Below are 288,358 nucleotides of genomic sequence, written 5' to 3'. Positions count from 1 at the left end.
AAGGGGGTGTTTGGTCTGTGCCCGACCTGTTGAAAAGGAGAGGGTTAGTAAAAGCAAGACACGGATGGGAAAAGAGCCCTTAGCGGAGACTTAGAGAGGGGAAGAGGGACAGATAGAGACTAGCACTCTCTAGTCAGCTTTCTATTAAATGATTAAAAAAAAATATATATATATATATATCTACTAATAGTTTGTGTGTGTGAGTGTGTATATATATAGGGAGTTTTGAAGCAAGGGGGAGGAAATGGGTCAAAGTAGGTTTTCTTGATCCGTGATCTTGGGAAAAGCTGTCTACTTCGTGATGTCGGCTGCTTCTGGGGCCTGGCTTTTGGCCCTCGAAATCCTTAGTTTAAGGTCTCCTGTGGGGATTATCTCCCAGTTGTCTTGAGAGCGATGTTCTGGGTCTATTTTGGCGTGGCTCGCATGGATCCAGGAAGATTTTTCCTTTATTTTGATGGCAGTGCAGGTCGTCAGTAAGACTTCATAAGGTCCTTCCCAGCGAGGTGACAGTGCGTGTTTTCTTCTAAAGACCTTGATGTACACCCGGTCTCCTGGTCGAAAGGGATGGCAAGGCTTGTCAGAAGGTGGTGGCCATGCCTCTTTTACCTGTTGACGATATGCTTCAAGTATACTAGTTAATTTTTGTATATAACAAGTCATAGCATCAAATTGTTCACTTAAGTTCCCATAATATTCATTTAATCCAGGAATTGAAGGTTTAGAGACACCAGTAGGCATTGGACGTCCAAAAACTATTTCAAAAGGAGTCAATCCATGCCTTCTATTTGGAGTATTTTGAATCTTCATAAGGGCCAAGGGCAGAGCTTCTGGCCATTTAAGTCCAGTTTCTTGACAGATTTTTCCTAGAGTTCTTTTTATATCTAGATTATTACGTTCCACTTGCCCTGATGACTGAGGGTGATATGGGGTATGAAATTTTAATGAATACCCCAGAGTTTTTGTAAGCAAGTGGTTTATCTCTACTGTAAAATGAGTTCTTTGGTCTGATTCAATCCATAAAGGAATGCCAAAGCAAGGAATAACTTCAGTTATTAATTTCTTTACCACTGTTGTGGCATCTGCATGTCTGGTCGGATAGCATTCAGTCCATCCACTAAACATGCAGACAATAACCAAACAGTGAGAGTAACCTAAAGCTGAAGGGAAGTCTATAAAATCCATTTGGAGTGCCGCAAAAGGCAACGTGGGCCTGGGAGGACTTCCTGGATCACACTGATTTCTCCCAGAGACTTGGTAAGATTTGCAAGTTGTGCACTGGGAGGTGATATGGTCAGAAATTTTATGGATGCCAGGGCAAAACCAATTGTCTTTCAGTTCCTTAACTATCCCCCGTTTGCACATATGTCCCACTTGGTGGGAGATAAGTGCAAGCCAAAAAGTCAAAAGAAAAGGAGCTACTGGAAGTCTATTTGGTCCAATGTATAATCCATCTGATAATTGTTTGGCACCCTTTTGTATCCAATTGTCTTTTTCAGATTGTGGGGCATTTGCCTGATAGTTAATAACATCAGTCAGGGATAAAGGCAGGTTTAAGAATTGGGTGGAAAACGGATAAGGGGGTCCATAGTGAGCTACATGTTTAGCAGCTCTGTCAGCCCTGTCATTTCCTAAAGATATGACATCAGTCTCCTTAGTATGGGCTGAACAATGAACAATGGCAATTTTTGAAGGAAGGTGAATAGCTTGTAATAAGGCTGCAATTAAGTGTCCATTAGCAATAGGAGTTTCTGTAGAAGTTAAGAAACCACGGGATTTCCAAATTGTGCCAACAGCATGGCAGACTCTAAAAGCATATTTGTGTAAACGAAAGAAAAACAAGGTTAATGGTTAGAGCAAATTGTAAACCAGTTTTTGAGTTCAGAGGACTGCCAGTGAAGAAGAATTTTAGATGTCAGCGTCAAAGTATCTTTTGCAGTTTAAAATGTCTCTGATGGTGTCGTCAGGTCATCTCTTAATATAATTTTTTTTTTCTAAAATCACCCTCATTTTTATTAAGATAGCAAAATTAAAACTAGTTTGCAAAATAAGTCTAGTTTTAATAGAGTTGGCTCAATTATTTACATAAGTACAGCAAGAATAGCAGTTGATCACATAGGCTCTTTTAAATCTGCTTTGCTGGAACTTTTTATAAGGAATCTCACATTGAACTTTAAAGGTCTCTCGAGGCCAGAAAAGCCAAGCCAAGGATTTTGTCATCAGACTTTGTCTGCAATATCTATAAATTTGGGTGAATTTCTCTATTTCGAGGTTTCTCCAAAATATTTCAAGGTTCCTTGTACCTGCCAGATAAGTGACATTTTTTACTTATCCTGGTAAGTGCTGCTTGGAACATAAGGTACCAGGCCAATATTTCCACGTGGCTTTATTTTATAAAGTCTAATCTTTATTTTTCAAAAGCTGTATGGTTATATTGTAAATATGATGTTTTAGTCACAACCTTGGTAATAGACCCAGTGTTTTTAATTGTGTCCTGTTATAAGGAGAACAGATTCTTATTGAACTTATGCAAATAACTATATTGCCATGAAAACAACAATATTCACTTATTAAGAGTTTCTAAATTCGAGGGATCAGGTAGAGAGAAAAAGATAAATATTTCAATTTTACTTATAAAAGTATCATTTACCAAATTGCTATAAGTCATAGCTAGCTCAGGAGAAAAGAGAAAAAGTTTTTCTTAAATCTGAAAAAACATTAAAAATTCAGCAATACTTTAAATGAAAAATCATAAAAATTATAATCATCCTTATCAGTTGGTTCAGTCCTGTGTAATCTATTCTTGATCCCAATCTTTTTGTTAGCAGCTTTATGAAGTTATCAGTCTCTCCATCAGATTTCTGTAATTTCTTACGCAGTTCAGTTTTATGATCAGAAAGTTTGTCAGAAACCTGTACTCCAGCGTAAATGTCAGAGTCCTTTCCATGAATTTTTCTGAAGTTGAAACATTTTGCAAAAGCATTAGAGCAAAGAAATAAGTCTGTAAACAACAAGACCTCAAAATGGCAATTGACAAGGAAATTTGGTTAATTTTGTGACATACAACACTTTAAAATAATAATAACCAGAATTATGACTGATAACCAGGACAGATCAGAATTTCAGTAATGTTATACAATTTTAAAACACCTATATCAATAACATTTGCCCACATAATAGCACCTAAGCAGGCTTATCATCACTTGTCTGACAATGCTTTCCATGTAATTGAACATAGTGAATAAGCCTAATAAGTTTAGTATCTTTCCCCTTATAGGAAGAGAGCAAATTTCTGTGAGAAGTTCCAGGGCCCTTTGAAAATTCTCAAAGAAATAAAAGTTAAAAAAAAGACTTTAAGATATGAATTTTGGGGGAGCTTGTCAAAAATATAAACAATCAAAGCAAACAGAGCATTAACAGTCCAAAAGCCTTAATAGAGAGACCTCAGTCTTTTGAACGTAGGAAATTATTTTAACAGTTTTTTTTTTTTGTCTTTTAGGTAGACTTACTCAAAGGTAAAGAAAAATCTTTTATAACCTCTTTATCAAGTTTAAGCAAATTATCCTTTTACGAGAAATTTCAATTTTGCACCAGCTTACTTCTGCTATTAAAACTCATTTACTTAATTAAATTCATTTCAATCTTAGCCAACTTGACCATGCATAAAACTCCTTTTCCAGAATTCTTCTTCCACAAACCTTCTATAACTTTCCTTTTACATTCAGAATTTGTCCCATGTCTTTCTTTTCTCTTCTAGTACTTGAGGACAAATTTATCTTTCTTAACCAACCAAACAAAATATTTTCATTCTTTGTTCCTTCTTTATATATCTTACTTTCCTTGTACACAGACATATTTTTCTTAATTTTTAATCACATATACTAATTAGAAATTTTAACCCTTAGAAACCTTAATTTGTGAGTAAAAACTAAGTAAACCATTATAAACTTTCTTTTACATTAGTATCTTGTGGCTTGGAAAATTTATAAACACTTCCTAACTTCTAGAAACATGTTACTTTATAGTACAATCTTTTAATAAAACACATTTACCAATAGACCCAAAATATCTTTTAGTTTTCCTGTAATGAAAAGCCAAAAGTAGACAAATGTACATTTAGCAATCAATGTCTAATATCTTATCTTATTTGGAAATGATGATACTCAGTGAATCTTTTATCATAAATTTTAACAAAACTCTAAAGTTTTAAGTCACCAAAAAGAGTTTGGAAGCAGTAACTACCATAACACATAATTATTGCTTAAAGTTCATCTAACATTTATCTTTTTCACAACTATTTACTTGTTCCCAATAATTATTTAGATTGCCTATAAGCCTTTATAAGACTTCAGATAAAATTAGCCATCATTTAAATTACTATTTTTGTTAACCAGTTCTGTAATAGAAATAACATCAGTTTTTTTTTTTACAAAATTTCATGTAAATTTCGTCACTTTTTATACCTTTAAACATAGTTATCATTAAGATTTTTATCAATAGGTCTTGGTCTTCTAACTTTGGACAAGAGAAGCATTCCCAGTCAGACATTTTAAAACATACTCAGGCAAAGTTGATGTAACCTCTTTGTATAAAATTAGCTCAAACATTCCAACCTTTATAATCTTATCAACACTTACACTTTTACATGTTCTCAATTTAATTGCAACCTGAGTCAAGGTCTTAAGACTCGTCAAATTTTTCCCTTCTTTTTTCTGGCCTTAATTCTTAGGTACCAATTAAGCAATTATGTGAGAGCTCTCAAAACATTTTTTTTTCCCCAATTTAGAAGTTTTTCCAATTCAAAGGATCCGTCGTCTGGCCATTGACGAGTAGGATCTTCACTTGTATATTTATTCCAATAGTGACTCGAACCAATAAGCCTTTTTAAGGAAAGACCCGGAGGTAACTTTCCACGCTTAGACTAAATCTTTACCATGGACGCAAGAGGCATCCCTGGTGAGGGCACAGATGATGTAGCCCCCATGATCCACAGAATTCACTCCCAAAGATATTCAGAGAAAGTAAAGACCTTCGTTGCACAGGCGGTAAGGATAAAAGGGTGTCTCCGGTCTCCCACAATAGTGTGGGACGCCTCCAGTCACAGACCCGCTAATCTGTGACACCGGGCAGGCGATACTGGAATGGGATTTTTCCAGCACTAACAAGCAACGAAGGTTAAGACAACAAAAGCCCTTATGGACTGGGCCCTTTATGACAAACTCCCCTGAGAACTTGGCACAGCCGGACAAAGAGACAGTTCGGAACCCCAGTCTACTCGACTGGCCACCAAGGTGCACCCCGGTAAATGCACCTTCCGTATGGTGGAGACCAAGGAGAATATTCTCACTGGTTACAAAGCCAAGTTTTCTCAGGACACAGAACAAGACAGAAGGAAAAACCTCATCCGGTTTTTTTTTTTTTTCTGTGCACAATGACAGCTTTAGTCACGCCTTAGGTCTCTTGGAGCCAGAATAATACCTAGAGGGGGAGGTGCCGCGGGGTTGGGGACTGTGTGCTTTTACAGAGTACCTCGTCGTTGCACGGACATTTTCTTGCAGTTGGCGGGGGACCTGTGTCATCTACCCCGTTCCGTGATCCAACTTATCCTGTCACGGGAGTCTTCTGAAAGTGGCGAGCGCCCTAATGGCTCTTAACTGCTCGACCCGCGCCCACTTAAATTTGCGGCCTTTTTGGCTTCCAAGATGCCCTTGGCAATGACCTTCACTTCATGTGCATAATAACCCACAGCAAAGTTTGTAGACGCCAGTCTGGTGAGACCCGCAAACTCACCAGTCTGTGGGGCCGGCCGGGACAGCAGGCTTATAGGGCCTATGCCTGCGTCCTACCCTATGGTATTTCCTTCTTATGACAAAAGACACAGACAAAAGAGAAAAACAGAGACTATCTCTGGGAGGAAAAGGGATCAAGATCAAAAACCAAGAGTACTCTACCAAATTTAAACCAAGAGTCACTAAAAGCCCAAGAAACTAGTTTCCCAAATATTTTCTCCTGCCAATCTAAATTTAGAAAGAGAAAAAATTCTCACCACTTCCTTCCGCTGGACCCCGCAGATAGAGATTCCGGGAGGCTGACGTGGTAAGAAGTCTTACCTTTTGCCGGCTTTCGTCAGGCGTTCCCGTATCTCATCATCTGCAGTAGTCCAGGGAGAAGGCAGGTCTTCCAGCCAGAGAAGGCAACTTACCAGCCAGTGCTTCTCCTGGCTGGCTCGCCAAAACTGTCGGGGGAAGAGGGAGAATCTCCCTCTGCCCTTTCCCTTAAGGTTCTTCTGGCTGGCCAAATAATCAACAAGACAGGTTAGCAGGAGAAAATAATACCAAGTTTAAAAACATGTATACATGGGAGAAAGCAGGGACACTGCGTTTCTCAACACAATAGCAGAAATTCTCGTCTTAAATATCATTTTCAGCCAATGACAAAGGAGGATTTTGGGGGTGGGGGAGTCAATTACAGGAGATTACCACTAAAGCACAGTAAACAAGAGTAAGGTTTATTATACAGCCCCAAGGCCTCATCTTCCACATTGATAAGTCACTAGAAATGAGCTCATCCCCCTCTCTTCTCCAAACAGAGAGGGAGATACCTTTACAAATGGAGATTTCCCCTATAAATGTAAATGTCTGTCTGGCAACTCCTTGCAGGGCCATCCAAAGAATGTGGCCAGAGACAGAACTTCGGTGCTCTGTCTCTTGTTGGTGCTTTTTCTATTCTAACATCTATTTTACATTATATTACAGCCATCAGATGGAAGATCTGTTCCAGGAAGGAGCCACCATGTCAAATTCTTTAGGCAGTTAGTGGGGGAGGTCAAATGTCCTTCAGAGAAAACAATCAAGGTAAAGAGATATATTTCAGGGTGGCCAAATTTTGATCTCCCACAAAACTAAGTAAACAATTATAAACTTTCTTTTACATTAGTATCTTGTGGCTTGGAAAATTTATAAACACTTTATAACTTCTAGAAATATGTTACTTTATAGTACAATCTTTTAATAAAACACATGTTTACCAATAGACCCAAAACACCTTTTAGTTTTCCTGTGATGAAAAGCCAAAAGTAGATAAACGTAAGTTTAGCAATCAATGTCTAATATTTTATCTTATTTGGAAATGATGATACTCAGAGAATTTTTATCATAAAACTTAGCAAAACTCTCAAGTTTTAAGTCACCAAAAAGAGTTTGGAAGCTGTAACCACTATAACACATAATTATTGTTTAAAGTTCATCCAACATTCATCTTTTTCACAACTATTTAGTTACTTATTCCCAATAACTATTTAGATTGCCTATAAGACTTCATAAGACTTCAGATAAAATTAGCCATCATTTAAACTACTAATTTTGTTAACCAGTTCTGTAATAGAAATAACATCAGTTTTTTTTTTACAAAATTTCATGTAAATTTCGTCACCTCTTATACCTTTAAACATAATTATCATTAAGATTTTTATCAATAGGTCTTGATCTTCTAATTTTGGACAAGAGAAGCATTCCCAGTCAGACATTTTAAAACATACTCAGGCAAAGTTGATGTAACCTCTTTGTATAAAATTAGCTCAAACATTCCAACCTTTATAATCTTATCAACACTTACACTTTTACATGTTTTCAATTTAATTGTAACCTGAGTCAAGGTCTTAAGACTAGTCAAATTTTTCCCTTCCTTTTTCTGGCCTTAATTCTTAGGTACCAATTAAGCAATTATGTGAGAGCTCTCAAAAAATTTTTTCCCCAATTTAGAAGTTTTTCCAATTCAAAGGATCCGTCGTCTGGCCATTGACGAGTAGGATCTTTACTTGTATATTTATTCCAATAGTGACTCGAACCAATAAGCCTTTTTAAGGAAAGACCCGGAGGTAACTTTCCACGCTTAGAATAAATTTACCATGGACGCAAAGAGGCATTCCTGGTGAGGGCACAGATGATGTAGCCCCCATGATCCACAGAATTCACTCCCAAAGATATTCAGAGAAAGTAAAGACCTTCGTTGCACAGGCGGTAAGGATAAAAGGGTGTCTCCGGTCTCCCACAATAGTGTGGGACGCCTCCAGTCACAGACCCGCTAATCTGTGACACCGGGCGGGCGATACTGGAATGGGATTTTTCCAGCACTAACAAGCAACGAAGGTAAAGACGACAAAAGCCCTTATGGACTGGGCCCTTTATGACAAACTCCCCTGAGAACTTGGCACAGCCGGACAAAGAGACAGTTCGGAACCCCAGTCTACTCGACTGGCCACCAAGGTGCACCCCCGGTAAATGCACCTTCCGTATGGTGGAGACCAAGGAGAATATTCTCACTGGTCACATAGACAAGTTTTCTCAGGACACAGAACAAGACAGAAGGAAAAACCTCATCCGGTTTTGTTTTTTTGTTTGTTTTTTTTTTTTTTTTCTGTGCACAATGACAGCTTTAGTCACGCCTTAGGTCTCTTGGAGCCAGAATAATACCTAGAGGGGGAGGTGCCGCGGGGTTGGGGACTGTGTGCTTTTACAGAGTACCTCGTCGTTGCACGGACATTTTCTTGCAGTTGGTGGGGGACCTGTGTCATCTACCCCGTTCCGTGATCCAACTTATCCTGTCACGGGAGTCTTCTGAAAGTGGCGAGCGCCCTAATGGCTCTTAACTGCTCGACCCGCGCCCACTTAAATTTGCGGCCTTTTTGGCTTCCAAGATGCCCTTGGCAATGACATTCACTTCATGTGCATAATAACCCACAGCAAAGATTGTAGACGCCGGTCTGGTGAGACCCGCAAACTCACCAGTCTGTGGGGCCGGCCCGGACAGCAGGCTTGTAGGGCCTATGCCTGCGTCCTACCCTATGGTATTTCCTTCTTATGACAAAAGACACAGACAAAAGAGAAAAACAGAGACTATCTCTGGGAGGAAAAGGGATCAAGATCAAAAACCAAGAGTACTCTACCAAATTTAAACCAAGAGTCACTAAAAGCCCAAGAAACTAGTTTCCCAAATATTTTCTCCTGCCAATCTAAATTTAGAAAGAGAAAAAATTCTCACCACTTCCTTCCGCCGGACTCCGCAGATAGAGATTCCGGGAGGCTGACGTGGTAAGAAGTCTTACCTTTTGCCGGCTTTCATCAGGCGTTCCCGTATCTCATCATCTGCAGTAGTCCAGGGAGAAGGCAGGTCTTCCAACCAGAGAAGACAACTTACCAGCCAGTGCTTCTCCTGGCTGGCTCGCCAAAACTGTCGGGGGAAGAGGGCTAATCTCCCTCTGCCCTTTCCCTTAAGGTTCTTCTGGCTGGCCAAATAATCAACAAGACAGGTTAGCAGGAGAAAATAATACCAAGTTTAATAACATGTATACATGGGAGAAAGCAGGGACACTGCGTTTCTCAACACAATAGCAGAAATTCTCGTCTTAAATATCATTTTCAGCCAATGACAAAGGAGGATTTTGGGGGTAGGGGAGTCAATTACAGGAGATTACCACTAAAGCACAGTAAACAAGAGTAAGGTTTATTATACAGCCCCAAGGCCTTATCTTCCACATTGATAAGTTACTAGAAATGAGCTCACCCCCCCTCTCTTCTCCAAACAGAGAGGGAGATACCTTTACAAATGGAGATTTCCCTTTAAATGTAAATGATTGTCTGGCAACTCCTGCAGGGCCATCCAAAGAATGTGGCCAGAGAGACAGGACTCCGGATAAGATGGGCTTGTTGGTGCCTTTTCTATTGTAACCTCTATCCTAAATTATCTTTTATAGCAGTCATGATAATAACCCCTTCCTAAAACAGATTTTTTTTGGTTTTAAATTCTTTAGGCAGTTTGGGAAGGGAAACTCAAATATTTTTCCTGAGCTCTCTGAGTCCTTATTGTCTTCAGCTCGAAATAATCCGCATACCAGAGTGGTGCTTCCTGGGGCAGCTTGCCCTGAGCACCATCACAGGGATGCTGGTTCCCGTTTGGTTTATTCGTTTTTGTTTTTGGTTCCACGTGTGGTGATGAAATACCTTGGCATTCATTGTCTTCTTTCTGTTGATTGTCTGTGTTACTATGAGCCATTTCCCAGAAAAGAGTTGGTTTGTCCTTGCTGGATGTAGTTTAGTTGTCTGTGTCATTTGTTGCTTGTTTTTTAGTTAGAGATTGGGAGGTGTCATGTCTAGCCCCTCTAAGAGTCCCTTGGGACACATTCTAGCTAAATGTTCTAATGTAGTTATAAGCCAATGTCTAAAAAGGGGTGATTTTCTTTTGTAACACCACATGGCCACAATATTCTTTAGATTCCAGAGAGAAAAAATGGCCAAATAATGGATCCTTAAGTTAGAAAAATTTTTAGAGAGCTCTATGATAAACAGCTGTTTTATTGGTACCTATGAAAAACTAAATAAAAGAAAAATATTAGTCTTAAGAACTTAATCAAACTTGGGGTCTCAACTTCCTTTCATGGTCTTACAGATGCTAATAAAGGCATTGAGTTAACAGAGGAGTGAAGGGAAGCTGGGAGAAAAAACAGGGACTCCTCAACAAGGTGAAAATTTTTAGAGGAGTTAAAAATATAATAATGACGTAAATAAGACAATGGGGTTGTGGGAGATCAAAATTTGGCCACCCTGAAATATATCTCTTTACCTTGATTGTTTTCTCTGAAAGACATTTGACCTCCCCCACTAACTGCCTAAAGAATTTGACATGGTGGCTCCTTCCTGGAACAGATCTTCCATCTGATGGCTGTAATATAATGTAAAATAGATGTTACAATAGGAAAGGCACCAACAAGCCCATCTTATCAGAAATTCTGTCTCTCTGGCCATATTCTTTGGATGGCCCTGCAAGGAGTTGCCAGACAGACATTTACATTTATAAGGGAAATCTCCATTTGTAAAGGTATCTCCCTCTCTGTCTTGGGAAGAGGGGGGGATGACCTCATTTCTAGAAACTTATCAATGTGGAAGGTGAGGTCTTAAATCTGCATAATAACCTTACCCTTGTTTACTGTGCTTTAGTGGTAATCTCCTGTAACTGACACCCCCCACCCCCAACATCCTCCTTTGTCTTTAGAAGAAGATGGTATTTAAGATGAGAATTTCTGCTATTGTGTTGAGAAACGCAGTGTCCCTGCTTTCTCCCATGTATACATGTTATTAAACTTGGTATTATTTTCTCCTGCTAACCTGTCTTGTTGATTATTTGGCCAGCCAGAAGAACCTTAAGGGAAAGGGCAGAGGGAGATTCTCCCTCTTCCCCCGACAGGGTAAATAAGACAAATATTAAAGGAAAAAAATGAAGAGAAATCAAAAAGGGAAGAGTCACAGGACTCATCCCAATAAGATGGAAATCTTTAGCTAGTTATTAAAAAGAAAAATGGGATAAATAGAACAGACATAAATAAAGTTAGGCCTGTTCTGTTAACCCCAGTTTAAAAAAAATTTTTGAAAGCCAGAAGACAGAAATCACAATAAGAAACCTGACCAACAAATGTTTGGAGCAACAGTTAGGCTGTTCAGATTGATGAGACTATAAAGATTAAAGTGTTTAAACAAATATTACATGAAGAGGCTACATCAACTTTGGATGTGCTTTTTTTGGAAATGAATGTTATGTCTGGCTGGGAATGCTTCCTTTACACAGTATTATAATACTAAAACTTGTTAATGATATCTTAATAAAAATTGTAATTAGAGGTATAAGAGTTGATAAAATTAAGATAAAGTTTTATAAAGGTTGGTATATTTAAATGGGCTTTATGTAAAATGATTACATCTCTTTTGTCTAATTATATTATAGATTATATTGTGGGGATAAACATTGTGTCTGACTGGGGAAGGGAAACGTTTCCCCTGCCTGATATTGTAAGAGCATATAAATCCACCCTTCAGGCAGTGTAAATTAAACATGCTAAAGGAAATTTCACTTTAAAATGGCCAAAATGGAAAAATTTCAGTTTACTTAAACTGGTATATTTGCTTACACAATTGGAAAAAGCCAACTGCAAAGTGAAACAACCAATGGAAGGCCTATTTTAATTTTTTGAGGCTTCTACATAAAATCAGGAATACTGTACTGCCTCTTTAAAAAAAAAAAAATTAAACATGCCAGCAGCTGAAGCTGAGTCTGCTGCTCTCTCTCTTACTGAGAGTCCCCACTTCACCTCCCCTGAAATTCCTGATCTAAAAGTAAACAAATGAAAATAAGTAAACTTTTGAGATAATTTAGAACTATAATGGCCATTCTGGGGGACCTTTGTTTCAGATAAGTCCACCTTAAGGGTCACCTTTAAAAGAGAGGATTCAAAACATCTCACGAAGGGATACAATCTTTGATTAATATACAGAAACGTCTAAAAGACAAAGTTATTTCAAAAACATCTGTAAAAGTTCTTACAACAAAAAGAAAAAATCTTTAGTAAATATTTTTGACCATCTGAGCAGATCCACCTGCTAGAAAAATAGTTTAGATTGAACTATTCCTTTGAGTTTTATACCTGAGACCTGGCTAAAATTTTGAAAACCTCTGTTTGTGTTTATCTGTCTCTGCCTGTATTTGTCTGCCTCCAGATGGTACAGTTTCTAAAGGAGCTCTATTTAATTGGCTTGGAGTAAACACTTTTATAAGTTATTTCTAAATGTAATAGAGCTAGCCCAGATGTCTTTCAAGTTAACACTATATAAAATGATTTTTGGTAAATAAGAGCCTATTTAAGTTTGCTGGTTTGATCAAAATAAATATGTTTTCAAAGTTATTAACGTTAGATATGATACAAACATGGTAGCTTTGTTATAAAATTTGCCAACAAAACTAATAACTTAAAATAATAATGTCTCATGAGGTTTTTATAGATGACCTAAATATAATTATTGAGAACAGATAAACTAAATAAAATATATTATGGTATATGTACTTAAAACAACTTCCAAACTCTTTTTTGGTGGCTTAAACCTTTGGAGTTTTGGGTGTTTAAATCATATTCAAATACAATAAGATATTAGACATTAATTACTAAATACAAGTTTATCTACTTTTGGCTTCTTATTGCAAGGTATTTTGGGTCTATGGGTAAACACGTCTTGTGTTTTGTTAAAAGATGGTACTATAAAGTAACATGTTTTCTAAAATTATATTAAAAAAGTGTTGCTAAGTTTGTCAAGCCACAAAATTCTCGTGTAACAGATAGCTCATAATTGCTTGTTTACTTAGTTGTTACTTAAAAATTAAAGTTTCACAGGGTTAAAAATTCTAATATGTGATTAAAGCTGCTAAAAAATTTAAGAAAAATATGTTTGTATTCAAGGAAAGTAAGAGATGTTTTTAGTGAGGAAGGTACAAAAATAGAAATATTTTTGTTTGGTTAAGAAAGATAAATTTGTCCTCAAGTACTAGAAGGAAAAAGAAGGTCTGGGACAAATTCTGAATGTAAAGAATGAATGATAGAAGGTTTGTGGAAGTAAAACCGTGAGGAGTTTTGTGCATGGTCAAGTTGGCTAAGATTAAAATAAATTTAAGTAAGCTGGTACAAAATTAAAATTTGGCTGTCTCTCTCTTAAAAAAAATAATTTTCTTAAACTTTTAGTCCATTCTTGGTAAAGAGATTATAAAAGACTTCTTTAAGTAATCTACCAAAGGAATAAAAATTTTGTATTTTATCAAAATAAATTTCCTATATTGTTTTTATCATGTCTTTAATCACAGGTGCTAAAGTTTTTGTACAGCTATTTAATTTTCGGCATTTGCCTAAAAATCTTTAATTATCACCTTGCTTAAATGGATAGCTAAACGTTGCTTCATGGAAACCTATGATATTATGTTGGTAGATGTTATCAATATAGGTGTTTTAAAATTGTATAACATTACTAAAATTCTGATCTGTCCTGGTTATCAGTCATAATTCTGGTTATTATTTTAAACATTATATGTCACAAAATTAACCAAATTTCTTTGTCAATTGCCATTTTGGGGTCTTGTTGTTTACAACAGTTATTGTTTGATGCTTTTGCAAAATATGTTTCATCTTCAGAGAAATTTTTGGAAAGGACTCTGACACCCACTCTGAAATACAGGAGTCTGATAAACTTTCAGATTATAAAACTGAACTGGGTAAGAAACAACAGAACTCTAACAGAGAAACTGCAGACTTCATGAAACTGCTAACAGAAAATTAAGATCAAGAATCAATTACACAAGACTGAATGAACTGATGGGATGATTATAATTTTTATGACTATGTCTGAAGTATTGCTGATTTTTTTAATGTTTTGTTTTTTTCAGATTTAAGGAAAACTTTTTCTCTTTCCCTTAAGGAACTATGACTTGTACATTTGTAAGCAGAATTGAAGCATTTATTTTTTCTCCCTACCTGATCCCTCTAGAATTGAAAACTCTTAGTAAGTAGTGTTCTTATTTCATGGCAATATAATTGTTTGCATAAGTTCAATAAGAATCTGTTCTCCTTATAACAGGACACAATTGGAAACATTGGTTATATTACCAAAGCTTTGACTGGAATGTGACAACATAGCTTCTGAGAGACAAAGATTGGACTTAATGGAGCAAAGCCACATGGAAGTATTGGCCTGGTACCTTGTGTTCAGTGTTCCAAGCAGCATTTACTGGATAAGTAAGGAATGACACTTATCTGGCAGGTGCAAGGAAACTCAAAATATTTTGGGGAACCTCAAGAAGAGAGGAATTCACCCAAATCTGTAGGTATTACAGGCAAAGTCTGAAGACAAAGCCTTTGGCTTGGCTTTCCTTGCCTTGAGAGGTCTTTGAAGTTCAATCTGAGATTCCTTATGAGGAGTTCCAGCAAAGCAAATTTAAAAGAGCCTATATGATCAATTGCTATTCTTGCTGTACTTATGTAAATAATTGGGCCAAATTTATTGCAATTAGACTTATTTTACAAACCAGTTAGCCTTAATTTGGCTATCTTTTACAAAGAATGAGGGTGATTTTAGAGAGAAAAATTATATTTTAGTAAAAATTACAATACACATTTGTGGATATTAGATCCTAGTTCTGTTAATTGTCTTTAAGGTTTTGTTTTCTATCTGTAAACTAGACTGGATCCTAAATTCTTCTATGCCCCAGAGGTACGAGGTCCAGACTGGTTTTCAGGATTGTTTTCTTGGATTCCTCAAGGTATTAAGTCTATTTTTCAGGGACTGTTAGACTTTTGGTTGTCTATACTTCTTATCCTTTTGATCAGATACCTAATGTGCCTTTAGATGTTGTTCCAACCTGTTAAACAAGGTACAAAAGATTTAATAATACAAAATGTCAACCTAAAGCCGGAACAAAACATATTTCCAAATGAGTGCTAAACAGTCTCATTCCTCTAACCCAGATCTACACCTCAACTCAACAGGAAGTAGCTAGATCCGTCATCGCCCCTAATTCCTCAAGATTGAGGAATGAACATAAAATGGGGGGAAAATTGATACCGGCCCTAATATCTATTCCCCTGAGTTGAACCCAGCATATATGGGGTTAAAACCAAAAAACACTCCTTCCCCCCTTCCCTGCTTCTCTAAGTTACATTCACAGGTAGATATTTGTTGTTTTATCCTTTGTGTCCCAGAATTCCATGAGACAAATGGAGGTAATAAATTGTTAAAAGCCCAAGCGGCTACAAACTGAAACTCTAGCTAATTACCAGTTCTTGAGGTTTGTTACAGGGAGACTGATATCTTGAAATTATCAAGAGGCTGAAGATCCCCAACTCCTGGTTCCTGGCACCAAATCCACCATTCATCACAGGGATAGACAAACAGAGGACACCTGCAGCTTCCCTAACTCAGCTAAATGCAGGCTGATGGGAGGACGCTGAACTGCAAAGCCACAGCTTCCCTCCCCCACCTAAAACCTTGTAATCGTTAATCCGTGGCAGTTGCCATTCAATCCCCAAGGCCAAATTTCGGGTAATGCGAGAAGATTGATTGATGGACCCCTAAATCTCCTGCTGTAGATAGAGATAACAGCCAGCTTGGCGCCAGAGGGCTAGGATTCCTCCTCCAACAAATAATCACAGTCACCGAGGATACATTCTTCCCCACAGACTTTCCTTTAAAAACTCCAACTCCTAATGCTTCAGGAGGACTGTGGATTTTGGGGCCTGAGCCCACTGCGGCCTCATTTTGCTGGCAAAATTAAACCATTTTTCTTTTCCTCGATCCCTGGTCACTGTGTTCATTGATTTGGCTACATTGACAGGGTCCCAGGTTTTTCCAGCTACAACCTCTGCCCTGAGTCGCCTCATCTCTAACTACAACGGGCAGGATTTACCTTGCAGGCCAACCTGTGCATAGGTTTCTAGCCGGTCCTCACCCATAATCCTAATATCACCTCCTTCCTCCTTTAAGTCAAATAATACACATCCTTCTCTTTGGAGAAATTGTCAAATGTTTGGCTTCTCACTTATGTGCACTCGGACTCAAATGACAACTAAGACATGGTCTCCATTTTCTTCCCATTAGTTGCAGTGTGAAATATAATGTTTTGCACAAGATGGGGCCCTAGTATCTCTTTGCTGATACTGAGGAATATACACTTTATGTTTTTAAGCTGTGTCTCCTTAATGCAGGCCAAAGAATGCTTTTGGGTTTGATTCAGTTTTATTAGTTTCTTGGGATTATGACCCATAGTTGCATCCTACTAAGTAGACTAAACATTAAATATTTTCCTAGAACATTGGAGACGTGACTTTAATCTTTTGGGTCACTGTGTTAGTTTCTTGGAGCTATCATAATAAAGTACCACAACCCAGCGACTTAAAACAACAGAGATTTATTCTCTCCTAGGTCTGGAGGCCTGGAGTCTGAAGTCAAGGTGTTGGCAGGGCCATGTTCTCTCTGAAGGCTGTAGGAGAGGATCCTTCCCTCCTCTCCCAGCTCCTGACAGTTGCCCACAATCTTTGGAGTTCCCTGACATGCGGATGCATCGCTTGGATCTCTGCCTCCCTCACAACACAGTCGTCCCTCTGCGTGTCTGTGTCCTAATCTCTTCTGCCTATAAGGACACCAGTCATATTGACCAGGATCCACACTAGTGACCTCATCTTAAGTTGATTACATCTGCAAAGACCCTATATCCAAATAAGGTCATGCTCATAGGTACCAGGTGTTAGGACTTTGTGGGAGATCAAAGTTGACCACCCTGAAATATATCTCTTTACCTTGATTATTTTCTCTGAAAGGAACTTTAACATTCCCCCAAACTTATGCCTAAAAGTGACAGACTGGCAGGGTTCTCACTAAGCCCATTCTTTTCAAAGTTCTGTTTACCAAATATTTATGTTTGTAAAGGTATCTCTCTCTGTCTTGGGGAAGGGGGGTGGATGGCTTTGTCTCTAGAAACTCTTATCAGGACGGAAGAAGAGGACTTAAATCTAAGTACTCTTGATTACTGTGATTTCTGTCTCTCTGGCCACATTCTCTATGGGTGGCCCTAGAAAGCATTGTCTGACAAACATTTACATTTCTCTCTTCATGTGAATTATCTTCTTCCCCTCTGAAATCCCAAACCACCACCCCCACCAACATCCTCCTTTGTCTTTAGCTGAAGATAGTATTTAAGATGAGAATCACCGCCATTGTGTTAAGAAACTTAGTTTTGCTGGTTTCTCCTATGTATACATGTTATTAAATTTGGTATTATTTTCTCCTGCTAAACTGTCTTTTTAATTATTTGGTCAGCAATAAGAAACTTGAGGGAAAGGGTGGAGGGGGATTCTCCCTCTTCCCTGACAATTTCAACATACCCTTTTGGGGGACACAATTTGACCCATAACAGTCACTACACCTTAGAGGACTTTTGAATGTTCTTAGCAGTTGTAGGAAATGATTACATCTCTGACTGAATCTAACTTAGATGGAATTTATAGCCTTGGGAGAGGTAATATCTACAATCATACAAACTGCTTATTAACTTCCAGGAATATAAATTTTGAAAACTTAAAAAAATAATTGTAGTTTGTATTGCATACATATGATCTACTGGTGGACTTTGTCACCACGTTCTGTCAGCCACACACAGAGAGCAGACACATGTCTGGTGAAGGTAACTTACAAGCAGAGTGTGAGTCCACAGTGGGGGACTGGGGGTTGATGTTCCAGTGGACATGTTACTGTAACAGAGACTTGGAGTCCTGTGGTCACCGATATATTTAGAAGCAGGAAGATCTAAGAGAAGCAGTGAAAGTGGCACAGGACGTACTGATGGAACTTCTCTGGTTGCTCTAAAATTGAGCAAAGTGATAAGGTTCAGGGTCTTCTTATAAGAATAGTGGAAGCTGTGGTCAGCCTTTCTTTATAGTCCTGCATTTGCCAACCTTCTAAATCAAACACTGTGCTAGTGGTGCCTCCTTCTCTCTCTCTCCAAATTGCACAGTGGGTGGACTACATGCTGGGTCTTCCTCTGAATGGGGAGTTATTATAACACCTGGTAGATTTATGGATAATTTATATGTGATACTCCTCTGGGATTTCCAACCCCCCATACAAACACCAGACCACGTATTTGAAAAATATAGTTTTATATATAAGTTAACGTGGCTTGAAACGTATTACATAATGTGTGTCATGTATCTTGTATTTTGAATAATAAAAATAGTAGCACCACATGTCTTAGTCTGCTCAGGCTGCCATAACAAAATACCACAGACTGGGGGGTCTAAGCAACAGAAAATTATTCCTCAGAGCTCTGGAGGTTGGAAGTCCATGATCAAGGGATTGGCAAATTTGGTTTCTGGTGAGGACTGCTTCCTGGCTTGTAGACATCCGCCTTCTCCCTGTGTTCTCACACAGCCTTTCCTTGGTGTGTGAGCAAAGAGAAGGAGCTCTGGGGTCTGTTCTTCTTCTTACGAGGATACAAGTCCTATTGGATCAGGGTCCCACCATTATGACATCACTTATTACCTTCCTAAAGACCCCATCTCTGAATGCACTCACATTGGGGGTTAGGGCTTCAACATATGAATTTTGTGGGTATATAATTCAGTCCATAGCACCACATAAAAATAATCATTCTAAGGGAATTCTCTGTTTAAAAAGATAATTGAAGCCCTGGTGGCCTAGTAGTTAAGTTCAGCACTGCTTCAGTGGCCCAGGTTCAGTTCCTGGGTGTATACTTACACCACTCATCTGTCAGTGGCAATGCTGTGATGGCAGCTCACATACAAAATAGAGGAAGATTGGCAATGGATGTAAGCTCAAGGCAAATCTCCCTCAAAAAAAAAAAAAAGATAATTGACCTGTATCTGGAATAGGTTAAGCAGATAGTTCACACCAACCACACAATGGGGAGGATTTCACATCTATTTGAAGACATCTGAGAGCTAACGAGCCTGTGAAAAACCATAGGGCCAAGATCCAGGAGAAGGAGGAAATCAGGGGGCCCCGCAAACATGACAGCATCCCCAAGTAGGGGGTCTGGTGACTCCAGATAAGGTGGCAGGGGACTGAGGAGCTCAGGGACCAGTGGGCATGGAGTTCCAGGCCTGATGGACCCCACAAATAAGGAGGAACCAGAAACACATCATCTCTTTCAAGGGTTGATCTGGCTGTGGTTTATATCTATTCTTTTTATTCTTTCATAGCATTTTAGCATTCTAGTGCCCCTTATTACTTGCCAGGGTCAAATGGAGTCCTCTCTGGAGAAATAAAAGCTCATTCTAGGAATCAGATGGTCTCTACAATTATATCTGGAATAATTGTACAGAAGCAAGGCAACATTATTAAAAAGAGAAATGAAAGATAATAGAAATATACTCACAAGGCATCCAAATAGTGGAGTTAGCACACATAGACTTCCAAATAATCGTACTTAATATATTCAAAGAGACAGAAGACAAGGCTGAGGATTGCAGCTGGGTACCAGAAAGCATCAAAAATTGAAATGTAACAATGAAAAAATAGAATAACTGAAATTGAAAACTTAATGAGTTTGTTAACAGATGATTAGACACAGATGAAGAAAGGATTGGTGAACCAGAATGTAGATTAAAAGAAAATATTCAGATTGAGCAAAGAAAATAGAGAAAAAAGCATAAATGACATAGGGGGTGTGGAGACAAGTCCATCACATGTATAATTGGATGCCCAGTGGAGAGCAGAGGGTAGGAGAGAACTCTGAGGAGATAATGGCTGAGAATTTTCTCAAACAAATAAAAGGTATCCAGACACACTAGAAACCAAAGCATAATAAGTGCAAAGAAAACCAAACTAAGATGCATCATCTTACAACTGCTGAAATCCAAAAAGAAGAGAAAAATCTTTGAACATCCAGATTGGGGAGAATCTTGCTTTCAGCCAATCAGCAATATAACTCACAGCTTCCTTCTCACAGAGGACAACAGAGACCAGAAGACAAAGGAACGCTTTCTTCCAAGTTCTCAAGATCCTATTGGTCTGTCTAGAATCCACACCCAGTGAACATGCTCCTCCTTAATGAAAGTGAAATAAGGATGTTTTCAAACAAAAATGTTTGAAACAAAAATGATACTGGGAATTCTTCACCAGCTGAGCCATAATTTCACAGGACAGTTTTAAAACTCATTCTTTGGGCACAAAGAGAAATATCCCAGATGGAAGCTTGTACATGGAGGAGGCAACAAGAGAGTAAATCAAGAAAAAATGTTAATATACAGGCAAATCTAAATGAAAAATTGATATATTGACTATAAGAGATAATGATGATAATTACATCTTATTATATAAAGTATTCTAAGGTCCTTCCTTGCATTGTCCAGGAAGAGGTAAAAGAACTAATGTAATTAGGCTTTAACAAATAAATCACAGATTTAATAATAATAATTTAACTATTAACAATACAATTGATTTTTTAATTAATTAAATTATGCTGTGACCTCCAGGGCAGTGGTTTTCAAAGTGTGGCCCCTGGACCAGTTGCATCAGGATCACCTGGACTCTTGTTTTAAATACAGAATCCGATCGTCCCTTCCAGACCCACATCCTGAACCAGAAATTCCAAGTGGGGGCCCAGCATTGTGTTTTCACCCTCCCCAGGGGGTGCTTCGGTACTTTGAAGGTTGGGAACCGCAGCTCTGGAGCAACCAGTAATTGATTAGTGAAACATGCTATTAAGGGAAACACTTAGATAATGATGACAACAATAATAATAAGTCAGACAGAAGGAACAAGAGAGGAGAAATGAAAGGAGCCCATGTGCATGAAGGTGAGACCAGGTGGCATGATCTGTCTGAACCGAGGTGAGCCAGCAGACGTACACCAGCAGTGGACTAAATGTGAATGTCTGAGTCCCAGGTCCCCACGCTGCCTTGGAGAGACAGCACAGGCGCCCGGCAGGCAGGCAGGCATGAGTCTGTCCTCATGAGAGGAAAGTGACCGAGTGGGCAAAATGAGGTAGAGATCTGTGCGGCAGCTCCTTTCATGGTCTTCTTCGTGCAAACCAGCACAGGGCGATGCTTCCATCAGCTCTCAGAGCCTTCAGCCAGGTGGGAGATGGTGCAGACAGGAAGAAAGGAAAACCTGGAGACATGCAAACACAGACAAAGCCCCAAATGACAGAGAAAACGAAAATCAAAGATCCACCACACTGGACTGGCTGCTCAGCCCTTTTTCTTGATTTCTGTAGATCAACCAAAAATCAAAGGAAAGCACCCTGGCCTGCCCATTGGAGGTGCAGAAAGAAGCTGGGAACATGGAAGAATCTTGTTCCAGATGGAAAATGGTCTCATGAAAGGAAGGCAGCTGAGCTAGAGAAGCGTTTGGAAGAAAACCACGGGAAGAGGCTGCAGCTGAGGGAAGCACTGAAGGAGGGGGGTCAGGAGGGAGACAAAGGAGGGAAGGAGGGTGGGAGATGCAGGAATGAACAGGGAGGGGCGGGAGGGAGACGAAGGAGGGAAGGAGGGTGGGAGATGCAGGAATGAACAGGGAGGGGGGTCAGGAGGGAGATGAAGGAGGGAAGGAGGGTGGGAGATGCAGGAATGAACAGGGAGGGGCGGGAGGGAGACGAAGGAGGGAAGGAGGCAATGACATGGAATGAATAGGTGATTTTCATTCACTTCTTTCTCAGCTGCACCAACATCTAGCACTCTCATACACAGCTCAGCCCTTTTAAAGAAAACCAAAGTGCAAGGTCAAATGGGTTTTCTCCTCCACATACACGGTGGCATCTCAGGAATCTCTGGGGATCTGTGTGATTTATTCTGTGTGATTTCAGGAGAATGAGACATGGATTTTGGGTGATACCAACAAGCGGCGTATCAGAGCAAAACTAAGACAAAGCTTGTCAGACTGAATGAAAACACGAAACTCAACTGTGTGTGGCTTACAGGAGACACGCTGTAAATGTGAAGGACAGCAAGTTAAGAGAAAAAGGAAGAATGCAAGACACTCCATGTAAACACGAGACAGAACAGCTCTTGTTATCAGTCTGAACAGATTGTAAAGAAAACAAATTATTAGGGATAAAGAGTAATAATTTGTAATGCTAAGACATTTAATTCACCAGGAAGATAGTTTACTTCTCAATTATGTACACCTAATATCATTACCTCAAAAGATGTCAAGGAAATTGACAAAACTAAAAGGAGAAAAAGACATATCTAGAGTCACAGTGAATTTAATAAACTTTTAGTTACCGGTAGAGAGAGCAGACAAAAGTCACGAGGGAAGGTAAAGGTTTACGGTCTTTGGACTTGACCTGCAGGTTGTACATGGAACATTCACCCAAATGGGACCCACTTGGGATTGTGTGATGGGTCATCGAGGGGTGTGGAGAGACACGCCCTGCACACTGTGGGGGATTTATACCAATGTGGGGGCGGACTCCAGTACTGGCATGGGGAGACAAGGGCAGGAGGACAGAGAAGCTGGGAGAGGAAGGAACTGAGGGCACAGCCGACTGTGAAGAGAGCTGTGGGTCCAGGGGAAGTTGGCCATCATGAGTGCACAGCGGGAACTGGGCCACGAGCGAGTGTTCCCTCAGCCTGGGAGCACGTATGAGGTAGGATTCCCTGATGCTCAATCTTGAGAGAAACACAAGCTCGGCATGTGGCAGCAGAGACCGACAGTGACAGAAGCACCCGTGCGTCCTCCCCCACAGGGTCCCAGGCAGAGGCCGAGTTCCCAGCCCTGGGTCAGGTGTAGCCTCAACCTGTTGGTACCTGTGGGCTCTGAGTGGATGATCCCCCCTGAGATGGGTTCTTCTCCCCGATCTCCTTCTCTCTCCACTTGCTCCCGGGGGGCAGAGATGGAAGACAAGTGAGCCTGGGCCCCAGTCTCCCCTAGCCATATATCCCCATGGGATCCAGTTACTGCAAGAAAAAAATACCTTCTTATTACGCTAAGTTACTGAAATTTAGGGCTTTGTTACAGCAATTAGTGTTAATTAATGCAGTATTTATTGAAAAGATAGTGTTTTCTTCCCAGATATTGTATTGTATAAATTGTTACAGCCTTTTCTCAGGATTTTTGATGGTATCTAATAAAAAGAGGAATGTGCATTCTATGTAAGCCATCACTTCTTAGTAGTTATTCTAAGGAAATGCTCACGCAGACACCAAGATGCCTAGGTAGGAGGCTAACACAACATTGTTTGTAATAATCATTATATGTTTATAACCTACTAAAAGGGAAATGAAAATACACTGAAAACTTGATCAATTCAGTAAAAAGCATAAAAGGAGAAATAAACGAGTAAACATAACAAAGAGAAAATAAACATGAAGATTCTACCAGTTAGTTATGCTAGTTGACCACACGGCTTCATCTGCTACCTCATCCACAACAGTGAAGGTTAAGAACAAAGGTCCAGTAATCCCAATTCTGAGTACATATCCAGAGAAATCAGAATGAGAGACACCTGCTCTCCCTCGATCATTGCAGCATTATTCACCATAGTCAAGACATGGAAACAACCTAAGTGCCCAAGGACAGAGGAATGGATAAAGAAGGTGTGGTGTATATATACCACAGAATATTATTCAGCCATAGAAAAGAAGGAAATCTCGTCATTTGAGACAATTTGGATGGAGCTTGAGGGCATTACGCTAAGTGAAGTACATCAGAAAGAGAAAGACAAATATACTGCATGATCTCACTTATGTGGAATCTAAAAAAGTGGAACTCATAGAAGCATAAAGTAGAATGGTGGCTGCCAGGGGCAGCGGGGGGAATGGGGAGATGCTGGTCAAGGGTACAAACTTCCGGGTAAAAGATTAACAAGCTCTGGGCATCTATTGTACAGCATGGTGATGATATATAGTCAACAACATTGCATTATATACTTGAAAGCTGCTAAGAGAGCAAATCTTAAATGTTCTCACCACAAAAAAGAGATGATAATTATGTGCTATGATAGAGGTGTTAGGTAACACTTGCTACTGTGGTGTTCATACTGCAATATATACGTGCATCAAATCAACACATCGTACGCCTTACACAAAGTCACATGTCAATTATATCTCAGTAATAATAATAATAATAAGAGACAAAAAAGGGCCCAGTTCCAAGAGGACTAAAAGAAAAGAGGAGGGAGGGTGAGGGGTAGTGGCAAGTTGGTGGCTGACTGCTGCACCAGAGCAGGAAGTCTTCCCAAAGAGCGTAGGAAGGCCTGAGAGCCCTGGCACTGGTGGGGACACAGGTGCTGAATCCTTAGCCTTTTCACAGGCATCAGAATCCAAGATTTCTCTCCTTCCCACAAGGCCGCAGCAGCGCCCACCCCTCTCTCAGGGAGGACACGGACGTCAGCTCCATGGAGAAGCGACTGCAGCTCTGGGTCGGAAGTGAGAGGCTGAGGCAATGGGGTAACTAGGGCCACCACAGGGACAGCAGGGCCTCACCCCTGACCCAGGCTCAATCCCAGGATGCCAGGGGCTGGTCTGTCCTCTAGGAAGGAAACCTCTCCCAGAGGGATAGGACCAGCCTAAGAGGCAGCAAACTCATCAGATGTGGACATTCAGGGCCCACACCAAAGGGCTGGTCCCCTTAGGTCAGCCTGTCAGAGGCCTGCCCCCTTGTGAATCACCACCCCAGTGCAGAGCACTCAAAATCCCAGCAGCTTGTCCTTGGTAGGATCCACAGCCTGAGGTAGGATCCATGGCCTGAGGTAGGATCCATGGGCTGAGGTAGGATCCGTGGCCTGAGGTAGAAGCCAGGCCCCAAGGTCATCAGCAGTGTGCAGAAACCACTCTCAACAAAGACAGAGTTCAGAAAAAGATGTACCAGAAGAAAGAAGCCACTTCAAGGAACTGGGACAGTTCCCAATCACCCAGATCGCAATTAATGTCTTTAGAGGGATAACACAATACCTTATTTCTACGGAAAAGGACAGGTCCTAAAAGATGAAAATATGAGAAATAAATGGGCCTGGGAAGTTAAGATAATAACGTAGTAAAATATGCAACAGAAGGTTTGGAACATAAAGAAACAGGAACCAGCTGCCGGCCTGGTGGCGCAAGCGGTTAAGTGCGCGCGCTCCACTGGGACGGCCCGGAGTTCATCGGTTCGGATCCCAGGCGCGCACTGATGCACTGCTTGGCAGGTCATGCTGTGGCGGCCTCCCATATAAAGTGGAGGAAGAGGGACATGGATGTAGCCCAGGGCCAATCTTCCTCAGCAAAAAAAGAGGAGGATTGGTAGATGTTAGCACAGGGCTGATCTTCCTCACGGAAAAAAGAAAAAAGAAACAGGAACCATAGGAGAGCTTGAGGAAATGAAGAAATAAAAATTAAATATTTTTACTGTATTAAGTGAAAGAATACCCATTCCAAAGTAGATTATGACAAATGGCAAAGCTCAGGGCAAAGAGAAAATCCTGTCGGCATTTGGAGGGGACAAAAGTCACATGAAGGAGCAAATTTCTCCAAAGCAACATTGGAAGGAAATGCCTTCAAAGACCGGGGGGCAGTTTCCAACCGTGAGTCCTACACCCAAGGAAAGCTTCAGCCAGGCGTGGGGGTGCTCCAGTTCCTTCTCAATGTGACAAACCACCCTGAACCCAGGATGGAACCACACCTCTGTATGGACCTCACACGCCCTGTGGGCGTGAAGTGGGCACGCCTGCCCCCAGCCTCCACTGAGACCACTCAGAGGCTGGGGGTCTGACCCATGGGCTTCCTGACTCCCAGGTCTGGCTCCTGGGCTGGGACTGCAAAGGGGAGCCCTCACGTGTGGCCCCAAGGACCGGGTGGGGGCGGGCAGACCTGCTTGTGAGGGGGCGTCAGTCACCAGCAGCACCTCCTCATCAGGCGGTCTGCGGGGGAAGCCGTCTCCAGTCTGCACAGGTTCACAGGTCCCCCCTCAGTGACTTGCCGTTCATCCTTCCTTTGGAAGCTACTGGACATAACAAGACAAATGAAAGTCAATCCAGACAGAGTAAGACAACTCAGAAACAGGGCTCCCACAGGAAGAGTGGGCATTCCCCAGAAGGTGCTTCAAGCCTGGAAGGGGACTCTATTCCCTCCCCCAGACTCTGCTGGAAGTGACTGAGAAGAAAGAGATCTTAGGATCTGATGGACTGGAGTGAAAACGTGAGCTGGGACAGAGTGGGACCAGCCACCATCCTTTGAGAACAGACTCAGGGAGGGCGGGGTGGGGAGGGGGTGTTGAGTTGCTCTGTCTTCCTGACACAGTGGTTTGCAGGTTTCATTGCCTTCTCTGTTCAGTTTCCACCACAGGAAACAAAAACAGCAGTGCAGACCCAGGTTCACAGAGGTAACAATAGCCAAGGACAACAAAGACCCAGGTGGTCAGGCTGCACCTCCGGACACCATCACGCCTTCAGACACCGTCCTTCTTGCACTCTGATGATTCAGTGACAGTGATTCCTAGCGAACCTCTGCTCAGGCGGCAGCTGGTGGGAGAGCCCACTTTCCTGCCCTCTTAACCCAATCAAGGACTAAGACCATGCAGTGTGTGCTCCACTCCCTGTGAGGGCCGGTCATGCGTGGTTTACCCTCCTCCTAGAGCATGACCTGAGTCCCATCTGACAGCCTGGTTATGTCCTGCTCCCCAGAACCTGAAAAACACTGAGAGGCGTTCTTTAATGTTCTCTTAGCTGCTCTTAGTTCGGGCTAAACACTTTGACCGACACAGGAATCTCAAACGTGTCACGGGTCTTCTTGTATTGGATTCCAGTCCACAGGCCAAAAGCATATCCACAATGTTCAAGACACAAGACATATGCTTCTCTCTGGACTTACTGGTGCTTTCATATCAGTCTGGGCCCTGCGTCCAGCTGAACGTGGCTAGGGGACAGTTCGTCCAACAAAGGGTGTCAGACCTACTGTCCTGAGAGGGTCTGAACCTGAGGCCACATCCTGATCTGAGAATTGTTCAATGGCTGGAGAGGCTGAAGACGAAAACATTTTTTATCCTAACCCAGCAATTTCTGTCCATCTGTATCATCTTCCACCCTTTGTAAGCAAGCACCTCACACGTGGACATTTTGCCTGAAACCTGCCTTGCCCTCATCCACAGCCTCACATGATACACTTTTCTAGCTGTGACTTCAGTTTTGCTACAATCTCACTCCTACATAACACAGGTTCCCCTTTTCCTCCCAAGTCTCTCTTCACTTGCCAACTGCTTTCAAAACAATAACATGTGTCAGGGGTGTCTTTACGGCAGCACCCACCTGGGTACCATTTTCTGTATCAGTTGGCTTCTGATGTTCAGGAAACACATGTTTCCAGAAGCATTCATCCAGTGGTCTGAGTTGGTGGGCCACAGCTAGGCTCACATGGAACCAGCTTGAGGCTACGCATCCCGCCCAGACCCAAGGCCTCTGGAGGCTTGGGTGTGACCCTATGAGTGGGGAAGGAAAGAATAATTAGAATAATAATCCAGTTCACCACGTGTCTAACAAGGAAGGATAAAGCACCTTGCTGTCTAGGATCTCCACATGGTCAGGGGACATGATTGATCAAAATGGAGTAGAATCATCAGATTTTTGTGCACTACAGAAATTCCAGAGTGTCTATAAAGTCATCCTGAAATACATACCAACAGTTGGGTTCAAGTCAAGGCAGATTCAAGAAGACTTGAAGGCCACTGCGGGTCAGAGATTGGAAGGGTTGATCTGTCTGGCCAGAGAGGGTGGGGAGAAGATGCCCTTGGCAAGGACTGCCTGGCATATTCTAATTATTAGCTCCCTCGCTTTGTGAGAGAGGCAGGGAGACCGGGGTACAGATAAAACCCACAATGGCAGTGAAAAGCCAGATTCAGTGGGCACGTGCATGGTCCTTAACTGATTAAATATTCTTTCTACCCAGATATACACCACAGACACAGAGAAGGATGAAAACTGAGGACCGACCCTTGAATTTGGCAGTCATTGTTCCAGGAGCCTCGGGCTTCCAGAGCTTCATCCACCTTTGTCAAGATGGCTCGGTGAACATATCCAATACATTCTCAGCCCCCTGACGGGGGACACTTTCTCAAGGACACCCTGTAAATATGCACAATTACTCTCGAGGATGGGACTTCAGAGGTAATGGATGCAGTTGATAGAGATAAAAACTATGATCATGATGAGAGAGGAAGAAAGATGAGGCCCTGGCATCAGCATGGATGGGGAAGCGGCAATTCATCAGGCTTTGTCACCACGTCAGAATATCCTAACTCAGAATTCATCATTGTGGTCACGCTGGAGCAAATGTTTGCAGATGTGTCTGCTACAGCGAGAGAGCCTACGTCTCTGCTGTCCCTATCTCATGGGAAAAGAAATGGAGGTACAGCCAGGGGAAAGGTTTGCTCACCAATCTCAGGAGAATCTGTCCCAGGCAGACATTAGGACTCAAGTTTCAAAGGTTTGTGTCAGGGCCACGGCTTTACTGTGACAATAACCCAACCCCCCAGGGCTCCCTACACCCGTGGTAGAAACCACACATGCCCGCAATTCTGCCTGAATTAAATCTCTCTACACAACAAGCAAATCAGCGTTTCAACGACACTTACATGAAAATCAATTCCTAAGATATCTGATTAATCCCTACCTGTGCTGGATCTCCGAGCTAACGACTTACTTGAAGGAGGAGATGTAATTTCAGGGTAATTGGATGTCAGATAATTTACCCTTTCAGCCCCCACAAAGGTCTCCTTCGATGGCCAAGGAGGTGATTTTCTGACAGTAAACAGGAGGAGGCAGGAGAAAGCTATCAGGGTCCCTTTAAACACAGCGAGGAGGCCGTCCTCTTCATGAGGTAAAGTTTTTGGAAAAAGTGGTTTGAATGCAAAGTCTGCTTCCACACAAAGGACACACTGTCCTGGAACCAGACTGAGGGCAACAGGACACTGTGAACAGTCCGGGACCGCACCCACCTGTCCTGGGGGCAGGTGACCCCAACAGACCCTCTCTCCCCGCTGACTGCTCCCAGGACAGCCCCCAGGACGCCCATGGGCTCCCTCCTCCTGCCTCTGCAGCACCCCACACTGCTGACCACTGCGGTATCTTGGGGTCCACTGCTCTTGCCTTTCCTGACCCATGGCTGTTCCAGTTCTCCTCTTGCAAGGCAGATAAGGGCAAAGGTCATCTTTATGTCCATGTTGGGTGGACGGGGCCCCCAGGGCCGGGCCTTCTTCTGTGGGGCCTTCCATGTGGATGTGGCAACTCAGACCGAGCATTTCTAAAGCAAACTGCTCCTTTCACATCCACTCACTTTTCCAAATACCCTGTGGCAGAGAGTCCCACCATCCTCTAGGCCTGAAGCCAGGTGCCTGCCCTTCCTCGGTGGCCCCTCCTACAAGCAGGACACTTGCTGAGACTGGGCGCTCCTGACAACATGGGTGACATTCACCCTCCATCCCACCACCTTCCCTTTCCAGGTTTCTGTCACCACCCTCCCAGGTCACTCTAACGTTTCTCCTAATTGAATTAAATTCTATTCAACACACACTTACTGAACACCCTCTGATCGCCAGCTGGCCACCCGCCCTCTGAATGCACAGACTTGAACACAGCCCCCCAGAAGATAACAGCCCACCTTGGAGGGTGGTGCCCCACTCTACAGAAGCCAGGGCTCAGATCCCTGCCTGAGTCCCTCTCCTGTCAGCAAGTCCCCACTGGATGTTTCCAGGTGCCAGCAATCCTGATGTCGGCTCAGTTCACCCACAGCCTTCAGCCCTGCCTTCAACGGCCCCACGTTCTCACAGATGCTCAGAGGACCTGGTGAGAAATGCACTCGGGGACAGCCACCCCCTACTGCTCCCACCTCTCACCAACATCCCCTCTGGAAGAATCATGAATAATAACGCACATGCACATATGCATGCACACATGCATGCACACACACACGCACACACATGTGCACACAGATGCACACATGAAGGCACAGATGCACACACGCATGCATGCACACATATGCACGCACGCACACGCACACACATGCACACACAACACGCTGGCTGGAGGAGTGACAGCAGGCCCAACGGTTGTTGATGATGATGGTGCCGTCACGAGCCGTGTTGGAGTGGTGAAGCCCGAGGGGCAGACGGAAGACCTTCCTTCAAGGAGGTGAATGGTGGGGGAAGGGGGGCTCAGCAGGGAGCTGGAGGGTGGCAGGCAGAGGGGCCGAGCTCTGAAAGAGAGACATGTGTGGGTGAGTGTTAATGTCGGTGATGGAGGGAGGGAGGAAGGGGAGGCCACCAGGAAACCAGGGTCTGGGCTGTGGGATTTGCTCTGGGAGATGAGGAGACCCACCTCTCTGAGGGGAGCTGGGGAGGATCTTCTGGAGGCTGCAGAAGCAGCAGGGGCGAAGGGAGAGCGTCAGGTACGTCCTAACACACCTGACGCTGGAGCCGTGGGTTCCAGCCTCCAGGTCCACCTCCCACAGCATGGCCGGCCAGTCTCCAAGGGCTCGTCCTGTTTCCTGAAGATTCGTGAGGAGCTCCTGCCTGCAGGTGGGGGCGGAATCCACACTACAGCCAAACCTGAGGACTGGCCCAACATTAAATGCGATTTTGCCTGTTTGAATGTCAGAGGTGCCATCTCTAGTTCAGAGACCCTGCGGAGACCTTGGGACTCACCAGCATACCCAGACTTGATTTGATTTTTCCAGGAATGATTTTGAATTCATTTTACCTTTATCTACCAAAAATTAAATAGCCATTCATCCTTTCTGTTTTGACAAATGTTTTTAAAAAGCCCCATCACTCCGCAGACACGACACAAAGAGAAGTGGGAAGACATTTGCAGAAAGGACCAATTTTTAAACGTCCTGTTGATCATTTAAAGAGAAAAACAGCAGAGACAGCTGCTCAAACTTGCATTATTTACAACTAAGAATGTAGAGAAAAGTTCAATAGGAAAATTTAGAGAAGAAAACCCTAAATGGAGAGAAAGTGCAAGCAGGTCCTCTGTCCCAGCTGCGTGACAATGCCACTCATCAGCCAGGACTGGAGGGCTTCCAGAGGCCACAGCCTTGAAAGATGGGGGTTCCTTCTGAATGTGCTTTGAAAACTTCCACTAGCAATATCGCATTGTGAGTGTGTCCCCACACAGTGTGTGGAGCTCCTAAAACACGCCTGGTCTCCGAAAACCCTGCACAGCACTGTCTACTCCAAATACTTCCACGCCCGATGAGGATGGGGACGCCAGGCTCCTCTGTCCTTGACGCCAGGTCTCCCATTCCCGTCAGTTTATTTGTCTTCTGTGCACAGCCGTCGTCTCACCATTGGATGAAACAACATTCTGGGCCCCGTTTCAGAACATTGGTGACTCTATCAATCATACCAATTAAAACTACAGCAAGCGTTTCTTCATTTGATGGATTCATCTCTCTCAGTATTTTCACAAATGGGGTATGTAGTATCCTGCCCAAAGCTCTCTTTTTATTTGAACAAAGCGGCCTTCCAGCTGTGAGAAGACAGGTCTGCCACAGCCAGCCTACTTCTCCATTTCCTCCTGCACATGGGAATGTCTGTACCCTGTACCGTAACTGGGTTCAATGAGATAAGATATGCAAAACATCTTTGCCAAGAGCTCTTCAAACAAAAGCTACTCTATTCTTAAGATAGCGTAATTCCAATTGTGAAACCCCACGATTGAGAAGAGTCCCATCACAGCCTGCAGCCCTGTCAGAGCACAGGGAACAGGTGGCCAGTCTGAGCCACCCTGCCAGAGAGAAGAGTCCAAGAGAATGTGGGTGTGCTGGGGTGGATGCATTACCTTTGGCCAGAGGACCACATTCCCCAGCACCAGAGGGTCCTGGGCACAGAAGCAGCGCATCCCTGCAGGACCCGTGCCTGTTCCTCACACTGGAGGGTCCTGGGGACAGAGGCAGCACATCCCTGCAGGACCCGTGCCTGTTGCTCACACTGGAGGGTCCTGGAGACAGAGGCAGCACATCCCTGCAGGACCCGTGCCTGTCGTTCACACTGGAGGGTCCTGGGGACAGAGGCAGCGTATCTCCGCAGGATCCGTGCCTGTTCCTCACACTGGAGGGTCCTGGGGACAGAGGCAGCGCATCTCCACAGGATCCGTGCCTGTTCCTCACACTGGAGGGTCCTGGGGACAGAGGCAGCGCATCCCCGCAGGATCCGTGCCAGCTCCTCCACTGGCAGGACTGACTGGAGGAAGGAGAGGCCATCACAGAGCTGGGGCTTCACAATCCACAGAGGCCAGGGCACCACCTCACTGCCAGAACCAGGGGCTGTAGGTAATGGAAATGACCAGCAAGTCCTGGGAGCAGCCGAAGACTCTGATTCTCAGGGAGGTCCTTGGCCTACCCCTCCCACAAGTCAGAAACCAAAAACAATAACGAGTGCAGTTGGACAACACCCAACTGACCCTCTGGACCCAACCACGAACACTAGCTGAGATCACTTTCCCCGGCGGCTCCAGACAGCGACTCCTCGTGGTGCATAGAACAGGTCGGTGCAGACGGTGCTCAAAGGCTCCTCGTGAGCAGAGTCCAGAACTCCTCTGACACTTTTCCCCTCTGCCCTCCCTCTGCCCTCCTGGCCCAGGAAGGGAAAGGACTCTGCCTGCTCTGGCCCCCACCATGTTCTCCCAGAACTGCCCCAGACAGTCCTGAGCACCCGTTCGGTCGCACCTCTGCCCCTCAGTGCCATCTCCCTGTGCTTGGGCCTCCGGCTGTTCTGGACGGATTTGCCTGGATTCATTCCATGGTGGCTGCTCTCTCTTTGCTCACGTCTATGGAAGCCACTCCTCAACCCCTGTCCCAGCCCTGACAAAGGAGAAACAGCCCCTGCCTCCTTTCCCTTCTGAAGGGCTTGTCGCTCTGGGTTTAGGTCACTTGGTTTTGACTTTGACTCTCCAGTGGGTTCAAGAAAATCTAGATTCTGTAGATTTTATGGCTGTTTCTCATTGTGAGGCCGGGAGCAGCATTATTCTGTACCTTTCTACATCCTGAGGAATGTCCTAACATTTGTGCTGTGCTTTCTTCAAACTGCGTGTTTTGAAATGGTGTGAGCGTGAGTGTGAGCATGTGAGTGTAAGAGCATGAGTGTGGAATATGAGTATGGGTGTGTGTGAACGTGAGGAAGTGTGTGTGAGTGTGTCTGGTGTCCCACACATCCTGCATTTGTCTTGAGTGTGTATGTGTGTGAGCCCACACACGCACCTGCTCCTTCCATCAGTGTGAAGAGTTCTTTCTCTTCTTTGTTTTGATTTTAGCCCTCGTCATGGCCGCCCACATAACAACAGCTCTCTCAGGTGTGATCTGCTTAGAACAGCGATGCTTTAGGAGAATTCACACCCCATGTTGAGACAATTCCACTCCCTGCTCCCACTCTGTCACCTCCAGAACCCACTATTCTCTGCTCATTGCACCTGCACGCTGCACCAGCGCTGTCATTCCATTTATCTGCTTTCAGCATCTTTGATCATGGCTCTCAAGAGGAGGAAATGGACACACTCTCATTGCCTCCCATGTCCCCACCTCCCGTCCCTGCCACACTTAACTGTTTGTGTCATTTCCGTGTGGGCAGATGTGTGACTCTGTTGCTCTGTTTCTGCCTTAGCCAGACTCATGGACCCGGCACTGGGGCCCGAGCTCCTGTTTTGATTCTCTGCTCACTGCCCTGGACTGAATGTCCTCCTCTCGTCAGCTCTGCAAGCAGACTCAGAGGAGCTATTTCCCTGATTCTTGCATTTCTAAACTGCTCACCCATTACCTGGATGCAGACACCGCAGTTACCTGTGTGTAACACCCTGACTCCACTGCACTCTTGTTTTAATGACAGATGCCGTCCTGCAGAACTTAGGCACCTTGTATTTGCATCCCTGCTATTGGTGCCTCAGTGACGTGCTTGGATTCCCACACTCCCTCACCAGGGAGGGAGGTCAGACCACTGTCTCCAGCTCTACTACCCGAGGCTGTCTCCATGGGCCCAGGCTTCCTCTCCCTTTGGAATGTAAACACACCTCCAGGAAAGTAAAACCCTCTGGATGTCACCTAGCTATCTAATCAGGCACAATTTAACTTCTAAGTCTCGTCTTTTAGCCCAGGTCCCAAATTTTAGTAAAATTTGCCCAGAGAGCCCTAATTTTGCAGAAATATACAACATATTTTCTCTATAATCACACGCATATTATCATATTAGGCAGAAAGCATCCTTCTTTCACCATTACATGTGACATTATCTGTAGGTTTCTGCAGACTTCTATAAAATTGAGGAACTGACCTTCTATACCTACTGTGCTGAGAACCACTCTTAAGAATGGATTTGAGTTTTATCTGATGCTCCTCCTGTATCTGCTGAGATGAGCACATGGATCCTCTTGTTCAATCTGTTAACATGGTGGATTAATTGATTTTCAGATGTCAAAACCACCTTGTATTCCTGAGATAAAGCCTGTCTAGTAAGACATGCTACTCCTTTTATATAATGTTGAATTTGATTTACTGAAGTTTCCTTGAGAACATTTTCCATCTTTGTTCATGAGGGATATTGGTTTGTATTTCCTTCTCTTGTAGTGTCTTTGGTACCATTGTGATGCTGGCTCATAGATGAGTTGGGAACTATTCTCTTCTCTCCAATTATCTGGAAGAGTTTTTGTAGACTTTGAGTAGTTTATTCCTTAAACATTTAGGAAAATTCAAAGTAAAGTCACGTTGGCCTGAAGTTTTATTTATGAGAAGGTTTTGACCTAAAATTCATTTTCTTTAATAGATGTCCAGTTAACCAAGTTACCTACTTTTTCTTGAAAGAGTTCTGGTGTGTAGTATCTTTAAAGAATTTGTCCATTTCATCTGAGTTGTCTCATTTATTGGCAAGTCCTTGTTCATAATTTTCTCTTATTCTTTTAACACCTGTAGACTCTAGTGATGCCTTAGCTCTCATTCCTGATACTAATAAGTTATGTCTTACCCTCATTTTTTAATCAGTCTGGCTTGACAATTATGAGATTTATTTACCTTCTCTAAGAATCAGGCTTTTGTTTCATTGATGTTCTCTGTCTTCTGCTTTCTATTCCTTTATTTCTATTGGGGTTTTTATTATTTCCTTTCTTCTGCTTATTTGGGATTTCATTTGACCAGATTTTTTTAAATTGAAAGCTAAGGTCATTGATTTAAATCTTTCTCGTTTCTAATGTAGTTAATTGACTTAAGTTTCCCTATACGTATTGAGGTATCGTCATCACACAAATATGGTATGCTGTGTTTTCATTTATATGCACTTTAAAATACTTCCTAATATCCCCCTTGATTTCCTCATAATCCATGAGTTATTTAGAAATGTGTTATTTAATTTCCAAATATTTGGGGATTTTTCAGCAATCTTTCAATTATCGATTCATTATTCATTTCCATCATGATCAGATAAATTACTTTATAGGAGTTGAATATTATAAAATGTTCTGAAATGTGTTTTATGGCAAAGATCGACCTGTCCTGGGAATGTTCTGTGCACTAGCAAAGAATGTGTCTTCTTTTTGGTTTTTGGTGCTGTTCTATAAATGTCGATTAGGTCCTTTTGTTTTAGAGTGTTGTTCAAGTCTTCCACATCTTTATTGATTTTGTGTCTAATTTGTCAGTTATTGAGAGAGGGGTATTAAGGTCTCCACCTGTAACTGTAGATTTGTCGATTTGCCCTGTAGTTTTATCATTTTATTTTGAAGACATGTTATCAGGGGCATAAATGTTTAGGGGCATCATGTCCTCCTGATGACCTGACCCTTTTTCATTGTGGGCTCACCTTCTTTGCCGTGGGATTTACTTGATGTGGTGGCAACACAGCTGTTACAGATCAGTGTCCTGTGGTCCATCTCATTCTGCCCCTTTGTGTTTGTCCTACTTGAGTCTTTATACGTAAAGTAGGTTCTTTGCAGGAAGCGCAGATTGGTCTTGGTTTTTTATGTGTGAAACTAAACCATTTATTTATTATTTGAAAACTGTTTATCTGTTTATGACACTATAGTACCAAGGTCACAATCTCTAAAACATTATTCAGGTAAAAATTAACAGGATCTCCATTCCCAAACAGAATGACAGAGAGGCTGGAGGGCGAAAGGACCTCTGCAGAAGGTACCAGCAAATCAACAGGGTGAAATGCAGATGTCGTTTTAATGACATCAGAGGGCAGTGAGAGTGAGGACCAGACGGCCTGATGCTCGGAGTGGATGGGAGCCCTTTCTAGCTGAGCTGAGGTTCACCTGACTTTCCTGCTCTGGCATTATTTGCCAAAGTTGCCTGCACAGGAAGTGGCCCAGAGAGAGGAACTCAACTAGGACAAGAGACTCCAGCTGAGCTTCAGTGAGTCCAGAGTAACCTCTAACACAGGCCTGTTCTTGCTGGGACAAGAAAGGCAGAAATCTCCCACATACCGAGTTCTTTTTATTTTTTCAGTTTTGTAGGATGGATGAGCTAAGATGCAGCATGGGGACTACAAGTAATAATATACTGGAAATTTGTGAAGAGAGTAGGTCTCAGACGCTCTCACCACAAAAATAAAAGTAGAGTTTTACTAATAAAAAGGATAAACTGGAAGATGTGGAGCATAGAATTGACCCCATGTACAGACACAGATGATATAAGGTTTTTTGTCTTCTCTGAAAGAGAATATTAAGACTCTGAGCAGACTGGAGGAAGGGGAAGATGAAGGGTTGTAGCAGCCATCAGCTACTGATGATTAATCTGCTCCTTAGCTTGGGTTTGGTCGGGTGACGGATGTGTAGTTGTAATATCATACAATGCACACAGCATACAATTCAGCCATTTAAAATGTACAATTCAGCTGTTTTTAGTGCATTCATAGAGTTGTGCAATCATCACCACAGGCGATTTTAGAACATTCTCTCCACCCTGAAAAGAAATTCTGAGCACATTAGCGGTCACTTTCCATCCCTCCTCTGCCCCGAGCCCCAAGAAAACATTAATCTACCTCCTGTCTCTATAGATTTCACTCCCCCAGATATTCCATGTAGATGGAGTCATGGAATATACGGCCTATTGGGACTGGATTCTTTCACTCAGCATGACATTTTCAACATTCATCCACATCGTGTCAGTGCTTCATTCCTCTGTATTTCCAAATAATATTCCCTTGTGTGGACAGACCACATTTTACTTATCCATTCTTCAGTCCATGGACACATGGGACCTTTCCAGATTTTGGTCCTTGTGAATAATGCTGAGCCTCTCAGTCATTCCCTGAGAGGCGACATTTACAGGGAGATTCAACAAGGAGATTCCCAGAGGAGCAGAGATGCCACCCGAGGGGCTCACGGGCTTGTTCCCCCTCAGACTCACAGGCACGTTCTGAGACATTTTGCTGGAAACCTAGTGTGCCGTTTATCCAGAGGCCTCTAATCCACCATCTGTTTCGCAACAGGACTAAGAGCATGAATTCAATAGACAATCCCACTTGAGAAAATTTTATGAGTAAAAAGAGATTAAAAGTTGTTTCAAGTTACATCCACCAAGGGACCCAGACGTTAAACATCTATTTACAAATATTTCTAGCTTACTTAGCAGTTAACTGAAAATGGACATTTCTTTCTGAAAATGGAGAGTCCATTGACGTGATTTTCACAAAAGAATCAAATATTTTTAAAATATCTAATCTACTTTTAAGTTTATTAGTGTATATTATATACAATATATGATAATATATGTTACATCTGTTTCAGTAAGTATTAGATGGATGAATTTGGATTCACAATGAGATTTTAGAAAATCAATTTAGAAAACTTACAGTACTCCTAAGTAGTATCTTAAACTGAAGTCTTATGTTACCACTGCTTGACTTGCATTATCATGTTTGGGGTTAACCATCTCTATTGTAAGTTGAAATGCATCCAGTTTATGAGAGATTTTCTCTGAGTAAGCAATTTAAAAATATAAATTTGGACCAACAGATAATAACTGAACAAAACTCATAGATTAAAGTCTACTCACCTAGAAGGAAACAAAAAATTAAACTAAAACAGTCTTGTTGTGAGATCCAAAACAAACTCTTCTCTGTCTTGGCAGAACTAGTTGCTACAAGGGACAGAATAGAGCCACCTCCAGAGGACGCCCAGACAATACATTCAGCTCTAGAAGCAGAGGGAACAACATCCAGAAGTTAATTAGGCAAATTTTAATCAGATAATTCACATTTGACTAGGCAAATAGTTATTTCTAAAGTAAGCGATTGTGTGTTTATATCCATTGTGTGTTTATATCGCACACCAAATCGCACACCACACAGATATCGACTGACAACACAGTCGATAACTCTCATAGTGTAGACATGGGAGGGAAAGGACAAGTCATTTCATGATATGCTTTGCCTTTTCATTAAGTACAAAACAACCAAAATTTATTTTATTTATTCTAATTTTTTTGTGAGGAAGATTGGCCCTGAGCTAACATCTGTGCCAATTTTCCTCTATTTTATATGTGGTATGCTGCCGCAGCATGGCTTGATGAGTGGTATGTGCCCGGGATCAGAACCCACGAGCCCCGGGCTGCTGAAGTGGAGCCTGCAGACCTAACTGCTATGCCACTGGGCTGGCCCCCAAATTTATTTTTCGTAATTTGCACTTAGAGCCATATTTAAACTCTAGATCTAACTGGTAAATTTAGGCCTTAGCATCTTCCTAAATCTTCTGCTGACTGTAACTTATCCTACAAAATCTGTGAGAATATTGGTTTAATTAAATGGTGCTACATTGGGATGACATCAAGAGACATTCCCCTACAAAAGCAGTATCAGCTGAGTAAATTTGGAACCATCTGGACACCTTCTCTCTGCACCCCACTCGCCTCCCTCAGCCAGCTCCCAGCTGGGGACAGGCTGGCCTTTCAGGGTGCTGTGCTGGGCGCCCATAAGCAAGAGAGAGAACACAGCAGCATTAAAACCATCTCCCCTTAGCTTGGTCTCTGGACCCTGATTTTCAAGAGCAACAGAAGCTATTTGGAACATCTGCATCATTTATGTCTCCTTCTTGTGTGTGGCCATCTCAAGTCTTAATTCCAGGCTTTTCCCAGAGAAGTGCCGTGAGCCAATTGTATTTTTCATACGAATAGAAGAAAATTAATCTTCTCTCATGCAAATCTAGCTCCTGTCTAATAGACTTGGTAAACACTTTCTTAAAAGTTAAGGAATTTTTTCATTTGTTAATTCAGCAGATACTGAATGCAGACATGGGCTGGCCCCCCCGTAGACATCACCGTGTGAAGCTGCAGATTCCGTCTCAAGGTGCTCAGGCCATCGCAGGGTAGAGTCTGAAGACAGGAATCTTAACGCATCTCTCCATATTAGAAACTGTCCAGCAGTGGTCTTTGTCTGTATTTATCACTAAAATAGATAATTTGTTTACAATGTTGTGGTTTTAGATGTACGATGAACACACTGGCAGAGCGACTTAATTATTTGTATCAAAATATTCAATTTTGAATGGCTGAATCTTGATTAAGACAATAAACAAGTAAATTTTCAAGTTGACGATCATCTGAATGTATGTTAACTACTAGAGGTAAATTGACATTCAGGTCATGACTTGCTCTTAGAATCTAACTTGTTTCCTTTAATAAACACCTGTTCAACTTAAAATTATCCATAACTTAAAATATCACAGGAAGAATAATCAACAATGAAATATTTAAATAAGAAATGCTATTTCACCATGTAAGTAAATATACACAGAAAATTGTCTATCCAAACAGTTTTTGTAAAAACAAAAATTGGAAATTCAATGAACATTTATATAAACTTGTTTTTTATAGAAATCCTAGGAAACTATCTACCTAACTATTCCTGAAGCAAAATGAGTTTTATGAAGGAGGAGCGAGGCACCCTCCTAACCTCTATCAATAAACAGAACTTCAAGCGATATCTGAAATATAAGTTCCCATTTACTAAATTTTATCCATGCTTCATCGAGAAAATGGATTTGATCTAAAGGAATAACAGTTTCCATGTTATTTTCCACAATTACAGTCAGTATTTACATTTTGTGCTATGCAGTGATTCACAACACTGTTCCGAGTCCAGAAGCTTACACATCGATGACACGTGGATTAACTCCATCTCTGTCCCCTCTGCTTTGTAAGTAGACACACAGACTGCAGGAGGGGGAGGTGAACCTCTCTCATTCATTCAGTATCTATTTTTTGAGCACCTGCATGTGTTGTGGGGAGAGGTGCTGGGGGTGAAAGAATGCTCACTGTCCGTTTTTCATGAATTCCTTTATTTGTTACGTGGACACTCACAGCGCGCCTCCTGCGGGGGTTGAGGAGTGGTGTGACCACCTCCCACTCCCCACACTCTCGGCTCCCCCTGGTCTCCTGAGGCTGTGTCCTCAGCACCCCACAGCTGCCTCCCCTCCTCCCACAGCTGTGTCCTCGCCCCGGGACCATCCACGGTGACCCCTGGTCCTATCCAGAACCCTGCAGACTTGGGCAGATGCTACTTGGGATAAATTGTCCACTTCATCCACGCACTTTAACTTATTTGCCTCAAATTATTCATAACTTGCTCTTATTTTTTTCAATCTGCACATCTGTATTTTGTTATCATCCTCTTGGCATCGTGCTATTGGTTCTAGGTTCATCTCTGGTTTAAACTGACCTTTCTCACAAAGGATTGTCTTAGTAACCTGTTCAAATCAAGTCACTGGTTTGGTGGCGCTCTCTATTTTTCTCCGCAGTTTCATTCATTATTCTGCTAACCATACCTTGTTATCTCATCTACTACCTTTTGGTTAACTCTGTTAATATGTTTACATTTATTACTTGGGACCATTGAGGGACAATACTTTTCCTATATTCTAATGTATGGATTCAGGGCTAAATATTTCCCCCAAACTCTTCTTTGGATGCAGCTCACATTATTTAAGATTTTCATACATGTTTCATTCTAAGAATTCTACTTTTCACTATTATTTCTTCTTTTGCTCATGAGTATGTGTTTTATTTTCACATTATGTAGCAGTTTTTGGCTCCCTTTGCATTTATTGGTTTCCAATTCAATTGCATCACGGTCAGAAATTGTGGTTTATTTTGCTGAGGGTCACTTACATTTTGCCTAAGTACATATTTAATTTTCGCCAGTATTAGACCTATGCCTGCAAAGAATATTCATGTTCTCATTTTTACGTATAGGAGTCTTTATGTGTCTCTTGGATCAGGCTTGGTAATTAAGTTGTTCAGATATTCTATAAATTTGGCAATTTTTATTCTATGGGAATTATAAATTCCTAAGAAAGTTGTGTTGAATTTTGCAAGATAATGGAGAATTTTTTCCATTCTGCCTTTTCATCCCCTAAACTCCTCCTTTGTCTGTTGTCGGATGGGTTGGATTTTCCCGGCGCGCTCATTTCATCATCTGCCGTGACCCCCTCTCTCCGTGACGATGCTACATTCTATCTTGACTGCCGCCACCACAGCTGCCAGCTTCTTTTGCTTAAACATTCGCTTATAAAGCATTTTCCTCGTTTACTTTCAAACTCCCAGGACCATTACATTTTTAGTTTGTGTCTGTAAAATGCACATTTTTATTCTCTGTTTTTTTTTTCTGTCCACTTTGGGGAAGATATAACTCCAATATCTTAATTGAATACTTGCCCTTAATACTTGAGTATGTACCGGATTTTGTTACTATGTCAAGAGTTCTTCATTACTTCTGCCCCCTCACAAACACTATCCCATCCTAAAAATGCCTTACCTCATCCTGATCCCCGACGATCAGACCCAGGTTGTTGCCTCATATTTTAGTTCCTTTGTGGTCTTAACGCAAATTATTCCAATGAATTCCCCCACTATCTAACCATTTTAATGAAGGCATTACAGAGAAATTTTTCACAATAATGTCTCGTTAAGATATATAGGAAGATTTTCCAAATTTTTGCTAACCAATGCTCACTTCGTTCCTGAATTGGAGTTTTTCCATTTAATTAAGCACTTCTCTCAGTGAAGGTCTGAGTGGTAAAATTCTGCAGTGTTTGAAAGTGAGACCATGTCTATTAACGTATGTCTCAAGCAATACCAAAGTTAGCTGTGGTGTGTTAAGCAAATGTTATTTTCTCCCCCAGAACTTTGAACATATTCAATCTTCTTTTGCTCTTTTATATTTGTGTTAAAAATTCCATTTTCCATGTAATTAAATTGTTTCATTTGTAGCAAAATTATATTACCTCTAGTGGCTTTTTGGCTTCATTCCCACCTTTGGTGTTCTGTGGTTTCACTGCTTTACAAACTTGGTCTAATTTTTATTTATCTTGCTCAGAACTTATTCAATCTGAGAATTTAAGTCTAAAATAAGTTCTGGAAAACTCTTAGCATTTACTCCTTCAAGCATTGTCCGTCCCTCTTCCTCTTTCTGATTTTTTCTTTGAAGGGTGATACAGGTGAATACTACAATTTCCATCGGTCCTCCAGTTGTAGGAGGTTCCTTCTCAAATGTCCATCTTTCCCAGGCATTCCCAGGTCGCCCTTAGATGCTTCTTCCGGAATACTGATCCCCCTCTTTGTTTTACATAACTCATCCATCTTTAGATGATTCACCTCTCTTTAGATGACTTACTGGCTCTTCCATTTACACAACTCATCTACTCCTGCATTGAGATGACTCATCTACTCCTGCATTGAGATGACTCATCTACTCCTCCACTGAGATGACCCATCTACTCTTGCATTTAGGTCCATAACCCACTTGCCATTTAGATTTCTCATCCACTTTTTTGTTTAGATCACTAACCCTTGGCAGTGGCAATTGAGAATGTAAAGCCATATGATAGGAAGTCACTAATGTTTTGTTAAATTAGACTATTTCACCAATAGTACAGGTACAAATAACTCTCCTGGGCCACTTCCTAGAATGTCTTCCCAGTTCTGTGCACACATATTTAGGATCCTTACATCCTGCTGGGGGAGTGGCCCACTCATCACTCTGCAGTGTTCTTGTTCCCATTGACTATCTTTCCTATCAGCTGGTGTTCTCTGAAATTGGTGTACTACTCCAGTTTTCTTTTTAATATTATTTATGTAATGTATACATTATATCCTTTCAATTTTTATGAATACTTTAAGATCCAGCCTCTAAGTGCATATATTTGTTTTATTTTTATTCAGAGTAAGAAACTATTGCCTTCTATTTGGAGTATTTATTCCACTTACATGCCATAAAATCACTGATATTGGACATCTGGGCACGAGTATCACTGTTTGCTCTCTATTCTGTCTGTTCTGTGCTCCTTATTGCCTTCTTTGGGTTGATTCATCTATAATGATTCGATTTCTCACCTCTCCCTCATGAGCTTGTGCTTAATGTTCTTCCACTGTTTGTGAAGCCTTTATAGCATACTCCCTTGATTTAATAAAGTCTATATCGTTTTCCTTGGACCACTTCATGGTCAATGCCTGGAGCTTAGGAGCCCCCCTTTATTCTTCTTGCCATTGGTGTTATTACTGGTGTCTATTTTAACTTCATATGAGCTCAAACCCCCAAAGCATTACCACATTGCTTTACACTGTCAATGGGTATTTAGATGTACCCAAATATTTAACTTTTCCTTCAATCTTTCCTCTGCTGGCAATTCTGAGCTGCCACCTGGGGTCAACATCTGTCTTTTGTTGTGGATCCATGGGTGACAAATTCTCTTAGTTATTTCTTTTGCAAAAATGTTTTTCTTTGCCTGGAGACAGTAGTTCAGGTAGGCAGTTTCCATTTATGTACACTATCTTCTGGGCTACATTCCATTTGCTGAGAAGTCAAGGGTCATCATTTTCTGCTCTGTGATGTGAATTGTCTTTGTTCTCGTCCTGCTTTAGGATTTGTCTTTGTTTCTCAAAGCTTTGCTCTGAGGTAGTTGACGGGCTTCTCTTTGGACTCAATCTGTGTCGTGTTCTTAATCCTTCTTCAATCATTTGCTTGGTGGTTTTTTTCTTGTTTGAGAACATTCTCGGTTTCTCCTCACGCGGGGCCTGTTTCCTCTCTCTCCTTTCTCTGGGGCTCTGATACCGGCCATGATATCAGTTCCCCTACATTAAACCCAGCATATGCGGGGTTAAAACCAAAAGCACTCATCCTCTTTCCCTGCTTCTCTAAAATTGCTAATTACCAGTTCTTGAGGTTTGTTACAGGGAAACTGATATGCAGAAAATATCAAGAAGCTAAAGCTTCTCAGACCTCAACTCCTTGGCTTCCTGGCGCCAGAATCCACCATCCACCGTGGAGACAGTTGAATGACACCCACCTGCGATTCCCTTATCTCGCCATCCTCCTCCCTGCCAGCAGCCTCACAAGGCCAAACACAGGCTGATAGGAAAGTGCCAACCAGCAAGGCCACAGGCTCCCCCTCCCTACAAGTAGCCACATGCCTTGCAACCTTTAAAACCCCTTGCCTCCCATCTTTTGGGGAGATGGGAAAAATATGAGAGCAATCGTCTCTTGGCTGACATCACCTGAAATAGAAACTCCTTCCTTGCCATAAGCCTGGTGTTCCAGTATTATTTGGCCCTTCTCGTGTGGCAGGTAAAGAACCTGGGTATGGGTCCAGTTACATACCCTGAACTTCTCCCAGGCCCCATGTGTGAGAGGCTCTCTCCATCACCACCCATCCTTGAGCTTCTCATGCATCAGGCTGAATATTTCCTTCTGCTCTGTTTTCCTGTTCACTAATTATCTCTTTAGCTGCACATAATTTGCTTTAAAATCCACCCATTATGTTCCTATTTCCAATTAATGAATCTTGTTCTGGAATTATCTTTAATCATTTTTCACAGTTTCCAAAGTTTTCTGACAAAATTCTCAAAAAAAGTTAATTCCTTGAACAAATTAGTTGTAGTTGTTTTAAAACCAGTGTCTTACAATGTCTGGTAAATGTGATATCTAGAGCTACTCTTCCTTTTTTTCCTTGTCTTGGTTTTTGGATGATTCTTTTTCCTTGTTCACCTGGTTATTTTTGATTGAGTGCAGGGCACTGTGGTGAAACATTGTAAGAAAAACGTGAGGCTCCAGGAAAGTCTCATCTTCCCCCAGGGGGTTTCCTTGCCTGTGGCAGGCAAATACTCTTAAACCAAAGAGGGATTCTGATGGTGTGACTTAATGGTTCCACCCCTATGGGAACTGGTTTATTTCTTGGACCCTTACTTATAGGATGTCAGGGTCTCCATGAAAGCTTCAGTGCTCAGAGGCCCTCCCTCTGATGGATGCCCACTGCCAGACCCACAAGAACGCTCCTCAGCTTCACGGCCTTTCAGAACCAGCTGTTGCCAGAGGGCAAATGTGGCCCCAGCTCCAGGCCCACGACCCGGCTGCCCTCCTCGCCCAGCGCTGACCTACAGATTCTTGCTGCCAAGGTAGCTCTCGAACCCATCAAATAATTGTTGTGTTTTTTAATTATGTTCAGATTTTCTACCATAAGTAGAATAACCTTTGTGAATCAAAAAAGAAAATAAGGGGCCGGCCCCGTGGCTTAGTGGTTGAGTGCGCGCGCTCCGATACTGGCGGCCCGGGTTCGGATCCCGGGCGCGCACCTGACGCGTCGATTCTCCGGCCATGCTGGGGCCTCATCCCACATACAGCGGCTAGAGGGATGTGCAACTATGGCATACAGCTATCTACTGGGGCTTTGGGGAAAAAAGAAAAGGAGGAGGATTGGCAATGGATGTTGGCTCGGAGCCGGTCTTCCTCAGCAAAAAAGAGGAGGATTGGCACGGATGTTAGCTCAGGGCTGATCTTCCTCACAAAAAAAAAAAATAAAAAGAAAAGAAAATGTGAAGCCCTTCCAACTTGGGGGCCTGGGAGCACAGAGCGGTAGTGAGCCTCCTTCTTCTGTAAAGGATGAGCCTGTTGGCATCTCCCCAGCATCTCCAGCCACAGAGACAGCTGGAAGAAGCACAAGCACGATGCGTCTGCCTTGTGGAAAGGATGCAGTGTCCTCCTTCAGCAGTATGTGTTTAAATGCACAAATCCTGGTATTCTTCATCTTTAATGGGTTGCTTTGTGGAATCTCTTTTAATTCATTAATGAGAAGGTAAGAAAGGAGGTTAATAAAACCAGCGTCTAAACCTGCAGAGATGGCCGCCAGCGGAAGTGGAGTCATGAGATCAGGAATTTCCTGTGCATTTCAGTTTTCCAGGTTTTGGCTGCAGAAACCATCCCCACTGCACATCTGTGGACAAGAACTGGACCTTTATTATCATGATGCTAATGGATGCATGGAAATAAAACGTGCGATGCACAGAGCACTACCCTCTCACTGCGGATCTGGTGCCCAGGGACGGGCTGGAGACAACCCAGTTCTATCCAGTTCTTAGCAGGCTTCTTCTCACAAGCCCGTACCGGATCCTGTTCTAAATTTCCTTTGCAGACCTTGTCCGATCCAGACATAGATTGAAAAAGTGCCATAAGCTTTGCACAAGCTTTGTAAATGAACTTTGACAGTCTTTAAAAATGTATGCTGTTACACTGAACTCTTTATTCTTTCAAGAATAAATTACCTCTGTAGTTGCAATAAATTATTAGGCAATCTGATTTTTTTAGTTTTATCTAACTTGTTTAGGCTTTTATGTGCATTGCTGCAAGACTGGATAAGTAAACAATGAAAAAGATTTGGAAGGCTTCAATTCATGAAAATTGGGTTTTAGAAAGTATTCCAATTTGAGTTCCTCCTGAGTACTATAAGCTTAATATAAAACTCTTGAAACTATGTTAATTTCTATAGAAATGAAATAATTTATAGTTAATAGCTAATTAATTTGCAGTTATACTCACTGGTGTATAATGAGAGTGATAGAAAAAGATCTATTAATAGTTTCACTTGAGAATATTAAAAAGATAATCTAGTGTATTGGCAAATCAGAAGTAAAGCTCATCTTAGAATTAGGGCAAATTTGGTAAAAAGTAAAAGTTAAAAAGAAAGTTTTTGCATCTTTATGAAGCAAGGTTCTTTATATAGAGAGAAATTAGTTTTTATGGACATGAAATGAAACATTTGTTTTCAATTTTAATTTCGTTTTGATAAATTGTCAACAGCCCAGGGGAAGTTCTCTCTGAATGAGTGTCATGTGGTCTTCTGAGAATACAATGACAGCTTGGACAACTGTTTATTTTGTGAGGAAGATCAGCCCTGAGCTAACATCAGATGCTAATCCTCCTTTTTTTTGCTGAGGAAGATTGGCCCTGGGCTAACATCCGTGCCCATCTTCCTCTACTTTATATGGGACGCTGCCACAGCATGGCTTGACAAGCGGTGTGTCAGTCTGTGCTGGGATCTGAACCTGGGAACCCCGGGCTGCCAAAGTGGAGTGTGCACACTTTACCACTGTGCCACCAGGCCGGCCCCTTGAACAACTTCTTTACCTTCAAAATGTGTTTGGATTTCTGTAATAGTTTAAGATTTTATTAAGTTGAGCTCAACTCCAGGTACATTTCCTTTTCTTCTTAGTTCATCCAATCATGAGGATCCTAAAGTTATGCAATGAGTAGAATTAGTGTTCACTGGCCATTTTTCAGGGAGGACCAGCAGGTGAGGGGGTGCAGGTGCACAGGGGTGCAGGTGTGCAGATACACAAGTGTGCAGGTGTGCAGATGTGAAAGTGTGCAGCTGTGCAGAGGCACAAGTGTGCAGATGCACAGGTGTGCAGAGGTGCAAGTGTGCAGGTGGGCAGGTGTGCAGGTGCACAGGTGCCAGACCCCAGGCTTAGCCCTGAGGTGCGTGTCCGTGGTCACCACGCAGGGAAACACGGCAGAAAAATCCTTATACCTGGAGGACGTAAGTACCTTGTCATACAAAGTCAGCTATCAAATGAAAGATAAAATCAGAGACAAATAAGTACAGGAAACTTCTGAAAACATGTAGAAACCCAAGATTTCATAAATAACTGAATGAAATTTTAGTTAAGTATGTGCGATTTAAGTAACTGGCAACTCTTGGAAAAAAATAAATATTAAAATGTGTCCAGCCTCCCTCCTCCCTGGAGCAGCTCTCTTGCACCTTGTTTGCTCAGCTGGGCTTTTCACTCGAGTTTTCGGACACATCCTCCCTGCCCGGACACAGCCCCAGAGCCCCACATGTCGACTTGCACACACGTGTGTCTCACACACACTCGTGCATGTGGGCGCTGTCAGCAGCACTCTACACGAAGCCACCTGGGGTATTTCCTCATCCCGGGGAACGAGCGAGGGGCCTCTGTGAACATGGTATCTGCGTGTTCATTTTGAGAGCTCAGGGAGGGACTTCTGTCAGAGCGTCCGTGCCGCCCTCCCGCCATCAGGCCCGCAGTCCAGGTGTCTGTGAGCCCCTCTCCAGGCCAGGACTCGGGCTCAGCACCGGGCGGTGGTGGTGTTGACACCATTTTGAGGGCAGGAGCAGAGCCAGCCCTGTGGTGTCCTAAAACTGTTAAGGCACGTAACTAATTTTTATTATGATTTACCATAGTTCCCAATTACCCACCTCAAAAAAAAGGCTTCAGAAGGCGAGCTCATGATCCGAATCTCTCTGATCATAATTGAGGCTCAGTGTCTCTTCCACTCACATGATTACGTTCTCTGCAGATAAGGAATCATGACACCTCGAGTAGAATAAAGCACCTGTCTCCCCCGGAATTGGGGACGCCCCACTGCAGTCCTATAGGAAGTTTCCCACCCTAGACAGTGTACCCCGTTCTGGAGCGTCCTGTGGGAGTGCGGCCCAGGAAGCAGGGCAGACACCAGTGGGCTTCTTGAGGAGACGCCCCTCATTCTGCGGCTCCGGCTTCTCCCCGAGGGGTGGGCCAGGAGCACCCCTCCCTGGAGTCTGCTCTCCAGTCACCTGCGCCCCACTCCTCCACCCCGGTCCCAGCAGGACTGTACTTACACTGGGTCCAGGGCATTGCTCCCTGAGGCCAACTTTTAAAACCTATATGTGTATGTTTACCTTTCGAACCTGATCCTATCCATCAGTCACACATTTCCCATGATTCTTCAGCTAATGTGATTCTTTAGGGAAAGGAAATTCAGACCAAAGATGAGAGACCCTCAGAAGGCTGATTAGATGACACATAGGCACCCAGGCAAGTTTCCCGAGCAGCTTACCTGAATGCAGGTGGCTCCAGGTGTGCCAGGCACTGTTCACAAGCTCAACAGGTCTGGGCCAGTGGTGGATCTGAGGGGTCCCGTGCTGGCGGAGAGTCTATGGCTGCTTCGTGCTCTAAGATTTTTGAATTCAAATGGAAGAACATCAATTCTAGAAACTTTTCAGACTGTTCCTAAGTGATGAAAGTAACATCAGGAAAATCAATATTTTAATTAAGAAAATTAGATATATATTTATCTAAACATAAATCTATGTCTATATGTATTTATCAATATGTTTATATAAATGTAGAAAATTCTGGAAGACACAACAAAATGTGTCCAGTGGGTAATGGGGGGATTATGATGACTTTTAAATTTTTTTCCAGGTTTTTTTGTAACAAACATATGTTATTTTTTATTAAAAAACATACAACTTTTAAAAATAGTTTACTGTTCATTCTGAATGTTAGGTCATGGTCAGTCTGAAGGTCCTGGGACTGAACCAGAAATGGGGGTAAACGTGGGATTAAGGCATCTCTGGGGAAAGTGTTCTGGTCAACGAGGTCATCTGATGCTTTAGAGGGTTCTGGAAAGTTCTAAGGAGGCAGTGGGATTGCTGTGTAAAGAAGACAACTCCATGATCCAGGCGTGAAGGTGAGGCCAGTCCCCAGGTAGTCCTCCAAAATCCTTCCTATGCCGTCCTGAGGGCCACCCTCCTTGGCCCTCCTCTGCTCCGGGCCCCACGGTGATTTGGTTTCCCGCCCTGGTGTCTGTGCAGAGACTTAAACACCAGGAGACACCTGCCCACGGCTGCTGCCAGAGCTGCGGCCACCGTGGGCTCCACAAGGCTGCACCCAGGCCTCTGCTGCCCCACGGCCCCATTGCACCCGTGTGAGCTGCCACCAGGCCCCCTTCCTCGGGGCCCTCCCACAACTCCCTCACCGGTGGCACAGTCAAGGCTGAAGGGCCTGATTATGACAGACACAGCACCCAGCACATCAGGTGCCTCTTCTGGCATCATGGTTCTGACGCCAATGGACTCTTGGGACAGGAGTGTCCTCCACAGCTTGCAGAGTTGCTTCCGTTCCACAGAGAGAGAAGAGCTTGCATTTGAGGCTCTACTCTGCCAAGGCTGCCTGAACATTAGGAGGGGGCAGAGAGGGCCGGTCAGAGCAGAGGGGCAGAGATTCAGAGAGCTTCGTCCACCATGACAAGTCTGTCTTCTTGTTTCCTAAGAGAAGCTGATGGAGAGCAGACGTGCGGTGTGATGCCTCCGCCTTAGCTGCACTTGCAGAAATGCATGACGGTGCCCTGGGCTCTGCTGTTTCCCCAGTAAAGATGCTTGACACAATCTCCTCCTGGTGTTGTGTGTGTGACATTGGCCTGGGTCCCCCCAGAGCATTCACAGCCCCCGGTCCACCATCCCCTCTCCCTGCTGAGGACCCACGCTGGCTTCATCCTCAAGTGCCATGTAAGGGGCTCAGACCTGCCCCAGACATCCCAGTCGTGCCTGTTTAGGGACATTCCACCTGCATCAGGTGGGTTCACGGTAGATGAGATGCATATCTGGCTGCATTTTCAAGTTTATTAAGGATCATTTCTTAAACTTCATGTGTAGACACAGCTGAAGGTCGCTGTGATCTAAGGCTGCCCTGCACTCCTGAGCATCCTGCCTTTCTGAGGCTTCATGAACGTGGAGGAGATCCCATGCTCACGAGAGTTCACGGGCTGGCCCCAGGTTTGTGTGTAACGAAAATGACCACTTCATTGGGTGTTACCAATTGTCTTCCAAAACAATTTAAAACAATCCATAGTCCCATCAACAATGTATGAGCACATCCACTTCCTATACCTTTGTCAGTTTTAACATGAAATGACAAATTTTATCTCTTTTATCATTATTTATCAATTAACTAGTTAGGCTGAACCTCTGCACACATGTTAATTGAGCATTTCTATTCCCTTTATCCTGAATTATGTACAAATATACTTTATTCATTTTCCTCTTGGGCTGCTTGTTCATTTCTTACTGAAATACAAAGATTTTTTTGAATATCTAAATATTAACCCTTTGTGTCATTTCTTAGTGAAAGTGTGTCTATTTTATTTTTCTTTAAAAATAATTTAAGGGGCCAGCCCAGTGGCGTAGTGGGTGAGTTCTCACGCTCCACTTCAGGTGCCCAGGGTTCATGGGTTCAGATCCTGGGCACAGACATACATACCTACACACTGCTCATGAAGCCATGTTGTGGCGGCGTCCAACATGCAAAATAGAGGAAGATTGGCACAGATGTTAGCTCAGTGACAATCTTCCTCACCAAAAAAAGGAAAAAGACAAATTTAACTTAATTTCTTGAGTAAGGTTCCTGTGTCCCCTTGGTTAGTTTCTTGGTCCTGACTCTTAATCAAACACTTTTTCCATTTTCTAGGGCTGCTTGTCCCTTCCCTTCATTTCTCTTTCTCCTTTTGTGTTGACTTGACTAAGGTCTGGTTTCTCCTTGGTGTTGTTCCACGTGTCTGTTTCTCTTGTGGTTTGGAATGTGTACATTCGAGGCCTTTTCTTCCACTGGTTACTCTGAGTGTCTAAAACCAGGTATGTTGTAAACAAATATCTTTCAAAACCAAGTTTGGGTAATTGCCACTATATTTCCTGAGCTACAGAATCACTTCTGCATGATTTGATTTCACATTATTTACTATGGTGAAATAATCTGGGAATTCCAGTCCAGATTGTTTTATCTCCAAAGTATTATGCTATAACAGAATTTAAGAAAAACGCACATTTTAGGGTTTTATTACCATGTCCTCCCATTCTTTCATGCCCTTTGTTTCTTTATTTTCCTGCAATTCATCACTTTGCCTTTCTCAAAATATATTCTTCTAGCATCGTCCCCTGAAAGCCCTCTATCCTTCCCTCTCTTTGCATGTTGGTTGAGTTTGGAATCACCCTTAAAAACCTAGGAGGCCATGTTATGTATTCCTCTGATGAGCTTGGAGATTTAGCTATTAAACCTGCAGTCTTGACCACGGTCATGTTAACTGTTATGACTTTCCCTAAATAAACCAAACATCTACTCACTTCTCCACATGTATCAGCGAGCACCATGGAAACCAGATCGGTATTTCATCGTTCAGGTCCTCCCAAGTTACTGCTTCGGATCTTCGCCATGGATGACTCGTAACCCAAACCTGCTCCAGGGGTTTTCGAGTCTAAGAATTAATATCACATCTCACAAGGATAAAGGATGGGGGAGTTTAAAAGGACATTTAAAACTCCTTAGTGAAGTTTACTTATTGATAAGGTGCAGGTGGCAGAGAGAAGAAGGCATACTGGTGGTGGAACACCATGCCGAAGAGAAGGTGTCTCCCCTACATTTTCTTAGAAAAGCCTGGATCGCTGCAGGCTACTCTGCGAAATCTCTTCCTACAACAGTTTTTCATAGGCCTGCATTAGGGCTTGACAAGGCGCCCAATGATGCTTATGAACCGTGAAGCCGTGTGGAATGCAATTGTTGAACCACATTCTTTCAGAAGCCATTTATTCCTACGTGGCTGGCACAGTGGACACTCACTGGTGTGTGTATTGGATATGCTTTGCTGCCCCTTCGTGTCTCAGCTTTATTCACTCCCACCCCATATCCAGAACGTCCTCCAATGGGAAGGCGATCTCTGGTGATCTGAAATTCAGTGCCTGCGCTGCTCCCCGGCAGCTGGCTGCAGGCCTCAGAGAAGCTCCAAAGCTACTTCCGCTGACCTAACGTTTAACTTTGGTTCATTAACAGCAGACCCCGAGCTCCGATCCATCTCACTCTCTCAGGGCAACTGTGAAAGTCACATAACAAGCTCCTGCATGGGCCGACCCACATCCTGGATTCGGTTGGGGTCGCCGAGGGACTCGGTGGCCAGGGCAGGAGATGGAAGCCTCCTTTTGTAAACCATGACTATCTCCTCCCTCTTCATGGAAGTAAAGGCCCTTACCCATGGGGCACCCTGAGGCTCTGTGGGATGTCACGCCCAGCCATGTTCAGCCAGGGCCCAGCCACGTGCACGTCACACTGACAGCAGGCCTAAAATGACAAACGACATCTGTTCAGAGAACAAACAGTGACAGTCATTTCTGGTTTCTGCATCACGTCCAATCGTCATGACAACAACATCAAAGTTCTCCCAACACATTTTGGTACAAGAAGTAGTGGTGTGGTTGCCACTTTTCCTAACTGACATTCAGTCCTATATGGGAAATTACGGAGGACACTTGCACAGACCGTCACTCCTTTCTGCCTGACGGAGGAGAGCAGTTAATCTCCAACAGCCGCACAAGGCAGGATGCAGCCGCTTGGCCACAGTTGCTCCATAAACTTCCAAACTGTCCATGAACTGACATGCAGCACCCTGTGTAGGTGAAGCCGATTGGCAGTAAATCCAGATCAGGGGTGTAATCTAAGGTCTGATGAAGCCTTAAAGGGACATCTAGAGAGTCTCTGACTTGGAGGAGGAGTCTGTGAAAAGATTTACACCCTGGAAGGGACTGGTCTCCACAGTGCATGAAAAATAGCTCAGGATCCTACCTGAGTTGCATTAAAATTCCATAATTATAGCAACTCTCCCAAATACACTCTGTCTGCATTTTGTAGAGACATATTTCCTAGAGATTCCTGAAAATGCCATCAATTGCAATCCCCTCCAGTTAATCCTTGTACCTGAAACACTATGTGGAAAAGCAAATCAACACAACAGCAACCTGGGATGAGGCTATTTCTCTGAAGTTGCAGTTTTCACCAAATCCTGCTTGAATAACTGCAGGAAATAAGAGTTAGAGGAAGCAAGTCTGTGGCCTGACCAGAGTTGCCTTTCAGAGAGAAGGAAGGACAGTTTCCCAGCACCCAGCCTCCTTCCTGGTGGATGTGTCCCAATCCCACACTCAGAAGAGAAACTTACGTAGCGTTAATTCTTTGTCAAGATGCTTAGAATTATGTTGACTAAAAACCACTAGTGTGAAGAGTACGCAATCTATCTTCTTACTTTTCCCTCCTGGCAAACTCAACTTGCTTTTGAATTTTAAGAGCACATCCTCTTACAGAAACAGAGAGAGCTCAGTCCTAATAAAAAATGGATTCATAAAAAGTCATCCATAACAAGCAGACAATGTAGGCCTACTATTAAATGAGCCTGAAAGAAAGCTTTAGTATTACAGTGGGGAAGGGAAGTTATATTTCTACAGTTCCGAGTAGTTACCAATAGTTAGAAATGTGGCTTTAAATCCACTTTTGGTTAGATGACTTCTTTGAAGAATGTCAGTCCCACAGGCTCCTGAGTTACATAAACATTTAGGAAGTGTTATCAATCACAGCACTGTTTCTGCAGCATAGAGCTTGGTCGAGGAGGGAAAGTGTGGTGGTGTATCTAATAACCAGCCTCTAAAAAACGTGGTGATGATTTTGTGCTTGGGGGTCACTTGGAAGCTTGAGGCTGGCCTGTAGGTCACAGAGTGGCCAGTGAGTCTGCAGAGGCTGCATGTGTGCAAGGCCATGAGCCCCAGGCTGTGAGAGACAAGACGACCCCACACCTGACACCCTTGTACGGTGTGGCCTCACTCACAAGTCTCTCTGCGGGATCAGCGGGATCACGTTCTTGGGGTCACAGGATGAGTCTGCTTAGTGGGTTTTGGCTGGAGTGAGCATCACCACGGGCCCTTTGGCTTCAGGTGGCACTCTCTCTCCTTGTGCATTTGTGCACAAGTTAGCCTTTTTATGAAGACACCTGTCGTGTTGAACAAGGCTGGATGACCTCATCTTAACTAATTACATCTGCCATGACCTTGCATTCCAACAAGGTAACATTCTGAGGTACTTGGGGTTAGGGCTTCCACATATGATTTTGGGGGGCACAATCCAGCCCACACGGATCACCCACACAGTGTCATGTTCAAGTGTGTGGCCTTTGCTAAGCTGATGTGTGAAAGAGACAACTCACTGTGGCGTGTTAGTTTCAAGGAATTTCTGGGTAAACAGTGATATTTTCTCCTACTAAGTATAATTTTGCTTCTTCCTTTCCAATGTTTATTATCATTTAAAATATTTTTTTCTGATGTCATTGGATAGATCTCCCACAAGCTGTTTCATAATGGGGATAATAATGGACATTCTTATTTTGTTGTCAAGTTTGGTGGGGTCACAACTGATGTCTTAACATCAGCTTTTCATTTCAATTCTGTGTATGCTTTAAATCACGCTAAGAAAGTATCCATTTCAGTTCATTCCCATTTAATAAACTTTGTTTAAATAAAGATTGAATGCGGATTTTAAATTTTTTTCTCTATATATAAAAGATTTTGCAAGTGTCTCTTTTAGACTACAAGGCCTTCTAGTTACTCTTCATCAAGCCAGACGATTTTCCCCATTATTGCATTTCTATGTTTATTCGTTTATTGACAGCCTCCTGAATTCACTAGACTACAAGAGGACAGGAATTTAGCTTCTTGTCCTGTTATTTGTTGCCATTTCAGGACATGGGCCATCAGCCAATATGTTTTAGTGCCAAGTGGATGACATGAGGAGAGGGAGATTTTAGAGTGAAAGGAGCCTCAACCCCCTAACACACAGCTGAAGCAAGTGCAGTGAAGTCAAACCTCAGTGCTTGTTGCAGGACTGGTTCAATTGTCTAAATGTTGCAGTTTAAGGCATTTGAAATGGGATGAGCCCTATGGACTGAGTAAGACTCCACAGTTATTTAATAATCAATGAGCCAAAAGTAGCCTAAGGTTCATCTGCACATCTGGATAGCACAGCACACGGAGGCTCTTGTCACAGTTAATTGGAAGTCCACAGGAAATGCCCCCTTACTGTAAACCAACCACAGCAGGAGAGGAGAGAAGCAATGGCACCGCTCAGAACAAGGTTGAATTCCAGCCCAGATGATGACTTGCATCCCAAAGATCATAATTATAAATTCTGGAAAATATTTTTAAAAGAACAATGTGCAGGCAGAGGAGGACAAAAGCAGGCAGAAGATGGAGTAACACCCTCTGGAAGAAGAAGGCCATGAGGGACAGGTCTACTTTTATGTGGCTTCCTCTTAGGTTCCTCCCCAGCTCTAAGGTATGGTGTGCCCGGAACACAAGCAAAACCCACAGTTTTATCATGTGGAGATGTCTGAGAACAAAGTTTTGCCTTGCTAGAGTGGCTGGAACCTGAGGGGGAAGAGGAAAACCATAGATGGGGGCTTCAAAGTTTCTGTAAGCTCCCACAAATCCTTGGCCAAACTCTGAACTTTAAACACATGTGACTATGTCCAAAAGCTGGGTGGAAAGCAAGATCTGGAAGCCTGGGCTGTCTGAGCCAAGATCTCAGCTGTGGTCACCACAGAGGGGGGACTCGGAGTTTGAATCCTGCCAAGTCAGATGGTGAGTAACAACTCAGCTGTGGATGAAACACCAAGCAGAACTAAGGATTCATGCTAACACTCAAGAAAAAGCATCGTTATCTTTTTTAAGTCCAAGGCAATCAGCCAGCAACTTAAATGCCTGCTGTGATAAAACAGATCCTCCTCACTCTCCTGGGGGAGGTAACAAAATCCAGAGTCTGTTCAAGTCATCCACAATGGTTAGTGTACAGTAAAAACAATTATCAGACATAAAAAGAAACATGAAAAGGTAGCCCATTTCAAGAGAAAAAATGGTCAAGATAAACAAGCCATGAGATGACTCTGATTCAGAATTAGCATATGCTGAGGTTAAGCAGCTATTCCAAGTATTTTAAAGGACTTAAATGACAAGATGCTGTGATGAATGCACAGATGGGCAATCTCAGTACGGAAATAAAAAATTTAACAAAGAACCAAATGGAGATTCTAGAAACAAAAAGTGCATATAAGAAATTTTTTAAAAATATTTATGAACTCAAAAACTGATTGGAGGTGACAGATGAAAGTGACAGTGAATTGAAGAAGATCAATAGAAATTATCCAATCTGAAGAAAAAGATAAAACACAGAAGAATCATAAGCAGAGCATCAGTGACCTGTAGGATGCTGTCATGTGGTCTGACATGCTTATTCTTGGAGTTCCAGAGAAGGAGAGAGATTTGGAAAAATAAAAACATTTTTTTTTAAATAGTGTTTGAATATTTTCCAATTTCAGTGAAAAATATCAATGCACAGATTCCAGAAACTCAGTAAAACCCACGGAGGTTTAATAAAAAGAATACCATACTGGCAAGTGGTAATCAAATAGCTGAAAAGTGAACATAAAGGGAACATGAGACAGCAGCTAGAAGAAAAAGACATATCACAAACAATGGTAGATGATGGCAGATGGCAAATGAGCACACGTTCAAGTGATGAAAGAGAAATGAAACAAAAGTGACCACCTGGAATTCTACATCCAGCAAAAATTCTATGTGCATTCTAGAATGAGGCTTCAGGGAAATGAACCCCAGTGGAAACTGGGATCTACAAGCAGGAAAGAGAAGCACCCAAATGGTAAATATAGAAAAATATAAATAAACATTCTCTTAATTTCTTTAAAGTCAAATTTCTGTTTAATGCAAGTAGAATCATATTGTGTGATTTATAACATATACATATATAGAACAGATGACAACTATTACACAGAGTAAATAGAATTCCACCATTGCAAAATTGTTAATTTTACATTGAATGGTATATTACTAACTTCACGTAGTGAACACAAATTAAAAGGTAATAGATTTTAGAGGAACTGAAATAGAATTTAAAAAAAAACACCCAAAATGGTGGGAAAGAGAAGTGGAAAAAACATTAGATGTATTGACTAGAAACAAATAACAAACTGGTCCAGACATATCAATATTTCATGTAAAGTAAATGGTGTAAGCTCTTTAATTAAAAGCTATATTGTCAGGGTGAATGGAAGAGAAAGATTCAACTATATTCTGCCCATTTTAAATAGAAAGATATAAGTCGAAAGAGAGAGGATGGGACAGATATGCCATGCAAATAGTAAGCATGAGACAGCTAGTCAACAGCATTGATATCAGATGAAATAGACTGCAACACAGGGGTACTACCAGAGATAAAGAGAGACACTCAATGATGGTGAAACATCAATTCACCAGAAAAAATACAAATCTTAAACGTGTGTATGTACCTACTAATGGAGCTTCAACATGTGTGATGCAAAAACTGTCATGATAAAGGGAGAAATAGACAAATACACAATCACAGAGGGCAATGCTAACAGCCCTGTCTCAGTAATTGATGGAACAAGTAGACAAAAATCAGTAAGGGCACAAAATACATGAGCAAGACTATCAGTCAACTTGACCTAATTGAAATATTTAGAACATTTCATGCAAAACTATAGAATACTCCTTCTATTAAAGTAAAAGTGGAATGTTCCCAAAATAGACCATGTGCTGGGCAATAAAATAAAGTCTCGGTATATTTCAAAAGGTTAAAATAATACATTTTATGCTCTGACTACGAAGGGATTTGTATGTGAGTCAATAACCATAAAACATGTAGGAAAGTACCCAATATTAGAAAATTAAAACACACACATGCACATACACATGCACACACACACATACACGCACACACCCACACACACATGCCATACACATGCCCACACATGCAAACATGCACACACACACGCACATACACATGCACACACACGTACACATGCACACACATAGCACTTTCCGTCTGTATGAAGTCCCAAAGCAGGCAAATGAATCTACAATGACACAATGAGAACTAGAGTTAACACTGATGCTTGTGTTTTCCTGGGAAAAGTCACAATAAAACTTTTTAGGGTAATGAAATATTCTATGTTTTGATTGTGGTGCTGGTTAAATGGGTGTATACATTTTTCAAAACTCATCAAATGTACATTAAATTGTATAATTCCTTGTATGTTGATTTTAATTCAATAAAAAATAAGGAGAAAAATTGAAATAAAAAATGGTTAACTACCCTTTCTGCCCCTTTCTGTGTCAGTAAAGGAAACAGTCCTTTGCTAAACACAGACGTGTTCTGTTTGCCACCAGGAAACAAACCCCATCTTACTAACAGGCAATGGCAGGGGCCAGTCTTGGCTATTAGAGTCACATGTCACTTTCAGTTTCTGGGACAATAACCAAAGAGGACAGAAAGGAGAAAATACTTTGGAGAGAAAATTCCCCTATCTTCTTTTTCAGTTTCAATTTTTCAATAGGCTTTTAGTAGAAAATAAACGAAAATAGTTCCTCCACAAAATCTGCTCCAAGAGATTAGGCAACATCTCTCGTGTTCCCTGGTGGATCTCAGGCTGACTTTCCTCTGCTCCCATTGCCTTCAGAAGAGGGTCCATTTCCTCACAGGTCTTCCCCTCTGTAACGTCTAACCTTTCAGATTCCAGCCCACTGCACGATGACTTTCCACTTCCTGTATGCTGCTGGTCTCTCCGGAATCATAGAGAACATCAGTCCCTAAACCGAGGACCTTTAAAAATTGTGTTGATACCACATTGCTATGTTTGAGGAAGCCACTTATTCAACCTTGAGATTCCTCAGTGTCAATAGAACGTTTACCACACTCTGAGAAACTCAAGGGCTGAGGAAACAAAAATGATCATTCTGCCCCCCCACACATAACAGAGTTTCCCACAAAGTGCAGGCTCATTAAAGCTTATTTTAGTGAATGCTTATTCATTATTAATGCTTGAGGAATTTATACCATTCATAAGATTTACTTAATTAACTTACCATAAGGGAACCAGATCAAATAACAACCTACATGAATGTTAGCAACATCAGTTGATGTTGAAAAATCAACACTGGTTAGTAAGAGAGATTTCTGAGGTCCTGTAAATGAGCACTCTGTATTCTCATTTATTCTAAAATTCTCCTAGTATTCGAAAATTTCAAAATTTTCTCTTAGAGTGGAGAGCCAGTGATATCTGATTTTGCCCAAAGTGAGTTCCAGAGATCTCAAGTGCTAAGACGGGAGCAGGTCAATCCCAAGATCTCACTCAGCATCTTCCAAGGTTGAGTTGGGTGGAGTGGAATCAGTGATTCTAAGTTAACACAGTCCTCCAGTTGGCCCAGGAATGGGTGATCCACCTCAGAATGACCCAGAGTCAGTGAAGTGTTGGATTCCCAAAAACGCCCTTCACCTGATTATCCAGGTCTTGGAAAAGCCAAGGGTTTGGGGACAAAAGAAGGATCATGTGGCCAAGACATGGGCTTGAAGACAGTCCTCCAGCTAGGTAACTGTCACTGATGCTTTTCATTGATGGAGCCACCTTAGAGACAGCCATTTTACAGTGATTTTCTAAGAAAGTAAAATACTAACAGGAAAGGGAGAAAACATGTAAAGGCTGTATTCTATTGGGCAAAGATTGTTGGCTTTATTTTATTTGCTGCTATTGTTTTTGTTGAGTGTTTGGAGTTTATAGAGGGGTAAAATGATCATGCTAATGATGTTCTTTGTTACTATTCAACGATGAAGAGTAGAAAATAAGTTACAGGGCCAGCCCCAGCAGCCTAGTGGTTAGGTTCAGTGCACTCTGCTTCGGCAGCCCAGGTTTGGTTCCGGGCGCAGACCTACACTGCTCTGTTAGCAGCCATGCTGTGCTGGCGGCCCACACACTAAAAAACAGATGAAGATTGGCACAGACGTTAGCTCAGGGTGAATCTTCCTCAGCAAAAAATAAAATAAAATATGTTACAAAGGTCTATAGCTACAGACATGTTAACTTGTTCCAAGATACAGAAGGGATTAAAAGACATAGATTTGCATCTTCCAAAGAAAGGCAGATAAGTCTCTAAAAATGAATGGACATTTAAATTTCTGACAATGAAAATAGACCCTTGAGATAGGTCTCTGTTTTCATTTCAAAATCTCCTTTGCAAACCACTCCTGACATTAATGTAAACAGATGTAAGGGTTGAAGTCACCTTTGTTGAAGTGACTTGAAGACAGACAACACTTGATGAGCTGGAGCAGCAACAACAGAAATAGGCACCAGCAGACTTCGCTCGTCCACGAAAACCAAATCTTCTTTCTCTATTCATAATCGACTGTCTTAGGCATGAAGAGTAGAATGGAAATCAAAACACACTTCGATAGAAAATGAGTTCCCAGTATGGAGAGTGTCGGTGTGTACCTGACCCACAGTCTGCAAGTTTCCCGTCAGGATGCCGAGCAGCTTCGCGCAGAAGCTCTTCTCTCTCTAATCGGGGGTGTCTGGAAGGAGAGCATAATCGATCATCAGAGAAATAAATCTCACTCCATTCTGGGTGAAATGAGGAGTCCTGTCTAGGAATCACCTTGCCATGACATGTGTGAGCTAACATGACACTTTTTTTTTTAATATTATGTGAGAGGGTTTCAAACAATCTGTCTCATTCATGGAACAAAAGAGAAGAAAAGAAAAGAACAGAGGAAAAAACTATTTCAAAGAAATGAAGAAATGGCCGCATGCGTTCTGTGCACAATATTCCGTGAAGAACGACTAGCAAACGTGCAGCGTGAGCAGACGGCCAAGGCAGAGGTTGTGCAGGCTCAGTGAGGGGCTCACAGCAAAATGCACCCAAACACAAGTCTGCCTCACAGGACAGACTGCCACCTCCAGACCCCTGCACACCACCCTAAACACCAGCAGAGAATAAACACAGTGAAGTGAGAACAACCAAAAACTCACCAGCAGTGGATGGCTGCATAACCAGCCCTGACACCAAAGGATGGGCAGAATGCAGCATACGGGAAACAAAGACGGGCTTCAGAGGAGTCACAGGTGGGGCATTCAGAGAGCAGCTCCCCACAGTCTCGCACAACAGCCTCTCTAAACACTGATCAAAAAGAAACACATGCATTGAAGGACGAGATTACAGGACCATAGGAAGAAGTGAGAGTAGAGCTCACAGACCTCAGAGAAGAGTGGGAGAGAAATAGAGGCTACAGAGACGGATGCCACATTGAAAAGAGCAACATGATTATAAAAAAGATTGTTGATGTTTCCAAAAAACATGGAACAGAAAACGATATCTAAAGATTCCACTGAATAAATATTATGTGAACTAAATTATATCTGCAAATTAAAAGGACATACGTCTTCCCAGGAAACAAGTCATACAACACCTTCAGCCCAAGAATAACCCAGCTGTATGGCTAAATTAAGTGGGGAAATAATTATAAAATAAATTTAGAATTTAACATGCAAAGAGGAATCCCAGGCAAGCCTCAAACTTCCCTGCAGCATCTCACAACAGAAGAAATGAGAGAACTTTAGACATACCCAAATTTCCCTAAATTATAAAGGAATCGAACTCAAGCTATGTAAACCCAGGAATCTTTGTTAAAATTGCTCAAATAAAAAAATCATGTAATAAATAAAATAATAACTAAAGAATATGAGATCACGTAAAATAACTGGAAACAAACTTGAACCCATCCCTTTGAAGTGATTTAAAATACACTAAACTGTATGAATAATCATTGCAGGATAAAAATGTAAATGCAATGCATCTTGAAATGCAAAAATAAAAATGCCACCTGCACAAATCAGGAAATGAAATAAAGGTTTTGTGGGGGATGACTTTTTAATGTCCTCACCTGTTATAGAAAAGAATCAGTACGTACTTTCAAAATGAGAACCATTTGAAGAAAACAGCTCTAATCACTTAATATTTTGCAGAGTATTTTCTTAACTATAGCAAGATCTTTCAGAAAATAATACCTATTAGGGTAGATCATTTTTATCAGAAAGTTGTTGGGGCCAGCACAGTGGTGTAATGGTTAAATTTGCACGCTCTGCTTCAGCAGCCCCGGGGTTCACAAGTTCAGATCCCCTGCAGGGACCTATGCACCGCTTGTCAGGCCATGCTGTGGCGATGTCCCATATAAAGTAGAGGAAGATGGGAACAGATGTTAGCCCAGGCCAATCTTCCTCAGCAAAAAAGAGGAGGATTGGCATCGGATGTTAGCTCAGGGCTAATCTTTCTCAAAAAGAAAAAATAAAGAAAAATGAAAACAGTCATCATTTTTTTTCAGAATTATTTCATTTTATTTTTTCTGTTAATTCAATTGACTTTGCAAAGTGTATTGAAAAGAAAGACTTAAAACTACATCTCAAATGTATCTCTTAGTGCTCACCAATCTTTCTCTCTATTTAGCCTTGTCAATACACCTCTCTCTCTCCCTTCCTCCCTCTCCTCTCTCTCTCCATAGACAAGTGAAGAAGCCCTGGTGATCCCAGGTCAAGTTGTCCAACCACAGAATCAATAGCTAAATAAACAAGTGTTTGAAATCACTAATTTTGGACTGGTTTGCCATCCAGCAGAAGCTAACTAATGGATCATGTAACTGTGTTTTTCTTGAATTCCTCATCTGTGAAGTGAGGAGTGAAATAATAGGATCCTTTAGGGTTGTTAGCATTACTTGAAAGGTGCACCCACTTAACACAGTGCCTGCTACCTACAGGTTAATTAGGATTAAGGAGTAGAAGACCGACTGCTTTGTTTTGTGACCTCAAACCATTAGAATTCAATACTCCTGAGAGTGAGAAAAATGCACTGTCAGAACCGTTCACGCAATCTCCAGCCTTGAATCGCCAAAGTCCTCACCTAGAACTAGTTTGTAAGTGAACCTAGAACAAGAAGGAGGAATGAAGAAAATGCCCAGGAGGTGATACCGAATCTCTTAATCTCAAGTGCGTGTGCCTGATGCCCAGCAAGCCAAACACTGAGACACCGGTGCTTGGAGATAAAGAAAAACGTATTCAAATCAGACAAAACGAGGGTTCGCTCAAATCCACCTCCCCCAGAACAGAAAGCAAGGAGGTTTATAGAGCCAAGGGGCTTGGGAGGAGGGGCTTCAGGGAAACAAAGAGGTAACTCCCAATAAGTCTCTGGGCAATCTGACTTCTGGGTTTCAACAGCTGCTGAGGGCCGGCCATCCAGTGATTGGCCATCCTGTGATCGCAACCTCCCCAAAAGCAATCTTTCTCCTGCAAAAGAAGCTCATAAATTCTTGAGAGCCCTGAGTCACCCCTCAAGTTAAACAGGAAAAACAGCAAATTGGTTTAATATCCACAGTATCCCTCAGGTACCCGGCTTCAATCTCCACTGTCTCTTTTTCCCTTCCTCATTCTTGCAGGAAGCAGAGTGTCGATCCTTCTGGCTACTTCCTGCTGAAAGGGGGTGAAGATGGGGGAACTGAGGAGGGCAAGTTTTCAACCTGGGATTGAACATACTCTCAGGTACCGGGCTATATTTTGCATTTTGCATTATCATTACTTGACAGTTCATATTCGACTAACCCAAATTTCGAGAACCCAAAATGCAGGAACCCAATTCCTTTTACTTATCTGACTGTTTGGTGTTGGCTGTTGTCGGGGGAAGAGGGAGAATCTCCCTCTGCCCTTTTTCTTAAGGTTTTTATGGCTGGCCAAATAATTAACAAGACAGGTTAGCAGGAGAAAATAATATCAAGTTGAATAACATGTATACATGGGAGAAAGCAGGGACACTGCATTTCTCAACACAATAGCAGAAATTCTCGTCTTAAATATCATGTTCAGCCAACGACAAAGGAGGATGTTGGGGATTGGGGGAATCAGTTACAGATTACCACTAAAGCACAGTAAACATGAGTAAGGTTATTATGTAGATTTAAGGCCTCACCTTCCACATTGATAAGCCTCTAGAAATGAGGCCATCCCCCCCTCTTCCCAAAACAGAGAGGGAGATACATTTACAAATGGAGATTTCTCTTATAAATGTAAATGATTGTCTGGCAACTCCTCGCATGGCCATCCAGAGAATGTGGCCAGAGAGACAGAACTTCCGATAAGATGGGCTTGTTGGTGCCTTTTTTATTGTAGCCTCTATCCTACATTATCTTTACAGCCATCATGATAGATCTGTTCCAGGAAGGAGACACCATGTCAAATTCTTTAGGCAGTTAGTGGGGGAGGTCAAATGTCTCTCAGAGAAAACAATCAAGGTAAAGAGATATATTTCAGGGTGGCCAAATCTTGATCTCCCACACTGTCTTAACCTGGAACAGCAGCTTAAGGTCTTTCAGTGGCTCACAAGACCAGTTTTTTTCTTTTCAGTGTCTAAGTGCTCTGGTCGTGGTTGGGCAGGCCTCACTCAGGTGTGATGGAATCCATGGCTTGACTCTGGCCAATTTGACTGATGAATGGGCCGTCAGGAGGACTTCATAGGGCCCAGTCCACTTGGGGGGTTAGTCAATCCTCTAGTCCACGTTCCTTCCAAGACTTAAGTAGAACCTAGTCACCTGCCTTGATGTGGTAGAGTGGTACATCTGACGGGAACAGGGACCTGTGAGGCAAACTCATGAACAAAAGTTAGAATTTCATTTAAAAATTTTAAGTACTGCCTGACTGCTATTTCCTTCTGCTACATGGATCCTCAACAGGGCAGAGGGCAACACCTTATCCCAGGTTAAATTAGTTTCCTGACAGATTTTGGCAATCATCTTCTTTAATATGTGGTTCATCTTTTCAGTCTTTCCTGTCCACTGGGGCTGCCATGAGGTGTGGAGTTTCCAAGTGATCCCCAAGGCTCTCGATGCTTCCTGGGTTATTTAGGAGATAAATGCAGCTCTGTTGTCACTCTAGATCAACAGTGGGAGTCCATACCTGGGAATGATCTCCTTTAGCGAAACTTTGGTTACTTCAGTGGCCTTCTCACTTCTGGAGGGGAAAGCTTCAACCCACCCTGCGAAGGCATCTGCAAATCTTGACATTCCCAGAAGCTCAAGGCATCATAATAGAGTCCACTTGCCAGTCCTCACAGAGGGCTGCTCCTCGATGTTGAATGCCCTTGTCCAAGGAGGGCGGCCCTGTCCTGGGATTGTTTTTGGCACAGATGAAACACATTGTTGGATAACTTTCTGAATGGTCCATTGCAAATTCGGGCCAATTAAATACCTTTTGGATCCACTGCAAGGTGGCATCCCTCCCATAGTGATTAACAGTTTCTCCCAGAAGGGCTTCAGGTACCAGGCTGAGTCCCTCCGAGTTATGTTTCCAGCCAGGATGCTCCAGAGAGGAGGAGTCAAATCCCCATCCTCTGGCTCTCTCTAAATCTTTCAGGGTGCAGCTAGGCTGGAATTTAGCAAAGTCAATCTGGGGAACTAAGGGAGCCAGGAGGGCCTCAAGGCTCATAGTCCTAGCAGCAGTCTTTGCTGCCTGATCAGTTAGTTGATTACCTCTGGCTTCCAAAGGCTCCCCTTTCCAATGTCTAGGGCAATGCATGATGGCCTCTGCCAAAGGTCATTAATGGCCTCTAATAAGGTCAATGTTTCCTGAGAATATTTTATGTCACTCTTTCCAGTGGTCAAGAGTCCCCTCTCTTTCCATGGCCCCATGGGTATGGACCACTAAAAAGGCATATTTTGAGTCTGAAATCTTTTGTTTTTACCTCTTTCAAGAGCCCTAGTTGGAGCTATAAGCTCAGCCTTTTGAGCTAAGGTACCTGGAGGTAGAGCCTTTGCTTCCATGGCATCCTGAAGGGTGGATGACTGCTCAATGTTGCCCCTGGTCCTTGAAGCTGCTTCCATCAGCGAACAGTTCCAAGTCCTGCTGCTCCAGTGGTTGCTCAGTCAAGTCAGGTCAGCTGGAGAACACCTGTAGCTAGCAGGGTTGCAGGGTTTAAGATAGAAATAGTATTTAACTTTACCTCTGGGTTGTCTAATAAAATAGCCTGGTCTTGAAGTTAGCTAATATCCGCTTTTCTGTTCTAATAAACGGAGGACACAATGAGGAGTGTGCACCGTGGTGGGCTGCCCCAACGTGAACTTTTTGGCTTCTTGTAGTATGTCACAGGTGGCAGCAATGGCTCAGAGGCAAGGTGGCCATCCTGACTGTCTGATCCAACTGCTTAGAAAAATAGGCCAGAGGCCTCCTGGTGGGTCCAAGGTTCTGAGTCAGGACTCCCAAACTAAGGCCTGTTTCTCATGTACTAAAAGATCAAAGGGCTTTCTCAAATCTGAGAGTCCCAAGGCTGGGGCAGTTAATAATTTTCCTTTAACCTGATTGAACGAATTCTGGCACTCTTGTGTCCACATGAAAGGCCAGAGGTCTCTTCCCTTTAAGACCTCACATAGAGGTTTTATAATTAATCCGAAGTTGGGCATCCAAATTCGAGAGAAGCCTGCCATTCCTAAAAATCCCCACAATTGTCTACGGGTAGTCAGAGTGGCAACTCAGCCATTGCTTCCCTCCCGTGTGGGAGGAAGCTTCTCTGTCATTCTGACAGTTCAAACCCTAAGTATTTAACAGTCTTTTAAGATATTTGCAACACTGTCTACCTGTAGATAGCATCAGATCCCACAAGATTACCCTTTGCCTCCCATGTTAGATACCAGTTGCAAGTCCAGGTTGTCACCTGCGTTTCTGACCAACTGGTCACAAACCAGAGGTTCCCACAACTCCTCTCCCTTGGGTTTGATTAAAACATTTTGATAGGTTCACAGAACTCAGGAAAACATTTTACTTAACAGAATAACAAAAGAGACCCATTTTACCTTCATTACATAGAGCAAGATATGTGGGAGAGGGATGTGGAGCTCCCAAGCTCTCTCTGGGGACGCCACTCTTCCTGAATCTCTCTTCAGCCCCTCTCCACACCTTGGAGGTATAGGGAGGGGGATGGGGTTGAAAGTTCCTACTCTCTAATCACACAGTTGGTTCCCTTGGCTACCAGCCCCCACCCTTAGGGACTTTCCAAAAGTCACCTTATTAACATAAATTTAGGTGTGTTTGAAAGGGGCTTGTTATGGATAACAAAGGACATCCATTTCACCTGTATTGCTCTGGAGCTGAGGACTGAAGTAATTTATTGTAACAAAGGATGCCCCTATGGCTCTTGTGTCAGAAATTCAGCATTTTGATCCTATTTCACAGGTCAAGGGCTCCAGAGACCTTTTGGTCTTTCCTTTTCCTGATACCGTTTTATGTCACACTTTCTTTTAGAGAGGTTTCCATTTTGGGCATTCAACACCGAGAATATGGCTACAGCATTGAGCAAAAATTCAACACACTCTCCTCCTACTGCCAAGGTTACCCAGGGCTCCCGGAACCAAGTGGGAGCCACACGGCCCCATCACATCTCCTCTGTAGTCAACGGAAGTTGGCATGACCCTGTCCTGTTCGATCCCCTCCCTCTCTGGGGACAGATGGGACAGTCCCGCTGCCAATGCCCTTCCTGCCAGCTGTATGCACATTGATTAGCCCCAAACTTTGTTGGTGGCCTTGTGGTCCCTCGGTGGGGGCCGGGATATCTCACCCATGGCGTTTTCCTTTCCCTTGGGTTACCTTGAGCAGTCTGGAGGGCTACAGCTAGCAGGGCAGTTTGCCTTTTCACCTTCATGTCTTCTCTTTCAGCCTCAGTTACATCCTGGTTATTGAACACCCCAACGGCAGCCTCTACTAGCTGTGCCAAATTAGCATCAGTACTTATAACCAACTTCTGGAGTTTCCTACAGGTGTCTGGAGCACTTAGAGATAGGAAATAGGTATTAAGAACCATTGTACTACCCTGGGCCTCAGGGTTTATCTCCTGAGGCAGTCTCACAGCCTCTGGAAAAAAGGTGGAGGGGTTTTCCTCAGGGCCTTGTTGTACCTCTTTTAATTTCAAATGCAGACCCTAAAAAGTGTCCTAGTTTTTCTTAATCATCAGGGTCATTGGGATTCCACCCAGGGTCAGTCCCCAGCATAGCCTTCCCACTAGACCCACAAATTTCTGACCCAAGGACATATTTCTTCCAGCTCCAGCCCGGTATCCAGCCTGCAGCAAAGCAACTGGGCACTGAGACTTTTCTGCTGTCACTGCAGCTGCCACTGCTCATAGCCCCTGGGGCAAGCCAGGCCAAACACAGAGATACTCACCTGCCTTCAGGCTGCCCCTCCTGCCACCACCGTCACAACATGAGCCGCTGCTGTCATGATGGGGCAGAGAACACCAGGCCGCACTTCTCTGCCTTCCACGCCGTTTTCCCATCCCCACCACCATCCCCCCTGCGCCACCAATGCTGCTGATAACTCAGAGGACATGCTTATTTCAATCAAACCGACAAACTTACTTGCACACACACACAGGACAAACACACCCACACAAAGACAAAATCCGACTCCTGCAGGACAAAAACAGAAGGTGAGGTCCAACAATCCGCCACATCTCTCCCAAACGAGGCTCCTTCATTTCCAAACACACACACAATGCAAATGGAGAGACGGGGAATCCACGACTGTGAGTGTCGTGGTGACTCACCTGACGACAGACTCACATACGAGACAAACACAGACTCACACACGTGGACCGAAGTCCAACTCGTTCTCCACTCCAAGCGAGTGTTGGGCTGAGGGTGGCCACTGCCGGTGGGAAGGGGGGAGCGGCAGGGGAAGTCCCTCCAGGAAATGATGCCCAGACAGCTGCTGGGGACCACCTACCGCTCAAACTCTCGGCCGGGCGTTCAGCCACGGGCACAAGACTCCTGGCTGGCTTGCCAAAATTGACAGTGAACCTCTTAATCTTGATTTGATTAAGTGTGCCCGATGCCCAGCAAGCCAAACACTGAGACACTGGTGCCTGGAGATGAGAAAGACGTATTGGAATGGGCCAAAATGAGGGTTCCCTCAAATCCACCTCCCCCAGAACAGAAAACCAGGGAGTTTTACAGGGCCAAGGGGCTTGGCAGGAGGGGCTTCAGGGAAACAAAGGGGTCACTCCCGATAAGCCTCTGGGCAATCTGACTTCTGGGCTTCAGCAACTGCTGAGGGCTGGCCATCCGGTGATGGGCCATCCTACGATCGAAACCTCCCCAAAAGCAATCACTTTCTCCTACAAAAGAAGCTTGCAAAGCCTTGAGAGCCCTAAATCACCCCTTAAGTTAAACAGGAACAATAGTGAATTGGTTTAATATCTACAGTAGCTCTCAGGTACCTGGCTTCAGAGGGAAGGGCAATAGAGGGTCACACAGCTTCCTCACCCACGTCTTGTCCCCACCCTGGCCAACCCCATTCCCAGCTAAAAAGGAAATCACTCATTGTTATTTTCTTTTGATTTTTTTCACACAACCCTGATCTACAAATGTACTTTGGACAAAATCTTCTCAAGATCCTACTCTGGCATTATTCTATTTTTTAAAATTTAATTTTATATTCCCTTGATTGCATTCTATTTAACATCGTCTTCTAACTTTCATCAATTTTGCTCAGGAAGCAAGTGTTTTCGTGGAAGAAGGAAGGTTGACACCAGAATGTTCATCTTTAGAATGCTACACATATAATGATTTATGTTATCAAATGGCCAGTGGTTCTAACACGAAGGTGCCAGTTCTAGAAAAGGAAAAAAGGAAATTTCAGGGACAAGGAGGTAAAGACCTGGAGGGAAGCGCCTGCATTGTATCATCTGTAACTGCTTCCATCCGTATAATACACTCAAAGAGAGAGAAAGGAAGTGAGATGGTTTGGCTACAGTAGTTGCTTTTAGACTCTTGACTGTGAAGGTCTATTTTTAATTGATCGTGTAACGGGAAGGGAAAAAGAAATGGTAACATGGTAACGAGTAAGATGAAATTGTAACATTGGAAAAAATTAAATCCTTCCAAAGACATGTTCTTTAAATGCCAAGTAATTACAGATGTTAGAAAAAAGTTTAGGAAGCAAAATCGCACGTGTCCTCTGATAAATATAGCAGAATCTGGATGCTTTAAATGTATTTGGACAGATCTGCCCACCTCGTCAGCGGCAGAGCAGAGACGTCTGTTCCAGCCGGCTTGGCTACACACAAGCTTCACCAGCTTGTGAATTCAGTCTATCATTATTTTATATATGTAAGTTAGTGGACTTTCCCCCTGGAAAGCTATTTTGTGGAAATACCTTATGTGTCTGCTATCGGGTGAGGTATATGCCCACTCTCATAACGAATTACTTTTGACTTATCTTATTTCCTTAAGACAAAGCATCTCAGTGGTACCTGTTTCTGAGATTGACAGCAGCAGGTCTGCTCCTGTGTACAGCGGGAGGGTGCTTGTTCCTGCCATGAACGGGCTGGGTGCTCATTCTGAGAGTGACAGGGCTGCATTCACTCGTGACACTGGCAGGGCCCATCACTCCTGAGGGCGAATCTGCTGTTCTGCAGAGAATTGGGATAGTATTGGTATTTAATTGTTGGCTATTCCCTGTTAATGTAATTAATAATTATTGTCTGGTAATAATTCTCTGTGTCCTCATCAGCATGGATTAATTTATGATCTGGCCATGCTGAATTGAAAAACAGCATGTGTTGCTTTTGAGAAATGAAAGCTCCTTCATATTTTTAGATTAATAAAATATTTTATACTTGTGCATGAAAAGCTAGTACCAAAGGCACAAAACTGAGCTTGTATCTAAATCATCAAATTCAAGTCTGTGCGGAAACACAGGTTCTAACTCCCGCTGAGCCATCATCTTTCACAGGTTGACCCCTTCCTCTCAAAATGAAAACAAGCCTCCTACTTCTTGCAACCAGCCTTCTCCAACAACCCAGAGTTAAGTGCATGTGGTTGCAGGCTTTTGTGTTTAAAACCTTCTTCATTATGCGTGTGGATATACTCATTATTTCAATTCAAGCTCCATATTTCCAACATAAAGACCCATTCATTTTGTCAAAAACACCTCACATTCAGTCCTTTCATTTTTTCTCTTTGTTTGAATTGATTGACTTTTTCCTAACTTCTTCTGTAGAACAATTTCAAACCTCAGAAAGTTGTCCTGATTGTACAGAGAACACCCTTTTGCCCATCACCCAGATTCACAAATTGTTAATACTTTACCACATTTCCTTCCTTGATTTCTTATCCTTTCACCCCCAAACTATCTACACAGTTTGGAGGATTTTTGCTGAATAATTTGAGCATTACTTGCAGACATCAAGACGATCCGCCTAAATACTCCAGCACACATCTCCTAATAACCACGACATTCTCCTACGTAGCCCGACTCTTCCAGGCACATTCTCTTCTCCAGGATTCATCCCAGGACCTGGCGTGAGTTCAGCCTCCTGTCCCTTTAGTCCCCAAGTTGATGAGTCCTGCCTTTTCCTCTTTTAAAGTAAAGTCCGGGATGGTTATTTTGCTTAATTCCCTTCAATTTGGAGTGGTTGAGTGCTTCTTCCTGATGAGATTTGGAATAGACAGTTGGGGCAGGAACACTGCAAAAGTGGCCTTGGGTTTTTCTCAGGTGCCACGTGGCAACGGTGACGCTGATGTTGCACATTTGGTTAAAGTGGTGTCCACAAGGCCTATCCATTTAACAATACCTTTTGACTCTAAAATTAGTAGGAAATACTGAATATATATTTATCACATTGATGGTGTTCAGGGCAGGCCGCCCCAAGATACGCCACTCTGGTATGTGGATTATTTTGAGCTGAAGACAATAAAGGCTCAGAAGACTCAGGAAGAACATTTGAGTTTCCCCTCCCAAACTGCCTCAAGAGTTTAGCATAGAAGTCCCGTTCCAGGAAGGAGCCACTCCCATATGATGGCTGTAGTATAATGCAAAATAGATGCAATAAGAAAGGCACCAACAAGCCCATCTTATCAAAAATTCTGTCTCTCAGCCATGTTCTCTAGGTGGCCTAGTAAAAAGTTGTCTGACAAACATTTGCATTTCAATCTCCATGTGAATTGTCTTCTTCCCCTCTGAAATCCCAAACCACTGTCCCAACACCCTCCTCACCTTTAGCTGAAAAATACTTAAGCAAGAAACTTAGAATGATGAGTTGCTCAATTTTTATTTTCTGAGTTTCTCCCATGTATACATGTTATTAAACTTTGTTTGATTTTCTCCTGCTAACCTGCCTTCTTAATTATTTGGCCAGCCATAGGAACCTTAAGGGAAATGGGGGGGGATTCTCCCTCTTCCCCAACAACATGTATAGTTAATATGCATAATAAATGTCACCTGGGGGATGACATTTAGAGAGTATGTGTTTGTCTTATTCAGCAATCGCTCACACAGTGGCGGGTGAGGGGGGCTGCACAGGGGCCTTGTGCAGGAATATGCATGAACGAATTACGCTTCCTTCCTCAGGGCAGAGTCGCTGCACTTGGACCTGAAGCAGGGCTGTGGGCAGCAACGTCAATTCATCAGCCTGGAAGACCCATCTCATCACACGGCAAGAGTGAAATCTATCATTTCAAAATTAGGCACTTTTTCCTTTTACTAAAATTAGAACTAAATTTGCCTGATTAACTATTTGTCCCATGTGCATCCAAAGTATGCTGTCCAACTTTATTTCTTCCAACTCATTCCTGTTATTAAATTCTATGTAAGCAAATCTTTTTAATGATACCTCAATTGATGATAGGCCAATGGTTCATATAAAAGAAATGACAAGAGATTTTCACATATTGAGGTATATGGTGTAAGTATTCGGATTCAAAACTCATTCGGTTTGAACTAAAAAGCCTGACTCATGGCCTATCAAACATACATTGTACATCTGCTTAACCATTAAAGTAAAGAATGCACCCTCTTAAGATAAGAATGCATACTTCCCCTCCTACTGTAACGACCTATTGGTAACACCCTATCGGTAATGCCTGCATTAGTCCCTTTCCTGACATCATGGTCATGTTGACCTGCTAATTTGCAACTGAATACTTCTTTGAAATTTGGATAAAAGTATATCTCGGGTGTGATTAATGTATGTTCTTTGTTCGAAAAAGATGTAAGACTATACTGAAAACCATGCTTTTCCGGGACACTTTCTAAGGCCTTCCCAGGTTATAATCCTCACTCTGGCTCAAGTCAACTCACCTTATTTCTCTTATCTATAGAATGGTTATTAGTTATTTTGCATTGACAGAAGAATCAATTCAAACTGTCAAATAAAATCTCTTTAGAAATTTAACATAACTCTTTATATTGCTATCTGTCTCTCAAGAATATGATTTCAATCAATAAAGGCAAGAAAAGCATTTAATTACCAGGAAAGATAATAGATTACAAAGTATCTCTCTGAGAACTTTCATGCTTGTGGCTAAGTCTAGGGGGGCTTTAAGTGTCATGATAAGTCCTGTTTACTTAAGTGAACAGAAATAAGACAGAGAGGAATTCTTCTTCTGTCTAGTGGCAGAGAGAGGGGAAAGTCTTCGCTTCCTGACAACAGTCTGGATAAACTACAGAATCACACCCTGAATCTACCCGAGACCCGAGGTGAAGAGGAAAGCAAGTGGTCAGAGATCTGAGAAAGATAGGCCCTCCAGGAAAGTGAGAGGCAAGCACCCTGCATCATGAAAGTGGTGAGAAAAGGAGCTAAAATATTTGACCACTGGCTGCAGACCACGTGGGCCCACGGGAGAGTGTAGAAACCCTGGGAGCAGCATACACGGGAGGCCTGCATCTGCTCTGGGCTCTTCCACCAAGACTCAAACAGGCTCACATATGACCTTGGAGCATGCAGGGCTGGAGGCACCTCCATCGGAGAAAGGCCCAACGGCCCACCTCACTCCTTCTCCCCTGGGAACACCTGCTGCAGAAGGAGAGCCGTTAGTGATACCAAACGGTCAGTTCCCTAAGGAGATTAATTCCAAATGTGTGTGTGTAACAACAGAGCTTCTGAACACATGGAGCAAAAACAGGGACTGACAGGAGAGAGAAGCAAATCAGAGTTACGGTTGGAGCTCTCAGCCCTCTATCAGTAGTCAGTACAGCAACTGATCAGTAATCAATACAACAACTAGATAGAAAACCAGCAAGGATCAAGAAGAAGCAAGTAACACTATCAACCAACTGGAACTCCTGATCTGAAGTACATTTCTGGAACAGTCCACCAACAACATTAGAATACACTTTCTCTAAATGCACTGGAAGCACTCCCAGGACACAACATTTCAATGCCATAAAACAAACAAGCAAATTTTAGAAAGTTGAAGTCATATAAAGCGTGTTCTCTAATCACCACAGAATTAAACTAGAAACTGGTAATAGAAAGATATCTAGAAAATCCTCAAATGTTTGGAAATTAAATGACCCACTTCCCAATCATCCATGAATCAAAGAGTAAGTGAGAGGGAACAGAGACCATCTCAGACAAGGGAACCTGAAGACACAGGCACCTCCTGCCCAGAGGAACATTTCTGCACTAACTGTTTACATTAGAAAAGAAGGATGCAAAATCAATTATTTAAGATTCCACCCTAAAAAACTAGTAAAGAAGGAGAAATTAAACCCAAAGCACCAGAAAGAAAGAATTAATAGAGAGAACAGAATCAATTAAATTGAAGTAGAAAAGTATTAGAGAAAAACAGTGAAACCAAAAGCTGATTTTTTAAAAAGACCAATAAAATTGATAAATATGTAGCCAGACTGATAATGAAGATAAAAGAGAGAAGATACAAATTAACAATATCAAAAATGAAAGAAGAGGTTTTACTAGATATCTTATGGGGATACTGAGATAAAATAGGGCACACCCAGGTAAATTCTAACTTCAGATAACAACATATATGGGACATGCTTACACTGAAAAAGTACTTGTTTTTGTATCTGAAGTTCAATCATCATCATCATTATACTACACATTATGGGCATCTAAAGGACAGTGAGTTAACATAAAAACTTTATGTTGATACATTTGATAACTTAGAGAAAATGTACAAATTCCCTGAAAGACAAGAACTTCCAGAGCTCATTCATAAAGAAACAGATATCTCTTATACCTATAGAGTAACTGAATTTGTGCTTAAAATCTTTCAACAAAGATATTCATGGTCAATGTGGTTTCACTGGAAAAATCTACTGAATAATCATAGAAGAAAGAAAATCAATGCTTGAGAAATTCTTCCAGAAAACAGAAGAGGAGGGAACACTTACTAGTAATATATGGGGCCAGCATTACCCTGATTAAAAAAAAAAAAAAAAAAAACAGACAAATACGTTATAAGGAAAGAAAATTACAGACATATATCCTTATAAATACAACTGCACAATCCTTAACAAAAGATTAGTAAATAAAACCTGATAACACATCAAAAAGATATGACCAAATGAGGTTTATCCTGAGAATGTAAGGTTGGTTTTTAGTTCATCATATTAACAGACTAAAAAAGAAAAATAGCATGATTATTTCAAAATGTAAAGAAAAAGCATTTGATAAAATTCCACATCCATTTATGAAAAAAACATGCAAACTAGAAAGAGAAGGGAAGTTTCTTAACCTGATGAAGGGCATGCGTGAAACCCCACAGCTGTTCTCACAGGCTGTGGCGTAAGAACAGGACCATGAGGCAGGTCAGTCTCATGTTTCCCGCTGAGCACCGTACAGGAGGTTCAAGCTGGTACAACATGGCAAGAAAAAGGAATAGCAGGTGTGCAGATTGGAAAGGGAAAATTAAAATTATCTGTATTTGCCGACAACACAATCATCTAGGTAGGAAATACTACATTAGTAGTAGAACTAACAAGTGATTTTGACGAGTTTGCAGGATACAAGGCGGAGATAGAAAAATAGATTGTACGTTATCAACGAACAATGTGAAATTGAAATTTAAGAATACAATCTTGAATAGTACCAAAAATGCCTTGAAATACTTAGATATAAATATTAATAAAAATATGCACAAGGTCTGTATGCCAAAAACTGCGAAACACTGATAAAGGATAACGAGCTAAACCTACATAAATGGAGAGAGTGTTTGTTCATGGATCAGAAGTCTCTGTGTTCTTATGATGTCAATTCTCCCCAAACTGACGTATAGACTCAGCACAATCACCATAAACACACAAGCAGAATTTTCTTGTAGAAATTGACAAGATGATCTATATTTATATGACAAAGCAAAGGAACTAGAACAGCCAACATAATTTTCAAAAAGGAGAAGAAAATAAGACTGGTCCTACCTGATTTCAAAACTTATAATAAAGCTACAGAAACTGTTGTGTGTGGTGTTGGTAAGTGGGTAGACAGACAGGGCAAGGGAAGAGAACTGAAGGTCCACAGACAGACCACACAGACAGGTGTGACTGATTTCCGACAGTGGCACAGGGACAATTCGGGGAGAAATGGCAGAACTTTCAGATCCAGACATCCATGCGCAGAACACCTGTCCAGAACCCCTGGGGATGCGGCTTCCAGTCAAGAAGTCAGTGACATGTGGCTGTGGTCCCTCTCGGAATGTGAAAGGAGGACACACAGGAGGAGGACGGACAGAGCGGACATAGAACTCAGGAACAGAGAAGAAACGGTGAGGTTGGCTCTCACAACCCCAGGTGCCGTTTCCTCCTCACTCCCAGCGGAGGTCCTTCAACCACCTGCAGGCCCCGGGCCGTGAACAAGACCTTGTTTCCGTGTGTGGGGTTTTTAAAAGGAGGTAGTAACATAGTAAGTGGACATTGGCTCAGTTTATCATTTTTGAGTTATTTTCAGAGTAGAAACAAGCCAATCATTATTTTTTCTTTCTTTCTTTCTTTTTTTTTGTGAGGAAGATCAGCCCCTAGCTAACATCTGCCAATTCTCCTCTTTTTGCTGAGGAAGACTGGCCCTAGGCTAACATCCGTGCCCATCTTCCTCCACTTTATATGGGACGCTGCCACAGCATGGCTTGACAAGCAGTGCGTCGGTGCGCACCTGGGATCCGAACCGGCAAACCCCGGGCTGCCGCAGCGGAGCACTCGCATTTAACCACTTGCGCCACCGTGCCAGCCCCCAGGCCAATCATTATTAATACATGCAAACCACATCATTTTTTTTTTTTTGCCTTTTCCTAATTATCAACCAAAATTCCTACCATTTCAGGACAGTTGACTGGATATTTGTTACTATTATATTGTAGATTATAAGTACAGAAGTAAAATAAAAGTTCTGTTCAGTTATGTAAACTGCCTGGTGTCTTTAAAGTTACTGATTCATCTCAAAATTATTTAAAAAGTAACCACGGGAAAGAAACATAAAATAGATCATTATTTTCTCTATCTAGTCTGCTGATGATTCCCTTTTTAATATTATCAATTAACAGCAGGAAATATTTTTAATTAACAAATATTGTAATTGAACAATTGCAGTTGAGTAAGAGTGATTTTGCAACAGTAACTACAGTTGTCAGATACACTCCAGTGGCCTGTGGTTGACTCTCTCCTCCTGACGCTGCAGCTTAAGATAAATACATGCATCTCACATGGCGCCTGACACCACTGATTCGCAGACGGCAAACCTCTGCGGTCTTGGGAGAGAACTTGGTATTTGCCTTGAGCCCTGACAACCGGCTCCCTTTGTTTAATTTTTGAATGGATAACACAACCACACAGTTTAAAAACAATGAAATACTAATATCAGGAGTCATCTGCAGTGGGGCAGTAACTTGCACAACCTTGTTGCTCCCGAGTGGGACGCCGGGCAGGCAGAGGGGACCGTGGGCAGCTGCATGGGGTTATTGGTGCTGAGGGAATGCCCACTCTCCAGTGGGGAAGACCTGGGATACAGAGGAGAAGTTGGAGTGTCCAGAGGTGCTGCTCTGGGAAGGACACGGTATTCTTTACAGGAAGGATAATCTGAATCTAGTTATAAGGAAACATTGGGCAAAAATGAGAAATATTCTATGAAAAACTGGAAGGGTTTTTATTCTACAAAAATTGCAATGTCATGAAAGAAGCAGACAGGTGAGGAACTCTCCAGATGAAGACTGAAGGGAAGTGGCAGCTCAGTGCAGCATGTGATCCTGGACTTGATCCTCCAAGGGAGACACACGCGCTGTGAAGGGCATTTGGCGTCGATAGCAGATTAGACAAACGTAGTGTGTGCATGTCAAGTTTACTGAGGTTGATACTGTGCGCCGCTCCAGAAAACAACGTCCTTCTTCTTAGGAAATGCTCAGTGAAGTGTTAGGGATGAAGGGACGCGGTGTCTGAACCTTATGTTAAAGTGGCATCTCCTCAAATGCGACACCCTCCCTCCTCACCTCACTTGCTGATAAACAGTTTGGGTAAAGGTTTACAGGCGTTCTTTCTACTCTCGCACATCTTCTCTAAGCTTGAAATTGTTTCCAGACAAAAAGGTGAGAAATAACAAGTACAACAATGATTTTGGGGGGGTGTTTCTGTTCAGACTTATTTAGATTCAGATGTCAAGTGTCAAATTTGCATGTCGATTTTGACACCTAGTCATGTGGATAGTGGTTCAAACCACGGTCAATGGTGTTTTCGAGAACTGGTTTGTTTCTTCGTGTCATACAAAAGTTGAAATTCAGCCCATTGGCAGCCAGGACTCATGGAAATTTCAAGGAGGCTCAGATCATCAGGTGAACGTCAGGTTCCATGGTGACCATGAGCTCTGCTCGTCACGACTAGTTTTCCCAGGGAAGGAATGTTGCATCCCCACAGTGTATCCTTTCCCAAGTCCAACTCCTATGGACTCCTATGATTCCTCTTCTTTGGGTCCTAAGAGATCCATCTCTCTCTCTCTCTAGGCAATTACTGAAAGCTCAGTATCTTAGTAGGGGCCTCATGTTTATTTCATTTATTTTGCTTTATGATGGTGGTTTTGTCAAAAACACTCTGCGGGACCCAGGGTTGTTTTATTCCAACAATGGAATTTGTCTGTCTGTCTGGAGATCCACTCTCTCCCCGCTTCTTCTGAGTCAAGAGTAGGAAGTTGCTGTTTCCTGATCGCTATGTAGGAAGAGGAACCTCCAGGTTACACTCAGTGTGCATGATGAAGGGAAGACAGCTTTACACAGACATCCAATGTTTGCAGCATTTTGTTATTAAATCGCACCTCAACTGATTACACAGAATCCAAGTAATGGGGCCACAACTCTGACCCACATCCAGTACCTGCAAACCCCATTTGAGAGCGTCCCTGGGAGAGATTCCTCCCAACCAAGGTGTCCACCTGCCAGGTAGATAGACGTGGGTGTAGGTGTAGATAGATACAGATGTAGATGGAGGTACAGGTATAGGTTTACATTTAGACCTGGATATGGACATGGTCATAGTTGTGTATTTGCACGTTTAGATTTAAATGTAAGTATAATATATAACTCTTCTATAGCTCAGCTGCTGATGAGACGAGAGGGTCAGGGTGCTGTGGCCATCCTTATCACCTGGCAGCAGGAAGGCATCTGTTACGGAAGAGGTGCTGAGTCACTGAGCCCAGGAATAAAAGGCTTCGTGGAGCTGCTATGACACCCACTGCCCCTCGATGAGACAGAGCCCACTCTGAAATTTTGTGGACCACTCACATCTTCTGCTGAAAAAGACTCCAGTTAATTAGTACCATAGTGATAACTCTTATTTGCATTACAAACTTGCTCAAACAAGGGTGTTTGATCCCCCCACAGGCAGAAATATCCAACCGGCTGTCTTCTGCAATTTAAATAATGTACAGGCATATGGTTTTCAGTTCCTACTTGCTAAAGGTTTTATGGCCTTGCTTACAATAAATAAAAAGGCTGTTATGTTCTTGCAGACTGCATAGCATAAAGCATGACACCAGAGTGTGGATAACCATGTAACTTTGTCCTCACGCAAGTCCCGCCCAACTGGAGAGCACCCCGATGCAGAGAATGTGAAACAGGCAGCATGTTAGACACGTCATCCTATAAACGTTCCGTTATCCTCCAATGCTGATGATCCCTCTTCTAATCCTCGGCTCATTTAAGAAGGGGTCTCCCCCACTTCCAATTCAGAACATTCTGCTGTGTGTTCAAGGAGCTGCTGGTTATGGTTTTTCAGCAGCCAGGTCTCAGGCCCACGATGTTCACTCCTAAAGTCATTGCTGGCGAAATGAATCGATTCACAAAGGATCCCCAAGGACAGATGCATCCTATGCCGACTCTGAATCAGGAAAACACTAAAAGTAGTTTATTTATGTTTGGTTATGTAAGTCTTGAAATGAATGTGTCTAATTAACATGTTTTTTGAATTAAAATATTGCACAAAATATTTACGTGTGCAAGCCTTACACACTCTGCCTCAACATACGTGGGCAACCGTGGAAAACAATAGCCCAAACAGAAAGCCAGATACACGAGTGGTCTCCCTCTGGATTAAATACGACCTAAGTCAGTAACATGGCATTCACACAGCACTTCTCAGGAAGCATTGTTAAATCGAGGAACGCCTGTATCAGCAAACTCATTCTCAGCAGGGTCTTCACTGAGGACGTGCTGGTGGGACAAAGACACACTTCCCACGTCCAGTCTCAGTGAGTCCCACAGCTCTGCCTCCAGGAGACACCTGAGTCACCCCCTCCCCGCCTGCCCGGACCCTCTCTCTTCAAGGACACCCCGTCCACCATGTCTCGGCCTCTTCACTCCACACCAAAGCAGCCAGAAAGTTGAGTCCCACCGAGGTCCCTGCTGCACTCTCCCCTGGCTTCCTGCTGACCCTCACTGTGGCCTCAGGGAACAGCTGACCACCCCTCACCCCCACCCCCAGCATCTGGCTTTGTTTCTCCTTAAAGCAGACTTTCCCCTCTGTGTATTCCTAACCCATCCTTCCCTCTGGAATATAAACTCTGCAACATCAGGGATGTGATTCCTAGAGCCTCTAACAGCCCCCCATCCCTGGAAGGTGCATGATAATAAATACCTCATGGATTCATGACCACGTGGATGAGTCAACACTCCACGGACATGAGCCAGAAAGAGATCCCACAAGAAGTGAGGCCTCTGAAGATCACAAAACCTGTTGATTAAAGGTATAAAGTGGACTGCTCATGTGTGACGCACAGATGCCACAATTGATGAGATAAAACTGTGTAAACTAGAAATCCTCAGGCCGCGGCTCAGAGCGAGTCCCTCCTGTGCTGAGGCAGGCACGTAGGAAGGAGGACCCAGCCCGAACATGATGGGAGGACGTTGACATACCAGGACAGACAGGGCGATGGCTCCAGTCTGCACCAGCGGGAGGTTGACCATCACCCCCGTGTGTGGAAAGCTGGGGGTCAGGACACGGCTTCAGAGAAGGGAGCAAATGCAGCTGAAGGTCAGGCTCAGGAGGACTGACCGGGCTGGAAAGGACAGATAGAGGCAAGAGCATTTCAACCTGAGACCCATTGGCACCTGTGACCATTTTGGATACAGGGGACCACAGAGGTGGGTCAGACATTCTTCCAAGATTTTGAAACGGAAGATCTGGAAGAGATGTGGTTCCTTAGAACAGGAAAGAAAGAAAAATGGAGACAAGGGTTTTGAAGTGGAACTCAGGCTGTGGATCTTCTTGGGGAAGGAGGTCCAGGGGCAAGTCTGTCGCTGAAACAGAGACAAGAGGGGAGCTCGGGGTAGAAACAGAGCATGGGGACTCAAGGAGAAGAGGGTGGGAATTGGAACCATAAACTGTGTTTTCTTCATTGTGAAAGTACGGGTATGACTTAAACGTGCACACATTCTCACGATTGCCACATCCCACATGTCACACGTGTGGATTTGGGGCTGTTTCTCACGGCCCCTGATCTCAGAAGCCATCACCGGGCTTGTCTCCTCTGAATCCCGGCTCCCAGCACACCTGGCTCAGAGGCTGTGATGACTTCCAGGACAGGGCCCTTGTCATCTGTGCCTTCTCTCTATCACTTAGTGCAGGATGTGTATAGAGCAGGATTTAAATTGAACTGCAATTCTGGGGGTTTTGAGGGAGCCCTGTCCTCCTCCCTCGGTGCCTGTGCTGATGGAGGAAGCTTCCGGAAGTGCCCTGCGTCTGTGTTGCTGTTTGGAGAGACGGGGTTGGGTCGTGCTGGAAGGACCAGCCCAGAGCGTTTGAAGCCAGTATTATCCTGATTAACGTCCACTTTTAAGTCCTCTCTGTCTGGTGAGTAAAGACCGAAATCACCTAGGACTCCAAATTTACTGGAGTGATCCACGTGGATGAGAAGTGCAGGGCATCCATCAGTGTGGTGTGACTCTGTGCTTCTCACTCCAAGAAATGGATGAGGTCATGCCTACCCACTAGGGCCACTGGAGTTCATTAAAGTGGCGAATGTCTCCTCCTTAGAAGCAGGTTAAAAAAGCTCTCGGGCAGAGCCTGGGCACCAAGCTCCTGGCATGCTCTCTGCTCTGTCCTGAACCCCGAGAACGCGGCAACAGAGCGGCAGCACGTCGGGAGCCAGCCAGGCATCTTCAGACCACAGATGCAATCTGTCGCTTTTCAGACAGTGTCCCCTTTTCTCTGTCGTTAAGAAACACAAATACATTTGGGGAGAAGATGGCAGATTAATAAGTGTGATAGCTGGCTAGGAAAATAAACCAGTTCATTTTGGTTAAAGCATCTGCTGAGTGAGGCTTCAGAAACAGAATCTGTGTGACTGGATGTTTTAGTAAATAAAGCGTCTGTCCCAAGTTGACCATAACATGGCATTCAAACTTGTTTGGTTATTAACAGATGTTTAAGGAAATAAATGTTGATTTATTTTTTATTGGTTGAATATAACACAAAATGCCAAAAAGGACCAGCAGTTAATTAAATTATTGTATCTTCACGTTAGGATCTTATTGTGGTTTTAATTTGCATTTTTCTCGTGACTAATCCTGTTGAGTACTTTTTCATGTGTTTATTGGCTGTTCATATATCTGAGAAGTTACCATTAAAATATTTTGCCTATTTTTAATTGGGTCATCGGTGTCCTTATCATTGAGTTGTATATTGTTTTTGTGTATTATATGCAATTCATTTGTCTGACACACGCATTACAAATATTTTCCCCAAGTTTGTGATTTGGCTTTTCAGATCTTAATGATACATGACAAAGAATACGTTTTTTTCATTTTGATAAATTTTAATTTGTTAACTTTTATTTTATATTTTGTAATTATTGTGTTCTAAGAAACATTTGTCTACCCAAAATCAAGAAGATTCTCCCCTTTCTGTGACTCTTATATTCAGCACATTGGTGGTCCTTTTAATCCAGACCGACAGACAGCGTTCTGAATGAAGTGCTCAGTCCATTCAAGTTCTGTGTAATTATTGAAGTGGTTGGGTCTAAATCCACCATTTTGCTCTTTGTTTTCCACTTGTCTCATCTGTTCTTTATTTTCACATCTCTCCTTTCATGCTCCCTATTTTATTAAATGGTTTCAGCACCCACTGTAATACTTTGGTTGGCTTCTTTATAGCTGTGGCCCTCTCTGTTTTATAACAGTGGCTCCAGAGACAACGGCACACATCCATGTTTATTAGAATCCATCTGTAGCTACATTAAGTGACTTCAGGTAAATCATAGAGTATTAAAACAACACATTTTTACAAATTCCCTATAAGAGATGGCTCACCCGTCTAGGACCACACAACAGGGGCCGATTCATGGGCACCATCCTGGACTCAGGCCCCTCAGGACCTGCTGCTGCTGGTGGCTGCCCCACCCAGACCTCTGGCTGCCAAAGGACAGACCCAAGGGGAACAGCCCAGCAGATGCCCACTGTATATCCTCAACGAATGATAACAGAATATAACACTCACGTCCACAAGAATTTACAAAACCAGAGAGGAACAGACCCAAAGAGATGGGGTACAAGTAACGAGACTATTCCATGCATCAGTAACATCAAACATCCAACTGAAAGGGGAGGAAAAAGAAATAACAGCTGAAGCCTATAGGGTATCCATGTCCAGCATGCTTGATGGGCTTCATGGTGAGACTCCCTGAGTCCCCATAACGTCCCTATAAGATCACTGTTGTCGGGGGAAGAGGTGGAATCTCCCTCTGCCCTTTTCCTTAAGGTTCTTATGGCTGGCCAAATAATTAACAAGACAGGTTAGCAGGAGAAAATAATACCAAGTTTAATAACATGTATACATGGGAGAAAGCAGAGACACTGCGTTTTCTCCACACAATAGCAGAAATTCTCGTCTTAAATGCCATGTTCAGCCAACGACAAAGGAGGATGTTGGGGGTGGGGGGAGTCAGTTACAGGAGATTACCACTAAAGCACAGTAAACAAGAGTAAGGTTATTATACAGATTTAAGGTCTCACCTTCCACATTGATAAGCCTCTAGAAATGAGGCCATCCCCCCCCTTCCCAAAACAGAGAGGGAGATACTTTTACAAATGGAGATTTCTCTTATAAATGTAAATGATTGTCTGGCAACTCCTCGCAGGGCCATCCAGAGAATGTGGCCAGAGAGACAGAACTTCTGATAAGATGGGCTTGTTGGTGCCTTTTCTATTGTGACCTCTATCCTACATTATCTTTACAGCCATCATGATAGATCTGTTCTAGGAAGGAGCCACCATGTCAAATTCTTTAGGCAGTTAGCGGGGGAGGTCAAATGTCCCTCAGAGAAAACAATCAAGGTATATTTTAGGATGGCCAAATCTTGATCTCCCACAGTCCCGCCTTTGAAACTACAAGTTTCACAGTCTTTTTGAAACTTAAAGAAGTTTCACAGTCTAGAAGCTGAATTGGTAGATTGTTTTATCTCACTGAACACATTTTTTTAGTCCTGATAATAGATCAGTTCAATTAAGTTCTTTTTGGAAGGTGGTGATGTAGTTGGGCTCTCAAGGTTATGCCTATGTTGTGAAAGCAAGCAATCAAGGTTTTAATAGAAGCATTTCTATGTGAACAAAAGAAAAACAAGGTTAATGGTTGGAGCAAGTTGTAAACGAGTTTGAGTTAAGAGAGTTTGAGTTAAGAGGACAGCCAGTTAAGAAGATTTTTAGATGTCAGCGTCAAAGCATCTTTTGCAGTTTAAAATGTCTCTGATGATGTCATCAGGTAATCTCTTAAGTTTATATCAAGTCCATCAGCTTCAGTTTGTAAGGCTTCAGGAAAAAGGGCAGGTTCAGTTTTCAGTGATTCTAAATGAAAATGATGGAAAAAAATCAAAAATGTTAGTTTGGACATCTGTAGCCAGATATTTCAGGAGACTAGAAGAAATCAGGATCCAGACCAGTTAACAGATATAAAACAAAAACCTCAAAAGACAATTAACAAAACTAGGATCTAATATCCGCAAATGTATACTATATATATATACTATATATATACTATAGTTTTTACTGAAATATAATTTTTCTCTCTAAAATTACCCTCATTTTTATTAAGATAGCCAAATTAAAACTAACTAGTTTGCAAAATAAGTCTAGTTCCAATAAAGTTGGCCCAATTATTTACATAAGTACAGCAAGAATAGCAATTAATCATATAAGCTCTTTTAAATCTGCTTTGCTGGAACTTTTTATAAGGAATCTCAGATTGAACTTTAAAGGCCTCTCCAGGCCAGGAAAGGCAAGCCAAGGATTTTGTCGTCAGACTTTGCCTGTAATACCTACAGATTTGGGTGAATTTCTCTCTTCTGAGGTTCCCCCACAATATTTTGAGGTTCCTTGTGCCTGCCAGATAAGTGACATTCTTTACTTATCTTGGTAAGTGCTGCTTGGAACATAAGGTACTAGGCCAATATTTTCATGTGGCTTTACTCTATAAAGTCTAATCTTCACTCTTCAAAAGCTGTATGGTTATATCGCAAATATGATGTTCTAGTCACAACCTTGGTAATATAACCAGTGTTTCTCATTGTGTCCTGTTATAAGGAGAACAGATTTTTATTGAACTTATGCAAATAACTATATTGCCATGAAAACAACAATACTCACTTACTATGAGTTTCTAAATTCGAGGGATCAGATAGAGAGAAAAAGATAAATATTTTAATTTTACTTACAAAAGTATCATTTACCAAATTGTTATGTCATAGCTGGCTTAGGAGAAAAGAGAAAAAGTTTTCCTTAAAATCTTAAAAAACAAAACATTAAAAATTCAGCAATACTTCAAATGAAAAATCATAAAAATTATAATTATCTTTATCAGTTCATTTAGTCCTGTATAATCCATTGTTGATCCCAATCTTTTTGTTAGCAGCTTCATGAAGTTATCAGTCTCTCCAACAGATTTTTATAATTTTTTACCAAGTTCAGTTTTATGATCAGAGAGTTTGTCAGAAACTTGTACTCCAGTGTAAATGTCAGAGTCCTTTCTATGAATTTTTCTGAAGTTGAAACATTTTGCAAAAGCATTAGAGCAAAGAAATAGGTCTGTAAACAACAAGACCTCAAAATGGCAATTGACAGAGAAATTTGGTTAATTTTGTGACATACAACACTTTAAAATAATAATAACCAGAATTATGACTGATAACCAGGACAGATCAGAATTTTAGTAATGTTATACCATTTTGAAACACCTATATCAATAACATTTACCCACAAAATATCACCTAAGCAGGCTTATCATCACTTGTCTGACAATGCTTCCCATGTAATTTAACATACTGAATAAGCCTAATAAGTTTAGTATCTTTCCCCTTATAGGAAGAGAGCAAATTTCTTTGAGAAGTTCCAGGGCCCTTTGAAAATTCTCAAAGAAAAAAAGTAAAAAAAAGACTTTATTTAAGATATGAATTTTGGGGAGCTTGTCAAAAATATAAAAAGTTAAAGCAAACAGAGCATTAACAGTCTAAAAAGCCTTAATAGAGAGACCTCAGTCTTTTGAACACAGGAAATTATTTTACAGTTTTGTTTTTTTTTCTGTCTTTTAGGTAGACTTACCCAAAGGTAAAGAAAAATCTTTTGTAACCTCTTTATCAAGTTTAAGAAAATTATCCTTTTAAGAGAAATAAGACTAAATTATAATTTTGCACGAGCTTACTTTTGCTATTAAAACTCATTTACTTAATTAAATTTATTTTAATCTTCGCCAACTTGACCATGTAAAAACTCTTTTTTCAGAATTTCTCTTCCACAAACCTATAACTTTCTTTCTACATTCAGAATTTGTCCCGTGTCTTTCTTTTCCCTCCTAGTACTTGAGGACAAATTTATCTTTCTTAATCAATCAAACAAAATATTTTTATTCTTTGTATTTTTTTAAATATATCTTACTTTGTACACAGACATATTTTTCTTAATTTTTAGTAGCTTTAATCACATATACTAATTAGAAATTTTAACCCTTAGAAACCTTAATTTGTAAGTAAAAACTAAGTAAACAATTATAAACTTTCTTTTATATTAGTATCTTGTGGCTTGGAAAATTTATAAACACTTTATAACTTCTAGAAATATGTTACTTTATAGTACAATCTTTTAATAAAACACATGTTTACCAATAGACCCAAAACACCTAAAAGGTGTTTTCCTGTAATGAAAAGCCAAAAGTAGACAAATGTACATTTAGCAATCAATGTCTAATATCTTATCTTATTTGGAAATGATGATATTCAGAGAATTTTTATCATAAATTTTGCAAAACTCTAAAGTTTTAAGTCACCAAAAAGAGTTTGGAAGCTGTAAGCACCATAACACATAATTATTGTTTAAAGTTCATCCAACATTTATCTTTTTCACAACTATTTAGTTACTTATTCTCAATAATTATTTAGATTGCCTACAAGACTTTATAAGACATTAGATAAAATTAGCCATGATTTAAATTACTATTTTTGGTAACCAGTTCTGTAATAAAAATAACATCAGTTGTTTTCTACAAAATTTTATGTAAATTTTATCACCTCTTATACCTTTAAACATAGTTATCATTAAGATTTTTATCAATAGGTCTTGGTCTTCTAATTTTGGACACGGGAAGCATTCCCAGTCAGACATTTTAAAACATACTCAGGCAAAGTTGATGTAACCTCTTTATATAAAATTACCTTGAACATTCTAACCTTTATAATCTTATCAATACTTACACTTTTACATGTTCTCAATTCAATTGTAACCTGAGTCAAGGTCTTAAGGCTAGTCAAATTTTTCCCTTCCTTTTTCTGGCCTTTTCTTAGGAACCAATTAAACAATTATGTGAGAGCTCTCAAAACAATTTTTTTTCCCCAATTTAGAAGTTTTTCCAATTCAAAAGATCTGTTGTCTGGCCATTGACGAGTAGGATCTTCATTTGTATATTTATTCCAATAGTGACTTGAACCAATAAGCCTTTTTAAGGAAAGACCTGGAGGTAACATTCTACGCTTAGAATAAATCTTTACCATGGATGCAAGAGACATCCCTGGTGAGGGGACAGATGATGTAGCCCCCATGATCCACAGAATTCAGCCCCAAAGATATTCAGAGAAAGTAAAGACCTTCGTTGCACAGGCGGTAAGGAGGGTGTCTCCAGTCTCCCACAATAGTGTGGGACGCCTCCAGTCACAGACCCGCTAATCTGTGACACCGGGCAGGTGATACTGGAATGGGATTTTTCCAGCACCAGCAAGCAACAAAGGTTAAGACGACAAAAGCCCTTATGGACTGGGCCCTTTATGACAAACTCCCCTGAGAGCTTGGCACAGATGGACAAAGACAGTTCGGAACCCCAGTCTACTCGACTGGCCACCAAGGTGCACCCTGGTAAATGCACCTTCCATATGGTGGAGACCAAGGAGAATATTCTCACTGGTCACAAAGCCAAGTTCTCAGGACACAGAACAAGACAGAGACTACTCTGGGAGGAAAAGGGATCAAGATCAAAACCAAGAGTACTCTACCAAATTTAAACCAAGAATCACTAAAAGCACAAGAAACTAGTTTCCCAAATATTTTTTCCTGCCAATCTAAATTTAGAAAGAGAAAAAATTCTCACCATTTCCTTCCGCCGGACCCCGCAGATAGAGATTCCGGGAGGCTGACGTGGTAAGAAGTCTTACCTTTTTGCCGGCTTTCGTCAGGCGTTCCGGTATCTCATCATCTGCAGTAGTCCAGGGAGAAGGCAGGTCTTCCAGCCAGAGAAGGCAACTTGCCAGCCAGTGTTGCTCCTGGCAACTACGCCAAAACTGTGGGGGGAAGAGGGAGAATCTCCCTCTGCCCTTTTCCTTAAGGTTCTTATGGCTGGCCAAATAATTAACAAGACAGGTTAGCAGGAGAAAATAATACCAAGTTTAATAACATGTATACATGGGAGAAAGCAGGGACACTGCGTTTTCTCCACACAATAGCAGAAATTCTCGTCTTAAATACCATGTTCAGCCAACAACAAAGGAGGATGTTGGGGGTGGGGGGAGTCAGTTACAGGAGATCACCACTAAAGCACAGTAAACAAGAGTAAGGTTATTATGTAGATTTAAGGCCTCACTTTCCACATTGATAAGTTTCTAGAAAATAGGTCATCTCCCCTCTTCCCAATACAGAGAGGGAGATATCTTTACAAATGGAGATTTCCCTTATAAATGTAAATGTTTGTCTGGCAACTCCTTGCAGGGCCATCCAGAGAATGTGGCCAGAGAGACAGAACTTCTGATAAGATGGGCTTGTTGGTGCCTTTCCTATTGTAACATCTATTTTACATTATATTACAGCCATCAGATAGAAGATCTGTTCCAGGAAGGAGTTACGATGTCAAATTCTTTAGGCAGTTAGTGGGGGAGGTCAAATGTCCATCAGAGAAAACAATCAAGGTAAAGAGATAGATTTCAGGGTGGCCAAATCTTGATCTTCCACACTGGCAGCAGCACAGGTGGCAAGAATGGCCTGGTAGGGGCCGCCTCTCATCAGCCCCCATGCAGGGTCCCAGTTTTGTTCATCTTTAAATAGCGTTGCCAGTGGGGTGCTGAGCACATCACATTAACACACCGTTGGGCTAATTGTCCCTTTTTAATTGAACAGGACACTTTTGCACATACTGTGAATTGATTTTAAATTAAAGGAAGATCTGTTAAAACAAAGAACAATGCAAAATGGATTAACTTCTTCCACATTCTCCTCCTCCCGCCAAAAGAAAAGCCGGTAATAGTTCCCTCCAAGGAATTATCTTGTTCATTTTTTCAAAGAAATTCAGGAAAATACATACATTTAGTAAAATGTTCAATTCATATGGTGAGAGCCCAGAACGGATTGCTGGGCGAGATCTAGGAGAAATGGGGGTTCTGCACCTGCCCACCACTGGGCGTCCACCCAGGAACACAGCACACACACACGCCCCCCGCCCCCCCAGCTGCTGCATCTGCAACACTGCGGGCTTCACTGTCCTCCACTTCCTAAGACTATACAGGATGGTAAGAAAATATATTTAGTGTAAAACACGTCCTTTAAAGCTTTTAATGGAGTTTGGAGAAAGAAGGACATTTTTGTTGTTGATTGTAAATGAAGATTGGAGGTGTGGAGACGTAGATTCTGAGTGAGAAAATAACTTTTAGTAGAAAAAGAACAGGTGATGTTTCTGCATAAAGACATTTTCGTATATATATATAAGCGTGTGTAGTTCAGGATGTGGAATTTTATTGTCAAGTATAGTCTGATGAGATTATGTTTCTATAAAAAATAAAAATAACAATCTTGTCTTGATTGGTGCTGGGCGAACATCTGTGCCCATCTTCCTCTACTTTATATGGGACGCCACCACAGCATGGCTTGACAAGCAGTGTGCAGGTCCGCACCACGGATCTGAACCCCGAGCCGCCAAAGCGGAGAGTGCAAACTTAACCTCTAGGGCACCAGGCCGGCTTCTATTTACTATTTTAAAAATTATTTTCCTCCAATTTATAGTGAGTGATTTTAAAATGTAAGCTAATTGTACTCAATGTGTAAAATTTACGAAGTAATGACAAATGTTTAATGGTTACCTAGTTGCCTCATTTGGACATTATAACTTTTTATAGGGCAAAATAAGCTAAACCCCATAGTTTGAGCCTAGCCGACATTCAAACACACTCCAGGAGAGGTCGTGTGGACCAGTTCTGCGGATGTTTCCATGGCTGTGGGACATCAGGAGCTGGCGGGGTGCGGACGTGTGCTCAAACCGTGGCCTTTCAAATGAGTCAGGAGTAAGCATCTGCAGGACAATGGGCTTCAAGATTACGACCAAAATATAAATCAGCAAACCCTCTTACTTCTATGTTGGGATACAAATGCTCTGTCTCACACTTGCATTAATTTTGTGTGAATTAACTTCATACCTGTAAGTTAATGTAACATGAACCCCCAACACACACACCCTCAGATGGAGCCCCATATGCAGCGACTCCTGAGTCAGGATGGAAATCTGTCCAAACCAGAACTCAGGGTCCAATGTCACACGCTCACGATTCCTGTCAAAAGAAAATTCAGAGAGCTTTACTTGACATGGATATTTTATTTGAGGGAGAAACAAACTTTGCCAACAGGGAGATTTCCCAGCCCAAGGAGGTCGAGGAGCTGCTCTCAGCAGCTACAGCTCAGTTTATAGAGCCGGAAGGAGGGAGTACAGGTGTTCTGTTGGGATTGGTGACTAGAAACCTACACTCCTTTTCATTGCACAAGCTTACTTGTGCATAGCTGATCCGAAGCTGAAAGGTCATGCTAATATTGTTACCGGCACCGGTCAGCTTGGTGAGGTGGGGTCCCAGGTTCTTCGTCCACAGACACAAAAGAATTTGAAAGTGGACACACAGCAGAAGTTTTAACAGCGGAAGATTTATTAGCAAAGCAAAAGTACAACCCCAAGGGGAGGGGCGGGCAGGCTTGAGGGGGAGCAACTGCACCAAATTTGTGGTGGTCAGTGGTTTGGGAATGTCAGTCGCGGCAGGGGAGTAGGGTGAGGGTCTCTGAACACGTGCCAATCGGGGCATTGTCTCCACCCTCATGTGGGGAGGGGGAGATTTTTCCCTTACACAGGCATCTCCAGAACTGTCATGGTGGTGATCCCCCACAAGGGGGGTCAAAACTACAATGTAAATGAGGGTATAACGAGGCTTGGGGCTACTCTTGGTCAGGGTCAGTGGGAGTCCTGCACGTCAGAAGAGTTGCTGCCTGGCTATTAGGACGCTGCACCTGGTTGAGTGAGCTTGCTCCCAGCTCACATCTAGCTTCCTCCTATCTCAGTGTGAAGGAGGCTGAAGTTTTGTTTAAGATCAGAGTCAGCATTTCGGGAAAACAAGACAATTCTATGTTTTGGTTAGGTGACTATGAGCATTTGGCCTAGGGGTATGTTCAAACTGTGGCCTCCATTTTGGTTTTTCTTTAACACTCCTAAAATGAGAACTTACCAGGTCTTAAATTTAGCCCAAGGGAAAAAGGAGAAGGGGAGGGAGAGAGACAGTCAAGCTTTATCCAAAGGGATGCTGAGAAATGTGGTTTTTACTCTATGTAATGGAGGTAGAGTAGAAAGCATAAAGAGAGAGAACAAAAATAAAAAATCAGGGACTTTTTCTCTCTTAAACTGAGAAATAAAATTTAAATATGCTTGTTGAAAGAAAATTATGTAAATGTATGTGTATATATGTGTGTGTGTGTGTGTGTATGTACGTACATATGTATGTATATCTACCTATATCTATAACTCTGTCTCTATATCTCTATATCCATTCATCCATCCATCCACACATCCACCATCCATCCACCATCCATCCCTCCATCCATCCACTATCCATCCATCTATCCATCTATTCATACATCCACCATCCTTCCACCATCCATACATCTATCCATCCATCCATCCATCCACCATCTATCCATCTATCCACCTGTTCAGCATCATCTATTCGTCCATCCACCATCCATCCATCCATCCATCCACCATCTGTCCATCCATCCACCTGTTCAGCATCATCTATCCATCCATCCACCATCCATCCATCAATCATCCATCCATCTATCCACCCATCAACTATCCATCCACCATCTATTTATCCAGCGAGCCATCTATTAACCAATGCTTTTGATTTCTAAGCCTGCTTTCAGTTGTCCTCAACTTTCATATAAGAGACATGTGCTTCTCGATTATGCCCCTTCTGTTTCACTATTCAAAGTGCATTCTGTGTTGATACTACAAGATACTCAGAGATACAGTAAAAATAAAAGCAACCAGAAGACAGAGTGATTATTCCCCACCCTTTTCCCTTCCATGTTCTTCCTCTCTCCCTCCCTTCTGTTGAGTGCTAAGTTCCCCTGGGCCTTCCTGATGCACAGTGTGCATCTCCAAGCTCCCTCTAAGCAATGCCTATCTCTGTCCTCCATCTTCCTTCCTCCTGATAACCAAGCCACCACCCTGTTACTGTGCTGGTTAAAATAAAGGAGGTCAAGGGGCTGGCCTGGCGGTGTAGCGGTTAAGGTCGTGCACTCAGCTTCGGCGGCCCAGGGTTCATGGGCCCGGATCCTGGGCGCGCACTAACGCACTGCTTATCAGGCCATGCTGTGGCAACCTCCCATATAAAGTAGAGGAAGATGCTCACAGATGCTAGCCCAGGGCCAATCTCCCTCAGCAAAAAGAGGAGGATTGGCATGGATGTTAGCTCAGAGCTGATCTTCCTCACCAGAAAAAAATAAATAAATAAAAAATTAAGGAGGTCAAAATGCACAGAGCCATTTTCCTCTCCCTTTTTTGGGGAAACATTTGTACAATAATCTTCAGGCAAGCTCTCCGGTGTTTTCTCCTTCCACAAGAGGGAAGAAGAGAACCCAGCCGAGGCTGTGGAGGAACAGCCCTCCAATGAGGCACGGTCACTAGAGCTTTGTGGTCTGCCGACCTTTCACTTCAGACTCCCTGGTTTACACTTGATTTTGTCAGCTCCAGGGGGAAGTTCTGGTCTATTCTAACATCTCTGAAAATGAGCCATGTGATCAGAGACACAATGGCTGCAAAACTCACGCTGTGTTGAGAATTGAGCTATCCAGACCTTTGTGTGTCTCTAGTGAGTCGTCCCTGAGATGAAGGGCGGTTCCTCAACGAAACAGAGTCAGATTGTTGATGGGGGACTTGCTGCTGATCATGTGAAAATACCTCTAACCAAGGCCGATGCCAGCCAAGTCCATATCAAAATCCTGTCAATTTCAAAGGTACCAGATTTTAATAGTAAGTTGGCAGTGAGTAAGCCCAAAGCTCATCTTCCTGGCTGACAAATGTGGGATGGAACCCCAGACAGGGGTTGGTGTTGGAAGCCTCTGAATGACTCATCCTTACTGACTGATGCTATGCTGCATGGCACCTGAGCACGTTGGGAGTGTGGTTCAGTAAACACATATTAAGATGTGTGTCTTTGGAAGGAAGAGGAGTTTGTTCCAGTTCCTGATTGGTCTGAGCCAAACTGGCCAGCCTGGAGGTGAGATTTAAGTGAGAAAGCCCAACATCCTGACCTGACTCATATCTCGTCTAAACTCAATTCTCTCTGACATTCCTGCATATCTTCTGTGGGGGGCAGTTAATGTTGAATTATTCAATAATACCATGGTTTTCACTACTCAATATTATTTTTGTTACTTGGGAAAGGGCTGTAATAATGAGGATACTGTTTTGCTCATATACGAATTTGATTAAAACCCCACTCTATGGAAAGCACACACACAAATGTGATAGGAATAGAGGGCAGGCTTCCCAAGGGACACAGGTGGACTACATCTAGTCTCATCTTGGGGCTTTGAGGGAGGGGCTCATGGTGTTTTAAACGAATAAACCTGGGCAATGTAATCAAATGAAAAGATGAGGGGCCTCTGTGGGCCAATGAGGACACCGTGTTTGTAACAAAGGCTGGGATTTATCCAGTTCTGTGTTCCTGAGACCCTTACAGCAGAGAGAAGTCTGGGCTGAGTGAGGAGAATCTGCCCAGAGGCACCCAGAGGCTGGTGGCAGAGAGAGTTTACCCCTTGGCCCCGTCAGGCCTGACTTTGCTCACGGTGCAAAGCTGGGACATCCTGAGCCTGTCCCAGTTCACTCTAAATGTACCTTCCCACTTCCCATTTATTTTCTAAGCTGGCATTACATCAGCTAAAACAGGTTCCCCCTGTAACCTCTTGATCCATTACCTCGCCATTTACAGTGTTGTAGCCCACTCCAGGTGAAGGAAACCTCTCCCTAGCCTCATCGTCCCTCAGGCAGGACAGAGTGTGCTGGCCAGTGACTTGGTGGGAGTTCATCTTAGTTTAAATTAATAGACTTTTTTTAAAATCCAGTTTTAGAGTTATAGAAAAAAATTGAGTGAAAAGTACAGACTTCCCATATACCCCCTCACCAGTCCCCAATTTCCCCTATAATTAATATCTTTCATTAGTGTGGTACATGGGTTACAATTGATGAGCCAACATTGATACATTATTATTAACTAAAGTCTATAGTTTACTTTGTGGTTCACTCTTGGTGTTGTACCCTCTATGGATTTGAACAAATGTATGACACATGTCCACCATTACAGTATCACACAGAGTATTTTCACTGCCCTAAAAATCCTCTGTGCTCCACCCATTCATCCCTTCCCACGCCCACAACCACTGACAACCACTGATCTCTTTACTGTCTCTGTAGTTTTCCCTTTTCCAGAATGTCACAGAGTTGGAATCATACAATATGTAGCCTTTTCAGACTGACTTCTTTCACTTAGTGATATGCATTTCAGGTTCCTCCACGTCTTTTCATGGCTCGATAGCCCATTTCTTTTTAGCACTGAATAATATTCCATTGTCTCAATGGACCACAGTTTATTTATCCATTCACTTACTAAGGGACATCTTTGTTGCTTCCAAGTTTGGCAATTATGAATATAGTTACTATATACATCCATGTGCAGGTTTTTGTGTGGACATAAGTTTTCAGTTCCTTTGGGTAAATACAAAGGAGCTTGATTCCTGGATTACATAGTAAGAGGGTGTTTAGTTTTGTAAGAAACTGTCAAAATATCTTCCAAAGCGGCTGAACCATTTTGCATTCCCACAAGCAATGAAGGAGAGTTCCTGTTGTTCCATATCTTCATCAGAATTTGATGTTGTCAGTGTTCCAGATTTTGGCCATTCTAACAGGTGTGCAGTGGTATCTCACTGTTGTTTTGATTTGCATTTCCCTGATGACATATGATGTGGAGTATCTTCTCAAATGCTAGTTGCCATCTGTATGTCTCATTTGCTGAGATGTCTGTTCAGATCTTTTGCCTGGTTTTTAACTGGGCTGTTGGTTTTCTTATTGTTGAACTAAAAGCCCTTACATTTCAGTTTTAAGAGTTCTTTGTATATTTTGGATAACAGTCCTTTATCAGATATGTGTTTTGCAAAGATTTTCTCCCAGTCTATGGTTTATCTTTTCATTCTCCTAATTTTTCATACTATTTTGAAAGTTGAATATATTTTAAAGGACAGATAGGAAAGATGAGCACTCTAGATGTCACCGGAGAGAAGGACAAGCCCAGGGAAAGGAGTTGCCTCCTGTCTTGTAGACTGCGGGTGAAGGAGTCATAGGAAGAGTATTCATCTCCCATATCTCAGCTCTTCCTTTGTGGAGGGTTCTCTGTGGCTGAAGGATATTTTGTACTCAAAGATCCAACAATACAATTAACTTCAAAATAACCAGCGCTCACCTGTGAGGTTCTTCAGCTAATTTGCCAGTGGTGGTGAAGGAGGGAACATGCCTCGCTGTCTTCTCTATTTACCCTGGGAAATGAATGAGCTTGTGGACCTTGATCTTCAACTCTGAAGGCGCCTAAAAAGCCATGTTGAACTTTCAATTGTTCTATTTCAACATATATTTGCATTTTAGAGTCATTTACAATATTCAGAAAATGGAATTATATCAGAGCACATTATTGAGCGATTGCATGTTGTTTCTTCTCCTTGAATTTTCACTCCAGAGACCATCCTGGGGACCCTCTAGGTGACCAGTGCAAAAACAGCCTGATAGAGAGCTTGGGTGAAATCCAGCTTTTTAAAGAGACAAGCTGGGCGCCTGAGGGTCAGGTGGAAGGGGTGCTATTGAAGGAAGATGGGGTGGCCTCTGCTGGCCACTGGGGGGTGTGGGGAGAGTAGGCGGCGATGGGGGCAGAGAAAGGGCCAGGTCCTCACCTCTCACCCCAATCAAGTCAGGAAACACGTTTGCTGTCTTCACACTGAAGAGAAATGCATCCAAGTGGGGTGTCTCATTCAGACAGAACATCAGCGGCTTATAAAATGCTTGTTTTCAGTCATGACGTAAAAGCCATTTGAAGAAAGCACCTGGGGACTGACCTACTGCAGTTACATTTGGCTCACACAGAGAAGAAGCCTCCTGGGACTCAGACCAAGTCCTGCTCCTGCTGAAACCCCTTCTCCTCACCCTAAAACTGCCGAATTTCAATCTGTCATGCAAGGTCCAGGTCAGACTCCGCATCTCCCAGAGGCACTCTGGATCCTCAAGTCCCCCGTGTGCCCTGATATTGTGCCCTGATCCCCTACCTCACACTTAAAGTCACACAAGTGTGTCAGCACCGCCATGGAACTGTGGCCCCCCATTGTGGCAATCCAAAAAGTCTCCTTGCAGAACTCTGCACACAGATGAAAGAAATCTCTCTGCAGACCTACGTCCCCACCCACCTGCAACACCAGGGATGGAGGCCCGTGTGTGTGTGTGTGTGTGTGTGTGTGTGTGGTCTTACATTTTCTTAAGTAATTTTCACTTTTTACAGTAGACATGCATTTCTTCCACAACTCAAATCAATCTAGAAACATATTTTTTAAAAATACTTTTCCACAAACACTAAAAGTTGCTTTTGATCATTACATATAGCTCATCCAATCACAATATAATTTATTGGCATTTACATAAAAATGATAAACTAAAATTAAAAATATTTGCTATTATAATCCTATTTGTTTATAACTCCATTTGAATTATGTAACAAGTAGCCAAAATAAAATAAAAATATTACTTGTTTTTGTTAGCCAGATAGGCAAGAACTTTCAGAGTTTTTGACAGGTTTTTTTCTAATATTTTATTTTATTTTTTTTCTTTGTGAGGAAGACTAGCCCTGAGTTAACATCTGGTAACAATCCATCTCTTTTTGCTGAGGAAGATTGGCCCTGAGCTAACATGGATGCCCGTCTTCCTCTACTTATATGGGAAGCCACCACAGCATGGCTTGACAAGCAGTGCATCTGTGCGCGCCTGGGATCTGAACCTGTGAACCCCGGTCCACCAAAGCAGAGCTCGCGCACTTAACCAATGCGCCACCGGGCCGACCCCACTTTTTGACAGTTTTAACAGAAAAATAGAAGAAAATAAAATTGCAACATACAATGCTTTCTTTCTATCGTATATACTACTTTTCAGCAGACAACCTCACGTTCCAGACATAGAAGCTGCCTACAATTTTTAATTTGTTTTGTCAGTTAAATCAATGTTGCATAACAGTTTGGGTTGATAAAATATTGATAACGTGCATATCTAGAGCTTTAAATTCCCAATGTCCGGTCAATTCAGAGCATGGTATTAAGAAAGTAACTAACTTTGCTAATTTTGATTAAAATGTTTACAGCTTGGCAGGAGCAATTATGACAATGTAAAATTCACTTGTAGGCACTCATTTATTTTAAAGGACTTGGAGTCCCTCAACCAGAAAGTAAAATTAAACACTTACTACACAAATTTCAGCCCCAAAGACTAACAATGGCAATGACCACAGTTTGGCCCTCTGAGCTGAGGACAGCGGTTAGCAGCTGCAGCTCTCCGCCCCTCCTTGGAGCCTGTATGTGTATGCCCTGCCCTCTCTGGACCGATGTTGGACTGGGCCAAGAGAATTCTACCCACAACCAGATGTAGAAAATGTGTGTTTTGTGTCTGAGTATAGAATTCTCAAGTATTTATTTTCAATTCAATTTTTTTATGATAGGAAACAAATTTTCCTCTGAAATGACCTCTATTTTTAATTGTTTGATGAGATCAAAATTTAAATATGACAAATGTTTATCACTAACACTTTCTTAGCTGTACATGATTAAGCCTGACAATTTCACCTGCATAGTTTTTAAAAATCCCTCTAATACTGACTATAATTGATACAATCATAGATTTTCTTTTGTAACAATAACCTAAACTTAAAAAAAACGTGTTGTCTGTGTTGCATCCTTATTCTGGAAGACTAAGGCCCTGGAAGGGACCCCCTTTCCTTTCCATGATGAAGGAGAGACTGGTACAGAAAGTCCATTCAGAACTACAATTAGCTGGGCAACAAGAATTTCAAGGAAGCCACTAAAACTCATTTTATATTGAGATTATATCTTAAATTATTTGTATAAGAAAACAGGGTGATACAAACCCATGTTTCCCCCCCCAAATAGATGAGGTAATTTTTCTTGAGATGCCCTTCATAATATTAGGAAAACATCTCTTCTGAAAAGTCACGTGGTTGATTCAAATGAACATGTCAATCTTTGGTTTCCATTGGGAACATAAGGAAATAGGTTTCTCCTTCTCTCACCGGCACGTTGTGAGCACTTGGTAAATGTCAGTGAGTCCCAGTGACCGGGTGTCCGGGAGGGTGGGCTGAGCAAGCCTCTCAGGGGTATTTCTGTCTAGACTTCTTATTGGACTGGTTGAATCCAAAATCCATTTTGGTTTCCAGCCTCTGTAAGTCTATTAAAGACAGAACGTCAGCAGAAGTGAATGAGTGAACATGTGTGTGCATGCTGTGTGTATGTGTGTGTGCACGACTGCCTGAATGTGTGCGTGCACGTGTGTGAATGACCTGAGATGTTTTCTCACATTTTAGGAAACGTGAGAATCGTTGCCCGTGTGCAGTCCTTCTTGCGCGTGGAGTGAAGCGTGTCAGAGTCCTGTTGTGTTAAGACAGGCTGTGATTTACAAGATGCATTCGGGAATTTGATTGCTTCCCTCGCAGAGATGTCCACCCATTTGTCTGCTTTCCGGGGGGTGAAAGTCCAGAGCTGACAGCCCTGAGCAGGCTGCAGAAGACCCAGTACCTGGACTCTCTGTGAGCAGATGGTCCTACCTGGACTTTTCTCGATAACTGAACTCCAGGGTTCTGTGCCTGGGGGCTCAGGGAAGAACTCAGATCTTTCCATGTGTCTCATTGACAATAACTTCCATCATCAGAGGATGTAATGTCAGACATTTGCGATTTGGAAGCAAGAATTAGTGCATTCCAGATTTCAAATGGAAAATGCTGAAACACAAATTGAGAGAGAGCAAACTGCTGAGTGGAAACTAAGAAGGACGAGTGGTGTTGTGATGCAAGTAGATGTCGCCAGCCCTTCGCTTTTCTCCAGAACAGTGAGAGCCTCCAGTGTCCACACAGCAGAGCCCACTGTGCCCACATAGAGGCCGCTTTTGGGGAGACTCTGTCTACAGCACATGGCAGGTGCCCAACCCCTGAGTTGGGTATCTGTGGGTTTCTTGCCATTTTCGCATGAGTAATGCCTCATTCAGTCTCCAGTTTGTGGTCAGCAGCGACTAGAAACGCACTCCCTCCCTCGCACTGAGAGTGGTCATCTGTGGCGTCTGCAGCAGTAGAAGATGACCACGAACCACTCACTCTGCAAGTTTCCATGTGAGCTCAGGGTGAAGTGACCCCACAGAGGAATGTCCCCATCACCAGTCAGGGCCATTGAGGCCTCAGCCCCTACACTTGCTGACATGGTAGGAACCCCTGGTGTGCTCTGCACTTTCTGTCATGCATGCCTCTGACCTTGGACGGCCTTCAGATGTGTCCTGTGTAGGCTCAGAGCTGCCGGGTAAGGGGCGGGCCCTGCGTGGAGCTGCCTCAGCACCCACCGCGCATCCCTGGGCAGGACAGTGTCCACCTGTGTCTCCTGGCGATGCCCTGGGAGCCAATGCCCTTATCTCAACTCAAATGAGAGCCCTGGGTCCCCTGTGGGTATACACTGAAGCATCCACACAGAGCCCCTCTGACCGCTGGCCCTGTTGCCATGAGCAGCAGCTGGTGCAGTGAACGGAAATGCTTGTCTCTGGAGAAAGGTCATGCTTCCCATGGGAGATGTCCACTGGAAGCCCCCAACCCTTTCTATGACCCATCAAGTCTGATGTGCAAAATTCCACCTTGGTGGTCCTTAAGAAAATCAACTTTCCATCCCAAAACTACCACTGGGATCAAATGCCCAGTCACTTTTCATTTTGATGTGTTCATTGATTGATCCATCTTAACTTTGTTTTCTGAGTTATTTTCACATGAAAAACCTACAGAGTTTTCACATGATACAGAGTTTTTGTGAGATGAGGACTTTGCTGGTCCTTTTACTGAGTGTGAGTGTTGGGTGTGACGTGGAGATGGGAGAGCAAGGATCTGGGCATGGGCTTCCCCACTGTTCACGGGTGCTCGGCTCCGTGATGCCCCCCTCCGAGGTCCAGCCTCCTTACCCACCAATGATACACATATTACTTATTTGTGCACTCTGGGATTATTCTGTAAGATGCCGAGCATACACTCTTGCACCTTCTCAACAACATCACCAACAATGTTCAATGTTCTGTTCAAGAAACACCCGTGTCCCTGGATGATGCCACTAGACCCACAGCTCTTCTCAGACGGGGATCCCTGGACCCTTTCTCTCCATCCCTTTGCCCATCCATCTCACGGTCTCTTCACCTATGCAGGGTCTTCAGGAATCCTTTCCCTTGGGGTCTCTCCCTTTTCCACACTGCCCTGCGGGTGGTTATTACCAGGGATCTCCATGTGTCTGGGAGGTGTTTCAAGCTTATTCACAGGAGACAGAGCTCATTTAAAAACTTAGAATCTGGGGCCCTCCCAGTGCCGTAGTGGTTAAGTTTGCACGGTCCTCTTCTGGTGGCCCTGGGTTCACAGGTTTGGATCCCGGGCACGGACCAAGGCACCATTCATCAAGCCATGCTGTGGAGGCATCCTATATAAAATAGAGGAAGATTGGCACAGATGTTAGCCCAGGGCTCATCTTCCTCAGTAGAAAGAGGAAGATTGGCAACAGATGTTAGCACATGGCCAAGCTTCCTCACAAAAGAACACACAAAAAAAACCTTAGAATCTACCAGATTAAACCCATTTGATTCATATAATTGGCATAATCTTCCCCCCAAGAAATTGATATCTCCCAGGTACACTGGGCACAGTTTTAACACCTGGTAAGCCCAAGACTCTGATCTCCTAACAGGAATTTACATCCTGAAAACGCTTCAGCTGAGATAATGCCTTTTATGTAAATAGAAGATGAGCACACGATAGCTGTGGTTCACAAATGACGCCTGCGCTTTCCTCTGAACTGACTCAAGACAGTTTCACTGGAATGGCCCCTCCCATCAGGAATTACTCCTGTTTCCTGTCTGGCTCCTGCCACCACCTGCCAGTGACAGGCAGCAAAGCTCAAGGCTGTGAGGGGGGACAGCCTCCCTCCTCCCTCCCGGTGCCACTAGGGGGAGAAGAGGTTTGAGGTTCATTGGTGAGGGGAGCAGGAGGAGGGAGCGGGCTGTGAGCATCTCTGCCTGGTGCCAGCCTGCAGCCCAGCTCTCACCCTCTCCCACCTGTCACCGCAAGGGGTCCCGGCACGGGCACGTGGAGGCCACAGACCCGGGGTTCAGACTCGCAGAGGGGAGGGTGCTCAGCCGGCTGGTCGTGGACGGCCAGGGACGCCACATCCTGGAGGAGGTCAGGAGGGGCGGATGCAGGCTCGAGAGAGGCAGGGCTGAGGGGCGGATGCAGGCTCAGAGAGAGGCAGGGCTAAGCAAGAGAGACAAGGGAGGGAGAGAGAGCCGAGGAGAGAGAGAGGGAGGGAGTGCTGGAGACCCACGGCAGCAGTGAGCAAGGAGCTCCCGCACTGAGCAGTGGCCCTGGGCTGGAGCTCCCAGCCTTGGGACCTCGGGAGCATGGGGTCAGTCCCTGGAACCTTCCTCCCTACGATCCTTCTTCTGTCCGTGCAGAGCTGGGGTCCAGCCGCGGCAGGAGACACACGTAAGTATAGCAAACGATTTACAACTTGTGTGGGGCTCTCCTAAAACTTTAAACTGTGTGGTTTTATTCTATTGTTAATATTTAGAGCTGAGATCACAGAACATGTTTCTGAAAATGAACCATCTTGAAAAAAGACAAGGACCTGCTAAAGTATAACCCCAAATAGGACACGTTTCGATTGCTTCTCCTCTGGTCTGGTCTGCATTGTTCACGGTGTGTTTTCTGTGTGTTTTTCTGAAAGCAGTGCACTGTCTCCCTGTCTCTGAATATTCATTGAGGAAGCTCAGTTCTAGTAAACCCAGAAAGGGGCATCTCGGGGGATAAGTAGCCAGCTGGCGTCTCCGGGGGTTCCTTTCTCGGACGACTGCGTTTCAGGGAAGACATCTGATGGGGAGGCAAGTGGCAGGCTTTACATTGAGTGGAATTTGCTGGGATGTGGCAGTTCCCAGGTCTGCAGGTGGACGCAGGCCACGCCTTTAGAAAGGAGACTGCTGGCAGTTCTGATGCCCTCCTCAGCTGACCTGGGGCACTGAGTAATGCTCTGACCACTGAGAGAACCTCAACTCTACAGCCCGGGGAGAGAAGGCACCAAAAGCCTGCATTTCTGACGGAAAGATTTCATTAAGGGAAGACATAAATCACTGTCCTCTTCTCCAGCCCCCTAAATAGCAGATGTTGAAATGATGGTGAATGATGATCCTTTAAGTCCTGCGTTACCGTACTTATTTCCTTCTGTCATTCAGTGCCCTGTTTCTGTAGATCCAAGAGATGTGGTCCTCATTTCTAGACTAGCATGTGCCTCTAACCCAAAGACACTGGCCACAATAATTCAGGAGAACCCAATTCACCATGCACAGCACATCCAAAAGTTTTAAGAGTTGTTCTTGGCTGGAAACATCTGTCACGGAGACTCTCCCCTCCTGATAAGTGTGGAGCCTCATGAAGACTGGGTGCTTCATCACCGCCCCCAGAACCAGCCTCATTCTTCTCTCTTTCCCTGCGAGTGCCCCGTCCCTGGCTCCTTCCACTCGGGCGTGGGGGCAGGGGTGAGGGGGCATTTCAGACAGGGGTGGTGGGCACCTTTAGGAGTTTACTGGGCTGTGAGCCAAGCCCCCAGGACAGGGTGCAGCTCCCAGCTAGGATGTCAATGCACAATGGGGGCTGGCATGGGTGCAGGGGAGTCCCTCTCCTCTCCTGGGGACCCCAACACCTGGGCTGTGTGGCAGCGGGATGGCTCCCATGGAGGCTCTGGGTCTGTCACCCCAACAAGGGGTCTTTGACGCCTGTCAGCAGGCAGGTGCTGCCCCATTCCTCATCATTCTCTATGTCTGTGCTCTCTGAGACCCACATGATTTGATGAAGGGAAATTTACACACACGGCAGAAAGGCTCAAGCCCTGCAGTGGCATTGACATTTTCCTTAAAAACAGAGCCCCAGAGAAATACCTTTAGAAATTACATGCAGGTAATTAAGCAAAGACTGCTGATTATTCCACTGAGTGAGCGCCAGAGGCCACTCTTAGGAGCCCGCAGGAGCCTCCAGCCTCCTGGAGAGATGCTGAGCAGGAAGCAGGTCCGGCACCTGCTGCGCAGGCTGTGATCAACGCCAGTGCCTCCTTCCTTTGGCCTTTGTTCTTCCAGCTGAGATCCAGTGGAGGCGTAGTATTCGAGTGGGCTTGGTGGCTCTTTTCAAAGTGGCTGTTAATGGCTTGGCTCTGAGGTTCCTGCTTAAATTTCAGTGCTTTCAAGTTAAGAACTGGCTCCTAGACATTCAGCCGTCTTGTATTCAGAAAGTATTTAATCTCCTTACCGAAGAATCAAAATTTCAAAGCATCTATGAAATTTAATTATTGAGAACATTTTAGACCCAAAGCTTGGAGTCCTTGTCTCAACATCGATGGTAGAAGTTACAGTTCATCACGGATTAAAATGAAATCTATTGATGACCAAAGTTCATCTTTTAAAAACTAGAAATCTGCATATGCTAATTTCCTGTTAATCTCATTTTGAGAGTATTGTTTTTAATAGGAGAAATGCTGATGAAGTTACTGCATTGTGTTTACATCAGCAACTTAATTCCTGAATATCTGAGAGTTGTGACCTGGGGAGATAACTTTGGGGTCATGGTACAGAGATTTGAGAAATCATTTAGAGATGAGAATTCTGAGTAGTTGCCAGCAAAGAAGGAATCTGCACATGAATAAGATATCATGTGCATAAGCTTTTAGGTGGCTTACGGTTTTTTTCCCCTTTTGAGAAATGGTTTGAACTACTTATGTCTCCGGACAAGACTTGAACCCAACACAAATGAAGCAATCCCCAGGTCCCACGTGAGCTGGAGAACTGAGGTCTCCTCCCCACATGGCCCCGGGACTCACCCCCTCCTCCCGATGGTTCACACACCCTGCCTGTGTGGGGTCGGAGTGGGGCTGCCTCGACAGCACCTCAGGTCTGGAGGGGAGGACTTCCGGTCAGAGGCCCCACAGGTGAAGATACCGGGATGCCTGTTACTGCGATTTGGGGATCGTGCTGCACGTCCCTCTTCTGCCTCTCTGGGGCGGACTTGCCCCTCTGAGCCCCTCTGCTCTGGGCAGAGAGCAGGGCGTGGGCAGCGCTGGGAGCAGAGCCGAGGAGGGTGTATCCTGCATGGCCGCAGGCCATGGTGGCCTCAGTGCCTGGACAGGGGACTGGGGTTCCTCTGTGGCCCAGGACTGTCTGGTCCTTGGGGTACTGGCTCTCCCCCACCCAGGGGGCTGATTCACAGCTCATAGTGGAAAGCCGGGCCTCTGTTGGGGAACGAACGTCCCCACTGGCGTGAGGGCTAAGTGGGGCCCAAGTGGAAGGGAACTTCTGGGCGAACTCTGGATGCAATACAGCGCTCATCTCCTACCTGCTCCAACAAGAAGGAGCGGATGCTGATGCAGATTCTGATCAGGTGAGGGGATGCAGCCTACTGGCGGAGATGGACTCATTCTAAATTGTCAGGTTGTCTAACTCCTACCAGGAGCTGCCTTCTGTTTACTTCTGCCAAAAAGTCCTTCTCAGAGCAAGAATTCATTAGAGCGAAAGCTAAGACACCGTGGAGCATCAATGACATGAGCTGCGGTGGAAATCAAGGCCCTCTGGCTGTGAACTCCGTTTCTGAGCCCCTTCGAGCAGAGCTTGGCCTCCTGACAGCGAGGATGGGCCGAAGTCACACTCGTACCCGGGAACCACCAGCCCTGGGGTCTGGGCTTAGCCCAGGATCAACCCTTCTGGTTGAAATTCATCAGGACCCCTCACCTGAATCCCTTTTTACTGTAATGGCTGCAAAATGGTGATTCTCCTTCTGCAGCAGCATCTGTAGCTGTGAACGTCCCTCCTCCCTGTCTGCTCTCTGACTCATTGACCATTGCACATTCATGTCCTTGTGCACGCAGGCTCCTGTGTCGATCAGAGGGACGTGTCCATCCATGTTCTGATTTATTTGGATGCTCCGACTGTCACAAACCGGCTGGGGGAGCCCCTCCATCCTTTTTGGTGGTCGGAGTGTGCTCATTACTCTCTGAGCACGGCCTCAGATTTGACACAGCAGCATCTTCCAGGCTCCTCTCATGCCGTCCCCATCGAGCTCTAGAAGGGCTGCGCCTCCCCAGTAGGAAGAGAACTTGGAAACAGAGCGGGGGATGCGAGGTGAGCTCCTTCCTGACTCAGGGCACGTGGACTCTGGACTCCAGAGGCCGAGTCAGCACTGCCTGTGACTGTGTGTGCAGGTGACCAAAGTGTGCGTTCACCCTGCCACCCCAACCTCACCCTCCCCACGGGCTCTGTTTGCTCCCAACACCCACGTTTTGTTGTTTCCGTTCCTTGTGTCTCTTCTTCCGTAGAGGAAACCCTGGCTCCCAATGACATCAACGATGTATTTACTGGTTTATACCTACCATGTATAAAAACTAGCGTCCAAATGCAACTGTCCAACATGGAAAACAGACCTACAACGAGAACCCTGGGTGAGTCCACAGGTCTCCTTGTCTTCCCTTAGCTGAGGGTCCACAGCCCGAACACGGTAGGCAAATGCTGCTGAGCTGCTCACACCGTCAGTGTTGGTGGCTCTTGTTTGACATACAGTCAGAGCCCTTGTTCCTGTTTGGTCCAGCTCTGGGGTTGGGGCTTGTTTTTACCCACCTTCATGTTCTGGTGCATCATGTTCTCCATAGAGTTTGTCATCTAGCCAGTACTATTGTAGATAGTATTTTTAACTCAATATTCATAGGAGATTTGGCTTGTAATTTTTCTTTTTTGTTCTTTCTATCATGTGTAGCTGCTAATGTTACCCTTGCTTCATAATAAGAGTGGAAGTTCTCCCCATTTCTATGCTCTGGAATAATTTATGTGGCACTAGCTCTGTCCTGCCTGTCAGTTTGGCAGATTCACCCATGAAACCATCTGGGCCTGGTGGTTTTTTTTCCTTTTTCTATCTGTGGGTTTGTTATTTGATAACCTTCACTTTCTTTGACAGAAATTGGTTTGTTTAAGCATTCTGCCTCTAGTTTTGCTAAACTATATTTTACATGGAAATTATTGTTCCATTTACTTTTCAAAATTAACTTCATATAGATGTGCAAATTAGCTTTGTGTTTTTATGTCTTCTGTTTCAATGTCATTTCTTTCCTTGTCACATCTAATTTTGTATTTTTGTACTGTCCTTCATTTTTTCTTCATTACTTGTCTGGTGGTTTGTTTATTATGTTGATTTTTTTTCAAAGAACCAGAATTTTAATTTAATAATTTGATTCACTGCTTTCCTGTTGTCTGTCTTATTAACTTCAGCTTTTACCTCTATTATTTTTCTCCTTGTGTTTTATTTTGGTTTGAACAGTGGTTCCTTGGTTAAATGTTTGAGTAGGGGATTTGATTCATTTATTTTCACTTTTCTATTTATCTTGACACAGATGTTTAAGGCTATGAAATTTCCTCTGATCCCTGTTTTAGCTATACCACACAGACCATCTGAAACATAGTGTTTTCACTGTCATAATTTTTCAGAAATTCTCATATTGTGTTTGTATTTCCCCTTTTATATAAAAGTTGTTTAATGGAAGGTTTTATTTTTTTCAACTGGAGGGATTGTTTTGTTTTAATTATTTATTACATTGTGATCAGAGGATGATACCCATAGCATTTCTGTTTTGTGAGACTTACTGATGTTTTCTTTGTGACTAATTATATGACCAATTTTTGTGGATGTTGCCTATGTGGTTAAGAGAATAATCTTTGTTATCTGGATGCAGTTTTTGATCTACAGAGTTTCTTTAAAGATTGTACTATATAATCCTCTATACTTTACTATTTTCTATCTTGTTCTCAGAGTGATGTATTAAGAGCTCCTGTTATTAGTGTCTCTATTTCTCCTTACACGTCCTGTAATTTCGGCTTTATGTGGTGGTTGTCCTGTGATTTGGTCATGGATGTTTATGGCTATGGGGTCGTCACTGTGAATTGCCGTGGTGGTGTTATAGAGTGGTCTTCATTTTGTGTGATGCTCTAGGCCTTGACTTCTATGCCCTTCGCCATCAAGACTACTCAGTCTTGTCCGTGCTTCCTTCTGTTGGCACGTCTGTCCACTGTCCACTCTTAGTCCTCACGAAGTACGTTGTTTTAGGTATGTCTGCTGTGCTCTTATTAGGTTGGGCTTTCCTTTAATAACCAATTTCAAAGCTCTTTACTATTTTTTCCTTGTAACAAGTGTATGCGTATTTGTATGGCTGATCTGTTTGTGCCTCTGCTGTTATGACTTTATGTTATAATCAATGTGTTTGTTATCGTCCATGTGTTTTTATTCCCTGAGGTTTGCCTTGTTAGCTGTCTTTATTTCTTGATCTCTTTAGGTATTTAGGAAGGTTTGTCTTTTGTTCTACCAGTTTCCTTTGTAGGGACACCTTTTATGATGCTCTTATGAATCTTTACAGTCTGGTTTGTAACTTGTGAGTGGTATTGGAATCTACCTATTATCAATACAATAATCAGTGATCTTCTCCGACTTTCCTTTTGCTCTCCTTACTACTCCCATGTTTTTCTTGTGTTCTCCCTACTTTCTCAGAACATACAATATTCACATGCTATTCTCCATCCATGTCTCCAGGCTGGTTTCACTCTCTGATCTAGAACAAAGTACATTGTCCCCTCCCAACCCTTGTTCTGAAGTGTCCCCAGTCCTTGCAGGCTGGATGACGCCCATCCTCTGTAGAGTTGCTCTCGAATTTTTGGCTCAGGATAATACACTTGGATGTATTATTGAAGATCCCAGTGAGCTTTACTTATGTGGGTTAGAGCTACTGACAGTTATCATATGAGCAATTAAAACCAAGAATTTAAAAATAACAAGAAGCGAATAACATGCTAACAGATTAATGTATTTTATGAACAATAAACATATATTCAAAAGCACAAAAAATAGTGACAAAAGTAGCATGGTTTCATATTTTTGCAAATTTTAATATAAGGCTTAATGGAAGATAACTAGATTCTCACATCTCTTGCATTTAACTTGGGATTTTTTTTTTTAGTGGATGTTTATGAAGAAAAGCTGGCCTCATGCAAATATGTCATTGGGAAAAGGGGGAGTATTTTGGTAGCTGTTTTAGATAATTTTGGATATGTCATGAAGCCTCTGGTACACTCTGGGAGAATGAGAGTAAACAGGCAAATAACATCTTACTATTTTTATATAAATGGTTTGGCATCTTGGACCCCTGAAAGGGTCTTCAAGCTCTTACACTGGGAACTGCTTCTGCAGTGGGTTCCAAGGAACGGATTCATGCGTGTATCCCAGAAGCCATGAGCGTTAAAAACTGATTTTCAACAGCCTGGATGCTTGGAGGGTAATTTAGCAGGATATAAAGTCCTCGGCTTGAATTTCCTTTCCATGTGTTTCTTGAACATGCTGTTCCCCAGCTCAGGAGAAGTTTGATATCAGCCTAATTTTCTTATCTTTCCAAGTAACGTGGTCATTTTATCTAGAGGCCCTGACTTTTTATTTTGCATTTTATTCTGATAGTTTTAGTAGAATATGTCTTGAATCTGACCTGGGTCCTCAGGTATATGATAGTCCTTTCAAAATGAAGATTTAGGTTTTTTCTTCTGAAAACTTTTATTGGATTAAAATGTTAAAATATTATTTCTTTTCCGTTGCTTTTATATTTTTATCTTTCAAGAACTCCTAGATAGATGATAGATAGATAGATGATAGAGAGAAAGGTGATAGACAGACAGACAAATAGGTAGATGACTGATCGATAGACAGATAGATAGATGGATAGATAGACAGATGATAGTAGATTTTCTTTTTTTTCCTCTATTTTAGCCAATTTTTCTCTGCTTAGTTTCACCTTTTTTAAAAATCTTATCTTCATTCTCTCTATTGTATTTCTGCAATTCTTCAATGTCCTTTATTAAATTTTATTTGAATATATTTTCTTTTAAGTGTCTTGTAAATGCGTCTTCATTAATGAAACAGTCTTATACTTTTCTATGTATACATTTTTTGAATGCAATATTGTCCCTTTCTATTCTCTTTAAAAGTTCTGATCCTAGACTTTTCAGTATGTAAGCATTTTTGTTTGAGGACTGAGGATCTTTTGTTCGGGTTGGGGTATCATGTGGTAACTCTCCTGGGCTCTGTGTTGGCTTCCACGTGGTGCAGGGAGGAGCCAAGTAGCTGAAATGTTTCCCTTCTCCTTCTACATTTTCTTCTCAGCTGTTGGCGTGGACTCACTCTGATTTATCTGATGCTGGCATCTTGCGGACAGGGTCTAAGTCCAAGGAAGCCCTTCTCAGGCAGTGGGATCCAGGTTAAATCTGTCAGGGGTGATTTCTTGGTGGTGATAAGAGGCGAGGAGAGCAGTGGCCACCGCGCACCTTGTGCTATTCTCTTTGAAATGCATCATTTCCCTCACCTCCTTTCCCCTTCCCACAACCTCGTCTCCTAGGAGCAGCTCCCTTTCCCATTCATCTCCTTCTCCCGAGCTGCCAGCCCCAATCCGGAGCTGCACTCACCCCATCAAGTTCCCTGGCTGCAGCCCTGAGCCCCACATCCTCGCCTCATGTGCAGGATTTAGCAATTTGTGCCAGACTTTCTCGTCATCTGGTGATTATCTCTGTGCTGCCGTCTCTGTTCTCCTTGCTCCTCTCCACTCTTCTGTGGAGAATCTTAGGACCCCCTTGCCCTTCTCGACGCCGCCTGCACGAGGAACATGTTGGAATCTGGCATCCACTTCTCTCCCTAGGGTAACTTGAAGTGCATGGCAGGCTCCATCTCTGGTGATGCTAAAGGCACGAGCCACGGTGGTCACACCTGTGATTCTTTTTTTTTTTCTTTTGTGAGGAAGATCAGCCCTGAGCTCACATCCAATGTCAATCTTCCTCTTTTTGCCAAGGAAGACTGGCCCTGGGCTAACATCCATGCCCATCTTCCTCTACTTTATGTGGGACGCCGCCACAGCATGGCTTGGCAAGCGGTGCACCACTGTGCGCCTGGGATCCGAACCAGCGAGCCCCAGGCCTCCGAAGCAGAGCACGTGCAGTTAACCGCTACGCCACCGGGCTGGCCCCCACACCTGCGATTATTGTTTATCCTGTAGGTTTGTGTGTGTGTGTGAGGAGATTGTGTTCAGGCAGCCATTACTGTCCTGGGATTTATTTCTTGCTGCTTTCTGGAAGTGCAGATTCCTACAAATATGGACCTTACAGGGCAATTTCAGGATCGCGTGAGGCCGCATCCTGCCTTCCTTCCTGTTAGAGGAAGAATAGGCACTGAGCCCCTGGTTCCTGAAAATGTTCCCAAGAGTAACTACAACCTCTCTCTCTTCCAGGTCTGTATTTGGAACTGGCAGATGAGTATTTTCAATGGTCTCATGTATCCAGTTAAGGACTTGATTAAAAATATCTTCATATTTTAGTTGACTTGTCCTTATTAGCTTTCTATACTGGGTGGATCTGGCTCTATTTTTGTTTCTTTTTAAAAATATGATTAGTGAATACCTCACAGAATGCATGCTAATAGAATAGATGTTTAGTGAGTTAACTAGAGCTGGGGAAATATTCTCATAATATATAGAGAACACCACTTGAGTAAATATTTCAATTATGAACTTTTAGAATTACTCTTTACAACGCCAATTTTCCAGCTAATAAAAAGACCGTTAATAGTAGTATCCACAGTATTTGAATTGTATTTAATAGAAAATGCTGTTTAGATTTTGTTGTTCAGTTGAAGAATAGATTCAGAGGGATGCAGACCATTTGCCCATATTATATAAAGTCAAGTAATGACATGAGCTTAAATTGACTCCTTTTCCCTTAAGACCAAAAATGGTTGAATATGAAATGATTGAAAAGATTTTTCATCAACTCTCAGGAAATAAGAGAAAAGGGATTTTCCTACAACTCTAGGTGCATTTCAGAATAACGGAAACATGATTGACTTTGGCTGTTCTCCCACTTATGGATGCTAATGGCTGTGATGTCAGCACTCGACATTCTTCAAAGCAACCTGAGGGTTTTGTCCTGTGACTGACCACTTCCCAGAGGGAGACTTTCTTCTTCTTCTTTTTTTTTTGAGACTGTCTTCTTTTGGGAGAAAAATGAAGTTTTGACGGCTCTAGGTCATTTGGTTGAATCACATTTAAAATAACTGTAATCTGTATGTATGTGTGAGCGGATACATACACATGCATGCATGCACACACACGCGCACACACACACACACACAAACATTCCTAGGAGGCATGACCAGGTGTAATACAATATGATATTGCGTCACTAAGGATACATTTTTTCTAATTTCACTTCTACAGCACAAAATTTCTTGCTTAAATGTCTGTGTCCAGTTTCTACTTATCTGGCAAATGAAATCCCTTATTTAGTAATAATAAGACATTTCTATGGGAGTTCTACAACCTGCTTCCACAGCCCTTGGATGCCTGCAGTAAATCCAGTTTTCTGAGAAGCAGCATCTTTGGTTGGGTGGTTGTTTCTTCACAATAGTTTTCCATCATTGTCTGTGAGAAAATAAAACTGTGAGTAATAGAACAGGGAAGTGACATAACTGCAGGAACAGCCCTCTCCGGGCTCCCATAATGAGCATTTGGGAGAAATAACTTGAAAAGTGATTGAAGCTGGAAACACTTGGCATTTTAAATCAGTAACGATGGAATTATTATTTAAATTCCACATCTATTTAATTGACCAGGTTGAAAACTACCTCTAAAGTTTTAAATCTTAAACTTAAAGAAGAAAGTACCTACCTGAGTGCAAGGGGTGTGCATGTGTGTGTACATGTATTCACATGTGTGTATAAATATGTATAATTACTTGGTGGCTATTAGAGTAAGACGTCATGGCTTCCAACTCCCAGAGGTTATATTTCTGGCAATTATAGGATTTACAGTTGGGGTTTTAAGGAGAAATTAGATTAGACAAAACATGCCAATATTTTAATGTATCCACCTTCAAAAATTCCATTTGTTATGTGGTTTTGGGAAATGTACAAGATTCCTTATGAGACTTAGACTGCGATTTTACCATATTGAGAAGGTTTATAAATTGCACTTTCTTTTTAGACAAATATATCTCAGCACACTCAGTTATCCTTGCACACTCACTCACCCTTGCACACTCAGTCACCCTTGCACACTCAGATGACCCTGCACACTCAGACATCCCTGCACACACAGACGTCCCTGCACACTCAGACATCCCCACACACTCAGATGTACCTGCACACTCAGACGTACCTGCACACTCAATCATGCACACACAGACCTTCCTGCACACTCAGATGTCCTTGTACACACAGACCACCCCCACACACAGACATCCCCACAGACACAGACATCCCTGCACACTCAGACAACCCCGCACACTCAGACATCCCTGCACACTCATGACCCTGCACACTCAGACGTCCCCGCACACACAGAAGACCCTGCACACTCAGACGACCCTGCACACAGATGTCCCTGTACACTGAGATGACCCTGCACACACAGATGACCCTTCAACTAAGACATCCCTGCACACACACACATCCCTGCACACTCAGACAACTCTGTACAGACGATCCTGCACACACAGACATCCCTGCACCTTCAGACAACCCTACACACACAGACATCCCCGCACACTCAGATGACCCTGCACACACAGATGTTCCTGCACACTCAGACGACCCTGCACACTCAGATGTCCCTGCACACTCAGACGTCCCTGCACACACAGACGACACTGCATACACAGACGACCCTGTATGCACAGATATCCCTGCACACTCAGGTGACCCCGCACATGCAGATGTTTCCCCACACACTCAATTGACCCCACACACACAGACATCCCTGCACACTCAGACAGCCTGGCACACACAGACGACCCCGCACACACAGATGTCCCCATATACACAGACATTCCTGCACACTCAGATGACCCTACACACTCAGACAACCCCGCACATACAGATGACGCCACACACACAGACGTCCCCACACACACTGACAACCCTGCACACAGGGGTATCCCTGCACACACAGACATCCCTGCACACACAGATGTCCCTGTACACACAGACGAACTTGCACACAGATGACCTTGCACACTCAGACACCAGCACCCTCACTGCCTCAACTCCTGCACTGGTGTCTTTTTGCTGGGCCCTCCCCACTGCTGCTCAAACACCAGAACTGCCAGCTGCCCACAGAGCTGACATGCAGACACCTCTGCTGTCGCGACACATCTATGGGCTACATTTTCTACTCTCATGGTTTTTATTCACCCTTTGCATCCATCTCTGTGGCTACGGCTATCGTGTGTGTCTTAACCTCCCTGCCCCTGGTTTCCTGCTCTCATCATTTTGGAGCCATCTCTGTCTCAAGCCTGCCAGCTTCACTCTCACGTGGCTTGGCCTCCCAGCTGAGCAAACTGGGGCTTGTAAAGAAGCCAGCTGCTAGTGAACCTTCGAAAATTCCTTGAAGACAAATTTTATGCACTGCCTTTAACCATGATCTCCAGGAGGAAACATAAATAAGACGTGTGAGTCTCTGGGCACCTGGTTAGAATTGCCATCCCAGTGTGGAAAACGCCACAGCCAGCCCGGCTCTCAGCAAAGGCACTGGTCCAGTGGTGGGGAGCCGGGAGCTTCTCCTCCAGGGGAGCTATCACACTCTCCACTCTGGGGTCTGCAGCTCAGCCTTGACAATTGTTTTCCCAGAGAAAACTCAAAACCAGCGGGACATGCCGCTGCCGGGCAGGTGTATCATGAGCGGTGGGGGAAGATCCTTGTCGGGAGGTGGAGGATCGTGACCCTCTGACAGGAGACTGTCCTCACACGTGAGCCCCCAGCAACACGGGGTCTTGTTACCAAGTCAGAGTCTGAGGAGGTTCGTGAAGACAAACCTAATGTTCACGTTCTCCAATGAGCACCAAGGTGCTGCAAGACAGACGCTCTTGGACTAAAATTGCAATTATAAAATTACACTTGAACGACAGGGGAAGGCACAGTTGGGAAAGTGATAAAAAGAGAAGCAACAAGAGGGACGGATACCATCTCTGCCCTCAGCGCCCACAGAAAGTGCCCAAGAGATGGCATCCAGAGGCACACACGTCACCTACACAGCTGAGGGTTTGTAGTGACTTCAAATGATCCTGAGCCAAGTTCTTTAAATAAACCATATAATATGTAAATTGAATTATTGTATAGTTTTCTAGGCAAAAATTAGGAAACAATGGTCAGATAGGATTTTCTGACCCAGGAAAGCAGAGATTGGGCCGCAGTGACAGCAGGGGACACATTATGGGAAGCATCCATCGCCTGGGCTCTGCTCACAGGCCACGTGTCCTGACACCCAAGCAGCCTGTGGGTTCTTGAGTCGTTGATCATTTGAGAGAGACTGTCAGGGCTCGAAGGCGTGGTTGTGGACAGTTGGATCAGCATTGCTCTGGATTTCTCAGCCAGCAGGTAGCAGAGCTGCTGCATTTGGAAAGTTTTCACAAGGAGTCAACACAGCCCCAAGGAGCAAGTATGGGGGAGGGCGCGTAAGGAAACCGCCCCAGCAGAAAGTGGGCTTTGCAGTGTTGATGCGAGGGCGTCCACAGGTCCTGAGTCAGCTGGTGAGGCTGCTGGGGGTTGAAAAGCGTGGCCTTCATGCTTGATGTGTGTGTGTGCATGTGTGTGCGAGTACACACACGTGCACACGTGTACTGTGTGTGTCTGTGTGTGCACGTGCCTGCAGAGAGTGAGTGAGCGAAAGGCAGAGAGACAGGGAAGGAGGGAGGGAGTGGAGTGCGTGCCTAGAGAACATTTGGAAAAATACCAGTTTTTGTTTAAAAACCTGTGTATTTCCCTGGCCACAAAAACATCGTTATTCATAATGTAGAATAAAAGTTTATGACATACATTCTTATTAAGTCTCAAGGTCATGACCTCGTGCTGCCCCAACATCACCAGATGGGGCCAAACCCAGTTCACCACCTCTTTCTTCTGGTCCACAAGCTGAGAATATTTCCCAATTTAAATGATTGACAAAATCAGAAGAAGAGTAATAATTTGTGACCAACAAAAGTTTTATGAAATTTGAATTTCAGTGACTGTGTATGGGAGCCCGGCCACATGCCTTCACCTGTGTATCACCTGGGGTCTCTTCCAGGCCACCACCCAGAGCTGGGGCAGCAGCAGAGATGGGACATGTGGTCTCATCACCAACAGGCATCCTGGCCCACAGTCTCAGGACCGCGCTCGCAACTGGTCAGCATCTTCACATGGCCATAGTCCAGCTGCCTTAGGGGCCTGTGTCTAGGTGGACGGGTGTTCTGTTCAGCGGGCCCCAGGCTGTGTCCCTGTCCTGGCACATGAGCACGAGAGGCCCCGGGGCACAGACGGCGTCGCCTCCCGATCACACGATTTTCCCCAGTAACAGTGACACTGTTGGTTCTCTTCTCTGACTGCCTTCCAAGGGTGGGTCAGATCCAACAGAGAGAAAATAACCGAATCTTCTCATCACACGTTCACCCAGCATCAGGGCCTTCCCGAAAACAAAAATCCCCAGGTCTGGAGAGAAAGCATATTTAAAGCCAAGAGACTGATAATCGTTATCAGAAGATAAAAAGGTACCTAGGTCGCCCAGGAACGGTGTGCAGTGCCCGAAAGTAGAAAACTTTTAGGATTTGATAGAAGAAAAAGATGCTCCCAAAACTCTCAGGGTAAAACTGTTAAACAAGTGGGGGATTTCAAGTCTAAAAGAGGCAGAGCAGCAGACGAGAAGGGGTGTCAGCAGAGACAGGACAGGGAGGACAGGGAGGCCAGCAAGCCTGAACCACCCCCCACAGGGTGCTTCCAGAGACCAGCCTGAGGAGCCATCCAGGTGAGCAGCTCGGGGCCCTGGAGAGGCAGGGCTGCACCCCAGGGACTCTCGACACCCAGGGGCATGGGGTCCTGCACCCCGGAGACATGCTGGGGTCCCACCCCACAGCCATGTCCCTGCCCCCCCACACCCACAGGAGGCAGCTATAGCAGCATGTACACACAAGCTAAGAGGACATCTAAGCCCAGGGGAGACCATGCAACCCAGCCCCACCCAGCAGTCTGGGGAAGTCATTGGGCCCCTAGAGAACAAAAATGCAGTTGAGAAAAACATCACAACAAAAGACGGGCCTTTGGTAACGTGCGCCTGATAGTCAGACTGAGGGAGAGGATATTGTGTTCAAAAGCAAAACAGTCGGCTGGTTCTCTTGAAAACTGAGTAACTCTCTCATTGCCATGGAAGAAACAGAATTGCCAGCATGACTATCAGAACGGATGCTTCTCGACACTGAATTAGTGAGCGGGAAGATAGAACTGAAAAATTCTCCCAAAATACCACACCAACGGACAAAGACATGGAAGTTCAGAGTCACACACACGTGCGCGCGTGCACATACACACACACACACACACACACACACACGGTGTTCACAGGGTCAGACTTTCATAGAGAAGGCTTCAGAGTGGAGGGAGGTGACCCCTGGGGAAGGTGCATTTGGTTTCTCTAGGAGAACACCTAAAAGTCCTGGACACTATGTTTAAAAATCAGTTTAAATGCACAGTTGAGTTGATGAGAAAGTAAGAAAAACCCACAGGGGCCAGCAATGGGGAGAAAGTGTGAATTTAAGAACAAAAGTAAACATTGAAGCCACGTTGTCAGGGTGTCTGCAGCCTCCTCAGGGCCCCGAAGTTCGTTTAACTGGCTGCGTGCCTGTGGGGAGTGGGGTGCAGGGTGTGGGGCTCCTACCAGGGCAGGTGGGATCGGCCCCTCCTCCCACATGGCTCTGCGCGGGGCTGGGACAGAACCCACACTCTGCACCGACTGGCCACCACCCTGCTACCCCGTCCATTTGCTACAAGTGTCGACACAGCGCCAAGAATCTGTCATATGAAAATGGGAGAATTTACCAGAAGCTGAAGAAATGAGGGTTTAGCTTGATTATTCTTTTGTTTGTTTGTTTTTGTTTATTTTATTTTTTGTTTATTGCGGTAACATTCGTTTATAACACAAATTTCAGGTGTACATCATTATACTTCTATTTCTGCATGGATTACATCATGTTCTTATGTTCACCACCCAAATACTAATTACAATCCATCACCACACACATGTGCCTAATTATCCCTTTCACCCTCCTCCCTCCCCCCTTCCCCTCTGCTAACCACTAATCCAGTCTCTGTCTCTATGTGTTTGTTATTTGACATTCTCCCTCTGACTATTCTTAACTCATACTGAGAAATGGCAACCAACCAACACGACCATCTCAGTTGAAGAGACAGCTCCAAAAGATTCTGAAGAAATAACAGCAATTACCTGCAGAGGAAAAATCAGACTTCTTATCAGACGACGGGCCAAACAGACAACGGAGCAATATCTTCCAAATTCTGAAGAATAATAACTTTGGGACTAGAATTATTTACACAACAAAATTACCAACAAATATGAGATTACAATAGAGACAAGTTGAAATTCGAGGACGTGGAGTTATAACTATCCAAAAACTCTCTGAAAACCCCAGTGAGTGCTCTTGAGAAAAACAAGAAGGAAAAAGCTAAGGAAAATTGAGAAATGAGGCAATTGTGCAGAAAAAATAAATAAGAAAACTAAATCTTATGTTTAAGTGTGTTTTTAATATTAAAAATAACTTTATGGTGTCCAATAAAAAACAAATCTTGACTAAGACAGGACAGACTTTATCACAAGGGTTATTGTCGTAGATGGTGTCTACAGAGGGCACAGAGGGCTTTCCCTTTAGGGGAGGAGTCAGCCCGGCTGGAAGGAGTGAGTGTGGGGCCTCGGGTGACCTGATGGGTCAGTGGGTGGAGAACGTTTCCCAGAGGCCCCTGTTCTCGGGAGGGGCCCCTGCTGGTCAGGCAGGCCATGCAGAGTGCAGGGCCTGGGCGCAGGAGAGGAGCAGAGCCAAGATGTGGTTATTAAGCAGGTTGTTCCCTTGATCAGTGGGGACAGCAGTTCAGCTAACTGACCATCAGTGAGGACTTTGGAGAGTCTGCGTCCCAGGTGAAGGGGGCATGGAGTGTCTCAGCTACCTCAGTGGGAAAGGAGTTCTTTGTAAGAGCAGTTTCCAGAACAGGAAGGGCGGGGAGTGTCTGTTTCCAGGGTCACGGGCTCGGTGAAGTTCAGCGTTGTCCATCATCTTGACTAAAATTCCAGATTGTACCAAGGTCCCGAGTAGGAGGTGGTAGAGCCACGAGACAGGAGGGGAAGCGAGATCAAAGCAGCTTGAATCTGGTGAGGGAGGCAGAAAGTGTTTACCTCCATACATTGTTAAAAATGGGCCCAAGTTACAGACATTAAAATGTGGAGGAAATCACCAGGATGTGATAGAATGTATAGGTTGGGATGTTTTCAATGTTGCAATTGAATCACGAGATGGATTATTTCTCTTTGGAAAGAAAGTCCATATTCACTGCATTATGATTTTACTGGATAGGATACAAATTGAATAGCTTTTATCCATTGCTATTTAAAGTATTTATGTTAAAACAATGACAGTGTTTTCATATGTTGTGTGTTGCTGGATGAGATCACTTAATATCATCAGTTGGGGTCTTTCTCCCGGCTTGGCATGCTTTCCTTCTGGAATGCTCATTTGCTTGTGGGATCTAAGCTGTGTGATGCTAACGTGAAAGAAGAAGATGGCTGGTTCTGGGTTAGCTGACAGCATTTAACTCGTGCTTTTAACATCTACACAGCTGAAGGAGACCACTGTGCCCTTGATAAGATTATTACAACAGTGCCAGAAAGTTAGCAGCTTTATCAATCAGATAACTGGTGATTTCTTAGTAACGATTCCTTCATGTTCAAAAAAAAGAGCACATCTTATCAATTGAAAAAATTATTTCTTGGTTGAAAAATCATTATGGCAAAAAGAGAGAAAAAATACTCATGTGTGAGAAAGTGTGTCTACCCGCATCAGATCAAAAGAATGTTGTGACCTTTCTCTTTACAGTCCCTCCCAACATCGCATTTTATGACTCACAACTCGGTCTAGGGACCTTCATCTTCCTCTCCTATCCAGAACATCATAATCAGGGCTTTTACTGACAAGGGGATGTATTTCCAGAGGGTGTTACTATCATCACACGGTGTAGCAATAATCATTATCATTAAACTTTTGAGAAGCTTTCAAATTGTCAGCTGTCTTGCATAGTCCTTTAAATGGAATAAAACATTTAATAAAATAAGGCATCGTGAATTTGTTTTTCTTATTGTTTTAGTATAAGTTCAATAAGCATATAATAGCCGTATCTCCCATGAGAGATCAGAATATTCCTATAGATGAATTTAATTTTGGAAGCCCCAATAATTCCTAAAATTTATGGATATAGGTTCAGATTTACACAGGAAAATAAAAGATACACCGTAGGATTCTACACATTCTGAATTCTGTTGATTTCTGAGTAAAAATAGTATTTCAACTTTTTATTGCTATCTTCCTGGGAAGAGCTAAAGAAAATTGTCTCAAGTAGCCTCTTCAGGTAAATTTTCATCTCTCAGCTGTTTCCTCATGAAAACAATATAGAACATGTAACTAGCCGTAGTTGTTTCGTTCATATAAGTTCATTTAGTGCGAACTAAGAGGCCCTCTATTTAAAGGTAATCTAATTTTGCTCTCTCTACAAACACGGACTCTTTTTAAAATGATTTAATTTTCTGCTTTGTGATGGAAATGGCATATAGTTTTCAATCAATTTAATAATTAAGTGAAATTATTTTGTAGAAGTTACTTTGGTGTTTACTCAACATTTGCCTGTTTGATTATGTAAAGTCACAGAACTTTCAGCTAAAAGACACTAACGAACGGGACCCAACAGCATAAAATAGTCGTTCGCAACGTGCTGGGTTCGAGAGTCGGTGGTTCTCAGGAATCAAGGCCCAGACAGCTCCTGTTTCTAGGGTCACATCTGTGGGTATTCATCACAGTCGACGTTAAAGCTGGGAATGTCCTAAAATAGTTATTAACTCACGTAAAATAACCACAGTAAAGCCATGACAGTTTAGCGTAAAGAGCATATTTTTCACAAACATCTGTGTTTTCCAAAGCAAGAGAAGAAGGCGTGGAGCGGGACGCGGCAGTGAGCATGGCGTGGCGTCCCTGCCGCAGGTTTCCCGCCTGTCTGGCCTGCGCCACCCTTCGGCACCCAGTCCTGGCGAGCCAGAGACCCAGCCTCACAGGACGTGCCGCTGGAGGAGGGGCCTCCAGCGGGTTTTTCAGACAGCTGAGGGGACATGCGATGCAGCTACTGGAAAACGCCATGCTAGATTTGTTAGGAAATGAGTGAAAAGGCAAACACCATCTTAGAATTATTACCCAAATAGCTTTGCCATCACACGTCCCCAGATCCCTGGGGTCCCCGAGGCCCACGCTGGAGAAGGGCTGCCGTGGGAGCCCGTGGGGTGAACTGGGGACTGGCTGTCCACACGACCTTCTCGGATGGAGGGCTTTTCCCTGGCTGCTGGCCCAGTCCTCAGCGGGAGTCTCTCTTCAGGATCCCCCTTGGCTGAAGGGAGTCACCTCGCTGTGTGCCCACCCCTTCCAGGGCTGCCCATCTTATTACTGGTCAGCGAGGGGGCAGGTCACGGAGACTGGGCCCCTGCTCGGACTCTGGGCGCCTCTGCAGGGCCGGCCCAGCATCAGGTGCCCTGTGGGGTCAGCTGGGTCCTGCATGGAGACCTCGCTGTGGCTCGTCCCCCGTGCCTGTGAACCCACAGGTGACCTCCAGGTAATGTCACCTGCAGTGGTGCCTCCTGCAGATAAACTGAAATACTTGCTAATTCATCATGTTCCACCTTAAGAACCATCTGAGCCTACAGCCCACAGGGCCAGGACCTCGTCCATCACCCAGACACTGGGTGTGGTTTCAGAGCTGCAAGCTTGTCATCTCCTTTCTAGTTGCTGATTGTGGATTTCTCTTTCAACAAAATTAGAAAGATTGTGTCAATGGTCTTTGGAAAACATTCTTGTTGAGAACAAACTGATTTTAGTTGCCTTTGGGCAATCCAGCTTCTCTCTGTCCATGGAAAACGATTGACCAGGAGGACACAACCCTCCATGGCAGGGTGTCACTTCCAGGAACTGTCCCAAGAAGATGGTGCCTGGAGCGCCATCCTCAGAGGCAGTTAGATTAGCTCCAGAACCTTCCATTTGTTCATTGGATACAGCACATTCCCCATTCCTAAAATGACCTGTCACCATATTCTCATATCAGCAGTTCCTTGGCTTACAGGCATTGCAGTTATTTTCTTCAACTTATTTTATATTCCAGATAGTGTTCAATATATCAAAAAGATCCCTCTAAAAGAATGGAAAAATAGTTTCTCATGTAACCTAGGTTTTACCCTAAAAATGTGAAAACAGAAATAATATCTCTGAAGTAAATTTGATAATGTAGTTGCTAAAAAGAATAGGTGATGTCACAGGGGAAGATTACTCTGATTATATTGTATAATATAAATGTGTGACAAATTCCAGGTTAGTTCTTGCATCCGAGTCCCCTCGAGGCATTTTAGAGCTATTCCTCTTCCCAACACTGAAACATCACAGGACCAACCCGAGCTTTAAACATCTCACAGGTTTTCTCTCTAACATTAAATGACCGTATGAAAGCTATTAGAGGTTAAAAAAAAATGCATCACCAAAAATTCCATTGATTTTCATTTAAAAGTCTCCCTTCTTATATATCAACTGTTGATATATTCAAATGATTTCATTACTGAAAACTCACTCTTTTGTTCTTTCTTAATTACTGTGAGTTTTTAAAAAAATTAAGCAGTTCACGGTTGCTTTAGCAGAGCTTCAAAGTGTGATTACGATGATCTCCACAATAGTCACACAATGAAAACTACTTTGCCCAGGAATTCAGGGGAGAAAGTTGAAGTGCTGGACAAAGCAACAGAATAAATTATGCGGTCATTCAGGCGGTATTCACTAAGCACTGGATTTCCGTCAGAGGCTGGTCTGGTTGCAAGGCTGGTGCCGTCAATGCGACTTTCTTGCTCTCATGCAGCTGACATTGGTATTCTCAGTCTGTCTACCAAGCAGATACTGAGTGGTCTTGGCTCAGCCTGCCTTTTGGCGGCAGGGTCAGGCAAAGTGGCATGATTGCAGAAAAGCAATTCTTTTTTTTTTTGGTGAGGCGGATTGGCCCTGAGCTAACATCTGTGCCAATCTTCCTCTCTTTTGTACGTGGGATGCCGCCACAGCATGGCTTGATGAGTGGTGTGTAGGTCCACACCTGGGATCCGAACCTGTGAAGACTGGGCCACTGAAACAGAGAGTGCAAACTTAACCACTACGCCACTGGGCTGGCCCCCAGAAAAGCAATTCTTGAATTCAGTTTTCTCTTCTGCAATTTCAAAGCTATCCTAGCCAATTATTTTTCTGGTTTCTTTTGAATTTATTGAATAATTTTTGTGTGTGTGTGTGTGAGGAAGTTCAGCCCTGAGTTAGCATCCGTGCCAGTCCTCCTATTTGTGCTGAGGAAGACCGGCCCTGAGCTAACATCTATTGCCAATCCTCCTCCTTTTATTCCCTTTTTCTCCCCAAAGCCCCAGTAGATCATTGTCTGTCATAGTTGCACATCCTTCTGGTTGCTGTATGTGGGACGCCGCCTCACCATGGCCGGCCAGACAAGAGGTGTGTTGGTGCGCGCCCGTGATCCGATCCAGGGCCGCCAGTAGCAGAGCGTGTGCACTTAACTGCTAAGCCATGGGGCCAGCCCACTATTGAATAATTTTTATGTTTATATTTTATCCCCACCACAGGCTTATTAGCTATAGCCCTTTAGAAAATAGCGGCTGATCTAAAGTTTACAATATACGTTTAACTTGTTTCAGTCTGCATGCTAACTATATTATACTATTTCATGTATAGTTGTAAGAACTTACAACTGTACTTCCATTTCTCATTCCCATCCATTGTGCTATTTTTGTCATACATTTTATTGCCACATATTTATAAACCACACAATACATTGTTTCTGTCTTTGCTTTAGGCAGTCAATTACATTTAAAGCAACTAAAACAAATTAAGTGTCTTTTATATTAACCCTCGTTTTTACTGTTTCTGGCACTTTTCATTTCTTTGTGTAGGTCCACATTTCCATCTGATATCACTCTTATTCTGCCTGAAGAACTTTCTTTAAAATTTCTTGTCATGAAGGTCTGCCTGCAGTGGATTATTCAGCTTTCTTTGATCTGAAAATGTCTTTACCTCACTTTCCTTTTTGAAAGACATTACTGCTCAGTAGGAAACTGGGTAGATATGTTGTTTCCTTTCAGCATTTCAGCCGCGTCACGCCGCGGTTTCCAGAATGTCGGCCTTGAGGATGGCTCTGCTCTCATGGTCATCTCTTTCCTTGGTGTGTAAGGTGTCTTTCCCCTCTGCTGTCTTCAAGGTTTTCACTTTATCTTTGGCTTTCAGCCATTTAATTACGATGCATCTACTATAAACATTTTTGTTTTATTTATACTGTTTGGGTTTATCTGAGATACTTGGATCTGTGCCTTCTTCTCTGTCATTGATTGTGGAAAATTCTTGACCATTGTCTGTTAAAATATTTGTTCCTTCCTTTGTTTCTCTCTCCTTCTGATTCTCTAACTACACATAGATTGGAGAGTTTGATATTTTTCAACAGCTCTTGAATGCCTCCCATTTTTTACTCTTTTTTTCTACATTGTGTTTCAGTTTATGTATTTTCTATTGATTTATCTTTGAGCTCACTGATTCTTTCCTCTACTCTGTTCAACCTGCTTGTAAGCCTGTTGACCGAACTCTTTACCTCTGATAGCCTGCTTTCCATCCCTAACATTTCCTTTGGACTCTTTGAGATTTCATCTCTGTGATTTCTGAAATTCCTCACCATTCATATATTTGTCCATCTTTTCTTCTAGATCCTTAACACAGGGACTATAGCTATTTGAAAATCTCTGATCCAGAGATGCAACATGTGGGGCATCTCTGTGCCTGCTTCTGTGGACTGTTTTTCCTCTTGCTAATGGGTTATAGTTTTCTCTCTCTGTGTCTTGACAATTCTGATTGAATAATAGAGCTTCTCCAGGTGGATTTCTCGGTGGGTTTCATGGGGTGGTCCCAGGACTGGCAGGTTCAGCATCACCTGGGACCTCATTAGAAGCGCCAAGTCTTGGTTCAACCCCAGACCTGCCAAATCAGAAACTGGGGGTGGCGTCAGCAATCTATGTTTTAAGAAGCCCTCTAGGTGATTTAGAATAATGTTCAGATTGGTTAGATAGGGGCCTGGAGTTCCCCATCTCAAGGAAGCAGAGAGACTTGCTATTTATAATAGACTTTCAGCCCACCTCTCATCTTCAGTCTCCACCTGCAACCGCCTCCCGTGGGACCCGGGGTCCCCCTTACTGAGCATCCAGGAGCTCTGCAGGCCCCATCAGCTACCAGCTCTTCCTTCTCTGAGCACCTCCCTGGGACAGAGTGACAGCTCTGAGGGTCTGGCTAACAGTTCTCCGATCAGGAAACTATGCTGCACTCACATCGTAAGGTGCTGAAATCACTCTTCTAGTTTCTCTTGTACTCTCATCTCTTTTTCTTTAAGTTTATCCTTACTTTACTAATTTATTGCTATTTTGTATTTCTTGTGGTAGAGAAATATGCCATAGACAAAGTCCCATTCTTATATTCTGCTATAATTCAATATATTGTGAACCTATTACATTGCCAAAATTAGTATGATGTAAATTTGCAAATTATATTCATTTTTAATACTTCACCATTTACATTATATCATGCATTACTATATACGCAATTATATACTGTGGTTTATGAGGATGAGAATAATTTGGTACTTCTTGTGAACAATCACCAGAAATAGCCACACATGGCATACTTTATTTGCTGTTCTAAGTATGAGTTCTGTCATTCTGGTGCTTTAAGCAAAGTTAGTTGGACAGTGACTCTTGACATTAAGATTGTAAATATCTATACAATCAAGCCATTTCTCCAGTTTATAATTTAGCAAGCTAAGTCATTTTGGATAGATAAATTATTTTAAAGCCACATATTTAGGGCAAGATTAAAATGATAAGATGTAGCAGTTGAGTTTCCAAAGCTGTTTTCTGTGTCATTAGTGGTACAGATCTCCAGCTGCTTGCGTCCTTCTCTCTTGAGTCTGCTAGTCATGTGGGGGATGTCCTGCCACTCAGATACCACAGGACATCCCTCAGACACTGCTGTCACCCTCCTGGGCTGAATGCCGTCCCGATACAGTATGGGCAGAGTGTGAGTGTGTGTGTGTGCATGTGTGTGTGCACATGTATGTTTGTGTGTGTGAGTGTGAGCATCTGTGTGTCTGTGCATGCAACAGAGTATGAGAGATCAGGTGTGTACGTGTGCATGACTGTGTGAGTGTATGCCAGCATGCGTGAGTGTGAGTGCACACATGAGTCTGTGAACATGTGTGTGCATGTGTGATTGCATGATGAGTGTGCATGCATGTGTATTTGTGAGTGTGAACATGTGTGTGTGAGTGTGTGAGCACACGTGTGAGGGTAGGGGTGAGTGTTGGCAGTACTTGACTTCTATGCAGCTGTGGATGAGGTAGCCTTGCCCCTACCTGGATCTCTCCCCTCAGCTCCTGGTTTCTGCAGCTGCCTGTGTAGTTCATGCTTCATCTTTGAAGCCCACAGCCTGTGTCCTGCCTGTTCTGAAGCCACAGAACAGTCTACTTTGCACACCATGTGGTGTGGCTACAACCATCCCCTCCCTGAGTCAGATGCGCTGGCAGACCTGCCACACTGACAGCCCCAGGCTGGGTTCACAGCATGTCCCGGGCTGTAGGGGACCCAAGTCCTTGGGGTCTGGGTCCCACCCATGAGGCCAGCTCTGGACACCAGCCCTACTTTGACGAAAGTATTAAAACCCCCTTTCTGTTTGCAAAATGCTGATCTAGCTGTTTCTAATGTTTCCACTGCATAGAGTTGTGCAAATTTGGAAATTCTATGACTTCACTCAATTTATAAATTTCCTCCATAAAATGCTACTTCTGAAATATTTTCTGGAGCTGTGGATACTTATTGACTTTTCTTCCTTTAAGCAGAAAAATGAGAATCTTCCAGTATAAATATTTTGTGGGGGACTCACTCTCATTACTGACAGTCTTTATGGCTGCTCTCTGCCTCCAGTCACTAAAATCTCAACACCCCACCAACGACCCCCCACGGCCCCTGGCTAGGGTGGGGGTGTGTAAACATCCTTCTAGAAAAAATGCCACTTTCCCAGAGTTGTGTGGTTTATGCCAATGGAAGTCTGGGATGAAGTATCTCCTTGATGTGTAGACATGCAGGGATTCACAAAATGGGAGCCCACAACCCACTACAATGACAACTGTGTGCTTTACGATTCTACTCACACCCACCCTTGCCCGCTCAGTTCTCAGCATGACGTGTGGGGCTGGTAATTAGGCTATAGGGTTCCTGGGCCAGCATCAGTAAGGGGGTCTTGGGTGTGGCCTGTGGGACCGTCATGTCCTCTCCATCCACTCCTCCCACTGAATGTGGAGATGAGCACTGTCCGTGAAGGTCACTGGGCTGTGGCCCTGGTCCCTGGGTGTTACAGATGCCCCCTCATTAGCAGGCCAAGCGGAGGAGTCCAGGAGAAAAGCGAGCATCCTTCCTCCAGCACCGGGACCCTCGGTTCTGTTCTGTGAGGTCACAGCCTGGAGAGGTTTGAACACTTGCTGCCTCCAGGTCCACAGCGAATGAAGCAGCCACGTTCCAAAATGCACCCCTGGACATATCTAGTTACAAAGAACAGCCAATAAGGTCAGGACTTATCTGCTTCCTCAGCAAAGCTATAAATACACCGACTTTACCTTTTCATAAGTGAGTCCGCCTGGTTGCTGACAGAGAGAAGAGGAAGCGTGCTTTTTTCTTGACTAGTGTTTTTGTATATTTGAGTCATAGACTTTCTTATGGTCATTGGGAGGCCATGTCAACTGACAAGCACTGAGAGGGGTGACTCTGGAGTGACATTAGTACTCAGTACTTGCAATTTTATTCTGTTTTTATTTTTAATATATACTAAAAGTTCTCTCATTCTAATTTTCATGTACTATTCTGTTATTCTGTTATTTTAGTTTTTAATATATGTTTGGCGATTATTCACAAAAATACCCAGGTACACTTCTGGGACATTATTTATCTCATCTCATGTATGATTAATGTGCCCTTGACACAGCTTCATGTGGCTGGCAGGTGGGGGCTGCCGGCTAAGACGAGGGCTGGTCCATGAGCACCTGTAGGTGGAATCCGAGCCCGAGGCATCTGAACTGCCCACCCTTCCGTTCTCACCTGGTCCTGCTGGAGCCAAGGTGATATTTGCAAGACTTAATTTGACTCATGTTAATGATTTATTGTGGCTGAAATGAACCAGATTTAAACTACCTTGATTGATTTGCTAACAGAAAAGAACATGTTCTTCATTTATTCATTAAGCAAATGTGTGTAGTGCTGACTGGCTATCTATTTTGATGGGCTTTATTCAATCACATAATCTTTTTTTTCTCTAAAATACCCGTTTTAGACCTTTACACACCTAGTCCATTGATGTTTGGTTGTTAGTTGTAGGAGCCCAGAGCCCTCGGAGGTGGAGTAATTGTCTCCTCCGTAACTCAGGGGCCGGTGGGAGCCACACACAATGCCTCTACCCACAGAAAAGGGCACAAATCATGAAATCACAACCCAAGGGAGTTTCACAAACGGTACTGGGGGAGCCACCACCACGTTGAGACTGAAGCACTTCCTGCAGCCGAGCCCATGGGGACCCGCAGGAGTTCCTGTCACCATAGAAAGGTTCTCTCGTTTGGGATCCCGTACACGGGAGTCATAGAGTTTGTTCTCCATCATGTCTGGCTGCTTCTTCTACGCCATTGTGTAGCAAGTTAATTTGGAAATTTCTATGTGGTTTCCATTGTGTAACTGCTCCCAAGCTTATTTATCTGTTCTAAGGCAATGAGCCTGTGGGCTTTCTCCGTTTTGGGGATATCATGAATAATATTGCTGTGAGTGTTCTTACGTGTCTTTTGGTGGACCTGGAGGATCTTTTCTATTGAGAACGTGTCCATTAGCAGACTTGTTAGATGAGGGTAACTGGCTTCAGTGAGTACAGCCTGAGGGGTTTCGAGAGGGCCATTTCACCCTCCCACCAGCAATGTTGCTTCACGTCCTCGCTGATCCTTTAATTCTGGAATTTGTGTTGGTGGTATAGGGCAGTCTGACTCTCAGTAAGTGTCTTCAGGTTTTTATACTGTTCAACTTGTATTAGGGCACATTTAAGTCAAGGACATCTGTGATTCTTTATTCCCATGAGCTGAGTGGTGGCTCACTTTAACACACACACGATGGGGAGATGCAGGACGGACAGTCTGTTTTGCAATAAAATGCTCATTTTTCAGTCTAGAAAATACATTCTTGGATTTATTTGTATGTGTAGTTTTCTGTGTTTTTTTATACTTTTATTTCTTTTCCACACACTCCGGAGTGAACGGTCGGCCGTGGGACAATTCCTACCTTCGAGAGCTTCCATTTTAACGTGCTCACATTTGACTGTCTATCTCAATACCACATTTTGCTTTAGTTTCATTGAGAAATTCAGAAAACATCAGATTTTTAATTGTACGTGGTAGTTTTCCTCAGGTTGAATTTCACTTTTATGGACTCAGAGAAAATTATATCTCATATTAAAAAGATGCAATTTTCTATTTCTTCAAACTAAAGCCTAAGTAATATTTTAAGAACAACTAGAAATTCTGAAATTGGACTCTTTAAAAACATTTTTTAAAATCTTACACCTCATAGTTTATTATTTGGATTATTTGATAATGCTTTTTTATATCTGATCTGATTCCACTGCCTTGTTCTCACTCCAGACAGCGGTGGTTGGTGAAGGGACTGACTCCAGATTCTGCACAGCAGATGCGTGGTGACAGGAGGATGTGGCTCCTCCACACGTGGACCCACCGTAACCACACACATGCACGTCTGCAGGCGTGCACACACACACGTATGATTGCATATGTACACATATACACGTGTGTTTGCATACATGCATACACGCAATTAATTGGCACCAAATGTAGAACCTACTCTCAGTTCCCTGAGGAACTGCAGGAGCCTCGCAGTGCTGGGACCGTGGAGTCAAAGTGCTTGTGCGTTTACAGACTGAGACGGTCCACAGCTGCCCCACATCCATGCCTGATCACATGGGAGAGGCACCACTAGACTCTCCACCCTGAAACTCCTCACCTGCGTCTCAGCAATCTCACTTCAAAAGGTTCTGTTACTGACAATAATTCCTGCTTCCTCTAATGTTTGTGATTCTTTGTAAACTTTATTTTCCAACACTATTTTATTGAGATGTCGCCAAGTGCTTCAATTTATTTAGAGCCTGTTAGCATCCTTAAACTGTGAGATCTGCTGTCAGAAACAGTGGGTTTGTCTCCACTTACCTACATTTCTTGTTTATTACTATACTCCTATGTGTATTTCTTGGATTTTTGTTAATAAACAGATATTGTTTTTTTCCATTACATTTTCAGGTGTTTACATGCATATTAGAAAGCCATTGTTTTTTTATATTAATTTTGTAGTTCTCTAACTGAATTATTTTAATGTTTATCATAACTTTCGAGTTTAAATACTTGGGTTTCTCCATCAGTAGGTACGGATATTCCAGTTTCCTTAATGTCATTAGAATAACCTTAAACAATACCGATGTCGATGGATACAGCCCTGTTTTGCCTCTGCCTTTAATCAGATTATTTCTAGTGTTTCCTCGTTAGGGTGATGATAGTGTTGGTTTGAGATAAACATTTGGAATGACACTGATGCCTAAATGGACAAATCCTCTTAATCATATTATGAAGTATTCATATATTCCTAATTTGTTGAGATCATTTAAAAAACCAGGAAAAGACATTAAATGTAATCAAAAGTATTTTAACTTCTTTGAATGGAATTTTCCATTGAAATCTATTAATGAAGTTACTAATTAAAAAAACAAAACACTCTTCCATCCTTAGCGTGAAAGCCACGTAGTTCTTGTACATATCACATTTAATTTACCACTGAATTAATTTTGCTAATATTTCCTTTGGATTTTGCACAGTTATTTATGAGTGAAACGGTCTGTAACTCTCTTTCTAAGTTGCTATCTTTATTGGTTTGGAAATCAAATGCCATTTCAGCCTTTTCTCTCAAGGCTTCAGATTCATTAAATAGCATTTTTTGTGGCATCGTTGGCTTTTAATGTTTATAAAACCACAGAGAAGGAAGGATGTGAGTGGCAGAAAGGAGCGTGGGGATTCGTTATCACTTCTTCCCTCCTGTGAGGGGAACTAGTGGAGACAGGGATCCCCCAGCGTGGCATCGTCACCAGGCTCACTAGTCTCCCTCCTCTCACTGCATAATCCCCCCAGAGTGGCCGTTCTCTCCCGTCTAGGCAGTCCTGAGAGTTCTTGAGGGGAGCTCCCTGACGCTCCCCCAGAGCCACGTGCAGACAGAAGCATCAGGTGGGAAAAGACGCTGTGGGTTGAGAGCGGTAAGGGGTTCTGGGGGGAAGGTCGCTGGCGGCACAGCCTTGGGTCTGGGCACGCGGGCCCAGGGGGTCGCACCCTACCACACTCCTGCGTCTCCAGTGTGGGACGTGCACCTGCCGGCAGTCAGGGCCGTTCCACGAGCAGAGCTCGGAGCGGGGGGCTGGGCCGCAGTCAGTTAATAACCGCTTGCCAATTCCTCCGCTGAGCTCTCCACACAAACGCGGCAGTTCCACTGTCACAATAACTGAGCTTTACTACCGAGCATCCTGAGCTGGCCCCAGATTCATGGAGGATCCTCTGCGAATGTCCCCAGTTCTCCGCTCCTCCGTGAAGTGGAAGAGTCTACCAAGAGTTCTCGAATCTGGATGAACTCGGGACCTGCTCTGGCCCACGGACTGTGCCCACTCTGGGCCTCCACCTCCTCCCCTCTCATCCGGCCACCACCAGCCCCAAGCCGGGCGAGCCTGCGAGCGTGAGAAGAGCCAGCTGCACCCGCCCACCCGAGCCTGGGGAGAGCCCGCCGAGCCCCCACCCTGGCCCGGTGGAGCCCAGCGTGAGGCTCAGTGACGGCCCGAGCCTGCGGTTCAGCCTCTGAGCTTTGGGTGGATGGGATGCAGCTGCAGACAAAGAACCCACGGGGGAGGCCTGGTGCTGGACGGGGCCATCTTCACCCGGACGGCGGGGCACAGGGCTGTGTGCAGGACGCTGCCCCGAGACTCGTTTGGGGCATTTTCTGAACTGCGTCGTCTGAACCCTGAAGCCCTCTCTGGGGATGGTTGTCTCCCCCGCTGTCGTCTCCGTCGTCCTCATTCTCCTCCCGATCCGCAGTTTCCCCAGCGTTCCTCGTTGAGTGCGGAGCGCGGTCATGCTGGGATGGCCTTCCGCGGCGCGTGGGGAGGATGCTCCGACCTCGTCGCAGCCCGCGGGAGAGCTCGGCGATGGGTCCGCAGTTATGAGTCACGTCACCGCTGTAATTAAAGAGAAATGGGTGTGTGCGTGTAGTCGTGTAGTGATCAGATTAATAAAGGGTGTTTGCCTCCGTCCCCCCGAGGCTTTGGTTCCTGGAAGGTAATCCCGGGGCGGGGGGCTGAGGTGAAGGCGGGATGGGGAAGCCGTGCTGGGCTGTGGTGTTGGGTTGCGGCCCCTCTGCCGGGCGTGTGGACCGACCGCCTCTCAGCGCCGTCACCCAAACTGCAGCAGGGGGCTGGGGCCGCGAGTCCCCCGGCGGCGGCAGAATGTGACCCCCCACCGCTGGGCTGTGGTCCTGCCTGTGGTCAGGCGCCAGTTGGAGAAGCTGTCGCTGCCTCTGTGGCTGGAGCTGCCCCGTCCCCACTGCTGGGTCACAGTTGCCTCCACTGACCCAACTGGCCCAGCTCCGTGGTGTGGGCTCTGGTCTACAGAAGACCGCTGACCCCTCTGCACGGTTACGACCGTGCTGCGCCTCCACCTCACTCACTGAAGACCAGGCTCTGTGGGTGCAGGACCTCTGCAGGGAGCCTTGGCCAGCGCAGCTGGGTCACCAACCCCGTCACCATCCACCCTGTGCCAGTCCTTCCAGGTCCATCCACCCCTGTTTCCCTGAGTCCTGATGGTCTGTGTTCCTTGGGTTTAAGCTGTTTTCTGTATTTCCCTCTGGTGGTGTGCTGGGATCTGACCCTGGTCATTATCTAGAAGAATGTGGGGAGGCTGGCCAAGGTGAGAAGGATGATGCTTACACAAGGCCAGTAAGGCCTGGTGTGACCTCTGGCCTCCAGGTAAGGGGGGCTCTGTCCTCTGTCACAGGGAGGGGCTGCTCCTCCCAGCCCAGAGGGCCCAGGACTCCAGGGTGCCAGCTTGAACCTCCCTAACCAGGTTCCAGGCACCCTCCCTCTCTAGGGGGCCTGACCATGGTGTGGAGGTCTGCGAGGTCCCACAGCCATCACCCCGTAGCTCTGCCACAGGGCGACTGTGCTGGGGAAGGTGCCGCAGCCATCCAGCCTTCACAGCGGACCCCTGTGGATGCCGTGTTCTGTCTTCAAGGTTCCTGAGCTACCCGCTCCACAGTCTTTCACCACGCCGACAGTCATCTGTCCTGGCATCTGCATCACCAGGAAACCAGGGCTCCCCTCCCGCTGTCTCCATGAAGATTCTCTATAAGTGGGATGCCAGATGTGACAGAGTGGTCACCACCTCACTTTCCAGGGGCCAAAGGATCCTGTTACCCCTGAACAGGGTGCCCACCTGCACAGCCCCTTCCTGGAGCTCTGACCTCAGTGCTTCACCCCGGAGTCTTGGCTGAGAAGACACCATCTGGAGAGGCGACCCCAGGGAGTGAGGGTGAAAACAGAGCCAGACAGAGGAAGGGAGGCCAGTAGATGGTGTGCTGCATTCAAGGAAGTCCCAGGTCTGGGCCCCAGGCACCACCCTCAGACCTGCCAAGAAGCAAGAAGAATGACCCTCAGAATTGCCCGCCCCAGACCACCCTGATCTACAGGGAGAAGGTCTCCCAGTGCCCACCAGTGGAGGGTGACAGAGAGGCACCAACACCCCTGCACTGGGGGCTGCACAGTGCCTTGTGAGTCAGCCATTGCCATAATAATGCTAAGTAACAACCTACCCCAATGCAGCATCTTAGATAACAGACATTTATTGTTACTTCTGGGAAGAGAGAGACCAGCGGGGATGGGGACAGGGTGTGTGTGGGTTGGAGCAGGTGGAATCCTAGTGAGGACCTGGAGGAGGGCACGTGGGGGCCGCCGGGCCCAGACAGTGCAGCCTGGGAGGCAATGGCCATGCAGGCACAATGTGGACATCCCCTGGACAGATGCGGGCCCTGCGTGGGTTCGGCAGAGCAGGGGCCTCCCCATGAAGGCGTAACCGCCTTGGCTGCTGTGTTGAAAGTTGAGAAGGGCAGAGACAGATGCTGTCTGCATTCAAATGAAAAGGATGCAGAAGTAAGATCAGTGTTAGCCCCTCTACCGTGGACCCTATTAATACAACTAATGTCTGCGTTACTTGAGGCTGTGCATTGCTCTCCTCCTTATTTCTACTTAGAGAATGCAGTGGTCTAACTTTGCTGCCTACTGGGCGGGTGAGAAGTGCGTGCTGAGGGGCTCTGCCTGGGATCCAGGCACTCAGGGCGCCGTGGGCCGCTGTCTGGTCTGCATGCCCTCTGCTGCACCCGAGCGCCAGTCCACACCTCGGCGTGTGCGTCGGCCACATGCCTGGAGACTAGAAGTCTGCCTTTGATCCAGTCTGTCTCCTCCTCCAGATCACTTGCTCAGACCTCATGCTGTGTTCTCTCTGTGAGGATTTTCTATCTGCATAGCAGTCATAATGAAAATAATGATTTTTGATACTATCTTTAATATTTATTTTCTATGCCTGTTAAAGAGGAATCTCAATAGGCCTTATCTCTTTCACATTAAGCTCTGTGTATATAAAACTTGAACTCTGGATGGCTTTTTATGTCCGTTTGAAAAATCACCTTGCAATGCTACCAAAATAACATGATAGCACATATTCGTATGTAACGTGATTGTTTTGAATTGAAGCTATTCTACAAAGAAGCTAAAGGACGGTTAATTGTTCTAGGTTGTATAAGAACGTTTCATATAATAAGTATTGAAACCAGCCTACAATAGTCACCTTTGACAGATGACAGGTGATGTACAGCTGAAGAGATGAGGAGCCACAGGAGGCACTCAACTCATCTCACTTTCTCTTGCGGAGAACTTGCAGAATTTTCTATTAGCTTCCATTTTCCCTAAGATAAGCCCAGGCAGATAGAATATGTGCCAGGGATGACTGGTCTGGGATGATGGTGAACCCCCAGACTCCTCCTGTGCCAGTTGTACATTGTCAGTGTGTTTGTTTATATCCTCTGTTAAGACTCTACTGGTCTCTGCAGAAGGTACAGAGTGGAATAGTTCCAATCCCAGGCCCAATGAATGTACACTTTAGTGATGGGGCAAGGAGTGCCTCCCGGATTTGTATTTCACATTTCTGAAAGCTGCTCGTTTTTCTCATCACTCTGGAAGACTCAGGGATCATGTGTCGCCCATCCTTTCCCTCTAATTCTCCATCATCGCCCTTCCCCCGTGGGGCTTACTGACATCTGTGCTGGCGTCATTGAATTTATGGATCAACGTGGGGAGGAGAGGCATTGTTCCCGGTGCCGAGTCCTCCTGTTTGTAACAGTCGGGGTTCAACAAGAGAAGCAGAACCAGTAGAAAATGCCCATTAAGGGACTTATTGCAAGGAATCAGCTTACATGACTCTGGGGTCTTGCTGGGCAAGTCCAGGAAGGGCGGGCTGAAGGTCTAGGTGCAGGCTGGAGACGCTCTGCACAGGTAGCATTTCTTCTTCCTTGGAAAAGCCTCAGTGCTGCTCTTAGGGCCTTTGAACTGGTTGAACCAGAACCACGCAGACTCTCCAGCACAGTCTCCCTTACTTCAAGTCAGCTGATTATTGACTTTGATCCCACCTATAAAATACCTTCATAGCAACAGCTGGATTAGTGTTTGATTGACTAGCTGGTCACCATATTCTAGTCAAATTGACACATAACACTAACCATCACGGTCCACCACTTGTCGACTTGGCACCCGTTCACATCTCCTTAAACCAGATGTAATCTCCTAATAAAGACAGTAACAAAGGCATGCTTTCACCTAATATGACACAATTATCCTTTGTATAACCAAAAACATGTTAACCCTTTCCCCAGAAGAGGATGCAAAGTCCTTGGGTGATGTTTACTCTTCTCCTTTGATGCCTGTAACTTAAATACTAGGATATAAAATTGAATATTATTAATACATCTTATGTTAGATGATAATGGAATAAGAAAGGGAAGAAAACAAATACAATAGCTTAATTTATCTATCATCTATCTATCTATATCCATCTATCTATGTACACACACACAAACACACATACACACAGACAACCATTCATGACAAAATAAAGAAGAAACACTCATGATGATTACAGTCTGCCTTTCTGTAACTGGTCACCTGGTCATAGCTGGCATTTATAACCACCTTCCACCACCCGTTCTGTATTCCCTTTGCCCAAGCAAGTACCTCAGCTCATTGTGGTCTTTACCTGGTGGGGTGACCCAAACCTTTGTTCCTGAAGGACCTGGGTCATTGTTAGTCCTGCCTGGATTGGGTTGTTTTAGTTGTCCATTGACCTTAATCACATGGTGTGGTAATACTAAGAGATGCCCTAAGGGATCTCCTGAATTCCAGACACGCTCTTCCTTACCTCCACTGTGGAGGAGTAGCACAATTTCTCCTTGGTGGTCAGGACCAATCCCCCCAGCCAATACTGTAACTCCCTTCTTTGCCTGTTGATTCAGAGGCATGAGGAACCCAAAGTGGCCGGGAGGTTGTTTCCACTTCCAGTTCAATGGAATCATTGTGTGTCTCCTGGTGGAAGCCTTCCTCCCTCTGGAACTAAGACCTCTAGGCTAACAGAACCTGAAGTTGCAGGAACAGGAATAAAAAGGTTTGCTGGTGGGTCACTAGTGAGCCCCTCCCATTTCCACCCCTGGTTTCCTGGACCCGTGAATCCAGGCTGTAGGAGAAGCAGCACCATGTACTAGATGCTGAGTCAGAGAATGAACAGCCCCCTGGAGAACCTTGCCTAGGTCTGCAAGGTATTGCCACCCAGCTAGTGCTGTAACTGAGTCTTTGAAAGGCCATTCCGCCATTCTGTCAAGCCAGTTGCTTCAGGATGATGGGGAGCACAGTGAGACCAGGGAATTCCATTAGCATAGGCCCATTGCCACAGTTCTTTTGCTGTGAAGTGAATTCCTTGATCAGAAGCAATGCTGTGTGGAATATCATGTGGCGGATAAGCCATTCTGTAAGCCGATGGATGGTAGTGTTGGCAGAAGCATTGTGTTCAAGGAAGGAAAATCTGTATCCAGAATGCCTGTTCCTGGAAGAACAAAATGCTGCCATTCCATGATGGAAGCCCTCCAGTGTAATTAACCTGCTACCAGGAAGCTGGCTGATCACCAGGGAGTCGGGCCAGCAGTGGCCACAGCCCAGTTAGGGACTCAGTGCTGTTCTCTGCAGGCAGACTGGGCACCCAGCAGTGGCCATGACCAGGTTGGCCTTGGTGAGTAGAAGTCCATGTTGCTGAGCCCATGGTGTGCTTCTCCAAGTTCTGCCCAGTGGGGGGACTTCCCCTCACCACGTCCTTCAGGGATATTGCAGAAAGGAGCTGTTGGCTGCGGCTGTCCACTCTCAGGTGGTGCCTGGGTATCAGGCAGAACCATCGTAGACCAGGCCTGAGTCTTCTCTTTCTCTGTCAGCTGATCTCAGGGAACTCCCCATGAGGCCACAGTGCAGGCTGGGAGAGAGGAGTGTCACAGGAGTGGGGACTATGGGCATTTGGGCCACTTCTTCATGTAACTTACTTGGGCCTTCAGGGTGAGCTTGAGCCCAATCTCATACATTGCACTTCCATTGATAATGGAATGCTGCTTGCACACCCAACTGTGTGGCTTGGTGAGTCAGTACCCACTTCATGACGGGCAGCCCAGGCTGCATGGTGACTTGGCGGCCCACGGTTAAGCGTTCAGTCTCTACTAAGGCCCGGTAGCAGGCCATCTTGATGCATCAAAGAGATGATTCTGCTATTCGCCAATATGGCATATCTCTCCGATTACATAGGTCTTACGTACTGTCTGTCAATAAACTTTAATAATTTTACAATTTTCTCCACTATATCTTGAATATCTTTTCAGAAACATTCTCAGGTACCTTATATTTTTGTTGTTATTATAAATGGCTATTTTTTTATTTTACATTAACCATTTTGGCCTATCATCACCTTTGGTGATTCATACTGGTATATTGATCATATACCCAGCCTCTTTGTTAAATCTTATTGTTTCTGATTTGTTGACTGTGTTATTACTTTTGCACTTTCCTTTGTCTATGAATTACATCATTCTCCCGTTTCTTTAGGCACTTCACCCCTCCTCCCTCGTTGTTCTGTCTGGTCAGCAGGAGCGGTCACAGTGGACATCCTGTAGTTTTCTAATGTCTGCCCTTCTCCGTTCACACTGGGTTTGCTCTGGAGTTTGCAACATTTTAGGTTACCACTTTGCAAAGGGCGATAACGAGTGTGTTAACCTGAATTCGGTGTTTTCCCCCGACAGATAACTGTGACGAGCCACTAGTATCTGCCCTGCCCCCATCATCCTTCAGCAGCTCCTCAGAGCTCTCCAGCGGCCACAGTCCCGGGTTTGCAAGACTTAACCGAAGAGATGGTGAGTCGGCTTCCTACCTCTTATTCATCGTGGTGAGCTCATTGATTTTCAACAATTCTTGTATTTCTTTTGATAAAGTATTACAAGTGAATTATGTATTGTACAGAAAATAAAATTCCAAACAAATATTTAAACGGATTTACAGGCATGCTTCCATTTGAAATTTGTGGTGTGTAGATATTGTATATCTTTGATCACCAAGAATGGCAAAGCTGGTTTCTCTCCTGCACGTTGGGACTATGGAGCTAATTATGGCTGAAATGGCTGTGACTTGCACTCACATAAACCTTTTTACAATCATTTCACCATGAAAACATTTAAACACTTTTGCATATACCAAGTCATTTATCTAGGAAAATATTTTTTTCTATCACAAATATTCACTTTTATGGGTACATTAGCCCTGATTATTTAATTATTCATCTGTTTCAAGTTGAACAAAGAAATTGAAAGGTGTATAAGCTTCTTATTGCTGCTATAACAGATCCCACTAAAACTTTAGTGGCTAAAACAACACAAATTTACTATGCTCCAGTCCTGAAGGTTGAAGGACTGGAATGGGTCTCACCGGGCTAACATCACGGTGTTGGCGAGGCTGGTTCCTTCTGGAAGCTCCAGGGGAGAGTCTGTTTTCTTGCCTTTTTGAGCTTCCAGAAGCCACCTGCACTCCTGAGCTCGTGGTCCCTTCCTCCATCTTCAGACCAGCAACAGCCAGTGGAGTCTTTCTCCTGCTGCCATCTCTCAGACTCCTCTACCTCCCTCTTTCCATTTAAACACCCTCAGGATTACACTGGGCCCACATGGATGATCCTGGATAATCTCAGATCCAGCTGATTACCTACCTGAATTCCTTCTTGCCCTATAAGGTGACATAGTCACCGGTTCCAGGGAGTAGAAAGTGGACACCTCTGGTGGACGATTATTCTGCTTATGACAGAAGCCTAGAAAAGCATTCTAAAAAGATATTTGCCAATTTAAAAAAAGAAAAAATATTCAATTTTCTTCCTTTAACATCTCTCTCGTGGAGGAATGGGAATTGAAAGCTACCTTTACAGCTCATTAGGGCCATTCTGTCTGTATCTTTGGAGACTTTGCTCTGGGAGTGTGTACCAGGTGCCCACGCTTTTGAGAACCACAGAAAACTGCATCTTAAATTGCTCTGGGAAAGAAAAAACCACAAAACTTCCAGTCATGGGGAAGGCATCACTGTGATCCTTGCCATGAAATGCTGAGGTGCAAGTCTGTGCATAAATTCCAAGGAAACGCACAGGAAATACCTGTGGAAAGCACAGCTACACAAAGAAGACCTGGAATCGGTACTTTGCTCTTCACCCTGCCTTTTAAATCACTTTCTCGGCTCCTTTTTTAAGCTTCTTGTTGTCCTTAGTGCTCAGCATTTGACCACTTTATTACAGTGAACATTTGCAACATAAAAAAACATAATTCACATACGATTTCTTAGGTATTTTAGATTTCCATTATAGATAGATGGACAGATAGATACTCTCGCCCAAGTGCTTATTACAAAATAGATGTTTAAAAATGTTGTGACACTTTTCTATGATTGTTTTATATTTCCTTTTGTTTCACTATTGCAGGGGTAACATTAGGGGAAGAGGTGGCTGAATGCAGGTGTGTCTAGCCTCTGTGAGGGGAGCAAGCACAGATGAGAGCCCCGCCTTCCACGTAGCCAATATTTTGGTGCTGGTCAATGATGGTGTGGACACGGTCGTCTCGTAGTGTGATCACTTTGTTGTGCATGTAATCAATGCCCCCAGCTTCCCCCAGACAAACGGTTTTTGGTGGCAAGCAGGCAGCCTCCTCTGCAGCCTTGCCAGCACCCCTCAGCCCCTCTCTCCCCTCATCACTGCCTCCTATCCATGCTGCATGCCCGAGGCCCCCCCACCAGATTACAAGGGTTGTTGCCACCATGGAAACTTGGTATCCTCCATTCTTCAGAAATGCACTTGAATGTACAATCCCACACACCTGCTTAAGATGGTGGCCTGCTTTACTTTAAATGATACTTATGGAGCCCTGTTCTCTCTGAATTTCTAATCTCTCTCTAAGAGGATTTACATGATCCCTGAAACACTAGGGAAGATTAGATTAGAACCTCCTCAGGCTCTTCTTGATGACAAGCTGGATTTATCCAAAACTGTCACAGTAAAAAAAAAGAGGGTGGGACATTTTTGTGCCAATAAAATACAATAAAAGAAGAAATATTTTAGGAAAATTCAATGTTTATTCTCATTTGAATCCTAATCCTTGTACTCAGTTTAGGAGAAACATAATATTTTTCTTTTGAAAAGAAAACAGAAAAGTCTGTATTTCAATCAATTACTTGCAAAGTTTTCACAATGAGAAGGGATACTATATTTAAATCAGTAAATTTTTCTCCAGCTTGTCTATATTTTCAGTAAATTACAAGTGAATATATTCACTGTGGTTGAGTAAAATCATATTTCCCACCAGTATTTACAAGCCTCAGGATTTTCCATCAATGGAAATCCTTTTCCTTCTTTATTTTCCTGCAGCTCATAATGAAGCAAGATATCAAACTTAATGAATTTTATTTGCATGTTAAGTTTAAAACTGCCCATTTTAATTATCTTTTACTTGCTAATTCTTTGTTTTTGATTGGGTTTTTTTTTTTTCTCCCTCCTGATAGCCTGCAGCATTCACAAAAGAATTGCAAATTGGGAGTGAGTTATTGAAGGCTGTCCAGTGTTTCTACTGTTTTAACATCTCTCATTTGGTGTCGATCAGGCTGTGAATGATGGCTATATGAGTGATCTGAACAGAAATAACTATATCCATAAGTAAACTACTTAGAGTCAGAAACTCCTAAGACATCAGGTCTTCCCACTGCAAGCCTGGGACCCTCATAGCTAGAGGAGCCAGAAATAGTTGTCTCTATGGAGACCACTCACTGCTTTAACATCTCTGTTCTAGGGCGGGATTGGGATGGGGTTGTGATAATACCCCCAGTGCATGGGAGGGAACAGACAGAGTAACACATCCCTTCTCCTGGAGAGAGAGGAGCCAACGCTCCCTGGAGGTGGGCGCCACTGACAACACAGTCTCCTTGTCTGAAGGTGGGCTGCGGAGTCATCTTGCTGTCAACAGGGACTCATCTCTTTTTCTTGGTAGAAAGAATTCAGTTTGTCCATGAGAGATTTCATAGCTCAGAAAGAATAATCCAGAATTACCCAACAGTCATAACGATGCTTCAATGACAGCACCTGTGATGCTTTAATGGGAATGAATGTTTCTCTCCCTTTATTCACGATTTCCACGCACAGGGTATAGGTACACCTTGAATTTTAATATATCTCTTTAAATAAAGTGTGTGCTCTTTCACCATAAACACCGTATTAATCAAGCAGTCTCTGTGCATTATTGACATGTGAAATAATCTCAGGACTGAAAATAAGACAGTGCGTGTGGAATGCAGACGGGCTTGCTGCAGCAACAGCATCATCTGTGTCAGTGAGACCTTCTTAGGCACTTGTTTGCATGAACAACAAAAGAAAAAAAGGGGAAAAAATTCTCTTTTTACAAGATGATTGCATAGCACTGTAGGGGAGGGAAAATACTCCTCTACCCTCTGGGTTCTTCTGGCTGATCTAAGAATTAAATTGACGTGAGACAGAATAACAGGAGAAAACCAAACACAGTTTAATAACATGTATACATGGGAAAAACCCAGGAAAACTGAGTAACTCGCCAAAATGGCCAAAGCCACCACCTTAAATACCATCTTCAGCTAAAGACAAAGGAGGATGTTGGGGGAGTGGTTTGGGACTTCAAAGGAGAGGAAGGCAATTTACATGGAGATGGAAAAGCCAATGTTTAGCAAACAAATGTTTGCCATGTCTTGCAGAGGCAATGAGACATGGAGAGGACTTTGATCAAATGGGCCTTGCTAGGTTCTTCTCTGTTTGTCACACCTGGTTTATTTCATATTATAGTTATCTTGGTAGACATCTATGGTAGATATGGTAGCTATAGTTATCTATAGATCCTTCTTGGAACAGGCCTTCTATCTTAAATTCTTTTAGGCAGTTAGGGAGAAGGTCAAAATTTCTTCCTGAGTCTTTTGTTCTTAAAAATAATCAAACCAAAGAGACATTTTGGGGTGGCAAATTCTGATTCCCCACAGCACTTTCTGGAGCCAATGCATGGTTTTCTATAATTCTCTTTTACCTGGCTAAAAGGGTAAAATCTTCAATTTTGGCTAAAAAGGGCATCAGCCCAGGCTCCTTGTCACTGCCCCTGTCCCTTGGGTTGCTGGGTCCTCTGGAGGAAGATGGATGCAGAGAAAATGTCCCTCTGCCCAGAACACAGGAAGGCAGCTGTGGGCGTTCCAGACACTCTGGACAAAGATGGCCCCAGGGAAAGTCTCTAACCAGCTCTGGGCCTGGCCAGCCTAAAATCATTAATGACTTCTGGGTTTTCTCCATGGGCAATAAACACTTCCAGCAATCATTGATTTTAGAGTGATTGAAACAAATAGATGAATGTTTGGCTTATTTAGTACACATGATTGTTGCTGAGTTAAGTCCGGCATGTGCATTAGATAATTGTTTTCATGCAATAGCCTCAGCTGATGAATGTTTGGGCGTCTACCCTAAGGTCATTGCTTAGTCATCACAGGGTATGAGAGAGGGACTGGGGCCTCGTGGACCTTTCCACTTACTCTAGAGACACAGAAGCATCTGAGCAGCAAACACCCCATTGATCCCTGGATGAAGTTTACTGCAGGTTCAGCCCAGTTCGTACCACTGGTCTTTCATAACCTGAGGAACCAGCAGTCTCTGTGGTAATGTTTATTTCTTTGAATCTCGTGTGGAGTTTATTTCAAGAGAAACACCAGGCTACTGTAAATGTAACAGAATTTTGAACACCAGGACAAAAACACAAGTTGCCTAGAGATTTCTCTTTTCCTCCAGCCGTATGGAGCCATTGTTATCCTGAAACCTTCTCAGATTTCAAATATCCTCAAAGTGAGAGGAGATGTCACACCAGTGACTAAGATTACTGCTGCCCCAATGTTTAACACTTCAATTCTCACTAACAGTGGTCTTCCTCTAAATCTGAAATGCATTTAGCATTGAGGACATAACCACATTGTTGAGGTTTGAAGAAAAAAGATTTTCAAGATGTCCAAATACACCGTTAACATATTTCAGATGTTTACATTATCCTACTTGGTCACGTTGTGTCTATGCGTGCTGACAATATGCCTTGTTATAGTTGCAAAGGGAGCGCATTTCTCTCTGTTATTTTTCTCTTTTAGCTCCTACAGACTAAAAATGATGAGCGATTTTAAAACACTCTTTCCTTTAAAGAAAGAGAACACAGGACTCTGCAGCTATAAATTTCAATGTTCCCAAGATGGAAATTTTCAATATTTTTTTCCAATATTGTTATTTTATTAACATCTTTAATTTGACAAATGTATGCACCCATGTAATCACCTCACCAAGAATGTACTTAAAGACACCCTCACCCTAGAAAGTACCCTCCACCCTGTGCCCGTACCCCCACCCCCAAGGCAGCTACTGTTCTGATTTCCATCACCTTATAACAATCTGTCCTGTTGTAGAACATAAGGGAATCTTCCATTATATACTCTTTTGAATCTGGATTCTTCTGGTTAGTGTGACATTTTTCAAGATTTATCTATGTTTTTCTGGTGTTTCAGTTACTCCTTTTAATTTCTGAGTATTATTCTATTGTATGAATATAACGCCATTTGTATGTCCATGCTCCAGAGGAAGGGCATTCCAGGGGTTTCGGTCTGGAGATGCTGTGATTAAGCTGCTCTGAGCGTTACCGTCCAGGGCTTGTGTGGACGTGTTTTCATTTCTCTAGGGCAGATTCCTAGGACTGGTGTTACTGACTAAAGCTGTAGGTGAAGTTTAATATTTTAATAAACTGCCAAAGCGTTTTCTAAAGTAACTTTTGCCATTTTACATTTCCACCAGCTGTGCTGGCAAGTCAGGTGCCCCACATCCTCTCCAACCCCTGGGTTCTATATTTCTCTTAGTTTCAGACATTCTAATAAATATGCAGGGATTTCTAATTTGCATTTCCCAAATGAATAATGATATTGAACATTATATCATGGTTTATTGTTGTTATCTTCTTTGGAAAGGCATCTGTTCAAAACTTGCCTATGTTTTGTTAGTATCATATTGGGTTATTTTGTAATTGTTGAGTATTGAGATTTCTATTTATATTTAGATGTGTGAGCTGCAGATGCAAGTATTTTCCCTCAGTATGTTGCTTGCTTCATTCTGTTCTCTAAAGAGTGTCTTTTGCAGAGTGACAGTTTTTTTCTTGAGGAAGACCAATTTATCATTTTTTTAAGAAATAGCCCTTTGGGGTAACATGTTTAAAATATTTTTATAACTTAAGGTCACAACAATTTTCTCTTGTGTCTTCGTCTTTGTTGTCCATAGTTAGCTTTAATATGTAGGTTTATGATCCATTTTGAAATAAAATGTATATGGTGTGTCGTATGGAACAAAGTCCTTTTTTAAATATATGGATATCTAGTTGTTCCAGCACAATTTTTGGAAAAGACTATCCTTTTCCACTCAATTGTCTTAGCACCTTTGTGAAAAAGTGATTGACCACATACCACAGAGTCAGCTTCTGGGCTCTTCTTCTCTGCTCCACTGATCTGTCTTTACTGAACACCACATTATCTTATGTACTTAGTTTTGCAATAGTCAAATCAAGTAATTAAGTGGTATAGTCGTTCTTTTTCAAAGTTGTTCTGACTATTCAGTCCTTTGAGTTTCCCTATGAATTTTACAACGTTTGTCAATTTCTACAAAAGTTACCTTCTGAGGGTTTTTTTCATTGGGATTACATTGACTGTAGAGATCAGTTTGGGAATAATTGACATTTCCACAACATTGGTTCTTCAAATCCATGAACCCAGTACATGTCTCCATTTATTTAGGTCTTGTATAATATCTCTTAGCAATACATTATACTCTTTGCTATACACCCCTTGTACAAGTTTTGTCAGATTTACCCCAAGTGTATTGTATTTTTTCATGTTTTGTAAATGGTTATTTAAATTTTATTTCCTCCTGTCCCTTGCTAATATAAAGAAATATAATTGACTTTTGTATATTGATTTTATATTCTGAAAACTTGATAAAACCATACACTGATTCTAGTACAATTTTTTAGATTCCGCAAGACTGTCTACATAGACAATCATGTTGTTTTTGAATAAAGATAATTGTGCTTCTTTCTTCTCAATGTGGATCTCTTTTATTTCATTTTCTTTCCGTATTGCCTTAGCTGGAACAACCCTTGTGATGTTGAATAGATACTGTAAGAACAGACTTCCTTGGCTTGTTCCTGAACTCAGGGGGAAAGCATCCAGTCTCTCACCACTTTGTGCGGTGATACTCACAGGGTTTTCATAGCTGCCCTGTTTTTGTTTGTTGAGAGATTTTTTTTTTAAATCAGTAACAGATGTTTGATATTTTCAAATGCTTTTACTCTGCATATATTTTGATGATCATGCAGTTTGACTTTTTCATATGTTCATATGCTGAATTACATTGATTGACTTTCTAATGTCAAACTAACCTTGCATTCCCGGAATGTCACACTTGGTCATAATGTATTATCCTTTTTACATAATGTTGGACTTTATGCTAATATTCTGTTAAGAATTTTTACATCTATATTCATAAAATAGATTGGTCTGTATTTCTTTCTTTTCTGCTAAATTATTTGTATTATTTTGCTATCAGGACAATGCTGGCCTCATAGAATAAGTTAGAAAGTAATTCCTCCTTTTCACTTTCTGGAGAGTTTGAATTTATTTTAATTCTTGCATAAATTTTGATATAATTTATTTGTAAGCACCTTGAACCTGGAGTTTTCTTTGTAGGAAATTTCAAAATACAAATTCAGTTCCTTTAATAGATATTAGGACTATTTAGGTTCTATTTCTTCTTGAATGAAGTTGAATAGTTTCTGTCTTTCAGGAAAATTGTTCATGTCATCTAAACCATCAAATTTATTGGAATAAAATTAGTCATAATGTTCTTTTATTATCCTTTAATATCTGTAGCGATGTCCCCTCTCATTCCTTGTATTAGTAATTAATGGATTCTCTATTTTTTCCTGATTATTATAAGTAGAAGTTTATCAATTTTATGGATCTAAAAAACAATTTTTGGTTTCTCTGATTTTTCTCTATTGTTTTCTGTTTTCTATTTCATTAATTTCTATTCTGATCTCTATTATTTCCTTACTTCTATATAAGTAAGTAGATTTATATTTCTCTCATGTTTCTAGTTTTTTCAGATGTGAAAGTTGAGGTCATTGATTTGAGAACTCTCTCTTCTAATATACTTGTTTACTCTTAAGTTTTCCCCAAGTAGTGCTTCAGTGGCATCCAAAAATTTTGATAAGTTCTATTTTCATTTTTCTTAAGTGAAAATAGTTCCCAATTTCTCTTTGATCCTTCCTTTGACTTGAGTTATTTAGCATGTCATCTTTAGTTTCTGAATATTTGGGTATTTTCCAGATACCTTCTGTTATTGATTTGCAATTTCATTTTGGATAGAGAAAATATTTTATATGACTTGAATTCTTTTCAATTTATTAAAATAAATTCTATGGCACATGATATAGTCTGTCTTGGTAACTGTTTCATGTGCACTTGAAAAGAATATGTGTTTTGCTGTTGGTGGTGGGCTGTTCTATAAATGTTGGGTGGGATGTGCTATAAATGTCCATTAGACTGAGTTGTTATTGTTGTTCAAGTCTTCCATGCACTCACTGATTTTCTGTCTACTTGTTGTATCCATTATTGACAGAGGTGCTAAAATGTTCAACCATAATTGCAGATGTATCTATTTCTTCTTGAATCCCTATCAGTTTCTACTTCATATATTTTGAAGCTCTGGTATTAAGTATAACTAAGTTTAGGATTTTGTCCTCTTGATAAATTGACCACTTTATCATTGTGAAATGACTCTTTTTATCCTTTTATGTATGCCTTATTCTGAAATCTCCTTTGTCTGATAGCCATAACAACTTTTATTTTTAACTAGTATTAGCTTTATGTATCATTTTCCATCTTTTTCTTTTAAACTACTTGTGACTTTAGTTTTAACTGTCTCTTATAAGCAGCTCATATTTGTGTCTTTATTTTTATCCAATGTGACAATCTATACCCTTTAATTGGAGTTTTAGACCATTTACATTTAATGCAGTTTTTGACATGGTTAAGTTTAAATCCACCATTTTACCTTCTGGTTTCTGTTTGTCCCATCTCTTATTTACTCCTCTCTTTTTTTCTATCTTCTTTTGGATTAATTGAATATTTTTATGATTCACTTTTATCTCCATTTTTGGTTTATAAGCCGTAACCCATGATTATGTTATTCTAGTGGCTATGTAAGGGTTTAGAGTGCACACCTTCTACTTATCATAGTCTACATCCAAGTAACATCAGTTTGCTGATATGTTTTAAGAAGCTTACAAATTGATTACTATTTCTCCTCTCCTAGTGTTTAGGCTTTTTAGAGATATTTGAGTTAAAAAAAAAATTTATATTTGGCCACAATGTTACCATTTCTAGTGCTCTTTATTCCTTTCCTTAGATCCAGAGTTTCATATGGTTCCATTTTTCTCCTGGTTGGAAACTTCCCTTAATACATCCTGTTCCTCAGGTCAATTAGTGATTAATCCACTCAGCTTGTGCATATTTAAAGTCTTCATTTTGCTGTCTTTTTGTGAAAGATATTTTCACAGGGTATAGATTCTAGATTGACAGGTTTTTTTTTTCAGGATGTTAGAAATGCTGCTCTGCCATCTTATGACTTGCACTGTTTCCAATGATAAACCTGCCATCATCCTTGTCTTTGCTCCTCTGTGCATAATGTGTCTTTTTTCTCTGGTAGTTTTAAAGGTTTTCCCTTTATCACTGGTTTTTGACAAATTTAATCGTGATGTGCTTGATGTGGTTTTCTTCATCTTTCTTTTATTTGGGATGGGTGGAGCATCTTGTATTTTGAGGTTTATATTTTTCCTTATATTGGACAATTTTTGGCCATTATCTCCTGAAGAATTTTTTTTTTCTGTCCCCCATCCTCTCTCTCCTCTTCTCTGGTGACCTCAGTTCCACAAATATCACACTACTTGAGGTTGTTGCCCTATTGACTGATGTTCTGTTTATTTATTTTCAGTCTCTGTTACTCTCAGTGTTTAACTTTGGACAAATTCTAGTGCTATGTCTTCAGGTTTACTAATGTTTTCTTCTGAAATGCCAACGGGCTCTCAATCACATCTAGTGGATTTTTTAATCTCAACCTGTAATTTTCATAGCTAGTGTTTTGATTTGGGACCTTTTATGTCTTCCATATCTGTACTTCACATGCTTAATCTTCTTTCTGAATTTTGAAATGTAGAATACAGTTATAATAATTCATAGTCTAAAACCCTTGTGTATTCATGCTATCATTTGTAGGTTTTCTGTGTTGATATTAATTGATTGACTTTTATAGGTTGTATTTTTTATAGGTTGATTAATTGATTATAGGTTGTATTTTCCTCATTTCTTGCATGCCTAGTAATGTTTCACTGGATACCAGATTTATTTCATTGAGTTTTGGATTCTTTTGTATTCTCACAAATATTCTTGATCCTTATTGTGGGAAACAACTAAGTGACTGGGGAAGTGATCTGGTCTTTGGTATAAGCTTTGTTGGGTGGAGTGAACATGTAGTCTAGGGCTCATTATTCCCACTGAGGCACAACCTTTGACTTGGTATGGTGTGATTTCTGGGAGTTGTTCCCCCTCCTTCTGTCCTGTGGTTCTTTCTGCAGCCTCAGGAACCTCCTCACACACATGTGCTGATCAGTACTCACTGAAGGCTGGAGATGCCCCTCTGCAGGCTCTAGAGTGCTCTCTGTGCAGTTCTCTCATCTCTGATTCTCTGTCCTGAGATCCCAGCTTCTTTGGTCCCCTGGGCTCCCAGCTCCATCTCCTCCGCTAAGGTAGACCACCAGGCTCCACCTGGGTAGCCCCTCCCTGTGCCACGCCCAGAAACTCTCTCCAAAAAGCAAATGGGGACAATCGCAGGTCTTGTCTCCTTTGTTTCCATATCTCAAGGATTTCTATCTTGTTGCCTGATGCCCAGTGTCCTAAAAAAATTGTTTTTATGTATTCTAAGTGGTTTCTGCCAGCAGAATAGATCCAGACTCTGCTACTTCATCTTTCCTAATCATGAAAGTCCTGATGATTTTTCTTAAAATAATTTTTTACAACATATAAAACTATATTACAGACATGATGCTATTGCACATCTAGTAGACTAAGTATATAATCATGTAGTATAAACATAACTTTTATAGGCACTGGAAAACCAAAAAAGTCGTGTGACTCACTTTACTGAAGTGATCTGGAACTGAACCCACAGCATCTCTAAGGTGTGCCTGTATTGAGGACAATCTAAATTTAACTGTCTGGAATTTACAATGATATAATGATGGTGATTATGTTGAAGTTGGCAATGATTTGTAAAAGTTTTATCTTTTAGAAAACTGTGTGTGTAGTGTTCTGAAAACCACAAGCAAGACTGAGTGTTTTAGCGCTTATTATTCCATGCTCCCGTAACGGTGATGGCGTTGGGGTTACCCTCTCATTTCTCATGCTCTCCAGAGGTGCCTGAGCCCCCAGAATTTGTATAAAGAATTGGAAGTGCTCTCACTCCCAGGCCAGGGCTTCTGCTGATAACTCTGTGAGTCGAATCTCATTATAATAGCCTGTTCTCGCACAGGCCTCCCAGGGTGTGTGGTGATGTTGCTCTGTGGATGTGCAAACTAAGGTCAGAGCAGGACGGCTCCAGGAGGTGGCCGTGGGTGCATCACCCAACCCCACAGCACTGGTTTAAATGCTTTGCACTATTTTCCAATGCTCCACATTGAATTTCTCAGAGGGGATCAAGCGCACGGTGACCTTCTGATACAGGAGAAGGACTCCTGGTAACATCCATTATCACTGGGAAGAAAGTCAACAGCAAAATGAAGCCACCAAAGAGGATATTCCCCAAGTTAAAATTTATAACCCAGGAAGTGCCCTGGGGATGGCTCTGGACTTTGCACCTGCCCCCTGCTCTGGGCTGGATCAGTCTTAGCTGGGCAAGGGCTGAGGGCCACAGTGGGATGTGGCTGCCAGCAGCCTGGTGTGGCCTCTTCACAGGGAGTGGACAGGGCTTTGGTCTTGGCATCAGACAAACCTGGGTTAGTCATTGGCTCCAAAAACTGTAAGGAAATTAAAATACTAAACCTTATGTAGCCTTAAAATGGAAACAGAACGCCCATCTTGAAGGACCATGCCGAAAGCACCCAGAACCACATGTCAGTGTCCTTGGCCTTCAACTGCCTCTGCACCTTCATTATGTGAACCTTTCCTTCCTTTTCCTATGCTCTCAGAGCTAATTCTGTCCTGCTGTCTTTCTCCCCTCATCTACATTTAATTCACAATTTCCTCCAAGGCAAATAGGCAATTATTTATAAAGCAAATGGATCAAACAAATGCCAGCAGAGATGACAGGACTCGCTGTGGCAGCTCCAAGAAGAAGCAGTTCTGTGCCAAGAGGCAGCGGAGAGGACGTCCTGGGACAGAGTTTGGAACCTGAAGATGACTCAAGCAGAGCAGGAGGAGGGAAATCGAGCAAAAGCAAGGCAGGAATACTGCAGGTCCAGGGCCCCATGTGGACATGCTGACCCCCACAGGTCTCCAGAAACCATTCTGTGTTTGAGGAAGGGGCAGGATGATTCATTCCAATTTTGCAGAAATAATTGGGAGGTTGAGGCTGGATGGAAGGTGTGAGGGGCTGGGGTGAGGAGGCTGTTTCAGCAGTCAGGACTGACAACCCTGGGCATCAGGCATAGTCCCCCGCTGCAGACCTGCCCCCCTCCCAGGTGAACCCCCACCTGGACCCTCTTCCTGAGATGTCTTGCTTGTTCCATTGCCCCTAAAGTCATTGTTTTGGGACATTCTCAAATCTATAGATCTTTAAAAAATGCAGGAGCTATACACAAATGATCCTACCAGCATTATTCATAACAGCCCAAAGTGGAAACAACCCAAATGCCCATCAACCCATGAATGGATACCACATAGTGTACTCTTCTTCCCTTTTTGTCATAAATCACACCCCCGTGTCTTCTCGCCCTGTAATGACAAGCCCAGAGTGTTCCCAGATGAGCAAGGCAGTGAATCCCTTGGTCCTGAGACGCCCAGCACTGGTGTGAGCAGGGACAGCTGTGTGTTCAGGGCTTGTCCACGGTGCTGCCTCAGGTCCTGGCTTCTACCTCCTGCCCCTAGTCCTTCCATAATGATTCAGTAGCTACAAAAGCCCCAGAGGCTCCCTTGGGCCTCTTTTCCCTGAGCTTCTCTGAGTGCACTGAAGGTATAGGGAGAGAAGAATGACCCCACATGGCAGGCAGCACCAGGCACGCTATCCTGGGTTCCCCCAGAGGCAGACCTAAGACAAGCATTGGGGCTAGTAGTCAACTTCAGGGGCTGTTCCAGGAAGCCCTGGGGGAGCAGAGCATGAGACAGTCATGAAGGTGTCCTCCATCCAGCTGCATCTTGACAGGGGCTGGGCCATGCAGGGCTCTTCTCAGGGCTGCCCTCCCAGCAAGGACACTGGGCTCCAGGTCCTGGCTGGCACTGGGTGTCTGCCCCAAGGGTCTGGTTCAACCATGAGCATCAAGATGCAAAAGCTTTCAAATTGGAAGGACGATTCCAGCAACTCTGCCCAGCTCTCTCCTTATCTCTCTCTCTACCCAGTGGTCAGGCTTTTCTCTGGCTGGCTCATGTTGTTTTATTACATATAATTCACCTAAGAAATGAATAAACTGCCTTTGGAAGATTAGACACTTAACCAAACAAAAGATTCATAAGGATGCTTGGATTCACCATGTGTAACCAGAATACACAGTTGTGATTCTCTTAGGGATGACTCCAACCTCTAAGCTTTTCCAACAGGAGTTTATGTTAATAAATGAATTACCAAGATACGCTGCATCCTTGTCTGTGCTGTCACCACCACCTGAGGCTGGGGATATGCCCAGCAGAAGAGAGGGGCAGGGTCCAGGGCCCCGGAGGAAGGGATGGCTTCAGGTGACCAAACATGGAGTCAGGAAGGGGCAGAGAATGTGGGCCAGCCCAGGCAGCTGTGGCCTGTGGGGCTTATTTTCATATTGTTCTTGTTGACCTAAACAAATAAAATAGCCAGTTAATTCCCCAGTAAAATGGGTTTATTGGGGAATAGAAGAGGAATTGCAATTAGGGACAAGCAAGCTACAGCAAAAGCCATAGGCAAGTCCAGCAAGCAAAGAGGAACATACTTTATAGAGAAAAAGGAGGAAGTTGGGAGGGGTTGTTGTGAATGAAAGTCCATTGGTGGAAATTGAGAGTTCAGAGTGCTGACGGTTTCTCATTGGGAGAGTTGCTGGGTAGTCTATTTCTTGTTGGGATGAAAAGTACACCTTTCCTGTTGGGTCTGTAACTGACAATCCTTTCTATAATTGATGATCCTTCCTGTAATCCTTGATCCTTCCTTAACTGACATCCTGCCTGCAATTTGTGTCCTTCCTGTAATTGACATCCTTCCTGTAATTGACCATTCTTCCTGTAATTGAGGGTCCTTCCTGTGACTGGCATCCTTCCTGTGATTGGTGTCCTTCCTGTAATTGACCATTCTTCCTGTAATTGAGGGTCCTTCCTGTGATTGACATCCTTCCTGTAAAGCATGATCCTTCCAATAATTGATGTGGAGTAGTAGTGCATGAGGGCTCCCCCTTCTGGCCTCTCGGCCTCATTTTAAATAAGGTTTCTTTCATTCAGTTTCATGTTCTAGACTCCATGTGCCTTGTAGGGATTGCTCCTTTGTTTTCTATCTTGAGTCCTCTGTAGACAGCTTCCATTTTACTGATGAGCCTAGTTGCCCAAATTGAATGTTTGGGAATTTTTTGCTAAAAAGCAGGTGACTCTTTTTATTACTCAGACAAGTCTCCAGCTCAGATGCCCCATCACTCAGAGATGTTTTATTGACCTGGGTGTGTCATGACCACATCTGAGTTTATTTGGGTGTGAAGATAACCTGCTTTCTTCACCCAAAATCCATCTATTAAGGTTCCTGGGAACAGGTGTTGGTCTTGCCTGTGTATTGGGGTAACTTGGTGTTTTCCTGTGTCTGCTCATCCGGTTGGGCTTCTCACCACAGGCCAACAAGCCATTTCCATCTCCACAGGGTGGAAAATTTTAGGTGAACATTTTGAGGTATAATTTACATTACAGTGAATTGCACCGGGTAAGTGCATTTTTCAGTGAGTTCTGATAAACACGTAGACCTGGGCAGCCACCACCATCATCACGTAGAATTTCCATCATGGCGTTCCAGTCAGTGCCCAGGTCTTCCCAGTGACCATTCCACAGTTCAGATGCCACGTGCCTCTTCTAAACTTTCATGTCAATGTGTCTGGCTTTTAACTCAGTGTAATCTCTGAGACTCATCCATGCCACCACGGGTTCTAAGAGCTTGGTCCCTTTTGTTGCTGTGTCACATCATGTGTACAAACAAACCACAATTTGTTTATGTGCTCATCTGCTGATAGACTGTCAGATTATGTCCAGTGTTTAGCTACTATAAATAAAGCTGATATGGACAATTATTTATAAAGTTTTTTTGTAGACATATGTTTTCATTTCTCTGGGTAAATGCCTGGGAGTGGAATGACTGGGCAAATGATAGATAGATGTTTAACTTTTCAAAATTATTAACCAGTTTTCCAAAGTGGTTGGACCATTTTACATTCCCACCTGCAAGGTGAGACAGTTCTAGTTGCTCCACATCCTCACCAACACTTGGTGTTGTCAGTCTTTTGAATTTAAATATTCTAGCAGGTGTGCAGGGGGATTCTGTTTTGGTTTTAGCTTGCATTTTCCTGATCACTAAACATGTTAAGCATTTTTTCATGTAATTATTGATCATTCATACATCTTTTGTGAAGTGTCTCTTCAGATCTTTGTTCATTAATTTATTAGGTTGTTTATTTTCACTATATTTGAATATTAAGAATTCTTTACATCTTCTGGATAAAATCCTAAACAAAAAAAGCTAAATGTATTTAACTTCTAGAAGAAAACGTAGAAGAACATCCTATGAACTTGGGGCAGACAATGATTCTAAGATAGGACATAAAATTATGAAACATAAAAGAGAAATAATAACTTGAACTTCATCAAAATTGAAACTTATTCTCTTCCATAGTTACCATAAACAAAAAGAAAAGTCACCCATAGACTTGGAGAAAATATTCACGATACATGTATCTGGCAAAGAACTTTTGTCAAATACATAAAGAGCACCTCTCGCTAATGTGTCTGGAGTCCAGTCTCCTTAGACTGCCTGTGTCACTCTCGTCTCCAAAATGCTGGTGAAGTCCAGGGTCACAGGGTTGGGACCTCCTGCCACTGGCCTGGGTGGGGTGGTGGGGATGTGGTGGTGTCCCTCTCAGTTATAAAGAGAGAGGGGAGTGGAATCCGAGCTGAGAGAAGTTTCCTGCTCTAAGGGGTAGTGTGGGAACTCCGCCTTCCTTTGTTCTATTGTTTGAGGGGTGGGGAGTGTTGGTGATTCTGAGCTTGACATTAGGAAATAGGATTTATTCACTATGAGACTCTATGTAACATAAACATAGTCACACAGATGGGTCAGTCATAAGGAGACTTTGCCACATTTCTGAGCTGCCCATGGGTCTATGGGTCATTCATGTCTTATTTCTAATGTAAACAATTGGTGGAACCATATCGTAATTTTGTCAATACATGGTTTCAAACAAAGAGTATGTATTGCATTTGCAAAATAAGAACCAAAAGGAGACCTAACCATGAGGGTCTCGCAGTGGGGACTATTCCCTTCTTCCCCATATTGGTTTAGGGGTCTGGTCATCAGGGCATGTGGAGAAGACTCGTGTCCTCCCACTGCCCACAAGTGTCCTGTTCTGTCCTCCAGGCCAGCCCCAGGGTGAACACGCTAACTGGTCAAGTGCTTCTGGGGAACTGGACGCACCTTTTGGGGACCCAGACAAGGCCCTGCTTTATCCACATAGTCACTACCAATGGTTTCAAATGACCCACATCCCTGGGGCTCCTGGGATAGTGACAGGCTGAGTGTCCCTTTACAGAGGGCCTCCTTTGTCTGCCCTGATCAGGGAGCACATCCTGTGCATGGATCTCGTGGATGCCCTGGGACCCTGAGTGGGCAGCACCTCTCATGATTGTCAGAGCAGGAAAGTGCCCTGCCTCTGGGCACAGCCAGCCAAAATCCTCACTGAAGGAGAACTGCTTTTGTCTCTTTTCTGTTCTTTTTGTGTTTTCCTCCCAGTGGTGTGGTAAAAGTTATACACACACGTATATATCCTGGAAATATACAATAAATCCTGAAAGATACAGGTCATTCATACATGGCTGGCTTTTGTTGTTGCTGTTAAGGAATCTGAGCTAAAGGAAATGCTTGGCTTCCCTTAACAAGGTGGGTGGGTCTTAAATGAAATTCAGAGTAAAAAGCCATCTCAGCCTCAGAGAAAGAAGAACAGACAGTCCGAAGACAGAGGCTTTCCCAGAACCGCGGTGGTTTGATCAGAGTGCAGGACCGCCCTCCCTGACTCCCTTCCTCACTTCTCCCAGGACTTGTGATAAGTCTGCTGTGAATTAAGAAGCAATTAGGTGAGGAGGGAAAAGACCTATCATGATGATTAACATGTGAAACAAGGCAATTATCCCAATGGAAAACTTCCTCGTGACAATTTCAATGAACCTGTTTGTATGAAATGCAGATCCCCAAAGAGGTCGTGTCTGTGTACTCATGTCTGGAAACTTCCCCTTCTTGCTTTTGCATCCTTGGAGAGCTTGCTGCTCATGCCCCTCAAGTCCCAAAGGTCCCCTGCATAATCACCCCCTTGGCAGAGTCGACACACAGCACGGGACATGACAGAGCACCTGCTTTCCACAGGTGACCACCCAGCGCACATCAGGCCACTGGTCAGGGAAAGGAGAAATGTGTTAGCAGCTTCTCAGGCTGGACAGGCTGCTGCGTCCCCTCTACCTTCTCCCCGCCCACCTGCCACACACCTGTCGTGCCAGAGCCAGGCTCAGGTGTGCAGACATGCAGAGAAAGCACCAGACAGAATCACATTACAAAGACCTTCTGGCCACGTTGTTCATAACCAGTCAGCAGTGAGTAACTGATCTGTTATTTGAACACACTCTTGGGGTGAAATTCACCACTGTGACTGATAGGAGCATGATTTCAAAGTGGGGTAAAAAGTGAAACAAGAAAAAAGAGCTGGCTTTTAAAATAATATGCTCAAATAAACTTTAAAGTATTTTTTCTTAATATCACAACCACTAACTGCAGGATATTGGTCAAATTTGCCCTGTCTCTGAATCTCCATCTTCTCATGTGTTAAGGGACAGGATAAGCAACTCCCTCTAGATGTATTTTTTAATTGAGGTAAAAATCATGCAGTTTAAGTTAATCATTTAAAGGGAAAAATTCAGTAGCATTTAGGACATTCACAATATTGTGCAATCACCACTTCCATCTAGTTCTAAAACTGTTTCATCATAGCCCAAAGGAAACTCTTTACCCATCAGCAGTGTCTGCCCAGTCCCCGCCCTCCACCCTGACACCCACCACTCTGCTTTCTGTCTCTGTGGACTTACCTATTCTGCATGCTTCATATTAAAAAATCCTGTGATATGTGACCTTCGGGTCTGGCTTCTTTCACTTCGAGGTTCATCATGTGGTAGCATGAATCACTACTTCATTCCTTTTTACAGCTGAGTAATGTTCCACTGTGTGGATACACCACAGTTTGTTTATCCACTCGTCACTCGATGGACCTGTGGATCATTTCTACTTGTCAGCTATTGTGAGTAACGCTGCTGTGAACATTCATGCACAAGGATTTGTTTAAGAACCTGTTTTTAATTCTTTGGGCTGTATCCCTAGGAGTGGAATTGCTGGGTCATGAGGTAGTTTTATTTTAAATTTTTGAGGCGCCGCCTTAGAGACCTTTAAGACTCAAGTAAGAGGGTGTACATGGAAATAGCTGGTGGAATCCTTAGCACATATTGGGGGCTCCTGTTCCTTAACTAATTGAAAAATACATGACACAATTTTGGCTACTCCTTCCGACCCTTGCAGACTGAAAATGGCTGGTAACAGATAAAAGAGCCCCTGTGTCTGTGACCATTTAGGGATTTTAAAAAAATGTAAAACTGAACACACCCCCTGTGGACTCACCTCCATGCTTGGAGTCACTAGTAATTCCTTTATCGTTTGCAAAGACAACAACTGCTGCGCCCTGAGCGTCTTCTGTGTGGGGGAGAAGTGCTCCCGAGTCAACGCACTGTCCTACCTACCTCCGTGGTTGTTGAGGAGGAGCAGGACATGCCCCCAAAATGTGCCTCTTTGGCATGAGGATAATTTTGATCTGATTATTTTGAGAATCACCAGATGCAGGAGAAGCTCTGAAAACAGAGTAGAAGTTGCCCTTTTGTAAGAGAACTTTACATCAATAAAGGAAATCAGCATTTGTAGGGGTGTCTCCCTCTCTGCACCCAGACAAGGAGGATGGTGCACCCATGAGACCCTCATCAGTGGAGACGGCAGGGCCTGAACCCACACCACAGCCCACCCTGTGACCTGCTCCTCCTGGTCCCCCCAGAACTGCCCCTCACCCTGCTCTCTTTAAAGTTGCTTTTTGTGTGTGTGTGTGTGTGAGGAAGATCAGCCCTGAGCTAACATCCATGCCAATCCTCCTCTTTTTACTGAGGAAGACCGGCCCTGAGCTAACATCTATTGCCAATCTTCCTCCTTTTTTTTTTCCCTTTATCTCCCCAAAGCCCCAGTAGATAGTTGTATGTCATAGTTGCACATTCTTCTAGTTGCTGTATGTGGGACGCGGCCTCAGCATGGCTGGATGACCAGTGCGTCGGTGCGCGCCCGGGATCTGAACCTGGGCCACCAGTAGCGGAATGCGTGCACTTAACCACTAAGCCCCGGGGCCAGCCCACCCTGCTCTCTTTGATTTAGCTGAAGGTAGTATTTAACCTGGTGGTTTAGAACCCCTGGGGAAGTTATGTATTTTCCTGGGTCTCCCCTGCGTGTACCCCAGGTACATATCAGGAAACTTCTGTTTGTTTTTCTCATGTTAATCTTTAATTACAGGGGTCTCAGAAGGGTAGAGGGAAGTTATTTTCCTCCCCTACATTGTACTATCTGTTGTTAAGGTTCTTGTGGTCGAGGACGAGGATTTCATTACTATGCGAGACTTCACACACTCTAGGGGGCGAACCACATGTGCTGGGGGCTCTAAGTGGGATCGTGGGGGCTCTCTGGGATTTGAGGGCAGCCAAGCAGGGAGGACAGAATAGATGTGACTTCTGAAAGCTGCCCAGGCTTCCCGAGCGCAGGCCCCACTGGGACCCAGGATGATAGTTTAAAAGAAGTGTCCGAGATGAATTATTACATCTTGTTTGTGTAGAACTTACAGAATTACAGGGTTTTTTACTAGCAGTGAGAAGACCACTATTTCTCCAAGCTTCAACACAGGAAAACGCGGCCTTGGCCACGGCATCGTGGGCAGTGACAGTGTCAGCACGGGCCTTATCTTCTGGGAAGCTTCAGTTTCTCCATTTTCACTCTGCCTGGTGGACTTTCGTATCTGTTCGTGATGGCCTTGGGTAGTGGTGATGAGTCCATGCTTCCTACCAGCCCAGAGTTCTTAACATCTGCCTTATTGTCCCACACTTTTTAAACATCTTATTTTGAACTAATTATAGACTTATAGAATAGTTTCAAAAAAGGTAGGAAGTGTCTCCTTCGATATCCCTGTCTTACTCAATGGTCAAGTCAGGAAGGGACACCGGCACAAAAGTACAGACTAAATGGCGGAGCTCAGTGCGTTTGCAGAGCTCCTTCACTGTCCTTCCTCCATTCCAAGAGGCTGCCCTGGACCCCACAGTGCCTTAGTTGGTTTTCCCTCCATAGTCACCTCCAGTCCCCAGCAATTCCTCAGTCTCCCGTCTTTTGTGACTGTCACACTTTTCGGCGAGCTCTGGTCAGCGACTTTGTAGAATCTTCCTCAGTTTGAATTTGTACCATGTTTTCTCTAGACTGAGCGAGGTTATGGATTTTTGGCAAGAGCATCTCAGAAATGCTGTCATTGCTCTGTGTGTCCTATGACGGGCCATGATGTGGATTTGTCTGAGAACAGTGATGTCGACCTGGATCTCTTGTTGGTGATAAGCCACTTGGGGGAGACACTTTGAGACACGCAAATGTGGTTTCTCCTCAAACTTCCACCCACCACCGTGAGCACCACCCGTGGATCTGGTCTGCAGTGCCCATTACTGTGGTGTGCGCCTAAGACGATTCCCTCTTTACTGATGCATCAGTGGGAATTCTCCATGAGGAGGAGCTGACCCTTCCTCCCAAGCATGCGTTGACTATTCATTTATTTGTATCAGTGGGACTCATGGATAGTCATGTTATTCTGTGGCATAAAATCTGTTTTTAATTGTGCTGCTTCAGTTGTTCCAGTGTTAGCCACCCTTCACGTTGGTTCCTGTGTTCGTTTGACAAGTCTCCCTTTTTTTGAGCACTTCCTTACTTTTTGGCACTCAAGATGTTCTAAGCCCGTCTTGCACTTTCACTGGAATCAGCCACTTCTCCAGGGACCCCAGGGTGGCTCTGCTGGAGAGTGGCGCAGCATGTGCTCATTGCTCCTGAGGGCCTGGCTTCCAGGACCTCAAGGCAGACAGATCTAGGAAATATACATATAATACTAAGCCATGTGGACACACATGTAACTGTATTTCTGTATCTATCCATACGTGCATTAAAACCACAACGTATACTGATCCCTCTGATTCCAACCCAACCCTGAAGTTCATTTCACCGTCCCTCTTTCCTTGTTTAGAAAAGTGATTCCTTCCTCCAAGAGGGAGAAAGCTGGCTCTCACTTCTATAATATATTGACTTACTGGTCACTATGCAATTTATTTTTTTAAGTAATAGATTATTTTTTTAGAACAGTTTAGGTTTGCAGTAAAATTGAGCAGAAACTAGAGTTCCCACATACTCCCTCGTATACCCCCACCACATACACACACATGCAGAGTTTCCCCTATTATTAATCTTGCATTGGTGTGACACATCTGTTATAATTGATGAGCCATTATTGATATATTATTATTAACTAGAGTCCATAGTTTACATTAGGGTTTACTCTTGATGTTGTACACTCTATGGGTTTTGCCAAATGCGTAATCTCATATGTCTACCATTACAGCATCACACAGAGTAGTTTCAATGTCCTAAAAATCCCTTGTGCTCCACCTGTTCATCCCAACCTCCTCACCTCTGGCAAACACAGATCTTTTTACTATCTCTATAGTTTTGCCTTTTCCAGAATGTTGTATAGTTGGAATCATACAGTTTGTAGCATTTTCAGATTGGCTTCTTTGGCTTAATAATATGTATTTAGGATTCCTCTATATCTTTTATATTCCATTGTCTGCATGGACCACAGTTTATTTATGCATTCACCTACTGAAGGGCATCTTGGTTGCTTCCAAGTTTGGGCAGTTATGAATAAAGCTGCTGTGAACATCCATGTGCAGGTTTTTGTGTGGACATAAGTTTTCAACTTCTTTGGGCAAATACCAAGGAGTATGATTGCTGGATCGTACGGTAAGAGTATGTTTCATTTTGTAAGAAACAGCCAAATTGTCTTCCAAAGTGGCTGCACCATTTTGCATTCCCACCAGCAATGAATGAGAGTTCCTGTTGTTCCACATCCTTGTCAGCATTTGGTGGTGTTAGTGTTCCAGATTTTGGCCGTTCTAATAGGTATGCAGTGTTATTTATTCTTTATTTTGAAGATAACTTTGTCTTTTCCTTCCATTTATTTCCTGAATTCAATCATTTCTTTATTGCTCCATTTTTTGGTCCATTTCTGTTCTTAGTTTTGAACTTCTGATTCAAGGTGGTATTTCCAGCCCTCAAAGGCTTGCTTGAGGATAGCTCATTTTTCACAGAGTTTCCTTTCACTTTGTGGCTGTTTTTAGGGAGTAGGGGTTTTCCTCAATTTTTGTGACTATTTGTTTCCTGATTTTCTGCAATAATTCTGTGTGGGTTTTACCTTCATCTTACTCATTTTGGTATGTTGGGCACTGTATGGATTCTGAGCTGAACAGTGCCCAGTCCTGTCAGCCCAGCCACTTTCAGGGTCTTGAGTGTTTGCTGTTGTTTCTTTCTTTCTTTCTTCCCTCCCACTTCTTACCCTCCCTTCCTTTCTCTCTCTCTCTCTGTCTTTCTCTCTCTCTCTCTCTTTCTGTCTCTCTGTCATTCTTGTCTTCCTGTTGGAGATGGGGAGTGCACTCTCATGTGCTGTGGTCCTCTGTCATCTCGCTGGCCCTAAACCTTCCTCTCCATCACCATGGTCCCTTTTATCCCCAGGAAGCGCAGTGCAGACTCAGAAGACTGGCTTTACGTCACACCCGCTCCTCTGAGCCTGGGTATGGCCCTAATGGTGTGGGCCTGAGGTGGGCTCCACTTCCCAGGTCACACCCCTGCCCCTCTTCTGGTCTCTGCGTCATCCCCACAGGGTCTCGCTCTGTCCCCCAGGTTCTCTGCTCAGGGCCAGAATCATGGGGGGCGTGGGGCTCTGTGCTCTCCTGCTCCTGTTCCTACTTTCGCCCCCACTCACTTTGCAGTCTCTTGGTTCTCCATCTGGAGGAGGCTGAGGTGCAGTTTGCTCCATGGGGCCCCCCTCACTGCCCTGCAGGGCATTTCCCATGTTCCTTCTTCTATCATGTACCCCGATGGGCCTCACCAGCAGCACCATCCCCTGAGTGAGTTCCTGATCCTGCTTAAATGCTCTGATTTTGATTTCTTCTGAGTCTGGGAACTCCTTGCAGTAGGGTTTGATCCTAGGATCCTTGCATCCCCAGAGCTGATCATGGAAGCAGAGGTGGGGCATCTTAGATAGACGTTTAGCAGCGTCATAAGTTAGCTGCACCCCTCCTGTGTCCTCTAAGATGTTAAAGGCTCAATGGTGAGCAGCCCAGCACGAGGGCCAGGGGGGCACTGGTTCCAAGGGTACATGGCCTCCACTGGGTGCCCGCCCATCAGGCCAAGCACCTGGCTCCTCAGTGGACACCTGGCCTCCAGTGTGAGGAGGTCACCCGATCTGGGAGCACGCAGATGATTCAGTTTAGTCATTCATTATGTGACACGTACAATCATGAGGGCGTTTATTCTCAGTTTGGAAATGCACACGTTCTCGCCCAGGTCTCACTTCCTTGCAGACACATTCTAACATTTCCTTCTCTTCCCATGTTCCCCTGTTTCCTCTTCCACAACAAGGGGCTGGGGGCTGGATGCCGCTCCTGTCGGACAAGAACCAGTGGTTGCAGATCGACCTTGGAGAGAGGGTGGAGGTCACCGCGGTGGCCACCCAGGGCGGGTACGGGAGCTCCGACTGGGTGACCAGCTACCTCCTGATGTTCAGCGACAGCGGCAGGAACTGGAAGCAGTACCGGCGGGAGGACAGCATCTCGGTATGTCCCGTTGACACGACACGACTCCCAGGCCCAACTTAGGGCAACTCCTCCCCCAGCCGCAAAGGTCTCAAATCCATCAGGGAAACAGAACCCACAGAATTACTTTGCCAAGGTTTTTGTGCATTTTCAAGTGCATGACACATGCTAGTTTAGTAAATATCTAAAAGTAAAATAATTTTATAGCAAACTGAAAAAATTGAAGAAAAAATCCTTTTGTTTCCATTGAAGGTGTGGGCGGTGTTGTGTATAACGTGCCTTGTGCACCAGTGTGGAGGCTGCACTGTCTCTGTATCATTTCATGTGCACTCAAGGAGGCCATTCTTTTCGCTCCTGGTTTGATCCGAGGCTTCTGAAGGGCACGGCTGAACGACTCCGTTACTAGAATGTGCAGAGATTGCCATCCGTGGACTGTAGGGTCTGTCCTTCAGTCTGTGGCCACATTTAGCGAGTCTGTGGGTAGAGACCTTGATGAGATTCAGTGACCTTGTGTCTCTGAAAGCCAATGCTTCTTTGGGACAGTTTGGTTTTGTTTGGTTAACTTTTGTGACTTTTAGAAAGTTATGCAATTTATCACATCTCTTTCATTATAGAGTAATTGAAGTAATGTTTGCTCGCGTTTGTTCAAACTTGCCTAGTTCTGACAGTGGTTTAAAATGTTGGGTTTGGGGCCAGCCCCACAGCCAAGGGGATAAAATTCAGCACGTTCTGCTTCAATGGCCCATGTTTGCAGGTTCGGATACCAGGCATGGACATACTCCACTCAGCCACGCTGTGAGGCATCCCACGTACAAAATAGAGGAAGATTGGCACAGATGTTAGCTCAGGGCTAATCTTCCTCAAGCAAAAAAGAGGAAGATTGCCAACGGATGTTAGCTCAGGGCAAATCTTCCTCACCAAAAAAAAGTTGGGTTTTGTGGCCAGGGTGTGGGCCAATAAAGGAGAGATTGTAAAGAGGCAGGTTATTTAAAGACGGCAGAGATGACAAAGCCACAGGTGACTGGACACAAGAGTTGAAGGAGCAAGCTCTAAGGATATTGTCAGGTGAAAGACATTATTCTTTTCTGATGTAAAACAAAATTTAAAGGCTAGTTTGAGTTTGTACCCACAAGCACCACGTCCCAGCCAGATAGCCCTGAGTTCTTTGTTCTGAGCTGTCAAGATGAGGGGAGGATTCAAACAGTAGACCCGGTGATTAGCAGACAGAGAGGGAATCCGGGAGGCGGGGTTTCTTCTGGATTATCCATGTCTTTTCCTGAACCTCTGGCCCCCAGTTCTGTGCTGTCAGCTTTTGGGGGCATCGGCTGCGTCTACTCACCCCTGTCATAGGATGAGGAACACCAAGACCCCTCCAGACTCAGAGACGTGAGCGAGGAGACAGCAGCCCTCTGTGCTGGGAACTCAGTGCCTTATCATCTAACTCTTGTTCTTGACCAAGTCTTAGCTTCAAAACAGGTGATTCCTGTGTAAGGCATGTTAACACTTAACTATATTGGTTAATATTCATGTTGTTGACCAATTTTACAAAAAGAAGAAGGTGGAGAAACTGAGAATTCTGAATTTCCCATTAAGCAGCTTAGGCACTGTCTCTTTGTCGCTTATTCCCAGGGGAAACAGAGCCGTGACTGATCCACACAGTGGAAACAGGGATGGGTGTTGCTGCACGACCCTGCTGTTCACGTGCAGGAGGAAAATAATTTCCCTGTGCCCTTCTGAGTTCTTGGCTGAGACCCTGTTGTAAAAGACATAAACAAGAACACACACAAGTTTATTAACATGTGAACCTCACGTACACACAGCAGAGTCCCAGGGAAAAAGAGGAACTCCTCTAAGTGGCTTAGAATTCAGGCTTAAATACCATCCTGAGAGGGAAAGGGGTGCAGATGTGGGCCTTTCAGGGGAGAATGAGTGGTTTGTAGGGAAGATGACTGAGCCTTCAGGAGAACAGATGGGAGACGTGACAGTTTGTGATGGAATCTGAGTGTGGGTCGATTTCTGGTCTCCTCTCCTGTGACAAGAGTCCATCTTCCTGGTTGATGAAATTTCCAGGGAGGGAGTTGGTGACACCTGAGTCCCTGTTGGCGGACCTGTCATTAGGCAGACGAGGAGAGTTCAGAGAAGGTCTCTCCCTGCATTTGCTGCTTTTTAAGTGTCCACATCTCAAAATAATCAATGTACCAAGGCAGCACATTTTGGGGTGGCATGCCCCAAAGCTCTACAGTCAGATTTTGGGGTGGGGTGTCCTGCTACCTTCATTTCCAGTGGACTGTAGATTGCATCATTAATTGTTGGATTATCTGCTTCTTCCCAACTCTTACTCTGTCAGCCCCTTTATAGAAAAGATGTCTTTTATTTATTGCTTTGTTTATTTTTGCATGTGTTTATTGTGTTAAAAATACATAATATAAAACTGACCATTTTATTCATTTTAAGTGTACAATTCAGAGGCATTAGGTACATTCATACTGTTGGGCAGCCATCACCATCATCTCCAGAACTCTTTCCATCTTCCCAAACTGAAACTCTGTCCCCATTAAACACTAACTCCCCATTCCCCCTCCTCCAGCCCCCGGCACCCACCACTCTACTTTCTGTCTCTATGACTTTGACGACTCTAGGGACCTCATACAAGTGGAATCATACAATATTTGTCCTTCCGTGTCTGGCTTATTTCACTGAGCATAATGTCCTCCAGGTTCATCCACGTTGTAGCCTGTGTCCGAATTTCCTTCCTTATTCAGGTTGAATAATATTCTATTGCATGTATGGATAAATCACATTTTCTTTATGCGTTCATCCCTCCACAGATGCTTGGGTTGCTTCCACGTTTTAGCTATCGTGAATAATGCTGCTGTGAAGATGGGTGTACAAATATCTCTTCAAGACCCTGCTTTCAATTCTTTTCCCAGAAGTGGGATTGCTGGATCATATGATAATTCAAATGTTTAACTTTTTGAGGAAACTCCATACTGTTCTCCACAGCAGCTGCACAGTTTACATTCCCACCAGCAGCGCCCAAGTATTGCAATTTCTCTACCTCTTTGCTGACACTTGTTATTTTCTTTATTTCATTTCACATTTTGTAAAGCAGTCATCTTAATGGGTGTGAGGTATCTCATTGTGGTTTTGATTTGCACTTTCCTGATGATCAGTGATGTTGAGCATCTTTTCCCATGTTTATTGGCATTTGGATGTCTTCTTTGGAGAAATGTTTATTCAAGCCCTTTGCCCATTTTGTAATCTTGTTATTTGTTTTATTGTTAAGTTATAGGAGTTCGTTATGTATACTGGATATTACACCTTATCAGATATATGATTTGTGAATATTTTCTCCCATTCTGTGGGTTGCCTTTCCACTTTGTTGATAGTGTTCTTTGAGGCACAAAAGTTTTTCATTTTGATGTAGTCCAATTTATCTACTTTTTGTATTTATTTTTAAACAGGATATTAACAGAGGAAACTGGAATAATGTACCCTTAAATAGTACCAGTTGAGCTGTTTCTCCTTTTTAATATTCTTTTAACCAGAGCTGTTTTTACTTTCAGAGAAGTAAGATCTCACAGTTGATAATTACTAGTTTTATCCTGTTGTCCTCACTTAAAATAAAGGAGGCTGAGCCCAGAGTCTCCAGCGTGTCTTGAGCACTAGTCAGCTCCTTTACAGTAAATCCACGTCTCATTAGAACTGCTGCCTTTTCCATAAGCATTTGTTTCAGACTGTAATTGTAAAAGTCAGAATTAGTTAACTTAAGTATTTACTTTCATCACCTAAAATATTAACACTCTTGTTAATGAAAATAATATACTTACCATTAGCTGCATCATCATGTTTGTAGATCTCTGACGTTTTAAATTATTGTTAGCATCTGTGCCTTTGAAATGGGGATTCTTTGGATAAATACCTGGTAATGGAATAGCTGGATCATATGGTATTTCTATTTTTAATTTTTTGAGAAATCTCCATACTGTTTTCCATAGTGTCTGCACCAGTTTGCATTCCCACAAGCAGTGCATAAGGATTCACTTTTCTCCACATCCTCTCCAACATTTGTTATATCTTGTCTTGTTAATTATAGCCATTCTGACAATGTGAGGTGATATCTCATTGTAGCTTTGATTTGCATTTCCTTAATAATTAGTGATGTGGAGCATCTTTTCATGTGCCTGTTGGCCATCTGTATGTCTTCTTTGGAAAAATTTCTGTTCAGATCGTCTGCCCATTTTTTGATCAGGTCATTTGAGTTCTTTATATATTTTGGAAATTAATCCCTTGTTGAATATATGATTTGCAAATATTTTCTCCCAGTTGGTGGGTTGTCTTTTCATTTTGTTCATGGTTTCCTTTGCCATTCAGACGCTTTTTAGTCTGATGTAGTCCCATTTGTTTATTTATTTCTTTTTGTTTCCCTTGCCTGAGTAGACATGGTATTCAAAAAGATATTGCTAAGACCAATGTTAAAGAGTGTACTGACTTTGTTTTCTTCTAGAAGTTTTATCATTTCAGGTCTTACATTCAAGTCTTTACTCCATTTTGAGTTAATTTTTGTGTGTGGTGTAAGATAATGGTCTACTTTCATTCTTTTGCACATGGTTGTCCAGTTTTCCCAACACCGTTTATGGAAGAGACTTTCCTTTCTCCGTTGTATGTTCTTGGCTCTTTTATCAAAGATTAGGTGTCCATAGGTGTGTGGATCAATCTGTTCCATTGATCTGTGTGTCTGTTTTTGTGCCAGTACCATGCTGTCTTGATTACTATAGCTTTGTAGTATATTCTCAAGTCAGGGACTGTGATGCCTCCAGCTTTGTTCTTTTTTCTCAGGATTCCTTAGGCTATTCAGGGTCTTTTGCTGTTCCATATAAATTTTAAGAATCTTTATTCTATTTCCATGAAGAATATCATTGGGATTCTGACTGGGATTGCATTTTATCTGAAGAACAGGAAATCAACAATTCAAAGAGATTTGTGCATCCCTATGTTCCTCTGCAGCATTATTCACACTAGCCAAGATGTACAAGCAACCCAAGTGTCCATCAACAGATGAATGGATAAAGAAAATGTGGTATATATAAACAATGGAATACTACTCAGCTATTAAAAAAAGAAAAAAATCGTGCCATTTGCAACAACATGGATGGACCTTGAGGGTATTATGCTAAGTGAAATAAGCCAGACAAAGACAAATACCGCATGATTTCACTCATATGTGGAAGATAAACAAACTCATGGAGAAAGAGAACAGATTAGTGGTTACCAGAGGGGAAGGGGGTGGAGGGTGGGCAAAAGAGGTATAGGGGCACATATGTATGGTAATGGATGAAACTAGACTATTGATGTTGAACAAGATACAGTCTATACAGAAGCTAAAATATAATAACGTACACCTGAAATTTATGCAATGTCGTAAACCACTATGACCTCAATAAAATAATTTAAAAAAAAAGAAATGGGGATTCCTAGTTAAGTCCAAAGGTGTTTCACAGTGTGTTGCGGGTCCTGGGGTTTGCTGAGGACACGTCTGCTGCCTATGGTAGATTTATCCTCAGGATCTCAAGACTAGGGAGGCCCTGCCCACCCCCTTTCCCTGGGGCAGAGTCTGTGGCAGCAGCTCTGTCTCCTTGCAGCCTCATCCAGGGGACCTGCTGTGTGCTCAGCCTCCTGCCCTGGGCAGCACCTCTCTGCTCACAGCCAGGCCCACAGGCTCCTTCCACACGCCGCCCCCGGCCTCTTTCTTGGAGCATTTTTGAGTGTCCATCATCCACGCTCACCGTGCTCATCATTAGTGCTGATCTCCAGGGACTGGCTGATAAACACAAAAGAAAAGGAAAAACTGTCAATTGTACCAACTTTGTGCTCCGTGTGCATCTCTGGTCATTTCTCCAGATGACGGGCTCCTCCGGGGCTGCCCTAGATTTATCAGGAAAGCAAGAAAAGAAAAAGAATTGAGAGACGGACTCAAAGCCCCAGAGTTATGAAAGCTGTGGTCAAGAGAGAAGGCAAGAGAACTTTTTACTGAAGTTGAGGTATCTGGACTCTTCCTGACTAATCACTATTTCAGGCGGCAGGTGCATCTCCAGGGAGGTGTGATCTTACCTGATGCTATTTAAAATGTGGTTTGGAACGGTCAGAGAGTCCACTCAGGTCTGAAGGGTGGACACCACAGATGCTGGACAGGTGGAGGCTGATATTGTACCCACCTGTGCAGGTTCTTAGAGGCACTTGGTGCTCACAATGTATGAGTTTTAACTCCACACTGGGGTTGATGCTGGGGTAAAGGAAGTTTCAGGGTCAAGTTCTAGAAAAGTGTGCAGGGGCCATGTGAAGGAGCTCAGGGCCCATGGACCACAGAAGGCAGACTAGCCCACAGGCAGTGGGTCAGTGACCTGGGCAGTTCCTCCTCAGGAACTTTTAAGGCATAAATCTTCTCTGAGCCATTCAAAACATGGAAGAGACTACCTAATTTATCTGTATAAGAAGCTGACCCTGGGCTCTGCAGTTTTCTGGATAATAGTTTGTTTACTAGATGCTCAGAACTTTCCAGTATGTCAAGTAGGAGCTGTGCATATTTCTCATACCATATCTGATTTTTACATATGAAAGAAGAAGGAAAGAAATTAAATTCGTTAATTACTGTGATACATTGCCCAAGCACCCCTTTAATGAAAGAATTTTTGCTCCGGCTGCTAGGAGTGCCTTCAGCAGATAGCCTTCAGCCAGTAGTAATTTCAGGTCTCCCTCGCTTGGAAAGAGCCTCTGTATGCAAAGTCACACCTCTTCCTGTGGTGTCCCACATCCATGTCTGATCAATGTGGCAATATAAAAACCTGACCATCTCAGGTCAACTCTGATGGGCCATTCTAGCTTCAGAGCCCCTATGGGATTGGCCAAGGCTCTTGCCGAGTCTGCAGGTAGCTCAAATTCTCCCCCTGGCCAATATTTATTCTTCAGCATCCCTTCCCCAGGTATTGACTCCAAGAACATACTCTAATGAGTATCTTTCACGCTAATCTTTATGACAGTAGATCCCAGGAATAGTCTGGAAAGTAGGGGCTAAGATAGGTTTTGGGGCTGGATCATTCTGCTTCTTACTAGAAATGAAGGCCCATCACTAGTGGTAGGAGGGGTTCCTACCCCTTGCACAAGATAGCCAGAAAATTGTTAAAAATGTCACTGATGATGATAGCATTAACTAAGATAGCATTAATTGGTGAGATCTGAGTACTTTGAGACATTTGGGAGAAATATTAAATATAAGACAATATAACTTAGTGTTTATTGCTGAGTTAAAGCTCTAGGAAAAACTGAGAGCATTAATTTCCAATGGAAAGTTTAGTATGAAAGCCATAGAACCTCTTTGGCATTTTGCAAAGAGATTCTCATGTCCTCAGGGGAAGGACAGATAGATCTGAGAATCAGGTCCAGGGCGTATTCTCCAGAGTAGCCCAACTCTAAAGAAGGGTAAGCTCTCAACCCACACACTGGAGAGGGTGTCTCTCTTCCATGGGCCAGAGCTGATAGTAGGCAAGACTGTTACAGAGTTAGGCTCACTGGTAACAATGGAGATGATAGGACCCTAAAACAATAGAGGCCAAGTGGCCATTTTTAACCATCAGAAGCTGGAGGAAAAGAATCATAATATTGAGTGACAAGGTTGGAAGGGCAGCAGGGCCTTATCTGCAGAGAGTTATGGAGATGGTTAATGGGACATAGCATGCTCATGGAAGAAAAGAGATGAATGGCTAATAACGATATTAATCAATTAAAATATTAAAGATGGGTGATAAGTGACATTCCATCACATTTGCCATAATCTATTGGTTAGAAGTGGATCACAGGTCCTGCCCACTCTCAAGGGGAAGAGATTGTATAGAGTATGAATAGGGGGGAACTCTGGTCCCACACTGAGTGATCTGAAAGTCTGTCAGCTTCAAGTTCTCATAGCAGGAAAGGGCTTTGCAGCAGGTCTATGGTGCAGTGCAAACAGACCTGTTATTTGGGCCATAGGGCCTGCGAGACACTATGGTATTAGAGGTAAAGTGCTGGGAAGAAAGGCAATGTGGAGTTTATTAATATTTTAAGTACCATAATTTTATATAATATAATAAATAATAATACCTTATTAATGTGATATCTTGATTGATCATGCAATTTTTCTGGTTCACTTTTCTACAAATTAATCAAAACTAACAACCTCATTTCAACGGTATAATTGAAAGCAATGTCAGTAGCTCTTGGCAAATATAAGACCAAAAATAACTTTTAATTTTGAGAAGGATCTTTCTGCTGATGCAACAATTACTGGAGCTCTTAGGAGCTCCTCTAAGAGTACGTTACAGGCTATGACAACATCGGGACAAATTTATGATAAATTAATTAAAGTAAATTTAAGTTTTAGCATAAAACCAGTGTTCCACTTAATAGTTTTCTTTTTACCTTCAAGAATTACATGCCAGTAGGTACTCAGAAGAGAATTCAGCAGAATTAGTGAATCATTTGCAACTGTAAATTTCTTGGATGTCTTCCAAATATAAACATGAAAATAAAACGGAAGAGGAAGCCAACTCTAGAAAGATTTTAGTTATATCCACTGAAAGAGATGTAAACCACGCTGCTTCCTGAGGAAGTGGAGAAGGCAGCTACCACGTCTTCACACAGAGAAGTGGTGGGCGTGTGGGGTGGACTAGAGGATTCTGGCTGTGGCAGGAATCTTCCTTTAATGTTTAAAAGATCTGCAGTCTATAAAGCAAAGGTTGGGACTTGTTAAATTTCAGTCTCATTTGTGTTGTGTTTTGTTTGTTTGCTCGAAACATCACAAAATTTAAGTGATCACAGTGAAGACGTTCTGGATACACTTTTAAAGGAGCTAAAGTGAGTCAATAAAATAGGAAGATTGTGTGGCCCTGCATGTTTGTATTAGGTCAGTCAGTGAAATTGGGTGGGATAAACTTTAATTAACTTAAAACTGAATAAAGGCTAATTGGACCCAGCTCCACCTGGGCTCGGAGGTTCTCACGGACTGTTCACCACTTGGATTTGATCCAGCAGAGACACTGAGTCGTCAGCAGAGCCATTGTGGCTGGTTGTGCCCAATGGGGGCATCCACATGATCTTAGGGTTGACAGTGTCAGAGCAAAAATTGCCCCAGACATAGTTGAAAGGCCAGGGAGACCTTCTAATAGGAGAAAGACCACAAGAAGACTGAACTTGACTCCTGGGAAGCAAAGGGCAGGGGGCTTCAGGTACTGGGCCAGTCGTGGCGTTGTCCACAGGAACAGTAAACTTCTCACGTCTGTCTCCGCAACAGCGGTGGGTTCGCCATTTGGAGCCAGGCGCCCCCAAAGTTGGGCTCCTGCCCTCCCACGGAAACTGGTGGATGGGCACCACCTCCTTGATGGTCGCATTTCAAAGGGACAGCTCCCAGGTCCTTGGGAAAGAGGGTCCCGGGCTGTAGATCTGGCGGTTCTGAGGCAGTGTCCCTGGAGCGCAACCAGAGAAGGAACTACCACCACCAGGCACCTTCCACCTCTAAAGAGCCAGTCAGAGACTCGCACTGGGACTCTCAGTCTGGCTACTGATCGTAAAGAGAAAGTCTGACGAAAAGCTGAAGACTTTGGCTTACACTTGAGGTGTAACCTGGTGGCTCGTATTCCGCAGAGCCAGCGGTCACTGAAGGTATCACAGGTTCTGTGCTTCAAGGAGGCCCCTGAGCAGGCCGGTGGTCTCCAGGGTGCAGGGCGTGTCAGGACCTCCACCCGCCTGCCGTCCCGGCCTCACCCCATGCAGAAGAGACCTGGTGTGTCTGTGGCTCTGGCCCTCCTGGTTGTCCCTCCCATCCAGGCCCCGCTTTGCAGGCCCAGTGTCCCTGGTCACTCGGGACCTTTAGGAACTGGACCTTGCTCTGCATCTTTCCAGGAGGCCTGGCTAAGTCTCGCTGGCTGACATCTCTTCAGGAAAGAAGCCCTCACACTCTGCGAGGTCAGCTTTCTCTATATCAGCCTCGTTCCCTTTGATGTATTTTGGGTGGTCATGTTTCCTTGAATTTTTTATAGTTGAGCCCAAGATGTCCAGACAGACAAACTAGAAAAAAATGACACAGCTTGCACAAACACTGCAAACAGTATACACTAAAGGATAGTAGAGATTCTCTGAATTTGTAATTCTGACAAAAAATTAAAACAAATTTTTAAAAATTTCAGTGGGCCTAATTTCTGGCACTGATTTCACCAGCTTCTGGCCCAGCCCGGCCCCTATAAGGTGGGTCATCACACTCACCCACATAGCCCAGGCACCCTGAGCTCTAGGGATGGGCTATTGTGGGGAGAGGCTGCTGGGGCTCAAGTCTAGGTCAGTGGCTGAGAATCCTGCTGCACAATAAAGTCACCTGGGGTTCAGGTGCCCGAGGCCCAGGCTGAACCCCCAGTTGAACCTGTCTCTGGCAGGGAGACCTGAGCAGGGACGTCCTCCAACACCTCTGCAGGTGGTGCCTAGTAGCAAGCCAGGTTTGCAAAGGATGTTAATGCAAGATACACTGGGGTTCTGTGGACCCAGAGGCACTGACACCACCTGGGGGCTTCTTAGAAACACAGCATCTCAGCCCCCCTCCCCCTCCTGAAGCCTAATCTGTAACCATGAGCACCCAGGTGATTCTGTCACATCCACATCTGAGCATCACTTCCCACACACATTCCGTGGACCAGCCCAGGACAGGACCTGCTCGCTAGCACTTGGATATGTGGTGGCGATTTGAAAGAGTAACACGTATTTGTTGAGTCTAATAATAAAATAAAACCTGGGTTTGTATGCTTCTGCCATAGAGAGACCTTGGTCCAGAATTAAGGAGTGAATGCTACTGCAGAAATATGCGTAGAAAATGCCAGGCCTGTCTGATGTACTTGGGACTCTCGTGGGCAAGTCAGGCACATGGGTGACCCCTTCTTGGGCACAGTGCACCCCCGATGAGTTTGCTTGGATAGTGCGGATGGAGAGGAGGTGACGTACATCCTCCGGGAGAAACCTCCGTGAGGTCAAGGATCTGAGAGGCGAGAGGTCCCAGGACAGCCGAGCAAGCCACAGAGGAACCACTGTGGGTCGTCCAGCTCTCAGGGGGCCTGCAAGTCATCCTCTGCAAGCAAAGAGACCATCTTCAGGACAATAATCACACAGCGAAGCCTTGACAAAGAAAGTGGGCATGCTCCCCTTCATCCCACAGACACACGTTAAGAATAAATGGGAAATCAGCAAGAGGACGGGAGTCTTTCAGTAAACTTGAGATGATGGCCATCAGAAAGAGGAATTTAGTTATATTACTGATTAGGTAAGTGGCTCTTACTGTGCCTGTGCTAAAAGAGTTTTCATCTTTACTACTTTAAAGGAAAGAAAATGAGAGGAAAACTGTCAGTTGTGTGCTAACAATGTTGGGAATAAAGAGGTTGAAACTCAGAGCTGAGGGAAACAAAGATGATATGATGGTAGAACACTGATTATAAATCGAGAAGAAAAGACCAACACCCGAATGGAAATGAGGAAGGGCTGTTAATGAAGCAGCTCATCAAGCGAAAAATGTAGGATGTTTGTGGAAATGGGAGCCAAGAAGTCACGCAGACAGCAGTACATCTAGAAAACATCTCATTGGAGAAGAGCTACGCAGGAAAATTAAACAATATCAGCAGTGCCGCCTGGTGAATGCCACACGTGGAGCCCTCCCGCCACCAGCCCCCGGCCAGGTGCTGAGCCCCAGAGGAGGGAGCCGCCAGCCTCGTCCCCACTGTCCTTTCCTGCTTCTCTTGGCTATGAACTTTCCTCCTGGAGCCAGCAGCCTGTGCAGCTTCAAGTCGGCTTTCATCTGGTGTTGAGACCCACCACACGTGTCTGCCCTCATTGCTTGAATGTCAGACGATACTGTTCCACAAGATGCAACTTTAGCTCCCTGGTCAGTTGGATGACCATGCTCAGTCCCCCATGACAGGACCACCCTCCGTGGTCTTCTGCCCCATGGCCTTGGGCTGGGCCCATCACCCACTTTGAGAGGGGACATCAGCGGTGAACGGCCCCACTACTCCTGTGACCTTCACTTACTATTTGTTCCTTATGGACCCTCTGTCAACAAGAGAGACCGATCTGAGTGGTAAAATGGAATGAGGCAGAGAACCAGGACCAGGCAAGTTGACCTGAGCACATGAACTGTGAGAATTCACCCAGTGTAGTTCCTGTGATCTCTCCTCTTTTCTGTCTCTCTCTCCCAATCGCTCTCTTTCTTACACAGAATATTGAGTGTCTGAAAACACTTGATACATTCTCCAGCTGCCATTTCTCTATAATGAAGGTTCCCATTATCGCTGCCCCAGTTCCCGGGAGCAGGCACGTTAGTCCCAAGCCGACCACAGGTTTGTTCCCTGGCACAGACATGAGCTTGGGCTCTGAATCAGGGCACAGAGCTGAAGGGGCACAGGGGAGGAGGAGAAGGATGTGGAGGAGAAGGAGGATTTAGAAGAGGAGGATGTGGAAGAGGAGGATGTGGAGGAAGAGGATGTGGAGGAGGAGGAGGATGTGGAGAAGGAGGAGGATGTGGAGGAGGAGGATGTGGAGGAGGAGGACGTGGAGGAGGAGGATGTGGAGGAGAAGGAGAATTTAGAAGAGGAGGATGTGGAGGAGGAGTAGGATGTGGAGGAGGAGGATGTGGAGGAGGAGGATGTGGAGGAGGATGTGGAGGAGGAGGATGTGAAGGAGGATGTGGAGGAGGAGGATGTGGAGGAGGAGGATTTAGAAGAGGAGGATGTGGAGGAGGATGTGGAGGAGGAAGATGTGAAGGAGGATGTGGAGGAGGAGGATGTGGAGGAGGAGGATGTGGAGGAGGATGTGGAGGAGGAGGATGTGAAGGAGGATGTGGAGGAGGAGGATGTGGAGGAGGAGGATTTAGAAGAGGAGGATGTGGAGGAGGATGTGGAGGAGGAAGATGTGAAGGAGGATGTGGAGGAGGAGGATGGGGAGGAGGAGGATGTGGAGGAGGAGGAGGATGGAGAGGAGGAGGCTGGGTTTCCAGCACCCATGCTCCACCCAGGCAGCCTGGGTTGGTTCTCCCCCTCCTAAAAGCACGTCCTGCAGGGACAAGACTGGGCTGTCATCGGCCCCACAGGGTGAGCCTGCTGGAGCCCGAGGAGGGAAAAGGAGGGAGGGGACTGTCGGGGCTGAGTCTCCACGTGCACCACATACTGTATGATTTTCCCTTGTGTCTGTGGTACGAAACAAGGAAGTCTTCCTGGTGTGGACGTGTCTCAGGTGCCAGGACCTAGAGAGATGCCTGTGAAGGTCGAGTGACCGCCCTGCTTGGTCACCACTGGACCAGGCGGCCATCTGGCCTGGGAGGAACAGTTCTCAGTGTATGTTGGATAGAAATGAAACAATCCATTTCTTCTGGTGTCATGTTAAGTGGTAGAAAAATAACTGTTGAGGCCCCACATGAGTCGTGTGAAAGCTGCATAAGCAGGGACACGTCTGTGACTAAGATTCTGTGTGGACGCAGCTGTTGGCTAAGGATCCTGCAAGCAGGACAGAGCCCTGTGGCCGGCTCCTGGGACCACTGACCACAGAGAGAACCTGGCCTGAGACCTGAGTCCTGAGCCCTGAGTCCATGCTCAGGCTGAGTTTCACTCACCAAGGGACAGGCTGGCTGCTTCTTCAGTCCCGTATGTGCAGCTACAGAATGAATCATGGGCCGTGGGGGAGTCCCTCTTCCTTCTGTGTACCGTGAGGGTTTGATGGCTCACCTGCTCCTACACCAGCTCTGAGATCGACTGTAAGCACTTGGATCTCAGCTCCAAGGAGGCACAGAATGAGTCTGAGGGTGCTGCGTTGGCCCTCCTGAGGTCCTTGCATCCAGCATCTGACAGAGTTCCTACAGAAACACAGAGTGGATGCTGGTACTTTCTTCTTTCACAAGACGCAGACACACTCTGTGAGTCGAGGGGTGAGCCTCCTTGCCCAGGCAGGCCGTTCTGGGGACACCAGGACCGCGGTGTCATCCTAACAGGACAACACCCACCCAGGTCATTGCTTTCTCCCTCTTGACTCATGTATCCACCAAGAGGAGGAAAGCCAGACGAATTGGGCTGGAGTAATCAAATAAAGAGAAAGAAACAAAAATGAAGACAGAGCATCTGGGGATCAGCAGGGCTTGGAGCCCAGACCCTCTGCCCAGAGGCCATGTGGGGTGCTGTTACCTGGCTGAGGGAGCCCCATTCTCAGGGAAGCGTTCGCTGGTCCGTGGAGACTGCAGTCCCCCTAACGCACCCACACACACTCAAGTAGGTATCTGTTAACTTTGGACTGAAGATTTAAACAAAAGAGAAGAAGAAAGCCTCCAAATTTCTAAGCATCTGCAAGAAATGTAGCCAAAAGGAAGCCAGGATGAGCCGGTGGGAAAGCCCTCTGGGGTAAGGGGCTGCCGGGCTCCTGCTCGTTCTTCGTTCACTGCCGGCAGGCACAGAGGGGCCAGCAATCCCCCGGCGAGCCCCAGCTCCTGCTCCAGAAAGAGGAAAGTTATCCCCATCCACCCGTTTCCTGCACTGAAACACTTGTTTTGAGTTCAGAGTGAAATGTAGAGCTGTAGTTATTTTTGTTTTCTAGAATCGCTGAATCAAGATATCTTTATTTTCTCGGTAAAAAGCCCAGCAAGGCTTTAGAAACACGTTTGTTAAAGATTACATATTTGATTTGACAGATTCTGAAACATATTTGGTTGGACCTTGACTGATGAACACTTTCTTTAGATGAAAAAGAGCTTCCACTACTTGTCAAGAATGCATATTCTTGCATAAACAATAGCACGAGCTTCCACAACAAGAGTCTTTCTCGTAGGAGCAGCGCAGCGCATGCGCAGAACTCTCACTTGCGGGCTTTGAGTAGGGGAGTCCCGTCCGTGAGGCTATTTAAGCATCCGCCACTGTCTCCGAAATTCTACGTGAACAGTGTCCTCCGAAAAAGGGAAAACTCATTCAGAAGTTCTCAAACTTAGGTTTGGAGGATAATTATCATATTATAGTTTATTTGGTAAACAATCGTATCTTGCCCTCTAGATATTTGTAAGCAATTTATTTTGAGAGAGTCTAGGTTAATAACTATTGTCTAGAAAATGATTTTTAAAGATATAGGTAAATAAGTCATTTTTAAGATATTATTTTATCCATTATTTGCATTTTTGTGTGATGCCATTGGTGGGATTTATCTAAATATGAGAACCCAGTGTTCTAGAAAATATTAATAGTTATTAATATACTAACACACTTTATCAATTTGTCATATATTTTATTGTAAGCAAGATTATCAGTAACATTCTTCTGTAACATAAAATTCTCAGTCTGGTGATCCGAATCTTGAGAGAGCAGCGTACCTGTTCATTATAAATGAAGGGCTTGAGACAGGAGCAGAAGGCCTCAGGTCTCCAGCACCATGGGTGTTGCTTATAGCCAGGGGGACTTCAGAAGCACTGTCAATCATTTTGTTTTCACCAATGAGAGTAATGAGAACCACAAATCAAATGCCTCTCCCAGCCCCACAGACTCAATGTGGCAGCTCCTGAGCGGGCACCCAGCCCTGCTCACTTATGAGGGTGTCACCTGTGAGGGCGTCACCTGGGAGGGCGTCACCTGGGGTGTGTTGCCTGGGAGTGGGTCACCTGGGAAGCTGCTCGGCCGCATGGAGCAGCCTCGGGGTGCAGAGCGTCGTGTGCCATGCCGTCTCAGGCAGAGCAGGGTGAATGAGCCTTGGTTCAGCCCCATGGATGGATACCATTATGGGAAGTTTTCAAACTGTGCTTTAAGCGAGGGCTTGGAGCCTCATGTCACAGTAAAGGAAGGAATGATTCCTGCTCCCTCCCTTGTTCTAATTGTTCAGTGTGTATCTTTTCCACATGCATGTCCTCAAAAACACGGCATTACTGTTTTACATTTACCATATTTACCGTATCATTTCTGTTTTTCACTAAGGGGCACTTGTGTTGTTGTGTACACACCCAGCATGTGGCTACAGCCACGACATTGCACACTGTTGACACCCTTATGTCAGCTCTCCTCTGTCTTCGTGATGGACGCCAAAAGGGCTGCCGACTCCCCAATGCTACAAATGACCCAGGATGGTCAGCCCTGACCTGTGTCCTTACCCTCACTAGATCGTGTCTTCAGGTTTATTCCCAGCAGCAGGAATGTCTGGCCCTGGCGTGTGTCCATGCCTCACAGGTGCTGATTTCTCCTGCAGATGGCTGCATCGTCTTCCTTCCCACCACAATGCACCACGGCTCTTGTGTCCCTGCAAACACCCACATTTCACATGATGTCTCATCGTCTCCATGTGCCCGTCTTGATTCCTGACAATGCTCAGTGTTTCCATAGGTTAGTCGGCTGTTTCTGTCTCCACTTCTGTGTGGCCCGAGGAAGTCACTTGGTCTTTCTGTGCTTCTCCTCTGGAGAGAAAGTAGCAACATCATCCATTCACAGGAAGGTCATGAGCTTCAACGTAGAGAAGGTGTGAAAGAAGGGTGGTCTGGCTCTCAACACACACCCAGTAAATGTAGTTACCCGTGTTCTTCTTTTATTTGCCAAGATAGAAAGAAAGAAGGGAGGGAGGGAAGGAGGGAAAGATGGTGCTTCTGAAGGCAAATGTAGAAATCTTCTGCAAGAGGAGTTGACCCACAGCATGGGACCGTCTGGGTGGTCAGAGGACCATGGCCAGCTCCTGGAGCTGCTGGGCACATTTACGAGGTGGGTGGAACCAAAGTGAGAGGATGACGGGGGCCTGGCCAGGGGGACACTGGCGGGAATGAGGCAAAGGCAGATCTGACCCTTTGCGGTGAGGAGAGGAGAGCAGATGGAAAGAGGGAACACTGTTTTTGACATTCTGCTCATGACTGAACTGTATGAGTATTGCAACCACCGTGCAGACTGTACAACAGGGACATTAACAGTCACCTGCAGTGACCCCCATCCCATCACCTGGTGAGACTGACAGCTCCTCTGGGGCCTTCTCTCTCGCGCTGTCCTGGCTCTAACTGTCCATGCCTCCTAATTACGTTGTTCACCTGATGATGCCTCAGGCCACATGCGCCTGTCCAGTCATCTACCAGAGCAGCGTTTCAGTTGCTTCGTAATATTCCATCGACCGCTGGTTCCAGGGTACACATTTTTAATGCTCTAAATTGAATTAATTCAATGTCTTCAAATAAAAGACATCACAGATACCAAGTTACCTTAATCAGACAGCACTAATCTTGTCAACGTGCCTGAGGCGGTGTGCTAGTAATCGCATGTCCTTGCACAGCCCCTCCGGGGACACACTCTGTTCAGTGTTGTCACCCAGAGATGCCACAGCCAGATGAACAGACGCCTCACAGACCCCAGGGCCACCCTGCCCTGCCCCACTGTGATGTGGTGCCCCTGTCCCCCGGGGTCCCTTCCGTCTGCCTGCACCTCCGTAAGCCACCTCCTTGCTCCTCCATCCTCAGGTGACCAGGTTTCAGGTGCCCTTGGCTTTGCTGAAACCCTGACGGGTGCGGTAGGCAGAGAGGGTCTCATTCCAGCGCCTGTGGGGGTGTGCAGGGCAGGCCCGGGTCAGCATAGGCAGCAGGAGAAGCCAGAATGAGAACCCAGGATTCCAGTGAGCATCCGTGGTTCTCACCAGCACAGCTGGAAGTGAGGTTCGCCAGGTTCCTGAGGGGGACATCTGCCCGACATTCTGACGCAAACTCACATTTCGTGGGTTTAATCCAACTTTCTCCAACATTTTCTCAAGCATTAAATGAGATCATGTGAAGCTGATTATTACTCACAGCTTAACTCATGTTTATCAAAAAGAGCAACCTTTAATTGAATTCATTGTTCTAATCGGGTATCACTCATATTTTCAAATTAGTGTTCTCTGAACACACATGTGCTTCAAACATGGGGGAAGTTTGACTCAATTCTAAACACACGACAAGAGTTAAGTGATTTCCTAAATATAATTGTGATCAGTAAATCTCTCATTGACGAGTCCCTTTGGGGTAGGTTGTCTACCTGGACATGTGTGACCTCAACCAGAAGTGGTGGGACATTATCCTGAGACCATCTGTACAACTCATGACAACAGAATTGATTCTTGTTTATTCTCATGTTGAAACTGAATTGTGTGGCAAAGGGAAGATTACTTAGAAATCCTGACTTTTGATATGAGATTTTGTTCTTTAGATTTTACTGGCAGGATGGACAAACAGAGTGAAATAGAGATTTGACTTATTAGAGATTAATCCTTAATATTGGTCATTCATTCCTGAATACATTATTTTGAAAACTATTCATAGCCAGAAAACCCCATCTTGGTCACTCTTATACATCTTCAAAGAAGGCGACTTATTGTGAGCATTTATGAAACCATAATCAGTTTTGATTATTGAATTGAAGAATGATCGTGGGGCTTTTAAAGCTGTTGGGTGTTGTCCATGTTACAGCAAATCAGTTCTGTGTCCATGACAGAGCTGAGATGTTCTCATGTCTCTGGGAACTGACAGGAAAGCTGTAAGAGTTATTGGATGTGAGTGGGCTCAGACCATCAACACTGTAACCTGGGGCCCTCAACCTCTTCAAGTAAATCTCCCCATCCCTGCTTTACCATGAGGCATCACCCCTCCCAAGGTTACGTGTCTATTAGAAAAAGAGAGTTGGAATTACACGGTCTGTCTACATGGTCTGTCGATTCCAAATCCCGGTACTGAACCCGATGCTGTGCCATTCCACCTCATCCATTATCTGCATCGCTGAATCAGGATTTGAGCTTCTGAAGAGCTGCCAGAAGCAGTGCATTTTCAAAGAGAAAACTTGTTCCTATGAAGATAGAAATGTAACTTTCAGATTTGAGGACATAAAGCAAGAATAGGTCTTCGTTTCTGTCCTCTAATCCATAGTTATTATATTCATGAGGGTCCAGGTCCATTTTGGAAGATTCAAAGCCAAGTTTGAATATATGGTAGGCTAGGTAGTGTTATGAGAGGTTCGGGGATTCAATCGGAGACGTAAAAGACACTTTCCATTCCAAACAAATGGACTGAAGGTATATTTTATTATATAGAGGATAGTAAAGGTGACAGTCTGCAAACAGATCCAAATAGGTCAAATATTAAGAGGGAAAAAACATCAGCCCGACTGGAAAGGGAAAACACCCACATCGGCTGAAGAGAAATGACACAAATCAACCAGAAAGAGAAACACCAGGTTGACCGAAAAGAGAACACATCAAATCAATTACTTCATATCAAATCAATTGCTTCACATCAAATCAGTTACTCACAACATCCACGCCCCACTGCCGGGAGAGCCCTGTCAATCGACACGGCTGGGCAAGGATCACACGTCCTGGGCAAGGTGTCCCTTCCACAGGGGGAACTCTCACCGGGTCTCAGTTTCCAGCAGTTTTTATACCATCAGTAATTTTCAGAGTAAGCAATTACAGAGTTTGCAGAGCAAGCATTTAGTGTTTCCATGCACAAATGGTTATCAGTGGCGTACGTGCACTGAGCCCCCTGGCTAACGTCCCCGCCCAGTAGTTGTGTACGTGCATTGTTCTCTTTGGTTATCGTGCATTGTTCTCTTTGATTATCGTCCCAGCCCGGCATAGGTGGCCAGTCCATCCCGTGATACGACGCTCCAAGAGCCTTGAAATGTTACAACCTGCAACTCTCTCCGCGGGAGAAAGGCCAGTTCCCGGGAAAAGGCCAGTTCCCACCACACAGAAAGCAGCTTTGTATTTCTTTTTGTGCTGGTGGCTGTAGGTCAATGGAGCGGCCAAACATGGCTGTACTCATGTCAAGACAGGTAGACTCTGCATGTTTGTTTTTATAAAGATAAGCATTAATTTAGCATAAGAGGTAAGACCTTTATATTAGGAATTCTCAAACACTGTATCACCAGCCTCCTCAAATCTCACTGTGGTTAATTTCTTCATCTATTAGGGCAATTGCTCTGTCTGACAGCTTAAGGAAATAGCTGCAGTTATAGATAACTTACAAAATGCAATTCCTTAAAATTCAGATAAGCAGCACTTGTATTACCATACGGTATCTGAATACATTTTGAAACACGTGCAAATACACTAAATACTTATTTTGTTAACAAATATCAGAAGGTTGATAAAATTGCAAACTTGTCTGCTGCTTTTCCTGAAATATTAAAGCAGGTGATACAGCGTCCAGAACTTGAGTCCTAAAAGGAACCAGGGCTCCTTGGAAGAGGAGCTGAGGACAGGCAGTGACAGGCAGCTTGAGCTGAGTTGGGAGGAAGGGCTCCACACTCTTGGGGTTAGTGAGGGGTCTCCCTTGTGCAAATTTGCACAGTTGGAGAAATATTACATATTTCTGTACATATTACATATGTTACAGTTGTAACATATTACATAGGAGCTGTTAATCTACCTGCATCTTAAAAGAAAAGAGAGGGAGGGGAATTTTTCTAAATAGAAGAGCATTAAGGACTCCATCTGAAGGGATGCTAACATTACAAAATCACTATTTTCTAAACCCAATGTGGTAGTTGGTTCAGGCAAGGATCATTAAGGAATCCTGAACCACTGCATGAGATGTCTTCTGGAACAGGATGTGCACATGAGCTCAGAGAACCAGACTATCTCAATAACTAGTTGCAAAAGCAAAAGTCACTCTCTTAACCAAGTGATCAAAATTAATGTCACCAGGAGTGGATAACTGAGACCATGTCCCTGATGGGTCACAATAAAAGGCTCACACCATCACCACGCTGTGTTCTTGCCCAAATGTGCGGCCTGACCTTCATCAGGAGGAGGCGGTCAGAAAAACCCAGCACTGCCCACAAGTCCATCAACCATGAAATTTTAATGTTAAATTTGGGCTATTTTTATTTGTTGTTCTATGCACAAGTACATTGGGAGTTTTTCATTGCATTCTTTCACAGTCCAATGCCATTTGCAAGATGTGAAAAGCTAGGATATTACATGTTTTTGGAGTTTTTGTTATTATTATTTTATTGAGGTCATATTGGCTTATACTATTGTGTAAATTTCAGGTGTACATTATTGTATTTCACCTTCTGTATAGACTGCATCGTGTTCACCACCAGTAGTCTAGTTTTTATCCATCACCATACATATGTGCCCCTTTACCCCTTTCACCCTCTCCCCACACCCTTCCCCTCTGGTAAGCACCAGTCTGTTCTCCTTATCTATGTGTTTGTTTATCTTCCACATGAGTGAAATCATACAGTTTGTCTTACTCTGTCTGGCTTATTTCGCTTAACATAATACCCTCAAGGTCCATCCATGTTGTCACAAATGGCACGATTTTGTCTTTTTTATGGCTGAGTAGTAGTCCATTGTATATGTATACCACATCTTTATCTATCAGTTGATGGGGCTTGGGTTGCTTCCACGTCTTGGCTATTGCGAATAATGCTGCAATGAACATATGGATGCATAAGCCTCTTTGGATTTTTGATTTCATATTCTTTGGATAAATACCCAGTAGTGGGATAGCTGGATCATATGGTATTTCTATTTTTAATTTCTTGAGAAATCTCTGTACTGATTTCAATAGTAGCTGTACTAGTTTTCATTTCCACCAGCAAATTAATGCTATTTTAATGGAGTTTGTAATATTATAATTATATATCCTATTGTATTATATTTTATGTTATTAAATAAGACCTAAATAGAAAGTTGAAAGGCACCTCTTAAAGTGATCTTGGAGTCTATAAAAAAACACAAACTGATAAAGACCAATGAGGCATTTGTATAAAATGTATTTTCCTGCTTTGTGATGAACGTGAGCAGAATTGAAATCTTTATTTTCTTTACTAAACTACTTTTTTACTTAGCTGAAAGTGAATTATTTACACCGCAATTAATATGGTTAATTTAAGACTGAAACTTAGTTGTGACTTTATACAATGAATTAGTAGACCTTAGTCTTTATGACATGACATAAAATCATCTAATAACCCAGGACCCAGGAGTCTGTGGTGTCTCTGCCACATCACCAGAGCTCTGGCCAGAGTTAGAGGTCTCCCCACCAGCCCCTCCCGACCCGCAGCTCCAGACGCCCAGACTCTCGAGACCCCAGGAACTTCCGTGCCTAGAACTTGACCTTCCTGCAACAGCCACGCAGGGCAGCACCCAGGAACCGCCATGATAAAGCCTCTCAAAGAGATTCTGACCCACACTGAAGGTGAAGACCACCGACCTAGGGAGACAAAGTGCTCGCATAATGAGGAGGTCGCACATACACATCACACACACATACACACACACCACACACACAGCCCCCCCGCAAAGCTGATCCCCCAGCTCTGCGTTCCTTCCTGAATTAGCTGCCATGCACATGAAGTCTAGACACACGATGAGGACAGACTCTGGGACACCTGATGCAGCACCGCATTTTTCGTTTTTCAATAACAAAACCTGGTTATGGACCTCACATCACAAATATTTCAGAAAAATCTAATTCCACCCAAAGCGTGTTAGGAGGACTGTGGGCTGTTGGCTCGCTGTGTCGCTCCTCCCAGTGGCCTTCCTTCTGAGGTGACGTGAGCAGCGACCAGCGCCCTCCATTCTGCCACCTAGGGGACCCGAGTGCACAATCCATGATTGAGGACCCACGTTGCCCCCAACACCAGACTGGACAACGTCAGGCTGTCCGCGTGCTCAAGGAAAGGGCGGTCTCTGCTCTCTAGGCTTGTTTCTCTGTTATTGTCTGCTTCCTGTTATTCCTGCTCTTTTCTGTTACTATGCATGTGCTAGAGCTGTGAAGGGGAGCACTGTCGTTTATCTGAGTCTCTTTCCTGACAGACGGCGGCTGATTCACCCTTTCAGACCTTCAGTAGCTGCATATGCTTCCTGCTGACTGCACAGGTCAGCTCCATCTAGAAACACCAACTTGAGTTGACAACGTTGCAGACAACTTCTCCCTCTGCGTCCTCTGGCTTACCTACATGAACGGTGTTTATAAAGCTCTTTTGTCTGTTGGTCTCTGCATTGGTGTTTGATAATGGTTCTCACATCCCAGTAGTAGGGCTCTCTGTTTTATGTAGTTTTAGTGCTGGTATGGATTTTTAAAGAGTAGATCTTGACACGTCTGGGACACCATAGCTAATATACGGCATTATAATGGACTTATTGATATAATTAACTTAATTGTTTCCAAATAGAGACCTAGTAATTCTGACACAGACTCTGACTACATAATGCATGGTTTCTGCATTGATTAGAAATAGAGAATCAGGTAGAATCACGGGAGAGACTTGGGCAAATCCCAACCGAGGAGACCCCACGGCCCAGCAAGCACCTGGAAGAGGCTCAGGCTCCCTCACAAAATCAAATCCACATCACGTTGGCCACAAACACCTTCTAGGTGACATCACTAGGTGTGGGGAGGCTGGAGGCAGCCTCCCTGAGGGCAGGTGGAGGGCAAACGGGGCAAGTGCTGCCAGTACCTCCTCCAGGTGAACTGTGTCCTGGTCTGGGCCCAGAAGCAGAGCCTGAGGCGAGGGTTTGGAGTCAGGGTTTGCTCAGGGAGGAGACAGAAAGAAGGGTGGAGGGAGAGCCAGACAGAAGGGCAGCGGGAAGGGCACTGCGCATACCCTGGTACCTCAGGGCTGGGCTGGGTGCTGGTCTGCGGCTCTCGTCCCTGCTGCCCTTCTCTCTCCCCCCCTTCTGAGCTGCCCATGCAACTGTGAGGCAGAAACGCTCTGTGGGGATGGCCTCGCTGTCAAGCCTGCTCGTACCCCATAGGACCCAGGGACTCTGTCTCCAAGGACAAGTCAAACCTCAGGGCACGACTTGCCCCTAGGGATGTGGGGTCCAGCCGGGCTGCGGTGCTGGAGTCCTGCTCGTGGGACGGCGGTCGCCACACGGGATGGGTGTTTGCTTTGTAGTGAACCATGGACTCTGCTTCCAGGCACTTGTCTGCACATTTGTGGTGTTTCTCACGCACCCACGATGAGATTAGGATGAATCCATGCCCTCTGGGTGGCCGAGAGCAGTCGGCGTCTGTTCCTGTGTGCAGAAGGCTGGGCTGAGGGGACGGCCTGCCCTCGGGGTCCTCAGGCAGCCCAGGGGACTGCACGTGTTTATTTGTGAGATCTTAGCCCAAGGCTGTGGTCAGAGGCAGGGCGGACTCCATCCCTCTGGAGACCTCACCCTCACAGCACAGAAGCTCTCCAGACCATCCCGTCCCTGCTCTGAGGGTCTCTGGGCACAATCGGGCGCTGGGAGCACAGATCAGATCTGGGGGCACAAGCGAACACAGGCCCCAGGGAACAAGGCTGTGAAGACACAGGGCCGGGAGCCTTCATGGGACTCAGAGCTCAGCAAAGACGCATCTTGGACAGTGACAGCCAAGCATAGTGAGGTCCCAGGATGACAGAACATACAGCCTGGCAAAGGCCTGAGGATGGGGGAATGTTGTTTCACATGCTGGGAAACCTGGGGGTGACCCTCCCCTAAGGACAGCACACATCAGCCCCACCCACCCCCTCTTCCCCACAGCAGGGACCAGCCCTGCCTGGTGGGGCTGCAGGAAGGGAATCGAAAGGCTGAGCCGCAGCCGCCATGGGCCTCAGCAAATCTCACCTCCCTGGACCTGGTCCCGGTGTCACCATCAAGAGGGTTGATTACTGTCATTTCCAGGGATGCTGGTGCTAGGACCTGTAGTTCCCAGTGTGGATCCCTTTGATGTTGTCTCGTGTTTGCCCCCCGGGTGTGTGTGGAGGGTGCATCTTCGCTCCCTGAGGTCAGGCCCCATGTGCACGCGGTGAGGGTTTCTCAGTGCCAGCTGTGCAGGAGGTTCCAGAGTCCGGCTGGTGTTAGGGTGCGAATCAGCTTCCATCCAGCCCTGGACAAGGTGTCTCAGGGATCGAGAGCCGCCAGGGAAGGCAGGATGGGGCATCAAGAGCACCTTGCACACACCTCCGAGTCCTTCTCACAAGGAGAACGTGAGCTCACCCGGCCTGGGGCCTCAGAGATGAAGTGTGTCAGGGAGGAAAGAGGACACAGCACGGGGCGCTCCAGGGCTGACGCTGAGCACAGGGGACCCGGTGGGATTGGCCCTGCAAGGGGCAAGGCGGTGTCCTTGCTCTGTGACTGCAAACCCCGGTGGCCGGCAGGGAGATGGTTCTGGATTTTCTTGCCTCTTTAACTCTCCGAGTAGCGCGGAGACCCCGCGGCAGGTGCACTGAAGCCTCCGCTCTCTTGCAGGGCTTCCCCGGAAACGCCAACGCGGACGGCGTGGTGCGCCACAGGCTGCGGCCACCCGTGGAGGCCAGACACCTGCGCTTCCTGCCTTCTGCCTGGAACCCCAACGGCCGCATCGGGATGCGCGTTGAGGCCTACGGATGCCCATACAGTACGTGTGGCCCAGAGGGCAGGGCCCCTCGAGGTCGGTCGTGTCCTCAGCAAAGACACAGAGAGGGGGTGCTTTTCCTAAATTCTTTAACAGGCCTAGATTCCACTTCCATATTCTTGTATAAACCTGGCATAAAACTCCAGGTCATTCTTCCTGGATCTTCTGAGGGTCTGCTCTCAGCACTCGGGGCGTGGCCCTTCTCTCCCTTCTCTATCTCTCTCTCTCTCTGTCTCTCTCTCTCTCTGTCTCTCTGTCCCTCTCTCTCTCTGTCTCTCTCCCTCTCTGTCTGTCTCTCTCTCTGTCTCTTTGGTTATTTCATAGAACCCACAGGCCCACGTGGGCGGGTTCTTCCCACACAGATGTGAACCAAGGCTCCCAGAGTTAGGGCCTGTCTGTCGGCTGCGTTAAGCAGCATCCTCATTCACCATGTCAGCGTTTGGCAGGACTTGTTCTTTGCAGAGAATCACATTAGGGATTTGACGTGGAAGGTAAGTCTGTGTTCCTGCTGTGTAGGACAAGGGTGAGAGCTGGCAGCCTGGGCCGCGGAGCAGGAGCTTGGGCAGCTGGGAGTCAACGAGGGGAGTTTGCAGCTATGCACAGTGAGGGAACAAGCATCTGATGTGGGGTCCATCAAGGGGACACCCAGAGCACGGGGGCCAGACTGGGGGCCAACGCTGTCACCCCCACATGCTGAACTCAAGGGAGCCCGTCGAGGCACCTGTCCTTCCTCACGACACCCCCTCCCCTCCCTGGCACCCCTGTCTGGGAGGCATTGGCCTCCAGGGGTTCCTTACGCCAGCACGTTCTCCTTCTGCCCCTCAACCCCTGGACGGTGGGTCACTGGGCTGAGACTCTGACACTGGACATTCTCTGCTCTGTCGCTCTGGTGAGTTCCTCCTTCTGGGGGCGCATGGGCTTTGATAAGGATCTGCCATTACCACAGCTGCGTTAGGACGGCACCACCCACCCGGGCCCCGAGGGAGCCTGGCTGTGCCTTTTCCCTGGGACCAGCAGCACCCAAATTTAGCAAAGCCGTAGCACTGGGAACACGGGGTATGCATATCACCGTGATTGCAGCACAGCCCGGCGTCTGCTCCAGGAAGTGGGGGACGGTTGCCGTCAATGAGAGACATAGCTGTTCATGCTTTACTCGTGAAAATGGTAGGACGAATTCAGCCCCACAGCATGTCCAGGAGCAGGTCCCCTCCTCCCACTCCTCCACGTGCTCACTGGACTTCCTCCCACGCACTGGTGCAGGGGAATCCCACCCACCCACCTGGACGCCCCCACCCCTGGTCATCCTGCACAGGCCCCTGGACGGCCGTGCTTTTTCTCACGCCCTTGGTTTCCAGGCTCTGACCTTGCTGTCGGGATAAACCGGGTTGCTCCTCGCGGGCTTGTGGCCTGGGGACTAGCCTCCCTTTGGTCTGGTCTCCACGGCTCTCCCAGCACCCGCGGTCCTTCCCACAAGTTCTCACCTCGCCTGAAGCACCACCGTCTGTGGTACGTTTGTGGACTCCTGGTGTTTGCGCAGACGATGGGGAAGCTTTATTCAGGACTCCTGCGATGGGGGCGAGCTCGGGCTGTCCCTGAACACAGTGCAGAAGCCGGGGCTTCATGCCAATGGCAGGTACAGTGGATGGAGAATCTGCGAGAGGACACCTCGGGGTGGGGTTCTCTCCACTCTGACTCAGCAGGATTCCTGCTGAAACTGGATTGTGCTGGCTGAGGACAGGCCAAGGAGGGCCCAGTGGGGCTCAGGGGAGCTGGCGGTGCTCTGGTGAAGGAGGGCCGTTCGTAGCTGGGAGCTGACGGCCCTCCCTGGACAGCCTCTGTCTTCCCCTCTCTTGGTGAGGGACGTCCCTCCAGGCCACTGGTCACTTTGCACATTATTGTCTATCTGTGTCTTCCACACAGACCTCTTTGGACACAGCCTTCCACATCCCCCTGCTCCGGATGCCTCCTTTGACCACATTCCTCTGGGCATCCCCAGCACTGTTTCGGACTGCGTCCTCGCCCTCAGTGCGCGGCCCCACCTCCTGAGTTACTGGAACCAGTTACCCCAGGGCGGCCTCACACCCAGTTGATCCGAGAGTCTGCCTCCTCTGTTTATTTTCACCCCCCCACACCTTCATCCTTCACTCTTGGTCTGGGTCCCACCACCACACTTGGCCCAAATGACCACAGCAGCCCCGGGGGGGGGGCCTCTCGACCCCTGGGAATGCCACCTCAGGCTGCGGCGAGCAGCATGTGCCCGAGTGCCAACGCAATCAATACATCAGCATTGTCCTTGCCCAGGGGGCCCCTCAGTGCGGCCTGGTTGAGTCCTAATTCCCCAAGCCATTTCCCTTTGCCCCCCTTTCAGGACTGCGCCCCCTGCCCACCCCAGGCAGCGGAGGAAGGGGCTGCTCCCCTGGGCAGCCAGGACCACCCAGTCTCAGCCCTCTGAAGGCACCATGATATCTGCAGTAGCTGCAGGGCCTTTGCACAGACAAGCCCTGATGTCTACCACACTCAGCCTTCACTGTTTATTTAAAAACAGACTTTTCGAGGAGTACTATTCATGCAGGAAAGTACACAAATCACAATCGCATGGTGTGAGTTTCAGCAGTTCTTCACGCCCCTCATGGCACCGACTCTTCACCCTGACGGTCACACTGCACTAGAAACTGGATCTGAGTTTTGTACACTGAACACCCAAGGACGTATCGTTGGTCTGGCCTCTTTCCCACCTCCACTGCTGTGCCCATTGGCTCTGAATCATCCCCCAGTTCTCCTCCTTTTCTGATAACTCCCGGCACCCCCAGTCCAGGCTGGTGTCATGCTGACGTGCTCCCATGGCAACCCGCTCTGTCCCCATGGCAACCTGCACATCCTGAGGCATCGTTGTGCCGTTCACTAGTCTACGGGCGGGAAAATGGGAGAAGAAGCCAGTGCATCATCAGGAGTGCAGCGGAGGGGGCAGGGGCGCCAGCCCAGGAAAGGGTTTGCTCCTCCTCCATGCCGCCTCAGAGAGTAGCTCCAGGTCTGACGTTAAGGCCAGAAGAGGTTCTGGGCTCAGAGTGGACCAAATACTGCAGCTTCCGGGTGTAAGGATTATCTGATTAAATGCAGATTGCCTGAGGGAAAGGTGGGTTATCCAACACTGTGATCACGAGTCAACAGTTTAACACGACTGTGAAGTTATGTGAACGTGAGAGGGTGTGTTCTGTACTGAGAAGGAGCCATGAGCAGGAGCCACAGGCAGACCTTCCTGCTGCTCTGCGCCGCGTCTGCTGTGAGCTCCTTCCATTCAGGATACATTAGGAGAAAATAACACAGCAGGGGAGGGAGAAATATCCACCTCGCTAAAGAACCTTCCCCGATGGAGAAGAAACCTAGTAAAATCTCCTGTTAGCTCAGCAGATCCTAGTCGGCGAGAGCCTGTCAGACCGCGAGGCCTTCTGTACCAAACACAGATGCGAGCTGACCGTGGAGCTTCCTGCAGCCTCTGAGATGTGCACTCGAGTGACAGCCTCAGGGGAGGGTCTGGGGCAATTACTGCCACTCTGGATGGTGGGGACATACCAGAATCATGAAAGCCAGTCTGACGATTGATGGACAGTGGACGGAGACGTCTCCTGTTGGTAAGAGGCATCACGATCCATCGGAGGAGGAGGGCTGCCTGCCCTTAACCCCCACAGCGACCCCCGGGGCCTTCAGACAGAGGACTCTGGGTTAGTTCTCAGCCATGTCACCCTGGAGGAACCCTTGACACGATTTTCTGGTTGCAGGAACTCCCTACATGAAAAGAATTCTGTCTCTGGTGTGTGAGTGTTCCCGTGTGTGTGTTTGCACAGTCATGTGTGAGGTCCCCCCGTGTGTGTTGGCATGGCCATGTGTGAGTTCCCCATGTGTGTTTGCACGTTCATGTGAGTTCCCCCATGTGTGTTTACACGTTCATGTGTGAGTGTTCCCATGTGTGTTTGCACAGTCATGTATGTGAATGTTCCCGTGTGTGTTTGCACATTCATGCGTGAGTTCCCCCGTGTGTGTTTGCACGTTCGTGTGTGAGTTCACCTGTGTTTGTGTTTGCATGTTCGTGTGTGTGTATGCACGTGGCTTGCCGCAGGAGAGGCCATAGAGAGGCAGAAGATGCTAGTCATCCATCACCATCCTCGTCAGACGTCCTGAGGGGAGGCCAGGATCCTCATCTCATCTCATCTTCAAAAACCATCACCGTGGACATCTGATATGCTCATAAAACACAAAACCAACCAAATATAAAACAGACAGGCAGTTGAATGAGTAAATGAGAAATTACAAGGAAGAAGAAAGGAAACCTCACAGTATAATCCCTCTAACCTGCACGCTCCGAGTTTTGTAACATTTACAACTAGCTTAGTGATGTTTCAAAATTTCATCGTCAGAATAAAAAGAGCACTCTGATTTCCTGTTACACTGAGAGCTTCTTGTCTGTGCTCAGGAGTCAGAGAAGGACCTAGAGGTCAGGGGTCACCATCCTCAGGCCACCGCTTATGGTCATCAATGACGTCCCATCTCATGTCAACACCGGGACTGACACAGCCTCTGCTCGCAGCCACCCCAAGAGAGCGACGTCCAGGGGAATGGCCAGCGGGGTGCCGGGCCTTGTCCATGACCATGGTGGGGTGCTGAGGGCTCTCTGAGCACCACTGGTTCAGATGTTCATTCATTCATTCACTCATTCATTCAATGATAGAGAGGGTAAGCTGTGCTCAGACAAAGTTACATTGAAGTCAGTGTAGATGAGAGAAGAAATGGTCAGTGTATTAATCTGGGCTACGCATTCATTGGGGCAAAACTTTGGCTAAAGCAAGTTGCACGTTGGCGTCAATACCAAACACTGGTCATCCCTGCCCCTCGGGAACGTGAGCCCAGTGCACCGCGTCACTGCGGCTCCAGTGGGGTTCACCTGGGCCTGGTGGCATTTCTCCTGGTTTGCTGCACATTGATAATCACAGAACACACCATATTTGACACGGAGTTCTGTGTTACCATCCAATTTCATTTAGAAGAATAATTGGCTAAATAACATACTTTTTAAAAAGAATGAAATATTTATTCATGGTTCACTTGGTAAATAAATTATTTCTAAGTACATCAATAAGATGTAAGAAAATAAAACATGAATTTTAAAAAGATATCCTCCTACAATGGGCAAGAGTTGTTATTAATCATTTATTTGACATAGGATGGATCATTTAAATGACACGTATATCCATGTACATAAGTTTTGGGGTTTTGTCAGAAATAAGGCATGTGAAGGAGTAATTCCATCATGTTGTCTTGGAAGAAATTAACCAATCAGTTGAATATCCCCCAGCCATCCCCATCCACGTGGGTCAGGACACAGGAGACATGGAGGCTGGAGGGAGAGTCAAACCATCAATGCTCCTGGACCCACCCCTGGGTGCCCTTGACAGGCCGACAGCATCCCCTCTCGTCAACTCTCCCTCCCAGCCCTGACTACCCTCCCGTGCCCGTGTCCCTCTACCACAGTATCACCCCAGGCTCCCTACAACTCAGTGACCACGCCCTCCGCATGTCACTCCTTTCTGAGGAGGCCGGAGGTCCTTGTGGCTACAGGTGTTTTTCTAGGATAACTGCCTTTCCCCCTTTAAATGGGCACCTTCTGGGTGACCAGGCCCTGCTCTTTGTGTAAGAGGAATGTGGACCCATGTTCTACAGAGGGAGGGAACGTGTGACCCGATGGGGCAGACGGGAGCTGTTGGAGCCGGCACGGCCCCACAGGGCAGACCCTCCTGGCTCCGGGGCCGGGCAGCTGCCACCGTGAGAACAGGTGAGGTGAGGTGCCCATTACTCCGTTACTTCCCCGGGTGGACAGAGGGCAAGAGAAGGAGTCATTCAAGCCCGCCAGCATCACTGTGTCTCCTGGGTGGTCCTGGAGGACCCCAATGCGAGAGAGGGCGTCTCTGCAGGATGATCTTTACATGCAGAAAATGGTTCTTTAAAGGGAGTCTGTGTGAGAACAATGAGTAGTCAGATCACAGTCAGGAGCAGGGGGTCCACTTCCTGAGCGATTTCAGCTCCACCAGAGGATGGAGAACATCAGATGTGTCCAAGGACGCTGCTCAGGCAGGCGTGTCCGTGAGGCCGTGTGGTGGACACTGACCATGAGGTGAAGGGGCAGCTGGCATTCAAGTCTAATGGTCTAAGAATATTTCTATAGGTGAATTTTAAAAAAAAATATTGTTCATATATCAACACCTGCTGGGAGAAATGGTGTGTCACCTGGTGGGTGGGCTGGAACCATGCTACCTATATGTGTGTGTGCATGTGTGTTTGCGTGTGTGTGCACGTGTGCCTCTGTGTGTATACGTGCTTCTATGTACGTGCATGTGTGTGCACATATGTGCCCGTGTGTGTTTGTGGCTCTTGTGTGTGTGCAAGGCCCCACACATTTAAACATATTAATGAGAATCATGCTGATTCTTGGAACAATTTGTGCCATCTTTTCTGCAGGATCCGAGGTGATTGATTTTGATGGGAAAAGTTCCCTGCTTTACAGATTTGTTAAAAATACCAGGAGTCCAGTAAAAGATGTCATTTCCTTGAAATTTAAAACAATGCAGAACGATGGGATTCTGTTCCACAGAGAGGGAAGGAGTGGAGATGGCGTCACCCTGGAGTTAGTGCAAGGGAAACTCTTCCTGCTCGTCAGTTCAGGTAAAACAACCAGTCAGGGAGCTTAGTAATCAATTTCTCGGTTATCAACTGTATTGAAGTATTTTTACACCCAGTCTTGTAGCATCGTTACGGATGAGAGCCTGTACTTATGTTTCCACGTGAAAGTATACTGGAATGCATAGCTGTGCCGGGGGCGATGCTTGGAGGTCTTTGCGTCCATCAGCTGGAGCCACTTCACTGTCTCCCAGGGTTTCTCGCCTCAGCACTACTGACATCTGGACCAGATGATTCTTTGTGGGGCCATCCTGTGCTTTGTAGGATGTTTAGGAGCAACCCTGCCCTCCTCCCACTAGAGACCAGTAGCAGACACCCCAAATTGTGACCATCAAAAAGGTCTCCAGGGGCCGGCCAGGTGGCGTAGTGGTTAGGTTAGTGTGCTCTGCTTTGGCGGCCCGGGGTTCACAGGTTCAGATCCTGGGCACAGACCTACGCATGACTTATCAAACCCTGCTGTGGCAGGCGTCCCATATAAAGTAGAGGAAGATGAGCATGGATGTTAGCCCAGGCAGGGCCTATTGTCCTCAGCAAAAAGAGGAGGATTGGCAACAGATGTTAGCTCAGGGCTAATCTTCCTCACGAAAAAAAAAAAATAGTCTCCAGACAGCCAGTGTCCCTGGGGGACAAAGTTGCCCCACTGAGAACTTCTGGCTGACTCTAAATAAGGCAAGGTGGTGCTAATGAGTTCATAGCAAAGACAGAGACAGCATTTCCAAGAAAACAAGCAAAAAACCTTGTTAATGAAGAGATGGCCAAGGATGGAGCTGGGATGGGCGGGAGAGACACGAGGTCCAGGGGATGGAACTGCGATGGCTGAGAGGGACATGGTGTTCAGGAATGGAGCTGGGATGGGTGGAGGGAAATGGTGTCCAGAGATGGAGCTGGGATGGGTGAAGGGACGCGGTGTCCAGGGATGGAGCTGGGGTGGGTGAAGGGACGTGGTGTCCAGGGATGGAGCTGTGATGGGTGGGAGGGACACGGTGTCCAGGGATGGAGCTGGGATGGGTGGGAGGAACACAGTGTCCAGGGATGGAGCTGGGATGGGTGTGAGGGACGTGGTGTCCAGAGATGGAGCTGGGATGGGTGAAGGGATGTGGTGTCCAGGGATGGAGCTGGGATGGGTGTGAGGGATGTGGTGTCCAGGGATGGAGCTGGGATGGGTGTGAGGGATGTGGTGTCCAGGGATGGAGCTGGGATGGGTGGGAGGAACACAGTGTCCAGGGATGGAGCTGGGATGGGTGGGAGGAACACAGTGTCCAGGGATGGAGCTGGGATGGGTGTGAGGGACGTAGTGTCCAGGGATGGAGCTGGGATGGATGGGAGGAACATAGTGTCCAGGGACAGAGCTGGGATGGGTGGGAGGAACACAGTGTCCAGGGATGGAGCTGGGATGGGTGTGAGGGACGTGGTGTCCAGAGATGGAGCTGGGATGGGTGAAGGGATGTGGTGTCCAGGGATGGAGCTGGGATGGGTGTGAGGGATGTGGTGTCCAGGGATGGAGCTGGGATGGGTGTGAGGGATGTGGTGTCCAGGGATGGAGCTGGGATGGGTGGGAGGAACACAGTGTCCAGGGATGGAGCTGGGATGGGTGGGAGGAACACAGTGTCCAGGGATGGAGCTGGGATGGGTGTGAGGGACGTAGTGTCCAGGGATGGAGCTGGGATGGGTGGGAGGAACATAGTGTCCAGGAATGGAGCTGGGATGGGTGGGAGGAACACAGTGTCCAGGGATGGAGCTGGGATGGGTGGGAGGAACACAGTGTCCAGGGATGGAGCTGGGATGGGTGTGAGGGACGTGGTATCCAGGGATGGAGCTGGGATGGGTGAAGGAACGTGGTGTCCAGAGATGGAGCTGGGATGGGTGTGAGGGACGTAGTGTCCAGGGATGGAGCTGGGATGGGTGGGAGGAACATAGTGTCCAGGGATGGAGCTGGGATGGGTGGGAGGAACACAGTGTCCAGGGATGGAGCTGGGATGGGTGGGAGGAACACAGTGTCCAGGGATGGAGCTGGGATGGGTGTGAGGGACGTGGTATCCAGGGATGGAGCTGGGATGGGTGAAGGAACGTGGTGTCCAGAGATGGAGCTGGGATGGGTGTGAGGGACGTGGTGTCCAGGGATGGAGCTGGGGTGGGTGAAGGGACGTGGTGTCCAGGGATGGAGCTGGGATGGGTGTGAGGGACACGGGGTCCCGGGTCAGATGCAGCAGCTCCACAGGCTGGGGAGAGCTTGGTTTCGGGTGGGCCCTAACAGTGCCCATTTCCCTCTGCCCAGGTGATGTGGCGACCCCGTCGCCATCTGGCCCTGGCAGTGCACTGGGCAGCCTGCTGGACGACCAGCAGTGGCACTCGGTGCTCCTTGAGCACTCAGGCCAGCATGTGAACCTCACGGTGGACGGTCGCTCACGGCAGTTCCGGGCATGGGGAGACCTGAGCCACAAGGACCTGGATCCTGAGGTGTGGAGTTCCCATCAGTTGTCACAGGTTTAATGTGGGATGTAAACACGACATGGGCCTGGATGGAAAGAAGAGTCCTGTGGAGAGATGCCTTTCCTGGTAGTTGAGGTCTGGGGTGAAATGTCCAGTCGTCCTTGTCGTGGGCGAGCTTTGCAGCCTGAGGGTCAGATCCCTGCAAGGCCGACGCTCAGGGAGAGCCCACAAAACACACGTTAGCCTTCACCCCAAAGTCGGAGCTTCCTCCTGCTGCAGCACGCATGGCTCGTCCCCATGCAGACCTGGGACCGGCTGTGTGCTCCGGGTCGGGATTTCAGTTACCACAGATGCAAATGCACCAATTTGTCACTCAGTTTTTAAAACACCTGATATATTTCCAGCCCTTTACACATATGTAACTAAATTACACTAAGATATAACATTTTAGTAAAACATTTTCCAGTTCATAAGCTACCAAAACAAGCTAAAAACTGTTCCTGTGTCCATTTGGTGTAAACGGACATGGCCGATACAGACAACAGGAAATTCTGATCCTATTCTGCATCATCCATGATTTTATCACCCTAAACTCTCACTGTGTGGCAAAGACAGCATCATGATATTTTTTACACAGATGAATCAATATTCCAGCCAGAGATGTATGTAAACTAGAAAGTCATTTTAATTTTTGCCCAGGTTGGTTTTGCACAGATCAAAATATCCTGTGCTGTGGACGTAAAGATGGGGTGCTCCCCTCACCTGGGACATGCCGCAGCCGGATTTGACAAGCACCCCGGGGAGATCAGATAATCCAATAATGACATTGCAGAAGGGGTGGCTGCCTAGGCTGGCTCCCTGGGACACTAAGGATGTGTCCTTGGGAAGAGCAGTAAGGGGATGGGGCAGCAGGACGGAGGGGGACCCTGGCGGGGTGGCAGAGTCAGGCAACCGCTGCCAGGGCTGCTCCAGCCTGGCCCTGTGGGGACTCTGGAGGGTGGGCTGCATCCCTGAGTCGGCAACCTGAGGCTAGGGCACTGGGTTCTCAGGCCCTGCACCTAGCAGCATTGGAGAAGGTCCGCCCCTGGGGACATGGCTTCCCCTGCTCTGAAGGGAAAGCCCAGGAGGGTGTAGGAGGGAGAGGGGATCCACAGGGGCCTGGTAACACAGGGGTAGCAGGGACCTGGTGGGGCCTGGGGTTCTGCTCCAGGGACCCGAGTCCTGGTCCACCTGCACCTGCTGTCCTGTCGGGAATCTCAGCAGCCCCCTTCCCTTCCCAAGTGCCCCAGGTCAAAGTTAAGTTACCCGTTCCCCCTAATTACGGGTGAAGAAGCTCGAGTGTGCTGGGGGCCAGCCTCATGTAAACTTTCAGAATCTGTGTCTTAGAATTGCATTTACAATTAACAAACACACCTCTACATAGTTATGCAGAATTGGCCTGTGACACTTCCCACTACATGAATCACAGAGGTTTTAAGCAAGTTATCAGAAAACCACTAAAGAATATTATTCGTGTCATTTTTCTTTCTAAGATCAGCTTTGGAGGGATTTTAGCACCTGGAAAACCAGTGACATTTCAAAGAAAAAACTTCGATGGATGTTTAGAAAATGTCAACTTTAACGGAGAGGACATCATTGATTTGGCCAAGCAGGATGTACCACAGGTTCTCATCACGGTAAGAGTCCGCATGGGGCCAAGTGGGCGGGAGAGGCACCTGCTCCACTGAGGAAGGTGGTACCTGGTCCCCTAAAACAGAAAAGTCAGCTCAAAGATGATGCTTATTAACCTCACAGCCTCCCTGCTTGAGAAGTAAACACAGACCAAAGCACATGGAGCTCACGGTTGTTTGTTTATATATGAGATGAAGAAACACGTTTTTGATGAAAATATACAACCAGGATGAAGTCTCAGCTCCTGCTGCCTAGGGTGGTGATGTCTTACTCTCCAGAGACCAGTTCTGTTAGCAGTGGAGTGTCCACCTGAGCGGGAGGGAGTGCTCACCACCTGCAGAGGACCCGAGGCCCCGTTTTAAATGCCGAGGTGTCTGAGACATTAGGAATAAAACATGTGCTGTGGGATTTTTGGACACACACGTGTTGTTGATAAGCTGTTGTAGTGTTTTCTATGATTTACAGGCAGATGATAAAGAGACTGAATGTGCGTACTTTACATAGGAGGCTGAAGTCCCAGATACACCTCCTAATAGCCGGGTCATTGGGACCAGGTTTTAACACTCCGGGCTGTCCTGTTATTATTAGAGATTAATTAGCATTTCATTCTGGTTAGAAGGCCACTCTCGTGAGGGTTAACGAAGTCCAGCCCTGAGGCTGAATTTTGTCACAGAAGGCTGAGCGGGTGGCCCGAGGCCCACATGTCTTTTGGGGCCTTTGGGCGTCTCCCCCCCGAGACACCTGGCTGTGTCCTGGCTGTTGGTCCAGACGCGTGTAAAGTGAGGTGCACTGGCCTCAGGGTGAGAAACAGGCGTGGCCGAGTCTGTCACCAGGGAGCTGGTGCGTCTGGGGGCCGATGGCAGCAGAGCCTGGAGAGTGCTGGGGGCACCGGTGCTGGTCAGCATCTCGCAGACACTATCCTGGCTAGAGGACAGGACGGGATCTGGGAAGGGCCCCAGGGGACACCTGGGTGACGGAGCAGCCCACTCCCAGGGTCCCTGCCACTGCGATGGGCATCTGCAGAGCCTCCTCATGTCTCCTCTCCCTTGTTCTCAGGGGACGGTCTCCTTCTCCTGCTCGCGGCCGCAGACCATGCCCGTCACCTTTCTGAGCGCCGGGAGCCACCTGGCGCTGCCAGGCATCCCCGGGCATGACGGGGCCTCCGTCAGCTTCCAGTTTCAGACGTGGAACAGCGCAGGCCTCCTGCTGTCCAGCTGGCCCCAGCAGGGCTCCAGGCGGCTCCTTCTCACTCTCAGTGATGGGGCCCTCAGGCTGGGTCTGTCCTCATCTCCAGGACAAGCCCAGAGTGACGTCACTGCAGGTAAAGCTGTCCCTGTCGCAGCCCATGTGGCTGTGTCACCCCAGCACCCACAGAACATTGCACACAAAGCATATGAGTTTTCTAAATGGTCCCTGGAGTCCATAAGATGCTCTGTCCCCACTTCCAGGTGCCCCCACCCCACCCTCGAATGTGGGCTCCTTGCTGTTTACACTCACATAGCACCAGCGTTAGTGCCCCCCCACCGTCCCCCAGACCAGCTGCTGGGGAGAAGGGTTGCCTGAGGAAGCCCCTCCCCAACCCACTCCATTCCTGGATCCCCCTGCTCCATCCCTTCCCCAGTTAGCCCTTCCTCACCAGACACCACAGCTCACGTCCCATGTCCTGCATCTTGTGTCTTCTGCTGTGTTTGCTCCATCATGAAATGTGACAGCAAGTGACACCCGTTCTTGGTCTTTGGTGATGAGGGTGACACAGCTTCGCAGCCCAGAGAGAGGAGGTGGCAACACGGCCCCTGTTAGCAGAACCATGTCTTCACTGTCTGGAGAACTCGCTCAACCTCCCAAACCCAGTCATTCATCTGTAAATGGCGAATGACCCCCATGTAGACGTCACCATCAGAGGAAATGTTACATTCCTGGGCAGACAGCCTCCCTTCTCTAGCATCTGCTCCTCTCTCCAGTGAGGAGCTATTTTTGTTGGACAAAAGCTCTGATAAGCCTTTTTAGATATGGGCTAATGTTCCAAAGCAATGTTCTTTATTATATAAGTGATGGCTAATCGTCTTTGGACAGAACAGAAGGGCGAGGAGAGAAGGTGGGGCTGCAGTCATATTCTGCTCATTGGGTTTGCAAGCTGGCGTCAGGTCTGGGTGTCACAGGGCAAAGGTGGGAAGAGACAAGGGGGGCATTGCCAGCACAGTAGCCAAACCGCAGCCAGGGCTGTGGGGGCCCTGCTGAAGTCGGCCACACTCTCAGAGGGCAATGCCTTTGAGACCTGAGACCTTATCTGATGTGATGAAGGAAAGGGACCCTGAAAGCACGGCCTCTAAACCAGTGAAGAAGGTGCTCAGCGTCCCCTCCCAGGATGAAATGGCCCGGCCAGCCTGGCTCCCATCCACAGGCTCTGGGACCTAGGTGTCTACACTCGGAAGAGGCTTTGCAGAGGGAAGCAAGTGTTCAAACAGTGTGAGCTCACTGTTTTCTCCACACAAGCTCTTCCAACAAACAGCTCTACTACTGAGCGCTCGGTCTGGGGTGGACAGCCTTTCCTCAGGACCTGGGAGGGCTGACCGCCTCGGGACTCACGCCAAGTTTGAGCACCACCGTGTCATTTGCATGGTCAGAAATGATGTCACTAAATGTCTCTGATGGGGTCGTGCACGTGACGTCCACTCTGAGGTCCCACATCTGGGAAGGACGCATCCACGTCCATGCGGGATGCTGGGTTCTTGACCAGGGAGCTGTGTCGGGCCTTCTCTGATTTGGAGCAACGTCCATTTAATCACTGACCTTGATGCTTAAGTGACTGGAATTAGACGGAGTCTTTCTCTGTCTGGGAATCCATGCCAAGAGCAATAAAATATGGAAGACAGTAAAAAGATATTTGGAAGCTAAAGCTAGCTTTAGACACTAGTATCAGAAAAAATGTTTATTCATACTCAGTGTGCATTATCGTGTAGTTTCCTGCAAGAACCTGCTGTGCTCTGAAGAGGTTTCCGTCATGGCCTGGCCTTAAACATCTAGGAGAAGCTGCTTCAGTGCAAGGTGACTTGAATGAGCACCACGAAACCAGTACAACTGTTAACCAGTTGGCTGGTGTGAATATTTGAAAAGTTGTTGGGAATAAGATTACACGTGATAACTGATTCTTGAATCTTTATAGTCATGTTTATATCCAACAGAAAAGTCAGTCATGGCTTCTGGGGGGCCCCCTGCACTGGCCCCAGGGATCCCACCTCCTGTGGTTCACACCCTGCACAGTCCTCTCCGTACAGGACGAGCTGGACCCAGTGCTTTGCTCCCAAAGAACAGAATGAGGTGGAAGTGCCAGCAGTCACTTCTCTGATCAAGACACAGAGCAACAGTGCTTTCATGCTGGAGGTTCCTCTCGTGCCCTCTGAGGGGAGCCAGCGGCCGTGTTCAGTCTCCCCCTGGAGGCCCCTGGGGGGAGGGACTGAGGGCAGCTGCTGGCAGATGTCCATGGGGAATGGAGACCATCAGCCCAACGGTCCAGGGCCTGAATCCTGCTGACAACACAGGAGTGAGTAGAGTAGACCCTGCCGGCTGAGCTCTCGGATGAGACGGCAGCCCCAGCCACACTCTGTGGGCACTTCATGCGAAGCTGTGACCCAGAGGTGGCAGCTAAGCCTCACCCAGATTCCCAACCCACAGAAACTGTCAGATGGGGGGGTCACTGGTTATGCAGTTACAGGGTACCCGAGACAACATCAAAGCATTAAATGGGAATATGGTCATAACCACTGTGACACAGGTTATTGCTGAGTGTAAACACGGAACAAACACATTTACATGGGATAAAATGCCTCAGTTCTCTGCTGAAGATGACCTTTTCCTTCCAATTCCCACCTTTCATTTTTCCTGTTTCTTTTAAATTTTTATTCATTGATAGATCTAGTGAAGCAAGTGAATTTTGTATTTGAAGATTAAATGATTAAAAGATTAATAATCTATAGATGACTTAGTTTTCTTCCACTTAGGCAAAGATCTCTGACCTGTGGTGCACGGGACCAACACTTGGTAATCGAGGTGGTGATTCAAGCACAGTTGTGAGAATTCAGTATAGTGGCTCTTGAAGGAGAATAATGTATATTTTATGAATAATAATAAAGTAATTAAATAAGAATCATATTAAATTTTTATTAAATAATGGTGGCTTTTTTCTCAGTTATTAGACATTTAAATTGCAGTCTGATATGTATTAAGGTTCTTACATGGAATCAAAGCTAAATTGTGTTGAACGTGGAGCTGAACTGAGTTACAATTTGCATAAATGTTTGAATTATAAGGTAACACATAATTTCTAACTTTGCAAATTTTCATTTTAAATTATTTAGAAATATTGCTTCAACTAATTAGAGGTCAGAAATAATTCTACATGCCACAAAACACCTTGTCAGTCTTTGCCATCCTCGTGCACATCTGCCACAAGACCTTCAGACGCAGCAAGGAAGAAGAGCACCCACAGGGTGACAACTCATGATTCCAGTTCTCCTGAATTATAACAAGTGCCTCTTCCCATTGGCGTCACGTTCACTTCGGGCTGCAGACACTGCCCTCCTGGGCGCTGACTTGGCTGTGTTTTGATTGAACAGAGCCTTTTCTGTTCCATTTTTCTTTTAAAGCAGTAGCCACATTTAATAATCGGGACAGTCAGCACAAAGTCCTGTTGCCTGGCTTCCTATGAGCTGTAGCACTGAAGAATCTGGTAGCACTGAGGAGGAGGCCCCCAGAGCTCCACAGCTGTGCATCAGCACTCCTGCACTGCAGGCCCTGCGCTGTCCCCAGGCCTATGGATGGGTCAGGGCTGGGGGGGCCTTGGCTAGTGGGGAGAATCCAGATGTGAGCAAGTTCATCAGGAGAAGCAGCCAGAGGTGGGACCATCGCATCCGAAATGCGCCTGCCTGACCCCCTGGATCAGCCGCCACCCGGGAGACGCCCCCTCAGCCCTCTCCTGTGCCCTGGCCCTAGCACAGCCTTACCTTCCTGGGGCCCCTCCCTACACGAGACCCCTGCTCCCTGCTGGGGCATCAAGATCCAGAGCCTCTCACGTGGCAGTTACGTCTGACAAGAGCAGCCTGGATGTAATGTCTTCAAGTCCAGGGTGGAGTTTCCCGCCCTGTATCAGAAGATGCTGAAGGACAGACAGCCGTATACGGCTCTTGTGCATCAGCAATGGTGTTTGCTTGAACTCATGGAACAACGGACATGCCCTCTCACCTGGCCCAGTCCCATGGCTATCTGGCTGTCACAGTCCATTACTGTGGAGACTCAGATCCTCACTGAAGTTTGTGAAGTAGGAGGAAATGGGATAAAGCTTTCTTGTACTCATCCCAGAACTTGGGGAGCAACTGCTCTTCTGAATGTCCCTCCAAAAGTTAAATTACATGGATGGGGGTGGGAAGGCATCCTGGGCCAGGCAATGGGAGCTTTTAGATGTTGGGAGCTGTCTGGGCACACTCGGGGTGGAGTGGACCTGTGCCCTCACTCTCTGCATGGATGGGGAGCTCCCTCCACCTCCTTCCTCCAGGCTCCTGCACTTGGGGACTCACTATATATGACACCGTGTTCAGCACGATGAGGTTGGAGGTAGTGGGTGTCTCTACCTGATTTTAATCTCCCCAGGGGCTGGACTGAATGATGGGCAGTGGCATTTGGTCTCCCTGACGGTGAAGGGGAATCAGCTGAGTGTGACTGTGGACCACAACCAGGCTGCCACCATTCACGCTGCGCTGCCTGTGGAGACCCCTGCAGGGGTCGCCTACCGCTTTGGAGGTGAGTGGCGGGCTCCACTGGCACTCACTCAAAGTTCACCTCTCCCAGCCCCGCTGGGACAGCTGAGACATTTTCCTAATAATTCACGTGTGGCTGGTTCCCCAAGGGTTCAGCAAATGTGAGAAACTTTACTTTTTTCTCAGCAGATTTATTGAGGTAAAATTTACATTAAACATGAGAATCTCTTTACCATTAGGGTCTCGTATATCCAGTCGTGGTTATTAGTGGCTTGTTCCTAAGTCGTTCACCTTCCCATGTCCAGCGTCCTGAGTGCAGAGACCTGTGCCCGTCTCCCTCCCCCTCGCTCTCCCCCTGGTGCAGGATCTCCTCGGTGTCCAGGCACCGCTCTGGGGTCAAGGGAATAGTCTGTAGATCTTCTCTGCACATGGCAGAGCATGTCAGGCTGCCTCCCACGGGTGGCCACCACGGTGGCTGGTCTGTTCTGGCCCCCAGCTGCTCTCCAAACAGCTGTTTAGCAAATAGAGCACCCCGCCCCTCACGTTAGAATTCTGGTGGCGCTGGTTCTCTCCCTTCTCTCCCCTAGACCGAGCTCACTGTGTGGGGTGTGCTCCAACAGCTGCACTCCCCCTGGCACAGCCTCCTGCGCCCATCCCACTAGGCCCGTCTAGGGACGCCTGGCGTCCAGTCCCTTCCTCCAGTGGAGTCTCTCTGCGGTTCCATATCACGCTGTGTGTGGCATTGGGTGGACGGCCCCAGGCTGGGTGCACCCTGCAGCTCAGGGAACCTGGTGCAAAGACAGCGGCAGCCATCCACCAGCCGCCCTCGGAGGGACACCTGCTGCCCCCTCGGCAGTCTCGCACAAGCTGCTGTCAATCGGGATTGGGTTTCCTCCAGAAATCTTTGTATTTAGAGCCTCCAGCGATGGGCTCAGCTGGACACGCCTCCTCGCCCCAGCCTGCGGTCGCAGGGCCGCACCTGCCCGGCTCTTGCTGTGCTTCTTTGTGGAGGCCCTGAGCCGGGTGACGCCGAGTTTCTCTGTGAGGCTGCGTGGCTGTTCTGCGTGGCTGCGGTCGCCACTGCTGTCACAGCTTCGGAGCTGAGCTTGGTCTGGAAGAGTTAAAGGATGTGTTTCACGAGAAAGGGGGATTAGCAGAACTGTTAGTGTTTCAAAATCTAACGGTGGCCCCCGATTTCTTTCGCGTTCCTGTCCTTTCAGCCCTAGCATATCGAATGTTGGAAGGTAGAGTAGACGCGCCCGCAGGGGTAAACCGGTGGCGGCGTCCTCGGTCGATGTCTCCCCACTTGAGCTCTGTGTGTTGCCCTGAAAATAAGAATATCTGAATGAATCTGACCAGATCCTTGTGACGTAATTTCAAATTTTTAGCTTTTCTCTGTGCTTCACAGAGGCTGGAAACACGCACTTATGTGCCATGTAGATGTCGCTTATTGGGAAGAGAAAGTGTTACAGGGTCATGACTATTCTTGAAGCCTAAATGTAAACTGAACACGTAATTATCATGGACACTACCCGGCAGGAATCCAGCGTGGACGGTGAGAGAGTTAAAATGCTAAGTGATTCTTACTCCCAGTTATTCCACGTTTATGACTATTTACCATAAGGCTACAGGGAGTTATTTTAAAAAAGTCATACATAAATTTAGTGAGTGAAGTCTATACTTAACAAAATAACTTACGTCGGTTTGTGAAAACATAACTTAAAATGATCATAACAACTCAAGCCTACAATATAAATAGTAATATAACTTGATAATTTCTAATATTTAAACAACTGGAAGACTTTCTAAGTTTAAAAACAACTGTTAAATAATTTTTATCTGTAATTGGGGAAAAATGATGCCCCAGGTGTGGAGATTAATAAAGCATCACTTTATTAGTTGAAAAAAAAAAATGAAGTATAAGCCGAGGTCTCAAATCAAAATGAGCACGAGAATGTTTTGGCATTAAATGACATGAATGCTTAAAATGGGTGCCCAGGTGTGCCATTAATACAGGAAAATTTAGTATTAACTGAGCGCATGCTGGATCTGCCCGCACAGTGACACTAACCCCCGAGCACCCTGCTGTCCCCGCCCTGCAGCCAGCGAGCCTTGTTCCTGGTGGAGCAGCGCTCACATCCGCACGGCAGGACCTGGCAGCAGGGTGCGCAGATTGCTCTCCGCGTGGCGCTGGGTGCTGGACCTCACAGCGGCTGGGAGAGCAGAGGTCCTGGCGTGGCCCCAGGCCGGCTCTGTAGCCCTTCAGGGTTGTGGCTGTGGCTGGAGGAAGGGGGATGCTGACTTTGGAAATTATCAAATGCCCGTTCCCTCTTTCATAGCATATCCTCCAAGAGGATGTTTTTGAATGCTGTGCTTGCTCCCACGTAAACTGTTATTTTTACGGTATTAAGGCATTATTGTAGAAATTTAATTTTTGACTCTATGTTTGACTAGGTCGCCTGATACAAATCTGATCATATAAAACAGATACATTTTCCTTAGTTTGCTAAGCGAGTCTTGAGGACACACGACTTGAACCAGCCTGCAGGTGCGCATGCTCGCAACACACGGGCCTTGCCCAGTTTCTAGATGAACAGAAGGTGCCTGGTCACCTTCCGACTTAATACCATTTTTCAAACGCCACAGTTTCAGCAATGTCTACATATGATAATGAAATCTGTTATTTCGTTTATATTTTTAAATTGACGTATGTTTAAATTTTTTCACGTACGATGCGCAACGTACGTGAAAAGGGAAGGGGTTAAATTTCCTAGTGTGCTTCAGAAAAAGAGCATGCTTTGAGTTCAGTTGGAGTTTTCAATCCTAACTTGTCTTCATCTCTTTTATATTCCCGACTCCACTGTTATTTCACACCTACCCACCTCACTTCCGCCCTCTTCCCTCCCAAATGAGCAGGAAGGCCCTCTCCTCCGTGGGAAGGAACCTCTGAAAGTCCGGAGTCCTTGACCTGAGGGAGTGACCGCCTTTCACGCCAAGATACCGTCAGCATGGTGTCCTGACTCCCTCTTTCTCTCGTTTTCCTGCGTCTGAACAACCAGGGTGCCTCCCTCCCAGCTCCGGACCTGAGTGTGAGAGCTCGCTCGGTGGATTCCAGGGGTGTCTGAGGCTCATCTCCATCAACGCCCAAGAGGTGGACCTGATCTCAGTGCAGCAGGGGATGCTCGGGAATTTCAGCAACCTGCAGATAGACTCCTGTGGCATCCTGGACAGGTGAGCACGGCGCTCCAACACCCACTTGCGAGGGGCTGGTGGAGGGTCACAGAAGACACAGTGGGAAAGGCTTCCTGTCACTCTGTCTCTGTCTCTCTATCTCTGTCTCTGGTTCTGTGTGTGTCTCTCTCTGTCTGTCTGTCTCTGTCTTTCTCTCCCCGCCCCTCTTGCTGTTCATAGGGAGTAAGATAGTTATATTTCCCATGAAAAGGTAAGAAAATTGTGTCTACAATTGTACAAAGCAGCTTCTTTCAAATGACAGCATATGTGCAGAAGGAGCATGCTCCTGACTTCTATTCCTGTATGTCCACGACCTCCCCAATTCAGAGCAAACACTGCTGATGTGGCTGCAGTTGTCATGGATGGAAATAGGTCAATAATGTGTCATTGAACAAAACGGGTGAAGATCATCAAACGCAGGAAACCAGAGGCCCCCGTGGTCAGAGCATTATTCCCGCTCCACAGGGTTAGGGGGCCTTGAGAGTGGGATACCTGAACTTGCCCCAGGTCCCCTGGGGGCAGCCAAGACCAACCCTCGCCTGGGGACGGGTTGGGTTAGCACTGGGAAAGGAATGAGGGTGATGGCAGCGCAGCAAGGTGGAGGGCAGCTCTCCATCGAGGAGAAGTGACACGTAGATAGTTAACAGAAAAGAACTTCTGCGTCACCGCAGCAGGAAAGCCAGGCTCTGTAAACAGAATGAGTATCATTTTATTCATTCATTTTGCTTGTGGAACATTGGGATTCTTGTATCTGTGGGTTTCTAATTTTTATCAAATTTGGGAAAGTTTACACCATTATGTCTTCAATTCTTTCTTCCTTTACCCCTTTTCCTCCTTCAAGAACTGTAAATACATGTCCAGTTGTCCAGAGGGAGCCGTCCCACGGCTCACGGATCCCACGGTTCATGAAGAGCTGTCATGCTCTCTGATTTTTTCTGCATGTCTAATTCCATTCAGCATATTTTTCATTTCAACACTGTACTTTCATCTCTACAAACTCGGTGCTTTTTTTATATCTTCCACTCTCCGCTTACCTTTGCTAACTTACAGAAAAGCCCCTGTCTGCCGAGGGGACACCTGTCAGCTCTGGACCGTTGCTGTCAAGTTTCCCTCACTTTGGCTGCATCCTCCTGCTTCTCTGCAGGCTGGTGACATTCACTGCTGAGCCACACATTTGGCTTCTGCCCTTTCTGTTCTGTGCGGTCTGTATTCCTGTGAGTGTCCTTGTCTCAGTGATCGTGTGGTGAGAGGGGTCAGGCTGGGCAGCATCGAGACTTGGGGTGACCGTTTTCCAAGGTGGAGACAAGACCACCCTGAGCAGATGAGGCGTCCTCTTGGCTGGTGCACAGGCACCTCCCAGCCCTGTGTCAGCACTGGTTACTGTCCCTTCTGGTCCTCCGGGGGGGTTCTCTCCCTGGCCGTAGGTGACTTCTTCACACCACACGATCACCAGGACTCTGCTGAGCACCCAAGGGCCTCTTCAGACCTCTGAGCAGCACCGTCCTCTCTGGTCATCCATCCTGTCACACGAGCTGCCACGGTCGCCCTCAGCTCTCAGCTCCATCTTCTCAACCTGGGCGTTTTGCATCTCTGCGGGTCCCTGCTCTTCCTTTCTCACAGTCTGGAGAGTCTCTTGGTACAATCACGGGACATGTCTTGTTTGCTTTCTGTGTCTTAGCTTTCTATCTCTTACTGTCCGTCCCTGCCTGATGGCCGGTGTCTTGGAAACAAGCTGTCATTTCACGTTTCTTCCTTTTTTGTGTGTTTGTGCAGGGGGACAAAAATCCTATCCCTGTCAGTCCACCTTGGCCATTGCCAGCAGCCCTCACGTGTCTGATGCCCACACTTTATCTGTGTCCACTCTCCATGACTGCACTGAGCACATTTCCACTCTCTGGCCAACTCTGACACTGCAAATATTTAAATGTTTGTCACTTTATATGATTTTCTAAACACTCTTTTTCTTCAGGTTAAAATTCTCTGGTTCTTTAACCATTTCTCAAATATCATGTTTGAAGAACTCCAGGACCCCGTGCTCTCTGCTCAGGAAAAATGGACAGTCAGCACCCCTCAGTGCCTCCCAGACCTGGGGGAGCCTCCACCTGGGCCGCACTTACCTCCTCCCGTGGGTGCTGGGTCCACGTCTCCGCCGGGGTCAACCTGTGCTTCACTGAAAGCCCAGATCTAGGACCCTGGAGAGGAGTGAGACCCATGCTTGACATGCTTGCACACTGACACTTGCACACACACCCACACATGCTCACTCACCCAGTGCTCACACTCACAATACACTTGCATAGTCACACACTTGCACACACACACATACACAACATTCACACACTCATCCAGTGTTCACACTTGCACACTCACACAACACTCACATGCACATGCTCATGCTTGAGCACACACTCACACACTTACCCAGTGCTCACACTCACACCTGCTCACTCACCCAGTGCTCACACTCACAATACACTTGCATAGCCACACACTTGCACACACACATACTCACACAACATTCACACACTCAGTCACCCAGGGCTCACATTTGCACACTCACACAACACTCACATGCACATGCTCATAGTTGAGCACACACTCACACACTTACCCAGTGCTCTCACATTTGCTCACTAACCCAGTGTTCACACACATACACTCGCACACTTGTATGCACGCACAACACTCACACACACATGCTCACACACTCGCACCAGCACTGCCCATGTGGCCATCCTTCCTGTGTCCGGTAACACATGCAGTGAAGGCAGGAAGCTCCTCCGTGTCAGAGGGACTCGAGTGGGGGAGGGACAGCAGCTGCTGGACCAGGATGGGAGCAGGTGTGCTCGGCCTGTGGTCTCTGAGGGGAGGAGGGACCAGAAAGAAAGAAAGACAGCCTCTGTTTTCCAGGAAGCCTGATTTCAGCTTCTTGGACTGGAAACGTATGAATGTAGGAATGGGTATGAACTGTGCTGTTCCGAACCACATGCCCCTGGCTGGTGGTGGCTTCTCTGGACCAGTTCACCAGGAGGAAAGTCGTGGGGAGACACCTCGGGGGGCGCGGTGCACTCTGGATGGAGAACGTGGGTGGGGGGACGCGGGCCGGGCACAGGCAGAGTCCTCAGGAGCCACACACCCCGCCAGGCCCACCTTGAGTGGAATGAACACACGAGCGCTTTCTCCTTCAGTTCACAACAGTAAAAATCCCAATTCCAACCCAAAAATAGGAAAAATGGTTCAGGCAATGGATCGTGACAGGCAGATCAATTAGGAAATAGAGCATTTACCACAGAATGAAAGACTCGGTCTTTGGTTTCCACACACAGTAGTGTAGCTCTTCACAGGCTGAGAGCGTTTTCTGGGTAGTCTGCAAACGACAGCCACAAGGAGCACCAGCACCGCCGGCTCTGCCACTGGAGCATCTGAGCAACCACAGATGTTACCGCTCCTCTATTGACTGCAGCTGTGGTGGATTCCCACCATCACACGGGTGTCTGTAAATTCAAATCTATGCTTTTCAAATACCTTACGGTAACTGTGTAATGGGTTTCTCTGAGCTATCAGAAGCGCTTATAAAATATAAATTTGTTGACATGGAAATTCTCATGGCATATTAATGAAACATTGATAAGACGTTTGCAAAATATCATGTGTAATTACATTTTATATACTTAACTATTAATATATGCACATGCATAACTATAGTGGTTATTTTATGGGCTAGGATTTCAAATCATTTTTACTTTCTGTTTTATACTCTGCTGGATTGTTTGAATATTTGATAATGAACATTTGCTTTTTGTCTTCAAGAAAATCAATTATGCTATGATCAATTAAAATAGACAAAAGCCTGTAAGTGAAATTTCAAGAGTCCCGTTCTTAATTTTAATTGAGCAGATGACAAAATATCCGTCGTGCATAGATGGTTGTTGGGTTTTCTTGAGTATTTTCTGATTTATTTGTTTTTCTTGGGAAAACATAGTGTGCGTAGAGCTTTGGTCCTGGCTAGTCTTGTATTCCAAATTCCAAATGGAAAAAGAATCAGAAGGATGTGTGAGGCTAGAATAAACAACCTTGTGGATTCCTGGCCTGACAGTCCCCTATGCAGCTCCCTCCCCTCCTTCTCACTCTCCTCTTAGTCTCTCCACTTCCTTTCCATTCTTTCTTTTAAGAATTTAAATATTAGGGCCGGCCCCATGACTTGGTGGTTAGGTGCGTGCGCTCCACTGCTGGCGGCCCGGGTTCGGATCCCGGGCGCACACCAACGCACGGCTTCTCCGGCCATGCTGAGGCCGCGTCCCACATACAGCAACTAGAAGGATGTGCAGCTATGACATACAACTATCTACTGGGGCTTTGGGGGAAAAAATAAATAAAATTAAATTAAATTAAATTAAAAAAAATTTTAAATATTGGAACAATTCAACATGATAAAATGTCACTGTTATTTTTTGTAAGCAATTGCTATTCCTAGCCAAGCGGCAAGTCCTGTGGTAGAAAAACACAGTTCTTCAACAGAAAGAGAAGCATCATAGGTTCAGACATCCCAGATACATGGCCATCAGAGGAGTCTAAGGGCTTACTGATGCGGGGGTTAGTGTTGGGGGTGGAAACTTCACAGCAGGCTCCACGGCCATTGGCTCTCTGGGGTTGTGTGTGGCTGTCGCCCCCCCATTGCATCCTCCTGTGCACATCGGCTAACAGGCCCGAGTTTTGAGATGAACACACAGGAATTGAGAGCCTCTCTGCTCCCCTTTCAGGTGTCTGCCCAACCACTGCGAGCACGGCGGCAGGTGCTCCCAGACCTGGACCGCCTTCTACTGCGACTGCACCAGCACCGGCTACGCGGGCGCCACCTGCCACCACTGTAAGCGCTGCCCACTCCACTCCACTCCTGTCTCCTCTGCTCTCCCTTTATCTTTCTCTTTAGGACAAGTAAACTGCCTCTATCTGCCGCCATGATAGACACACGCGTGTTTCAGCCTCTCGCTGAGGTCTAGGTTGCTCATTTAAAGTCACTTACAGAAACATAAAAATTGATAGGAAAGGAGAGGATAACAGAAAAAGGGAAAATAAACTGAGAAAATCCAGTATAATCAAAGAGAAACATGAACAGAATCAAGCCGAATGCACCCTCTGGTTTGGTTTCTCGAGTTGGGCCACAGCTTAGCTTTGAACTTCCTGGCAACACCACATAGTGGAAAGACGATCGTTACCAGGTTATTAATGTTCGTAAAATTAGACAGAGTCTCGGGAGAATCGGGTGGGCGTTCCTCGCATGCTGTGGGGATTCAGATTTCAGAGGGAGTCCCGTCGACCCTGAGGCTCTTCAGTGATTGTGCTAACTGTTAGTGTGTTGTGAGCTCGTCTTAGAGGCCAGGCGCTGTTCTACTGCCGTGTGAGCACTGCCTAATCCTATCCTCTCGGTGCTTGCTACCAAAATCCTAATTTCCCGTGAGGAAACTGAGTGGTTCCAGAACTGACCGGCCGTTCTTCACTTGGTGCAGGGTTTCTCAACCTCGGCGTCACTGGCATCTGAGGCCTAATGATTCTGTTGTGTGGCTGTCCTGTGACTACAGGACGTGACCAACATCTTGGCCTCCGCCCACTGGACTCCAGTGGCACAGGGTCACTTGGTGGAGAACCACTGCCTTGCGTGATGCTCCGCACTTCTTATTTAATTTAACCCTGACAAGATTCACGGGAGGACCTTTCTTACAGTGGGGCTTGGGTTTCTATCTCAGGTCTCAGGGTCTGGTCCTGGGGAGGAGCTGGGACCAGACCTGGGCCCCAGGCTGGGGTCTCACAAAGAAGCTTGGGAGGAGAGGGGGTGATCAGGAAAGTCTCAGCTCACCCCCCTTCACCCCTGCTCCTCTGCGTTCCCTATGGGAGAGCAGGCTGAAAGCCCCTGCTGACCAGTGTTCCCAGCTACACGGGAAGGGGAGCTCCCACAGGCCACATCGTCTCCTCTGTTAGTTACTCCCCATCATGCCCAGCACAGAATCCTACACAGAGCAGACGCCTCTTGAATATGCTCTGAGGGATTAATTTTTCTCATTTAACTGTAATGAGCAACTGTAAACCCAAGAACTCTGAGAAAACAGTCACGAGATAAGTGAATGGATTTTCCGTCTGAGCCACTTGACCTACCAATGGACTTGACTGTGCTTCTTTGCAGGTAGAGCAGAGGGAGATGACACTGGGCCAGTCCACAGTGACCCACTGGGGAGACCGTTCTGAGAAGGGAGGCCGGGTGGAGATACCCAGTTAAACTGACTCATTACAGCCTCTGTTCTTAATTGGGGTACTGGAAGGGACGAGGGGTGGGGTAGACTCATGAAGAGTAAGGTTTCCTTTTCAAGGGGTGTGAGCCAGCAGACAAAGATGACACGCTGCATGTGGCACAAATCCTCCATGCAGACCCTCGTGTTTCCTGGTGACGTCACAATGAACCAAATCTGCCATTGCACCAAGTAGTTTTATTTGCCTTTAAGGGTTTACAAGTGTTATAAAAATGATGGCAACACTCTTTTCTTCTACCTAGTTAAATATGTTACAACACACATTACTTAAAAAATGGTTTTGTATTTTAAGATATGGTCACATTATCTCCTGGGGGGTAAATATTTACTGTAATGCAGAACTCTGAATATCCTTCCTCTTCTAATAAAAATATTAAGAACCTCCTTCCATCCCATTTCCTGTGGGTGACTACATGACTTCTGCAGCCCTCTACGAGCAGTCCTGTGAAGCTTACAAGCACAGGGGCAGCCCCTCCGGGCTTTACCACATCGACCCCGACGGCAGTGGACCCCTGGAGCCCTTCCCTGCGTTCTGTAACATGACAGGTGAGTTAAAGTCTTGATATAAGAGTTAGACTCGAAGACTCTTATTAAACACAAAATCGTAGCCCACCAAGTAGAAATTTACTTGGTCAGCAGCTTTAATAGAGTAATCTTGAATAGTAGGTCATTATTCAATAAAGGTATTTGATACAAATTTTTACAAAGTAGTTCAAAAGTGAAAACTCATGGTTATGTCATTATTTGCATACATGTACTCTATTGTGGAATATTTAATAATAAAATTTTGCCTACTAAATCCTAAAACAAAAGGTTTCAAGACTTATCTGATTGGATTAATGGATTTTAAAGTCAAAAGAAATTTCAGTTTTGTAAGATAAAAATTACATGTATTTAAGCCATCAGTGTGATGACTTGACATACCTGTATGCATGGGTGTGCCTGCTGTTCAACAGATGCACCGTGAAATGGTTGCTGCGGTCAGCTGATTAGCATCTCATCTCCTCACAGAGCTACCTGTTACATGAGTGTGAACATAATGTCCATTTGCCCTAAGCTCCTGAATTCCTGCCTGGATACTAGTTGTCTATATCTAGGATTGCTGCATCTGTTTCTGTAACTATACCCACATCTTGACCACACTGGAATCCCTGCCTCCATCCCCTCCCCATACTGGCCTAACCCCTCACCACCCAGGTGGGACAACCTCCATGACGCTGGGGTCCATGCCTCCATCCCCTCCCCACACTGACCTAACCCCTCACCACCCAGGTGGGACCCCTTTCTTGACATTGTTTCTCCATCGCTGCATATTTCAGTAACAAGTGACTCAACTGCATCACTGGATGGAACTACTACCTGTCTAAATTTTCCACTCTGCTAAGTTTCAAAACAACAGAAACAGCAAAAAGTAAAGCAGGGCAGATATAGATGTTAATTCAGATTTTGAGCGTCTCCCTGTGCACTAGGTTGGATAGCGTCTCCCCAAAATACATGTCCCCCTGGAAGCTGCGAATGGGACCGTATTTGGAAATAAGGTCTTTGCAGATGTAATCAAGTTGAGATGAGGTTGTGCTGGATTAGGGTCGACCTTGGATGCAAAGGCTGGTGTCCTCATAAGGAGATGGAGGTTTGGAGAGACAGCCGCACCTGAGGGACGCAGGCCACGTGACCATGGGGGCAGAGGTTGGAGTGATGTAGCCACAAGCCAAAGATCATGCAGGAATCGACCACCAGAAGCTGCAAGAGGCAAAGAAGGACCCTCCCCTCCAGCCTTCAGAAGGAGCTTGGCCCCGCGACACTTTGGTTCCAGATTCTGGCCTCAGAAATGTGGGAGAATCAATTTTTTTTGGATGACTTTTGAATAGGTTAAAAAACATTCTCATGAAAATTATTTTTTGTCTCCTCAGTACTCAAGGTAAAATCTGACTGCTTTTGCCTTTACTCGAGAGATTTGACCAAGCAAGTCAGGCAGGTCTTCCCAGCAGAGGACGTGGGTGGACCCGAAGGATCTGGGTGGTGGCCGTGGGCACAAAACTGCTTCAGGCAGACGTTTCAACACCAACACGGGGACAGCCCAGCAGTGGATGCACAGGTTCCAGGGTGGAGAAAGCTTGGGCCCGGGAGCAGAGGGCAGACAAGTCCCAGGGAGGTTGTTTGAGGGACAGCTCGGCCCTGGAGATAAACACACACATCCTCCTCATCCTTTCCTGTTCTGAGGAGGCAGGCTCACCTGCCTGCTGCCCGGTGCATCTGACGTTCTGTGCAGACCGAGGGTGCATCCTTGCTCTGGAACATTCCTCTATGGTTATGGCGAGGTGCTAGAGAGACCCAGTCCTGGTCTCTCCTCGGACCCACAGAGGGTCCCCCTGTGGATCCAGGCGCCAGACTTTCAGACAAAGCAATGGTGTGTCTGAGTAATGGTTGTCCTTTGGATAAGAAAAAATGGAAGGGATTGCGAACCTCTAGAAGACCGGAAGACATGCCCTTATGCGTGTATGCATCTATGCATCCATGTGCACACATACCAGGTGCTTGCACACATGTGTTTGCACATACCATGGCTAGGGTGGCTGCCCAGAGCACGTAGGCTGTAACTCGCATGAAGCTGCACATTCCAATGACATGTTCCTTCCGCCCCTTGGAGTCTGAATTACCACAATCGTGTGCTATTCTCTGACATCCTCAGATGCTGTCGGCCGCCGCCCATCTGGCTAACAGCTCAGCTGCTCACGCCTGCGCACTTAACACATGGGGCCCTTACCAAGCGCCAGCAGATGCCAAGGTCAATGGAAATTCTGAAGCATCACGATTTCTTTGGTAGATTCTTGACTGTGAGGTCTGGTGTCTGCAGGAGTTTTATTGACCATCCGTTGTTAATTTCCGGGAGTTCAAGGCCAAGTTTATGAATCATCTCCCCGTCAACTCCATCGAGACCGTGATTATCTCCTCTCTATGGCTGCAGTAAGACTGGATGGTCATCAGAGGGGTAACAGTAGCTTTTCTCATACCATCTCCTCACTGACAGCGTCCTTGTGGGATGTTCTGCTGCTCGCAGGCACTCCACTTTGCTCAGAGAGGTGGGAGGGGTGATAATGGGATTCAGTCACTGCCCCCCACGCTTGCTCTGCCATTCATGCTGCCCCAGGTCACCGCCCTCCATGACATTGAGCCCCCCCTCAGAAAGGCAGCATTAGAGAAGAAATCCGAGATGAAGGAAGAGCTTCGCTCCATGTGGAGTGGCAGTGAATCCTAGAATAAGGGTGACAGGCCTCTGATGGCTCAGCTGGAGGGGCAGAAGGCTGAGCTGTGGTGGGACCTTGCACCAGCCCTCCCTCCACCAGGTGGCTCAATGCTAAGAGGCTCTAGGAGGGGCCCCTGGTGGAGAAGCCCCTGCCCGTAGGGTCTGCATGAGATGTCAGAGCAGACGGGCCTGAGGCAGGGCCCCCAGACCCCCCACCTCCTTGCGTGACCCGGGAGCCGCTTGAACCCTCTGCACTGGGAATAGCATGGGAGGCGACTGGGAGCCCACAGTGCATGGTTGGATGAAGACTCGTCACACTTTTGACCTCTGCATCTTCCATGGGCCAGGATGGGCTGGCATCCTCTTGGGTGGCACAGAGCACCTGAGAGCCCTGTGCATGGGTCTCAGAAGACATCATGTGGTGCAGGGAATTGGAGTGACTTTCCAGAAGCCGCAGAACCAGGACGCATAGCAACCCCGCCTCCCAGAGGCCACCCAGGCCTGTCTGACTCCAGAAGCTCTGCATCTCGGGAGGCTCATCACCTCTGGCCGAGCGGTGAGTGAGCCAAAATCCGAGGGCGCAGTGATGACACTGACGGCGCCTCTCTGGGGTCGGCCCTGTCCCCAAGGATGAGACCCTCCTCACAGAGAAACAGGGGGGCACATGGAGCAGGTGATGTGCAAGGAACTGGCACAGAGAGGAGGCGTTAATGTGAGGCGTCAGCGGAGGGATCCGTGGCCTCCTGCCCCGTGGCCTCTGTGCCTTTGCACGTTGGTGTTTATTAGCTGAGTCACTCAGCTACTGCGAGGATGGTCTCGGCCCCTCTTCCGGGCTCCAACTCCTCACCTGTGTCAGGTGGGCCTAGGCGAGCGTTGAGCAGGCAGGAGCACTTTGATGCCACAGTTGGCCACGGGCTGTGCCACGTCCCCCTCTCCAGGCCACGTGCCCGGCCACGAAGGATGGAGGTGCATATAAAAGAACAAACCAACAAAACCAAGTCCATGGGGTGGTTTTTTCAGGCCCTTTAACTGGACAAATCCCAATAGAAACAGACCATTTGACTGACTCTTCACAGACGATGCTGGGTGGCTGGACCCATGAGTGGACTCAGGGCCTCAGGGATTGGGAGGGCCCACACGCCTCCTCTGCACCAGCGCTCACGGGGTCTGTAGTCCAGCCATCATGTCCAGGTGGACAGAGGTTATGCTGGGAAAGAGGTGGCCGGGGTCACGGTGCCATCTCAGGCCCGTGTCCCACCGCAGGGCAGGGTCAAGTGTCAGGGCAGGAAGCTGCTCCCTCTTGCCTGTCAAGTCAGGGCTGTGCATCCCCCGAGGCCACAACGACCTGCACGGGGCCTGACCGTCGGGACACGGACACACAGGGTGCTGACGCGCAGGCGGTGCGCGGCGAGCGCCTTCTCCCACAGAGAGCAGGGTTTTGTAAGAGGGGAAAGCCATTGTTTGATTATGTCATTTTAGATTATTACAGAAATTTAATAATTTAGTTCTGCTCCTTTTTCTCACCTGTAAACATTATAAATACACAGAAATGTACATTTTCCTGAAAGGATCAGCTCAGACACAGACCCGTGTCGTGAAGGGAGGACGCTCCCCTGTGATTTAAGGGTCAGGGTCCCATGGCGTGGGTCCCACGGCCTGTGCTGGAAGGTGTCTGGCGCTCACATCCCTGTGTCCAGCTCAGTGACCCTCCTCTTTCTCTCCCGCTCTCCCGAGAGACGTCCCCTGGACCGTCCTGCGGCACAACGGCTCGGCCTTCACCAGGGTCAAGGGTGCAGACTGGGAGAGCCCGCACAGGGCCGTGTTCCAGTACACGGCCAGCCCGGAGCAGCTGTTGGCCACCATTGGCCGTGCCAGGCACTGCCAGCAGGAGCTGGAGTTCCACTGCAGGAGGTTTCGGCTCTGGGACACTCGAGGTAGGTGGCCCTGGGCCCCCTGGAGTCCCACTGACAAACCTAGGTCACACCGGTGCTCCCGGCCCTGACCTGACCTGGTGAAGTGGGGTTGCAGGCATATGGAGTGCAGATCCAGCTTGATCCAGGGGCAGCCTGCTGACCTCATGGTGGGCAGACAGTTATCCCAACTGTTTTCCATGCTGTCTCTTGTGTGTCCAGTTGGCCTCTAAATGCTAGTTCAGGGTGAGCATTTTCTCCCTTCAGAACATCTCCCTGTGTCACTGTTTCTCTTCTGTCCCCATCAACTCCTCATGTCCCTGGTCCTCATTGCTGGAAGGCCTTCCAGCCTCTCCTCTGCTTCTGGCCTCCAGATTTTTCCAAACCGTCCAATAGTTCACTCTCTATGAACAGGTGCATTTTTCCGGACTCTGCTTCGACCGTGCACCCTCCTGTTTAGGGACCTCTCGGGCCTTGCTGGGCAGAGGGATCTCTCAGCACTGCCCCTGGCTTAACCCACACCTGCTCCCAAATCCTGGTTTCTTAATGCGAGCATGAGGTGTGGTGCTGCATGTGGTTTATGATGATTCCTATTCGTCCTTGAATTTTGTGAATCGCTCCTCTTTTTACCAATGAGGGGAGTGAGAGAAGAGTGTACACAAGCTCTAATTAAAGCCACCTCACCCAATGCCACCTTCATTCCATGTCTTTTCTTACAAAGGGACAGAGTCACAGGTAGAGGGGCAGGGTAATCAAGGGCTCCCGGCCCCGGGCGTGAGCTTGCCGTGTGAACGTCACGATACGTGTCAGGTCCAGAGGATGCTGCTGTGCACGCCCTTGTCAACCTCTGGGCACCGGCAGCCTGCAGGGTCAGGTTCCCCCACAACTGGGGGATGGCCACTCGCTGTCAGTGTGGCCTTCCTGCCTCCCCATAAGTGCAGAGAACCCCCCTCCCGACTCTCCTGGAGCTCAGTTCTGCCCCTGCGGCTGGGCCCCTCATCTGTCCCGTGAGCCCTGGGATGTGAGGGGGGCACTGGGTCCCCTGAGCCAAGGGTCCTTGTTGGGAAGCCCTTGTCACCTGCCCCATTCTTCATTTATAGGGAGTATGAGACAGCTCAGGGCTCAATTCTTTGTGAGTTTTGTTGTCTTTGTTGAGTTTTGATCCCCGAATTAAAAACAGGACACGTAAACATTGAAGATTGTTCTAAGGAGAATGAGGGGAAGAAGGTGCTGTGGGGCAAGGTGAGCTGGTCACTAAATGGAGGGAAGGCAGGCAGTGCATCCCACAGGAGGAGACTATGGAGGCCGGCGGTCAGCACCACACCCTTCCACAGGTGGGCCCCTCCCTCGGCACCACACCCTTCCATAGGTGGGCCCCTCCCTTGGCACCACACACTTCCATAGGTGGGCCCCTCCCTCGGCACCACACCTGCCCACAGATGGGCCCCTCCCTCAGCACTACACCCTTGCATAGGTGGGCCCCTCCCTCGGCACCACACCTGCCCACAGGTGGGCCCCTTTGAGAGAGAAGGAATGCTCCAAAATGGGGTGGGAGACAGATTGGAATGAGGAGGGAAGGATGCCCTTGCCAGAGGAACAGCACAGAGGGAGCCCTTTGCCTGCCCCGAAATTGTGTCCCTCCTCACATGTGGGAGGGCGACTTGGTGAAGCTGCCACTGAGAACATTGAGTAAAATTGTCACTTAGACATGTCACCCAAGACATCCCAGAGCCTTTGAGGGGGCAGCTGAGGACAGGGGATGGGGATTTGGAAGTCATACTTTGCAACCCGAGACGTGGAGTCACCCGGGGCCCAAGCTCATGCTGCAGGTGACTCAGGGGCGTGAGCTGTGTCCCAGCACGTGGGAAGTTCCCATGGGCTTAGCTGGGGGGTCCGAGAACAGGCAGAACCCCCGGGCACTGCAGGCATGGGGCCGGGAGGCAGGTCGCTCCCGCCTGCCGGCTCCTCTGTCACCTCTGCAGGTCCCGCCTCCAGCCTCCAGCCCCAGGGCTGTTTGACTCAATGAGAATGTGCACAGGTGACCTCAGAGCATGTGGACAGACAGGTGCAGCTCGGGGCATTTCTTTGGAGGCTGGCTCTGGGTGGACCTTTACTGACAGATGCAGCAGGAACAGGTTTCTGGGAAGGTCAGGGCTGGTCTGCGGGAGGCAGGCAGAGCGGCTGGGGTGAAAGGTCAGAGAACAGGTGGTGAGGATGGAAGGAGAGGTGTCCGAAGACCACAGAAAGAGCTTTATGTCGAGGTGCTGTGCCTGTGCCCCCCACAAGGCTCCCGAGAAACTGCAATTGGTCTGGGCCTCGGCCTCCTGTGACCCCCAATACTCCCAGGTGGATCCAGTTGGAGAGAATCGTAGCAGAGACGCTCCAGTGAGGGCCGCAGCATGGGGACAAAAGACATGTCCCTCCTGCAGATCCCTCAGGGTCTGCGGGTCAAGAGTGTGAACATGGATAAACACACAGACAGACGGACTGAACGAGCTGGGTCAGCAATGGAGACAGAAAGAGCAGAAAGGCCATGGGGGGTGAGGTCAGGATGTGGAGGGGAGCAGGTTCCAGTTTCCAGAGTCTAAAGGGGCAGAAGAGGGAGATGGAGACAGACACCCTCCGTTGAGGATTTCAGGGTCCCATGGGTGGTTTCAGACGGTGGGCGAGGAGTGAAACCGGGGTGGGGTTGGCGAAGTCTAGGGAACAGGGGCACTTTTGCTGCTGGGGCTGCCTGCTGGGGGACTGGGGTGTGAGGCTCAGGAAGTGGGACTCTGGGGTCCCCCAGCCAGAGACTGAGTTACAGGTTCCTGGACATGACTCCTGATTCACAAGGAATTTTCCTGTTTCTGCCTTTATTTTCTTGTTTATTTCTTCTCTTATTTTATTAATTTTTTCTTATAGCTTCCCCAAATCTCTAGAATATTTAAAAATTCACAAATGCAACCAAAGGCCCTTGATGTCATTACAACCGTTTGATAATTGCTGCTTTATTGGAAAGATGAGGAAATTAGAGTTAAAAACCCAATTATAAGTTGGATTGCAGTGATACTTTTTCCTCTTTGATTTTTGAAAGCATAATTGTGAACTAATTAAAATTTTAAAGTGTTATTATCAAAATAAATATTAAATATTTTAAATATCTTCTGTCTCCCAGCTACTAGCACTCGGCTTAATTTGTAACAAATGCCTCTCTGTTGCCTTTGTGCACAGCTCACTCTCACCAGTGCTGGGAGCTGGCGGCAGGGCAGCCACGGGTTTGCTTGTGAGCAGCTGTCCAGTCTTGGGGAGGGAGGGTCTGAATCTGACGGGGAGCTGGGCACGGTCACACATTCCGATTCTCGGGCCCCTGGTGACCACTCACCGGTCCAGAAGAGAGCGTGGAAATGGCCAGTGCCTCTTAGAGCAGATGCCCTGGATGGTTCTCCATGGGTGCATCCACCTCACCAGCCCCTCTGGGTGGGCATGCACCCATGTGCTCTTTGCTCGTCACCTTCTCCTGGGGTTTGGGTGCTTCTTGGGGCCCTTGGCAATGCCCATCCCTCTCGTCCTGTGGCCCTGGGCGTTCAGGAGGCATCCAGCTCTATGTCAGAATCCTGGCCAGGTGGCCACAGGCTCTAGGCCACAGTCAGGGACCCCGGAGTGCTGGGCTTCCACACAGGAGATTCTGTGTGCCTCTCTGCAGATGGATAGAATGCCCTCCAGTGCAGCTGAGCCCAGATGGCCCAGGCCCCGGCAGGGTGTGTCCACTGGGGCCCCATGGTGCCCACAAGAGGCCTGCAGCTGGGGGGGCTTCTGTGGATGCACGAGGAAAAGTCAGCGCTTCCCAGAACGTGCGGCTCTGTGTTGTGTTGTTTGATCCAAGAGGCATGTCACAATCCCGATCAGATGTTGGCTTCCACTTACAAACAGCTGCTGATGCTGTTTTCATTGTAACGGCAACTCATTCTTTAATGTGGTTCTTAAAGAAATCGCATGAATTTGCTGACTAAAGATTATTTAATAGTGTGACTAAAGGATTAGGTTCTGTTATTCATTTTCAAGATCCGAGATCCAGCAGTGATTCCAGGACTGATGGACTGACACAACCAGACAAGCAGGAAGCGTGGTTAGAATTCCCAAAGAACACCATCCTGCTTATGTGAAGGAGAGGATCACTTCTAAAGCAGACTTCTCTTTGCTCTGTGGGTTTCTTAATAACAACCTGGGGGGGGGGGGCGGTCAGGGCTATCCGGGGTGGCAGGGATGGGGGCCCAGCGGACATCACCCTTCTCATTCTTGTCTTTCAGACGGAACCCCCCTGAGCTGGTGGGTTGGCAGAGCCAATGAGATGCACACCTACTGGGGAGGTTCTTTGCCTGATGCTCAGAAGTGTCCTTGTGGAGTCGTGGGGACCTGCATCAATTCTCGATACCACTGCAACTGTGACGCTGGCTGGGACGAATGGTGAACACATGATTTCCTTCACAAAACCTGGTTTTGTTATTGCTTAAAATGTGTCTGTTCCGGTAGATTTTGCACAGGCCAGTCCAAGGAATGAGAGATTAAAATACGTCCCAGAGGGTGAAAAACTATACGGTGATGAAATATGATACAATTAATCAGAAGCCTAATTGTTAAGATCACTGACTTGCTGGTTTTCTTTCTTTTCTTTATTCCTTGTTTCTTATTTCTAACCTGTTTATTATTGACAAAGTCAAACTCTGCAAAAGCAGACAATTGTGCCAATGTACCCATGTACCCATCACCAGCCATCAGCTCATGGTCACCCTCCACCCCTTCTCCCTGTGCCCTGGTTATTGTGGAGAAAACCCACATAGCACGCCATTTCACTTGTTACTTTATCGTGAAACATCCCCTGTGAATCACATACCTTTTTTTTGTTGTTCATATGACATCAACCTCGTTAAATGTTTAAAAAGGTTTAAATTCTGCCCAGTTAAGTTTATTTCAGAGATCTCTTGTTGACAGGACATCGTTTCTAAGTTGTGACCCTCCGATGCTGTTGACAGTAAGGCGTCCTCGGTTCAACAGATGGCGCTTCCTTGGGGGGGTGGGCTGGCACAGCAAAGGCTCCCAGATGCCCCCAGTAGGGATCCCCCCAACTCCTAGAGGTGTCCAAAGGTATTTGATCATGCAGGGTCAGATTCATCTATGTTTAAAAATACACATCACAGGGCCAGCCCCGTGGCTTGGCAGTTAGGTGCCTGCACCCCACTACTGGCAGCCTGGGTTTGGTTCCCGGGCGTGCACCAGCGCACCGCTTCTCTGGCCATGCTGAGGTGGCACCCCACATACAGCAACTAGAAGGACGTGCAACTATGACATGCAACTATCTACTGTGGCTTTGGGGGGAAAAAAAAGGAGGAGGATTAGCAATAGATGTTAGCTCAGAGCCGTTCTTCCTCAGCAAAAAGAGGAGGATTGGCATGGATGTTAGCTCAGGGCTGATCTTCCTCACCAAAAAAAATACATATCACAATATGGACCACACTCTGGAAATACTAACCCACAGAATACCGTGGATTTAAAAATGGTCCTCAAAACTGTTACACAGGAGGATTGTCTCATGTTGATAGAAAATCTGTGAAATTAGAAAATTTGTTCATTACACTGGAGGTGAAACACCTTGCATTTTATTGCATATTGATTTCGTTTTTTATTTATTTGTAAAGCAAAAAGTGTTTTAAAATCTCTGGGATTTGTGTTTGAATATGTATCACCAATTCAGAAATATTTCATTTAGCCCAGAGGCTTCCAATATTCCATTTATATGCTGCCCTGTGAGCATAGGTCATGGACCCCAAATCACTTCTAAGTCTGATCAATGTGGTGTATTTGGCTGAGGGGTATCTGTTGCCCTCAGGCATCAGGTCACTCAGAAATGAGCCCACCATTTCTGCGGCCAGGTTTCCGTCTGCTTCACCGGTCTTGTGCAAAGATGTGGATGCATCGGTTTTAGGATATGATGGCAGAATTTGAAAAATGTACTCAAATAGGATATTTGGAGGGCAGGTCAACATGGAAAATGCCGGTGCTTTTAACATGCATCTTTGTGTGAAGGACACTTTCTCTCCTACTCACATTCCAAGTTAAAAAGTCACTCAGGCCACGAGCAGGGGGTCCTTTCTCCCCTTACCTTACAATCCCAAACAAAATCCCACTTTACCAAATAAATGCAATTCCATCTATCAGAAAATATATTTTAACTTACTTTTAAAATGTGAGCACCAATAATTTTTCACAGTCAGTACCTTTTTGCCAATAGAATACCCCATGAGTAAGAAGATTTTTGACATTCAATGGAAACATAGCCTTTGCTATAACAAGCCAACAAAATGGTCCCTTTCTGGACCCTTGCAGTGGGACCACCAGATGCATCTCCTGCTTCCTCCTATTTCACCAAGTCTCTGACCATCTCCCTTTGTGCCTCCATCTCACTCCACGACACCCCGAGTCCACATTCCCCCAGACCTCCTCCCCTCCAGCTCCCACACACAAGCAGTTGGGAGTGAAGCCTAGGCCACCAGTTGTCAGAGGGTTTGGGTTTGCAGGAGGCTGGACTGCATTGTGGGGATCTGTGTACATTCAGAGAAAAAGCTACGTACCTCTTAAAGGATCCCAGGGAGAGCTCTGCTGGGACTGACGCCCTCTTATTAATGACATTACACTTTGGAGAGGCAGTAGCCACAGGGGCGCTGGGCTGGGGATCTTGGGCTGGTGGCTCCTGACTGAGCTGTGCAGGGGAATGGGAGGACCCGAGGCACCACTAGCCAGGTCTGGGTTGGATCTTTGGAGCAGAGCAGGCGGCACGCACACCTTGGACAGTAGACTCTGTCCTTTGCTGGAAAGAAAGTTTGGGAAGAAACAGATCAAGCAAAGTCGTCATATCCCACACCATTGTCTTTACTGTTTGGTTTGGAGGGATTTGGAGGCTGATTGCATCTCCATGATGGTTTATTCGTGCCATGTTCATATACATAGCTGATGGCAAAGACCTCACCTGAGGCCAGTGCCTTGTTGATCTGCTCCCCTGGAGATTCAGCCTTGCCTCCTCTCATGAGCTTTAGACCAACAGTACACTTTCTGGTCTTGGGAAATGGACTGAAGTCTTGGAGACGAATGAGTGCTGGAAATGATTTACTTTCTAAGACCCACCTCCTGACCATGTTCCCAGGATGGCCAAGGGCACTGGCTTCCTTGAGGCAATGGGAATGCCCTAGTGGAGGAAGGCTCTGGCCTGGCTGGGAAGACAAGGACTGATGGGCAGGGGCCTTGCTATAAGGCTGAACCACAGGATCAATGGGGTAGAGAAGATTCTGGAATGGCATTTAACTACAGGAAGCCAAGTGGATGTAGTGTCTCCAAGGGGTGGCAAGTTAGGGTGACGACCTGACTCAGAGGGGTCGAGGTGACAGTTGACTAACCTAGAGGAGTGTTGGGAATACAGGCAGCCAATGACAATGCTGATGGACCTACGTAACCAGAAGTGAATCAAGAGTGGTGGTCTGGAAGCTGCAAGGGAAAGTTGTGACCCCTTTTCCCTCTCAGACCCAGAGCCGAGTGGTTCAGTGAAAGAGCATCCTTGGGTGATGATGCTGTGATGCCAGCAAGTGTGTGGAGTAAACTGTCCCATGCCCTCCTGCAGAGTTCCCGTGCACTGGGGAAAGTGACCAGCTGGTCTTCTGAGGGTGGTGGTGCAAGGTGAGTGTGTGTACCCAGTTGGTACCTTGCTATAAGTTGTTGGTACTGGCTAGTGAGTATTGTACCTTGTTGAAGTTCACACTGCAGCACCGGGCATCACGGGACCCGAGGAGCTAGGCACGGTGGCACTAGAGCAGTGAAGTAGTGACGTAAAATATGTCGTGGTGTGAGTGGTGGCATAAGGGGTTGACATAGAGGTGGTGATTAAAGGATGTCTTGTGGGGTAGGAAGGTGCCATGCAGATCCCTGGGGTTCTGGCAGGCATGACCCGTCCTCACGAGGAATGATCTGTTCCTGGTTGTGGTTTACCTTTGGACCCTCGGCAAGTGATGTGGCTCACAGAGGGTCTGATCCCCCACGTGGGTGGGCAGGACACCTCTCAGACCGCAGAGCTGTGGCTGCAGCTGTCCCTCATCTCTCCGTGTCCCTAGTGCACAGAAGCTGCTGGTCACACAGCATTGGGACTAACGGTCACTGAGAAGCTCAGCTACAGTGACGGTTTGGGGATAAACCCTGTGGGATTGGGTCAAAGCAGCAGTGGTTGCGTGGGTCTCTGTCCTCAGTACCTGCAGCATCACTGACTCTTCTCGTGATTATGTCCAACAACCCAGTGGTGGAATCTCTGCTCCCTGTCCGCACAACTTGGAGACCTGTGGTTCAAGGCCTGGGGGTAACACTTCCTCAGGGGACACTAATCCAGAGCCATGGGCACCAACTGGCCACCTTGGGAAACTTATGACAGAGAACCAGCAGGCAAAGGACAGAGCTTCATGTTCGCGGCTGCAAGGACTGCGCTGCTTCTGTGTAATGGGGTGGGGAGTCCATCCTGGCACCTACACGCCCAGTGTATCAGTAGAGGGCAGTCACAGCAACCACAGCTGGTGAGGGGTGGCTGACAGTCAGACCCTGGGGAGCGAGGCTTGGATCCACCTCTGGATGGGCAGCCTGGTCCCACAGCAGCACCTCAGGCCGGGGGTGGGAGTCTGAGACGAGCAGTGCAGGGATCTGGTGGATTATGGCCTCAGAACTCCCAGCAGGAGCCACCGTGGGGCCTCTAGGGCTGCTGCTGCCACCATCCCAAGAGCTAGTCATGGGATAGAAGGAACTCGAAGAGAACCCAAGTGGATGAGTGGAGGGCTAGGGGGACTGTAGTGGTCACTGCCAGATGCTGTTTGCAGCCAGGAACAGCCTTCCCCTCCCTGCCTGGGCAAGGCTGGCCACAGGAACTACAGGAAGACGGTCTGGAGCACTAACACACCCAGCGCACCTTGCCCTTTGTGAGGGGTGACAAAGTGTGCACAGGGGCTCTCTGCACTGTTGCTACAATGAGGCTGCTAGTCTGAAATTAGTCAAAATAAAAGTTGTAAAAGGGGCAGGCCCAGTGGCATAGTGGTTAAGTTTGAGCACTCTGCTTCTGGCAGCCCGGGGTTCACAGGTTCAGATCCTGGGCATGGACCTATGTACTGCTCATCAAGCCGTGCTGTGGCAGGTGTCCCACAAAAAGTAGAGGAAGATGGGCACAGATGTTAGCCTAGAGTCAATCTGCCTCAGAAAAAAAAAAAAAGAGGAGGAGTGGCAACAGGTGTTAGTGCAGGGCTAATCTTCCTCACACACACACACACACAATGTTGTAAAATAACTCAGACAGAGGTGTGTGTGTGTGTGTGTGCACTGACAAGCTAATCCAAAAATCTAAATGGAAAGAAGAAAAAGAATAGTCAAGATGATGTTAAAGAAAAAGAATAAAGCTGGAGAATTTATGCTTCTGGATCCAAAACCTATTAGTGACTCTGCCAACCAAGAGAATGTGGCTTTTGTGCAAATTCAGACAAATGATCAAATTACAGCACAGCACGTGCAGAGACAGACTCACAGACACAGCGCACACACAAGTACGGACAGGAGGGTCTTTTCAGTAAGCAGAGCTGAGTCAACTAGACATCCATGTGGGTGAAGTAAATCCTGACCTTCACTTCACGCCACACAAAGGTCAGGTCCCGTGAGATTTCAGATCAAACATGAGAAGCAAGGGAATAGAGATGTTAGAAGGAAACGGAAGAGCATCTTCCAGACCCAGATCTCCGAAGAGGAGCATTTCCCATTTCACATTCTTACGTGTGCCCTAGGCTGTCTCCTTCATGATTTATCGACTAGTTCACGTCGGTGTGCACGCGTGAGTTTTTGCTTTATGCATGGGTTATAACCTCTCCTTCCATTTTGTGCTTCGGTTGTTCCAGGTTTGGGAGGTGGCAGCCATTTCAGGCTGTGTCCTTTCAACATTGTCCTCATCATTCTTAGAACAGTTTCTTCCCTGTCAGCAAAACAGGAGGTTCCAGACTCACCTCATCCTTTCTCTGCCCAGCTTTGGAATCAGCCATTTCTCCAAGGAGCTGGGTCCTTTCAGGGAAGGATATTAATGCTCAGAAACTGACTCTTGGCACTACTTTTGTGTCTCTGAGGAACATTTTTAAGATTTCCTCATCCTCGTTCAGTGCATTTTCTGTTACAGTTAGTTCTAAATCATTTTCTCTTCTTTCTTGGTCTTGTCAATGGAGTTATCGCTGTTTCCTCTGCCTGGTTGTTGCTTATGTACGTGAGGGCGTGTTTTTACTATATCCCGCTGGTTTACTGCACTCTACTGTTGTCTCAGTTCGTTCTGGCAGGGATGCCCGAGGGTCCCGGGACACGCTCACACGACCCACAGACACAGCTGCTTCTTTCTGTGACCCGCCTCACTGCTTCTCTTCTTCCAGCATCGGCCGCACCTCCAGGTCCACGTTAGCAGCAGTGGAGCCCTGGCCTCATGGTCTTAGTGGGATGTCCCCACTGTGCCCATTAAGTGAGATGCTGGCCTTAGGACAAAGGTGTTTAGACGACATAGGTATTAATACTATACATAGAAATATGGACACAGGCGCAGTATATGTCTCAACCAGGAAACCCATACTTGTGCATAGATGCTTGTGGAATCATGTTAAGAGAGGATCTATCGATTCCCACGTTAGTGAATGTTTTCTAGCAATGAGTGTTGACATTTGTCAAAGTTTTTTCAGCACTTATGAAAATAATAAAATTATTCTTCTCCTTAAATATCTTAATTTGGTGTGTTATATTAATGGATTTTCTAATATTTAAACTAGGATAAATTGCACTTGGCTGAGTTGTATGCTTTTCATTGTGTGGTTTTATATCTTTTATCTACTAGTATTTTGCCTGGAGGGTTTGCATCAACCTTCATAAGTGAATGTTCTGTGCTTTTCTGTTTTCTTCTGTCCTTATCAGATTTACATGTCAAATTTTCAGATGGAAGGCCTTTTAAAAAATTGTTAATATTTTTAGTTTTATTGCTTTTTGATCAGTGTTTTACTTACAATATATTTACTTTGGGGAACTTCCTATTATTTTCTCTGCGATAGACTAAATGACCAGGTTTGTGACTGTTCCATGTGATCTTGGGAAGAGACTGTATTGTTTTTAATTGGATGTAACTTTTGATTAATACCTGTAAGATCTACCCACTGATTATGTCGTTGATGTTTTCTTTATCCCTACTCATGTTTGTCTCCTTTTTGTGTCGAATTCTCCTGTTGTTCGTGGGTCTCTACACCTGACCCCTTGCATCTTCTGCAGATTGCACTTCATGAAGGTGGTTGGCCTGGTATTGGAGGCACCAGTATTGATAACTACCCTAGATTGTGGCTTTTGGCGTTAACGCCTGCCCCGTTTGTCACTTGCTGGGCTTTGGGGTGGATTCCACTGTGACACGGGACCACCACTCACTCGCTGATTCCTCCACCCCCTTCCTGGGCGGGGGGGGGGGGGTCCCTGTGTCGAATCAGGTGTCTCAGATTACAGTGTGCACTTGTGTCTTGGTTTGGGGACCAAATTTGAAATGAAACCTTTTGTCTTTTAAAAGGTGAGTTAAGCCATTCACATTTATTGATGAAACTCATATGTTTGGGTTCAGCCCTATCACATTATTTTATGTGATAGTTATTAATGCAAATTGTTATATATGCTGTGTTGAGTTTTTTCATGATGCATAGTCTTTGATCTTTTTAAAAATTATTTCGTCATTAATTAGAGAGTTTTGCTTTTTGTTCCTGTGGCTACCTCTACGGTTATTTCTTTTTAAATGACTTTATCTTACTTTTTTCTTATTTAACCCATTGCTATCTGGCTTGTTGCTGGCTCTCATCTATTGCCTATATGATCACCTGGAGGCTTCTCGACCTTCTCCTCTCTCCCCTCCTCCCTCCCGCATCATTTCTGTCTTGTCAGAAAACAGCACTAACAACATAGAGCATGAATCACATGAAATACCATTCGCCCACCGTTAGCTTCACTATCATTTCAGCCTCAGGCCTACAGTTAAACATAATAAAACTCCATCATCATTTTTGCTGAAGTTTCCCACTTTCTCTTGATGGGCAGATGTCCATGTCCTAGGAAACTCTTCAAAAGCACAGTTGATGCTGATGACAGTTGAGCCCCCAGTTGGTGAATGCTGGTACCTGTTCTGTAACTTTCATACTTGAAGGACACTTGGCTGGATAGAAAACCCCTGGTTCCGTATGTTTCCTTGAATATTTTGAAAACGGCATCCTCCTATTACCTTGATTTGTATGTTATTTTTGAGAAATCTGATGCCCTTGTATGTTATTTTGAAGGATGTAAATTATGTTAAAAATTTAATATGTTAACACCTTAAGGGGCAGTTGGGGCGAGTCTTCTATGAATAGAGTCTATCGATCCCAACTGACTCTGTTCGCGGAAGACTCACCCTAAACTGTTCAGAGAAAATTGAGAACAAGGGAGTGCTACAGAGGGATAAGTTTGGGAGGGTCGGGGTGGAGGGGGGCCAGATGGGGACATGTGTGTGCACCTTGATAGCTGTTTCGCGCCGTAGCAATTCGCGCCATAAAATGTAACTGTCTGAATGTTTTGAATTAACCAATCATGTAAAACCGCGCCAACCTTTTCCCGCTTTATGCTCCCAAATCCTATAAAAGAACTTGCCCCCTAAGGCTCGGGGTCGACCCCTCTGTCTCCTGCGAGGGACACGAGTCGACCCGGAGCTCCGTTCAATAAACCTCTTGCGTTTGCATCAAGTTCGGTCTTCTGTGTCTGTGGGCCCGCGTCATCCCGAGACCTGGTGAGTTGGGATTTCCCTCCCCTTCCCCTTGGGAATCCAACATTTGGGGGCTCGTCCGGGATCCACGCGGTAACCCCAGACTCCGAAGACCCCTTGGAGGTAGGCCTGAGTGACTGAGTGTGTGAGTGTGTGCGGCGCCGCAAAGTATTGTTTTATTGTTTTGGTTTCAGTATCGGGCAGCCGCCGCTTCGGGCCGTGAGGACCGAACGGCTGCAGTGGCAGACGTGCTAGGGACTGCAGGCTGCAACCCTGGGGGACGCCCCAAGGGATAAGGGGAGTCAGGAAAGCCTGACCAACCCCCCTTCCAGGTGGGAAAAGGAGCGATACCTTTTCCCGGGGAGGACTCGGAAACCCCTCCCGTCTGAAGCCGCCTTCGGCTGGCTTGTAGAGACGCCTTCCGGGCAGGGTTGTCTGTGTTTTAGTGTGTCTTTAGTGTTTATTGTTCTGTTTTTGTTCGTTACGTGGACCTCATTTGAGGGGATGGGACAGACTATGACGACCCCCCTCTCTTTGACCTGAGACCACTGGACTGAAGTGAGAGCGAGAGCGCACGAATTGGCGGTAGAAATAAAAAAAGGGCGTTGGCAGACTTTTTGCACCTCTGAGTGGCCCTCCCTCAATGTGGGTTGGCCCCCTGAGGGGACGTTTAATCTAACTATTATCCTCGCGGTGAGGGCTATTGTTTTCCAGGAGAGACCGGGGTCCCATCCTGACCAACGACCATATATTACAGTGTGGCAGGATCTGGTGCAGAACCCACTCCCGTGGGTTAAGCCATGGGTAAAAGCAGAAAAACTAAGCCCCCGAGTCCTGGCGCTGCAGGATGCGGAGACACGGCAAAAATCGAAATCAACTCGAACAGCGGAGTCGGAGACCCCTTCGGCCCCCCCCCCCGGGGTCTACCCTGAGATTGACCCTCCTCCCGAATGGCCCCCTTTCTCGCCTCCCCTTTACCCCTCCCCCGCTCCAGGATCGCAATCAGGACGGAGGGCGACTGGCTCGGGTCCCTCCGCTGGAACCCGAAGCCGCCGCGGAGCCACTCCGGACGGGCCTGATACCACGGTGGCGCTCCCGCTAAGAGAGTATGGAGCTCCTGCGGGGCCCAACCAGCTGTCACCCCTCCAGTACTGGCCTTTCTCTTCCTCAGACCTGTATAACTGGAAAAATAACCATTCCCCCTTTTCAGAAAACCCCGCCGGATTAACCGCCCTGATAGAGTCCCTAATGTTTTCCCATCAGCCCACTTGGGATGACTGTCAACAGCTCTTACAGGCACTCTTCACCACGGAGGAGAGAGAAAGAATCACACAGGAAGCAAGAAAGAATATCCGAGGCACCAACGGGCAGCCGGCAACGATAGCTGAGGCGGAAGAAGGGTTTCCGCACAACCGACCCAACTGGGACTATAACACGGCTGAAGGTAGGGAGGCGCTGTCCGTTTATCGCCGGGCTCTAGTGGCGGGTCTCCGGGGAGCCGCAAGGCGGCCCACCAATTTGGCTAAGGTAAGAGAGATTCAGCAAGGACCCACCGAACCCCCCTCCGTTTTTCTAGAACGATTGATGGAGGCTTACCGCAGGTACACGCCCTTTGATCCGTCCTCGGAAGGGCAAAAGGCCTCTGTCATTATGGCCTTTATTGGACAGTCTGCCCCAGATATAAAAAGGAGATTACAAAGGCTAGAGGGGCTGCAGGACTACGACTTGCGGGACGTGGTAAAGGAGGCTGAAAAGGTGTATCATAAAAGAGAGAGTGAGGAGGAAAAGCGAGAGAGAGAGAGAAGGGAGGCTGAAGAGAGGGAAGATAAGAGAGATAGGAGACAAGAGAAGAAACTGACCAAAATACTGGCCGCAGTGATAAAGGAGACAGGGCCAGATCATAGGCAGTCAGGGAACCTGGGCAACGCCCCACGACCAGGCTCACGCAGACGGCAACCCTTGGACAAGGACCAATGTGCCTATTGTAAGGAGAGAGGACACTGGGCAAGGGAATGCCCCAAGAAAAGGGCCACACCCAAGGTGTTGTCTTTAGGAGAGGACGAAGAATAGCGGGGACGGGGCTCGGGCCCCCTCCCCGAGCCTAGGGTAACCCTAACCGTCGAGGGGACCCCTATGAGTTTTCTGATTGACACTGGAGCTGAATACTCAGTACTGAAGCAGCCTTTGGGGAAATTAAAAACAAAAAAGTCCTTGGTTGTCGGAGCCACTGGGCAGAAACAATACTCATGGACCACTTCCCGGACAGTGGACCTGGGGAAAAGAAGGGTGTCCCATTCCTTCCTAGTAATTCCTGAATGCCCAACCCCGTTGCTAGGTCGAGACCTTTTAACCAAACTAAAAGCCCAAATAGATTTTGCTCAACCTCGGCCTACAGTATCCTGGTCCGCACCTACCACCATGATATTGGCCCTGGAGCTAGAGGAAGAATATCGGCTCCATCAGCAGCCTAAGCCTAGAGCTCGGCTCAATACCGATAAGTGGCTGATCGAATTTCCAACGGCATGGGCTGAAACCGGGGGACTAGGGACGGCTACGAGAATTCCCCCAGTCGTGATAGATCTTAAGGCCGGAGCCCTCCCGATAAGGGTGCGTCAATACCCAGTAAGCAAAGAGGCCAGAGAAAGAATCCGCCCCCATATCCAGAGGCTACTCCAACAAGGGATCCTAGTTCCTTGCCAATCCCCTTGGAACACCCCCCTCTTGCCTGTAAAGAAGCCTGGGACTAATGATTATAGGCCGGTCCAGGATTTGAGAGAGATAAATAAGAGAGTGCAGGATTTACACCCTACCGTGCCAAACCCATACAACTTGCTCAGCTCCCTCCCACAATCACGAAAATGGTACACTGTCTTGGACCTGAAAGATGCATTCTTCTGCCTGCGGCTTCACCCGAAAAGCCAATTGCTTTTTGCTTTCGAGTGGCGCGACCCTGAGGTGGGAATTGTTGGGCAATTGACTTGGACAAGACTGCCCCAGGGGTTTAAGAACTCCCCTATCCTGTTTGATGAAGCCCTCCACAGGGACTTGGCTGATTTTAAGATTAAAAACCCTCAAGTGACTCTTTCACAGTACGTGGATGACCTTCTATTAGCAGCAGAAACTCCGGAAGATTGTGAAGAAGGGACCAAGCGCCTCCTGGCTGAGCTGGGTGAGTTGGGGTACCGGGCGTCAAAAAGGAAGACACAGTTGTGTCAGAAAAAAGTAGTCTACTTAGGCTACACATTAAAGGGCGGCCAAAGGTGGCTAACTGACACACGGAAAAAGACTGTGACTCAGATTCCGGCCCCAACCTCCGCTCGCCAGGTAAGGGAGTTCCTGGGGACAGCAGGCTTCTGCCGATTATGGATCCCTGGGTTTGCTACCCTGGCTGCCCCGCTGTACCCGTTAACTAAGGAGAATGGGAACTTTGTCTGGACTCTAGAGCACCAGAGGGCTTTCGAGACTCTAAAGCGGGCACTATTAGAGGCACCCGCGTTAGCCCTACCTGATTTGACTAAACCCTTCACCTTGTATGTAGATGAAAGAAAGAGAATAGCCAGGGGAGTCCTGACTCAAGCCCTTGGGTCCTGGAAGCGCCCAGTCGCATACCTATCAAAGAAATTAGATCCGGTAGCCAGAGGGTGGCCCTCCTGCTTGAGGGCAATTGCCGCCACTGCCCAGCTGGTAAAAGATGCAGACAAGTTGACCCTGGGCCAACAGATAACCATAGTAGCCCCCCATGCTTTAGCGAGCATTATCAGACAACCGCCAGACCGATGGATGACTAACGCCCGGATGACTCACTACCAAAGCCTGCTCCTAACTGAAAAAATTACCTTCGCCCCACCGGCTATCCTAAACCCAGCCACGCTGCTGCCCGAAGCCGACGACAGAGTGCCGGTTCACCAATGCGGCGACATCTTAGCATCAGAAACGGGGACCCGACCCGATCTGCCAGATGAGCCATGGGCTGGAGCCCCTAATTGGTACACCGACGGCAGCAGCTTCATGGCAGAAGGTAAGAAGATGGCTGGGGCGGCTGTGGTAGACGGGAAAAAGACTCTGTGGGCAAGCCGCTTGCCGGAAGGGACTTCTGCACAAAAGGCTGAGCTTATCGCCCTGACACAGGCGTTAAGGTTAGCTGAAAATAAGACTGTGAATATATACACGGACAGCAGGTATGCCTTTGCTACTGCCCATGTTCATGGGGCTATTTATAAACAAAGAGGGCTGCTTACTTCAGCCGGAAAAGATATCAAAAATAAAGAAGAAATTTTGGGCCTCCTAGAGGCTATACACTTGCCCAAAAAGGTGGCAATCATCCATTGCCCGGGACATCAGAAAGGCACCGACCCCATAGCTCGAGGGAACCGCTTGGCGGATCTAGAAGCCAAGCGGGCGGCACTAGGACCCATGGTTCTGACCCTCCAGGGAACTAAAACCAACAAAACCGCCTCTAGGGAGAAATTGACTAAAAAAGAAAAGGTCCTTTCTGTTGTAAAAGGGCGAGAATACCTATCACATTTACATCGGCTAACCCACTTGAGCCCTCAGAAACTAATTGAAATTATCCAGGCCTCCCCGTACCAGGTACCAGATTTGAAAAAAACGGCTAAAGAAGTTTATAAAAATTGTAGAGCCTGCGCTCTCACAAACGCTGCAGTTTCCAAATGCAGCACGGGACACAGACTCCGGGGAAATAGGCCAGGAGCCTTTTGGGAGATAGACTTTACTGAAATCAGACCGGCCCGGTATGAAAATAAATATCTTCTAGTATTTGTAGATACCTTCTCGGGATGGGTAGAGGCTTTCCCCACCCAAAAAGAGACTGCCTCTGTAGTAGCCAAGAAGATATTGGAAGAAATCCTCCCGAGATTCGGGATCCCAAAGGTAATTGGATCTGACAACGGTCCTGCATTCGTTGCCCAGGTAAGTCAGGGACTGGCCAGTCAACTGGGGATCAATTAGAAATTACATTGTGCTTATAGACCCCAGAGCTCAGGCCAGGTAGAAAAGATGAATAGAACAATTAAAGAGACCCTAACTAAATTGTCCATAGAGACCGGCGATAGTGACTGGACAGCCCTCCTGCCCTTTGCCCTGTTCCGCGTCCGGAACACCCCACAGGGACCCTTAAAACTTACACCCTTTAAAATACTCTATGGAACCCCTCCCCCTTTGGCACAAATAGAGATACATGACCCTGACATTATACCTTCTATACCTTTGTCAGCCCGCTTGAAAGCACTCGAGGCCGTCAGGCGCGACATCTGGAACCAGCTAAAAGAGGCCTACCAGCCTGGTGATCTGCTCATCCCGCACCAATTCCAGGTTGGGGACTCTGTCCTTGTGAGACGACATCGGACGGGGTCATTAGAGCCACGTTGGAAGGGGCCCTACGTGGTGCTCCTCACTACGCCCACAGCAGTTAAAGTGGACGGTATAACTTCTTGGGTTCACGCCACACACGTGAAGAAGGCACCCCAGAATGCAGCAGATCTCTGGAAGGTGGAAAAGACTGATAACCCTCTTAAGCTGCGTTTGCGTCATGGGAACGGCAAGCAGGTTGTCCAATCCTAATCCCCACGCTCCTCAACTGCTCACGTGGCAAGTCGTCTCCCAGGTAAGAGATATAACCTGGTCAATCCAAAAAACTGCTTCCCCTTGGACATGGTGGCCGGACTTACACCCTGACCTTTGTAAACTGGCTATAGGAACCCCCGACTGGGATTTCATGGGTCGACGAGGGGGGGGCAAAACAAGCCGGAGGATGCCACTCCCCCCATCGCAAGGGTAAACTAAAGGCATACCCCTATTTTTGCGTGCTTGTGCAGTTAGTGCCTAGAATTTACTATCATACTGCCAATAGTTTCGAAGATGAGTTTGATCAGAAATCTATACTAAAAAAAAGAGAACCAGTATCCCTCACCCTAGCTGTGCTCCTGGGACTGGGAGTTGCCGCGGGCGTAAGAACCGGCACTGCAGCCTTAGTTGCAGGGGAGAGAGGATTAACTGCCCTGAGCAATGCTATAGATAAAGACCTCAGGACTTTAGAGCAGTCTATCTCTAAGCTAGAAGAGTCCCTCACCTCCCTGTCTGAAGTAGTGCTCCAGAATAGAAGGGGATTAGATCTGTTGTTTTTAAGGGAGGGAGGGCTTTGTGCAGCTCTTAAAGAAGACTGCTGTTTCTATGCAGATCACACAGGGGTAGTCCGAGACTCAATGCAAAAATTAAAAAAAAGATTAGACATGAGGCAGCAAAGCAGGGAGGCGCAACAAAGCTGGTTTAAATCCTGGTTCGCTAAGTCCCCCTGGGTGACGTCCTTACTATCCTCCCTAACAGGGCCTTTGTTAATTCTTTTTCTACTTTTGGTTTTTGGACCGTGTGTTTTCAATAGAATTACTGCTTTCATAAGAAAAAGAGTCAATGCAGTACATGCTATGATGCTCCAACGCCATTACCAAGCTCTCCCACGCCATGAGCCACTTAGTAGACACCGAAAACTAAGTTCTAAGATTAGAACTAGGGACAAAAGAAGAAGTGGGGAATGAAGGATGTAAATTATGTTAAAAATTTAATATGTTAACACCTTAAGGGGCAGTTGGGGCGAGTCTTCTATGAATAGAGTCTATCGATCCCAACTGACTCTGTTCGCGGAAGACTCACCCTAAACTGTTCAGAGAAAATTGAGAACAAGGGAGTGCTACAGAGGGATAAGTTTGGGAGGGTCGGGGTGGAGGGGGGCCAGATGGGGACATGTGTGTGCACCTTGATAGCTGTTTCGCGCCGTAGCAATTCGCGCCATAAAATGTAACTGTCTGAATGTTTTGAATTAACCAATCATGTAAAACCGCGCCAACCTTTTCCCGCTTTATGCTCCCAAATCCTATAAAAGAACTTGCCCCCTAAGGCTCGGGGTCGACCCCTCTGTCTCCTGCGAGGGACACGAGTCGACCCGGAGCTCCGTTCAATAAACCTCTTGCGTTTGCATCAAGTTCGGTCTTCTGTGTCTGTGGGCCCGCGTCATCCCGAGACCTGGTGAGTTGAGATTTCCCTCCCCTTCCCCTTGGGAATCCAACAATTTCACCTTTTTGCCTCAAAGCTCTGATGAGTTTTCCTTATGTTTAAAATCCAACCCTTTTACCAAGGCATATCATGGGGGTGACTCATGCAGGATGATTTTCTCTGGCACCAGTGCATCCTTTCACACACAGCTTCAGGTCTTCCTCTACTTTCAGGAGGATTTATTGGATTATAGTTGTATTTTATTGTTTCATTGTTTTATTTATCCTCTTAAGGGATGCCAATTACATATACATTGGATTTTCTTTGCATTTCTTACATTTCAAAGCTCTGATCCATTTTATTTTTTTCTTTACCAGATTTTCACTCTGTGAGTTGTTTTGTGGATCTTTTCCAATGACCTTTATTACACTTTTGTCTGAATCTATTGTCTCACGGGCACATTGTAATTATTCCTCATTCTCATATGATTTTGTAGGGTTTTTATATTTATTTCTTAAATTCCATCAACTCTTGTTTCCTTTCCTCCACATGGCTTTCCATTTTTGTTCTTAATTTTTGAATTTTCTGATCCACAATGTGTTGGTACGTCTTCTCCCCCTTGGTTTGAGGATACTTAGTTTAGTTTGGAGGGTCTGTGACAGTTTTATTCACTTCATTGTAGGTTTTTCGTGGGGTTCACCCCATTATCGTCTTCATTTTGTTTTGTTCTGTTCATAGCAGACTTGTATTTATAAGATGGCCCCTTTGGCTTTCTGAGGACAGGGCTAGTGCTCACCACTGTTTACAGTCTCCAAGGTCCGACTGCCCCCTCCGGTTATCGGGTGTCTTCTGGATGACCCCTGCGTTGGGGGGGGCACGGAGGTCCGGTGTTATATTTCCTGATTTCCTTTTCCTTCCAGGACCCTAAGCCCTGCTCTTCCTGCTTTTCCATCGCACCACATGGTTTCCACGGGGCGTCTCTTCCTTCCTCCTAACCCTCCTCCCAGCAGCGTTTCCTCTCAAGGCGCCTCCCCGAGTGCTGCGTGCCCTAGGTCCTCTCTCTGCAGCCCGTGCTCTCACTGTGCCCCCATGTCCAGCATTTTCACACTGGGGGTGGGCGTCCCCTCCCTCTGGCCGTGGCCTTGGACGAGTCTTAGGTTCACTAGCTTCCCTCGTCTCTTTCACGCACTTTCCCCAAACCGCCCGTGTTCCTGGCCACCGCCCGGGGCAGGGCTGGGCGCGCGGGCGGCGTCTCCGCCTGCTCGCAGGCGACTCGGGCGTGAGGCCCGTGGGCTCCCAGGGACGGGCGTCTGCGGTCCGCGCGGTCACCGCTGCCTGGATCTCGCGGGAGGGCGTGTCCACGTTCACCCAGCTGCACGGCTGCCGCACGTCCGTCAGACGGGGGCGGCGTCGACACTCAGGCCGAGCGGGAGGAGGTATTTTTACAATAATGAGCTTTCCAGCTCTCTGATTTTTCTCACGAATGCTTGCATAGCATTCAGTAGCAGGTCTTAGGTACCTTTCATTGGTGTTATCCCTAGAGATTTTATATCCGTGATGCTAATGTGAATTGTATCATTTTACATCGCATTTTCATTTTTCTGTTGCTGGTACATAGAAAAACAATTTACTTTTGTATAATTGGCCTTGCATCCGGTGGTCCTACTAGACTTGTATTTTTAATTTTAATAGCCTGTAGATTCTTTTGGATTTTCTGCAAGCATAGTCATTTGATCCATAATTAATTACAATTTTGTTTCTTCCTTTCCACTGGTGATATTTCAGTTCTTAAACTTAGATGGGTACACTGATGTTTATTACATTATTAAGTCATTTTGAATGTCTGATTTATCTCTAATACAGTAAAAAATGTAATTGACTAAGAAAGCTTTCAGTGATAATGTATTTTTCCACAAGTTAAATTGTTATAAGAAGGTCAAAATCACTCCATTCATTTGGAACTGTCTCCAAATTTGGTCTACAAGTTGTTCTGAGGGATCTTACAGGCGATGGGGACACTTCTGTTCTCCCTAAAACCATTACTAGTATTAGAGCTGGCTCAGCATCTCTCCGCTCTCTTCCTTCCCAACTTCTGAAACTATCCTGAGCCACGCTTGTATCTCAAAAGTCCTCTCAAAACAATGAAAATTGTACAGTTCCTTGGAAAGTCATAAGTACCGTTTCCATACTTCTAGGAGTTCCTAAAAATGAAGTTTAAAAGTTCTCTTATTGAATTCTTGAGGGCCGCGAGAACGTGACAAATGCACTGTTTCTAATTTTGCATCACAGTAGATCCTTCAAGGAAAACAGAGAAAACGCAGAAAACTGAGCACTTCTTAACTAGGCAGCTCTGAAGGAGTGTACACTCACCTGAGTAAAACGGGGACTCGGGAGCCATATGTGCTCACACAACACTGGTGAAGACCATTCTTCCCTCAGTTAGGCAAGAACATGGTTTTCAAACCACACAGAACAGAGACTTATTTCATAATCTTTCTTAACACACACGCGACACAATGAGATAATTGTTCAGTATACTCAGCACTCTAAAAATATTGCTAATGTTAGAGCCTCAACAAAAAGCAGTGGTTTCTGAAAAATAGTTCTTTAAAAATTCAAAGCCCTGCAATGAATAAGTACAACATCTGCATTTCCCCAGAGTGTGTCCCGTCTCAGCAGACGTGAGGGTTGGTGCCATCTGCAGAGACCGCAGTCGAGGACCATCGTTAATTTGGTTGCTTCCCACCACGTTAAAAATGTCCTGAGAGACTTACCACATGCCCGTAAGTCAGGGTTCCACCCTGTCTACTCTCTGTTTATCCCAGAGAGAAGCTTTAATGGATCTGGGAAATCCGTGATGTAGCTTCTTCGTTGGCATGCAGAAACAGAAGCTCAGCTAGGTGAAGCAGAGGACTGTGGAGGCTAAATGTGGCAGGCGGCCCCGTCCCTTCAGTAGACGTCGTCTCAGTGCTCAGATTTCATCTTGATCTCCTCATAGCTCAGCACACACACTACGTTCCGCTACAAGATTGTTTTTAGCAGAGGAAGGCAAACAATTTCTATTTTAATTTGATCTAAAAGTAAATACTTAATTTGTTACCTTTGATAAGTTTTTATTTCTGTTAAATAAGAGAACTTTTAATTGCACAAAAAATAGGAATGACTATACATTCTGTAACTTGGTTCTTTTTTCCAAGTCTGTGCAGAGGCAGAATTGGCAGATGTATAAAGGACAGAAATCAGTTCTCCCCCGGTCCCCACAGAGTCAGGATGTTAGAAGTTTGAATCAGAAATCCACAAGAAGTTGAAGTGCCTCATAAAAACATGAGGATGTTGCAAAAAATGTAAATAACTCCTTGTTTTAGAGACATGGAAACTGGCCCGAGTGGAGCAGGTGCCACCAGGCCAGGCCATCCCCTCCCAGCCCTCCGTGACATTTCTCCTGGAGATGTTAACGTGTTTCCACCCAACACTCGCTCTTATGGAGCCATGTGTGACAGCAGGGCATTCTTGCAGCGTCTCTTGGTGACCAAAGGCCAGGCTTACATCTGTCTCTGGTTCCCATGTAGGGTGTGCGGGGGCACCTTCCCACACTCCATCTTGCTGATTAAAGTTTAGAGAGTACTATACTGAATTCTATTCCCAGCTTGATTTCAAATAATTTTTTTAAATTATGAAATCAATAAGGAGGGACAGAGAAAAACCAAGACAGATTTTTAAAATAATAATGAAAATAAAATTCTGAGCAAAAAATTATTGTTTATATTTATATGTTATATAGAATATTGTATATTAATATGTAACTTTACCACTGCAGTGGTTTACCCACAGGACACTTAATACTGCATGAATGTATAAAAACTGTACTTAAGTACTGTACTGGTGCCATATTGAGAAGAGCAGTCAGCTGCTTAACTAGGCAGAAGTGTGACCTCGGGCTGACCCAGGTGACCTCACTTCCAGATCTGCCGCCTGCCTCCTCTGAGGTCGGTTAGTGGATGCGGGTGTGTGCTGGGAAAGGACGCACTAACCGTGTTGCGTGTGGGTGTCTGGTGGGTGACCCACACTCCCCGACGTGTGGGCACGTGGAGCCCATCCCGCTCATCCCACACGGCGTTAACAGATGTTTCTCCCACAGGACCAACGACACAGGTGTGCTCTCCTACAAGGAGCACCTGCCCGTGACACAGATCGTGGTCACAGACGCAGCCCGCCCGAGCTCCGAGGCCGCCTACAGTCTGGGGCCTCTGCTGTGCCAGGGGGACCGTAAGTAGCTCCCTCAGCGCTTCTTTCCCAGCAGTGGCTGGTCAATGTGGACGACAAGGGGGCCACAGGGTCTAAAACAGCATCCTGCACCTGGCGACCTGTGCTCCATCAGGGGGTTGATGGAAAAGGAGGAATTATGTCCCTTTTTAAAATTAGGAAAGTGATCAATGCTGTGTCACTGTTACTCAATATTTGGTGAAAACCTTTACTGTGAAATGCAACGAGAGCCTCTGAGAAAGTCTTCTGGCCGCCCAGAGACACCACAGGCCCATCCACTAAGAGCAGGCCAAGTACTCAGGGAGGAGAAGGTTCCGGAGAGCCCGCGAGCCCCATCGGGTGCACAGACACCCTGCTCCATTTCCATCGCCCGCTGAGAGAGCCGCAGATCCACAGAACACCGTGAGACTTGGCTTTCCAGCCTCTGAGGACAGCTGAAGTCAGAACATCTGCTGGAAACAAAGCAATTGACGAGACGGAGTCTCGTTCTCCTTTCGCTTTGAAGCGATGGCTCCTGCAATGGCATCCAGTCATATTCATGCTAGAGCAGCATTTTAAAAATGCAAATAACAGTTTTGTAGCCACTGTCCCTTTTCATCAGACCAGGCTCCGTGACCTCTTCCTGCTGGGGTCACGCAGGGGCACGTCAACCCCTTGATTGTTAACCATTCTCACAGATTTTTCATCCCAAGCCCTTGACCAGAACTTAAAAGGAAAACAGAGGAAATCTTTGTTCTAAATTAAAATTGTGTGTGAGTTTATGTTGTTGCCGTGGCAATAGGTGTTTGGAAGAGCAGACATGCTTTGAAAACCACAGGAACACCAGAACATGGGTGCTATAGTTTGAGAAGCTCGGGCAGAGCTGGGGTACACAAATAGATGTGGACACCAACTTGCCCCCCCACCCCAGCATCGCCCCCGATTTTCACCGGAGCCTAGTTCAGTCCTGTTCACCCTCCCCTCCCATCTGTGGTGCAGGTGGAGGCCGGGGTGTGCAGCCTGAGGCACAGCCGGAGAGCGAGCAACAGGACCCTCCTAGGCAGGGGTGCTGTCGCATGGGGGGCAGCTCAGCGTTCTCACCCTCAGGCTCTGGGTCTGTCCCCATCTAGCAGTGACCCAAGACTGCTGGGTCTGGATGTCACACATCAATGATGGGATGGTCTTTTCTCCCAAGATTTTACTCAATTATTTCCTCTTTCCTGGCTGACAGCAGCCCCACTGTCATGTTCATGGGAGAATTGGGATTCCATTTCTCAGTTAAGCCTTTCATCTATGGCTGCAGACAGGGCTGATATTCATGTTAAGAACCATGGTGAGCTGGAGCTGACCCACCAGAACAAGCCCACACTCCATCAGGCAATGGCTAGACGTCAGCTGGAAATCGGGCCAGGAGCCACGTGGGGTCCGGAACAACCACGTGAGAGTTGCACTTTTGTTGCCGATGGCAAGTTTTAATTTTGCTAATTGTTCTTCATTTCATCGTTTTGGGGAGAGGTGAATTCTGTGAACAAGCTTCATGGCACCATCTTTACCCAAAAGTCTGTGTGCAAACATTTTGTGTGTGGAAAGAGGTGGTGCTCATGTGCACTTGCCGTTTGATGATCTGAACTGCAAAGCCATTTTAAATCTTGGACGTTTGAATTCTGCAACCCATTTTATTCGATGTATTTCTTTTCAGATAATTTATTCCATTAAAATTTTAAATTTAGTTTAAGCATCTGCCTTGCTGCTTCCACCAAAGACCTGCAGTTGGGAAACTCTGTTCTAACTGTCCTGTGGTCTGAAAAGCCATTCTTGAGCCACTGAACTTGGTTCTTTGGTTCTGTGCACGGAGCCTGGAGCCGCTGTCTGGGGAACCGGAGCTCCAGAGTGTGTCAGCATGTGAGGTGCACAGGGATAAACAAGCCCAGGGGAGAGAGACTATGATTTCATTAACTTCTCCTCCATTTGGCTCTGCTGCATCAAAACCATTTCAGACAAAGGTGGATCCCTCCCATTTTCAAAGACCCCCAGACAGCAGCCATGGAAAGATTTCACTGGTGGCAGTCCTTCCCAGGGCCTGGTAGCGCCCGCCATTTTGAAATTCCTACAGTATTCTTTGTTTTCTTCACTTCCCCTGACTGCCCCATCTTCCTCCACCTCCTTTTTCTCCTCCTCTCCCTCCATCTCCTCTTTCTTCCCTCCCTACCGCCTACTTCCATTTCCACAAATAACGTGAGTGGTATTATAGGAAGTTGAATTATGAAACCAAAATGAAAGAAGTGTTCTACCTTCTCATTGGCTAAAGAAAAGAGGAAATATTGTCAGGACATTTAGTCAAATAATTATTGTGTGCCTCCTTGATCATGCAGCAGGGGCAAGACAGAGGGACACCACTGTCCTCCTGGGGCCAATTAAGTGAAGAAAAGAAACACACACACGTAGGTGTCAGTAGGCAAAGTGAGGAGAAGATAGGGGAAGGTGAGGTGTTGGGAAGTCTTCCCTGGAAGGCACCATCTGAGTGCAGCCCCGCAGGACTCCTGGACACGTGCTGGACCGACGAGGAAGGGCATCCCCTGCGGGGGAACAGAGGCCAGAGTTCTTGGCCTGGGAGTCAGCATTGACTGAGGCCAGGGCACTGGCGCTGGATTGAGATTTATCTGAAGGCGAAGGCAGAAGAGTGTAAATTGCAGATTGATGTGAGTTATGAACAGGGTCAAGATGACGCCAAGTGTTTGGTCCAAGCAACAGAGAAAGGAGCCGCCGTTAATGAAATGGGCTATTATCAGCTGGGGAGTATGAGGAGCTCCGGTTTGAACAGGCTGGTCCAGATACCTGTGAGATGAACACGGACACAGAGACGAGAGGGAGGAGACTGGCCTGCTCACGTGGCATTCCGGGGAGATGCTGCCAGGTGAATGAGTGTCCAGAGAGAAGGGAAAAGCTCAAGGACAGAGCCCTGGGGCAGAGGTCAGGAGGCGAGGGGCAGTCCAGGAAGTCTGTGCAGACAGTGCCTGAGAGGAGGAGGAAGCTCGAGTGACTGTACAGTGTGCTGGGAAGGAGGAGGGTCCCTGTGCAAGGCTGCTGGCGGACCACGTAGGAAGAGAGGAAGCCACCGCCAGACTTGGTCAGTGTTGACCTTCTCAGTTCCTCCAGTGCCAAATCCCAGCTCCCACACTGCACCCAACCCCACAGCTGCGTCCACTTCAGTCTGAGATGCACAAGTCACAGGGGTGGGGGATGCAGAAAACCAAAGACACATCACTCACTAATTCTTTATCTTGCCCCGGAATGAAGTGGGAGAGCTAATCAGACCTCTGGGTCCACAGTTACTTCTTTCCACTTCCTTTGGACCTGCTGATTCTAAGTGGCCACAAGAATAAATAGCAAGAAATAAATAGTAAGAAAAAGCAGTGTGTGTTCCTATGCTCTAGATCATAAAAGCATTTGTGCATGTCTTTGGAATATCAATAATTTTGTAGTAGCTGCAAATACCAGAATAGCTGTACACAAATCCGGAAGCAAATGTGAGCAGTGAAGACCCGTGAACGCCTGTCCCCTGAGGTGGCTTCTAGGTTCTGTCTGACATATGAATAACTTAGAATACTTACCATTTTCTGTTTGTCACACCAGTTCTGCACTGCAGGTGACTCTCTACCAGTAGTGGTTGTTCTACACAAACATATATGAACGGCTTTGTTCTCTTCCTGCTGGTCTACGAAACAAAAATGGTAATTATATCCACCATATTCCATCATTTTCATTTCTATTTTGCTTTATATTTGATTCCAATTGTTATTTTCTAAAACATTTGAAAATAACATTACAAATTTCAGGGAAGGAACCACTGAAGTGTAGGATCAACCCGTGCATCTTCGTGTTCTCAGAACTGGAATCATAGCCGCTCTTGGGGTTGGTTCTCTCTTTGTTAAAAAGCCGTGCTTACCAGTTCATTTACTTCATGATAAGGAAGATGAATTTGACTAAAGAAATAGTTCTCATCCAAGCATTTTCATAATTTCTACGCCTAGTTTTAAGAAACAGATTGTTTACATTTTTTGTATCTTTGATTTTGGAAGTAAACATCCTTGTTTTATAAAGTAATGTGCCTTTAACATGGTCTCTATTCCTTTTCAAAGGATAATTAATTTATTATTAAGGTAATTTATTAATGGGTCAAATAAAAGTTTGAAAAGGAAAATATTTCTAAAAATCACCCTTAATCCAGTCAGGCTAATGAAATTAATTACCCTAAATGGGCAATGTCTATCTATGCATCTATCTCCATCATATATATTTATGTATATACACACAATGTGTACACAATATGTATATGTATATACTGTATATATACATACATTATATATAATATATACCAAGTATTAAACTGTATATATAATTTATATTCATGATACTGCCTCTCTCTCTACTTTGTAAATAACTATTTGGATTATGTGACCATTTTGTACCATACACACACACACACACACACACACACACACACACACACACACAGGGTATAAAGGTTGCCTTCAAGCAGCCCTCTCATCCAATCTGAAATTTAAGGGTCCTTTGATACTGTCACTGTCTCCTTGATGGATGAAGTTGATCTTGCTGTTCTCCCAATGACATCACCTACGGCAGGGCATGTTTGCATCTGCGCCCAGAGCTCATGGGTCCACCTGGTGTGGCCCCGGGAGCTCTCCCTCTATGGGAAACCAAGGCATTCAGGAGCCCCTGCCCCTGGATCTCCCCCTCCTCCCTCGAGGCAGCCAGAGGACCTGGTGTCCCCAAGGGTGCAGATGACGGCAGTGGTGCTCACTCTTCCAGGTCACCTGTCCACTTCCACTGATAAGGGCTTGATGACCAGTTAGAGCAGACGTTGGTCAGAAGGCTTCAGCCAAGTGGAGGATAAGTAGTGCCACCCCTAGATGTAGTCATTGTCTACATGGGCAGCCCATGGGAAACAGGTTCTAATCTGCTAGATTAAACCAGTCCCAGAGCTTCCCCTTCGGTCTACTTATAAAATTGAAATGAAATAGACCTTTAGAATTTTTTTCTCTAATTTGGAATTTTAAGGAGGATGACCGTTCCTGATGACACATCAGGCATGTTTGGGCGGATCCTCCTATTTTCTCTGTAATGGTGTCTTAGTTCAAGAATTTTCTGTAAGAGTTCAACTAGAAGAGCACTGCGGTCCTTCACAAGTGGCTGCAGGGACTCCCAAGGCCACAGACGAGAAGTTATCCTGTCGGTCCCTTGGTGCCCCTGCTTCTTGGGGTCACTAGGACAGACAAGCAAAGGAAGAGCTGGAAAGAAGAAATTAAGACATTATGATGCTCCAGACAGAGATCAATAAAATGTCTTCAAAATGTTTTCTCACTGAAAACCCAGCAAAAGGGGCTGTTGGCTGCATACGAGCCATAGGAAACCTGAGAATTGACTGCTGGATTTGGCTCCCCACTGAAGAAATCAGAAATGCAGACAAGAAATGCTCTTGTGTTTTGACTCAACAGAAAATAAATGCAGATCCATGCACAGCTCAGCACAGAGATGAGCCATGGTGGCATCTGTCCTCTAAGAACAGAGTGGAGGGGTATTTGGGGTCACTGTTTTCTGCCCCCAGTCCATGAATTCATTCTTCAGGAAAAGCAATTTAGGTGTGAGGGTGTTATCAACTACTGTGAATTATATGGAGCGTGCTGTGTCAATTAAAGGTCTGTACTTACAATACGTGCCCCTAGGACTTTGGTGGCAATGCCAGCCCCTCTCAGAGCCCACGATGGCACAGCTCACTGCCAGGTCAACACCGATTCCTCAAGGACATGGGCCAGCCATGCTGCTGGGTCACCTTTCATCAGGATGCGTCACAGCTTGTTCTGTGAAATCCAGCATCCAGCCAGATGCAGACAAGCCCACAGCATCTGCTCAAAAGGGAAGCTGTGGACAGACACAACTAGAGTGAAGAACGTGCAGACAAAAACTGATGGGACAGTCGTGTGAACTCACCTCATGTCACACGATCAGATGCCTTTTTAGGTTTCCTTTCTATTAACTTGCTAATCATTGGGAAGGTTCTTTGCATCAATTTGAGCACCTTTAAGGTGTTTTAAGGCATTTATTTTTCACTGATTTTGAGCCGTGTGAAATAACACCAGCAGAAACCAGTGTGACGAACGTGACGACTTCCCAATGCCCCTGAATAAGGAGCAGCGGGGACACGTTTGTGTGGCCACGAGAACGTCACCACAGCCTGAGATCCACCTTCTCCTGGCTGGTCTCTGTGTTCTGTGAGGATATACCACCCCCGGCCCCGGCTAGGGCAGGAGGTCCCGCCATGTGGAAGCGGCCTTTACTGAGGGAGGGGCCCTTTGACCTGTCTGGGTTGATGAGGTTACGGTGGGCAACCCTTTGTATTTCTGCAGGATTTTCTTTAATTCAAAGTTATGTAGAGGCTTACAGTTTAAAATGATGAGTAAATGAAGGGTTGATAATGAAGTGTGGTGGGCAGGATCAGAGTGAAGGCATCTCCTCATAGACGGTGCACAGTGAACACTGCTGCACGGCTCCTCCCTCCACGATGCCCAGAGCGTTCTCGGCTAACCGCCACACTCCCAGTTCTCCTAACATCGTCAGACTTCTGTTCAGAGTCTGGTAAGGTACGTTCAGGAGAAGGTCGCACAGGACACAAAGGCGGCTCCAAGGGTTTGCCCCCCTTTGACAGCAGCCTGTCCTCAAGTGTCGTCAGCTTGTTTTCTGACCTTTTCCCTCCTTTCCCACAAGGATTGTTCTGGAATTCGGCCTCCTTCCACACTGAGACTTCGTACCTTCATTTCCCCACTTTCCACGGAGAGCTCAGCGCCGACGTGTCTTTCTTTTTCAAGACCACAGCTTCGTCTGGGGTGTTTTTAGAGAACCTGGGGATCACAGACTTCATCAGCCTTGAGCTGCGCTGTAAGTTTCCAGAAAATTCCGTGGAGCAGTCGTTATTTGGCAAGGAGCCCTTGAGATGGTCCCCTGTTTAAAGTGCTCTGTGCCTCCTGGACCAGTCAGCGCCATCTCTTCACTAACTTCCAGCCCTAAGATTCTGTGAATTCCACTAAGCAGCCATAAGATACACCGCATGAGGCTGATAACACACTTGAGAGCCGATGGGAAGGACCTGTCTGCACAGGACCAATTTACGATGAGTTTAGCCAGGTGTAGACACGGCTTTAAATTCAACTAGTTCTTCCACAAAGTGCTCACTGAATTCCCAAATCCTTTCATTGCACAAACCCATAATGGATGATCCACACCCACAGCTTGCTTATAAAAGTATATGAACTTCTAGACTAAATTCTACAAAAATCCAGATGTTTTATGGTTGCTCTGAATGGGAAATTATCTTTTCAATTCAGTACACATCAAAATGAATAGCATATTCTGAGCTTATATTTTTAAAATCAATATTTTCTCAAATCTAAGATCACTTTGCCCCTCCCTCCTCCCTCAGAGATCGTTTCCTGTGGCGATGTCAATCCACACAGGTGTGTCGGGCACTCGGGTTGTTCCCCAGGATGATCTCCCTGGGGGCCCACACTCAGTCCCCGCCCAGGACATAACTTCACGCTGGTCTGTTTCCAGCTCCTGCAGAGGTGACCTTCTCCTTCGACGTGGGAAACGGGCCCTGTGAGGTCACAGTACAGGCGCCCACTCCGCTCAGTGACAACCGGTGGCACCTGGTTCGAGCGGAAAGGAACATGAAGGAGGCATCGCTGCAGGTGGACCAGCTCCCACGTGGGACGCGTGCTGCCCCTGAGGATGGGCACGTGCTCCTGCAGCTCAACAGCCAGCTCTTCGTGGGTGAGTGCTACCCTGGGTGCCCTTTCCAATTGCAGGGCTCCTGTGGCGGCGGATCCAGAGAGAAGGAGGCAATAAAGCAGGGGTATGGCACATGTGACACACCAGCCACACTGCTGTCGGCCCGTCGAGCACCTGTGGCTCCAGGCACTGGGCCAGGCACTTCTTGCTTGATCTTATCCTTATGGCACCTGCCAACAGATGACCTTCCCCACTTGATGGACCAGGAAGCCGGCTCACTGAGCTGGGGGAACTGCAGCACACAAACGCCTGGTGGGTCAGGGCACCAAGCCCGCCCAGGGCTTGCTCCCAAGTGGCACCAGGTGTGCACACGCTCTGGCCACTCTGTGTCCAGGGGATAGCATAGTGGTCGGCTGTTCGCACCTGCTGCTGTCTATGCTTCCAGCTGCACGGGTGCCTTTCCCCAGGGATCCCCCAAAACAGAGATAGAGGGAGATAGGAGGGGATGGTCCTGGACCACGCCTGACATCCTTATCTCCTCCTGTCCTGCCCTGACCTCCTCCCGACCCCGGCACATGCTCCCTGTTCGCAAACAAATCCAGCTGGGCCTTGTCTCTACCTGCTGTTACCCCCGCAGGCCTGGAGCAGAGTCTGTGCCACGGTGGGTGGGCTGCGTTCACCGTTGGCTGTGTTGTTCACAAACAACTTTATCCTGATTTGTGCTCAGTAGACAAAGGGAGTAGCCCTTCCATGACCACCCCATGCGTTTCACATAAGTAAGGATGCTATTTATTACTAACTCCAATAAATGAAAAATAATCACACACTATTACTGAAATATCAATGAGGTACAGGTTTGAACTAAATTCCTAGGATCCTTACACACTATCATCACTTAAGCAATAAAGTCTTATCAGCTTCTTCTATCCAAAAGATGAAGCTTTTAGTGATATTTTACAAACACAATTTTTAGTACTTTCTGTGTAATTTTTTTTGCTTTTTTCAACTATTTTATTTTATTGGAGAGATTTATTGAGATTTCTATGCCTAAGGTACTGCATTAAAGGCCCTCATTGTGATCATATGACCAAACTTGAATAAAATATGCAAAGATATACTTTTAAAAAATTGAGTAAATATAAATAAGATATAAAACTCCTCTAATATCATGCTGAAAATTCATAGACAGGGTAATTTTGCTTCTTATGCCTTGTTTTTTGTTGACTAAAATGTCTATCAACCCCACTTATATCTCAGTTTTTATACGGGGTTAGTTAATCATAAATCCTTGAATCATCAGTATGTTTTAACACAAAATCTCAGATATGATGCTACATTAGCATCTGTCCTCCTGAACTTGGCAGTGCAATTGTGGAGTGATTTTGAAGAGTTCGAAACCTCAGAAATAGCCTTAACACTTTAAAAATGGAGAGGATGGAAATTTTCTTCACATCTTTGAGTAAAATCTGCTCTGGTTTTCCTGCAGCTGCGCTTTGTAGCATCTGTGAGATTTTGAAACTATTTCTAGAGTCAGTGTCTATTGTTCCTGCTGGGGACTGATTTCAGGTAAAATTCAGCCTCTCAGCCCTCCACTTAGGGAGAATCATTTTCTCAGAAAAAAGTCTCTAACCAAGCTAGTAAAGTATAAACTAAAATAAGTTTATTAAGTTACAGACACAACGTAACCATCAAACAAACCACAATATCTATTATTATGGATCAACACATTCTTCCCCATAGGCGAATTAATAAAATTCACAATAGAGTTTGCCTGGAATCAGAGCTGTCTAGTTATTATTATTTATTAAGTGCTGAGGGCCGAGCTGTGTGATAAGGGGTCGGATGCATGATCTGATTAAATTCCAGTTCCCTGTGAGAAGCAGAGGTTCGTAAGGGTGTGGGGCGTCCCTGGGTCCACAGAGCTGACTGAGAAGTGGACCGTTCTCTGGTCTTGGGTTCATCTCACGGCAGCCACTCCTTGCCACCTGCCTCTGTCTCTCTAGGTGCAGGGGCACCCGTCGGCTTCCCTTCCCCATCAGGAGAGCCCAAAGGCCCCCGCTGGTCCCACCACCCTCTCCCCATCTACTCCGGGTTTCACTCCAGGAAATCAGATGCATTGTTCTTGACCTTGGGCTGCCCAGCCAGTAAAAGTGGTGCTAATATTTGAAATGATGCTACAGACCTTCATGTGAGATGTGTCCCATCCTCACTCACAGCCGTCACTGCTTCCAAGTGATGACTGATCTAAAGGGATATCTCTGTCTCGGTCTCAATCTGTCTGTACAGTTTTCTAGTAGAAATGTCACAGGACATTCTTTGTTTGCAAGTTCTAGGGTAACAACTCCCAGTGTGCTGTGTGTCAGCCCGCCAATTAAATAGTCACTGGTTTGTAGTGAGACTTTGTCAGTAGATATGACACATGCATGGGATTACTAAGATGACACTATCTCTTCAGAATTGCTATTGCTCTATTTTTGTATAATAGTTTTCATCCTCAGACTGCATGGAAGAAAGGTCTTTAAAAATATCTGAAAAAAGAGAAAGTTAATGGCTTTCCCATACAGCGATATCATAGCATTTAGCAATTAGGATCCTTTTCACTTGAAAATAGATCTGATCAGAGCACATAATAAAGCATTCAGTGAAGTTCAAACCTTCTATAAATTTGCTAAATTAGAATATAAATATGAAACATAGAAAGTTTCACCCTCATGCATGAGATAAAGTTTACTTGAGATGCTATCTCTAACGCTTTCATCAGCAACAAATAGTTTCCTTATTTAAATAAATGCTAATTTAATTTAAATTACATTCTATATTTTGTTATTCCTCTGTATCAAGACCCATGGTATTCTGGTATTATATTTTAGAAGATTAACTTGTTGGCCTCTCGCAAAGGACGGTCTAAGGTGCAAACACGGAGAATTCAGAGTGCTTTCTCCTGTGAAGATCACGTCTTCCCCAGAGAAGAGGACCACTGAGAAAAACCACAAATATGATCAAAAATAATAATTAAGGAATCCACTGAGCCTTCTACCTCCATCTGCTCTAGAGAACTTCTGTCAAAGAGCACGGAGCTGAGCAGAGGACTTTGTGGCAAACACACACGTTCCCATCTTAGAACACATCTGTGATTGATGCCATCATAGTGACTAGGTCAATGAAGAAAAACGTTGCAGAAGAAATAAGGCATTTACAGAGGATTTCCCTGAGCAGCACACTATTCCCCCACAATTCCTCTGGATTCCTTTGGCCCACAGTGAACATCCTATTAATGGAGTCACATAGTGGGAATTCCTCTGAGTCTGCTTGGTTTGTTCAACATAATGTCTGTGAAATTCATCCTTGTTACACAGACCAGTATTTTTTTCCTTTTGAATTGCTGTGAATGTTCCATTGAACCAACATATCACAGAGCAATTATTGCTTCTTCTGTTGACAGAGTCTGAACTGTTTTCAGTTCTACATTGTTAGGGGTGGAGCTGCTCTGAGCATTTTTGTGCAAGTCTATTTGTGCCCACGAGCACTCGCTTCTCCTGCACACACACACAGGAGGGGAGTTGCCGGTTCATGGGGTAGACCTGCAGTAACTGTATTAGAAATATCCAGCCAGTTTTTCAAGGTGGTTTTTACATTTTTCACTCCCACTGTAATGTATGAGAGCTTCACTTGTTCCATTTTGTCATTAATGTCACAATTTTGTCACAATGAGAATAGGGCAGTCACGTTGTGTGCTTAATTTGTAGTCCCTTGGTTACTAATGAGGTTGAACATACACTTTATATGTTTATTAGTCTCTTCAAAATCTTCCTAATGAAGTGCCTATTTAAGTCTTTTGCTCATTTTTTAACTGGCCCGTTTACCTTATTATTATTGATTTGTAGAAAGTTTTATAGATTCTGGATACTAGTCCTTTATTGGATACTTTCATCACAACTATTATCTACCCGTCTGAGGCTTGCTTTTAGCTTTTTACCAATGTTTTGGGAGCAGAAGTTTTAGTATTGATTAAACTTTGGATTAAAGTCCAATTTATCAAGGATTTCTTTTATAGTTAGTGCTTCTTGAGTCTTGCTAAGAAATCACTGTCTACCCAGGTTTGTAAACAAATTCTCCTGTTTTCTTTTAGAAATTTTATAATTTTAGCCATCACTTTTAGGTCTATGATCTACCTCAAAATATTTTTACATACAGTGTGTGGTAGGATTCAAGGTTTACTTTTTATACCACTTTACTAGGGTATCATCGACACATAGAAAGCTGTACATATGTAATGTATACAACCCGATGAGCTGAAGCTTCTTCTGTTTGTGTACCAAACCCCACGGAATGGGCCGTAGGACATCATGTCAGTATTTCATAGTGACACGCTGGAAGATCTCACTGTTTCAGACTCCATGGTGTGGTTTAATGTCCATGGAACTCATGGTAAAAACTGAAGGAACAATTCAAGAATAGTTAGTGATATCCACTGTCTTATTTATATTGATGATTAGATGCTACCATTTCTTTATGGATAACTTCTAGAATAGATTTTTTTTATTTTCTTAGTTTTAATTTTTTAATGTTCTTGATAACATTTTTTCTGGTTTTATTGAGGTGTAATTGACATATAACGTTGTATTAGTCCAAGGTCTACAACTTAATGATGTGATATAATTATATATTGTGAAGTGATCACCACAGTAAGTTTAGTTAACATTAGTTACCTCACATAGTTACAAAATTCTTTTCTTGTGATAAGAACTTTTAAGATCTACTATCTCAGCAACAACACAGTATCGTTAACTGTAGTGACCATGCTTACCTTACCCCCCAGAACTCGTTTATCTTATAACTGGGAATGTTTTACCTGTTGACCACCTTCACCTGTTTCCCCACCCCCTGCCTCTGACAACCACCAGTCTATTCTCAGTCCCCGTGAATTTGATGTTTTTAGATTCCACATATAAGAGAGATCATATGATATTTGTCTTTCTCTGTCTGACTTACCGCACTTAGCATAATGCCTCAAGGTCCACCCAAGCTGTCACAAATCCTGATTGGGATTGTGTCAAATCTGTGGATGAATTTGGGGAGAACTGACATCTAAACACTCTTGAATCTTCAACTCCATAAATATGGTTTATCTCTTCATATTTCTGGCCCTTCTTTAATTTTTCTCAACAACATATTATAGTTGGAAGTGTACAAGTCTTGTACATCTTTTATTAGATTTATTCTTATTTCATATTTTATGCTATTGTAAATTATAATTTAAAATTTTAATTTCTGATTGTTGCCAATGTATAGAAATTCAGATGATTTTTTTCTGCTTTGATCTTAACTACAACCTTGATAACTTATTTATTAGTTCTAGTAGCTTTTTTGTAGATTCTATCAACTTTTCCTCCATGGACAATCATGTTATCTTCCAATAAAGATGGTTTTACATCTTCCTTCCCAGTAAAGATGCTTTGTTACTAGTGTTTTTCTGTCTGTCACATGAGCTAGGACCTCCAGTGGGCATAGACTGGACATGCTGAGAGCAGGCTCCTCGTCCTGGTCCTGATCTGACAGGGAGAGTACTCAGTCCCTCACTTTCATGTGATGTTAGCGATGGCCCCGTCACAGATGCCTTTTATCAGGTTCAGAAAGTTCTCTTATATTCTTAGCCTGAGGAGAGTTTTTATCAGGAAAGGATTTTGGATTTTGTTATTGTGTTTTCTTTATCGATTGAGATAATCAGATGATTTTACATTTTTATTATTCTGTCAATATGGTGAATTGTATTAAGAGAGAAGATTAAAAACAAAGCTTGCATCTGAGATAAAAACTATTTGGTTTCATGAGGAATTATCTTTTTTATGTATTGTGGGATTTGATTTACTAAAATTTGTTAAGAATTTTTGCAGTTATTTTTAAGAGGAATGTCTCTAATTTTCTTTTCCTTTAATATCTTTTCTGTTTTGGTATCAGAGAAATGCTGCTTCACAGACTAAGTTGAGAATTATTCCTCCTCTTCAGTTTTTTTGGAAGGTTTTGTGTAGATTGGAATAATTTCTTCCTTCAGTGTTTGGTTGAATTCACTACTGAAGCTGTCTGCACCTGCACTTTTCATGGTAGAAGATTTCTAAGTACAAATTTAATTTCTTTAATGGATACATAGCTACTCTGATTATCTATTTCTTCTTAATAGAGCTTCAGTAATTTGTGTCTCCTGAGAATTCATGCTTTGTATTATCTTTTAAATATTGGTCACATCTGTGGTGATGTCATCTTTCTCATTGATGACACTGGCAATTTCTCTCTCTCTCTTTCTCTCTTTCTTTTCCCTTATCAGTCACTCTACACTTTTATCAATTTTATTAATATTTTCAAAGAACCTGCTTTTGGTTTGATTGGTTACTAGTTTTATGTTTTCTAGTTCATTGATTTATACTCTGATATGTGTTATTTCTTTTTCTGATTTCTTTAGGTGTCATTGCTCATCTTTTTCTGTTTTCTTAAGTTGGAAGGTGAGGTAATTGATTTGGAACCTTTCTTCTCTCCTAATATAGGTGCACAGTACTAACAGTTGTCCTCTAGCTATTGCTTTAGGTGCATCTCACAAATTTTGACATGTATTTTTATCTTTATTCACTTTGAAATATTTTCTAATTTCTCTTTTGCTTTCTTCTTTGACTCATGCATTATTTATAAGTGTATCATTTATGTTTCAAATATTTGGGGATTTTTTAGAGATTGCCTCTACTGTGAAACCTACTTTTTCTGATATAACACTACAGCTTTCTTTCAATTAGTGCTAGCATGGCGTATCTTCTTCACTTCATTTACATTAATCTCTTGAGCTTTATATTTAAAGTGGGGATTGTTAGGCAGCACATAGTGGAGCTGTGGATTATTATACAACCTGAATATTTCTGTCTTTTAATCTCAATATTTGTATTTATATTCAATATGCTTTTTCGTATGGTTGGGTTTAAATCTACCAACTTAATGTTTATATCCTATTTGTCCCATATGTTCTTTGTTCCCTTTTTCCATTTCTTTTTCTGTTTTCATTTGGATTGAATAATTTATATGTTCCATTTTATCTCCTTTTTTGGCTTATTAGCTATAATTCGTGTGTGTGATATTTTCCTGGTTGTCTTGGGGGTGTCTAATCATCTTTAATTTATCACAGTCTACTTTAAGGGATATTTTCCCACTCCACATGTGGTATAAGTAACTTAAAATAGAATATTTTTATCTCTTTCCTCCCAGGATTTGTGCTTTAATGTCACACTTTGTGCTTACGTAACATACATAGAACATGTTATAAGCCTCAGAATACATTGTTAGCATTTTTTTCTTTAAATAGTCAGTTATACTTTAAATAAATTTGGTAATACAAAAATGTTTTTATGATTTACCCATGTAGTAGCCATTTACAATCTTCTTGTGTGTAGATCTGGATTTCCATCTGGCAGCACTTCCTTAACCTTGAAGGATTTCCTCTTATATTTCTTGTAGTGCGAGCCTCTGGTGATGAATTCTTTCAGCTTTTGTTTACCTGAAAAAAAAAGACTTTATTTTACTTCCACTTTTCAAAGATATCTTTCTAGGCAAGAATTCTATGTTAGCAGTTTGTTTTCTTTCAGTATTTCAAAGTTGCTGCCCTGGTTTCTGACTCGCATTGTGTCTGATGAGAAATCTGCTCTCTCCTTTATCTTTGTTCCTATACATGTAATGCATCTTTTTTCTCTGGCTGCTTTCAATATTTTTAATTTATTCATACTTTTAAGCTATTTTTTAATGACACATCTTAGTTTATTTTCTTTCTGTTTCTTGTGTTTGGGTTTTATTGAGTACTATAGACTCTAGGTCTATAGTTTTCACCAAATTTTGAAAATTTTTAACTATGACATTTTTTGGTCCCCTACCCTCCCCTTTCAGGAACTCCTATTAACATATTTTAGGTGGCTTAAAGTTTTCCTACATCTCACTGATACTCTTAATTTTTTTTTTCAGTCTGTTTTCCCTCTTGTGATTCATTTTGGCTAGTTCTACATTGCCAGGTATTCAGGTTCACTAAATCTTTTCTTCCATCAAGTTTAATCTGCCATTAATCTCATTTAATGTATTTTTCCTCCTCAAAAATTGTAGTTTTATCTCTAAAAGTTCAATTTGAGTCTTTTTAAAATATTCCATTTCTCTACAAAACAAATATTCAACACTTCCTCTAGCTTTTTGAACACAGGGAATTCAGTCATAAGAACTGTTTCAATGTCCCAGCCTGTGAGTTCTATCATTACGTCCTTTCTCGGTAACCTTCACTTCATGGGTTGCTCTCCAGTGGCTTGTGGTAAACCGCTGCCTCTTTGCATGCTTGGCAACTTGTAATTAGCTCTGGACCTTGTGTATTTCACATGTTGGACACTGGATTTTTTTGGCTCCTTTACATATTTTTTTTTCTTCTTTGGATTTTATTGCAGTAACATTGGTTTATAACATTGTATAAATTTCAGGTGTACATCATTATACTTCTATTTCTGCATAGATTACATCCTGTTCACCACCCAAATACTAATTACAACCCATCACCACACATATTTTTGAGCTTTGGTGTGGGACAAGATTAAAGTATTCGGAAAGAGCTTGATTTTTTTGTGGCTTGCTTTTAAGTTTTTTTAGGTGGGACTGGAGGGGCAAGTAGTCTAGGATTAATTTTTCCCACTACTGAGGCAAATTTTTTTTAGGTTCTACATCACATGCCTCCTGAATTTTGTAGTTTGTTCCTCTCACTGTTGGAAACAGCCAGAATCCCCAGTCCTGAGGAAGCCCTGAGCCCCAGCACCTAACCCTAACCCCAATCTAAGTCTATGGGAGCCCCTAACCCTAACCCTAACTCTAACCCTGACCCAAGTCTGTGGGAGCCCCTCTATCTTCTGAGTCATTCTGTCCTGGCCTCAGATATTTCTTTCCAGAGTATGTGTTAGTGAGCTCACTACTTGAGTGGGACCCTCTGCAGACCATAGCCTTCTCCCCACCTAGTTCCCTCACAGGAGCTGAGCAACATCAGCCCTCCTGCATGCCCAGCTCCCCCTGGGCTCCCACCCCTGCATCGAGGCCTGGAAACCCTCCAGACAGAGACCTGGGGGTGATTGTAGGGCTTGGATCGTTGCTGTCTCATATTTCAGGGATCTTTGCATTGTGTCCAAATGCTCAGTACCTTTGGAACACTTGTTTCTCTTTTTTCTTTTTAAGTTATTTTCAAGGTGGGAGTGCAAAGCCAGTTCCCATTACTCCATCTTTGCCATCAATGGAAGTATTTTTGTTTATGCTAAAAAATTCTCACATTTGAGCTAATCATATCAATGTTCACCATATTACATTACAATTATTACAATAATAATAGTGTTTTATTAAGTCTCATTCTTATTCCAATGAGACTAACTTAAAAATAAATTCCTCCGTTAATTAAGAAGGAATCTGTTTAGAATAAACATTAACCAAAGTCAAATTAAAACAAAATTAATTTTTTAGTGTTCTTGAATATCTCCTGTGTCAAAATTCATGTTTTGAAAATTATATTTGTTCACAAAGCCTTTTGATAAGTCATAGTTTTTACCTCTTTCCATAAGCCGTAACTGGATGAGGTCTGGACTGTCTCCTATGCTTCTGTTGTAGGTGGCACAGCTACCAGACAGAGAGGCTTTCTGGGATGCATTCGGTCTTTGCAGTTGAATGGAAAGACCCTGGACCTTGAGGAAAGAGCCAAGGTCACCCCGGGAGTGGAGCCCGGCTGTCCAGGACATTGCAGCACCTATGGACACTTGTGTCACAATGGAGGACGATGCCAAGAGAAGCCCCATGGATTCTCCTGTGACTGTGAGCTCTCTGCATTCACGGGTCCCTTCTGCTCACACGGTGAGTGGGAACAAAGAACATGACCAGTACAAATGAATGGGCTTGTGTGGATATTTAAAAATCAAATTAAACCTTTTCCACGTAGCTATTTGATAAAAGTATTTCAGTTCCTGGGACCGGCCCAGTGGTATAGCAGTTAAGTTCACGTGTTCCGCTTCGGTGGCCCAGGGTTCACCAGTTTGGATCCTTGGGTGTGGACCTACTCACCGCTCATCAAGCCATGCTGAGGCGGCATCCCACATAGAAGAGCCACAGCTCTACAACTATGACACACAGCTATGTACTGGGGCTTTGGGGAGAAAAAAGAAAAAGAGGAAGATTGGCAACAGATGTTAGCGCAAGGCCAATCATCCTCAGAAAACAAAAAAGTATTTCAGTTCCTAAACTCCTTTTGTAAATCACACTTTTACAGCCAATCTTATTTTATTAGAAAGAAATGTGACTCTGCTCTTGAAAAGCCAGTGCTTACTACTGTGAAATCCACTGTCAGTTCTGTGATTTTCTCGAAATACTCTCTGTGCATTCTAATTCTTTGTAGCTGGTGCCTATGTTCTGAGATAATATGTTATTAGAAATCTGCCCCATATGGCCCTTGCTTATTTCAAAATCACTTTAGATGTCATTATTATTTAAAGTAATAGCTTCCAGTAGTACAGGAAGAATTTTCTTCCAAAAATACATTTTATTGGCATAATAAATACATTTCCCATTTATATTAAGGTGGCTAAAACAGAGCCACTTAAACATTTTGCTCTGGGGCTTGTTGATAATCTCTTGCTACAACAAAAATGATAGAATATTTTTCAGTCTCTCTCATTCTGAGAAGTCACAAGCCGTGTTTTGAAATGACAGAATGAGCTGATTGTAACATGGACATAATTCTTGGAATGTGCTTACAAGTTTTATACTTTCATAGGTATGCACAGAAAACAGCATCATCAAAATAAATTCCAATGCCTCCATTCACGAATCTCTGGGTGGTTGCATTTTGACCTTAAAAGCCCACTGGTTTTTGTGGTACAAACTTGGATACCATATTGGATCAGCTTTTGATTTTCACAAGAAATAATTGCCTATAAATGGTCAGAACACAATTATATAAGCTATATTCAAAGATAAACCTGTGATGGTAAATCAAGCCTTCTATCACCATTCCAAGACACTTTCCACCTATACAGGTGAAATTCAACTGGAAACGTCTAGTCATGTTGACGGAGTGAAGTGGTCACACAAACCCTCTCTCTGAGGGTCCCAGAGCAGCAGAACAGGTGTAATTGAGGGAGATAGAACATTGGAAGTAAAGAAACCACAGAATGAATGAGTCCCCAAATTTGAATGTGACCTCTACCCGAATCCTTGGCTGACTCCCAAGTTATACAGACTCTGGAAGCCCTCTAGAGGCAAGCACAATGGCAGAGAGATGAGCAGATGCACACCGTGGAGAGACAGGATTAAAGTTGGGGTGCGGGCATGGTAACAACCCACTGAACAAACAAACAATAACAACCACAAAAACAGAAACAATAAGAACCGACAGAATTAAGAACATTTACAGTGGGTTATCTACAATGTCCAGTTTTCAATAAAACGTACTAACCATGTAGAAAATCAAGAAATTTTGTTCTATACTCAGGGAAAAAATGCAGTTAGTAAGAATTAACTCTGAGTAGGTCCATTTTTTGGTTTCAGCCTACAAAGACATTGAGTAGTTATTACAATATATTCAATCAAAGAAAATAAAATTGAGAGAAACAAAGAAAATTGACCATAAATAGATAAACATATGGAACTTCAACAGAGCAATGAAAATCATATAAAAAACCAATGGAAATATTAGAGCTGAAAAATACAATTACTGAAATTTAAAAAATAATTATATATTGTTTAGATGGGCTCAACAGAAGAAAGAATCAGTGAACTTGATGATAGGATATTAAAAATCACCCATCTGAAGAATAAAAAGAAAAATTGAAGAAATTTTGAATAGTCTCAGAGTCTTCTGTGACAATATCAATAATTAAATACCAGTTCTAAACAACCCATGAGTCAAGGAAGAACTCATAAATTAAAATATATATGTATTCTAATTGAAAATAAATTACACCATATATCCATAGGGATACCTAAAATTAACACTTAATTTTTTATAACTTAAAAATGTGCATATTATTTCAGACATTTCTGCATACTTTGGAACTGGGTCCTCAGTGACATACAATTTTCATGAATATTATCCATTAAGTACAAACTCCAGCCCCCAGGCTGCTTCATTCCATGGGGACATGACATTAACCAGAGAGATGATCACGTTCAGCTTCCAAACAGCACAAACCCCGAGCCTGCTGCTCTATGTGGACTCCTTCTACAAGGAATACCTTTCAGTTATCCTTGCCAAAGATGGTGAGTCTCATTTCAGTGTTAGAAAAGTACATTGTATCATTAGAACTGTAAAGTTTTTAGTGTTTAAGTTTCTCAAACTACAAACAAGAAAAAAGTTGCATGCTCTCCAAATGTCATTTTGTTTGTATTTGCTTTATTTTCCAGGACTATAAAAATATTGTTGCAAAGGCACCATTTCAGTAATTATATTAAGATTCTTTCTTCTAGAAAATTTTTTATACATTTGCATATCTCAGGTATACAGGAATTTTACTACCGCTGGAAGCTCTTTATTAGAAGTATAAGGTGTCTAGTTACATGTGAAAAATATTTCCTCCTCTTTCTAAGCAAAGGGCCGAAGAATTAGGTGGGTGGTAATGCAGTAAGGCCATGCAGAAATGACGGTCCACACGTGCAGATGACCAGTGTTCTTACTCTGTCCATGGTCCTGAAGTGAATCCGCCCGTAGGCACTCGAAGACGGAAAGTACAATTACAACAGCCAGCCAGCTCCCATGTGTCCATGGTGGGGAAATAAGGCGGGGCTTTGGGCATTGTAAGTGGCAAGTCAGGGCACTAATTCTGTATCTGGGAAAACTTGCAAAACTTTCTGGCTAACAGAGTTTTAGCACAGCCCATTATGACAGAGCATGAGGGTGCATCTTTGTGGGGCAGCTCAAGCTGAGCTGGATGTGGATAAGCAGGGATCTCATGTCCTGGAAAAAGCATATCACTATATTTCATTTCTGCATTTCCTGGTTATAGATGCAGATTTTAGAAATAAAACCTCTGGTCTGTGAATAAACAAACCAACATGCTGCCAATCATTTCAAATATGGCCCTGGGGAATTTGACATCCGAAGAATATATAGAAATGTTAAGTAGGAGTATTTAACCTTTGTTTAGATTTAGGTAGGAGTATTTCATTGACACATTTGAAGGTACCATAGGAAGTGCAGCAATTGACTCCTCAGCCAGTAAAGAAGCAAGGAGAGTTAATTCTAGTGGTGCATTTGGTTGAGTTCATTTCCAACTGATCAGCGTTTAAAATCTGACCCATCAATAATGGGAATTATCTTCCATGTTCCCTCGGACCTCCAATACCATTGGCTGCACAACAATTCCCAGGACCTACTGTACTTTATTTTTATTGTTCAACTTTCAGAATTTTGGAAATACATTCAAAGATGACAAAACTAAAAAGAGCAGGAAATAGTTTCAGTATTTCACAAACCCTCAGCTTCAGTGTTTCTTAACATTCTTTTTGCAAAGATGAAGTGTAATTTAGATTCTAGGATGTGTTCAGTTCAGGTGTTTTCCTTTAGAGAATTGAGGGTCGTAGGAAAGAGAGGTCTTATTAATGACAGCTCTGGTCTTGACTGTGAAATGGCATGATTAGAGTGGGAGATGGGTCCAGGTGTGACACTAAAAAAGTGTGATTGTTCCAGGGAAAGTGATGATTAAGAAGAAAACAGTGCCTCCTAATGAACTGCGTCGAGTAGATTCAAACGGCTAAGTGCTGTTCCTGGAAACAAGTCAATAATAACAACTCTCTGGAGTACAGAAAGGCAGTTTTAAAACCATTCTGTTGTTTAAAAAATGTTATTTTTTCTACTTTAGGGAGTTTGCAGATTAGGTACAAGTTAGATCTACATCAAGAACCCGATGTTTTTAACTTTAATTTCAAGAACATGGCTGATGGGTATCTTCACCACGTGAAGATTAGCAGAGAGGAAGGAGTGGTCTTTGTCGAGGTAACAGTGTATTCAAACAATAAAGTCATAATTCCCCAGCATGTGTCACCTAAAGCAATATTTTGATAATGAAGAATAATACAACAAGTTCCTTTTGTCTATGCTATTCTTTCATGTGCTGTGCACAAGAAATCTATTTGGTCTGGTATTTTTGTTTATTTGTTCAGTAATGGGAATCTGCCAAATACAGTGTAAAATTTTGACTACTTAAATTTTCCCTCATTTATTTTAATTTACTTACTAGGGAAATGTTGTCTATTTTATCATGGTGAATTACAGGCAGAATTTTTTTTTAATGATTCTTCAATGGGAATCCACAAGAGTGCAAATGTTATGACAATTTAAAGAGATGATTCATATAAATTATGATTAAAATTTGCATAACTAACAAAATAGACTTGAGTCGTAGAGTAAGTGAAATTATGTACTGTCAATACTTTTGCAGAAAAAATATTGGCATATTTGCTCTCTGCAGGGAATAGCATACTTCGGCTTCACTCTTCAGGTTTTATTTTGAGATAGGTAAAAGCTTTGGGCTTGAAAAGCCTTTTACATCTTTTGTGTGGGTTCTAATGATTCGAGATCATCCCTATTGTGTCAGAAAGTAATAAGAACTATGCAGAAAAATCTGGGAGAGTTCGGGAGGGAATGTGGGTGAAGGGTATCTGAGACACTGTGACGTTGGTCATGAACTAGTGTTCTGTTGAAGGTATGAGCTTCTTACAATGAGCCTCTTCCATCATGGGCAGCAGTAGGTTCTTTTTCTTGTGATCATTGTTGTCTCATTGCCTCCCTGTGCTTCCTGCCCTGTTACTGACAAATGACACACGTGTTGCTGTTTGCTTCTCATGGGGCAGGTGGACCAGAAAGCCCGGAGACAAGTGAGTCTGTCCTCGGGCACGGAATTCAACGCTGTCAAATCCCTTGTGCTGGGCAAGATTTTAGGCAAGTAGACGCAGAGCCCCCCACCCCTTACCCCTACCTTGCATCACAATGTCATGCCACTAACACAAAAACAAGTTATTTGTTTTATTTTCATTACACCATTTGTGCCAATCAAGGCAGAAGGCACACTGTGGTCTGAGTGTGCCCATAATCATGAGAAACACACTGCTCACAGGATGAGCAAGTGCACTCCACTAGAGAGTGCCACTCCCTCTCCCTTCTTCAGCATTGGCACCAGCGATTTTCCTACCTCAGAGAACAACAGTGACCAAAACAGACACAAGACTCACAGAGCACAGGTTAAACAGCTGCAGATCCAGAATCCTCACCAGGATGACGTTTGGAAGGGGGCCTGGAAAGACCACGTGTCTGTTGTCCATCACTCAGGACAGCACCCTGGGTGGGGGCACCTTCCTGCTTTGCTGCCGTGTACAAGACAGTTCTGTGCCCGGCCACCACATCTGCAAATCAAACTACACGGTTCAATCTGTTCACACCCATGAGTCACCACTGGTCACAGCGTGAACATAAATGCAGAGCCCAGGCATCCTAGGATCAAATATGCATGCGTTTATTTCTCCTTGTCTCCAAGTATTAAAGTAAAAGCAGGTAAATCTTAGAAGGGCTTGCTTTTTAGTTATAAATAAACTATAAACTCCATGGATTTTCACATGTAACTTTGGGGAGAAGGCTCTTGAAGTTTGTTGCATATTATTGCTCTTGTTTTGGTACTAATGGGATGTACTTTATCCAAGGTAATGATTTTTTAATCTTTTCATTTATTGTACCTATGAGTTCTTACTCATATATAAGCTCAAAATCCAAAGCATGTGCGTGTAGACACATGAGAGGATGATAAAAATATAAACCATTGGAAGCGATGATAGCTAGGTTTTTAAATCTGCTCATGTTAATATATTTTCAAACATTATGTCGAGCATTAAAAGTATGCATGCCCGTTCTTCAATCAACATGGAAAATGTTATGAATTGTAATGTTCTACCAGGTTGCTACACTGAATAGAAGAAAAATAATATATGAAAAGCACTACTTTTTTATTGCAAGTTTAATTGAAAATTCAAAGTGAATCATATAATGTATATATATTTTCTTTCAGTTAAACTTGCAATATATAAGAAAGCAAATTATATATATATATATAAAATTTACTTTCAGGATAAATACGTAAGTAATAACAAAGTTGATTTAAAATGGCGATTCTGCTTTAGAAAAATGATTTAATGTTTGATTAAAACTCCGACGATTTTGTAACAGATAACAGATGGCACGTTAAGCCCTGTTGCGTGATTGTGAGTTTTACTCCTAGTCCACACGTGGAGAAACAATGACTCGGCGCTCCCACAAGAAAACAGCAGCAGCAACAAGGACAAAGCAGCTGCTTTGAATCCAAACCCGCAGTTCAGCATCAGCGAACGGCGACCCCTCGTGTCAGAGCCTCTGCCACTGGAGGAGAAACCCTCTGGGGCAGACTCAGCTGCCCCATCTTGTCCTCCATTAAGCTCTGCCCTTGGTCCCAACTGGGAGTCAGTGTTTCTGTCTGAGCAAAGTGTCTAGTTGGGGATCTCAGAGATGTCCAAGTTCTGCAACCTGTGGCAAGGCTGCATTTCTCTTGAATCCATGCATTCCGAGGACGGAGGGATGGAGACACTGTTTTTCCAGTGAGCTGGCCAATTATTCATTGAGAGAACACATATTGATTAAGTGCCTCTGTTCAATAAATTACACCAGGTCCTATAGCAGATGTGGTACAAAAATACACAAATTCTATCCCCAAAGACTCCACAGTCTCAGCTCAAAGATGAAACATGCACATAAATAGTTTAACAAAGTCAAAAAGCATTAATCATTATTTAAAAACTTTGACATGAAAATATTTTTAAAAATACAACTTATGTTCAAATGAGATGTCAACGTTATTGATGAGAAGGCTCTGTGCGGGAATGTGCAGTGTATTGTGTAACAAACTGACATAGTGGGCTGCATCATACAAAGTGTAATGAATGAATAAAAATGCAATCATAAAGGGCCAGCCCAGTGGCATAGTGGTTAAGTTTGCATGCTCCACTTCGGTGGCCCAGAGTTTTAGGGTTAAGATCCTGGTCATGGACCAATGCACTGTTCATCAAGCCATGCCATGGCAGGCGTGCCACATATAAAATAGAGGAATAGGGGCACAGATGTTAGCTCAGGGCCAATCTTCCTCACCACAAAAAAAAAGAAAAAAAATGCAATCATAAAATTAATTAATATACATACATTCCCTTCAATTAAGTGAGTAAAGAGCATTAGGATGGAATTGAATGTATTGATGTATCTATTGAAGAACTATATATTCATTTGTTTATTACTCAGACTCTAGAAGAAGGCTGAAATTAAAGTTGAGCAGTACATTTTATAGCTGAAGCAATTGGGATTCATGAAATTTTAGATGAAAATTCATTTACCACATGCATGGGGCATGGATTTTGACCAAGGTCTAATGACACTTCCACGTTGTGACAGTTTTAAGATTCGTCTTGCCATGAGCCTAATAAAACTTCCAAACCATTTTGTAACCCCAGGAAAACTGCAACTTCATGCTCCGGGTTAGAGCAGTGCATGAAATGCCTTGTCACCCATGCGTCCAAGGTCTGCTCAGAAGGGAGTTCCTTGTCCCCAGAGGTGCAGTCAACACTGAGGTTAGCAGTTAGCTTTTCTCCCTGGAAGTCCAGTGGTTCATGTTTCATCCTTCAGCCAACACTGTGTGAGCATCACCAGGTGGATTTTAGAGGCAGAGTCTCCCCATCCAGGAGAGCACAGCCTCCCTCCTGGAGCCCTCATGCAGGGGGTGTGGCCAGGGGTGACCCGAGTCATCAGAGTGTGCGCTCAGGGGCTTCAGACAGAACTGTCCAGAGTCCTCACTGATTCAGATAGGTGTTTAAATGTTACCACTCTGAGGGGTCTCCCTTGATGATGCCTGTTATGGTTATGTTTTCTCAGATTCCATACAATCATTTCAGAGTAAGATACTTTCAAATGTAAATTCTTGAGAAATCAGATTTTCTAGCTTTGACTATGATCAAGAGTATGTTCCTGAAATATGTGAGCTTTTAAAGCACTCTCCCTTAAACAGAGAGTTGCAGCTTCTTGTTAAGTTTGGTGATGCTGAGGAATTCTACATAACCAGGACTCTGTCAATTCTGAATTTTATGTGCTACCAAACAAATAGAGGAGCAAAAAGTAAATTCTAACAAATAAACAAACGACAACCCTTCTGAAGTGAGGGGGATATTCCTGGGGTTAGAGTTGAAGCAATAAGAAAGAAACCATGGTCTACAAAGGTCACAGCACAGAATGGTCATGCTCTAGCCCGCGGACGCTCCAGGTAAGCAGAGGGGCCTCCATCAGAGGGTGTGTGGCAGGGTGCCAGGGCTCCAGCTGTGAGGGGCTCCGAGTCCAGCACCTGACTCCGCCCTCTCAGGTGTCTGTGGGAAGACATCCCGCAGCCTGGATCCCTATTGCTGGACACAACTCTTATCAGTGCCCATTTAGCTCATTTAGAAGAAACGCCATAGAGAGGAGCGATACAGGAATGTGGAGCATTTCCGGATGGATCTGAAACTGTGTGCCGTGGACAGGAAGGATCAAAGACGTCAGCGTACCCGTTAACATCTCCCGGTGTTTTTCGGGCTCCTCATCCTAACAGGGAGCACTGGGCAGGAACTCTGGGTCAGCCACACGGACCGCTACCTGCTGGTTGTGGGGCTATCGGCCAGTTCCCTACCTGCTCTGTCCTCACTCACCTAAACTGAGATAATGGTGGGAACCACACCTCACAGGGTGGTTATGAGAAGAAAATGAACACTCAGAACAGTAATATGTATTAGCTAAATTTTCACAATATAAGTAAAAATAGGCTAGATTATTTCTAAGATTCCCCTCAAATATAAAATTCTTAGGTCCTACAATATAAGCAATTAGCCATTAAAAGCCATTTGAGATAACAGATATCTTGAGGTCTTCAAAATTATACGTCAGAGACTGTCTGCTGACTATCCCTGGAGTTTTATGGCTCTAAGTTAAAGATAATCCATTGTCTCCATTTCATTCTATGCCCTTTAGGACATTTGTATTCCTTGAACTTTTTAAGTATCACATATGTAGAGAAAAGTGCAACATTCTTAATGCACAGCTGGAGGAATTCTGACAAGGAGAACACAGTTAAACCAAGAAGAGAACACAACCCCAGAACACGACCAGGTCCCCCCCGCCAATGACAGCCCTCTCTCAAATTCCCAGCAGCACAGACACGGCAGGCTGTTTCCAAACTTCACACGGGAGGATCCTACAGTACGTGCTCTTCAGCGTCTTTCTTTCTTTCCACTGTCAATACTTGTGAGATGAACGAGTCACTTTTTGGGTGAGCTTTGATTATTTTATTGAGGAGAAGCGCAGGAAACCCAGCAAAGTCTCCCACAGGCTCTGCCTTTGCTGTCCATCTGCCCCAGAAGTGCCCTAGTGCACAGAGGCGATGCTCTTCACACAAGTGTCAATATCCTGGCACCTGATTTTTCTCTTAGCCCTTTCGTTAAAAGATTTATTCTTCCAAAGAGCAGAAGCTGTTCCTTTCATGGAACACACAATCCACACTAATTGATAAATAGACAAAACTACCTAAAAATCTAAACGAGTAGAGAGTTTTTATAACGAGATTTCAGAAATTTGATTTTATTCTCAAGAGTTAGAAACAGTAGAAAGATTTTTTTCTTAAGAGAGAAAGATTCAAAAATAGTAATGTTTTCACTTGAAATAACCTAACCAGTTCTACTGAAAGTCAAGAAGCGATGAAATGTGTCCTTAGCCCCATGGTCATTCCACCACTCCACTCTTCCAGGCGATCACCCCAAACCCCTCTCGCATCCCATCCCTGTGCACCTTCCCCATTTCATCCCGTCATGAGCCTGATCTCTCAAGAGAGCAAAAGACATTGAAGGACAGACACCGATGAAGCTGCAAGCACTAGCACGTGCAGCCCTCCTCCACGTTTCTCCAAGTACGTATGTCTTACAAAACATGTACAGATATACAGATGTGCAAATACATATCCATTAATGACGAAAAGAGGTTTAAGCTAAAGAAAGCATTAGTGGTGCAACTCCAGGCATCAACAGGGAAGACACCCATTTTGGCCTCTTTCCAGCACAATCATTAGGTCAGCCTGGCCAGCAAGCAGGTGGGGACGGGGCGAGTCAGCTCCTGTGGGCATCTCCTCCTGGACTGGAGGGAACCTAGCGGAGCACGGAGAAGCCACTGGGGCAGAACTTGCCCCCTGGGGTCACTGGAGAAGGCCTGTCTGCGGATCCTGGGCCCCCGTGGTGCACACGTTCTGTCTCCAAGGATCTGGGCACAGTCTAAGAGTCAGGCAGAGGGGTCTGAGGACATCCCTCAGTGACACTGCAGCCAGAGGGGACATGTGCTAGAGTAGCGGCCACATTCCAGGAAAAACAACCCCACACCCAAGGGACTCATAGTGAGAGGGAGGAGAATATCCACCACAGTCCCTACAAAACAAAGCTGTCAGAGGGACAGGCGAAAGAACATGAGATTTGAGGAAAGTAGTAGAAGAACTTGTAGGAACTGCAGCTGAAGAGTCAGCAGATGTACCAAAGGAGAAGAGTCCTGGCTGTCGCTGGATCAGAGTGCCCGAAAATGTATGAAACCACATTGAAAACCTGACAGCACAACGTGCATGTGGAGGAGGATCCAGGCGGAGGAAGGCCAGCTGGAACCACGGGAGGACAGAGAACTGCCAAGCAGCGGCAGAGCATTTCCTAAGCTGAAGCAAACCCCAGTGTACTTGCCCCAGGTGTCCCTGAGGTCCGCATGGCCCAGTCAGGTCGGATAAAATGTACGACCTGCAATCATAGAGAAAGCCAGACATGCTTCTGGCTGCAAACAAGTTACACAGACCAGAGCATTAGGCTGGCGCCACTCTCCCCTGCAGCATTGGAGCAGGATGCTCTGAGGGGACCAAGAAGTTTCCCTTCAGACCCTCAGAAGGAACTGCTCTGATCCGGCAACACAAATGAAAGCCCAGAACAGAGAAGATGAGGAGAGGGCGCAGCGTGAGTGGGGGGACCTATCGTCCCTTTAGGGACAAACACACCCTTACACCCGCAGTTCATCTAAATGGATAATGATAACCTGCTTGGAAACACGAACTATACACACTAAATAAAGATGCTGAAGTGTTCTTTGCGCCCCACTAATGCTCCCTACTAACCACACCCCACTAACCGCGCCCCACTAGGCGCCCCACTACTACGCCCACTACCACACCCCACTAACCGCGTCCCACTAAGATGCCCCACTAACAGCGCTCTCCCTCCCGCAGAGCCCAGCGGCCACGTGGACGCGGAGACGGCGCGGGCGGGCGCGCGGGGCTTCTCCGGCTGCCTCTCCGCGGTGCAGTTCGAGCGCGTGGCCCCGCTGAAGGCTGCGCTGCGCCCTGGGCGCCCTGGGCTCGCGTCCGTGCGGGGGCCGGTGGCGGCGTCGGACTGTGGAGCCAGCCCCGGGGACGGCGCCACGCGGGAGCGCACGCGTGTGCGGGCAGGTGGGCGCGGCGCGGGCCGGTAGGCGCCTACCTCGAGGGCCCCATGACATGGAGACCCAGGTGTCTAGCGGGCCTAGATTCTGACAGTGGCTCCCGAAATCTCAACCTTCAGCTCCCTTGGCCAATTATTTTCAGTATTCTTACTACAAGCTGACGATTCGAAAGTCAAAACAACATAAACTAATTTTATGGGAAAATTCTTCTCTGATTTATCATTGTGGATTTCTCACCACTCCTCACTCTCCTTTCTCCCCCTGTAGGACGTTCCGGAACGGTGGATGAGGGGAAGCCCATAGCTGACGCGACCAGGGGAGACTCCGCAGTGATTGGAGGTGACTAGAGGGGGTTCTGCCGATGACTGGGCGTGCGGGCGGGTGGAGATGGAGACAGATGATCTAACAAGGCCCGTCCGCCGTGACAGACGGCCCAAAGACGTGGTCCCCAGAGCTGCCGCCCCGCCCCCACTGTTTCAGCTGCCCAGACTGTTCAGAGGATCTCAGTGTCTTCAGACAGTAAGTGAAGATGAAGTTAGTCTTGACCGTCACCAGTCTTTCCGTGAAACCAACCCAGAATTAAAGAGACAAACTTCCTATGTGGCTCCTACAATCCTGGAGGTGTGCTCTGGCCCGACTGCCCTGGCCAGTAGGGAGGTGACCGTCAATTTATAAGCAAAGCCAGCTTCTTGCTTTATTGCAAACTAGAACAGATCTCGATATTGGGGTTGGATGAAATACCTCTCTCTCTGTCTCTAAAGCGAAGATTTCTAGTGAGACATTGAAATAATTATAATCTCTCTATTGTGTTTTCCAAGATGAGACAAAATATGTCTCAGCCTATGAACACTGACTGAGGTGCAGGCTGTTCCCTCTTCCTGCTAGATGCAGCAGCACGTCCTCATTGCCTTCTTGCAGCTGCGGGTAGAGTCAGCCTGTCCAAACACTGTTTTATGGGCTCAGCTTGCTGCGGGCTCTGCCCAGCCCAGCGTGTGCCCACAGCACGTGTTCTGAATGAGACCAGTCAAAGCTCGGAGTCCGTGGGCCTCCAACTGCCTGCACAGGGACGGCGAGCTCTGTTTCCACGGCTGTCTCAGTGGTACCTGTGTTTTCTGATGTTCACTAATAGAAAGATACATCAACGCCTGTGTTAACGACCATTAAATGTATGTAACTGGTGAATGACGTTTTACACTTGTTTATTAATCCTGCAACTTCCATTTGACATCTGATTTCCACCGGGGAGATAGCTTGAGCAAACATTTTCCTATGATAGAGCTCAGTGTTTTCCAGACTCGGACCTGCATAAGTATCGCTGAAAAGCTTTATGAATCATCGATTTCTCCCACCTGGAGATTTTGATGAAATTTGTCTAAGGTTCACCAAGGTTGAGAACCACAGGCGTTGGTTTTAATCATCAAAACATTTTCAAGAGGAGACCTCCAATCGCTTGGATTCCATAAATTTCCACATTTGATATATTTCTACAATAAATTTACTGACAGAGACCATTCACATTTTGCTATAGATCACTACACCATACCCAAGTTATTTTAAAACACTTTCATTAAAATGTGTACAATTTATTTTCCTTAACAAAAGTACTGAAAACTTTGGGAAGGTACGATGCATTCCATACTTTTGAATTAATCTGAGCCTGTCTGTTTCCCCACACGGGCAGTGTTTGTGGTCTGAGACATACGTCTGTTTACTTCAGGAGGCATTAAATGAATCCTATTGTAATTTGATTGTAAAGGCACAAAATAGAGCAGTCCGTACGAGGCTGGTAGAACTCAAATGTTATGATACAACCTGACCTAGAAACCCCTGAAACTTCGATGCCCCGGTTTATAACAGAATATGGGCTTGGCCAAGGCAGAAAATGATCTTATTTGGGCTGAGAGCAGTGAAGCCAACCTGGCGGGCACTTGGACACAGTGTTACCGTTTATGTTCTGACGCTGTGTTCCCTCCCCTCCCTCACCAGGTGTCATAGCCGTAGCAGTGTTTGTCCTGCTGTGCGTTGCTGCCATAGCCATCCGCCTTTACCAGCAGAAGACCTTGTACACAATCAAGGAGGGGAAACCACCAGAGAACGAAGGCCGTGCAGTGGCCGGGCTCAGGTGTGAGCTCAGCCTGCAGAGTGCGGTCTGTGGGAACCAGAAGGAGTACTTCTTCTGAGCGGGAGCCAGGATGGACACATCCTCACTGCAGGCTGACTTTCTCCTACGCCCGGGGCTCCCGATGGTCAGAAATCCCCTTTGCAAATGCAACAGGTTGTGACACAATCGTGCTGCGCAAATCCTGCCTCATGGAGTGTCCAATGGCATTATCCCTTAGCTGTCGTTTGAGTCACTGCATTTTATGTCACCATGAATTTGATATGGTCATAATCCATGTTAGTTCTGATGCTCTAATGTGCTTTTAAACTGAATTTTAACTTGCTTAGCCGCTGCGGTTTTCAAAGGGAAACTTGCTGTGAGCCATCTGTCTCTGGCGGACCTGAGGCTGCATTTCATGATCACAGAACTGAACGTCCTTCTCAACCACCTCTGTTGAATCTTCGTGTCTTCTGTGAGCCATAGCCACGTGGCCAAAAATAAACAGCCTTTCTTGCCTTTCGCTTTGCTCATTGATGCCATGCCCCACTCATCTGTCGGGGTTTCATTGCTGGTTTGTTTGCATTGCCTTGATTTAATTTTTCCTGCAGATGCTCACGGTGACTTTGGATACTTCCAACACTAGGTGCCCATTTTCGGCAGTGGAGGTAACGGCGCTCAGATGGTGCAGAGCGAACTGTACATGTTTTACTTTTTTCCTTCATCTTATGTCATCAAGGTCTGTGATTGTCTTTTGGCAGTGTCCCAACTAATGTTGATTTCACAAAGGTTTTTTTTTTTTTTGATTAAAATTGAAGAGCAGATAGAACCACAAATTCTCAATACTGAAAACGTATTTTTTTTTGCATCTGCAATACCTGAATGATACGTAATAGTAAATTTATTTCCCTAAACTCTTGGTGATTTGTCAGTTTTCTTTGTCATGGTAAATTCTTCTGTTTCTTTGCTGTTTGCTGGCTTGGATTTTCCCCAAAGGTCTCCCAACTTTTCTTTGCTCTCCTGAGACTGTATTCCATGGAGCATCTTTCTCACATATTAGAGAGCAAGTCACTCTGCGAATCACACTTCCTTTTCTAAAGTTTGAACTGTTTCCGGCACAAACTCCCACGTGCTTGGCCAACTGGTCACAAAAATCCTACACGTGTTGACTATGAGATACAGCCACGCCCCAACCTGAACAGCCAGAACAACCCTGAAATCCGTTATTCTTGTCTCAACTCCAGGATGTGGAGGTCCATGTCTCAGAGCTCCCAAAACCAGTGGGACCTTCTTGGGGAGCAGACCAGGAGAGCAACAGGGGACAGATGATTCCAAGGAAACTGTCTGGTCATTAATTTTGGAGCCCTGATAAAACCGTCACAGGAAGCCTGCAGTTGGGTCCCATAGAACTAATTAACAGAAGATGCGCTCCATGCACCCACTCACCCCAGGCCCGCGTGCAGGGCTCCTGGAGCGTGTCCACATCGGGAAGGAGAAGAAATGCCTGACCTCCATGTTGCTGTTTCCTGTCGATTTCCCCTACTTTTCTGTGTCTTTTTCCACATTACCTTTGTCTTAATTTGTTTGTTAAAAATTGCTATCCTGGGCCGGCCCGGTGGCTTAGCGGTTAAGTGCACGTGCTCCGCTGCTGGCGACCCGGGTTCGGATCCCGGGCGTGCACTGACGCACCACCTCTCCGGCCATGCTGAGGCCGCGTCCCACATACAGCAACTAGAGGGATGTGCAGCTATGACATACAACTATCTGCTGGGGCTTTGGGGGAAAAAAATAAATAAATAAAATCTTTAAAAAAAAAAAAAAAAAAAAATTGCTATCCTTTCTTATATGCTAGCACTTGTTGATTTTTTTTCCTATAAATCTAAGGTTCTCAACTAATACAGTCACTTTAGAAGGACAAATCTTAGTGAATGGTGCACACATAGCCCCATCTGTAACATCGAGAGAGAGATGGTAAGTTGGACAATGCAGAGCTGGGTGCAGACGTGGTGACCTCCTGGCAGTGTTTACAAGTGAGGGGGACTCATGGGTGCCCGATGTCTCAAGAGGACCGTCAAGGGGCCACATGCCACCACTGCTCATCTTCTGCACGAAAGCCCATCGATGCATCACGTGCCCTCACTGTCCTGTCGATTTGTAAAGTTTACCTTCTTGTTTGTTAATAAAACAAGACTTTTAAAATGAAGTGAGGAATATATTTTAAGGTAATTTATATAACATTTTACAATTATGAAATCAGAGTTTTTCAAACAGTGAAACAGTGTAGCTGTGTGCACTCTGTACTGGTGTGTATTTCTTCACACATCATGGACTGTCCTGGGATTGTTATTGTTTGCAAATTGATGCTGCAGTTACCATGTTATTTTTTTAATTTTAAATGGCTCAAATAGAAAGTGAGAGGAAAATGATAACTGTTTACTCATGGCTACAGTAAAAGTAATCTGTGATTGTAGGGACTAATGGTAGTCTAACTATCAGTCAACCATCGGTGGTGCCTTCAACACTGGATGTGTTGTCTGTCATGTGCGTCTCCTCCCTAGAGCTTGGTGGGGCTGCCCTGAAATCCTGGAGTGCTGACAGGAAGAATTTAGTGCACCCATGAGAGTTAAAAGGCAAGAATACTTGACTGTTTCTCTTTTCAAATTGAAACAAACCATGTAAGCAGCATATAATCAGCCTCTTCATTTGGGAAGCCTGAGCTCTTCTTTCCTCAGCCACTCCCTCTCCGGTAGGAATCAGAAAATTGCACGTCACAGCTGTCTTGCCTCTAATGTTGCCACTTGACTCCCAGAAGCAGTGTCACGAGATGGCTGGGAGCCCCCCCCCAGGGCTCGGCTCCAGTGCTGGGTCCTCGCCCCTGCCTCATGCAAGATACAAAAATGGCTTGATGGGGAAATAAGATCCTTTGAATGTCTTCCACAGGAGTGCGTGGTCCTTCCTAGGAGACAGAGCCACAGAGCAGAAGAGGTTATGGACTTGGGAAGAGTTTAGATTCTGTTTTTAGTAATCTGACTTGTCAATTTACCAATGAGGAAACCACAGGCTTGTGAATGGATTTCCCCCGGTGCTGGCGCTCACGAATGGAAAGGCTTGACTGAGTCACCAGCCCACCCTCTCCATCACCACGTGGCCAGTGCACATGCTTCCGTGCTGTTAGTCCCAGAATATTATTTGAAGAGAAGAAAAACCTGAAGGATCTCATCTTGTTTTTCTAAATCAACCTATAATTATACATCTGCTTCCACATCTTTTCTTATTGAACATCAACTTTCTGTGATGGATTGTTGATGGGTCACTGACATACATATATATATCAGATTATTCTGAAATCTAAATATCAGTTAGTTTGATTGCACAACCAGGTCATCAAATTATATTCAAAATGGGGAAAGATGGAATGGATTTGCCGTAAATCAAAGCATGCTGTTGGATGCTGGGTTTTTTGATCCATGGGCCAACACGTGTCCCCAAACATTTAGATGCCTCCTGGCTTCTTGCTTTCTCATTGGATGAGGGAGCGTGTAAGCAAGAAACAAGTGCAGAGTCTGTCCTTCCGTCGGTGTGTTGGAGACATGCATGTGAGCAATTGTGCACACGTGTGTGAGTAATATGTGAGCACGTGTATGAGTAATAAGGAAAGAGTGAAGGACGGAAGAGGGGGTTTGAAGTGACTAAGCTACTGGAGCCCACAGACATTTCAAATTCTGGGTCATTAAGGGCACAATTCACTTTGCACATAATTAACTGTCTTAGCTGAATAAAAATAGTATTAGTGATAGAATCTTAGCTTATAAACCACACATGAAAATGATAGATTCTTAGCCTACAAAACCACAAGCGTCCACTGGGTCTTACGACATGGGGTTTGGCAGAATGACAGCCAGGTTCCTGGGACCCTGGGTCCCTGCATCTTGTCTGGAATGTGGAGGTCCCTAAGAGGAGGGTCCCATGAGCTTCTTGTCATGAGCACTGTGGAAGCCAGCTCAGGACAGGGGAACTGGACTGTCCTTGTCCTGAATAAAGGGTTTTCTTCATCCAACATCTCCTGGGAGGCACTTTACCCAACTCTGCTTGTCACCTACGAGGCGCCTCCAGAAACTCAAAGGTAGGCTTGGAAACAATTAACTGTTTTTCCAAGTTGTTTCTTTTCCTTTTGTGTGTTAAGGAGATGTAAACATCAACCACCCTGAAACTGACCAAGCCTCGCCACCCATGACCTTTGCCTTATTTTTAATGCAAAGATCTCTCTAGGAGGAGCTTAGGCCTCATGTGGAAGCATGTTCTCCAGCTGAGCCTGTGCAAGCAAATACCCGCCTCTCCCTTTTGACACATTCCCCAACCAAATAAAAGTTCCTGCTTCCCTTTGTTCGGGGATGCCATGACTTTGGAAATGATTCCTCCTGGCCTCCTATTTGTTGCAAATACACTTTACTTTGTAAGACAACTTACACTGGTGTAGAGTCTTATTTAACTCACCAGGAGGCAAGCCTACTTGGTTTGGTAACATACTTTACTGAACAAATACCAAACATCTTCTCCATTTCTGGTTGTTTCTGTAGGGTGCTCTCTGTGTTGAGTCCCACTCCCTGTCTTGCTGTCAGGGCGACCAGAGGCCTCTGATTCTGGAAAACTCAGGGACAGGGGCCCCATTTGTCTTGTTTCCTGTTTGCATCTCCAGACGCCTAGTGGGGAAGCGAACCCTCTGACCCCCATCTGAAGCATCCCCTCAGCATCTCTCACAGGCACTTGTCTCATTTCTATTTTATTTGATCTTATTTTTTTATCTTTGTGAGTTTTTTTAAACCAAATTGCTGTCAAGATAGTGGGCTTTAAAAGATGAATGGAAGTTAAAATCCAAGTTTTTCCTTTTTCTTTTTTTTTGTTTGGTGAGGAAGCTTGGCCCTGACCTAACATCTGTTGCCAATCTTCCTCTTTTTTGCTGAGGAAGATTGGCCCTGGGCTAACAGCCGTGCCCATCTTCCTCTAGTTTTTTGTATGTGGGATGCCACCACAGCATATCTTGATGAGTGGTACATCTGTCCACGCCCAGGATTCGAACCTGCAAACCCCGGGCAGCCAAAGCGGAGCATGTGAACTTAACCACTACACCACTGGGCCGGCCCCTAAGTTTTTCCATGTTTAACTCAAAGTCCCCTACCTGACATTTTCTGATTTTTAAAAAATGTATGCTTCCTCATGTGAAATCTTGTGATGCTGTATGCCTCTGTATTCTAGGGGAGTTAAAAGCAGAATGTGCAGCCCATGTCTTCACGTAAGCGGCAGCACTTTCTATAATGACAGGGATTCATGCAGAGAACACAGTGGTGCCTGAGCTTCTCCATGGGGTCTCCAAGGAAGGACTGGTGAGAAGTGAGGAGTGGTGGCTGCCTTCTCCCCATTCTTTGCTCCTAGAGGAGATGGAGAGCAATCTGAGGGGGCGTGCTCCATGCTAGCAGGCAGCATCAATATTGTTTTCTATAAATTAGGAGTTATAACCATTATTCTGAACAGACACTGAATTATTACTACTCATTACACCAAGCTCATCACATTAGCAATCCAGCTAGCTGAGTCTGCGATGATATTGTTACCCAGGACTAGATAACTGATACAGTATATCAGGTGTTTGCACATATTTGCCAAAATTGTCTTATACAAATGTGTTTGAAATATCCAGAAAAAATGTGGGGCTCATTTATAAAATAACCCAGGTCCAGAAAATGCAGCGCAGGCTGCTGTGACACATCCTATGAGCATCAAGGTGAGGACGTCACAGACAAGTGAGGAAATGGGAGGACATCCCAGTCCTGTGTCCTGAAGAACAGTGCCCAGAGCCTGACCCTACCATAGAGGGGGACTAAGCAACAAAGAGGCATTTTGGAAAGAAAAATATTCTAAGAAACAAAGAAAGTCTCAGGAGCTTTAGTGCCCTAGAATTTTCAGGATGAATTCAAAACTGTGATTCTGGGTTAATTAGACCAAAGCAATTAGCAACAGCAAAAGGAAGAATGTGCGGGACCCTGTGCACAATTTAAGATGTGCATAGACCCTGTTCACAATTTAAAATGTGCAAAGACCCTGTATGCAATTTAAGATGTGCAAAGCATAGGAGAATAAGGAGGAAATCAGAGTTCAATTGAATTGTGCTCAAAAGCAGCTGAAGTGCATTGAAGAACATTTTATATGGAAACATTCCTTCAATTTTTCATGCTATAATAGGGTTCTTCCTTTAGCAACATGCAGAACTTAAAAATCTCTGAGTGGGTAAATCGTGAATGTGACTTTTTGTCATTTCTGTCCCAGAAACCGAGGGGTTTGGTCTTGTGACCATCTGTGTCCCATCCATAGACTGTCTGGGTCACGCACTGTCACCGTAGCTGGACGGTCAGTGGACCCTCAATCTGAAACAAGCTAGACTCTGGTCAAGGAGGCCCTAACAAGCGTTTCCTAAACCCATTTGGGGATAGCTAGTTACTACTCAACTGTGTCCATACTGAATTTGACGTCGCCAATGACTATCTTGATTTTCCTCCCTTGGGAGTAAACTTCAAGTTTCCTATAGAATTTTGTGAATGTTTCAGTTTATTTATTTTTTTTTCCTTTCTTTCTTTTTTTTTTTATTTATTTTTTTCCCCTCAAAGCCCCAATAGATAGTTGTATGTCATAGCTGCACATTCTTCTAGTTGCTGTATGTGGGACACAGCCTCAGCATGGCCGGAGAAGCGGTGCGTCTGTGGGCACCTGGGATCCGAACCCGGGCCACCAGCAGTGGAGTGTGCGCACTTAACCGCTAAGCCATGGGGCTGGCCCATGAATGTTTCAGTTTAAAATGCTGCTTTTCTGCAAATGCAAAGGACTGGTATCTACTGGGAACTATCAGCAGAAGTGCATGCAGTTCTCAGGTAACAGGTGTTATACACAACACCCTCTTCTCAGAGTCATCCCAGCACGGACCTCACTGAGGAGAGGAGCAGGCCGCTTTCCCCGGAGCTTCCCCGAGCCCCTGGGCATGAGGACAGCAGGGCATCAAAGCCAACAGTCGAAGGTTAAAGGGATCTTCTCGTGCTATTTGAAAAATGACAGTTTTTATAAATACACGTAAGATCATATTTCCCTCCTAATAGCATCACTTACTTTACTCTCCTGAAAATGGCCACAGGTGTATGAGTCGACTGTAAATGGTCTGGGTTGTTCACAAGAAGCCACATGGGGCTGGCTTTAGGACTCAAAACACATTTGCCATAAATGTAAATTCGTCAGATTATGAAATATGTAAAAGAGGAGCATTGATGTGGAAAACACGTGAAAAGAGTTGTGAACAGCCAAACTGTTGAAGAGGGTCAACAGGTACCCATAAGTGCAAATCTTCAGTGTAAGTATATAATACAACACTTTTAAAAAATATTTCAGTACTAAAACAATTAAACTTGAGTTATTTTATGGCTTTGAGTCCTTAGGCTTTCTCTGAGATTTCCTTAATCGGGCACTGGTAGACAGGTTAATTAATAATCATAAATGAGCCCCTGAAAGCAGCTTGTAAAATTCAGAATTTAAGTGCAGTGGATGCTCCGTCCACAGTTATTATTTTCTAACGTGCATCGAGTGTGTGGCTGTTGATGCCACGCCCTGGGAAAACAAATGTGCTGTGCTATGCTTAATTTGTGCTGTAAAGGTTTGGTTTGCTGGTTTTTCTTTCTTGTTTTAAACTCCCTGTGGTTGTCCCCTTGGTACCAGGAAATACCTCTGGAGTAGACACACTCAACAACCGCCAGCATCCCCACATCGACCCCCAAATTCCAGAGTGGAGTTTCATCCAGGCTGGGCCACCTGGGTGCTGAGATTTCCCCTCCTCATCAGGAGAATGATACTAAAGCAGGACTTCATCTCAGGGGGAATTGCAGAGTCTGGGCCCCCCAGAGGCTGAGGAGCACAGGGTGAGGTGTCCCTCGGCCTCATCTCACTTACCTGCTGAGCCTGAGCAGGAGGATGGTGGCTCCTAGATGACAAGTGTGGGTTAGTTCAAATGTAATCATTTTAACTCCAATTGCTCTTCCGATATGGCACCTGGAGGGAAATCAGCACGGCCCCCGACAGCTGGCATGCCGGTAGTGTCCAGAAGTGCTTTTTCTTCTATACCAATTTCATTGGAACACCAGATGATATCTCTGGGAATGGTGAGGTGCCTCCAAAAATCCCCTCCTTCACAAAAGCAATGAGAACACTGACAATAGAGTAAAAATTAACTTTCTCAAAACTTTGGAAATTAATCAAGGTATACAATAATCTGAGGAGAGTTTGTTGAAGAATTGAGTTAGTAACCAAAAAAACCTTCCCAGGATGGGACGGCTCGCCTATGAATTCTACCAACACCTGAAGAAGAACTAAAGTCAATCCTTCACAAACTCTTCCAAAAATAGAAACAAGGGAACACTTTGCAATCATTCTGTGAGGCTAGTATTAGTCTGATACTAAAACAGAAAGGGCATTGTAAGAAAAGACCAATGTAACCTTCATGAATATATGAATATAGATGTAAATATATGAAAAAATATAGAGGGAGATAGATAGATACCCCCTTAGCAAAATACTAGCTAACCAAACCAGCAGCATATAAACAAAGATTTATCCCAGGAATGCAAAGTTGTGTCAACATAAGAAAATAAATCAGTGTAAACTACCATATTTATATAAAAAAAAAGACAAAACCCAGAGATCATCTCAACAGAAGCAGGAAGATCATTTGACGAAATCCAACACACTTTCCTGAAAAACTCAACACTAGGGACTCCCTAGTGATGCGGGGCCCAGCCGGCCTGGGTGAGGGTGCCCCTTGTGGAGGAGGAGCCTCTGCAGGGTCTTCCGGCCTCACAGGGCACACGCCCAGCTCTGCCGTGCCCCCGGCCTCTGTCTCTGTCCTTTCCCGTCTGCAGCACAGCTCAGGCGCTTGTTTCTACATCTCTGCTGGGCGTCCACTTTCCCATTCCCCATGTCTGTCTTTTGTAGGCAAAGCAATATCACCTGCAGGCCCCCTGCTCATCCCCGGGCACCCCCAGTGGCAGCTCTGGCCTCCACCTCCCAGGACCCTCCGTGCTCAGGACAGCTGGGTGAGTGGGCCCCCTGTTGCCTGATTCTCAGACCACCCCAGTGCCATGCTGGCCCGTCTGGGTCCCCTAGAAGCAGGCACCATAATGGGGTCAGACTTGAAGAGTCTGCAGGGGAAGCACCCCCAAGAGAAGCAGAGGGAGCCAGAGGAAGGGCAGGGTGGGCCCGTGAAGGAGAAAGCAAGGACGGAGAGCAGGACCCTCAGACCCAGCACGGCTCAGACAAAGCCCAACCAAGTCTTCAAGGGGTCCCCAAGCTCAAGTAGCCCAACAGAGGATCCCCTGAACCACAGGGAAAGGCCTGCCCCAGTGTCCCCACTGTGCTCACTTGCTGTTAGGGAGCAGCCCTCAGGCCCCAGAGCAGATGTAGGACAGAGGAGCTGAGGGACACGGCCCTCTAGAAATGGCCAAGGGACGGTTTCAGGAGAACAAGCTGGGGTCACCGTCCAGGAGTCTGATGAGTTTGGTTCCTACGTTTGTGCTGCGCGAAGACAGAACTAGGTTCTAACTCACACTGGGTTTGCTGTTCAGTCAGTCACCGGGCAGGGGAGCCCTTGGAAAGCTGATGGTTTAGCCAAATGCATTGTCTGGTTGGGCCGCATGATGTCTCCTTGTGAGGGTGGTACTGGTTGGGGCAGCTCTGGAGAATCCTCTCCAGAGGTGTGATGTCCCCTTCAGGGACGCATCCGTTTTGCAGCAGGCACCCCTCTCCCAGTTACTCAGTCAGCACTAGCCTGGGTGCTGCTGGGGGGGCTTTGCAGATGCAATTCAAGTCTCTAATGAGTCAAGTATTTTAACCCAAAAGGAAGCCAACCCTGGTGGGCCACTTAACCAGTGGGAAGCCTGCAAAAGAGAAGGTAGGCCTGAGATGCTGGGTCTACTGTTGCTCTGCAGAACCTTCCCTCCTGGCTGCCTGCTCCACGGACCTGGGACCTGCTTAGCAAGCCCCACAACTGTATGAGCCGCCTCCTTGTCCTAAATCAACAAACACTCCTGTGCCTGGCTTTGCTTCTGTGTGAGCTGATGCTGCAGGTGGTGTGAATACGTTGAGGCTGTATTTACAGAATTCTCCAAACAGAATTCTCCAGAATTGCCCCATTTGCTCCCAGCAAAGTTTAAAACTAAGATCTTAGTCTCTTTACACATGGGTGATTTGGGGCTATTTCTTTTCTAGATGGAATTAACTTCGCTTCCCACTCTTTTCTGGTGACGAAGACAGAGACTGCATCTGAAGGGTCTGCTTCAGGAATCGCTGGCCCATTTTGTTGCCTCCTCAGTCCTACCCTCCCCACGACCCTATTTATATTCAAACTTTAACAACTAATTTTTGTTGATTGCTAATAATGTAACAATTATCTTCACTTCAAATTTAATATCCTTTCTCCTAAATATGAGGACCGCACCTCTGGTTTGCTGGTAGATCGGCTCCCAATTCCAGTGTTCATTGAGCTGAAACAGGTACTGCATTTTCCAGAAACCTGGGAATTGAGCCCAGCTTCTGCTCATGTATTGTAAATAAGGGTCTTCACCTGGGGGTCTGAAAACAATCCTTAAAATGCAATGGCGAGCAATAGGATACTGTTGTTTTACTATTGTCAAGAAGTTCAGGCTCCAGCTTCAAGAATTCTTCCCAAAGCAGTCTTTGAATCCCATAAATATGTGTTAAAATCTATATTGCTTCTGACTTTTAATCCAGAATCTGATTTAGAAACTACTGCTTGATAAATGGCTCATGTTATAGATCTCATAAGATAAGGTAGTCAGATGTTATATACACTAACCCTTCATATTAAAATGCAGCTAGAAAGAAATAAGATGAGATTCTGCATCAGTAACAATTGAGGCCAAGTTCCTCTTGTTTCACAGCCACTGAACCCTGCATGCAGCTGGGACACTTACAGAACACACATCTCAGATGAGTGGTCACTAAACCACAGGATCTTCAGAACTAACAGGGCACATTGAT

The 288,358-nt window shown here is 45.1% G+C and overlaps 1 protein-coding gene across 2 annotated transcripts; it reads left to right on the top strand.

Moving 5' to 3' along the window:
- The first annotated feature begins 103,742 nt into the window (after nucleotides 1–103,742).
- Nucleotides 103,743–278,177, top strand: LOC131399210 (contactin-associated protein-like 4). Of its 2 annotated transcripts, XM_058533395.1 has the most exons (24): nucleotides 103,743–103,971; nucleotides 140,267–140,377; nucleotides 164,881–165,074; nucleotides 190,308–190,455; nucleotides 196,960–197,163; nucleotides 199,454–199,635; nucleotides 201,141–201,284; nucleotides 202,336–202,600; nucleotides 206,923–207,072; nucleotides 210,089–210,260; nucleotides 215,021–215,127; nucleotides 216,989–217,108; nucleotides 221,543–221,740; nucleotides 226,006–226,162; nucleotides 245,695–245,822; nucleotides 252,582–252,752; nucleotides 253,425–253,643; nucleotides 263,253–263,492; nucleotides 265,668–265,892; nucleotides 267,491–267,624; nucleotides 268,482–268,569; nucleotides 274,964–275,182; nucleotides 275,443–275,514; nucleotides 277,162–278,177. In XM_058533395.1, exons 1-24 carry the CDS (start codon nucleotides 103,887–103,889, stop codon nucleotides 277,353–277,355), a joined length of 3,927 nt encoding a protein of 1,308 aa, XP_058389378.1. In that variant the 5' UTR covers nucleotides 103,743–103,886; the 3' UTR covers nucleotides 277,356–278,177. The 2 variants fall into 2 exon arrangements, with proteins under 2 accessions (XP_058389378.1, XP_058389377.1); XM_058533394.1 differs by lacking the exons at nucleotides 274,964–275,182; nucleotides 275,443–275,514; nucleotides 277,162–278,177 and having other exon boundaries at nucleotides 201,141–201,272; nucleotides 268,482–268,592.
- Nucleotides 278,178–288,358: the final 10,181 nt, after the last annotated feature.

Source organism: Diceros bicornis, chromosome 37, assembly GCF_020826845.1.
Source record: "Diceros bicornis minor isolate mBicDic1 chromosome 37, mDicBic1.mat.cur, whole genome shotgun sequence".
NCBI lineage: Eukaryota > Metazoa > Chordata > Mammalia > Perissodactyla > Rhinocerotidae > Diceros > Diceros bicornis.
This window is presented reverse-complemented; position numbering and strand designations above follow the sequence as displayed.

Coding starts and splice junctions, on each gene's coding strand:
- LOC131399210 (XM_058533395.1), top strand. CDS start 103,887: ATGGGGTCAGTCCCTGGAACCTTCCTCCCTACGATCCTTCTTCTGTCC. Junction 210,261..215,020: donor TCCTGTGGCATCCTGGACAG/GTGAGCACGGCG, acceptor CTCCCCTTTCAG/GTGTCTGCCCAACCACTGCG. Junction 268,570..274,963: donor TGTGCTGGGCAAGATTTTAG/GCAAGTAGACGC, acceptor TCCCTCCCGCAG/AGCCCAGCGGCCACGTGGAC.